Source organism: Anabas testudineus, chromosome 2 (assembly GCF_900324465.2).
Source record: "Anabas testudineus chromosome 2, fAnaTes1.2, whole genome shotgun sequence".
Classification (NCBI taxonomy): domain Eukaryota; kingdom Metazoa; phylum Chordata; class Actinopteri; order Anabantiformes; family Anabantidae; genus Anabas; species Anabas testudineus.
Genome location: NC_046611.1, coordinates 23,913,189 through 24,144,404, shown reverse-complemented (window position 1 = coordinate 24,144,404; position 231,216 = coordinate 23,913,189). Strand labels below are relative to the sequence as shown.

The 231,216-nt window shown below is 41.4% G+C and overlaps 20 protein-coding genes across 29 annotated transcripts; 12 read left to right on the top strand and 8 right to left on the bottom strand.

Moving 5' to 3' along the window:
• Positions 1-50,421: 50,421 nt before the first annotated feature.
• ythdf3 (YTH N(6)-methyladenosine RNA binding protein 3) lies at positions 50,422-57,536 on the bottom strand. Its single transcript, XM_026362021.1, has 5 exons — positions 56,208-57,536; positions 55,758-55,782; positions 55,340-55,419; positions 53,440-55,098; positions 50,422-51,438 (listed from the first exon to the last, which is right to left on the bottom strand). Exons 1-5 carry the CDS (start codon positions 56,229-56,231, stop codon positions 51,415-51,417), a joined length of 1,812 nt encoding a protein of 603 aa, XP_026217806.1. The 5' UTR covers positions 56,232-57,536; the 3' UTR covers positions 50,422-51,414.
• A 288-nt stretch (positions 57,537-57,824) lies between these two features.
• abhd10b (abhydrolase domain containing 10, depalmitoylase b) lies at positions 57,825-62,694 on the top strand. Its single transcript, XM_026362022.2, has 5 exons — positions 57,825-58,101; positions 58,442-58,628; positions 60,797-60,908; positions 61,669-61,806; positions 61,897-62,694. The coding sequence occupies exons 1-5, from the start codon at positions 58,008-58,010 to the stop codon at positions 62,236-62,238; spliced, it is 873 nt and encodes a 290-aa protein (XP_026217807.1). The 5' UTR covers positions 57,825-58,007; the 3' UTR covers positions 62,239-62,694.
• A 1,630-nt stretch (positions 62,695-64,324) lies between these two features.
• tagln3b (transgelin 3b) lies at positions 64,325-67,958 on the top strand. Of its 3 annotated transcripts, none has more exons than XM_026361467.1 (5): positions 64,325-64,535; positions 65,404-65,609; positions 66,450-66,624; positions 66,760-66,862; positions 66,961-67,958. In XM_026361467.1, exons 2-5 carry the CDS (start codon positions 65,430-65,432, stop codon positions 67,100-67,102), a joined length of 600 nt encoding a protein of 199 aa, XP_026217252.1. In that variant the 5' UTR covers positions 64,325-64,535; positions 65,404-65,429; the 3' UTR covers positions 67,103-67,958. The 3 variants fall into 3 exon arrangements, with proteins under 3 accessions (XP_026217252.1, XP_026217253.1, XP_026217254.1); XM_026361468.1 differs by lacking the exon at positions 64,325-64,535 and adding an exon at positions 65,083-65,147; XM_026361469.1 differs by lacking the exon at positions 64,325-64,535 and having other exon boundaries at positions 65,430-65,609; positions 66,961-67,079; positions 67,629-67,958.
• Positions 67,959-69,057: 1,099 nt separating this feature from the next.
• Positions 69,058-71,280, top strand: c1qtnf9 (C1q and TNF related 9). Its single transcript, XM_026361442.1, has 3 exons — positions 69,058-69,450; positions 69,579-69,641; positions 69,878-71,280. Exons 1-3 carry the CDS (start codon positions 69,264-69,266, stop codon positions 70,645-70,647), a joined length of 1,020 nt encoding a protein of 339 aa, XP_026217227.1. The 5' UTR covers positions 69,058-69,263; the 3' UTR covers positions 70,648-71,280.
• Positions 71,281-71,693: 413 nt separating this feature from the next.
• spata13 (spermatogenesis associated 13) lies at positions 71,694-86,011 on the top strand. 3 transcript variants are annotated; one of them, XM_026362048.1, is made up of 13 exons: positions 71,694-72,195; positions 77,675-79,198; positions 80,648-81,094; positions 81,629-81,773; positions 81,993-82,120; positions 82,391-82,570; positions 83,076-83,255; positions 83,540-83,719; positions 83,812-84,044; positions 84,301-84,430; positions 84,557-84,932; positions 85,172-85,246; positions 85,335-86,011. In XM_026362048.1, the coding sequence occupies exons 1-13, from the start codon at positions 72,178-72,180 to the stop codon at positions 85,514-85,516; spliced, it is 3,798 nt and encodes a 1,265-aa protein (XP_026217833.1). In that variant the 5' UTR covers positions 71,694-72,177; the 3' UTR covers positions 85,517-86,011. The 3 variants fall into 3 exon arrangements, with proteins under 3 accessions (XP_026217833.1, XP_026217834.1, XP_026217835.1); XM_026362049.1 differs by having other exon boundaries at positions 71,694-72,186; positions 85,335-85,516; XM_026362050.1 differs by lacking the exons at positions 71,694-72,195; positions 77,675-79,198 and adding an exon at positions 79,977-80,184 and having other exon boundaries at positions 85,335-85,516.
• Positions 86,012-87,232: 1,221 nt separating this feature from the next.
• tmprss7 (transmembrane serine protease 7) lies at positions 87,233-93,757 on the top strand. Its single transcript, XM_026362051.1, has 17 exons — positions 87,233-87,442; positions 87,658-87,788; positions 87,874-87,941; positions 88,021-88,208; positions 88,284-88,319; positions 88,407-88,635; positions 88,794-88,918; positions 89,184-89,296; positions 89,396-89,502; positions 89,735-89,871; positions 90,231-90,338; positions 90,518-90,625; positions 90,706-90,822; positions 91,933-92,128; positions 92,711-92,979; positions 93,306-93,442; positions 93,537-93,757. Exons 2-17 carry the CDS (start codon positions 87,696-87,698, stop codon positions 93,696-93,698), a joined length of 2,193 nt encoding a protein of 730 aa, XP_026217836.1. The 5' UTR covers positions 87,233-87,442; positions 87,658-87,695; the 3' UTR covers positions 93,699-93,757.
• A 632-nt stretch (positions 93,758-94,389) lies between these two features.
• On the top strand, positions 94,390-106,872 carry LOC113163336 (suppressor of tumorigenicity 14 protein homolog). The gene is made up of 19 exons (XM_026361865.1): positions 94,390-94,470; positions 95,046-95,232; positions 95,390-95,514; positions 96,642-96,709; positions 97,628-97,821; positions 98,886-98,975; positions 99,295-99,514; positions 99,665-99,807; positions 99,966-100,063; positions 100,231-100,340; positions 100,510-100,643; positions 100,830-100,934; positions 101,098-101,208; positions 101,303-101,416; positions 101,527-101,646; positions 101,870-102,053; positions 102,129-102,400; positions 102,552-102,688; positions 103,761-106,872. Exons 1-19 carry the CDS (start codon positions 94,390-94,392, stop codon positions 103,926-103,928), a joined length of 2,661 nt encoding a protein of 886 aa, XP_026217650.1. The 3' UTR covers positions 103,929-106,872.
• Positions 106,873-107,496: 624 nt separating this feature from the next.
• flt1 (fms related receptor tyrosine kinase 1) lies at positions 107,497-138,807 on the top strand. 3 transcript variants are annotated; one of them, XM_026361858.1, is made up of 30 exons: positions 107,497-107,999; positions 110,756-110,852; positions 111,450-111,655; positions 113,245-113,369; positions 116,579-116,744; positions 116,831-116,967; positions 118,180-118,351; positions 118,569-118,686; positions 118,874-119,043; positions 119,146-119,293; positions 126,282-126,405; positions 126,891-126,999; positions 128,380-128,688; positions 130,815-130,961; positions 131,052-131,183; positions 132,242-132,348; positions 132,972-133,107; positions 133,561-133,665; positions 133,755-133,868; positions 134,040-134,128; positions 134,597-134,711; positions 134,805-134,902; positions 134,994-135,116; positions 135,496-135,607; positions 135,723-135,822; positions 136,009-136,114; positions 136,214-136,311; positions 136,532-136,601; positions 136,740-136,831; positions 137,191-138,807. In XM_026361858.1, exons 1-30 carry the CDS (start codon positions 107,945-107,947, stop codon positions 137,336-137,338), a joined length of 3,828 nt encoding a protein of 1,275 aa, XP_026217643.1. In that variant the 5' UTR covers positions 107,497-107,944; the 3' UTR covers positions 137,339-138,807. The 3 variants fall into 3 exon arrangements, with proteins under 3 accessions (XP_026217643.1, XP_026217645.1, XP_026217644.1); XM_026361859.1 differs by lacking the exon at positions 107,497-107,999 and adding an exon at positions 108,183-108,673; XM_026361860.1 differs by lacking the exons at positions 126,282-126,405; positions 126,891-126,999; positions 128,380-128,688; ... (15 more) ...; positions 136,740-136,831; positions 137,191-138,807 and adding an exon at positions 121,287-122,873 and having other exon boundaries at positions 107,620-107,999.
• Positions 138,808-153,986, bottom strand: pan3 (poly(A) specific ribonuclease subunit PAN3). Of its 2 annotated transcripts, XM_026361862.1 has the most exons (19): positions 153,844-153,986; positions 153,342-153,765; positions 152,321-152,442; positions 152,051-152,123; positions 151,885-151,955; positions 151,575-151,719; positions 151,091-151,308; positions 150,545-150,649; positions 150,394-150,451; positions 149,398-149,559; positions 149,091-149,207; positions 148,534-148,635; positions 145,753-145,918; positions 145,426-145,513; positions 145,175-145,314; positions 144,375-144,504; positions 142,112-142,176; positions 141,891-142,029; positions 141,052-141,192 (listed from the first exon to the last, which is right to left on the bottom strand). In XM_026361862.1, the coding sequence occupies exons 2-19, from the start codon at positions 153,679-153,681 to the stop codon at positions 141,052-141,054; spliced, it is 2,382 nt and encodes a 793-aa protein (XP_026217647.1). In that variant the 5' UTR covers positions 153,682-153,765; positions 153,844-153,986. The 2 variants fall into 2 exon arrangements, with proteins under 2 accessions (XP_026217648.1, XP_026217647.1); XM_026361863.1 differs by lacking the exon at positions 153,844-153,986 and having other exon boundaries at positions 138,808-141,192; positions 153,342-153,681.
• A 495-nt stretch (positions 153,987-154,481) lies between these two features.
• Positions 154,482-164,379, top strand: flt3 (fms related receptor tyrosine kinase 3). The gene is made up of 24 exons (XM_026361861.1): positions 154,482-154,661; positions 154,945-155,036; positions 155,616-155,770; positions 155,865-155,986; positions 156,073-156,184; positions 156,294-156,427; positions 156,621-156,799; positions 156,939-157,077; positions 157,213-157,390; positions 157,541-157,641; positions 157,720-157,828; positions 157,928-158,124; positions 158,229-158,338; positions 158,440-158,572; positions 159,253-159,357; positions 159,438-159,548; positions 159,747-159,897; positions 160,051-160,154; positions 161,818-161,933; positions 162,147-162,269; positions 162,387-162,498; positions 162,582-162,681; positions 163,542-163,647; positions 163,855-164,379. Exons 1-24 carry the CDS (start codon positions 154,514-154,516, stop codon positions 164,056-164,058), a joined length of 3,141 nt encoding a protein of 1,046 aa, XP_026217646.1. The 5' UTR covers positions 154,482-154,513; the 3' UTR covers positions 164,059-164,379.
• A 271-nt stretch (positions 164,380-164,650) lies between these two features.
• Positions 164,651-165,903, top strand: urad (ureidoimidazoline (2-oxo-4-hydroxy-4-carboxy-5-) decarboxylase). Its single transcript, XM_026361864.1, has 2 exons — positions 164,651-165,314; positions 165,391-165,903. The coding sequence occupies exons 1-2, from the start codon at positions 165,140-165,142 to the stop codon at positions 165,738-165,740; spliced, it is 525 nt and encodes a 174-aa protein (XP_026217649.1). The 5' UTR covers positions 164,651-165,139; the 3' UTR covers positions 165,741-165,903.
• A 206-nt stretch (positions 165,904-166,109) lies between these two features.
• pdx1 (pancreatic and duodenal homeobox 1) lies at positions 166,110-169,314 on the bottom strand. Its single transcript, XM_026361866.1, has 2 exons — positions 168,817-169,314; positions 166,110-166,683 (listed from the first exon to the last, which is right to left on the bottom strand). Exons 1-2 carry the CDS (start codon positions 169,196-169,198, stop codon positions 166,298-166,300), a joined length of 768 nt encoding a protein of 255 aa, XP_026217651.1. The 5' UTR covers positions 169,199-169,314; the 3' UTR covers positions 166,110-166,297.
• A 1,205-nt stretch (positions 169,315-170,519) lies between these two features.
• Positions 170,520-173,302, bottom strand: si:ch211-140b10.6 (protein POLR1D). The gene is made up of 3 exons (XM_026361371.1): positions 173,170-173,302; positions 172,602-172,676; positions 170,520-171,898 (listed from the first exon to the last, which is right to left on the bottom strand). The coding sequence occupies exons 1-3, from the start codon at positions 173,193-173,195 to the stop codon at positions 171,556-171,558; spliced, it is 444 nt and encodes a 147-aa protein (XP_026217156.1). The 5' UTR covers positions 173,196-173,302; the 3' UTR covers positions 170,520-171,555.
• Positions 173,303-173,806: 504 nt separating this feature from the next.
• lnx2a (ligand of numb-protein X 2a) lies at positions 173,807-184,153 on the top strand. 2 transcript variants are annotated; one of them, XM_026364367.1, is made up of 11 exons: positions 173,807-173,916; positions 176,101-176,659; positions 179,279-179,514; positions 179,626-179,763; positions 179,862-180,061; positions 180,358-180,768; positions 180,865-181,038; positions 181,214-181,391; positions 181,470-181,695; positions 182,074-182,232; positions 183,391-184,153. In XM_026364367.1, exons 2-11 carry the CDS (start codon positions 176,256-176,258, stop codon positions 183,524-183,526), a joined length of 2,262 nt encoding a protein of 753 aa, XP_026220152.1. In that variant the 5' UTR covers positions 173,807-173,916; positions 176,101-176,255; the 3' UTR covers positions 183,527-184,153. The 2 variants fall into 2 exon arrangements, with proteins under 2 accessions (XP_026220152.1, XP_026220153.1); XM_026364368.1 differs by lacking the exons at positions 173,807-173,916; positions 176,101-176,659 and adding an exon at positions 177,386-177,442 and having other exon boundaries at positions 179,242-179,514.
• Positions 184,154-184,265: 112 nt separating this feature from the next.
• Positions 184,266-186,498, bottom strand: gtf3ab (general transcription factor IIIA, b). The gene is made up of 9 exons (XM_026363310.1): positions 186,320-186,498; positions 186,093-186,187; positions 185,906-186,002; positions 185,724-185,812; positions 185,562-185,635; positions 185,408-185,488; positions 185,068-185,300; positions 184,616-184,669; positions 184,266-184,508 (listed from the first exon to the last, which is right to left on the bottom strand). The coding sequence occupies exons 1-9, from the start codon at positions 186,431-186,433 to the stop codon at positions 184,374-184,376; spliced, it is 972 nt and encodes a 323-aa protein (XP_026219095.1). The 5' UTR covers positions 186,434-186,498; the 3' UTR covers positions 184,266-184,373.
• Positions 186,499-192,162: 5,664 nt separating this feature from the next.
• On the bottom strand, positions 192,163-194,454 carry rpl21 (ribosomal protein L21). The gene is made up of 6 exons (XM_026361184.1): positions 194,353-194,454; positions 193,593-193,671; positions 193,411-193,472; positions 192,911-193,023; positions 192,382-192,532; positions 192,163-192,285 (listed from the first exon to the last, which is right to left on the bottom strand). Exons 2-6 carry the CDS (start codon positions 193,657-193,659, stop codon positions 192,196-192,198), a joined length of 483 nt encoding a protein of 160 aa, XP_026216969.1. The 5' UTR covers positions 193,660-193,671; positions 194,353-194,454; the 3' UTR covers positions 192,163-192,195.
• A 1,055-nt stretch (positions 194,455-195,509) lies between these two features.
• usp12a (ubiquitin specific peptidase 12a) lies at positions 195,510-202,640 on the top strand. The gene is made up of 9 exons (XM_026363885.1): positions 195,510-195,845; positions 196,959-197,039; positions 197,127-197,340; positions 199,042-199,277; positions 199,577-199,653; positions 200,193-200,276; positions 200,377-200,574; positions 201,620-201,698; positions 201,788-202,640. The coding sequence occupies exons 1-9, from the start codon at positions 195,798-195,800 to the stop codon at positions 201,887-201,889; spliced, it is 1,119 nt and encodes a 372-aa protein (XP_026219670.1). The 5' UTR covers positions 195,510-195,797; the 3' UTR covers positions 201,890-202,640.
• A 1,739-nt stretch (positions 202,641-204,379) lies between these two features.
• Positions 204,380-205,618, top strand: gpr12 (G protein-coupled receptor 12). Its single transcript, XM_026363668.1, has one exon. The coding sequence runs from the start codon at positions 204,380-204,382 to the stop codon at positions 205,406-205,408; it is 1,029 nt and encodes a 342-aa protein (XP_026219453.1). The 3' UTR covers positions 205,409-205,618.
• A 3,312-nt stretch (positions 205,619-208,930) lies between these two features.
• Positions 208,931-221,404, bottom strand: wasf3b (WASP family member 3b). 2 transcript variants are annotated; one of them, XM_026364342.1, is made up of 9 exons: positions 221,308-221,404; positions 217,315-217,471; positions 215,026-215,160; positions 214,756-214,909; positions 213,821-213,938; positions 213,437-213,618; positions 212,385-212,660; positions 211,529-211,842; positions 210,139-210,296 (listed from the first exon to the last, which is right to left on the bottom strand). In XM_026364342.1, exons 2-9 carry the CDS (start codon positions 217,445-217,447, stop codon positions 210,139-210,141), a joined length of 1,470 nt encoding a protein of 489 aa, XP_026220127.1. In that variant the 5' UTR covers positions 217,448-217,471; positions 221,308-221,404. The 2 variants fall into 2 exon arrangements, with proteins under 2 accessions (XP_026220128.1, XP_026220127.1); XM_026364343.1 differs by lacking the exon at positions 221,308-221,404 and having other exon boundaries at positions 208,931-210,296; positions 217,315-217,447.
• Positions 221,405-222,579: 1,175 nt separating this feature from the next.
• On the bottom strand, positions 222,580-230,225 carry cdk8 (cyclin-dependent kinase 8). Its single transcript, XM_026364158.1, has 13 exons — positions 229,776-230,225; positions 228,218-228,293; positions 227,711-227,821; positions 226,924-227,064; positions 226,268-226,325; positions 226,051-226,182; positions 225,783-225,926; positions 224,983-225,052; positions 224,732-224,804; positions 224,534-224,631; positions 224,257-224,335; positions 223,930-224,088; positions 222,580-223,616 (listed from the first exon to the last, which is right to left on the bottom strand). The coding sequence occupies exons 1-13, from the start codon at positions 229,901-229,903 to the stop codon at positions 223,491-223,493; spliced, it is 1,395 nt and encodes a 464-aa protein (XP_026219943.1). The 5' UTR covers positions 229,904-230,225; the 3' UTR covers positions 222,580-223,490.
• Between the last annotated feature and the right edge of the window lie 991 nt (positions 230,226-231,216).

Below are 231,216 nucleotides of genomic sequence, written 5' to 3'. Positions count from 1 at the left end.
ATAGAAACATTTCTAACAGGAAACTGAATCCTGTCTGTAATTACCGATTCTTTGTGCCATGTGCCCTTGTAGTGTTTTGTATGAGTGAGGCGAGGATGAGTGTGTGGGACCTTCCCCCCTCTGACATTAGCAGGGGGTCATATGTGCATGTAGGGCACCTGGCTCTCCACCTCCCCTCTCTATGTGATGTTAAATGTCAACCAGCAGCATCCAGAGAAACCAGAGAAAGCAAGGTGAGCCTGCATTCTAATGCTGATGTCAGGAAATCCTCACATCTGACTCCCAACTCCTTGTTTCTCTTCTGTGGGGCAATTAAAACTGTTAGGGAGGGGAAATTTAAAGAATCATTAACATAGGGTTTCCACACTTTCTCTGAGGGCTGGTGTGAAAGAGGAACCCCTGGCTTGAACGTAGGTTTAAACAGAGAAGTTTATTCTTGATTTGTTGCAGAAGGATGTGTGCAAACATCGCTGCATGTGAACACATTGCATTACTTGCATCAGATAGTTCAGGCTCAGTTGATTTATTCTGGACACAGGTGCTCATGCTTCTGGAAGTCATTTGTATTGCAGCACCGCTGCTTCGCATTGCTCTGTAATAGGTTTTTATGTTTTGTTTTGTTTTGTTTTTTTAAGGTATGCACCAGCAGTGATACGATCAGACCGCTGACCTTACAAGGCACAGTGTAGATTAATGTATAGCTCAATAATATCTAATTGTCTCTGAGATTCGTGATACAGTTCTGTTGTCTCACTCATGATGTACAAGAGGTTAGATGTAAATGTGCACCATCAGTCACAGAAGCAACCCTGCTCAGAAAAGGCAGCAGTCAGAACCTTCTGCTGCACTTCCACTAATAGAGAGCCTATTGAGGCCCAATCAGCAGGTCTGTTCCAGCCTTGTAAGTGGATTTTTTCCCATACCCCCAAGGTTTGTGCAATGGGGGTCAATGGGTCTTTTATTGTTTTTCTCTGTCTCTTTATCCCCACATAGCTCTGTGATGTCAACAATGAAGCGACAGACAGAGCTGGGCCCTGGAAAAAAAAAACCTGAGAGGAAATAGCTGCTATTATGATCTCTGTGCGTGTCTACTCTCAGCAGGGCTGCAATTGTTCCAGTGGGCATGGATGCATACCCACATGAAGAATGGGAAGAGGTAAATATCACTTATCCCCCAACAGGTTGAAATGAAGCAGCAGCAGCTGGCAGAGAGCTACTGGAAATATTGAGTTTAGTCTGAAATTTGTCACTAAACCTAACCCTAACTGTCTCAGATGGTGTACAGTTCAGTGTGCAATAACATTTCTCATAAAATGATTCAATAGGTAAACAGGTTTGTCAAATGTGCCATTTTTACATGCTGCTGATATATTTCACTATCGTCTTCTCATTATTAACATTTACAAAAGCAGGCTGTGTATAGCTTCTCCCATTTTTTTTTTTTTCATTTTGATTCTTTCAAAGAAAAATGGAAACAAATGTCTGTTCTCTAATGTGACTCTAAATAGAAGCTTTTTTTTTTTTTTAAGCGGATAAGTTTATGTCAGAGACTAAATGACATTGTTTTCCATTGTGTTACAGCCTGGTGCCATTTATTAAATGAAAGTGGGGATCTGTTATGAGGTGGAATTTTATGCCTCCGCCTGCAATGTGATCATTGCACCAAAGCAGAGCCATAAATTTCTTTTTGATATAATTGTATTAATGCAGCGAGTAATGGATGAGCATATGTTTCACACTGATTACTATCCCTCTCTGACTGTGTGTCCTAGTTGCCTTTCCCATCGCCTGACTATCGGAATGAGAATATGTGCCTTGAGTTAATGCTGATTGCAGCAGCTGCCAACACATGAATCTCCATGGCAACAATAACGGTTGCCAGGCAACCATGCTCTTTTAGGGACACTGAAAGAAGCCCAAAGGCTTACTAAAAATATATATGGGTATAGTACTTCTACAACGCCTCAGCCATATGCACGTCATGCACAGAATGACAAACAGTTAAATACTTTAATCCCTGCATGTTATTTCTCTCATTCAGCTGCAGCGTGCGGCTACTCCAAAGCTACCCTACTTTGGCATGAGCCCTCAGCTCCAAACGGCAGCCACAAATACCAATACCCTCCGTGACATTAACACACAGAGCCATGACAGAGAAATGAAGGCGCCCGTAAGTTCACGCGGTGTATTTGGGATCGTGGAGAGCCTGGCTCAGGGAGATAGTGATGGTTTCTTTACACTTGAAAAATGGGGCAACTGTCAGCCATCTTGGCTGCTGCATCGAGCTTCCCCTCGCAGCTCGCACAGACCCAGGTGGCATGCGCACGCACCGTGGAACAAAGCATTCCATCAGCACAAGTGACATCACTGCAGTCAGCTCAGCTGTTTCTGGCTGCGCCATAAATAGTGTGGCGGAAAGAACCGATTGCCTATGCAGAAAATATTTACCTCCTGACCCCAAGCCTAGGGAGAAATAGATTTTTTTCTTCCATGGAAGTGGTGAACTGGATCTTTGCATCAGTGATGACATATGGGTGTTTGTTTGTTTTTGTTTTTTTCTTGGCGTGTGGTTGTGTGTCCCACTCTCTGTACAGTATTTTGTAAAAGTGTGCTGTATTGTCTTGTGCTCTGTGGTGAATTCATGATCACTGACTAAACTGACTAAAGGAGCATTTGGACAGATACATTAAAGCGACAATTTGTATTAAAATACTTCAGATCCAACAGATTTTAAACACAAGATACTCTGTGTGCCACAGTATTGATTTAATAGTTGTTGTTATTTATTGTGGCCCTGACTTAATGTCTTTGCTGCATTTTATTTGCTGTCATTAGGGTTGTGAACATTCTTCCACATTGAGTTTCCCCTAAAATATACACAATGTTTAATGTCTTTATTTATGGGGACATTCTTGTTTTCTTGTAGACATTACAGCCTCTAGTTGTGAAGCATGAAATTGCTCAGAGCAGTGACATTTGAATACTTTGCAATGGCTTTTATTAAATAGGTTGGACTTGGATGAAGCAGTGTGACGGGACCGTCCTTTTGTTGCGGCTACCTAAAGTAACTGCACTTCATTCATTGTATCAAACAAATTGGATACTTGTCGGTCAGGGCAGCTATTGTGTTTCTGATATGATTTGTGAATGTATTATAGCCTTGTTACTGCAGCTGTGAGCTGTTTGAACAAGGTGGTTTTCTCAGACAGTGAAAAATGTTCAGGTGAAGATAAAGTGAGCAAGATGGTAGGGGAAGAGCGCAGACACACACATCCCTGGGAGCAGGAGAACCAGTTGCAGTCATCGATAATGCAGCATATGACACACACACACACACACTAACGCATGTGCAGGCTGCAGCCGGTGAAATCTTCCATCACCCCGACACTTACTGCAGTGAGTCCAGCCAGCCTGGATGAGGGTCGTGGTGTGGCTGGCTGGGTGCCAGGACGTGTGCAGGGGGCTACGCCATGGTGTTGGCTCTCGTAGGCTGGCAGCGCTAAGGAGTGTAAAGGCATTCAGTAGCGTGAATGTCCCTTTGTCTCAGAGCAGCATGCCAGGCTAGCTCTAATGAGGCAGCTCTTTGTGGCAAGCCTCTCAACATCAAGTGGGCTGGTGGACTCATTAACCTGACTACTGCAAATAAAGCAGGCAGGCACAAGAGACGCCTATGATAGCACACTTAAGGCCCCCACTGAATCCCTCTCTGCAGCCACAATCCCTCCACCTCCTCTCTCTCCTCTTTTCCCTCCAGTCTCCTAGGCTTCCCAGGGCTCCTGTGATAGGAGAAAATCAGCTCCTCTGGCCTATTTCAGGTGTCCCAAATAAGGGATGGGGTGATTTCCACTTTCCTTATTCTGCCTCCTTCATACCTTGGGCTTTAATCAGTTTTGGCTCTGTACTGTAACCTGGATTGTGCTGAAAAATGAATGAACTAGCTGTGTAACCAATTTCCAATTGGTGCTAGTGGCTGTCTACTAAGTGTTTCAAAATATGTGACACCAGTTCACATATTTATTTACTCGAGTGTTACTTTGGGAAGATATAGCACAATGAACTTGCTTTTTTTTTTTGTTGTAGTAGTACAGAACATATAGTTCTCGTTTGCTTGTATATGTCAACTTGGCTTGAATAGATTTAATGGATATATCCAATATGCAGACCTTTGGACATATGTTGGGTTAGATTGAGATCAGCATGCATTTGTTCTATACTGTATCATGTTGTCGTCTCAACAATGTGTTGTTATCGCTTGTTGAACTGGGTCAAGATTTAGTTGCAGTTGAGTTTTAATTGTTGGATATTTTCTTTGTTCTTTTCTAGTCCTCTGTGATTTCATGTTTTGATCTGCTGTAGGTAAAACATCACTTCCAAAAACATTTAAACTGTCAGGATACTCTCTTGCAGTTAGATTACTTTCTGTATTAGTGGAACTGCTGTCAGTCTGATTTCACTTTCATGGTTAATGAGTCAAGTCTTTTTATACCATCTTGAATTTTTTACACTTTTCAACTTGGGCAGTGCGTTGATCAACTTGACTTATTTAGGTCAGTGAAGCCTTTGAGTTGTTCCCCAACTAATGAAGCAGTTGCAGTGTCAAAACCAAGAATTGTAAGTGAGTCTTCTGAAATAGATTTGCTGACTTGTTGGCTGAATATTTTTATAATAGTGTAGAAGTCGTATAGCTCACCTCTGCTTTATGTCTCCGTGTGACATTGGGTCATTCCCAGTGTTCTCAGCACAGTGACAAGGACAGGTCAGGTACTCATCACATTATGATAGTGTGTTGTTTTATATTTTTCCCTGTTATTTATGTCTCATATCCCTGCTCATTATTAATGCTCAGCGTTATTGCTTATGGGTGTGGACCTCCCAGATATTGATTTGATGTTAATGTCATGTACTGTTTGATATATGGCCTTTGAAATTGCTCAAGCATTTGATCAGGTTGCTCGTATGTAGATTAGATTCATTAGATATTCCCCTTGCTATTTTTCATGAGGTTCCCCCACATTCATTTTACGGCCTCTCATTGTCCTTCGTGCACAGTAAATGATTTTAATCTGGTGATGCTGGGTAAGTCTTGATAAGCTCTGCACAAATTCACGCTGCAGCGCAGAGCGAAGGAAGGCAGAGCCTAAGACTGCAATAAGCACTAATGGTGCGAGAGTCTCATTTTCTGAAAAGGAATATTCATACAAACATCAAAAGGGTTAGCACTCCTGACTCTGACAAATTGCAGATGAGCTTTCATTAATTAAGTAGGGCACTAATGTTTATTTAAATGAAATTTATTATTGCATTATTGATTTGCTAGCACAAAATCATCTGACACGATGCACATGGTTTGTGAGCAATGGCTCTCTGAAGGCGCAAACAGACAGTGGGAGTGTGAACGGGGGATAGATGGATATTTGGAGGGGGTCTATGTGTCACTCAAGCCTAAAGAATGCAGGAGAAACACAGGGACGGGATGATGAGGAGTCTTAATAGCTGCTACTATGAAGATCCCGTCATGTTCACTGAGAATGTCAGTGTTTGCATTTAAACGGCAGACAGATTTGGAAATAATGAAAAACAATGCAAAGAAATGTGTGCCACCAGTATGTTTGCTTTTATAGGACCTGTGGCTAAAGACGTTAGCAAAAATTGAGGAGAAAGTACACATCAGATGAAATGAATTAGAAATTTAGATTTCCTATAATTGTTACTTCACTTAACGTTATCGTTTTATTACAGCATAATTAAAAACAACATAATGTAATACTTTACTTTCTCCTCTGTGACTCCATGATTCTAAAACTATATGATAAACTTTTTTTTCTGTTGTTCTCAGGGCTAGGATCAAGGACATAAGTCAAACCAGTGTGGGTGTACGTTTAAACACACATATGTGAACGTGAGCTCCACATACATCCTCTGTGCTGTTTGTCAACATGGCACATGTACATGAATTGCTATTGACAAGTATACACAATACACCAAGGACCACTGAGAGGACTCAATAAAATTGAAAGATAGGCTTGTTGAGATCCAGGTCCTTTCTAATTTCCTGTAATAGACTCCTCTATGCTTTGAAATGTGATTTAGACCGGAGTAGTGAGTTTTGGTAGTGTGTTAGCTACTCTATCCATCGCTCCTCTCTGTAATAGAGAGCATCAGAGTTGCAGGCAGGTTTTTCACCAGGCAGAGACACACTGCAGCAGCCGTGCAATAAACACAGCCTCCTGTCAGTACCACAGTAAAACATTTGACTGAGCAAATCAATCATCATTAAATCAGATTAAATAAATCCAGGTGTCAGAGTTCAGGCCGATAATAAACCAAACCGCTCCTTGGTTTTGTACCATTATTAATCTGTGACATTAAATAACACAATGCAACTGTACTAAAACCATTCCTTGGTGTGGGTAGTCAAATGAAGGGTTTTTCATTTTTATATGGCACCTGTTTTTTTTTTTACAGATTATAAGATGGTCGAATAGCTGTGCAGGCAGTGTTTAAATACGTTGACATATTTTTACAAACATGTACTCTTTAGTGACTTCCATTCTGTTTATTCAGTGATGTAACACAGACAGGAATGCACATACTGTACATTGTCATGTCAGGGTCCATACGGTGTGGGCTTATTGCAGAAAGAGATTGTGGTTCGGGGAGTGTGTAATGTGAGTAGAGCAGATGAAACTGTTTCTGTTCTTCTCTTCCTCTCAGGCAGTGCTCTGATGGCAGGCCCAATGGGATGACTGCCTGCCATCTGTCCAGGTATCCTGCTCCGCATGCCTTCGCCCCACAGCCCTGATGAAGTGTCTGAATTTGCGTGCAAGCCACTGTGTGTCTGTTTTTCCATGTTTTATGGTGTGTTTTGGTACCTGCGCCTTCTGTTCTCTGAAGTATTAGGTAGTAACACTGCTAACTTCATTCCATAATAATTTCATCCACTTTTTTCTTAATTATAATTTTCTGTCTTGTTAAGCAGGTGGTCGTCTCTCGCATGCGCAGGTCCTGTCACTAAAGAGGGACATGCACGTATATATCTAAAGGTGGAGCTCAAGCAGAGACAGGACAGTAGTGTGTGTGTGTGTGTGTGTGTGTGTATATGTGTGTGGCAGGTGGTAAATGACATTGCGAGCCAACAGGCTGAGGTCAACCTCACTGGGCATAAGCCCAAGTTATATTATCAACTGGGTAGCTGGCAGCTTGGTCTGCTGATGCTACTGCCCACCCACTGCTATCCACACCTAGATGATCCCTCTCTCTTTCACACACACACACACACACACACACACACACACACACACACACACACACACACACACACACACACACAGATAACTTGTTAAAATATTGATTTTTGAAACGGCATGAAATTCTAAAGAAACTTTATGGTTTTATTGCTGGTAGCAGCAGCACTGCACTCCAACTGTAGCATCAATTTCAAAATGGCAATATGTTCCCTTCATTTGATTTGTATGGATATTTAGAAATAAATGGAGGCCTGGAGATGCAGTGCTCACTTTTTTTAAATGAGCTGCTGCTGTTCTAAATGATCTGCTGTGTTTTTAATTTTTCAAAAGAAAAAAATAAGAACTCTATATGTCACCACTGGAGTTTCTTCTACGTAAGACTCATACTCACGACGTCAGATAACATAGAGATCTTTAGTGTTTAAATAAAATAAAGTGGCTTTGCTTGATGGTATCCTGTGTTGCCCTATCTACATTATCCTCTCAAAGTGAAAGTGAAATCTTCTGACATGCTTTTTTTTATGCAGCAAGTCATGCTTCGTCGAAGTGGCGTGCTGCTTGACCCACTTTACTCCAACATTTCATCCTCCATTGTCTCAAATACCACAGTGTATTACAGTGTTTCTCCCTGTAACTTGTACCAAATGCTCGTACAGTAAATGACACAGTTAACGTCACATAATATGTGAAATGTTGCATGACTGTGTATTGAAAAAAGATCTATTCTTGGTCCGTACTGAGATTTTTGCAGGCGGACATGACTGTGTATGTGTGTTTGCATGTGATAAAATATTTCCATCATGGGTGCTGTCATAGCAGTGATAAAGGAAAGTAAATTTCCAGCAGGTGTAGGTTACCGTTTGTTATCTGCCTCCATATCAGAGGAGTATACAGAGGGGAGGTGGTCACAAAATGTAACATCAAAATTTTGTGATTTTTACCCCTGCTGACATCTCCCCTGTACATACGAATGGCTTTTTGGCCACAGGAGAGGTCCCAATTTTGCATGAGTTTAGGAGGCAGGGATGGATAGAGAGATGCTGAGGAGAGGGGGAAGGGATGGGATGGAGAGAGAAAGAGAGGGGAGGGGGGCACAGCAGCTGTTTCCTTTTTTCCTGTCATTATCCCTGGTCACTGTTTTAGTAAGCCCCGTTTGATGAAAGTCAAATAGTACACTAGCTCTGATTATGTGACAACTGGAATTCACCTACTTAGTTAATCCTGCATCTGGGTTTAGATTTCAATTAATTTCTCTCTGGTTGCTCCATTCTCCCAGGGGGTGGTGAGAGCAGGGTGGGGGAAGGGAGCCTGCTGTGTGGGTGAGGAGGATACAGTATGAAGGAGAGGGTGGGGGGAGGGGTAGCCATACATGGAAGATCGAGATGGCAAAAATGCCTGCACAGCACATTCAGATATAGCACACACGCCAGGGAGAAACCTGTCTGTTTTCTTACTTTAACTGTGTAGTCAGGAAGCATTCAGCTTAATATATTTTTATAACTTTCACTTCCTTTCCGAGGGATTCGCGGTGCGTGTATGACTGCAGCATCTGTATGCATGTCTTTGTACCTTCGTGCAAGGCGTTCAGTGAGATGTCGGATATATCTACATGCATACTAGTGTGCGCTCTGCTTTTGTTCACATCTGTCTGCATAAATCGGAGCACATGCGACACACAGTTTCAGAGCATGAATTTATGTCTGTGTTACGCTCAAAAAAACTGCATATTAATCAGGTCTCGGAGGCCCTTTAGAGGATCAAAGCCCCCAGGTTGTGATTTTCCGCCATTAGTCTTACGAGGCTGAGGGGACTGGGACTGTTTAGGCCAGCTGAGCCTGCTGCGCTAAGGGAACAATGCTACTGTAGCTCCTGTCTCCTTTCCTTTCCTCCTCTTATCATCTCTCCCCTCTCTCGCTATCTGACATTCCTTGACATTCTGATGAAGGTTTGACTTAGAGCCTCCTGGCCTTGTCGCCATGGTAAATCTTTGGCCATATGGCGCCCGGTCACACTGAGCGTCTGTGATGGGGGAAGGAGGCAGAGAGCTTGCTGTGATGATGCCACACATCCTTTTAAGACATAGGTAAATCTCAAGAAGCAATATGGGCTTAGTAGTAGTTCCTCTACTGTATAAAATTTATTTTGTAGGAAAACAGAACATCAAGTGTCAACTAATTCAAAGCAATGATAAAAACATTAATGTAGTTAGAATTATTTTAATGTAATATATACAAGCTAATCTGAAATCATTTCAAATAAACAGTTTATTCAACAATAATAAATGAGCAAACTGTCTTCGCACAGAAAAATGATGTGATGTTCATAAACTAAACCACAGCAATTTTCCTCTGAGCATGTGGGATGTTTTTAGTTTGCTCTTTTAGCCACTGCTGTAATTTGCGATGCTCTTTACAAAAAAGTTTACAGAATTCTTTATGGTAAAAAAATGTGTTTGTGGTAATGATTGCACACAACCAAAGACATAGCAGATCATTATTCCAGACTTTTACACTGTATTAAAGAGCTATGTTGACATCCTCTGTGAAAACAAAAGCGCTTTAAATCATCTTCCAGTAGTCAGTGTTAACGTTCTGCTAATGCATACTGCTACTACTACAGCTTCCAGTACTTCATTCTATTTTTACTACCTCTTACACCCCCTTGCAAAATTTGCTCTATGGGTCCTTCACAAATACATTTCTTTTCATATGACTATTTTATCCTTTCCACTAAACTGTTAATTTCGTGTGTAGTGTAAAGAAGGAGCTTTCTGTTGTGTTTCTCTTTTCATGCTGTGATGTAGCAGAAAGCATCCAGCAGTCATACAGGCCCTCTGCTAATGTGGGCTCTAATGGCAACGCTAATAAGAACGCTAATATGAGGAGGTGGTGGTAGCTAAAGATAATGCCATGTAGGGCTCCTGCAGGAAGTCTTTGCTCTCCATCAGGTCTCATTAATGGAAATGGTGTGAAACTAGGCTGACCCTTAATACACTGCCAGCTGGCCGTAATCTTCTTTTACCAGCACAACTCGACAGCTGAATAGTTAACTGCCTCTCCTCACCTTACCTCCACCGGGGCCTGTACCTCCATCCTTAAGCTGTCCGATCTCTGTGTGGTTTTGCTCCGTTGTCTCCTCCGTGCCAAGGTGAAGACCTCAGAGCAGTGGATGCTGGGACACTAATGGAGCTTGGCATCCTAACTCACTAACAGCATCTCCAGACTAGTGAGGATACCAGTGTGAGGAGTTGAACCACTGTGGCACACAAAGCGGAGGTAAAACGAGGATGTAAACATTTCATTCAAATATAATCCACCTATTATGTTTCCCACAAAAATGTAAAAACATTTTTAATTTGAGAACTAAGAGAAAGCTAATACATTAATAAGACAACTGTGCTGCTTATGAAACTTTTAGCAAGATGGCGAAAAAGCGTACATCCAAAAATGTCAAGCTGTACCTTTACTAAATGTGCATGCATGTGCATCTCTGTACATGAAAGGAAAACACACATTAAACATTGTGTGTGTTAAGTCTGTGTGTAGATATACATGTGCATAATCTTCGTGGCTCTGTAATGGCTGCCATCATCTCTCTCTTTTAACACAGTCCCTTCATCCCCCCACCACTGCGGCTCTGTGGCTCCTCTGTGCCCAGGCATGCTGTAGTGAACATGCATGGCAGCATGTCTCCTCCTGTAGCAAGCTACCTCCTGCACCACTCATCTCAGTATTTCAAGGAAAGTGCAACCTTTGCCTTGGGCCTTAATTATGTTCAATTTGCCAAGCTGGGCCTGAAACCATTGGGGGGTGGAAAAGCTCTCTGACCTATTTGTCAGTGCTGCTTTTTCTTTCCTCTGACAGACTGAACCAAAAAGATACAGAGAGAAAGAAATAGAGAGAGCAAAATAGATAATAGATAGATAATAGATAGGCTCATAAACAAAAAACATTAACAGCATTAGAAGCACAGAAAATATATTTGAACTGTGGTATGTATTATAGCGTAGCTCTACTGTTTTTTCTAGTCTTACATTTTAGCTCATTCTAATAAACAATAGGCTGACTGTGGATCTGTTGGTGGGGCAGTTGTCAACGAACCCCGAGATTGGTGGTGGACTCCCAGTTCTTCCTGGCCAAACAGTCTCCAGGTTCTGGTACTGAACCCCAAACCCATGGTGCCTTAAATGCAGCTGTCTGTCCACAGGAATTTCCTCAAGGGGAGAAATAAAGGATCTGTTATTATTAGTGGTAGAAGAACAGTTTGATATGACCAAATATTTTCCTCAGTTCAAAAAAAAAAAAAGAATTTGTGTTGGTGTTTGTTTCATCTGCAGCCCCCAGTGCTGTATTATCTTCCAACCAGACCACTGCTCTTTCAATAGAGACTCAAAAGCTTCTTCAGACCACATTATTGGAGGTAAACACTGAGGAGGCCATTGACCTTTCATTATAGCTTCTGATAAGGCCAACTATCTCCCCTCTCTACACTGTGCCCTAAATGTCAAGTCACTGTATGTGTTATAATTACCCTGAGTTGGTATTTTCCTCCTCTTTATGTTTCAATGCATGGAGAAAATCCTGCAAGCTGAGGTTGACTGAGGACATGTCATTCTGCATCAGACGTGTGCGGTTCATTTAGCAGTTCGCGAGATAATAAATTTCCTGTTTTCTGTACTGTAGCATTTCCAGAGGATGGAAGGTATTCTCAGTGCTTAGAGTTTACCTCCCCAGAGTCGAGCGCTTGTTAATACGTTCTCATTAAGAGGTTTTATGCATGGACAAATAAACAAATGCTAATAAACTTCTAATTATGTTCTCATAGCAAATTCAAAAATTTTGAATATTCATGTTTGACCAGAAAGTTGTCCAATTATTTTTCTAATGCCTGAATGTTACTGAATGTACAGTTTCTTAAATTGCTTCTGTAGTATCTGAAAATGTATATCAAGAAGAGAGACAAAGAGGTAACTCAAGAATTTAACAACGACAACTGAGTGACTGTATATTTTTATTACAACACTGACGAACAGATAACAAAATGATCAGACTTTCTTCTAATTTATATTTAATTGGTAGAAATTTTTTTTTCTCCCTGCAAATTAGTTCTGTCAAGGTTCTTGCCTGCGGCTGTAGTGTTGATTTTATTTTGTTGTGAAAGATAATGTCAGAGTCCTGCAGTATTTCCCTATAAAAGAGGAGTACCCTCTAAACATTGACTCAATACAATGCACCATATTTCAGCTCCATTGTGGTATTTTTCTTCCTGTGAAAATTGTGCATCACTAATGCAATTTGACTTGCCAGTGCAATTGTGCGGAAGAAGGTAGGCCCATTTTGCTGAGTGTCAAGGAAGGCTTTTAAACTGTCACCTCACCCTCTCCTTCCTTCCTCCAGAAACATTTTAGAGGTCTTCTTCGTTGTCCTCTTGGACAATGGAGTGTGAACATTGTTCCCCCATTCACATTTTTGTTGCACAGATATTCCATAGACTAATGACTGTCTTGGAGACCTTGTCTGGTTTATGTATGTGTGCGTGCGTCAGAGTGCGTGTGTGTGTGGTGGGTTTTGACATTGTAAATTCAAGGAGCACATACAGAAATACCATATCAGTCCAAATTGTGTCTAGTAAACTGCCATGATTCAAGATGGCACCTGTCTCACTAATGTTTTTACCGCTGCTGCTGCGAGCCTCCTGTACCTAAGCAACAGTCCTTACTGATAAGAAAACCCAAAGGAAACCAGAGACAGAATCTGAGATTAGAAATGTTTTTGTAAGCGTCAACAAGCATGGTATTTGTCGTTAGATTAAAAACTATATGGTGTTGAAGTGTCAGATCCATTCCATCCGGTGGTTGGCTGCATGCTTTTAACAAATGCAGCCATCACTTGCACCTGGCAGAAAATGAAGTGAGGAGAGAATGAAATTATGATTTGCAGTGACAAAACTGAGACGAGTGTGCTACAACAAAAGCTGCAACAACTGATGAATAATGCATGGCTGCCGTGGGCTATAGATTAAGTGTGAATATTCATTAATTTGCTTGCCCTTTGGGAGGTGATACAAATTCATGCAAAGGCATGCTGGGAACTGGGTTATCCAACATTCATATGAGTAAATAAGACTAATTACGGATGGCACTGGTTATTTCTTCAAAAATATATAAGCTGCGTGCAAGCTGAAGGACAGCAGCTGATCCGTTAAGAAGTTTTAACAGGGTTTTTCCTGAAGTAGTGACCCCCTACAGTTCTTAAGTGCAAAGTCACCAGAGCAGGGAAAGCCCATTAGCATAAAGAAGGTGGGGGGAAGGCAAGAGTTTGAGTGATTAGGCTGATTGGATATAGCAGCACTAGGTTGCTCAGGTCAGGACTAATCAGCTTCAGAATAGAAGGAAGAGCCCTTATGAGTAAAAACAAAACGCTGTAGCAATGTGACTGCTGTCCAGTGTAAACAAGAGCTGGATTTCACACACACAAACAGTAACACTCTTATACAGCCCCAGGCTAGCACAGTGCACTCACTGAGTCAGCACGGAGACAGACGATCCATCAGTAAGAATAAAAACTAAATAGCTAATATGATTGTACTCTTTAGTTACACCAGCTTGGGCTTTTTATTTCAGACAGGGACAGCGTTTTGTGTTCACAAATTCTGAAAATCAGAAGAAGAGACGAATTCTGTGGAATCTGCAGGTATTCGGTCTACAACAAGACATTTAACTGAAAACACAATTTCAGCAACATTTCAAGCAGAGCTGACCAACTCCATTGTATTCAGTGAAATCACCTTTTCACTGGGATTGACAACCTGCAGACTTTCCTCCCGTTATGGCACATGGTTGCCCATCACTGACTTATTTTGACAGTATTTTGCTCATTTACAACACTAGCGCTTGGCAGTGGCTTCCCGTCAAAACTCACTGTCTCCCTTTTTCAACCGTAAAAAAAAAAACGAACGTGCAGGTTGAGTTGTTTGTTGTTTAGGGGATCATCTGCACATTTATTCACGCGTTGCATAGAGGACTCCACCGTGTGTATTGCCCCAGCAGCACGGCGCTGATAGGATGAAGAGCAGGGATTGGACAGAGATAAACGACTCATTAAGCCCAAATTGATCACAAGCTGCACACTTGTGAGGACATCTCATCATTAATATTTCAGCTTAATTATTTGTGTGCGTGTTGACTCTGAGGTCCTAATTTATACGTCACTATGTAATGTATGAATCATTATAATGAACAATATTTGAGCAGTTATTTCTTTCCCCCTGCCACCATTTTTCTTTTCCCCTCCCGCTTGCCCTCACCTCTCTCTCCTGATATCTCTCTGTGTGCACAAATAATCATGGTAAAGTCATGTAGTGGCGGCACAAATCTTATAGATTGTCAGCTATAAATCAGACTCCGCTGCTGGCTGAGGGACTTCTGCTGCACACAGACGTATTCCTCTGAGCTGTTGCCACAAAGTTTCTGAGTCAAACTTTGTTTGAGTCACTCAAAAGCATTTTTGGTTCTGAAGAACAGTTGTGAAAAATCCTGTCAGTGGAAATTGAATTTCTTATGAGTAGGAAAACATCTTCATGAAGTTTCATGTTCGTCTCGCCTGAGCTGGTTCCTGTTGTCCCCACTTTAATGCTGTATGACATGTAGTAGTGATTTGCTATCCCATAGAGGTGGAGTGTCTACCCTGCTTTGTTTACCTCCCTCCCTGATGTCCCCATCATTTGTGCTCACTCAGATAGCAACAACAGAGAGACTTTCATTTCCGCTAACCCATTGCCTTCAGTGCATTGACAATTCAGAGCAACAACACACCACAAATCATTTTGTACACTTAGATTACAGAGTCAAACAGCTAAGAAACATATAAAACCAGACAGCAGGTGAGCTCTGAATCTTTCAGACCAATACTGCAGCACGTTTAACAAGACATCTAATTTCAGAATTCTCTGGGTGAGGTTTACAGAAGAGAGCTAGATTGAGAGGTTGGGGGATTGGAGGTGAGTGCAAACCTGTGCATCAGCATGTCTTAATCCCACAGATCCATAATCTGGGATTAGTGATCTTCTCCTCACTGGATCCAGATTAGAGCATCCGCTCATGCAGCAGGATCTGCACCAACGGCTGGCACAACCTCCACAAGCCCTGTGGGAGGAGTCTGAGCCACTGTGCTGCTCCCTGATTGGAGGATGCTCCAGATAAACTATGTGGTGACAGGGGTTGCCAAGGCGATCATGCTGGCTTTGTGATGATTGGTTCTGTCAGAGCTCAGGATGGCTGGCTGTCCTCAAGCGTGCATTAGATCACTCACTGGAGAGGCACTTGTGTTAATGCATCTACATGCACACGTACACACAGTTGGCACAGATGTAAACGGAACGATTGAAAGCTTTTCACTCCACATACCAACAAATCTTACAATATACTCATTAGCGAGGCATTGATTTATGAATCTGAAAGCGGGCAGTGCAAGCTGTATGAAGCATGTGTGTTCACATCTTCATGTATGGGGTGAATTTTAATTCAATACAATCATTGTGGGGACATGTTGGCCAGCCCCCTCATCTTTAAAGCGCTGTTTGGTGGTTAAGGCTTAGCTTTAGATTTCAGGTTATAATTAGCTTTAAATTAGGTTTAGTGATGATTGTTAAGACCATGGTAAGAGGCTAGGCAATGAATTTTGTCAGCGAATGTCCTCACAGCTATAGAAAGACAAGCGCGCGTGTGTGTTGGTAGGTGGATCCTGTGTTGTCAGATATTAGTAATATACACACACAGCAGCAGCACCCCACATAGGTCAATCTCATCACCCTGCTCACTGGCACATGGTGGAACCATAATCCTAAAGGTCGGAGGTCAGCGTCATGCTGCTTGCCTGGCTGAAAGGGCAGATGGGACACACACATACACGCACAAGCACACACGCGGGTCAGCCTCATGCTGCTGGTCTGGTTTGAAGGGCGGATGGTGTCATTATGGCAGCCGGCTACAGCTTGTGGGGGCAGCCATATTGTCATTGAAAGGACACTCGCTGGGTCAGGTGTGCAGATGCACACACTGATTGTGGAGGCTTTTGTTTGGAGTGTATTTTGCTGCTTGTACATCTCTCTGAATGTCTCATAACCAAAATCACCTGAAAGTTTAAAAAAACACAAATACCATTTACATCATAAATACTATTTGAATTATTAGCAGTTTTTATGCCAATACTGATTTAGTAGGTCACGATAAACCACCAGCTTTCCACAAAAATACCAAGAGAGTTAGACTGTTGGTTTGAAGCCTGTAAGGCAGAAACTCAGCTGAACATCCATGTTCTCATTTGGAGTTAATCCACTCGAGGATTTTCATGAGATGGAGACATCTGTAAGCAGGAAAATACTGTGGAAATTGCAAAGTGATATTGATTTAAAAAAATAACATAAGTAAAGTCGGAAAACCTTTTTGTGTTTTAGTGCAGCTATTTAGGTCACGGCGCACAATTACACATGCATGCATAGAGTACATGTCAGCACTCTGTGCAGTCAGTTCCTTCAGGGTGGGTGAGTGTTTCCTTCATACTTTTCTTGCAAACACACATCAGTGTAACAACATCTCTTTGAAAACATCTTTTAAATGCTTGATTTTGTCTTGCCTTTGTTGCGGCAGAGACACAGTTTATGTTTTGTAAGCGGCTTCCATTGCATTTCCACTGCAAATGTGGTATTAAAACTACTGCAATTTTAAGGAATTTAATACATGTATAATCTGCTTTTGCCGGATTAGGCTCCCACATTAGAACAAATCAGGAAGACACAAAGGGCAGGGACTGGGGGTCTAAATATATTCCCTTTATCCGTCGCTGCATCAGCCCCGTTTTGGGGAGAAGTGCTTCTGATGATGAGCACTGGTACTTTGTTTTTACTCGAGAAGCATTAGAGTGTCTCTAAAATAGGCAGTTCTGTCATTTCACCCTGTTTTTATAAAACATTTTAGTGCCCTGATATAGTAAAAGGCCTTGCTGAGAAAAGAGATGTATCAAGGCTTGTTGAGCAGGAGATAACGTTGAAGTCAGTATAACACGTACTGTGATCATGCCTGCCATCTTGTCAGATGTATCTTTAATTACATATTCCAAAATTACACTGTGGATCTGGCAGTGTTGTGTGACTTTTCTTCTACATGGAACCTGCAATAGTCGGCACGGACTGTTTAAGATTGTAGCGCCTGTCTTTCCAGGTTTTTGTTTAGATATTTTACTATAATCATCTTGTGTGTGTGCCTGCCAGCCCACCTTCCTAAAATGTATGGATGACGGGGTGGATTCTATACTCATGAAGCCAAACACATACATTAGTGTCACCTTTGTTTTAGCTTTGGCTTTGACACTAACACCACAATGCTTTGGTCTAGTTCAGCTGTTGCTAGGGCTGAGTCAGTCCCTCCAAGTACTGGGGATGATATGGGCCTGTCCAGTGATGTATGTGAGCTCATCTTGTCTTGTCTGGAAGCAGTTTTAAACAGAAATGACTTGGGGCTAAGCGGCAATCTGAGTCAATCAGAACATCTGAATATATACATGATTCAAATAACGTTTGCTGAGATACCATGCATGGAAATAAGTCACATGAAAAGAGACTCTTCAAGAAATAAAAGCAAAAAGTAGCCAACAAATTCTGATTATATGACAGATTGATATCGACACTGCTCTCAGCAGCAGGGGCTTGAAAGGGGAGAGGACGCTAATTTGGTATTATTTCTGCTTGACTGATAAGTTTTGTACCATTTTCATTTATTTCAATTTTATAAAAACTAATACTAAAAGAGCCGTGGCAAGCATAGCAGAGTAGGGAGGGGGAGGACTGGGAGGAGCAGGGTGAATTGAGCGTGAGTCTTGTGCTACCACTGCCTCGATTCACCAAAGTTTGATGTTGTAGCTTTAGGGCACTTTTAGGTCACACAGGATAAAGCTCAGTCCTTCTCCTTACCAGGAGTACGTGTCAAAGGTATACACAACTCAGCTCTACATCTGCTACAACAACACAAATACTCTGCAAGACAGCACATGTTGACTCTAAAGACGGTCTTTATTGACACTATGGACAATCTACTGTACCCTGGTAAGCAGCTTATTCACCTAAAACAGCTACAAAGAGGATGAGGCCTGTGTAGACACTTTTCCGACAGTCTTCAACCTGACTGATCTATCCAAATGTGATGGCCTCTACGCCAACCTTGCCGGATCATATTCCTTAACAACAAACATTGTTCTAACAGTTAATTTATGCAGGATTTGTTCCTCCTACTACTGTAGGAATTAGTCCCCACTGTCCCATCCTTCTGTGGTGTCTACCACACTAGAAACCCTGTAAGCGTCTCTATACATTTTCCCAGTTGAGGTAAGGTAAGGTAACACTTTACTTATCTCCCTTGGCGGAAATTGATTTGCCACAGTGGTAGAGTAGAAATTACATTTAAAATTAAATTGAAAATATCAGAACAGAATAAATTGAGCTTTAATTACTGATCAGGTCTCGTGTGTTGCACATTCTTGTAAAACTCCCAACACTCTGAACTTTCCAGTTCCCACTGTAATATTCCACATGGATTTCCAGTTAATTTATCTACAGTTACAACAGTCCAAATGTGACATTTTAATATTCAGGCCTTAAATACCACATGATTTCATGAAAGATTTTGGATCACTTCTGGGAAATGTAAATTGCTATAGAAACATGGGTGTAATTTGTGATTTATGTTTCATATTCAAACCATGCAAAGCAAAAATTTATGGATTGGGTTTTTTCCACCACAACAAAATTATTGTTACCATTACCCACATGCGCATCTTCTACAGACCTACTTCCTTTTTCTCCATAATCCCAGCTCTGACATTTCCCCCACTGACTGCCAGTTCTTGTGAGCTATGTCCAAACGTATTTAGCATAATTTTTAAAAATCTTCATTGTCTGTTTTGTTCTAATATGTGGAAACAATGTTTAAACATGTTTAAAAATTGCTAAATAAAAGTTATTATTTCATTCATGTGCCATGCTCGTGTGTGCACGGTCTGTGGATGTGAGCACACACGCATGAACACAAGCTGGGGATGTGTGTTGTGTGCTTCGAGAGAGGTGGGCAGAGGATGACAGCCCTCAGTTAGGTCTGTCAGATCTGGGACTCTGCAGGCTGTCAGTCCCAGGATAGCAGAAAGAAAATGGAAGACACTTTATCCCTGGTCTCTTGCAGGTCAACTGTGACAGGGTTGCCCCTCAATTATTGAGTATCAGCAGCTCTTCTCTCCTCCCCTCAGCCCTTTTTCTCCTCTTTTTCTCCCATTCACTGCAGTATGTCTGTGTGCGCTCTGCAAGAAGCATGCAGAGAAGAAAAATAGAGAGGAGAGTGGGGGCAGGGTAGCAAGTGCCTACAATAGGCTGCCTGGAGATTCCATAGAGCACAATGAATTTCCAGAGGCGTTTATCCCTCGGTTTATTGTTTGAATATATCGCCTCACCTACACCAAGGATGTGTTTGCTATCAAGCAACATAACGATAGCCTGTATGTTTTACTGGCGGTGCTATGAATACTGAATGTTGCAGCTATATTCACCATATATTCACCATCAGCTATCATCCCTTTAAGTGAATCATATATCTAATGATGCTAAACTTCATGTTTTATGTATCCATGTTAACTAATAAGGTCAACTTGCAATGAAATGGCTGACAGGAATCTATGCATTTTAATACCGCTGCAGAACAATAGGCACGTGCCAAACACAATAGGGTGGATGTGGAATTAGTCAATGAGGAGGTAGTATGACCAGCTGGAGCCCTCTACCCCCTGACCCTGAGGTCACCAACCGCTACCGTTCTCTTTCATCCACCTCTCGTGGCCGACTCATGAAAATGTATAGAATAGGAAAGTTGTTTTGTCATACAGATAACCCTGACGCGTGGTGGTCTGATAGAGCACCATTATGAAATCACTTTCCTTTATTTGCAGGGGTGATTGCTCAAACGCCCCTTGACGTGCCATCCTCTGCGTGTTTGTGATGGAAAGCAAGGTGTGACCTCAAGCAGATGGACCGGCCCGTGTCTGGAAGTAGGGCAGTTTAACTGGACGCTCTGGCTTTGTCTTGACCCTGGATAAACTCAGACCACACTCCCTTAGGGTCACTTGGGTTTCAGTTTTTAAGTAAGCATTAGAAATGAGGGGGTAACTCCGATTGAGCAGACCAGTCCTACTGCAGCTACACTCCTTTTATTTCCAGAATCTGAAAAGCTGCAGGCCAAACAGAAAGGGACTCTGCTTGTCCCAGTCCCTTTCAGAGCAGTGACTCACATTTTGTGTTGGGCAACTAAAGAGCTTTCTTGTCCCCCTCTGTCCTCTTTAGTGACATAGCGAACAGACCTCACTGCCTCCAGCGCTCAGCTTGGAAGCCGAACAGTGAAACAATCCAACCTGCACAGCGACGGATCTGCCACCCTTGTCCCTCTGTGCTATAATGGCCATGTGACCCATTAGCAGGAGATGGGCCTGTCACAGAGATTGGGCCTTGAAGCTTTTGAGCACAGGAGCACACTGTCAGGCCTGGAAATGCAGTGAATTTGTTCACGGTGGAGTTAAAGAGTTGAACTTGCTCTGAGATTTCACTTAAAAGGTCCATGACAGGTGTATGATGCTGCCCAAATGTTTTATTTGTTTTTCAAGAGCATTGATCAGGTTGTTCAGGTTTGATCAGTGTAGACTTTGCTGGCTTTGTATTTGATTATACAGAAATCAGAAATATTTCACTTTCCCGGCACCACATCCCTGGGTCTGTCTTTTCAATCTAGTATCATGTCCTCAAAATTTAGCCTCTTTGTTAACCACGTATTGTCAGACAATTGAAAGAGCATTGATTTGCTCACACTCCCAAGAAGGAAACAGAGACAAGGGAAAGGTACAGATAACCAACCCAAACATCCACGGATAGCTCTGTGCCCGACTTTCCTGGTCTTATATTTCCAGGGTTAAAAATCAATAGGGCTGCTGCTGATGAAATTTTCCATGTGACTGCACGCTGAAGACTGCAAAGTAGACCTGGACCTAGCCATTTCTCTTCACCCACCCTTATTCGCTTTTGTTCCATTCTGTTTTTAAATGCAAAGGGGATTTCATTTCATTTCATTCCCCTTTTGCCATTTTTCCTCTCCTTTTTGCTCTAAATTCATCTTTTGGAAGGCCCAGGGGCTGAGTAAATGTGATCGATTTCCAGAGAGTGTGTCATCTAGGCCGCCCTTTTAGGAATGATTTTGTAACAGAGACACAAAGGCGTGTGGAGCCATCATTCAGCCTGCTCTTCCATTGTTCACTTAATTCATGCTAAGGATTCAGGTCAGGCCAGCAAGCACCCTTCACAGGTTAAAAGTCAGGACTCCACTCCCATAAACCACGGCCTAGAACAAAACCACCAGCCCAGAGGCATGATGTATTATTATCCGCTAGAAATATATTTCCACAGCTGTTTCTCTTGTATTTGTAATATGACTGTGAAACTAATGAGAACAGAATGTGTCTGAAATTATATTTGCTCAACAGGGTTTGCAGAACAGGGAGCTGATATGAGATAGGATGAGAACATCAAGCATGGTTATTAGTTGGACTGTTCACTGGAGGAGCAGATTTTAGATGATTTTGAAGCTGCACTGGGCAATTTTGTCTAACACGGTTGTCTTTTGTAAGATGAGGATAATACCAGCTTGAGTCAGCCAGAATTAACCGCAGCAGCACACCATTACCGTATGTTAGATATGGATATAACTAGTTTATTTAGCTTTTCTCTCTTTCACAAAGTATCCTCCAGTCTGGCTAAGTCTACAACAATGAGCTCCTCCCGTCTTTAAATTTCCTAAAGAAGCTATCTTCTCCCCGCCACTGAGGGAAGAATGGACACGGCAGCCGTGCAGCCAGGCTCTCCTGTGAAGGAGAATTAATCTTCTGCAAACAACCTTTTATTTTCTCTACACAACTACTTGTCAGCCTCCACTAAAAGCAATTTGTTCTTGGCCCGCTTCTTCAGGCTCATGTTGCAGGACTGAGAGAACAGTGTGGCATGTTGTTTCAAAAAGGAGAAGAGGGGGGAAAACAGTGTTTTAATCTGATTAGACCTGGCTAAAATCCCAAACCGGGGCTGTAGTGCAGTGCTTGTGGTTTCTGAACGGCTTATGCTAAGTCTGTACCATGGAAATAATCTACTCTTAAAACCCAGGAAACAAATCAACTATGGCAAGGATGTAAGTCACTGTCATTACAGAGTCATTAGGAGGAACATTTTCATACAGCATGCAGGCCAGTACTGCTGGCAGAAGGGGGCAGTATGTGTGTGTTTCTGTGTGTGTGTGTGTGTGTTTCTGTGTGTATGTGCCTCCATGATCATGTCAAGTGTTTTAAATGTACAGTAAAAGATGAATGGTTGATTATTCGTATTTGTGTGAATATCTGTATTTTACAAGGAGCCAATTTGTGTTTGCCTGCTCTTTCCGTGCGTGTGCACATCTGTCTTCGATCCATGTATCCATGTGTATGTCTATGTGTGAGCGTGTGTATGCCTGTTTCTCTGTGCTGCTGTGGGATTGCAGGACGATTTCTCGGGTGCTGAATAATGAATCAAAGCATTGGAGAGGAGCAAAGTCACACTGCACCAGCTTGTCTCTCTGCACTGCTTTAACTTCAGCTGTGCTACTGTAGATGACTGGAGCTTGAAAGAAGCCCTGTCTAATAGGGCCAAGACCCTGCTATCACCTCCGCAACCACACAGCGGTAAACCACAGAATTCTCTTTGATATGTGGCTAAACACAAGCCAGATCACAGAGTAAAATGCCATATCATCAGTGAATATTTATAAGAGAAATATTAGCATTGGTTGTATAAGTAGTATTCAAAATACCGTGCGACTGAAAATACAGGAAGACAAGAGGAAGAAGCTATTTTAGAGGATCAATGGAAAACCCTCATGAACATACGTGTCAACTCCAATCAGTACAAAGAAGAAACACTTACTAATCAATATTCTGTCAATATTGGAAACACAACAAAAGGGAGCAATAAGGCAGAGGAAGCATTGAAAAGAGGACAGAATATAAGCGTTCACTGGCACCTTGTAGGCTTGGAGCACAATGCCAGATCTTCCTAATGACACTATTACAGTGTTTTACCACAGTGTAGCATGTTGTCCCCCACAGTGTTTCATTGTTTCAATAATAGTCTCCCAACACAGTGTGGATTTCAATATCAGTTTGCTCTCATTATCTTTCTTCTCTGATACCGTTTCATTTTGCGCAGGCTAAATTAAATGTAAAAACCATAATGCAATTTTGCTGGAGGAGAACATGGCGGCTAATTGCATTAAGCTGAACTGTCGGTGGCGTCTGCAGCAGCTAGGCCCCCATCACTCTCTTGCAATTAGCACTGGCTACTCCCCTCAGCAGCAGGTGTTGTTCTGCCCGTGCCAGCACTCCAGCTGATTACCTAAGCCAAGCGCTGCTAGCTGCTCTCCATCCATCTAGGTTACCGCACCACCACAGCCCTGTGCAGATACTCTGAGAGCCGCAATTACATTACTGTAGAGCACAAGGATACAGATGGGGGGCTATATTCACCATACCGTCACTCTGGAAGCAGGGAAGCCTGCCGAGTTGCAGAAAGGGCTGCTATGATGCTGTCATGGTGCAGGTAGAGCAGCACGGTTTGCTGCAACCTTGGGCTTTGAAGGTTGTGCAGTATTGATGTGAGAAGCCATGCAGGAGAATGCAAGGCTGGGCGTTGTAGGCTCAGAGCAGTAGTAACAGCAATGAACACACACACACACACACACACACACACACACACACACACACACACACACACACAGCATGAGGTTGGCAGCATTCCAACAGACTCTGAGAGCAGTTGGGCTAACCAAATTATAAATTTACAAGGACTAAATTACATAGCTAGTGTACACACATACTGTCACATCAGAGACACAGCCACAGGCATACACACTCCATCTTTCCCTGCCTGTCTCCTTCTCCCTCACACACACACACACACACAGACAGACACACACACACACCAGGGACACAGAGACAGCCAACATCAAACAACTGAACTTGAACTTTGGACAGGTAGTGAAGGTTCTGTGCATGATATGAATAAAGAAGTACCAGACCCAACGAAGGCTCAGCTGTTTGATGCCTTTTATTCATCTCTGATTCTTCTTTCCTCCTTTTTTCCAGCATTCATGTATCTGAAGTGCAAAAGTGAAAAACAAATAGAAATCTGAAATTTAGGACTGGCACTGTGAGAGAAGTCAAGGTGCTTTAAACGGGATACAAGTGATACAGGGGTAACAAGCTTTTGTCAAGTAGATACACTTGTATCTTGTATGCAGTATATACTGTACACTTTACTTTGATTAACAGAAACCTGAATCCACACCATTCTGATATCAGAATATAATATCTGAATGTTAGTGTAACCTTCCCAAACTGACAACCCTATAAACATAAACATAACACAACTGCATTTTGGGCTGTGTTAGACCTGAACCTCATCACTTGCCATCCAGAAAGGTCATAGTGTTGTATTGACTGGTACAGTGGCTCTACTGTGCCATTGCTCTCAGCCTCCAGGATGAAAGAGACACTGCACTCTAGAAATGACATTGAATGTCATTGAAATCACCCACTCACACGCCTTCACTGCGTCTCTACATCTTAGACGTTACGTAAGTTAGAGGCATCTTCTCTTACTCAATCTATTAGATAGGGAAACAAAATGAGCAGCGTTTTTAATCGCTTTCCTTTCTCCTCATCCATAGAGCAGTGTTTTTTTATCTGAGAATGAAATGTTCCCCTAGATATCTGACTGAATCTCTCCAAGTACCAGCTAGCTCCACGGTTCAAGAATGGCCCCACCAGGCCAGCCGCCAATTACCCAGAGAACAAGAACAGGAAGGTAAACATGCAAAAGCATCCACATTAACGCATGTGCACACATGAGTACATACCTCCTTTCTTTCCCCATTTTTTCCTTCTCTGTGGCCTTAACAGTTAACACAAAGAGCCAACTGACTCCCCCAAGTCCTATGAAGTCTGCAGGCTATTTGTAAAGATCGCAGGCATTAGGTTGGATGCCAAAGAGCCACAATCAGAAGCCCTGAACTTGTCAATTCTGAATACAATACACTGACTGCAAGTCAAACATTACAGTAGCATATTCAGTAGGCGTGCATGTTGCCATTTGGTAGGCAAATCATTTTAGAAGTCTGCAGAAATTATTATCTCATTAAAGACCCCCCAAGCATCTTAAAGTATTATTTGATAAAAAAATAATTACGCCAATCTGGACACATTCAGTCTGGACTTATCCTGCTGATGTTTGTGTATTCTGATAAAAATGTTGTGGTTGTTGAAGCAGTGCAAGCTCACATTCATGGAGAGTCATGAACGTGCACTCGGCTTTTCCATGGTTAACTGCTGTTCACGCTACTTTGAGTGAAGCATCCCCTCCTCCACTGTATATCCGCCCTCAGCCAATTTATATCTTTTATGTCTATCTGTAGTCAGACCTAGTATTTCAAATGGAAAGGAAATTACTCTGGATTTCTCAGGGAAATAGTGACTCATTCTAGTAACATTTAACATTTAACTTGACCTGACCTATTGGATCTTGTATGTTTGAGGAAATGATACTTGAGAATGCACATTGAATTGAAGTGTTATTTTTTTATTTTCTTTGTTTTCTCAGTTAAATTATTATAAAATGTACATCACAGTGAGCTCAGATAATATCAGATAATTATCTCTATGACACACTTCTACAGTCTTGTTGCCATTTGCAGTGGCGTCAGAAAGTATTTAGATCCCTTCAGTTTTTGCACACAGCTCATGTGGTGTTTGCCAAATGGCATTTGAGAGCATGAGAGGAAATCTTTGCTCTGATGAGACAAAACTTGACATTTTTGGGCACATCTACAACTTAATAAAGTGTGCAGAAGGTGAAACGATCTGAATACTTTCTAATGCCACGGTGTGTCATGTTTTTCGAAAACGGCATGAATTTAATGATTACGCAGTTGTTAGAAAGCAAAGTCAGAGATTTAGTCCTCCTTTTATAGCTTGTGTTGTCTGAATGTACACACACACACACACACACACACCAACACTTAGTGGACCCTCTCCTCTTTGATAATGATTGATGATTTAACAGTGATCTTGTCTAAGATATTTGTAGACAAGTTAGCTCTAGCAAGGCTTGGTGTTTAAATCATGTGATGCTTTTGTGATGAAGTGCTATATTAATAAACTTGACTGAGAGAGGAAACACTCTCTGATAGCACAATTATTTTTGGTCTAAGCAGTCTGCATATGGGAGGACAGCCTCACTCCCTAGGTTTCCACTTACCAACAGTGAGTGACAAAGCCTATCTATTATGGCAGCTAGTATTTTATCAGCATTCATAATCGATTCCCTGCCCTGTGCGGCCTTTAAAATAATGCCTCATAATGAGGGGGGATCCTTTGATGAATGACAGAAAACTATGTCTAAGTGACACCTCCGAATCGTGAACTGTTTCTGTTTCGTTCTCAGCTTCAATTACCCCCCAAAAAACATTGATTTATAATTCCTCGAAAACATCATCTACATCAAACTCCTGCGTACACATGCCACTCAGTGACATCTCGGTGTTTAAATGTTGACATTATTCTAAATGAATGTCACAAAAATAAGCAAGGGCGTTGAAGATGCCTCAGATTGTTTCTGACAACACAATAAGACCATAAGCATTAAAACATAAGCACAGAAACTGGGGAAGCCTATAGAGGACAGAAGCATAGCACATTTTGAATGTTTTAATGTCATCAGTAATTGTTAATTATAATTATAATGATTAATGTACATTAAATATATCTATGCTACAATTCTAAACATTTAACTGTATTTGTTTTTCATTCAGCAGCTTTAATCTCAACCATAAGGCGACCTGCTATTAATTATCTGTTATAATATCATCTACAGAAAAAAATGTTCTGTGGAGTTTACAGGCAACCATTAGACTGTATGTATTCACTCTGTCTCATCTACATGTTCACACACACACACACACACACACACACACACACACCGTGGTGGTGAGATGGGATCCTCTGATTCAGCAAATCAAAGGCCTCTCCTCCTGTCCATATTATCGATGCTGCTGGAGGGCCATGGAGGATACCGGGGCACAAGGCAGGGTGGGGGTGGGAAGAGCTGGCGGATCTGTGGGGGGCAGGGCAGGCAGGGCTGGAGCTGCAGATTATTCTGAAAATTGCCAGCTGCAGTGTCTGCAATCAGGATCAAACCGGTTCCGGGTGGGGGAGGAGGAAGTCACTGTCGATTTTTGTCAAGCCAGCCTGTGCCTGTGTGTCTCTCGGCTGAGTGGGATGACATTCGTGAGTGCGACGGTAGAAATGTCCTACCACCTCATCCTCTCCTTAATAATTCATCCGCTCGCCTGGGCTCTCGGCAGGTCTGTGACCGTGCTGCTTGCCTTTTAATGGACCCCGTGATTACCAACACTGACATCTTAACATTTAAATAATACACAGACACACCGGGCCGGAGCACAATCAATAGCACATAGAAGGAGTGTAATGAAGAGGACAGCACATCCAGCAGCCATCTTGCCTACTGGAGAATATACAGAGCATGTAGATGCACATACACATCCAGCACTCTGCTCTCCACACCGCCTCCCTCATGCTATTCCCAATGATACTATGGGGTCTTCTTTTTCCTTTTTATCCCTCTTTGCCATATCCCCCCTCTTTAGCACTCCTCCTCCTTGTTTCTTCCTCTCCCTATATCTCCACTTCCCCAGCTCTCTGAGGACTGTATGGCTCCTGAGGCAGCAGAGCCTTGGGACAGACCCTGATTAAAACTGCCTGTTAATGACAGAGGCCCCAGCGATGCAGCTCACACTCTAATCCTAATCTGTATGCATCTGCAGCAGCACATATTTCCTCCCTTGCTGAGTCCTCTGACACCAGACAAACGGAAACACTGAGGCAGCCATTTTGGAGCAGCTGTGTAGAGCTTTGTGTAATGGAGGAGCTCTGCCCAGGACACCAATAGGGGACAAAGCCACTCTCCTCATCCCTCTTGGACTACATGTGTCAAATTTGTTGCTACACAAATTAGAAAGGAGGCACACGTTGTTGCAAGGTGCATGATGTGACCCTGCAGTGTTTTAAGCACAATGCCCAACCAAAGCTGCCATTTAATTTGTGCTGATACTAAATAACCCACAGGGGGAGGTTTACAAGCACAGAAGAAGCAGTCTGTTCACCTGAATGCAAAACTGATGGACTAACAGTACAAGGGGTAGGTGAGCAGTTTATTTCAGCAGCGAAGAGGGGAGTATGTCTGCATTTCTCCAGTGATGCGGGGGTGATTTCTTTCGGCAGGCCTGCAAGTGCCCCGAGGTGAGAGGGATGAGGGCTGTGGATGAGAGAGGAAGGGGGAGAATCGGGCCTGAAGAGACTTTGCAACAGCAGTGCACTGGAGCCATTAAAATATAACAAGAGATGAGTGTAACAGAGTATATTTAGCTGCAGAGAAAGAGACCGCTTCACTGTGCTGTGTGCTGCACTGGTCGTTGATATCTTTTGGTCACTGCAGGAGCTCAAAATCAAAGTGGGAAAGTGGTGAAAGATGAAAAATCGCAAAGAAGAAAACTGAGGTGGTTATCAGTTGTTGTTGCTGGTGTGTAAAAGAAGAACACCGCATCTGTACAACAACCACTCGCAGCATGATAAGAAACAATGGAGTTTTAGAATGAACAAGGGGATTGGTTCAGTGCTAGGAATTATGGATGCTGTGAAAAGATCTTCAGTGTGGGAAAGAGGAGAGAGGATTATGAATTTCAGCAAATCAGAAAAAGCATGTGGAGAAATTTCTCCATCCCTCCCTCCATTTTCAGTCTTTAATTTTCTCTCCCTCTTCTCCCTTGTTTCTATCTTGAGTTCTTTTGCTGTCTTTAATATAGTAGGTTTGACATTAGTTTTTCTATTGACATTTGCCCGAAGCTGTCCACTGCACCCATCCTTTATTCTCTAAACTGCATGAGCAGCTCTTTCTTTCTGACATTGTCATAGTGAAGGTGCATTTATGTGAGCCTCTTGATACTCATTTTAAAAATCAAAAAAACGGTTCTTGAAAATGGAGAATATCATACTGGCGTAATAAGTGACTTTGCAATCAGATCAAATAGGTAGATTTAATTTTTTCATTTTTGTTGGGGTTTTTTTGTCCTTCACCTGTTCAATCTAGCATTTTTATAACAAATGGGAGCATTTGCTCTGAAAGTGAGTAAGAGAAGATAAGTGAAATTAATATCTGCCCTTTAAGTTTGGCTGATAAACAGTTTAGCTATAGGAAACAGAGGGAAATGACATCACTAAAGCTCACCAAATTAACATGTCACTGTACATATCATAAAATCAAAGTGTGACAAATTATGAAAAAGACCTGGTGAAAAGAAAAGTCATAAATCATAAATAAATTAGACAATCAGTTAATTTATGAACTTGAAAGGAGCTAATAGGCCAATTTGCTTACCTTCGTTTAAAGTCAGGGAAGATATTATGTCAGTTAACTGCTAACTAAGCTGACATGTAAGTACTGAGCTGTAGCTGTCTTTACAAAATGGTGAACAAGTAAACTGAAATGGTAATTATTTTTTCTGATCACTGGAAAGCATTAAATTCGTCACTAACTGCATGAAAGGCAGTATTTTTTTTTCCACTGACATTTTATTGATATTTAATTGGAAGAGAAATCAACACACGACTTACAGTACGAACGTGCTGTCTTCTAGGACACGGATGTCCATCTGCATCTCAGCCTCCAGTGGCAAGCAAAATGCACGAGGACAGGGTTAATGAATGTCACATAGCAGTGATAAAGTATGTTGTAAAATCTCTACAACACGCCAGTGTGTCCATGGTTGAGGTTTAATTACTGCCGTTTCTGTTGGTGTCAGTGTGGCGCTTGTCTGGTAATTGGTCCCTACATCCCAATTAAATGTATTAATTGTTCGAATAATGTAATTAGAAGAAGGTTGAGTTTAAAGCGTCAAGTTATATACTTTATGTTGTTAAATGAAAAGTTGAAATTTGTGTTGTTACTGTGCTGACTGAAATTAAAGCAGTACTATTCTTCTGAAATACACTACGTTCAGTATGTATTCCCACCAAATAAACTGGTTAAGTAGATTTCATAAGAGAATTGAAAAGATTCAATGCACAGATTTGTAAATGGAACTGGGTTTCTTATAAATGGTGCTTTGGGGAGTGTGATGATGTACAGTAGCACATGAAGGGTGATCAAAAGCGAGGTTCAAGTTTCTTGAAAAACAAATATATAAGCGAGAGATGTAACGATGCTCCTGTGGATCACAAAGAGGAGGTCTGTGTAGCCACTGCGACTCCAGACAGTCAATGAAATGATTTAATGATCTGAACTCTGGGATGCTACAAAGGAAGTGACAATCATAGAAACAATAAAGAACAGAGCTTCCGCAATCCACGCCCTCAAGCTAAAAAAAAATGTGACTCTGTTTCAGCCCAGTTGAGCTGGAATCTTTCTCTCACATTTGGCAAATAGACGCAATAGGTGAGAAAAGGTTTCGCCATGAACCATAGGTTAATATCATGTGTGTGGAGTACGGCATGACCCACGCTAAATGGAAGACTTCTTACTCTAAGAGCTACATTATTCTGTTCACGGAAATAAAGTTAATGGTTGTTCTTGCAAATTCTCCCTTCTCATCACTGAAATGACTCGACTATTAGCACTGTGCTTCCACAGATAATACAAGGGAGTTTGGTGCACACTGGAACCACCATTTTACAACAAAGCATAAGTGGATCTCCAGTCCTCCACTTAACAGCAATAGTGGAAACATCAAACATTGAACTTGATAATTTGATGTTTAAATTGCATGAACTTCTAGGAGGCAACAGATGACAAGCCCTCATCCCTACCTCTTCACGTGTAATTTAAATCAGCGGTCGCCATTCTCTAACTCTCAATCTGCAATCAAGACTGAGGGTTGTGAAATATTTTCAGCTCAAACCTGTCCATTTGAATATGAATAATACACAAGGTGGAGTGCATTATGATAATAACCTTCAATTACACAAGATATCTGCATATCTATCTTTGCTTCTTGAATGTTGTGTAGAGGAGGATTAGACCTCTGACGACACTCGGTACATGAGAGCAGCTTGAATTCTGGATCGCCATTTCTCTCCTGCCACTTACAGCCGCTTGCTTGCTTAGTATCAACATTCAGAGCTCGCTTCAATCAATATCAATTAATTATCACGAGTACTCCAAAATGATAAATCCTTTTAATCTATCTCTTCACAAATCAATGGCTTCACTGTTACCGTGCTAACATTTCTCTCATCATCTGGTTCAATCAATTGAAAAGTCGCAGTGGACAATTTACACTGAAGACTTATGATGAAGAGGAATCAATATTATTAACAGTGTGAGTGAGGGGGAGTGTGGTATCAGTGAGGAAAAATTAGAACTAAAGTCTGTGACATCAACAGCTCTCAAACTGCACCGCGGATGAAGTCTGTGCGTGTTTCCTGTATAGCTGTAGATCACAGCTACTGTCACACTTAGACTTTTTCTCAGGTGGAGCATATGACAGGATGTTAAGTCAGAGGTTAATTTTACACAGCGGCCATGTTTTCCTGTCATAGAGTCGTTGTAGTTCACCTGAAATGGAGTCCCCACACCACGGACCCAGTGACCTGCTGCGAATGGTGTCTAACCTCCAAGGTCAGGGTGTTGAGGGTGAATGTGACAGGCGACACGTCTCCTTGACGCCATACTGCCGACCTTTGACATTAGTTTCAAAGCGTGGCTTTTAGAGTAGTCGCATAAATCTTTACAAGAGATGCTAACTCTTACTCTAACACGCAACATAATCTAACGTTAAAGCTGTTTTTTTGTTTGTTTGTTTGTTTTTTTCCAATTCAAACATAATTTTGCAGCTGTGTACATTTAAAATGGCACCAACATTACCACTGGTGGTGTAGCCTTCTTTTATTTAAGAAGGATTGAAGTGAATGTACTGAACTCACATCAAATATATTCTATTCATTTTTAAGTCCATTCACTGTTATTCTGATCACTGTAATTTCAAGTTGTGTTGTCAGCAGTACATTTGCTTATAAAAGGTCTAGACTAGAGTTTCATGAAGACACAGAACAGAGCATAAGACGGATAGATTAAATATGGCGAGGGATGTTTATCATAGTTATCTTACACCCTCCTTTAGGATCATGAGATCGAGAGCGACAGAGCTCCAACCTTGAATAAGAAAAAGGTTTTCTTTTTGCTTTTAATGTCAAGAGCACAGTTGTTTTTACATTTTCTTTGACAGAACACGTGAAGGACTCTGTGCATATTTACTTAATTTGGACAGAATAGATTGTTTACAATGGTCTTCTGACCAAATATATTTTATTGTGGAAACCTACGAAGCCAGGTTTGATTCATTATGTTTCAAAAGGATCTTGGCGTTTTCAGAATGACCCTACAATTGGCTTTTAACAGCTGCCTTGGAGTTTAACATTATGTCGGCCACAACCTTGTTCACTACACACTGTAACACCCACACACCTGTCGAGGAAGCAGTTAATTGTTAATCCAACAGCAGCGATGATGTATACTTTACTTGATGTAATGTAAATTTGTGATGAAACCTTGATATCAAAGCTGATTGATTTAGTGATGAAATGCTAGGCAAATACAGCACATAGTACTTTATGTTTACCATTGTACAAAATTCATTAAAGATGCTTTGCATTATAAAAGCTGCATATAATTTAATAGAAGCGTAAAAGAACATAGAAAAGGTATGTTTTTTTAGTTGTAGTGTAGCCTTGACAATAAAGTCACCAAGCTGTAATATCTTCTGAAAGAATTAAAGTGCAATAGAATGAACTGATTTTAATTACAACAGCTTTTATTGAAATTGGAAAAAAGCCATTTAAATGGTCAAATTGAAAATATATCTCGCATTCTACGTAATGATTGCTTGTTTTCCTCAACTTTCTGAGAAAGTAATCACACCATGTGACTCCCAAGCGCTTTCTGTCACAGGGCTACATTGATTCTTCTGACTGTCGGCCCACAGAGGACGTAGCTCACATTCACACATCTAAGACAACAGATCTCAATCAGTCATGGTAGCTGGCGTTTGTCCCTTGCTATTACAGAGCTATTGATCGGTTAACTACACAATGTGGGTCAAATTTCCCATGACAGATAGATGACACCGTAAAAATAAGAAAGAAATGATAAGAACAAAAAAAATAGAAAGTTGGAAAGTGGAGACCATGTATAGCACAATGTATTAATCATTCATTGATTCACACATCTTATCTTTATTAAATATAATGAATAATCAGTAATAACATATACAAGGATATTTTGGTTAGGCATATATTATATATATATATATATATATATATAATATTCTTCTGTTTTATACTTTTCCACCACAGACAGAAATAATAAATAGTAGTTATTCTACTACATGTGTGTAACTTCTGTAGTTACTTCTATATACAATGTTATATTGAAAACATATTGTCATCATCTCAACTATTTATTATATTAAAGAATAAATAATATTATTCATATTAGTGATCTAAATTTGGATTGCTATTTAAATTTACACATGAATGTTTTTAGTACAGTAAGCATAAAAATGCACACATCATTGAGACAAATGGACAGACACACACACACCATGAAGCTTGCAACACATTAAGAATTCAATTGTGTAATATTGCTTTGCAACTCAGCAAAAACATGTTTTATAAACTCCTGTGTGTGTGTGTGTGTGTGTGTGTGTGTGTGTGTGTGTGTGTGTGTGTGTGTGTGTGTGTGTGTGTGTGTGTGTGTGTGTGTGTGTGTGTGTGTGCTGGAATCACTGCAGGCTGTAACAGACCATGCTCTCTCGTCGTTTGGACTGCTTCTGAAAGGCTTTCAGGCTGCACAAATTTGTGGTTACTCTTCATGGTGCGCTACCTGTAAAATAAAGGTGACTGAGTATGAAGAGAATAGTGAAATCTTAGCCCTGTTATTTATGTGCTCTGTCTCTCTGACTCCCTCAGCTGTGCTATTTTCTGCTCTCCCTCTGCAGCACGGCCCTCACTCAGGCAGGCTCCTAGCTCTAATTCTGCACCACTCGCCGGCGTCCTTTATTTGACCTTGGCGCATCACAGTGCCCTCTGTCACCATGCTGCAAGCCTCACTGTGCCCCCTGTGGCTCAACAACGCATCATTACAGACACACACTCAAACACACACATCCCCAAAATCAATAGTGCATCGGGCTCCGGGTCAACACAGGGAATTAACTGAGCGTGCCCAATCACATAGAAGGGGCCTCTGGGAAAAATCATTGTGTTTGCAGCATGATGACTGGTCACACATGTAGGGAGGAGTGTATGTCTATGTGTGCTTATATCTGCTTGTGTTTCTGTAATGAGTAGAGTGCAAAGGCTAAAAGCAATTTTTCTGTGATGATCTGGTGCTGCACACGGTTGTGTTTGTGTATGTGGGTTGTTTGATCATATGTATAGTTTGCTGAGTGTGTTAGCAGTATGTAGGCTCCTAAGCCTCTTCTATAGAGGTTACACTTGTATCATCTCATCCTCCCCCTCCACCTCGCTGTGCCATTCTGCAGAACAGGGGCACTTAACACCCGTGTGTGTGTTTCTACCTACCGCATCTACAAAAACAAAACCACCTTTTTCTTGCTGTGACTCAAAACTTTGGGAAGCTGCCTGCAATGCTGCTCTCTGGTTATTTCTGTCTTTTCAAGAATTAACTCCTGCTCATACTTGTATAGTGTCACTGCCTCTGTACTGACAAATATAACAGGCAGAGTGATTATTTTTTGCATTAAGGGTGCATGTCAAGCTGCACTAATCTGTTGTAAAGCTTGTTTGGTTGCAGAAGTACTCATACCATGTGCATAGATGCTCCATGTTATGCAGAGCATCAAAATCCCTCAGATTAATATGAGAGTACATGACTCTACATTTTAACAGTGCTCATCCTAAACTTGCATTTTCATAAAAGGCTGACCAGTGAGATAGAAAAGAGTGCGTGGCATTTTGCTCTATCTCTACTGCTCCATTCCACTCATCTGTCCCCAGGGCCAGAGTCAGAGCGGTGGGATCAAAAGTAAAATCAGAGCGGAGAGCTGTATCCAATCATGTCAGTCGGAGAGGTCTCTCCCTTTACTGTAGTCTGGCAACGTCCAGGGCTGAGGGCACTGATCTCTATCAACGAGGATAAATTCAGTCAAGCCTTTAAAATGTGTGGCGGTGGACCTCAAGTGATTTAAATCATTAAAATGAGGCAGCTGCATCATGCAGTCAGAGCACGCAGTGGGGGCTTCCAGCACCCGGGTACAGAGAGAAGAGTGCCATCATCTGGCCCCTGCTGATACATCCATCCCACTGCCGGTAGCCTATGTGTGGAGAGATGCAACAGCAGATCTGTGCGTGGTTTAGTGTTACTATTTGAGTGTAAATGGGAGTACCAGTAAGGCTAGTATAGCATTGTTGGTAAATCCTGAGACATACAGTAGAGGCCCATCCTAAAGGTACAATCTGTACGCTGCCAACCTTCTCATGTCTACGTGTGTAATGGATGTATACAGCGCTGCATGACAAACAACATACTCCCGTGATCGAATTGAATTTTGAATCTTTACATACCAGGTAATCTGTGTAAAGATGCACCAGCCTGACTGTATCTTAAGGAGGAATCACAGCTTTTACCAGAGACAGACACCAATCACACATCAACCGTTCTGTTTTGGAAATAATACAGTTGTGCCTCCTGCAATCATGGTATGGACCTGAGGCAGAGAGAGAGTACCTTGTATAATTGTAGAGTTACAGGCATGTGTTTGCATTCATTCTGCTCATTGTAGAGAGGCTGTGAGGTGTTGATTTACCTTTCAGAATATGACAGATAAAGAACTGCAAAAAGTGCTTTTGAGGAGTAAAATAAACTCACTAAGTGCTTGTTCCAGATTTATCAGGCTTTAGTGCTTGTGGTCGACGCATTTGTCCTACAACTTTGAGATTCAAACTTCAACATATTTATGAAGTGTGAAGTTAATTTGTCTTTTTCTTTGCATACATATGCACATATTTTATTTATCTCACTCTTGCACAAAAACCTAGTAACGAATGTAACAATATATTGTGGTGCAGCAAACACCTTTTCAGAATCACAATCTTGGGTTTCATGAAAACTCTGCTAAACTTGTTTGTCCTCTAAAAACAAACAGGCAGAATTATCTGTGAGACATACCAGACAGCAAAAACACACAGGCGCTCCTCAGTCAATCAGTAATCACGTCCATCCCGAGCATAAACACACCTATCATATACGCCAAGCAGTGTCGATGTAAACAGTGCAGAACAATACCCTCTGCATTTCTAGCTGCAATGGCTCCTCTGATTGGCTGGATCGATTGTCTCAGGCATTTGATGTTATAGGAGGAGAGGCGAGGCATATTGATTGGAGGATAATCAGAGTCAAGCTGGCATGGTCCTCTTCAATAATTCAAAGGAAGGATTTGGGGTGAGATTCCCTTAGATCGGAGGTGTGATGTACATTTCATAGCCTGAGTGTTGGAGAGGGATAGAAGCGCCGATGTGTGTGTGAAGTGGGGATGGCAGTCATGTGGGTTTAAACACGAGGCATCTTTTAAACCAATCGCACCATAAGACACAGTGAACTAACGCTGCTTCATCTACCACAACTACAAAAACTAAAAATAAACTGGTGAAAAACTGATCAGTTGTATGCTCTGTCGTGTACACGCATGTGTCCATGCAAGTACTTCATGCACATATTTCCCTCGTAGGAGGCTTTTTGCAACATTCTGAGGGCACAATGTATAGCAAGCTGTGTTTACCTCACCCACAGGACCTTATACTGCAATCCAACCATTGATTTTTCTCTAACACCATCAGCCCTGCGTATGTGACTAAACCAGTTTTACCCAACCGTGACACTGCTGTGAAAAACAGAACAAGCATAAACATTTTACCATCTCCCTCTCTCTCTCTTCACTGTATTCATTATTTGTGGGCCTTTTGAACCTGAACTAAATTACTGTTGAATTTGTTGATACATTGGTTCACTAGAGATCAGAGAGCATGTCGTGTTGAATAAACTTTGTCTGATTACTTGACTGTGGAGTTTGGTGGTTGACTTACTGTGGTGCTTTGATTATATCACACAGTGATTCTCACACTTCTAACTTTCTGTTGATCTGTCAAAATATGTCGAATCTGTGTTTCTGTGTCTGCCACACACATTAAAAAGAGTTTCGAAACACAAGTGTAAATGGATTAAATGTAAATTAAAATGTCATCAGTGTATTTTCATACAATTCAAAACAGTGTGTGTTGTGCACTGTACATCATCACAGTGCACTTAGATGCTATTATGCTATTACGCTGCACAAAGCTACACACAAAGAGAGTTCCAATTTAAAACAATAAAAATACAATATTTAAAATTCAAGCACAAGGTGCTTTTTTGTGGCAAGGGCCTGCAGAGGCTTTATACAACCACGACCTGCACTGTGAATCTATATGGCGCTAGTCATACGCATCTGGAATTAGACTGCAGCACTCAATCTGCAGCCTGATAAAAGGTCACACAGGGGGCTTCCTCCAAAATTTCGCCTAATCACACAATTACCATCTACCATGACAACTCAGATGTGTCAGAGGGCTGTCTGGGGAGGAACACTGCGGTTAGAGGGGATGCTGACTGCAGATGTGGGATCTAGATAGAGGAGCCGCCACCATCACCACCTTAAACATCCTCATCATCATCTTGGTCATGTTGATCTCTCTTTCTCTATTTCTATCCTCCTTGCTAGCTCAGAATGAAGCACACAGATTGGTGAATTGCTGCATCAGGTGATCTGTCAGTGTCTCTATGCTGCACCACACCCCATACACTGAAGATGCTCCCTTAAGTGTATCGAGCTTATGCACTAATATGTTTACATCTATCCATTTCTGTTCAGAGCCCACTACTGTAAAACACTAGCATGCTTGTCTTTTCTCACTTTTGACAAGTACTTGTCTTCATTTTTTGATCTATACAGGATTCTTGTCACATCTCGTCCTTCTACTGTTGCCTTTGTGTTCTTTAGCCTCTAACATCAGCCTTAGTCTATTCGCCGTATGAGGAGGAGAGGTGAGCATGTAGACAAACGTCCTCTCCCGTGCTCTCTGTCACCTCATACCTGGAATCACATCTCCACACACACGCTAATTATTCCATTTGATGAGAAACACAGCTCCTTCACTGCTGCTACTCTGGTAGATGCAGGTCTTCTCTCCCACTCATCATTACTGCAGGAGATACCTGGCTAATTATAGTCCCATGCCGCTGTAATAGAGACAGACCTGGGTACCTGGAAGGAGCAGATGTTGGTAGAAAAGGATATAGAAGTGAGGGGATTAACCAAGGAAAAAGGCTGTTTAGCAGACTGTGTAAAAGACATCGGCTCTAAACCAGAATAGAATCTGATGAAGAAAGTATTTTTTATTGTCATTCTTAGCTTTCAAAACATTGCAGTGTTTTTTCTCCATTTCTTGAGTTTTTCTGTCCAAAAATGTAGAAAATTAGTTCCATCTTTGTAATCTCCAAACACATCATGTAAGCTAAAATATCTAAAGTAGCATCAAGGGTAGAACTCATTTTTGGATGGAAGAGGTGACACCTTTCTAAGTTTTAGCATTCCTCTATTCCAGCCTACACAGTGCAAAGCTTCCCTGTTTAATGTAGCTTAACCTTGATCAGAAAACTGTAGGTGAGCTGTACAGCAAGCTCAGCACACTCAATGTACTGTGTGTGCCTGTTTGATTGAGTGCGTGTGTACATCCTCTCTGACCCAGCATGTCCTCTTTCCATCATTTCCACTTTTTTTCTCTTTTTTTTTCTCTCTCCCATCATCGTAATGGTTCTCTGTGCCGCCTCTCTCGGTTTATGCAGCATCATTCACAAACATCATCCAGTCCTCCTCCTCATCCTTCCCCTCACTCACGCTCCTGTCCTCTCATTCTTTTGAAGTCCTCAATTCACGTATAGTCTGCTGAAGAGCTCCTATATGTCAGCCAACCAGCCGGAGAGACAAAGGCAGGCCTGAGTTAATTACCTATCATTTAGAGCAGATGGCTGCAGATGATATGTAAATGAATGTGCGTGCATGTGAATGCACATGAAAACGTGTGTGTATCTGTGTTTTTCCTATACATGTATGCTTGTGTGAATAAGGCTGAATGTGTGTGTGTGTGTGTGTGTTTGCATAATATAACAATATTCACACTCACACACAGGGAGGCATAAAGATTGTTCCAAAGGTGTTTGCAGTTTAAATAGTGATATAGTGAGATAGTTTTATTCCACCCATATGAAGTATTGATGGTTAAGACCATAATTATAGGTTGCAGTTTTTCTGCAATTACTTGCAGCCTTCAAATTCATTTAAATGTATGTAAAACAATGTGTTCTTCATCTTATAATTAGTACTCTGTTTTACAGTTGCTTTAAATTATTTGAAGGCCTTAGTTTGTGTTCTAACTATTTTGCATACAACAGGGGAAACATTTCTTACCAAGTATGCACTCTAGATTCTTTCACTCTGAGCCAGCAGAGCACAGAGTTGAATCTAGTCCATAGCAAGTCAATTGAGACATTTTTAGTCTGTTGTTGTTTGACGGCTTCTCAAGAGTATCTCCTCAAAGCCTTTAGTTTTTTGTTTGTTTTTTTTTTGCTTTGCTTTGCTTTTTGTTTTGTTTTTTTGAGAAGCAAGCTCACTTAACACCAAACATAAGCTGCTGTGTTCTGTTTCTTAGCATGAACCAAGAGGCACGGTAAATCAATGATGCAATGAATCAGAGATATATGTTACAGTGCACTCCATGACACAGGAAGAAATGTAACCACAGAGGGAATGCATGAGAGAGGGAGGGTGAGAGTGGTGGTGGTGGTGGTGGTGGTGGGTGAACAGCAGATCAATAGTACTGCTAGAAAGACCTGTCCGTTTTTGACTTCACACTGTAAATTAAGCCTTCTATCTGCCAACATTTTCTCAGCAGCAGTGAGAGTGTGTGAATTACAGTGTATATGCAAGCTATATAGCCTTTTGTGCATTGTACTGTAGCTGCTGTAATGTGTGTGAAATAATATGTGTATGTTTATTCTCCACCAACACACCCAGCGGGAGTCTGTGAATGTAGTCAGCATGTGTGACTGTAAATTTGCAATGCCACAGATGGAGACCCACTAATTTTCTCATTATGGTGATTTAATATGAGAGAATGCTGCAATAATCAGATGTAACTAATACACAGCATCACCATTCAGTGTGGTTCAGTTTGTCATTCAATTTGAGCTTGATTTCTATTCAGATTCCTTCAGTCTCTCCTACGTTTCACTTATTTTATTCAGTCCTAAATGGCAAAATACATTTTCTTTTTTTTCTTTTTTTTTTTTTTTTGCCCAGATGTGTTTCTAATGCTCAGGCGTGACACAATCAGTGAAGAAGCAGCAAATGCAGTCAATTTAGATTATGGTTAGTCTCCTGTTGACTCCCTGGTGAGCAGAATCCTTTCACAGCTGTGAGTAGTTAACACTGCTTCAGGCCTTGATGGTAAAAATAGGGATTGGATTCATACGTGTATAAATTCAGTTACTTTTTCAGTAAGACTTCAGTGAATGAATCACGTTACTACATGCTATAATATTAAATTAAATTAAATGTAGAAATATATAAAAGAAAATATTACATTAGGAATAGCGCATGTATAGTTAATGCATGTTAGGTCATTTTGTAACATGTGATTATTCTAAGAAAAACCTTTAATTAGACAAATTCAGAGGCATTAAATCTGTAATGTTTCTGCTCAGGAATCAAATGTGTGTGTGTATGCTAGAAAATGGAACCGACCATCTCTGAGCTTTATGTTGTGACAGCGAGGCCCTCTACTGGCAACAGGGGCCTCTGCATCAGCAGCATGTTAAAATAGTACATGATAAACATGAGCAGGGTCTCCTCTGTTCTCCTAAGTGGGATTCTGTTTTAGTTAGGGTCCCTTGATTAAGCCTCAGACGATGTACTAGTTCAGATTGGAGAGTGATGAAAATTATTTTCATCAATTTTACATTTTGGAGATATTCTCACTGTGGTCATCCACATTTGGCAAATGAATTCAGAGGAAACACTGGGAAACACCCAGGACACTCCTGTAATTGGCAGCTTCGTGTCTCTTTCAGTTTTAATATATCTGATGCAGAATAAAATGTCCTGCAACCTCATTAAGGCAATAATAGCAGCACAAAATGAGACAAAAGGAGACTGTGATTAAGCTTTGGCTCTAACTTAACGTGTTAGCCAGCAAGCTACTATTTACTCGGTTTGCTGTTACATTCGAGAGTGGCTGCTTAACACATTTTCACAGATATTTTCTATTTCTCTCGCACAAACGCACAGTATCTGTATCATCCTCCTGCAGACCAAAGTGTATGCACCTTTGATCTGTCTTGCTCCTGGTCTATACATCTCCTGCAGCAGAAAACCATTACATGCACTTTGTGTCCAGATACACTTGTCATGCAATGGCAAGCTCAGATCCCAAGGAATCAAAGGTGTGGGTGATGCCTCCAGAACCCGTATTAATATGTATGAGAGAAGGAGCTGCCCTATGATGTAATTGCAGTAGTGGGAAAGGACAGTGCCTTTACCGAACCTGAGCACAATATCAAAGCCCAGATGTACACACATCACTTAGGGTTATTCATGGTAATTGCCATGCATTTCGAAGACAGGGGATACCTCTGCTGATTGAAGTGTGTACAGAGATGAAAATCTGCTTTTAATTGTGTTACTGCCAGGTTTTTCGTGCTCTCATGGGTCTGAGTCTCACATTACAATGGTGCATTCTCATGTTCTGTCCTTGGACACACATTACAGTGAACCTTTCATCCAGGGAGTGAGGCTGTTTACAAGCCTCCCACCAATCTACAGTACCTGGTCTCACTGTCAAGGCTCTGCTGATGCTTAATATAAGGGACCTGTCGTTTTATTAATATTCCAGTTTAGCCCCAGAGGTTCTACTGTATATCAGAAGAAAGCATCTAAATGTTTAGTGAGAGAATATACTGTAGCTCTCCTGCCTTATTATAAAATCCATAATATGCATAGTAAGTGAAATCCAGCATGTTTAGCTTTATAGTGAGTGATTCATCCTTTGGTGACTTTACACACTTTCAGTTATTCTCTCTGTATTGTTTGGATTATGTGAATCCCTCGCTGCTGCAGCAGATTGATAGAACCAGGACAGAGAACAGCTCCTATCGCAGCTGTGACTGCTATCAGACCCAGTTCTGTCATCACATATGACTCATATGATTTTGCTTTGAAAAACAAAAATGTGTATTACGGTATTTACCATGGAATGAAAGCTGTCCTTCAGGTACTTGGATTCAGGTTTCGTTCTGTCTCAAAAACCAGCTGAGCTGTCAATCAGTCAGAAAATCTCAAAAGGCCAAGTCTTGATTTGAAAACAACCCAAAATTCAAGAACTTTTTTCTATAGCTCTTTCGTGAATATAATTGTGAACCAAATCAGTTTCGAAGAGCAGTAGTAAGAGGACTAAAGACTCCATGGCCATGCTAGCAGCTCTGTGATGTTGTACTTATTACAGCAGTGCTTTAAACTCAATTTTAATGTCAGCACATTATTATCATGCACACAGTGATACTAACCTATTCATGTTTAGCATGTAGAGTTTACTTTGTTCACCGTATTCACTGTTAAAGTTAAAGTTAACGTTTGCTGATGGGACGCAAAGACACTTGGTCATTAGGTATTTAATTACAAACCAAAGTGTTTTGCAGATGAATTATTCTGAATCATCCCATGTGGAATTTGGTAGTGTTTATTATTTTAGCGGCAATCCATCCAGCAGTTACCAATATACTGTATTTCACAGAATAAATTCAAATGTTGACCTGCAGGTGGGTTGAGAGGTAAAGTGAACAAAAATCCTTTCCTGTAGTTGTTGAGATATGGATATCAGTCTGGATTAAAATGCTGAAAACACTGCCAACTACACAGCAGCTAGTATGGCTAACATGTCCCCCACAAACGCTTAAAGTGCCAGATGGCTTTAAGATAAGAGGTTTCTAAGAGGGAATAGGTTGCCAGTTATGTGGGAATCCCCCTGAATAAGCAGCAGCATAGTTGGACACTTCCTGTACTGTAGAAACTAAGAAGATTTCCGTGAGCGTCTGTCAGTGCTAATAACCACAGCGGTCTTGCAAAAAACTCCCCCAGGGCTGTTTGACCGTGCAAGCAATGGAAAGGGGGGTGATGTTCCGAGTGGTGGGGGTCGGGAGGGTTTTAGCTGATGCCTCTCAGACTGTCTCAACTCATTTAGCTCTCCAGAGCACAGCCAATCCATCTCTCTCATGTAGAAATAAGGTTCATCATAACCCTGCTGTGTTGGGAGATGACTGGAGATGGTGAGCGCACAGAGGCGAGGAATGGGTAAGATGTGCAAGAGGACAATGAGGTTCAAAGAGAAAACTACAGACAGACTCGCAGGCTTTGCTTCGGGGGCCTCAGGCCTTCTGGGCATGCCCCATTGCTGACATCAGCAGAAACAGTCACAACCTTAACAGAGAATCGTGAACCACAAAAGGTGGGCGAGAGGAAGAAAATAAGGGATATGCAGGGAGGAGAGAAGATGGAGGGGGAGGGGATAAGGATGGTGGTACAACACTTGTAATCGGATCATTGGCTACAGTGGGTTGAGTCGATGTGATCAATGGAAACTGCACATGCAGCAGAGAGCCTTTAATGGCCCTTAATCTCCATCAGGCCTGAAGAGGAGGGTGCAAGAGGAAGTCACAGGAGCAAAGGCAGCCTGCATCACATTACAAACCCACCCTACATAAATACAGTAATGCCTGCACACATATACAGCTGAGTATAGAGTCCAAACTGGTGACTCCCAGGACTCCAGGCCTCAGCAGCCAGCATTTCATATTTCATTCCTTGACACCTTTTCATTTCATTTCAAATGCATTACATTTCAGAGCTTTCCATTCTGAGCTACCCCCTGCGATGCAAAACCTTGGCTCGAACACGTTGTCCCAGCACAGGACACATTCCAACCTTTGAATTTAATAAGCAGCCCGGCCACAGTTAGGGTGTCTCCAGTCATCATCTCCGTGGTATAAAAGAGGTTGCTGTGCCATTATGAGGTATAGATGTGGTAGCCCAGCTCTCAGTGCAGTGTTTCCTCTCATTCCTTCAGTTCATATATTTTACTCATCTGCTCCATAGATTAAAGATTCATATTTATGAAGGATGGTACTGGGTGTAGCCAAGTGTCCTAAAATGGCAGTGCAGAATAATAAACATACAGATAGAAATTAGTGAATAAAACCTGCAGCTGCAGCCCTCTCAATATCCTTGTACTGTACCTCACTCTGATGTGCTTTTTTTACTTTCGTTCTCTCTCTTCGTTCTTTTGCACTTTCTTCCTTCTCGCTGCTCTCACTTATCCATGAATTAAAGAGTGGACTGACAATAACCTGAACCTCAGGGCAGAAGGAGTACGGTGCATGTAAAATGAATAATGATGGCCTAGATATGCTTAGATGATCTTAGATAAGAGCCTTTGGAATCTGCATTAAGTATGGTTTCTTTTGTTTGCCCTCTCTAGTGTCTTTTCTCTGATATTTTTTCTCCATTAGCCACATGCACTCATATGCCAGTGGATTGTAAAGTGTCCTTTTTATTCCATGTTTTAGCACGTACATTTTAGACCGTAGATCAGCAGGAATTGTAGTATTTTAACTGCAGTCAGACACACAGACACTGCTCTTTACACTAAAACCCATTCACAGACCCACTTGTATTACTAATAAACAGGGGAAATAATGTCTTATCTAAGGAGCTGCATCAATGTTGATTTGATAGTGTTCCTTGTTGCCAGGAAACATTTGAACAGATTAATGACCCTGGGTTTTGAATTATATATGCAGTTTTGAATGCTGCATATATACATTTCATAAACATTTAATTTGTCCAACAAATACAGGGTTGTGAGGAGTGCTTTTGTAGGTTGCTGACTAACACACTGCATTAGTTTTTCCCTCTGCTGGAATAACTTCATAAATCAATTGGATATAACAGAGTTGGGAAAGGAATAGTTGCTGTGTCTTTATAGTATCAGATCAAACTGTAATAATTGTTTCCCTTAACCACTTTCAGAAGAACTTTTACCTATGCTTGCCATTGGGTAATGCAGATATTAATCAACCATCTATTAGCTGAGTGCTTTTTCACTGTATGTACAAAACTTTATTTTCATTAGTAATGTTCAGTTGTTAGAGTCATACATTTTTAGTGTAGTGAAGCTACTTTTTATTGTTAATGAGAGACAAGCTTGTTGCAGTTAAAGAAAATTAGTTAGGATTTGACCTTCTCTTAAAGGAGCATTCCACAGATTTAACACAGAGGTTCACTTTACTTGCATAGTGACAATAAAAATAAACTATATACAGGACAAAACAATATGTCCATTGGCTCTGGGTGAGCTTTCCAAGGTGCAGGATTTGAAAGAAGTGGGCATCTAGTGGAATCAGTAGAAATATAATAAAGATGCAATTCAGTTGCACAATGGGAAGGACAGGATATGGTGTTTTTGGAGTTTGGAGCCTCTAATACTTTGACCTTGACTGTTCCCTTGAATGTATATGAGTGTGATATTATATGGCCGGAGTGCCTCTTCAATTTAAAATTAGTTTGCCATCTGCTATTTGTTACTTTCCAGCTAAATTTCCATTTGTTTGTAGTATGTTGAAGCGTAAATGTCAAGCTGAGGACTATAGTGAAATGTTTGGGGGGTTTTTTTGTGCTTTTAGGGAATGAGCTGTACATTTATTTGACCAAATTTGACAAAAAACAAAGGAAAATGTTAAGTTAGGTTTTGAAGGTTTAAGTCTGCATTCGTTCCGTAGATGGCGCCTCCCTGTGGGCAATAAAAAGAATAACAGCTTTCATAGCACAATGGGCTGCAAAGTGACTTCTTTTTGAAGTTTTATTCTGTAAATACATAAAATAATCAAATCATAACAATACACGTTCAAATAACTATTTGCCCTGTTAAGATAATACAAAAAGATGAGAAGATTAGATTGTAAATCTGTGTTCTCCCTCATTTTGTGCAATGCAAGTCCTCTCAGATTAGATCAACATCAGGTTCAGCCATTATGAATGTTCTTATTCATCGTTCAAATCTTGGTTATTACTTGTTATCACGCCCTTAATGATAACAAATTGTTATGCTTCAGAAAGGTCAAACCTACATACATACATATTAGAGGGTTGAGGTGAACGAGTGGGATGACAAAGCACTGCTGCTACAGCTGCTTCTTCCTGTTTCAAAGTAATTCAGTGTTGTTACTTTAGTAAGCACTTAGTTTAACCCAAACCACAATCTTTCCTTCATTATTGTGTCTAAACCTAATAAAGTAGCTTTTATATGTAAATGATTTACACTCAACATTTGTTATTGTAACAGGAGATGGAGCAGGGCCCAGGTAACCTACATCTATGTCAAACTGGTATTTAATGGGGTGAAAACATTCGAAGAGGGTGCCATAGCATTGTGTTCAGCAAAGTTCACAGCCTCTACTTTCAGTTCACAGATAATGATATAACCATGGCAACAGAGACACCTTGGTAAAGGGCAGAAAGAAAACTTTTTCAAATGAAAAATAAATCTGCTGATTACTTTACTCGACTTGCTGAACACCTTGAAACTTTGAGGGCAGAAGTTGAAGCTTGGACACGTGACACTTCTGTCACAGGTATTATTGTTTACATACTCATATTTCTGTTGTTTTGTTCACCTTTCAACGGCAGCATCAAACATTTCTGATGAGAAAAGCACAAATATGTAATCAGAATAATTTCATGTCCCTCTGATCAACCGAGTGACACTTGAGGCAGTCATCAATAGGACTAATGTTCTGTGAGTTCATTGTGCGACGTGCCATGGCCCAGAGGGTGAAAACCTTCAAAACATCGAGGAAGTGCCAAGCCTGAGACTTGCCCTAACCTTGCCTTGAGCCATGTGTTGATAAGTCTTCAGTGTGACTGAAACTTCAAAGGCATTTCAGCTCACTAAGCAGAGGATGCTAGTTCTCTCTTATCTTCACTCAACCGAGAAGGACATTCTGATGGTTTGAAAAAAATGAAACGTTTGCATGGCCACTGTGGATTGGGTGGCAGAAAAACTGACTGGCTAAAGACATTAACCAGTTAGTTTGATCGTGAAATCATAAAAACAGCCTGACAAGCCATTGAAACTGAATGAGGGGAAGGAGGTTGGCTCGCAGTGCATATTTTTCATGAAACAGTAAAAAGACGTGAGATTAAATGTTATCATACGACTTTTTCATGGCTTTAAGAAGCATGCTGAAAATCAACATCACATCAGAGGTCTCTAATTAATTCACTGTTTTGCATTTTTAAGAATTTCTACATCTCAGCACCATCACGCACAACCACTAATTGTGAGGCGACTAAATTGCAAGTTCCCTACTTAGACTAGTTTTGTCTGTTGTGATGGCAAACACACGGAGGCAGGAAGAGTGTGGTCTTTTCAAAGGCTGCCTGCGAAAACCTGATGGATGCACAAATTAACCCACAGAGGAGATAAGTTGCAATCCACTGCCTCCAATGTTATAATTATAGGTCTTTCTTCCTCCTTGACAAACATAAAGGGGGAATGTTCTCACTCTGCGCTCACATCCTCTTTCTCCTTCTATTCTCTCCCTCTCGTCGCACAGCTTGGCGGGCTGGCATTAATTGCTCCAGAAAGCTGTGGAAACACAACAAGTGCTTCTCATCCCGGTATAATTGTGTCTCTTGGAGTCAGACGGCTTGAAAAGAAAGATGGCTTAGCAGCTCAAGCACGTTGTGATGGCGCACTCTGGTGGTCAGACAGTGAAACAAGTTATTTATATTAGGGAGAAATACATTAACACATCAAAATGATGTCATCTATTTTTCATATGATAAAATATATGATTTCAATGTAACTGCATGAAATCACTTGTGATTTTATTGTGATTTTACAACAGCATTTTAGGAGTACTGAGAAATGGCATTCATGCATGTACAGTAGGTATATACACTGCCCGTCCAAAAAAAAAGTCACCACCTGGATTTAACTAAGCAAATATATAAAAGCCTCCCATTGGATAATTACTGCATGGATGATTATGTTGGCAACAAGTTATTTAACAGATGCAGTGAGTAGCTTCTCATTTTTTAAAAAACCATGTCTGAAGACGCATCCTGAGGTCGTGTAAAAGATGTTAATCTGTTTCAGAAGTGTCAAATTATTGTCATGAATCAAGCAAAGAAAACATCTAAGGAGATTGAGGAAACTACTAAAACTGGGTTAAGAACTGTCCAGAGAAAAAAGGCCATGAGGTCTGTTGAGTCCAGATTTTCCCTGTTCCAGAGTGATGGGTGAATCAGGGTAAGAACAGAGGCAGGTGAAGTGATGTACCCATCATGCCTAGTGCCTGCTGTACAAGCCTGTGGGGGCAGTGCTATGATCTGGGGTTGCCGCACTTGGTCAGGTCTAGGTTCAGCAACATTATGTGTCCAAAGAATGAGGTCAGCTGACGACCTGAATATAGTGAATGACCAGGTTATTCCATCAGTGGATTTTTCCTTCCTTGATTAAACGGGCATACTCCAAGATAACAATGTCAGGATTCATTCATCGGGCTCAAGTTGTAAAAGAGTGGTTCATAAAGCTTTACATCATCATTTTCACGTGTTAATGATGAAGTTGACTGTTGACCACATACAAATTGTAAAACAACCAACAATTTAAACATGTATTTGTGATTATCTTCTGAAAATGTTAGTTTTTTTTCTTCTATATGTATAGCACAATTAAGCATGTATATCTTCTTATCACATACTGTAAAAAAAGAATTTGTTATATTGAATTATGAACTGAAACCGTGTCCTTAGTTTAAATATAGCATAGGCCTGCCACACTGGCCACTGTGTATTATTTTTGAAGTTTTATGGTCATTTTCCTTCTTTTCTCTTTTTGGTTGTTTTCAAGAATTTGTTGTCATTTTGTGACTAATTTGGTCAACATGTGCTTTGGTCAACTCTTTTTGGACACATTTTGTCTGTTTATGTTTATTTTGTGTCATTGTGTGTTTTTTGCTATGTGTCTCCTTTGGGATTTGTTCATCAAATCATTTTGCACCTCTATAGAATTATCAATATTCACACATTTCTAGTATCTCTAAGTAATTTTTAATTTTTAATTAAGTTTTTTTTTTTTTTTTTTTTGTGATCATATTGAGCCATGAGTGTTTCATGCAACAGCCTAAGGTTAATGGCTAGATTCACTTCATATACTGTATGATGCTGCCCAGAGATGGGAAATGGAAAACATTTATAGCAGCCAGGTGATTAATGTCACAATGTCACTAATGCCTGGCTGCTTCTCAGTTCATTTCTAATCAGTACTTGCAGTAAGAAATGGTGCAGTAACCATGCTCAACAGATAAATCACTCTCGTGTTTTTAGAGCACCCTCGTGTCATTATGATGGCATAGCTGAAACTGAGGTTCATCAGACCAGATAAACTTACTGACTCACTTAGGTAAAGGTATCGAAGTACTTTGATTGATTATCAGAATTGAATGTTCTGATTATGCAGAATGCACACGTGATTCATATATTATGTAGTCAGCATTTGTATTAACTGTACTTTGTACAGATATTAGTTTGGTCCAGTTGAGCACTTCCAAGGGGACACAGAAATGGTTAATGATACACAAATCTGTTTTTGATTTTTGGACACATTTCTTGTGCTGCAGGACAAGACTGTGTTTTTTTAAATATGACAAGGTGTGTAACACTGCAATCTGAAGCACAGATAGAATTCATACATTAAAAATAGGAGGAAAAACACAGACAACATTTGCGCTAAACATGGTTAATTTTTATTTAGCTAGTGAGTTACCTAGAGGAGAAAACTGTCACATCCTTGCAGTTGATGTCTCGCTGTTTTGGGGGAATCCCAGTCAAGCTAAGCAGAAGGGGTGATGTGGGGGGTTCTCCCAAAAGTGCTAAGAGTTGCTGAGGACAGAGTTTGACTGAGCCTGAGGTACGTTAGAGTACATCAACATCAGAGCAAAAATACCCACAGGATCCAAGTAGGTCACTGCCAGTTCTAACAGAGCAGCAGGTTTCTCCTCAGACAAATGCACTTCAGAATGACAGAACCACAAGAGAGAGAAAATCACACATGTGCACTAGCTGGCTCTCACCAACCTCCTGCATAACTGTAATCTTTTGGTACACACAAATGGATGCAGAGAGGGAGGGAACAGGTAGAGGGAGGATACATCCTATGATTGGCATGATTGTGGCTGTTTCCCAATTATTTTGTCCTACCTGTCAATCATCCGCAGCCTCTGTCTGAGGAGGGTCAGATGGCTGAATACAGATTCAAGTAAAAGATCAATTTACACATATCATCTTTAATTCTCTTCAGGAGCTGATGAAGCTCACCAATTTCCCAAACATTTGAGGCATTAAAAAATTACAAATAAGCCCAGTGAAATATTCTGACTACTGCGTCAGTCAGTTAGTTGCTCACAAACAAAATCAAAAAAGGAACACGGTTAGAGAGTTAAGGGTATTGGTAGAGGCTGCTTAGAAGGACTCAAAGTGCTTTAGAGACAGAGTTTTTAAAAGTGGTTTACGTTGTTTCTCTTGTGAGTCGGGAACACGGATTTTGATGCACCAGTCAACAGATACAGATGAGGCTATTGTCATGTTCAAGTGTTCAGATACATTGTCATCTTCCGCGAAAGATTGTGAGAGCCTTTCCTCCTTGTGGTTAGGCAAGTTTTATTTAAGGTCCTACATCATTAGTGTTGCAGTTCTAGCAGAGCGCTTGCTTGAAGGCTACTGTTTATTTCTATTACGTTCCTGAAAAGAGAAAAAAAAACAAGAGATAATCAGTGGATGGTTTTGGGTCTCTGTTGAGAGTAGAAGTTAAGACAAAGAACAAGAGAGTACACTCTGTTAAAGAAAAGAAAAAAGAAAAACTAAATTTGTTTTACTGGGCCTTAGGTAAGTATTAATTAAAATGCTTGGCTTTCTTTACACTAGAGGCATGAGACCACAGCCACAGATTGTTGTAATAGGCCTCACTTGGTCATTTATAGGCACAAGACTGGCACCACACATACTCAAAAAGCTGGGTAATTGCAATACATCTCAAATATTCTAGGCTGTGTCATGAATTACAAAAAAGTGGAATGCAGTAAAACTCTAAGCAATGATAAGATGGTGCAAGTAAAAAGAAGCGCACAAACAACCCAGGGATCTGATTTTCAGGCTCACTTAAAATCATATGTTCAATTGGAACAATGTCTTTGTAAGAGAGTGGATGTCCATGTCAGTCAACTAGAAAAAGTCCAGTGAGACCCACCAGTGTAACTCTATCCCAGTACCTGTAATACTCTGACTGATTTCAAGGTAATAAAACCTAATTGCATAATTGCCCCAATTAACTTCATCTTCTATAATGTGATACAACATTAAACATCACAGCAAATTAGTCGAATGTGCCACAAGCTTCTGTATTAAAATCTACAACAAATAAAGAAAGGAGAACCCCTATGTATTAATTACTAGATTAGTCATACTAATAAAGTCTGCCTGCAACAACATTTGGATGCAGTTATCTTAAGTAAAGCACTTAGAGATGGTGTTACAGTGCAGGTAGCTGTGCTGGTTTGACACCTCTCAAAGTTGGGGAAGGACAGGCCAAACAATAGAGAACAATTAACCTTGTCAGGCTAAGGAGGGAGAGGCCTCTGCCCGGCCGATGCTGTCATGTAGGAGGTCATGGCTACAAGAGCAGCACCGTGCAACGTCTGCACAGGATGAAACAGGCTTTCAACTGACAGGTTGTTTTCAGAAGCCTGAAAACAGTGACTTGAAATATTTATGAGAAAGTAATCCAGCGCATATTAACAAGGTCAGCAGTGAGGAGTCAATATAGCATCACTGGAGCACCGGCAATGCTGGAACAGGAGAAAGGGGGGAGTGATGGGAGTTCTCTAAATGCAATTAGATTAGCATACTGTTGAATCTAAGAATGGATGCAGCGAAAAGCTACCAATGATAACATGGTATTCACTCCATGGCTGCTATTTTTCCACAGCAGCAGCATCCCACTGAGTTTTTTACTACTTAGACTAACATTTATGGAACACCACTGTTATTACCACTGCAACATACGTATCTTAGTTTCCCCCGTAGGGTGCAGGCTTACACAGTGTGTGTGCTTTTTAGAAATATGGGCACAGACAATGTAATCATGCTTTTTATCTTGAGGTTTGCGGGGATACATTTTTTAAATAAACCCATCAAAACATCTTAGGCAAACTGTGCCAACTTTCAGGCAAGTTACAGCCAGTTTGCAGGCCAAGGGCTTACATTAAAAACTAATAAAGCATGAGGAGCCTGTGGAGAGCAGAGAGGCTTGGCATTCAAAGGGAGATCAGAGCCTACATCTGCCTTTGTCTGAGTGAAGGAATGCCAGGAATGTGGGCTATTTCAGGAAACCTCCATGCATCTAACTCCACACTGGGCAGATCAACACAGACTCGACGGCAGAAGATGGCTGATGAGGAACCAGGGTTTCCTGAACCTGCTTATGAGTAATGGCGGCATGTCAATCTGCTGACAGGCCTCTGGGAACTTCACGTCAGACTGTTCAATCAGCAACACGAAGTTAAAACCTCTGTCTCAGAGCAGGTGGAACAAGATCAGCTGATTACAATCTGGCTACAGCCGGAAGCAGATACCCAGTGAAAGTTAGCCTCCATTTGAATTAAAGGGTAACTAAACTACACTTTGACATGTATACCTTAAGCTATTTAAAGAAGACAGGGCTCTTTAAACGTGTGTTTGGCTCACCTTCCTCAGAGCCTCCTCCTCTTCCTGACGTTTCTCATAATGTGCAAAGTCATCAAAGATTGAGGTGGTATGCTTGTAAGTAGCGATAATTTTAAGGACTTGTTTGGCCTTCTCCAGAGGCACTTCCTGAGTGTCCCTGGAGTTGGTCACTGGCTTGTTGTCATTGTTCTCCAGCCGGATGTGTCGCAGCTGGTTGTTGGGCACGTCTTTGATGAAAACCCACTTCACCTCAAACTTGCCCTTCCACTTATCCTGAGACCAAACGCCTGCATAGGCATTGTAGTCCACCGGTGAGCGCATCTCGGCCACGCCACAGAAGTGCCCGCTGCCGTTGACACTAAACAACAGGTACAGGGGCCCCTTGTTGCCCAGTGAGCGGTAGGCGCCATCCAGGCGCTTGTTGCCATGTTCTGTACTGCACCAGATAGAATACTTGATTGATCGGTGGATGTCGTCTTCCGAATAGCTCTTGATAATGAAAACACGTCCATTTTTCAAGTTCCAGTCAAAGTCTTTGGGGTTGTAATTGTTAAGTGCGCGGAGTTTCTCCAGCACCGGATGCACTTCTCCAGAGCAAGGGGAGGCACTGAGTGGGACTCCCCCACCCAGACCGAAGCCCTCACCCCGGTTCCTGGGAGCCACCCAACGGTTGGGAGGCGGGCCAGGCTGCTGGGGTTGTTGCTGATGAAGGGGCGGCGGGGGGCCAGGTTGAGAGGGGAGGTGCAGGTGTGGAGGGCCAGGAGGGAGAGGCTGGGGGTGTTGGGGGGAATGGAGAGACTGGAGTTGGAAGGGCTGATGTTGGTGCTGAGGCTGGTGTTGAGGCTGTGGGGGCAAAGGGTTCTGCAGCAAGGGCTGGGGCTGAGCTAGGAGGGGCTGCTGCACCAGAGGCTGTGGAGGCATCATAGTCTGAGCTAATGGGGGCTTGTTCAGAGGGCCCTTATCGTCCCATGTGCCAATGTTCATATTGTGCTTTATGGGGGGTGGGGGAATGGTGGCACCTACCCCCATCACCATGTTGGCTTTGGGTTTGACCTTGGGCTGTGGCTTGGCCGGCTTTTTGGCAATGGCTGCCCAGGAGGCAGGTTTAGGTGTGGACGAGCTGACAGACGGAGGAAGGTTATTGGCTGCCATACTGCTCATACCTGCTGTGCCTCCTAAGGGTGAGCCTACAGTTTTGGTGACAGCTGCCACCATATCCGTACCCAGTTTTAAACCTGTCATTCCCTGCTCAATGCTGTTCAGTACCGGCACCTTACTGAGCTGGGTGTCACTTCCAAAGCCTGCTTGTCCGTCCGTTATGGCTCGACCTAGTGAGCTGGGTGCGTACCCATAGCTGTTGCTGTAGACTGAGCTCTGTGTGGACTGTCCCTGAGAAACACTGGTACCCCAGGTGGAAAAGTCCGCATTACCAGGAAAGAAGTTAAAGCCATGTTGGCTGAGGAAGGGAGGGGTGTTCCCCAGGGCACCTGGCTGGCTGAACACACCATCGGGGATGAAGTGTGGCTCCCCATTGCTCATCTGTCCGTAGGTAGTTAGGTAGGGCATTGGGGGGTCTCCTGCTGTGGACCAAGCAGCCTCTCCCAGAGAGTAAGGGAAACCAATGGATGGAGCATAGTAGCTGGGCATGTAGGGGTCAGACATTGGTGGATAGCTGTTACTCTGTGTAGAACAGAGGGACAAGCAGTAAGTGTAGTGAACAGAATCACAGGCAGGGTGATAAAGAAATTAGCAACATCTGAAATCTTTGAGAACTAACCAGAAAATCTCAAGCAAAAGGAAATGACATTAGCGACAGGTTAGATGGCTGAAACCTCAACTTGGGTAACTATTTTGCTTTTGGCATGAGGTTATAGGCAGAGTGCCAACTAAATATAGCCCTTCTTAACACGTATGCTGTTACCTGATTTGTCTGGCCGCTTAGATAAGGCTCAAAATCATCCTCGTTCACACCATCTTTCTGATGCATTGATCCATTTTGCACTAAGGGTGGAAAAGAGAGGACATGAAATCATAATTTATTTATGTCATTCTAAAGAAGTTAAAACTATATGTATTAATGGCAGGTTTTAATATATATTACAGGACTGTAGGGATCGAATCTACATTGTGACAAGATATCATGTGGTGTGATATAAAATGAAAAACAAATGCAGAAATAAGGACAGTCAGCAATGCTAATTGCAGTTTAGGCTACAGTTTCAAAACAGTAGATAGTAGGTACCCTAATAGCATGTTAGCTAATTCTGGATCAAAACAAACAAACACATTTTATAAAAGCAGGTTCTGCACCATTTCATATGTAGTGCTGTCACCCTTACCTTTACTTCCTTGTCCTTTAGGTCTCTGAAATAACGTGCAGCACAGGAAAAAAGAGGTGAGACTCTTGTCATATCACGACAGGAAATACATGACAAACACAGTAGACTGGATCCTACATGGACAGTAAAATATGACAGCTGACTGTGAAGCAGTGACCTCAGGCTGCAGCCATCAGCCCGGATGTTAACATTTACTGGTTGCTTTGCGTTATTGACCGGATGTCAAACGCTCCGACATCCAGTAAACGTTGCCGCATTGGCAGCCGGCTACAGCTAGAGTTGCTTGGCACTACAGTCGGCCTACATTTCAGCTAACAGCTATCAAATATCACAGACTTTCGAGCCAGTTTGATCCGACGAGCCAAAGTGATCAGATCAAACTGTGGTGGGCAAAGTTTCATGTCGCCGCTCGGCTAATGTGTAGCATCGTTCAGCTGTCAGTACACGAACCTGATCGACTGTGGTCGCAGACATCCTCCAGGAACCGAAACTGACCGCTGTTTGTGAGACTGTCCACGACTTCCCCTGCCTCTCTCTCTCTGCACTTCGGTGCTTTCCTGGCTCGTCTCTCGGGTTGTCCAATCACTCTGTTAATGTTACAAGGCGACGTTTTTCCCCCTGCGCTCGGTTCCTCACGACGATCAGGATCCTCTGGCTGCGAGAAACGGAGACTTGGTGTCCGTGGAGAAGGTGTCAGTGACTGCGGACGATCCTGCCACAGATGGTTTTTTATCAGTCAATCTGAAACTGACTAGCGTCTTACTGGAATATCCCTAACCATATTCCACAATGGCGGACAGGCTGCGCGCTCCCGCTTCCGTTCTGTTCTGCTGCTCCGTGACCTTCCGCCTGTGACGCTCCGAGTCATGTTACAAACCAACACTTCACATGACGGTCACAAACCCACAAGTGCCCCGCTACTTTGATTTTATTCGATATCTACACATGTTTCTGCAATAAAATGTGCAGTCACCTCTTCAGTGGGGAGTCAAACCCAGTAATGGATGGACGCGTGGATTTCTATAGCGTAATGTAAAAATAATAATCAATTTTTTACAAAAAGGTTTTTGTATCAGGGGAGAAAAATCATTCATTACATTTACTCAAGTGCTAGGCTACTTGCACCTTCTTTGAGTATTTTCCATTTTCTGCAACTGAAGTCCCACTACATTTTTTTAAATATTCAAAAACACAGGATGATCTTATAATATATGATGCATTATAGATAGATTGTGTATAGCTTGTGTGTAGTTTGTAATTGTATATAAAGTGCATACAATTCCCTCATTTTCACCTGCATTTTGACACACTGCTATTAAAAATCTTATATTATCACAAAGATATGTAATATACACTCACAGGCATGGATGGATTATGAAACTGGTCTATTGGGCAAAAGCCCAGAGACTTGACAGATCAAGGGGCCACTGGGCAAATTTCCTGTTTTCTCAGAACATCGTCTAGACTTAGAAAATTGCCACAGAGACAAAAAAAAATACCAATACAAGAAATTAATAAATTTGCCACATCCAGAAACAGACTAAAAAGAATAACCAAAACACTTACTGAAAAGTGACACAAAATGACCACGGGCCGTTGAAAAAGGACCAAAAAGAGACACATGTGTCACCATGTGTCTCCTTCAGTCTGTAGGTCTTGTATGGGAAAGCAGAGGGGAACTCTTATAATCCAGCCCTTTTTCTCACTTCTGAAAAAGCGTTTTTACAGTCTGTTGCTATTCCTACTTTAATGAATGATGATACAGAATCCAACAAAGAGTTTTTCACTTCATGTTCATAAAAAGACCCACTTTTAGGCTTTTGTCGGCCTTCATAGATTAAAAAGTAACACACATACAGTAGTTAATTGCATACACTTAATACAGTTTATTGTTTTTTGAATCATTGCTTGAGTAAGAACAAAAGCTAAATACTGTATTTAAAAGTTATAGTTATATTATTATACTTATATTATATTTTAGGATGATCTACTAAGGTAATCCTACTTTTTTGCTCCCCTGCACTTGTCTAAGTTTGGAGATTAGGATTTTGCATACAGAATAAATGACCGGGGTTTGTAATTGAGTATTTCTTTCACACTGCAAGTTTTGTCCTACATGAAAACATCTGAATACTTGATTCAACATCGCTGGTGTTTGTTGGTTATGTTGCCAACGAGAACTACAACTGTGGAGCTAAACGAGAGTTACCCGCCGCTATCGCGAGACTTGCTCAGTGGTCGCGTAGCAGTATGGCAGCCGTCGCGCTGAGGTCCTGCCGCAGAGGACTTTCTCAGATTTTAAGTAATGGAGGGCTCGCCGCTGTGTCGTCGAAGCAGTTGCAAGGTCGGTTTTAGTCTCTGCTGATGGCACAGTTCATTTTAAAACGCCTGTGTTCAAACTGCGGTGTTTAAACGGAGGAGGGGGTGTGGCACGCAAAGACTTCGTCGTGCTAAATATGTAGGGCATGTGAACGGTGCAGTGTTTGCGCCTGAAACCGCTGATTCTCGCACATCAGACGGTCATTAGCTTGATGTATGTGTTTAAATGTACCGCAATGGTTGGTATTTCCCATAAAATTGGCTGTGACGTGTTTGAACTGTTCGTTGCTGCCCCATAGTTTAGTCCTTTACATAACACGCTTTCCCCCCCCATAGCATTAATACTTTGCACTTTTTACAACCAGGAGACAGAAGACACAAGTCCACAATCCAGTACGCTTCACGACCAGATCTCCCGAAGCTGGCTTATAGAAGAGTGAAGGGGAAGAGCCCAGGTGTGGTCTTCCTCCCAGGATATGGCTCCAACATGAATGGGCAGAAAGCTGAGGCATTAGAGGAGTTTTGTAAGTCACTAGGCCATTCATACCTCAGGTGAGCCACCCCAACACACGCTGAGACCGTGGGGGAGAAAAGGTGGCACTGATCTTTCCCACTGAGCTCTGTTTTACTTACTGCGAATTCTTATAAATGTTGTGTAAAACAGTTTGCAAAGTTTATAACAAGAACTGACTTTTTTTTTTCAATATTTAGCAAGTAAAAAGCATTGTTGTTTCCTTTAGTATGAGATGTTGTAAACCCTATTTCTAGGATTTATTTCTCTCTCAACTAAAACATTTACATTTAGTCATTTTATTCAAAGCGACTTACAAGTGAAGTACAATGCATATATATTTTTTGAAATACATGTGATGTTGACTTTACCAGCGCATCATCATAAATGCATATTGTAAAGAATAGATTATGCAGTTGCACAGAGACTACGGATAGCAACTCAAACAAGCATTCAAGAACTGCCAGGCAACAGTGCTCCCATATTTTCCGTTTGTTGACAAGCGATGGGCTGACAGCTGCCTATAGCTTATCCCCGCAGCAGAAAGGAAATCATACACTCATAATGTCTGCACACTGCACCAGAGGCATCTCTTCAACAAATGCACACTGAGAGGTCATATCAGATCATGTCGCGTTGGATAAAAGCATCTGCCAAAAGACTAAATGTAAATCAGTGTGCAGAATGTTTTTTGTTTGTTTGTTTGATTGTTTGTTTTTTTCCGTCTGTCTCCCCTAGTTGCAATCACTAGATTAGCTACAAGATCCATTTGTGTGAGAGATTAACCTGAAGAGTCAGCTCACCTTTCTGAGTCACCACAGTCCTGTAAACTGTGTTGAGTCCACATAGATTGTAGTTATTCTCATGACTGTTGTGACCCAAGTTGGCTCGTATAGACAGCTATCATCTACTTAACTTTTATAACTTAAAATCAACTTTTTATGCACATTGTAATTAATCAGTTTCTTCAAAGTTAACATTTTACACATCATGCAGCCCTACATGAATCATTTACAACAATTAACTACCACAAAATATTACATAATATGTTGCACAGGGGATGTTTACTGAAGAAAGGCAAAGGAGCAAACATGTATTAGGAATCTGAAGAATCATTATTGAATATGTAATCAAAACATTGTTCTATAATTGAGGCACGATGGCGTAGTGGTCAGCACTCAAAGCGCCTCATAAGAAGAAGGACCCGGGTTTGAATCCACAGGTTGGTCGGGTGCCTTTTGTGTGTGGAGGTTTCATGTTCTCCCACGTCTCTCTGTGGGTTTTCTTTGGCTTCCTCCCACTGTCCAAAGACACGCATGTTAGCCTTAACTGGTCACTCTAAATTGCCCGTAGGTATGAATATTTGGATGTCCTTAGTCTCAGTTTTCATCTTTAAAAACTGAGAAAAATCTGCAGAAAAGTTGCTTTTCCAGGATTCCAACACAGTTATTCCAAAGTGCACCACACAACCACAGCCACTCTCCTGTAGCCTTGATCAGTGAACAGGAGGTCAAACACAAATATTGCAGCCAGTATTTAAAGTTGTTTTTAAAGCTGGTTGCTGACAGGTGGTTAATAGAAATAAGAGATTTGTTTTGTGTGTTACAGCCACTTAAAAGATCTGCCACCTTAACATATATGTAGTGTCGTTCCTCCGTAAATAAACAGTAAATGTGAATGTTACTCTGAATAGTAGATTCATCTTCATATGCTGTCCTATTTTGCTTTATGCCTAAACATAACAGCAAATCTAACATATTTTTTGGATGCTGTGGTTACAGAGCTGTTTTGCTTGTACAACAGGTCTTGTGCTATATGCCTTTTTCATTTGACCGAGGTTTAACAACTTTTCTTTTTTACTGAGATGGATCACCTATTTCAACAAACCTGAAAGAACCTGAGAAATGACCCACACAAAAACAGCAACTAGTAATGTGTGAGGGCCCAAAACCAATAATATAATTAATATGAGCATTTTAAAATGACCTTCAACTGTTCCAAACCTCTAATTTCCCAAGTTTTTGTATATCGATACAGATAAAGGCCACATGTTGTGTGTGGTGTATTTATGTACTGTACTTAATTATAATATACTTAATAATTGTTTAAGAAAATCTAAATCAGTCTTGTTTGTTGCCTCTCACAGCTTGTGTCCATGCTTCCCAGTCTGATACCCATGGCCGTGGACTTTTCTGTTTACATTTTCTAGGTTTGACTACACAGGACATGGGGCCTCGGAGGGGGTGCTAGCAGAAGGAACCATTGGTACCTGGAAAAAAGATGTCCTTTTTGTGTTGGATGAGTTAGCAGATGGGCCACAGGTAAATATTTTTTCAATCATGCCCTCTTTTCAAAGTTGTTTTGAAAATTTTGCTCGGCGTGTTTCTGTGTATTACAATTACTGTAGTAGCATAATGTCATGAATCATGCTCCCAGTAATGTGCACTGTTGGGTAGAAATAAAAAGCTTAATGTATTAATTCAATTATTTAAGTTCTTTTAAACAGGTTTGTCAAGAAAGATAATATTTTGCAATGTTTGCAATATACAAAATATAGACGCCACTAGTCTACAAGTGCATCTGTGTAATGTCCAGTGAAATTCACCAGTACAAAAATGTTGAATTTTGTATAATGCCATAATTAATTTCCATGCAGGTAATCTGATTATTTTTTTTATGTAAAATGGTACCAAAATGAGAAAAAAAATCATGTTTTGTTTACACTATATTAACACTGTTGTGTGTGCTCACATTGTAGTTCCACACCAGCAGTGAATTCTACATACAAACAACACTATGAAGTTTTTATTTGGAATTAGCAAATGATGAAATGAATGAATTAAAGAAATGTGTATTTAATGTCTATTCCACCATGTCTCCAGTAGGAGGCACTCTGTTACCACATATATACATATATATACATATATACACAGTAGTATGTTTCTTATCTTCCACTACTATAACATAGTGTTGTAAAGTGATGTCTTCAATTTGTGTTTTTGAAGAAGGTTTTAGTTGAATCATTTATTAAACAGTTGATGATTTAGATCGTAGATTTACAATCTGTGTGCTCACTTATAGATACTGGTGGGTTCCAGTATAGGCGGTTGGCTCATGCTGCTGGCAGCCATTGCAAGACCAGAAAAGACTGCCGCGCTGGTTGGCATCTCCACTGCCGCTGATCACCTTGTGACATTGTTCAATTCTCTTCCTCTGGAGGTTGGAAAATTAAATATTAGCAGATTCATCACAAAATTCAGAATAATTCTTATTTTCTTGGTTTTATATTGTCCGTGTTTATATTTGTAGGCACGTAAGGAGTTTGAGGAGAAGGGAGAGTGGACAGTTCCCACCAAACACTCAGAGGAGGGTGTTTACAAGTTTAGCATGGACTTCCTGCGTGAGGCAGAAAACCACTGTGTGCTCCAGAGCCCCATCCCTGTCACTTGTCCCGTACGGCTCATTCATGGGCTCAAAGATGAGGACGTCCCCTGGCACATCTCTATGCAGGTTGCAGAACGTGTCCTCAGTCCTGATGTAGATGTTATCCTCCGGCGACATGGGCAGCACCGTATGTCTGAAAAGGACGACATAAAGCTCATGGTCTACACTGTTGACGATCTCATAGACAAGTTGACCACTATGGTTTGAGCAAGGAAAGGGGAGGGAGAAAGGTTGAGAGTTTGTCAAGTTTAATAGTGGACTGTGTTTACCAGAAAACCAAGCCTCAATCAAGTTACCAAACAATGGCATGTTTCTCTGCCAAACATGACCTTTTATCCATCTCTGTATTTTTCCCTGTACATCATGTGTCATTTGTTATTTCTACATGTGTCCCTTTGCAAGCTATAATGAAAGAGAGTTCTCTTTCAGAGTTCTCTATCTAGATGCTCACTTATATCTTCAGGTTCATTTGTATGTGTTCCAGGTTATTATATCATGTGTTATGTTGGTCAGCCATTATTAGGTCTGGCAATGCTGCTGTTTCTGCCACCTTTCTTACTGTTTGACTGTGTTCCTTCCCTTCCTAATTGGGTTCTTGGATTTCCTGTGCCTTTTTTAATTACCTTTCAAGCTTTTTGGCCAATAAAACCTCTGCACACAAGAGTGCAGGTCTCTGTCTGTTACCACAAATGACACAACATAATCAGTTGTCTTTATGAACTAAGAGTGCAGCTGATATTCAACTGCTATGGTTCACAGTATTTACAGTTGTTGGAAATTTAAAGCCATGTTACAGAAGACATGTTAAGTACTGTGATATGTGAGAGTGTCACCAAAGTAAATAGTTGTGTGGTCACTCAGAATGATCAAGGGTTGTTGGATACAGCCATGTGACATTACGTTTTGTCAGCAGAGCATTCTGTTATGTGACTTCTCATACCTCTTGGCCTTTAGTCATCGAGAGGCCTGCTATGGAGCCACTCGACTGGTAATTATTAACATGCAATTGGCCAGTAGTTGTACTATGCTCAATGGAGTGAGACAAACCACTTAACTCTCTCAGGTCTTCTTAACTGCAGCTATGACCTTTAACTCATGCTTGAGCTATAGAGTCATTTTTGTGTCAAAACTGAAATCAAACAAAGATTTATGGAAGCATACAGCATAATTGTAATGCAAGCCGTTGACATATGAGTTGCTCTGCATTATAGTTTTTACTTAAAGCAGATTTGTGCAGCTCACGTCTTCGTTTACCAGTAAATGCTTTGTATATCCCACACTTGGTTTGTTGTCTATAGTTGCTTAAAATAAGGCAACATCCCCCCTCCACTGAGCACAGCACTCTGAAAGCATCATTTCACCAGAACGTGTATCTACCACAAAAAACTGTAATTCAATAAGCAAAGAGAAATGGTTCTCATTACTCTAACTAAGAGGCAGATGCTGCAACCAACAGTATGCCTTAGTGGCAGACAATAAGAAAGAGACAGACTTAGAGTGGCAAGAAAAAGTATGTGAACCTTTTGGAATTTTGTAGTTTTCTGCATTCACTTCTTATAAAAAATATCTGATCTTCATATAGGTGAAGAGTAATAACAAATGTGCTTAAAATACCACAAAAAATCATGTCTTTATTGAGAACAACCATAAAAACCTTGGAATTAATAACTAGTACCCTACTACAGACACCCTGCTTGTTTAATGTTTTACCTACCATAGACTCATAAACAAATGTCAGCCAGTTCCAATGATGCTTTCAAATCTTTGGCTGTCACTCTGGGTTGTTTCTTTACCTCATAGATGAATGTTCCTTGATCTCTTAGGGTCATTTTGACTAGCAGCCCACTTCTTAGTAGAGTAACCACAGTCCCAAGAGGTTTTTATGGTTGTTCTCAATAAAGACATGAAAGATCAGACATTTTTGGTGTTATTATTTGAGGCAGGTTATATTTGTTAATACTCTTGACTTAGATGAAGATCAGATAACGTTTTATGAAAAATGAATGCAGAAAACTAAAATTCCAAAAGGTTCACATACTTTTATTTGCCATATCCCAACAAGACAACATAGGTGAAAAGACTGCTCAGCAGGAAAGTAACTAAGTAAGTAATTTTGATGTATAGGTTTATTATGGGGTTAATGTCCGGTACTGGCTGGAGTTTGAAAACAGTTTTAAATTCAAATTAAATCAAATTATTATGGCACCATCATATGCCTTTGCTTCCTGTCACTTCATGCTGCTTCAGGCTGAGCATGCACTACAATGACCACTGTCCAGGAGCTGTGTCAGGTCGCAAACTATATTGACTGCGTACCCCTCCCGGAGGAGTTGGCATATAAAACGAGTGACTGGCCCCTCCCGGAGAACGTGGGATCCAGTCTGGCCCGACGCCCCTGTGCTGCACTTCATGGATGCTTCAGCAGTTCAGCATCCTCAGCCCTGCCCAGCTCAGCGGAACTAACACTGTGACTCGGGACGAATCTGGCCGCTCTCTCCTCTTTAGTAAGTGCTCATAGTCTTTCTTGAATCAAACTGCTTTTAGCCCGTGACGTATTGCTTATAATGTTTATGTAGTCGATGTAGTGTCGCAGCTACAATGTGAGCTTTGCGCAGTTGCCTTCTGGTTTGTGAAATGTAGTAACAAGCTGCAGAGTGCGTGGCAATGTGGTGTCATAACATTGGATGGCGGGACTTTATTTAAATTGAGCGAATTTAACTTGCAGAACTGCGACTTCCAAGAGAAACTGCGAAAATAATCAAATTAAAAATGAACACAAACCTTTTATATGCGGCAAGAGAAAAAAAAAAACTGACGTAATTAATTCAAATGTATTGCAGGCTAAATATAGACGGGCGAACACCGTGCAGCCTAAATGCATGTTTTGTATGTGTTTGCACGGTCTGAAAATTAATTCGATTAATGAACCCATGATGTCATGATGGCAGCCTCCTGGAGGTCATACTTGAACCATCATCCTCTACAGCGCATCTCTGCACTCAGTGGGCCGGAAACAGGCTTGATTGTTGCCATAGCGATAACAGGGCAGGTCCCAATGCAGGACAGCTGCCAAGGACCACACCCTTCTCTGCAACCGCTTCCAGAGAAACGCCTGGGTGGGTTAGTGAGCTGTAAGAGAGATATAAGACAGGGGAAAGCCTATTTTTAGGCTTTTCTTCAAAAGCCAATGCTCACATTTTTTTATTGTAGTCAACAGGGAAGTATTTAGTCCTCAATACAATTAATCATCCAAAGCTCACTAATGTACTAAAATATGTATGGGGACATTGCCTTATTTATGCAGTTGTTGCTGTTTCTGTATAATGTGACGACCTGCTATTTCTCTTCATGCTTATTCTAAACTACATATAGGCTACTAAAGTGTTGCAAGAGCTGCCATGGCAAACAGAGGGCCCAGCTATGGACTGAGCCGAGAGGTGCAAGAGAAGATTGAGCAGAAGTATGACAACGACCTGGAGCAGAAGTTGGTGGACTGGATAGTTGCACAGTGTGGAGGAAATGTGGAGAAGCCGCAGCCAGGCAAGCAGAACTTCCAGAAATGGCTGATGGATGGAACAGTGAGTGGCTGCAATGCTTAAAATAGAAGTCACCAATGAATTATTTAAGCCACAACAGACTTACCAGCTGAATCACGTTTAAGAGACTTAAGTAAGAAACCACATTTATAGGACTAGTTATTTAGACTGGGTTGATTAAATTATATTGTTCTACATGTAGGACAATTAAACCCTAAAATGAATTAAATTTGTCTATTGCAGTGGTACACTCATTCTAAATGTATAAAAAGATGCATATGAATCTACATCCAATAACTGGTAATGACAATAACATGTATAATTAGAAATTACTATGAAATCAAGGGTATTTATACCCTTTGGTTCATAAAATATTTTTACTAATTGCTCTTTAAATTGTCAGAAGATACATTAGTAACCCCTGACAGCTTTGATGGAAAGCTCTTCTGTCTCCTCATTGAAAATGCTTAGCACCATAGGACCTAATTAACATCCAATTATAAAATGTACCCTGCACTGTGCCGTAAAGCCTTCTCGCTTGACATTCCAGCTGACTCTAATGTAAAAAAAAATCATTAAGAGTAATCCAGCAAAGATAAAGCAGAGACATCAGTTTTTGCTCCAACAACTAACTCAACAGAGAAGAATTGAACAACGTCAAAGCGTCAACTTTCACAACCAAATGCCTTTTTGTCTTACTTCTACAGAGGCATGTTAACAGTAAACAGCTTTAAATTGTCATTATACACCACAATATTAATTTATACATAACAAATGCCGATTATCTCAGGCTGAACCATTCCTTTCTGAACCTGGAATTTGATATGGTTACTGTGTCAGTTTTATTCAACCAATGTAGTTTTCCAATCTCCTTTGTCCCAGATCCTCTGTAGACTCATCAACAGTCTTTATCCGAGGGGGAAGGAGCCCATCAAGAAGATTCCAGAAACACAGATGGCTTTCAAGCAAATGGAGAAGATCTCTCAGTTCCTGCACGCGGCAGAAGCTTATGGAGTAACAACCACTGACATCTTTCAAACTGTGGACCTCTGGGAAGGTAGAGATGTCTCATAAACCAAGATATAGTTGGTTGTTACTTGTTTGTTGTTTAAATTAATTTCTAGCTTTGTAAACAGTTGTCTTTATACATTTTATGCAATTATAAATAATTTTAATGTTGTTTTGGCAATAGGGAAGGATATGGCAGCAGTGCAAAGGACCTTAATGGCTCTGGGGAGTGTGGCCATCACTAAGGACGATGGTCATTACAAAGGTGACCTTGACTGGTTCCACAGGTAAAGAGAGGACATCATAATATAATGAAGGCATCATATTCTTCATAATTGTATTCCCATTTTCCTTTACCTTACCATTTACATTTTTGTGTTTGTAGGAAAGCCCAGGGGTATCGACGAGAGTTTACTGAAGAGCAGCTACGCCAAGGCCAGAGTTTGATCGGCTTGCAGATGGGCAGCAACCGCGGGGCTTCCCAAGCTGGTATGACGGGCTATGGTATGCACCGTCAGATCATGTAAACCACTTGCTACCTAAGTTGTCCCTGATCGGACCTCCAGACCTTATTTTCTACTAACACCACAAATGTTGTGCCCCAAAACATTCCTGTCCTTTGTAGAACCCGCTTAACCTCAGTTTCCCTGGAATTGCTGCTTTTCCCAGACAGAGTGATAATAATGATGTCAGAGTCTGTAAATGTCCTCCTTCGAGCCTCCTTCTCGATCCTGTCCTTGCTTTTGACATGTGCTGTCCCCTCCCTGGCTTTGTTAACTCTGCTTCCTTATTTTCAATATCCTAATGATTACTTAATGTGGAACTTAAAGTCAGTCACCATCAAATTGTTCTCATGGAGAACTGAACATTGAAAACAACCCATCAGTGTACACCACTGTTACAGCATGTTGTATGCTCTCTATTTGTATGAATGCATTCTTGTACTGACGTTTGTCATCAATGATGGTTTTAGGAGGCACTGTTACTATGTAGTTATTTAGCCTTAAGTCTAATGGAACTCAGTGGCCGATGTCTCTGCTATCTTGTCTGAAGACTTGTTGCAGTATCATCTGTAACCAAATCAACCCCATGCTGTGCCTGGTTATAAGACTGCAGAGAGATTGGTTCTGAAGTACTGGCCTCAAAGTATGAGTGAGTTTCATTTCTTCTGTGCCATGGCCTTGTAATGTGTTTGCTAATTACATCTTTATCTGTGATGTGTCCATTTTGTGTTCAAGAAAGTAAATGTGCAGTAGCCAATATGTACCATATGGAGTTTCCATTACTGGTCCCAGGTAAAGACATTGCTTGAGTGTGCACTTTTCTGTGTTGTCATGTTTATATTTTTAAATATATTTATATCTGGAGGCTTATGAGAGAATTCTTGAAAAAATAAAAGTATGTGAACCTATGTGGGTGTCTGTGTAAAACAAACTAGGGTTTGTAATTGCTGCCATCAGGAGTGTATGCGGCATTGTGGGTTTTTTTTTTTTTTTTTTTTTTTCTTGTCTTGTTTTTATGTTTCAGCTCCTCACTGGAGCCTATCCCTTCTGCTCTCAATGTAGGCAGGGGGAAAAAGAGAGCAGCATCACAGCATATTGGTGGTTCCTCTACCAGATGGTCCTAGATCAACAATGTGTGCCAACAGAACATTGCCTTTGAGCAAGATTAAATCGATACCTGTTCCAATCATGCTGTTTAGTAACATCTGTATAGGTTTGCAGATGGTCTCGGAAAAGAAATGACCAACTAAAACTACCACAGTATGTTTCTAGGAATGGTTGTCTGTATTCCCTTTGCAGAGTTTTTAAGTGATCAAGATTAATGCCCTGACTATGGCTAATACATGATATACATGTGATCTAACATATAGATAGAGTCTGGCTGGTGAGAGTGAGCCAAAGCATTTGTCTAAGGCCTTGTACTGATGACATTCTAGTGTCATTAGACTCTGGGCAGCCAAAGCTCAAAATTTGATGTCAGTGATCTGGTTTATGGGGTCAGTTGTTATTGGCTGGCATTTTAAATGGAACATGAGAAAAGCATGTATGAATTAACATTTTAGCTAGTTGTTAATATTAAGTGACTAAACAAAACCACCTGAATGCCCAGCTTTAAAAAGAGGACAATAACAGAACAGTTGTTAGTCTTCTAAGGTGTAAATCTTCTTATTGCTTTATTGATAATATGACACTATCATGTAAATGTGGGGTAAAAGCATATAATCACCTGCTAAACTATAATATCCTGTTTTTCTTCACTATAAAGCAGGGTAGTGTCTGTGAATGAATGCATGTCTGACCCTCACAAACACTTCAAGTAAGCTTATTATTATCCTCAGCCAGATTGGTGACACAGGGACATAGGTGATGTCTAACTGACACACTCAATAATTAAGCCAAAAGTACAGTCAGACCAATGGAATAGCTTTAAAATGACTGAGGTCACTCTTGTCCAAAGTTCTTGTTCAGCTCATGTTTTACTTGATAAGTGTCCTTTCTTTGGTTCCACAATGCTCTTGAGAATACCTCTTTCAAGATAGTTTGAAGATTAGTTGTTGTATTGTACACATGCAATGGACATGTGCTCATGAGGCCAGCTGTGCACTTACTTGAACTTCTCTGAAAGGGTTTTCATTTGTGGAATATTCGTCTTGAGAGACGGGTGCAGACAGGCACATCAGAGATAATGTTTCAGAAGAGGTTTATAGTTACTCTTTTGCTCCTTCTAATGGTGGTCAGGTGTGTTGCATTGGAAGAAACCCAAAGTAAAGGTTGTGTTTGTGGATACCCTGGAATACCAGGGGACCCTGGGCACAACGGTACACCTGGACGAGATGGGCGAGATGGATTTCAAGGAGACAAAGGCGATCGAGGTAATATTAGAAGAGAAAAGCTTGACTATCAAACTTGCCCTTATGCACATTCTCTTTAAAGTTTTAAGCTTGAACTTCACAGTTTGTAATGATATTATCATGTTTCAATCATCATCATCATCAAAAAGGTCAACTTGGGCCCGTTGGACCAGCAGGCAATGATGGTCACAAGGGAGACAAAGGATATCCTGGTATGCATCTGCAGGATAAACTGTGCCATTAAAAAATAAGCAAATCTTCAAAATATCAGTGTTAGAACATCCATGTATTTTCTACCAGCTGTACATGTATATCCATAATGATATATTTGTATATATATACACACACATTTTCACCTTACCTGGCAAACCGTAACAATTGCAGTGCACTGAGGGAAATTTTAAATATTAAAGAATGGGTAGGTTTATTGTCTGTTTGTCATTTACAGGTGCTGTGGGCACAGAAGGACTCAAAGGTAAGAGGGGAGATAATGGAGAACGAGGACTTCCAGGGAAAATGGGGCCCCAAGGAGTACAAGGGCCCATCGGCCTGAAAGGAAATAAGGGAGAGCTTGGGCTGCCTGGACCTCATGGACCTAAAGGTGATTTAGGGCCGCCTGGACCAGAGGGTCCACAGGGACAAATTGGTCTTCAAGGTGACAGAGGCATTCAGGGACCACCAGGACCCCATGGCAGGTCAGGCCCTAAAGGAGAAATAGGTGTTCCAGGTCACAAAGGCAACATTGGTTATCGTGGTGACAGAGGGACTAGGGGTGAGAAGGGTGATAAAGGTGAGAAGGGAGATGAAATTGTTGTCTCTAAAAGCGCCTTCTCTGTTGGACTCACAGCACTAACAAAACTCCCAGCAGCCAATGCACCGATCCGGTTTGACAAGATTATTTACAATCGCCAGAATCACTACGACCCACAGACAGGTAGATTCACTTCCTCTGTAGCAGGAGCCTATTTCTTTACCTACCATATAACTGTCTTCTCCAGAAATGTTAAAGTGGTTCTCATGAAGAATGGGGAAAAGATTATTCACACCATGGATAACTACCAGAGCAGTGAGGACCAAGCAGCAGGGGGTGCTGTGCTGCACCTGGAGGTGGGAGATAAGGTGTGGTTGCAGGTGGCTGGAGGAGAGCTCTTCAATGGGCTCTTTGCTGATGAAGATGATGATACTACCTTTTCGGGGTTCTTAATCTTTGAGGCTTAACCGGAGCGTGATTGTTATATTATGACCGATATAATATAACATCACACCTTCTTCTGCATGGGGCATCCACAGCTCAGTTGGTATGGCAGTTGTCTATGAACCCCAGGGTTGATGGTTTGATTCCAGGTCCCCTTCCTCAATGGATAAGACACTAAACCCTGAACCCATGGCTCCCTGAAGGGGGCAGCCTGTCCACTAACAATTTTCCTAAGGGGATTATTAAAGTATCAATTATTGGTAATAGTAATTATATAAAAAAAACATGTGAGACAAAATAATACAATGCTTTGTCATAGATCATGTAATTATGTAGTTCAAAACACTTAATGAATCATTAATGGATCATTAAACACATTATAGACAATATTAGAACGCTCACAGGCATTTTTTCTGCATTATGAGTAGGCTATGTTTTAGTACATTTTTGCTGATAATACATTCAAATGTTTTGACTCTTTTTTTTTTTCTTTCTTGCTTTTTTGTGATAATTTGTGTCTCTATTTGTTCATTTATATCTTTGAATCTATTTCCTTTACTGGTATTGTGTGTAAGTGCTTTAGGTAATTAGCTGCAAGAATGGTCATATCCATATCAGTCTGTAAATTTGACAAAATAGAGGTAGCTTATTAAAAGATTCAGTAGAGTTGTGTATTGTTTGGTCCTTTATTCCACCACACCTTTATGATCTTTCTTCTTGCGTGTTTGATGTCTTACATCAAAGCAACATTCTCTGCGCCATTATATTTTGTCTTCTGGTATTCGAGGATGGGCCTGTGCAACAGAAATACCGCAGTCATTGTCTTAGCATGACGCGATGGCACAACTGGAAGGTTTAGTACCTTGTATTGTGTCCAGAGCCGCAGGAAGCAGCAGCCACACATTTTTTTTTCTTTCTCTTCAATGAAGCGCGTTTCGCTGTGGGCGTGGCTTTGCGGTGTCCGACTTCTCTTCTGAGTTGTGATTGGCTGTCAGCAGAGCGGTTACGCTGCGGTGAACCACTAACCGCGATCGTAACCTCTCCAAGCTCCGCCCCCTGCAAACACAGCAACAAGTGCATTAATGTGATGCTAGCAGCTCAATCCTCAAAGAAAGCTCTGCTACAACTGGACCCATCCTCGAAACTATCAGGTTTTCTCCGCCAGCTACAGAGGAGATTGCATGATTCACCATTTATCTCTTGCTCATACTTGACTGCCAACAGGTTTTGCCTCCTGGCGAAAACGAAATTAGAAACCGCAGCGCTTGCGCAATTTAGAAAGAAGTTTATCAGTGAGCCCGAGTGCTAGCTCAAGCGCTAACCCATTATGTTGAAGAAGTCAGTCAGCCATCCGTCTAAAAATGTTGTGGGGTAACTATTGAGCAGCGCACTTGCCGTGTGCCTTTTGTATCCGACATGTTTTCTGTGAGAGGATAAGGAGGAGGAGGAGAAGCTGTTGGACCCCAGAGAGACTGCTTCGCTATGGCTGAACAATTAAAACAGCTGCCGTGTTGATGTGAGGTAAAAAGATCGGGAGGACGACACCAGCGACGATGAACAAGGTGAGCAAAGTAAGCAAACTCTTCCGTTGTGTAATAGAAAGTCATAAAACAACTTGTCTTCGTGAATCACGTTACAGTTGCACTGATTCTGCCCCCTGTGTCCTCTGGTTAAATGGGACCGGAGGGGGTTTTTGTAGTGCATTACACTCGTGGTTGTTATAGTGATGTGGGAGATGCCAGCCCGTGCAGAGAGCCGGTGAAGGAGGGGCCGGGAGGGCAGCAGCTCCAAAGAGCTTTATGACCAAAGAAAGTTAATTAATGCAGAAATAAATAAGCAGTTTCGGCCCGAGTTCTTCATGAGCTTAGGAAACTACTCAGTATAATCCCTTTTCATAGCTCCTTCTTTTCATTTTATTCTTAGCAGGTACTAACTCTGCCCAGTCTGCAGTTGGGAGTTAGCACAGACTCCCTCAAACCTGGTGTCTGGTTGATTCAGTGTTAACTACTCCTCTACAGACCAGAGTCCCCTACTTTATACTGTGTCCACACTGATATGATTATTTTACAGACTACAATATAATTTTAGACAAGGCCACTTTATGTTTTATACAGTTCAAATTAGGCCTGTGTCTCTCTGTGTGTAATATAACACCCGAAGCTTTGTTTCTGACATGAACTAGTTTATTTACTTGAAAAAAATATTTCGTTGTCATCAACTAGCTATTTTCAGCATGGTGACTCGGTCAAGTAAAAAGGACACCAGGCAAACGGTGTGTGCATTATTAAAGTGTTTTTGCATGTGAAGTATAAACCTTTTCTAAGTTCACAAAGCAGTGAGAAACAGATTTCTACATAATATTGATTTGAGCTTGAGAAATCTGCTTTTGTGGTCCTTGAGTGTTTATGGCACAACCCTTTTCTCATTGTTTTACAACTGTCAGGTTACACCATTGACTGTTGACAACAAGGCTCTGTGGTGTTTTGTCCTTGCAAAGCCTTGTGCACTGTGCGGTGTTAAATTTCTGGTTGTCTGTCTCTATGACTGCAGATCAGGTGAGTAAGTGGCTGCCTGTGTGAGAGGTGACACTCCCTAGTTTGGCCTTTACCTGCACTTCCCACACCCAAAAGAAAGTGTTCTCCTTTTTATCTGCCAGACCAAAAAAATGAGGAACTAGGGCATGGCCAAATATGAACCTTTAACCAGGAAACTAAACCAGCACCTTGTATGTTGACCTGATCCAGACATGACATGTGGTTACACTAGATGTTCTTTGCAAACAAATGTCAAAAAGAATAATAAAGACAGTCAATTGATAGTAATTTATTATTTTAGTTTCATGCCGGAAGAGGAGAAAAGTGTATTCCACTGACTCAGTTGTGGACTTTATGTTGTAGCTTTTATCTTCTATTTACATCTTTAAATCATTAAGAGAATTCAGGTCGTGTAACCCCTTGTACTCAAGTCCTGGTGGGCTATTTACAAGCCTTTGATTGTCACTGTCAGTCAGATATGAAAAGCCTAGTTGTCTCCCTGATTAGGCTATCATGTGTAGATGAAACCAGTTCTGAACACAGACTGGTAAAGCTCCACTAATCAGATTATTACTGGGATGTAAGAGAAATAAGCTATACACACAAACATACACACTCCCACACAATGTTCCCACATACTGTAGTTTTCCTTGTGCTTGCTGACACTCTGTCTTTGCTAAGGAAGAGACTGGCTAAAGGCCAAAAAGATTTTGATATGGATTGAAATACGGAATACAGAATATTATTAAGCGTTGCATAATCTTGACAGACCCTTATATAACCACAAACATGAACTAATTCACTTGAAGGACAAAATACTGAACTTTTTCTTTGGTACTTGTCTAGCATATGTTCAGCTTAGGTTTCTCAAAACCCTAGTTACGCATTACAATTACGCTAATCAGTCAATCTGTTCTTTACAACACTGCGGTCTTGCACCTAGAACTAGACATGCATCTTCCCTACAGCCTTCATTGAGACAAGTAGACGATGAGTGAAGTAAGAGCTTAGAAAGGAATGGCAGTGCTGCTCCAGGGTAGTCGTGTCTGTCTCAGACTTTAGCCAAAGTAAGAAAATGAATGTAAATACTTACTTTCCCTTCATACTGTCTAACTGGTTCACTTTAATGCTCAGTTCATTTTGGCCTAATGAGCTTCATCCTAGCCTCAGGCAGAGCATACCTCTGCACAGGTGACCTATGGGCAGGAGGTCACTTATCACTATGCATTTATGACTCTTTATATAACTGCCTGGGTTTTCTAGACCAACAGGAAGGGAGTGAGTGATTTGAATGTCTTCCTCCCTCCTCAGGTCTGTATGTGTACATAAGCTGTGCAGTATGTGAAAGGATGCTTTAACTAATTGTGCATGTGTTTTTGGAGCACATGCTTTTAGTTCTTGTATACATGTTTATGTATCATGGTGTGAGTTCATCCTTTTTACTGAATCTAATCTGAGGTTGGCTCCAGCTGGCTGACATGTGTGTGGGGGGGGTGGGACTCCTCCCTGAGCTCTTAATTAACTCTGGACCAGGGCCCCAGTGCGCCTCTCCCATCGACAGCTTAGCAGGAGGAGCAGCAGCAGTGATCTTGATGCACAGGCAGAGCAAAGACAACACAGGAAAGTTTAACATAGTAAAAGTGGTCTGCATCCACAGACAGTAGGGCGTGATATTAACAAATACGTAAGTAATATTTGTCTGGATGTTTCAATATGCATAGCTGTAAATTGGGCTTTTTTTTTTATTTGTATCGTGCTGTATATATTTTATTTACGTTTGTGTGTCATTTTAGAAACTTTGGAAGAAAGGAAAAGATGCTGTGTTTTGAAATTTGACCTTTATTTTCATAATAGCTGAACAGAATTTAAAAATATTTTTATAACTGCATCGTTCATTCTGTTGTACGCATGTGTTGCACACAGTATGAAAATACAGTTCCTGAAGTAAGCACGGGATGATGTACCTTCACTTATCTTTTTTTGTCTTTTTGTTTTTTTAAACCATTACAGAATTAATGAACCAGCAGCTGTCAGCATTGAATTTGTTTTGTAAAATGAGTATTTATTGAGTGCTAACAGACAGGTCAGTTCAGCAATTGAACATATGTGCAACAATGCATGTGAAAATGAGCAACAGTATAGCTCACAGAACAGAGGTTAAACAGCATAGTTAGAAATAACTGAAGCCAATAAACTGAACTGCTAAAGAGCTTACAAAACGATATGTCCTATGTAGGTTGTCGATGCTTTAAATCTGTGCTGTGTTTGTTTAAATACTGTAGTCACCACCTGTATCAGCTTGGTTCAGTACCATAAGCGCTGCCAAGTATTAGCAGACACCAACTGGTCTGTGACAGTTGGCACCAAGTGTGGGGTAAAGACAGGAAGGTGTTGAAGGATAGCACAGTTGGTGGAGCGGGTGGTATCATGATGAAAGAATTCAAAACAAAACCAAGCTACCCAAACTAAAGACATTCTTCCTCTTATCTTTCTGGTCTGAAACTAGATGAAATAACCGATTCTGTCCCAGTTGCTACTCAACCTGATTCCTTCATGGCCGAGGAGGAGTACAAGAAGACAATTCAGCATAGCTTTGAAAGCAGCACATTGTCTGTGAGGGGTGTTTATTGTCTGTCAGCAGCGGTGCTTGGCAGCGGTGGCTCTGTGTTTACATAAGTGTTTGGTGTGATGGAGCAAGCTGGTTCAAATGACAGCAGATTCCACTGAGAGTTTGACAGAGAAAGCCCATCTGCTGCTGAACATGCATGAGGACAGGAGTTATAGGTGCATCTTAGGTCATGTTCCCTGCATGTTCTTCTGTAAACATAGCAGGCTTCATAAGCGACACTGCTTTCAAACTTTTGAACTTTATTCAAAAGTGGCAGATTTTCTGAAAAAACATCAGCAGTAATGTGAAAATGGCAATCCTTTATTTTTATGCATGTTCTTGTTTGCAATGGCATTTTAAGCAGGTCAATAAAAGTTTATTGATAATGTGTGGATAGCTTTCGCCTTTCCTGTGAAGCATCCATAACTGAATGCTGGTATACAAACATGAATGATGAGTAATAATATAGAATAACACAAACAGAATTTACAAATATGATTCAATACTTTACTGTGAACCAACCTTAAATCTGCTTACAAGTGCTCTTTTGTGTGTTATAAATGACTTATAATATTTTAATATTAAACTAGTACATATAAAATATTATATTATATTATTATTATATATTTGAATTAAACCTTTGAGAATATGAAAAATAATCCCTTTTGCCATATTAACAAAATCACCAAAATCTGAGAAGACATATCCTACAATGATATTATTACAACCCTAAATCCTCCCGTTTACTGGATGATAGTTAAGAAACTACACTGTAAAACAGCCTTTGGAAAATTGCCAACTACCTAAATTATTTGTAGGTCTCTTGACGGTGATGATACATTGTGAAGGAGAGATATAAGAGATAGAGAAATTTTGGATGAATTGCAGAAAGTGCATAAACTTGTCATTATGGGATACCAAGAGATAAAGATTTTATCTGTACACTGTTGTCTATAATGATGTTATATGTAAGACTGTGTTAGCTTATTGTTATATTGTAATAGTTGTGAGTCACTTGCCAGATAAAGTGTGTCACAGGTAATCACCAAACAGTAGAATCCAGTGGTAAAAGAGGACGTTAGACTTTTGAAGTTGGCACAAGGCTCTTTTCACATGACACAATGTTACATGCCAGAGCAGGAAATACACAGGTTTAATATAATAAGTAATGGGGAATAAATCCCATTAAATTACCTCAGTTTCAGGACCCTGGAACTGCTGTTGCTAATAGCAGTAACTAGTCACACTTGTGATTTTCCATGTATGACAGATCAAGGACAATTGGTAGCAGCTGTATATAGTCAGACAATGAGAAGTCTATTTGTATTACGATAAAGGGTTGCACAGTGTCACTGTGTTGAGGACTGTAGTGCTCTTTCCCTCACCATCACCTCACCTTTGATGTAATCTGGAGAAAACTGGGCAATTTATTGCATTAATCACAATGGATTAGCAAGTTTCATTGCTTAGTCACGCTCACAAGGCCCCACTTCAAAGGCTCAACTGCATTAGCTGCTCTGAATCACACACATACACACACACATAAAGCTGAACTTAGCACAACACCACCCCAACCTGGGCCTCAGTGCTCCTTGGACATTGAAGTAAGGCTCCAAGGACAAATGCACATAGTGTTTTCTGTGAAAGATGTTTTCTCAGGACTTGTGGACACTGAGAGATCCTTGTCTTTTTGTTTGTCTTCGTACTCATACTTTAAACACGACTTTTTACATGCTAACATTTATCTCAGTATGTAAATTTCACAGCATTTATTGAAATTTGTCTGTGTAGAATTAGTTTGATCTTCTATTATCTCATCAGAAGGTGTATTTCTCCTTTGAATAGGACCATCTTTTATTCTTAAAAATGCTAAGGCTCCTAAAATGTATTTGTTTTTTTGTTTTGCAGGCAGAACAAAAGGACAGAGTCTTGTCCACAAGTGAAGACTCCCTGCCTTGCTGCTACAGCTCTAAAGCAGAACACTTAATCAGGAGCCGACCTCTCAGTGACATATATCCATTTCCGAGTCAACGTGACAGGAGTGCAGTACCATATCTGCTGTCTGGCTGTAGTGCCCAGATACAGCCAAGAACTGCAGGTCCTGATGAGAGCAGATTGAATGGCATCAACTCCTCCGCCTGGTCCAACTCCGTTGTAGGTCACCCTGAAGCAAATCCTCAATCATCAAGAATAATGCGGCTTTTTTCTAACTCAAGGAAGGGCCCCATGCCTGCACATAGTCCAACTGATGGTCTCACCTCCACTCAAAGCAACAACAGCAACAGCAGCCCCCAGTCCTGGCCAGGACTTTCAGGACTGGGTGTTGTGGATTCCTTCAAAAAACTTCGCTCATCTGTTCTTCAGAGCATTCAGAGTAGAGGGTCAACAAACCAAGATGGAGAGCAGGATATGGTTAATGGCACAATTGTGGCCAATGCTGATCCTGGAATGGATGATATAGCAAACCAATTAAATTGTGGAGAAGCACGATGTGTTTCTAATGGAAATCTTACTATCCAGAAAATGGCTATGAGGGGCCAGTATAGCTCAGATATCGAGGACTATGAAGATGAAGACGATGAAGGAAGTGGTCTCACACGAAACTCACGCTTCTCCAGAAGTATTAGGAGAGCGTATGGAGCAGGACGCATCTCTTTGCATGATATGAGCAATGGCAGAGCTGCAAAAAGCAACACAAATGAATCCACAGACACATCCAAGGTCGATGTCCAAACAGAAAACATGACTGAGAACACAAATGTGAAGGTGCTGAACAGACTCAGCAAAAGTGCAGATAATCTTCATATATTTAAAACACCTTTCAGACGCAAAGCCCCATCTCCATGTCCTCCTTCACCACAGGAAGTACCACATCAAACTACCACATCAAACATCCAGAGAACAGCCAGTGCCTCCTCAGTGGACCTCCGAGGCCGTGCTACAAACAGGAAAGCCCCCGTTAAGACAAAGGAGCCGATGCTGAAGCTAGTTGGCAGCATGACCGACCTAACTATCCGACGAAAGCGAAGTCCCTCCCACAGCCCCACCACTCCATCTCCCATGTCACCTCTGAGCCGTCTCCATGACGACTACTCCCGCCGTGTGCCTTGCCTTCAAAGCAGTGAACGGCGACGTCGGCCGTCACCCGTCAGAGCTCGAGCTTTGTCTGTCGAACATACCCCGCTGGTTCATCACCAGTCGGAACTCCACGTCAACCTGCAGCAGCATCAGGTCCATACCAGCCCAGTTTATGTGGACTCATTAGATGGGACAGAGCAAACTTCAGCTGGAATCTCTGCTCATTTTAAGTCGCAGGTTGCAGCCACAGCGAGTGGTTGTAAACAGACCAGAGAATGCGACTCATCTCCACTTAACCAAAAAGAGTCTTTACAACAAGAAGAACACACTGAGGTCAACTCACTAACAAGCGAGGTAAGGGAGTTGGCAAATCAATTCCATAAAGATGAAAGGAGACTGGTGTGTGATTTCTTGGCACATATAGTTATTTTTTTTGGTAGCAGTCAGTGTTGCTCCCTCCCTCGGAAGATGTTATGATACTCCACCATAAATCTAGATTATGCCTATTGAGCGGACCTTTTTTTAAGTTTCATACTAGAAACAGATTCAACCTCTTCCTTATCAAGTAGAACAGCTCAGTCATTAATTGATGTTATCTTCCAGTCAAATGGCATTGCCCCTTGTCACAGGAAATCAAACATCACTCCTTTCAGTTGTGATTTTATGAAGTGATCTTTGAGTCTGGCACCATCCTAACCCACAGAGATAAGTTCTCATGTCGACGTGGTACTTGTGAGTATAGTGATTGCATACTAAAAAAACGGAGTTCCAAAGTCCACTTTGATGGCAAATAAATAATGACATAGGCATAACCTGGCCTTTCCTGTCAATTGAGTTTGATATGCTGACTTCTGCTGTTGCAGGATCACATGCTGAAGCCAGCTGTTCTGTGCTTCCAGGCACACTGGCGGAGCAGGCTGGGTTAATGATTAGGCTTTGTTTATGATTAGTGGCTCTTGCGCAAAACAGCTCCATAGTCCTGCTGCTGTGGGAGGGAATGAGTGAACACAGCCCCCGTCTCATTTCTCTCCCTTTCCTCTAGCTGCAGCCCAATGGATCAAAGTTCAGCACCAAGAACACTGGGCCTGGGACAGCTAGGGGCACCACTCTGTAGATAAATCCAAACACATTTCATTGTAACAGTGTCTTTTTGTTGCTAAGACTAGGATTTTACATTTGAAGATGAACAGGTAAAATCAGATTTAGGGAAAAAAGATTAGGGGACCTGGGTGCCACAGGGTGCTCTGCGTGGTATTGTGTGTTTCACAATGGTGCTAGTCCAGTGTGTGCCTTTTCAGTGTATATGCCGGGCATCAGATCCAGATCGAGACAACCATGAGGTGAGATTTTATATGACTGGCTGACTAATTTTACAGCAATTTCCAAACTGAGTAAACATTAGCCAATATTTGATCATTTTACTTGCTGAAATACATTTACAGTAGTATGATAACATGTAGTTGTGGAATATTTGTGCACTTTCTCTTCTTGTTTGAACTTGATAAGGATAGGGGTTCATTGTGTTCTGTATGTTGAGCCAAATAACTTTATCATGTGGTAATCAAGTTTCTTGCAAGAATCCTGATAATGTTCATTGAAATTGTTTTGCACTGTGAGGTTCTTCTTTAAGATCCAACCAAGACAGTGTTTTTTCTAGACTTGTAGTACCATTCTGCTTGGTTTCTGATTAACAGATGTATTTCCCAGGAGAAACTGTACTCTGTGTCTCGGTACATCACAGATCATTGCACAAGCGAAAGTCAACAGCATCACTCAGGTCTCGTTCTGAACTGTTTTCCCCAGGTGACGTCAGAACAGCAAGTGAGAGAAGCACTTCTCCAAACAGAGGAAGTGTCTCCAACAACCAGCAGTAGCACACCTCCTTTTTCCCCATCATGCTCTGAATCTCCCACAGATGCATCTCCAACTTCCTCAGAAACCTACTCTGTCAAGCCCAGACGGAGGAACGGGCGCCCAAGACCTCGACCCATCTCTGATTACGGGCAGCTAATTTCCAGGAAGCACTCCATCCCTGAGGAAGCAGCAGAAATCCATGCTGAGGAAAGGACAGAAAATACGTTGTTGCATAAAGACAGCAGTAATAGTGATGCATATGGAAATGATGAGAGTCCCCAGATCTGCAGCATGAATGGCGACCTTCAGGGCAAGAGGCAGCGACCCATTTCAGTGATAGGAGGCGTGGATCTGTTTCCACCTGATTCTGAGGAGAAGGATGACTGCCTTCCTTCTGTAAGCCTCTACAGTTAAAGATTAGACTTTCTAGAAGTATACAGTATTTGGAAAATGTGTTGATTTTTCCCATTGGCTCAAAAAAACTCTCAGCATTAGATTTTAAACTTGTTCACTGTGGTTCTAGCTGTGTGGAGTATAGTATGAGCAACCAAATGATCAACTGCTTTCATCTGCAGGAGTTTTTCAGCTAGAAGGAGAGGAATATTTTAATAAAGAGAAGAAAGAGGGGGTTAAATACTGTGAATATACAAACTAGAATCATGGGAAGCAACTGAAAATCTAGGAGATTTCCCTTTATTATGAAAAGACAGAATCCACATAATGAAATTATTTGAGCAATTTATGTAAGTGTATTGCTAATATGGATGAGGAAGTTTGGATAAGGAGTTTGTTTTGCTAATAGTACTACAATAATTCAATTAATTTAGTGCTAGTTTTTGTGTGATATCGATTAACCAGGCAGGGATTTAAAGTCAGAGAAATTGAGCTCTAAATCCCAGGGTGTTTTGTTTGGTTTTGCCTTCCCTGCAGCCCCTGTCTCGGCCGCCCATCCCCTCCCACCAGGTGCCCCCCTACAAAGCGGTGTCTGCCAGGTTTCGCCCCACCGTCCTCTCCCAGAGCACCCCCATCGGACTGGACCGTGTTGGACGGCGAAAACTTCACAGAGTGCTCAGCGGTGAGAACTGGGGTTGTTGTTGTGTCACAGGAGTACACACATTTTAGCCTGTGAGAAAACTAGAGTGTAGGAATGTCAATATGTGTTGGAGGAAATTATTGGTATCGGGCCAGGTGTGGGTGTGCCTACATCTGTGTCTTATTCTGTAGATATCTTTAAACTTTTGTCAGAAGATTTGCAGGTTCTTATAGTTGTTTATGATCTGTGTATGTGTTGCAGATGGTGTGTCTGAGTGCTCTGCCATACTTGATGACAGCGTAAGTGAGGAGGAGGAGAGCAGCTTTGATGAGCTCACTGATGTCACACCCTACCTCCAGCCGGGGGTGGAGATCTCTGTGCTCAATGAGGTGGGGATGAGGCGTGCAACGCACTTCTCACATTGCAACACTCGCAAACATCTTCTCCAAGAATTTATGGTGCTACATTTATCTTGTTGCATATGTGCCTTGTAAACAGTTTGTGTGTGTGTGTGTGTGTGTTGAAAATGTTTGGCTACACTTCAGCACAACAGACATCCACTGGCGCATCCACAAGTCTAAACATAATCTTGCTTGTTCGACATGGGCTTGGCCTGCATGTAATTGTGTTTCTATCTTATCTGTGTGTGTGCTGCTCAGTGGATAAGCTCAGGCCACGCGGTGTATGCTGAAGCTCTCTGGGACCATGTGACTATGGAGGAGCAGGAGCTGGCCTTCAAGGCTGGAGATGTTATCCGTGTCCTGGATGCCTCGCATAAAGATTGGTGGTGGGGCAGGGGTGCTGACAGGGAGGCCTGGTTCCCCTCCAGCTTTGTGAGGGTAAGTAGACTAACTGACCTGTGGTTGTGACGCTTGTTTGCTCTCCAGCAGCACAGAAAAGACTCGCAAACTGGCTTAACTCCAAATAAACCTCGCCAGCCCACTTAATGGTGTGTAAGGAAGGGTTCAAATGGTTCCTGTGGTGACCAGTGCTGATTGACAGTTCAGTCTTAATTAGGCTGCTGTAGTAACCATGGTGAGGTTATTTGATCGGCAGATTGGCGTCTGCTGTGTTATTGCCTGTAGCTAAATTACTGTTGCTCAACAGGAGCTGGTTAAACTTGCACACTTTGTTATTATTGTGATGTGAATTGGGTCTTATGGGGTTTATGTAGTTACTGTCCTGTAGTTGTATTCATTTATAAAATGAGAAGATAATTTAATTTCATTAAATTACTTATGCGTCTTTTATATTTGTTTTAATAGTCTAGAGAGTAGGAAAATAATATTGTCATTAGATTTCTGCTCATGAGGTTACACTGTGTTTGTGGTGGATGAATTTCAGGTGCGAGTGAACCAAGAGGACTCCAGTGCAGGGAGTGTGGAGAGTGTAGCTGACCAGGAAGATCCAACTCCCAGGGACACACATGCTACTCATCACAGGGAACAGATGAGAACCAATGTAGTTCAAGAAATCATGAACACAGAGCGCATCTACATCAAGCACCTAAAAGACATCTGTGAGGTATGTGCCTCAACTGGATCACCGCATTTCTCTAGTGAAACCTTTGCAGACAGTGCACATTTAGATTCAGAGCTGCTTTAGTCTTTAAGTATAATTCATACCTCTACTATATATGCAAAGAAATGTCAAGACTTTTTCTTAAAATGTTTGTGATTTTGAAATGATGTAAGGTTTTATAAAGCAACTTTTTCTTAAATGCCTCTGTCCAGCACCTCCTGTTGGCCAGCATTGGAACTGTGTCTGTGACTCTGTCCACAAGAACATATTTATATTGTGTCTTTCAGGGTTACATCCGCCAGTGTCGCAAACACCCTGACATGTTTACAGAGCAGCAGTTAAAAACCATCTTTAGCAACATAGAAGACATCTACAGGTTTCAAAGGCAGTTTCTTAAAGACCTGGAGAAGAAGTATAACAAAGAACAACCACACCTCAGTGAAATAGGCTCTTGTTTTCTCCTACAGGTATTAGTCGCACACAGTTTATAGCAAATTCATTTTTACTGGATTCAGTGTCACTCACTCTAAATGATCATTGAATGTCTCTTTCTTTCCAGGGGGAGGGCTTCTCTATCTACTCAGAGTACTGTAACACTCATCCAGCAGCTTGTGCTGAGCTACAGCGCCTCATGAAGCTGGGCAGATATAAACATTTCTTTGAGGCATGCCGACTCCTCCAGCAGATGATCGACATTTCTATTGCCGGTTTCTTGCTCACACCCGTCCAGAAGATCTGTAAATACCCCCTACAGCTGGGAGAACTACTCAAGTACACCCCTAAGGGCCACAGGTACGTGTAACTGTACTTCTGTGTTGTTTTTGTATCACTATTTACTTTCTATGACACGTCACTCATAATGAAGATACCTGTCTCTGTAGTATGTGTACATGTTGACTGCAGAATGAAAGCTATACCCGGTGGTTTTAGTATATAATTTGACATGTTTGTGGTAGTAGTAGTGTGTTAAGGTAAATGTAAATATGCTTTTGATAAATGTTAGTGAGGTGGGGCCTATATTCACTATTTGTTTGCTGATTTATTGCAGTGATTACTCTGGAGTGAGCAAAGCTTATGAGGCTATGAAGAATGTGGCCAGTCTGATTAATGAGAGGAAGAGACGGCTGGAGAGTGTCGATACCATCGCTCACTGGCAGGTCGCCATTCTCCATTGGGAGGTGAAGATTAATATTTATTATAGGATTTCTATGTATCTTTTTTCCTGAAATTATTTATAGAAGACAATGATGAATAAAATTGAATATTCTCCTGACCGCGTGAGCTCCTCTCTTGTGTTGTTGTAGGGACCTGATGTACTGGAGCGCAGCTCGGAACTGATCCACTCTGGTGAGATGACTCGAACTGTTCGACAAGGCAAAATGCAGCAGCGCAGCTTCTTCCTGTTTGACCACCAGCTGGTCTTCTGTAAAAAAGATGTCCTTCGTAGAGACCTGCTCCACTACCGTGGACGTCTGGATATGGACCAGACAGAGGTGGTGGATGTGCCAGATGGGCGAAACCCAGACCTGGGCTTGACCTTGAAGAATGCCCTGCGTCTGCGCGACGCCTCCACTCTGGAGTTTTTGTGTGTGTTGTGCTGCAAGAAGACCGAGGACAAGCAGAGGTGGTTAGAGGCTTTTGCCAAGGAGAGACACAGAGTCAAGGAAGACCAAGAGATGGGTGAGTTGAGCTGGGTTCCTTTCACTGATTATATAAACCAGCTAGTGTGGGTAGATGTCAGATGAAAGGTGTGCAGAGGGTAGAAAAATTGTTAACGTTGGGGGTTGTTGGAAATATTTTGACCTAAAGGTTGTACTGTGTGTGTGTGTGTGTGTGTGTGTGTGTGTGTGTGTGTGTGTGTGTGTGTGTGTGTGTGTGTGTGTGTGTGTGTGTGTGTGTGTGTGTGTGCCTCTTGGCAGGAATGGAAATCAGCGAAGAACAAAGAAAACAGGCAATTGTTAATGCCAGAAGAGCGAAGCAAGGAAAGATCAAATGTAGGAAAACATTTCTTCTTTGTTTATTTTCAGTTATATTTAACATTCATTGTAATTTAGATTTTTCTTTTGCCTGTTCACCTTTTAGCCATTGGCTACTCCGGCTCTGTCCCACCCCACCACCAAAACCTGCACCCACTTCACCAGCGCCACATCACCATTCCAACCAGCGTGCCTCAGCAGCAGGTCTTTTCACTGGCTGAGCCCCCAAAACAAAAGCCTTATCAACTGTTGTACAGCATCACCCGCAACGCCTTTTTCAGGAAATGAGGCAGTTCACCCTCCTCCTTTTCCCCTATGTATGATGCACACCCAGTTTGTACTGAACACTCAAAGAACACTTGTTGTTTTCCTGCCCGTGAACGTACTGTGAAGCATTGTATTGTACCACGTCTCTTTCTTTGTGTCTCTTTTTGTTGCCTGTTGAAGTTCAGTGCCTACACTTCAAAAGGGGCATGACAAAAGTGTTAAAACAGTGACTCTGTCCATTTTGTTGGTTTGTTAATGATGCTGCTCATGAAACCTTTCCACATTTTCTTAGTAATTTCATTCCATTTCTTTTATTTGAATTATGACAACGATGTACATTATCTGCTGCTTTTATGTTGACAAACTCGGTTTTAGTTTATTTCACAAAGGCTGGACCCTTTTTTGTTTTTGTTTTTGTTTTTGCTGTCAGCTCTGAGCAAAATACAGCCAGAGGATAAAATAACTGACACATTCATCTGCTCTATCAACGCTGTAAATAAACCTTGTACAAACATACAAAATGAGAATGTTGTTGCTTTAAAATAAGTGTTTACTTATGCAACTAACCTCTAGCAAATATCCTTTATAGCTATTAGTTAATGAATGAAACATTAGCTGTGTGGAGGCGGTACGTTGCTATTAGGGAGCTCACTGTTTCTCCACTGCTCACCTGTGCTGAAGGATCTAGTTTCACACACCTGCTGTTTGTGCACAACAGTGTGCTCTGTGGTTCTGTGGAGCATCTGTGTCTGCTGCTGCTTTTATAAAACAGTTTTTGTTCTGAAGGGAAAGAAAATGGATCTTAAAAACCAGGAATCAGGAACTAGATGATAGAGGCTTAAAGAGATGCCTATGTCATGGGCACAGTGGGCGAGGAGAACGAGCAGACGAGTGGAGATGATGATGCATCTCAGCAGGACTCTGCCAGTGTGAGTAAGATCCTTAAGATAGTGCTATTTTTCTACCAATTTGTTGATTAATCTTTTGCATCGTTGACTTTTGAGCAAGAATATGGTGGTCAGAAGGTCAAACCAAGAGATGGTGTATTCATATTGAAGCTTTTGAGTCATGTCTTGTCATGTTAGCAGTTTAAATGTGATAAATACATTAAAACGTTTTATTGTGTTTTTCCTTTGAGAACGTATAACCTAGTAACTTGTGATGCATTAACTGCTTGTTGCACAGTATGGGATGACACTGCATGAATAATTCATGTACAATGGGTAACTTAATGAGGGGCCAAGTGTTACATCTGATGGAGTTAATACCGGTTTCAAACATCTACCATCACTAGCCGAGCTGCCCAGGAACAAAGCATCATTACATCATTTACTAGAAACTTCAGGTTAAATGTGACGTCCTGTGTTAACCGTTTCTTTTAATTTTATGAACGCAGATTTATATTGGCATGTAAAAACCACCTCTCTGTGTATTTGAGATTGACTACCATTACATACTAGACGGTACGGTGGTAAGGAAAAGAACAGTGGCAGTAGCTCTTATTGTGGCTCTCCCCCTTATCCCAACGTTGAATCCTGAGGTCTCTTTTCCACTGGATGAAGGAACTAAGAGTATGAAGACACTTGAGTTTTACATCATTTCAGCATCATTAAACCCGTCTCAGTAAGAATCAGGACATATTGAAGTGTCTGCTATAAAGGGCAAAGTGAAATTTACAGCTTCTACTGTGTGATGGCATTTACTGTATATGAGTATGAGTGTGTCCAACACCCTGGCTGCAGATTACAGATGTATCAGTGGAGGTGGCCACGGTGGACCACAGTCTGCAAAAACTGTACAGGAAGTACAGAAAGACGAGACGGAAACCGAAGGGTCTCAAGAGGCTGTGGGCATATCTGTTGAACATCCCACACCTTGCTGTCATTGTCACAGCAGTGGTGTTTGTGGTGGTGGTCATCATATGGACACTGCTGTGGGTCTTCATATGTGAGTGAAAGAAACCATAACTTTAAAAATCAATAGTTTTATATTTTAATGAGCACAATCACAATCAGATTCAATGTTTATGTAGCTATTTTATCTCATTTTCCTTTTTTATGTGAGTTCATCTGTTTTTATGAAGTCATCAACTGGTTGTTATTTGGTTGTGGGTGTATAATTACTTTACTGTGGAACCGTAGTATAACATTAAATATTCTTAGTTCGCAGGGAAAGTAACACTGGAGTGTATTTTGCCGGGATGTTCCGTGTTGCCAACATGGAGTTTATTCCTGAGTACCGGCAGGCAGACTCCCAAGAGTTTGTGTCCATGGCAAGCAGAATCCAACATGTGGTATGTTTCAGTGTAACCCTGTTATTTACATGATGGTTAGTGCTTATCTAAAGGTGTCCTGCTCTTAATTGCTGGTTTCTCGTAGGTGAGCAATGTGTACAAGATGTCCTCGGTAGCCAGACTCTACAAGCAAGCTGTTATTTCAGACCTCAGGTACAGTATTGTTGCAGCAATAAGTGGTTCAGCTGAAAATTAGGATTTAGTTCCAGTAAACTTTGTTTTTCTCCCTCAGTAACAACAATAAGGGTGGTGTGTTGGTGCATTTCTGGATGGTGTTTGAGGTTCCTCGTCTGAGGAACCCTGCAGTGTGTGAGGAGTGTGTAGCAGCCATTTTAAGAGACTCTGTGTATACACAGAACAGATCCTCTGTGGGCTACCTCCTGGATCTTCCAGTTGATATCGACTCCATCCTTATTAATGGTCTGTCTGTATATTTGTATTTGCATCTCAATGGTGTTTATTAGTCTGGAGACTGATTGTTGTGTCCTTCTGCAGCTGTTCAGCGCTCAGATTACACATCAAATACAGCAGGTAGGTGAAAACACCTAATGAGGGTGAATAAAAGTTCCACTCTATGTCATGTTGTATTTCTCTGAATGCTTTCTGCTCTCCTCCCAGGCTCACAGTGTGTAGATAAGATGTATGCCAACCTTCAAGGGGCGAGCGTCCCTTTAAACGTCTTCTCATCATGGGGTGGTGTAAGTTGCCACATAAAGCTCACTGCTGCTCCTGGATCCTTGATCCGTCTGACCGTCACCTCGTTCTTCATTGAGCCCAGCGACTGTGTGGATGATGCTCTTATTGTGTATGACGCTCTGCTGCCCATGAGAGGGCGCATTCTGCTCAGGTGAGTTTGGGTCTCAGTTTGGTGCACTTAGTCCCCCTTCTTTATGTGATTAAAAGGAGCCGTGGCATACAAGAATATGTCATATTTCGCCACAAATCTAAGTCATCTCAAACATAAACTTTATATATACTGAAGTAAAGTGTGTCTCTGTGCTGTAGTCTGTGTGAGCCAGTGTCCAGCAGCTTCTCGCTTGTCGCTACCTCCAATGTCATGTTGCTGTCCTTCAGAATGACTGATGGCAATAAGAGTTTCAGAGGACACTTTGAGGCAATAGCTGAAGAAGGTATGACACATTGGCACATCAGTGGTTCCCAACCTTTTTAATTTATATCTACCTAAAGGGATAAAAGCATAATTATCTTTTCAAATGTTTCATGAGTAGAGAAAATAAATAATTGTAATTTTGTGTCTAAGCAAAATGTTTTGAACTCTTCTGAACCCTCAGACTCTTTCTAGGTATCATCTAGACCATGAAACAGTGTAACATATACTGTAATACTGGCTGGAGGAGGAAGTATAACACTTAATTCTCTCACTGTCCCTGTCAGTGTGCATGTCTCAAATTGAGACTTCCTCGGACTGTGACATCACTTGTCAGATCTACAGCCCCTTCTACCCCAGCATGCTGCCTCCTCAGTGCTCTTGCACCTGGAAGTTTGTGGTAGAGCGCACACACACATACATGACTTGAGAAAATGTGGAGAAGCCTTTGCTTCCATAGCTTTTATTGATCGTGATTTCTGTTTCTGTGTGATTCTAGGCGCCTAGCAGCACTTTAGGAGTTGCTCTGCAGTTTCTGAACTATGAACTGAAACCAAAGGAGGTGAAAGGATGTGACAGTGGTTGGTGGAAGATCAATGAAGTCATGTATGTGTGCTCAGCTACATGCACATGTGTTAAAAGGAAAAACGTCAAAAGAAACTTTAGTGATTGTTCATGGTGAATAATCTCTCACCAAGCTGAGAAAAACTGTTATTTACAGCATCAATAGTTGGATGATTAGGAATTAAACTATTTTTACATTGGATTCATTTACGCATTTACTTATTCAGAACATAGCAACATCCTGTGATGCTTTCCGCGTGGTTTCCTTCCATAGTTTCTGTGGAAGTTACGTGGGACACCTCACAGTATTTCGGATCGCTGACCACAACCCAGAGGTGGAATTTCGCTGCAGCTCACGTGACTCTGCTCAACCATTTCAGGCGTCGTACAGCAGCTACAATATCAGTCAACGTAAGCAAAGCCAGACTAGAGCTCTATGACTCAGTATAATAGCCAGGATGCAGTGTAGGACATGACTACTCATTGGCATTTCATTGTACTTATCTGTGGATGTGCGTTAATGAATTTATTTGGAAGCAGATTAATTTTGGTCATTTGTTATAGACATTTGGTTGCTTCAAACATTCACCTGCTTTAGATTAGGTTTCAAACACTGTAATAATACTGTAGTTTTTGTGTCATTCACTATAACATATACTCAAACCCATTAGTACAGTTTAATATGAGTTCTTTGCTGTGCCGTTAATCACTAGAGTAACAGTTAACACACTTAATGGGTTTAGTTCTGTTTCTCTTCTTGCTTCTTCCAGCTTGCCCAGAGAGCCACTTTCTGTGTTCCACAGGACTGTGTGTGGAGAAGAGCCGACGCTGTGACGGCCTGGATGACTGTCAAGATGAGAGTGACGAGGTCTTTTGCTGTAAGTCATTAAAACATTGTTAGTGGTTAAAGGAATCTCTGTATTTTACCCTGTTTGTATTGTTGTCTAATTTTGTTTTTCACTTTGAGTCACTGGAAAATTACTTTAGAGTGTATTCAAACTGTTTCGTTATGTAGTATTTGCCCACGCTATCAGTCATGCATACTGTGTCTCCACAGCGAGGCCCATGATGAACTGTGATAGCAACAGTCCTCTGCATCCTATGTTTGTGTGTAATGGAGAGACTGATTGCACCAATGGAAAAGATGAGACCAACTGCACTCAGGGTATGATTTTTACAATACTAGGTGTGTGCTCATTCATCATTTAATCCCTACTAGTTACAGTATGTTGTGTTTTTTGTCAGAAACGACGTGTTCTGCAATTAGGTATCAATGCGGCAGTGGCTCCTGCATCCTGAAGAAGAATGCAAAGTGTGACGGTGTTTATGACTGTAAGGACCGTAGTGATGAGGCGAACTGTGGTGAGAAAAAATGATTTTTCAATAATTGCATAAGATTTGAAATCCTTCTCCATCATAGCACTTGCAATTTTTATAATTAATAATGGCAGCATCATTGTTCTCACTACTCAACAACTTTTAATTGCCCAGTGTTTTCCACATCTGCATATCCTGTTCTGACTTGAAATATGGCATGCATGTTGCAGTAAGATGCTGTTAAGTTTCTTTTTCTTCCTCTCCTTTTCTAATTATTACCTTAACTTTTGCCTGTGAACATTATATACACCGACCTGCAGCACTGTCTGAAACCTCTCCTCAGTTTACTGTTTACTCAGAAATAAAAGCCCATGAAATAATTTATCCACTCAACCTAAACCGCTCATCTTATATGTCACTTATTATGTCTGCCCTGAATGAAGCAGTTGGTACATTCAGCTCATACTGCCACTACACTCCCAGTTCTCTGCCAGATCCCTGTCCATGATTTCATGAGAAGGTTGTTGTTATTTTAATATGGACAGGGCCGTCAGCTCCAAACCTGCTGACCCGCAGCACTGAGTTGACCCTGCTGGTAATAGCTCCCTGTGTTTGCTGTTACTTTATCACAACAGGGGCCCAAGGTGGTGGGAACCGGACTGTCTTTGATCACTCACTGATAGCAGTGTGTGTGTGTGTGTGTGTGTGTGTGTGTGTGTGTGTGTGTGTGTGTGTGTGTGTGTGTGTGTGTGTGTGTGTGTGTGTGTGTGTGTGTGTGTGTGTGTGTGTGTGTGTGTGTGTATGTGTATCAAAGCTCTAACTTTTAATAAGTTGGAAGAATGTGTGCTGACTGGTGACTCAGCGTTTCAGGTTAACGTAAGTGTAAAGCACACAATCATACTGTTCTGTGCACAAACAATAGTACCAACGTATAAACTTTAATATCTCTCACAGTAGTAGAATCTGTTAAACATTTATCTCAAATGTGTCTGAATATGTCTTGAATTTTAGCCACAATGTGACGATGTGCTCCTTCTTGGACAACAGGGGGCCTTTTTGTACGGTCCTTGCTCACACACACAAACATTTTGCTGCTTTGTATTAAAACCCAAATCACCTGCATAACAAGAAAATGAACCACTATGTGTTCCCCAGCCTGTGGTCAGCCGTCCCCGGTGAAGAAAGTGAGTTCCTTCACAGGCTCTGAACGCATCGTGGGTGGAGTTAACTCTGTGGAAGGGGAGTGGCCATGGCAGGTCAGCCTCCACTTCGCTGGTAACCTGTACTGTGGCGCTTCTATCCTCTCCTCTGATTGGCTCATCTCAGCAGCACACTGCTTCAGCAAGGAAAGGTCAGTCACCCTCATAGGTTTAATATGAGCTGTGGTGGCAACAGTGCTTCACAGCGTTTTAGACTAGTAATTCTTTAAAATAATCAGCATCTATGTCCAGTATCTGTGTCTTGACCTCAGTTCTGAGGAATTCTTTCTTTCAGATTGTTTCATCTCAATGAATTTCAGACCCTGTAAATGTAAAGAAGGAACTAAAACATAACATATCGTATTAATTTGTGTGACAGTACTATTTACTTTATCTTGGCACTACTATAACGCATACAGTAATGTAATAACGATGTCTTAGATTATGTGGTAATTTCTCACATGACTAGGTATTTCACATTTCTGTCTATTTGTAGGATATTTTATTGTGTAAGTTATGACTTTTTCTGCCAATTACAACCTTATCAGAGACTGTGTGCTGTTAACTTGGTTACTTGCATGTAATGTGCTCCCTTAGTTTAAAAAGTTACAAAGCTATTGGCTCATTGTATTGCTTTTATGAACAAACCTGTCACATAGTGTACAAATCACCTTGTCTATATATTTTACTAGACACAGTTTAACCTACGAAGTCTTTGACCTCTGACTCTGCAGGATGTCTGACCCGCGCTTTTGGAATGCTCACCTCGGCATGCTGACGCAGGGCAGTGCCAAACATGTGGCAGAGATCCAGAGGATCGTGGTGCACGAGTACTACAACATATACACCTTTGACTATGACATTGCCTTGCTGCGGCTCAAGAGGCCCTGGCCTTCCTCCCTCATCCCACTGGTCCAGCCTGTGTGCCTGCCACCCCCGTCCCACACTGTCACCAACAGCCATCGCTGCTGGGTCACTGGGTGGGGATACCGCTCTGAGGAGGGTAAGTAACCCCTCTGATAGAGCTTCTGACTTTAATACTTTAACAAGACTATAACATCTTTGAGGGGATCTCTAGGTATCTCTTTTTTCTTATAATTTAAGTACTGTGTTGCACTAAATGTGCGTACTTGTTTCCTTCAAACAGTGGAGTTGACTTTTAGATTAGAGCTCATTGTCATCGACACTTGTTATGCTCCTTCCATAAGTATAAAAGCCTCTTTAGCAACCCCGAGACTTTTTGTTGCTACTGCTTTTGTCATCCTAAATGTGTACATTTTTATTTGTCAGCTGCCTGACCTACTCTCTCTATGTCTTGCCCACCTGCAGACAAGGTCTTACCATCTGTACTGCAGAAAGCAGAGGTTTCCATAGTGAGTCAGACTGAGTGTAAGAAGAGCTATGGCCTTGTCTCACCACGCATGCTGTGTGCCGGTGTCCCCTCTGGAGAACGGGATGCCTGTAGGGTGAGTTCATCTGACTCAATCGCTTGTTTGAGAAGCAGTAAAAGTTTGTTTGTGTTCTTTCTGCATCAACTGTATTGCTTCTTTACTATTTCAGGGTGATTCAGGGGGGCCTCTGGCCTGTCAGGCACCAGGTGGGGGTCGCTGGTTCCTGATTGGTATTGTCAGCTGGGGGTCAGGCTGCGGCAGACCAAACCTGCCAGGGGTCTACACCAGGGTCATCAAGTTCACTTCCTGGATCTACAGCCATATCAGCTGACATGATGCTCTTATCCGTTGCCAGCAGCTGTTTAAATGTTCTGCAGACATTAAAATAACACATGCATCTTCTGAAACAGCGTACTGTGTGTGTGTGTGTGTTTTATTTATTTATATATTTATATTGACAAAATCTGCCTTGTGATATGACGAGGTCCTGCTGAGGAGGGGTCCACGATGTTACTTAATAAACCAAAAAAGGAGATTTTATTTCTGCTACACTCCCTCTTCACAGTCTGACACTATTCACCCATGTTTATCTTGATATACTCTTAACAGTGAACACATTTGATATAGTCATTGCAGGTACCTGTGGGGCACCCAGGGGTGAAACAGCCAAGCTCCACTTGTTACACCTCGCACACGTTTGCCTCAAACACTCTTTGTCTCTCCAACCCTAAACTCCCGAATACACGACGAGGAGGTTTGCCCACAATATCTGTCGCACGGATGGTTGTGTGGATTGTACCCTTTCATAGTGGGTCCATTGTCCCCGCACTGCATTGTGGGGCTCCGTGTGACACCTGCCGTCCAGTCCAGGTAAACGGGAGGTGAAGACAGGCGCCGCATCCAAACGGATTCCTGCGCTTTTTTTCATAAGAAGCGACAGCCGGGGTTTCCTTTCTCCCCATCTTTTCTATGCCTGAGATATTGTTGCATATCGCCTCTCTGGAGCTAAACGGGACTGTGATATGAGGACTCTCGCTAAAAGCCAAACTTGCGAAGTGTACTGCGTCTCCGGGCGTGGACACTCAGGCTGCTCTCCGGCACAGGTAAGACATCACCGTTGTCGCTGCGCGTAAAAGACGCAGCCCAGAGGTACTCCGCTTAATGCAAGAACCGTTTTCTCAACCAAACCTTCCCATGTCGCAAAATTAGTCAGTTTGACTTTTAAATGGTTGTTTGTTATTTTTTTTGCAACACCAATAGCATGGTAAATAACCAGTGTCTATCACACCTTGTCATATATAGTTTGTCTTAATGGCAAAAATCCGTCTCTAGGGATTTTGGATCTGTTTCTCATGAATGTCCATGCCACTTGATTGAGTACTGACACTGCAGAGCCAGGCCGTGGGAAAGCAGACCCCTCCAGCCACGCTTTGTCTTCTCCCCCAGGGAATACTGCCAAGTCCTTAAATGTTTTAGGAGCTCCTTTCAGCTCAAAGATGTTCACCGTTGCTCACAGTAAATCAGTGTTTGCTTAGCCATAAAATCTATGTCTCATTGATTTTGCCTGCACTTTCCTGCAGTCACCTAAAAATAAACTTAAACAATTAGAAGCAACTTGAGCACATAGATAAAAAAAAAAAACAGTATGATATCTGAGTCATGCCCTTGTCTTTGGAAGGGAGAGGTGGAGTTAGAGGAGCCCACCCAGGCACTGAGCCACTTCAAGAAGCCTGAGGATCAGGCGGAGGAGAGAGTGAAGGGGGGGCGAGTTCCAGCCTGTGGCTTCTGGAGGAGGTGGATGTTAGGGCTCCTGCCTTTCTTTCCTTTCACTGCTGCCATTGCACTAACCATCCACTACTTAACATGTGAGTGCAGACCTGTTTTGGTGTTGTTGTTTTCTTGTTTTTTTGTTTTTTTGTTTTTTTTGTTCCACCTCTGCTGTCCCTTAAAACGTGTTTATTTTGACTTGCACCCACAGTCACACTGTGCACCTGTCTCAAATCTCTACCTCCTCCTCTCCAGCGCCACCCTCCTCAGCGTTCTACATCGGAGGCAGCGTGGAGTTCCCAAACCTGAGCTTCTCCTCAGAGCTGACTGACCCCACCTCTCCACGGTTCCGCCTGCAGGCTCGGGCTTTGAACCATTATGTAAGTGCAACGGTGGAGTTGTCTGTCAATGCCCTCTCTCTGAATGACACTTTAGAGTGCTGCTCGACCTTCCCACTCTGGGCCAAAGCTGCTCAAACTGATATGGTTCATTACAGCAGACTACTAGTGTAAATGTCACTGCCCTTTTACTCTTACTGTTGTCTGTCTTTGCATTTTTATTTGTTTGACTTTTTTTCCTGCTTTGTCCTTGTCTCTCTCTCTCTCTCTCTCTCTTGTTTTTTTTTTTTTTTTTTTTTTTTTAGTTTAGTTTTGTTTTTTTTCTTTTTTTTGCACACCACTCTTCTGTTCCTATCCCTGTCTCTCTGCGGTGGTGTTAAATGTAAAGCTGAAACAGGAGCCGGGCACAGTGTGTGTGCAAGTTCCCGAGACCCCTAGGGAGAGGGCCCTTTCAGGGCTGAGGACAAGCCCGGCATTTGTGAGCCCAGCTAGACCCAGGCAGCAAGAGTGAGAGGAAGAGCAGGCCTTCAATAAAAACATTGTCTGTGTAGATTTCACACAATCGGCCACTCTGTGCAGAAGAGAACCTCAGTGTGATGCTGGGATTGAGCAGCAGAGACAGGGCAGTAGGGCAGGCTGAAATGACAGAGGTATTGGGGCTGGGCCAAGATATGAGAGGGGGAATTTGGATTTTCTGGAGCAAAAGGTCAAATGCATGCTGCACAGTCTTGCTCAATAGTAAAGGGTTAGGCAAGCCCCAATAATCTCCAGTGACACACTGTAATGTCCCTGTAATCAGCTCTAAGGGTGAGTTAGCAGGATTGTTAAGTGGTCATAGTATCTGTGCCACCATCTGTTCATTAAAGACCAGGTGAACCTAAGACCCAAGTAGCCCATAGCACCCAGGGTGCTACTCACTCACACCCGGCAGGTAGAGCCACAATGGAGCACTGTGCTGCACAGAGTCAACATGCATAGTTGCATACACACACACACATGGAGCAAGAACAATGCTTTTGTTGAACTCAGGGTGCACATACGACCAGGTGTGTTGATCTGTCGCTTACATAGAAACAATGACTTCACCTGCAACCCCTGTGATGTCATAGCTGTAACAAATAAGTACCGCATGTGGTCGACCCTCTTTGTGTTTTTCTGTTTTGAAACAGTTCTCAGAACTCTATAAGTCCTATCCGTGGAGCTCCTACTACCTGTGCTCAGGAATTACTGCCTTCAGGTCTGCTGCACCAACACCAACACAAAACATTCATAAAATGAAATGTGCAGGTCATACATTAAAAGGAATATAGTGGCAAGATAAAGTATGTGAACATTTGGGAATTTCGTGGTTTTCTCCATTAATTTGTCATAAAATGTGATCTGATCTTCATCTAAGTCAAGAGTATTAACAAATATAATGAGCCTAAAGTAATAACACAAGATAAATTCAGTTCTTTTATATCTTTATTGAGAACAACCATAAAAACCTCACACTGCAAGTGGAAAAAGTATGTATAATAATAATAACCTCAAAAAAGCTAATTGGAGTCAGGTGTTAGCATAAGTTAAGACAATTATTTTGGAGGTGTGGACTACAGCGACTTCGGCTGACAAAAAACACTCTTAACTTTTTTAATTTTCTCCGTACAAGAAGAAAATGTGAGCCGTGTCTGGCCAAAAGTAGCTTTCAGAGGATCTATGATCAAGAATAGCTGATTTACATAAAGCTGGAAAGGGTTACAAATGGATGTTAAAGACTTAACCCAGTTAGGTGAAGATCTACAAATGGAGACACTTTGGGACTGTGGCTACTTTACCAAGAAGTGGGCAGCCATTCAAAATGACCCCAAGAGCAAACAAGCAGGGCGTCCAATGACACCACGAAGGAAACTGCTGCTTAGTAAAAAGAATTGACACTCCACAGCAGTATTGGCAAAATATTTTGTGGACTAATGAACCTAAGATTGAACTTTTTGGAGAGAACACACAAGTTCACTTTTTTTGGTGATATTATTTTAAGCACATCATATTTGTTAATACTCTTGACTTAGATGAAGATCAGATCACATTCTATAACAAATTAATGCAGAAAACCACAAAATGTGACAAACTCACACTCAGCTATGTGTGCCATTGTAAATCTTTCATCTGACAGTGAAGGATCCAAAGGGCTCAATGTTTTCTACTGGAGTAAATTCGCCGCTCCGGACAATGTTGCCATGGCGATCCGGAAGTCCATCCCAGAGAGGTTGCAGCGCAGACTTCCTGGCAGCAACAAGGTGCAGCAGGACAGTTACAATGAGCAGCGCTACTACATGGAGCAAGATGAAGATCTGCTCCACCTACTGGGTAGAGACTCTCACTGTTGTCTGCATACATACAATAGATTTACATCAACGCCGCACATGTGCACAAACGTGCTAAATCTAAAGGTTCGGTTTCTTCATTATTATGTAGCTATTCATTTTTATACAGGTATTATCACATTTAAAAAAAAATTACTACTAACACTTAATCATCACGGTATAAAAAAGTCAGTTAAATGTCATGTATCTGTTTATTTAGGGAGTAGTAGTGAAACAGTTTCACCTGTTTTGGTGCAACTAAAAGAAACAACAGGTGCAATTAGGGCAAAAGCAAGAAAACCTAGAAAAAGGCAGTAGTTCTGCGTGTGTTTGTCAAAGACAGTCCTGACTCATTGTTCTCAAGTTTTGTATTTTGCTAGTATCCATGTCAGTACAGGTAGCATGAGGCAGTACCTGCAGCCCAACCCGTTTGCAAGTAGTTCAGTTACTCCAAGGTGGCGCATCCATATGTGCAGTTGCAGAAATGTCGCTCTGTCTCCCAGCACAGTCTCAAAAGCCTGTTACACTGTTACACCAGGGGACCGGTCATGGAAGGGCACCAACCCATCTGCAGGACCAGTATCTGCTCCTTTGTGCAAAGAGAAAGCACTGGGAGAGCCCTACAAAATGACCTCCTGCAGGGTACTGGTGTGCCTGTTTCTGACTAAACTGAAACAGACTCCAGGTGGTATGACAGCCCAACGTCCTCCAGTATGATTGTGCTCACAGCGCAGCACCGTGCAGCTCAATTACCATTCGCCAGACAGCACCACAATTAGCAGGTCCGCCATTAGCTCCCCATTCTCTTCACAGATGAGAGCAGGTTCACACTGAGCACACGTGACAGGCATCAAAGAGTCTAGAGATGGTGTGGTGAATGTTACGCTGCCTGTAACATAATCGAGCATGACCAGTTTGGTGGTGGGTCTGTGATGGTCTAGAAACTATAATAGCACTTAAGCTTTTACTATATAAATATTTTACCCCTGCTTTGATAATGAGTTTTAATTGCTAATAAGTGTTATTTAAATTTAAAAAGGTAATATGACATGTTTTACATATGTTTAGGTTTGGACCCCGAAGAATCAGAAGAAAAATCTGACAAAATTAAGAATCCAAATGGCATCCAGAGTGGAAAATGGCAGCTTGGCTTCCAAGGTGAGGAGAGTTCACTGCTGAGTTGATGCTATATATATCTATCTTGAATGTCCTTGATTTTGTGATCGTAGCAGCCTTCTCATACTGTTGACTGATGTCTGTATTAATGTTTTTCAATGAGAGTTAATATAGACTTTGCATTAGTGTTAATATATATTTCAAATGCAGCAGAGTGCATTCAAAAGTGGCTTGCATTGTCTGCCATGCTAAATTTAACACCACTCTACATCTTTCTAACTTGCTTCATGTCAGTTTCTTCTTTTTTTGTGATCTGTCTGTTTAATTTTAACTAAATATTCACTCATTTTTCTCTGTGTAGCAATGTCTTTTGACCTATATGCCAAATATGGTAACAACCGCACCCTGAGCCTTGTTAGTCCCAAGAAGCCCTACTACCAATGGCGGCTTCGCGTGCCATCAGGCCATGTAGTTCGACTTGTCATCCTCACCCTGCATGGCGCCACGCCAGGAAGCTGCACTTCCCACAAGCTCTCAGCTTACGACTTCCTGCTTCCTTTACAGAACAAGATAATTGCCAGGTAAAGACATTTTGTGGAATGTACACCAAGTTCACAAAGTTACAGGCCTGAGTCACTGCAAAAGTGTAACATGTTTGTTGACATTTTTAAATTAGTTATTTGATTCATATTTGTATGTGGCTTATCTTAATCTTAATCCACCTATCTCAGGTGGTGTGGGCTGCCTGTTTCAGGCTCGTCTCCAGTCATGAAGCTGACATCCTCTGGGAATGTAATGTTGGTCACATTTTCCTTCAGCAGACAGAGGGATGGCGCAATCTTTAAAGCTTATTTCCAAGCCATCCCAAAAGCAGGTACAAGTGTTCTCACAAACAATGAAGACCATATGACATACCATCAAATGGTTTTTTGTGTGATATGGCCCTGGTGCTAGAATGGATTACTTCCAGTGTATAACATGAGTACAAAAAAGTTTCCACTGTGTTACTTATGCCACTATCTCTTCCTGCAGGTTGTGGAGGGTCAATTTCTTCCTGGAATGGCTCTATTTCATCACCTTACTACCCTTCCTATTACCCTCCTAACATAGACTGCACCTGGACACTACAGGTGAGCTAAATGGGTTTACAGAGTGAACATGCGCTTGTTCTAGAAGCAGTAAGAAAGAGAAAGTGTTTAGCAAAAGGATTAAAGAGTGAATCATCCCTTTGTTATTTAGTCTGTCCACATTCCAGCGTCTGAACTCTTTCCTTAGTCATCTTTGGTTTCTTTATTAGGCACCGTTGCCAGGGTACCTGATCTCCATGACGATCGTGACGATGGACATTCAGGATTCCTCGTCATCAGACGGCTGCGAGAAAGACTGGCTGGACATTGGAGGGGTGAGGTGAGTTAGTGAACTGTGTTTTAACCAACCAATGTTGCCCATAAGTGAGGGTCAGTGTTGGCACCAATGCACCATGAAAGTTACACTGAAGTGTAGTAAGTGATAATGGTTTAAGATAGCACGTTTTTGGACCTGCATGACAGTAACACCTTTGTTCCTCACTATCCAGACTGTGTAACCCAGTGTCAGACAGCAGCAAAAAACGAGTCTTCTCTTCTCCTCTCACTCTTCACTTCCACTCTGATGAATCCCTCACTCACAAGGGCTTCTACTTGCTCTACCGGGCCTTCTCTCCTGAGGGAAGTGAGTACAATCAGGTGCTTTCAGCCCACTATAATGATTGTGCAGTGGAAGTGTAAGTTCATGTATGGTTTAAACTGTTCAAGCTAAATAGACTTTCTACCATTAAATTATCGTTTTCTTCTGCTTCTTTAGACCAAGTGTTAAAGGAAAATCACTGCTGTTTGTTTCCTTGCTGTCTCTCTCCAGCTTGTCCTCGCCAGTTTCGCTGTGGAGATGGACGTTGTATCCCTCTGAGGAAGGTGTGTGATGGAGTTAAGGACTGTTCTGATGGACGGGACGAGGCTAAATGCTGTAAGAGCTGTACATCAGTTTGACCGTTTGTTGACATGTTGTTGTATTTCTTTGCCTCCTTTTAATTGTAAAAGTGCAAAAAATAATTCAATTTTAAAGACATTAAACCTTGAATTGTGTGTTTCTATGTACATGCCTGCACATGTGTGTGTAAAACACGTAGCATCCTGCAGGCCGGGGGAAGTGTTGTGTGCAAACGGTCAGTGCAAACCTCAAAGCAGCCAGTGTGTGAGCCAGAGCACCTGTGCAGACAGCAGTGAGGAGGGCACCTGTGGTGAGTAGCCTTAATGTCGCTGCACTGTCACTGTGTTCATGCACAGTACTTATGAGTGTTCTAGCCATTTATTTTGTGCTATATTCTGTTTCAGGAGGCAAATGCTCCCATGTTTGTCCTAACAAGGTGTGCCTACCGAAGTCTTCTGTGTGTGATGGTATAATCGACTGCAAAGATCGCAGTGATGAAGTCAACTGCACTAGAGCATGTGAGTAGTCAGTGCTTGACGTCAGTAAATAAATGAAATGGGTAGTTGTTGTTAATATTCTGGATTATTATTTTTATCTATATTTTTAAATGTCCTTTTATTCTCTGTAGACGTAAAAGGATGCTCTGTGTCCTCCTACAAGTGCGCCAATGGAAAGTGTGTTAGTAAAGTAAATCCAGAGTGTGATGGAGTTAAAGACTGCTTTGACGGGTCTGATGAACTGCGCTGTGGTACGTCCTCACTCTCTAAATTCAACCTCGCACTGCCTTACCTGGGGTTGTCTGGTCTGCCATAATGGATTGCCATATAGTTTCCATGTTGTCATCTGTCTCCTTTATAATAATCACGATGCACTTTATTCATGCAGCGCTTTTAAAAACACTTTACAAAGATTGACGACAATAAGCAAATACAGCATGTATGAAAGAGGTGTTCTCCAACTCTCACTCCAAGGCTGTGGCACCCGCCCCAAGAAGCGCACTAAGATAGTGGGTGGCTCCGATGCTGGAGCTGGGTCTTGGCCGTGGCAGGTCAGCCTCCAGATGGATCGTTATGGCCATGTCTGTGGAGCCACGCTGGTCTCCAACCGCTGGCTCATCTCTGCAGCTCACTGCTTCCAGGACTCAGACGCCATTAAGTAAGAACTGACAACCTCACCATTCAAGCCCTAATTGATGTTTATATATTGTGTTCATGCATAGTGCATCTGCAGATACTCAGATGCTCGTGCCTGGAGGGCCTACATGGGAATGCGTGTGATGACCTCTGGGAATAATGGCGCAGCCACAAGACCAATTCGGAGGATCGTCCTCCACCCACAGTACGACCAGTTCACCTCTGACTACGACATTGCCCTTCTCGAGCTCAGCGCCCCCGTCTTCTTCAGTGACTTGGTGCAACCTGTGTGCATCCCCGCGCCTTCACACACCTTTACTGCAGGGACTAGCTGCTTTGTCACAGGCTGGGGGGTCCTCATGGAGGATGGTAAGAGTGTCAAACGACTGGATCACTGAAGAGCAAAATCACAAAAAGTATGCTTTAAATTTAGGTTTTGCTAACAGTTTGGGAACTGATTTTGAGGCAACTGCAGTATTAAGCAGGGTCAGAAGTGATTCTGTGTTTGTGTTAACTTCAGGTGAGCTGGCGTCTCGCTTACAAGAAGCCTCAGTGAAGATCATCAACAGGAACACCTGTAACAAGCTATACGATGACGCCGTCACTCCCAGGATGCTGTGTGCTGGGAGTTTGCTGGGAGGTGTTGACGCCTGTCAGGTGAGTGTGTGTTTATTTGCACAGGTATGAATTTTATTGTAAAATACTGTTAACACTTCCCAGAATTGTTGTGTGATGAAATGTTGTAATGCACCTTTAGTCACAACCCACAAATTTACATCTAGACACATATTAGTTTGTTTAGCAACACTTCTGTCATTTCTAGGAATTCAAACAAAGCAAATGTTTCTCAATTTTCTATTCCTGTCATCATTAATGCACGTTGAAGTCACTTGTTGGCCTTTGAGGTTTTTAGTAAAATAAAGGAAAATTGGATTCTCAAACATATAGAGTAGTTAGCTATCAGATTACTTAATGCTAGCTAGCGTCCCTCATGCTGGGAAGAAATTAAGTATCACCAGTTACCAACATTTTGCCCTCATAGGAAGTACAATAAAGTATTTAAACTAATAAACGTGCTTATAGAGTTAATAAGAGTAAATTAAGCTGCTAAATGTTGCTTTAGTCACACATTAACCTACAACTGTTATTTCAATGGCTAGCTTAGCTTAGTTTGTTAGCAGCTAGTTAAACAAAAATAACAATCACAAAACAATTATATGAAAAAGGCTATAGATAAAGACTAGAGGTAAAATATGATCTTCAATAAATCATTTGTTATGTAGTTTAATGTCCACCATTTGAAGTAGTGCCTATTTCACGCAGACTACTTTCTAACAACAAACACAGTTCGCCACATTTTATCAATGAAAATATTAGTGTCGGGCAGATCTGTAGCAGTGAGCGTTAATCCAAAAAGATGAGGATTCGTAATGGTCTGAAATCCTACCGCTCACCGATGAGTCAACCACTGGGCGATCTTTCGATAGGGAGTAATGAATGAGTCAATAAGTGAGTGATTGGACGCCTTCTCTCTTTCCCTAGATTTCTAATGAAACATATCATCATCTGCTGTGGAAATATTTAGATGACATCAAGTGTTCTAAATTTGTCTGTATCAAAAATGTTGAAATCTGACCCAGAAAGTAAAGTGTCTAAAGTACAATATGTCTTTTCTTTATAGGTTTGCATTTGTTTGCCTGAACATTAGTGTCTATGTCTGTGCCCTCAGGGTGACTCAGGAGGTCCGTTGGTGTGTTTGGAGCGTGGCAAACGATGGTTCCTGGCAGGGATCGTGAGCTGGGGCGAAGGTTGTGCGCGGCAAAACCGTCCTGGTGTGTACACAAAGGTGGTCAAGTTCACTGACTGGATCTATCAGCAGACTAAAGGACAGGTGTGACTGAACACCGGACTGGCATGAACAAAATGACAGACTTAACACACAGAATGAAGGTTTCAGACCTGGTGTCTGTCTTCAAACTGTTGTTAGGACGGCATGACAAGTCGGTTTTGGAAGTGTGTCTGTGTCAGTGGGCCAGTGGGCGCATTATCTCTGCTCCAAACCAGCATCCTTACAATCTCTTCTAGCTCGTGTCTGATTTTCAAACATCAGAAGTGGCTATGTACAAAAAGTCAACACTTAATCAGATCATCAGTTAACCTTCTTTTGGGTTGTCGCACATATGTAGATCGAACCGTGGCTCAATTATTACTGGATTCAGAAAAGATATTTTAAAGTGCTAAAAGCAAATATTGGGATTTTCTCCCTCTTATTTAGATCAAACATACTCACAGGAACTGCAATTCATCAGAAAAATAATAATCTTACAGAATTGGGGTGAAGATCAAGCACTTTGAATGACTTCTATACTATACAACCTATTTTCATTTTTTCTTTCCACCACTTTCCAACTTGCCACAAGAGGACCTCAGTTGTCTTGCAACCAGAAGCACAACGTAGTAGCTGTGAAATCTGATCAATCAATTAACATGTTGCACAATTCTCATTCAAAGTACCAAACATTTTTTAACAAACATTTTCAGCTGTCTCGTCTTCATCCGGGCAGCATCTTAAGGTTGTTTTGAGTTTTCTTACATACATCTACCTAGGTAGAGATTCATCAACAGCATCCATGTCAACATTTTTCTTTTGCTAGAACAGAAATCTTCTAAAGAATCTCTCTTTTGTTGAGATAAAGCTGAGGTATATTGGGAGGAATATCTGTGAACTCAGAGAACAAATATCCAAAAATAATGTGGAAACCTTTTCTGGGTGACACATTCTTAATCATTAAACATTAAGTAACTGAACATTAAGATATGTTTCATTAGTTCCTTATTCCATACAGTCAGTTTTGTCAACAGCAAAAAAAAAAAAGATTTTGAGCAACGCTTTCAGGTGAAAAAACAGGTTCAAGAACAGATGATGTACAGACAGCTGTATGGCGCAATAAGAAAATTTCACAGAAAACAAAGGTGGACTTGTTTTTAAAGGAAACAACAGTGAGACTGAATCATTTTTGTTTGCAACTAAATCTCCAAAGCCATTAAAATCTGGTCAACAAACAACGATACATGCAACAGAAGAATTTCTAATATGCTTTACATGAAAAAATTAAGTAGTATTCAAAAGAGGAAAAACTGGTAAGATAAGAAATAATCCAAACTATGACTTCACTAATCCCATTTAGGAAAACAACAAAAAGGGTGTTCTCATGGAAAATGATATGTTGGAAAATCATCGAGGGTATTAAAACAAAGAATAGCAGATCCTAGACATACTAGAACATTTGAAAAATGAGACCTATCCAGTTGCAGCACGTCATGGAAATGCATCTCTATCTGTCCCCTGAAACGTGCGCTAATTTGGATAACAAATGTATTTCCTGGAGAAAACTGTGAAATGGGAATTGCCTTATTTTTGGATTTTCTTTAAGTAGCTAACATAGAAGTGAAAAGCTATTTTTAAAAAGAAACAAAGAGCTGTAGTGTGTGTTAGACGTGGTAATCACACTGTGGATTTATGTAGTTTAAACTTCTGGTTGCTGAATATTTGTAGTATTTGTAATTACATAAATTAATGATGCTTTGGAATTATTTTCTTAATTGTTATTTTTTATTTTAAAAATGATTTTAATGCATGACCAAATGTTGATCACGTGATTATCACATGAGAGAAAGAAACTCGAAACAACCACAAGATACCGACCTAATGAAGGCAGAGCAGAACAATCTTGACAGAGCCAAAGTGTTTTTAAATTTTTCTCAATCTGCAACCAAAGACCAGCCAGGCGCAAACGAACAGGTCACAATCCGCTTTCATCCGTAAACATCAGGTTTCAGAACAAATTTGAGGTTCACAACATTAGAGCCAGCAGCCAGTTTATCCTGTGCATGTTAATGTAGCCAAGTATTTCCTGTTGTTTCTGCCTTTCCTCTTTTTCATTGTTCACTGCAGAGTTGGTGACCGTGCGTCGCCAAAAAAAAATCTGATCAGTCCTTTAACTGACTGTGAAAAGTGTTCTCTTCCTACAAATATATAACTGTGTATTTTTTCCCTCATCTACATTTGTCCATGTACTGTATATGCATGTTCACGACTCACTGTTCGTGTTGTTTTTGTACTGTACGTGTATGTATGTGCATTTTGTGTATCGTGTTTATCTGAGTTATAGCCTTATGTTAACTGTATTCTGCAGTATGAACAATCCCTCAGTAGGAGGTGGTAATATATTTTGCATTTTATATTTACTATGAGTTGGTGAAGATTTTCAGTCATCCAGGTGAAGTTATCAGGGAGTTGTGGCAACTGGACTTGAAACATTTCACTGCTCATCCAAGTAGCTTCTTCAGTCTGTTGGTTAGTTGGTTGGAGACCACAAATATATCCTCCAGTTTGGTTTCACTTCACCTGTGTCTTGAATAGGCCCATTTGTTGAAACAATGGAAGGGGTGTAAAAAGATTTTCTAGTCACCTCTGCCAACCCCCTAAAGTGAGCTGTAAGGTTGATGCACATATTGGACAAGTGGTTTGAGAGAGGTGTGAGGTAAGCTTTGCATGTGCAAAAAAAACACCCCCTCCCCCCTTACAAGTCTATTCAAGCCAGTGGTGAAGTGAAACCAACCCGGAGGACAAATTGGTGTTTTCTAACCAACTGTCTTCAGATTGAAGTAGCAACATGGACGAGTAGTGAAACTTAACAAGAAGGAAGTCCAGTTGCCATGACTCAACTTCCAGATATCTACTATAAGGTTATAATTTATCTTTATGGTGCCTTCTTTCTACTTTATGCCCCATAAAAGCCAGATCCCTTAAATTATTAGATTTCTTTATGCAGACAAATTTGGATTTTCCTGTTCTCCTCCTCTCTCTTTTCATTCAGCTCACATCACCACCCAGTGGCCAACCTGTAGCCGACCAATACTCTCTTCTGGAGAAATGATGCAGAAATGGCTAGGAAACGTGCAGTTAGCATCATTGTTTAATGACATCAGTTCATCTGCTTTTTTATTAAAGACACCAACTTCGATGCAGCAGGTCATACATGTGTTTCTCCACAAACTTGTTTTACTCATTTCTGTAGCATGTTGTTGTATCATGGCATTTGTCTCTTTAACTTTGGGCTGGGGAGCCTCTACTGCTCTGACTGTTCTTTTATATCACAGTATCTGTTGTTATGTAGAATATTTGAAGTAAGGGGATACCTATAAAAACAGGTAGTGCTGACATTAGTATTTTCTGTATTTGAGGAATGTGTGACATGCTCTTGCTGGGAGCAGAGTTGTTTATTTATTCTTTGAAGAACGATTGCCAGTTTGAAATGTGAGAAATGCGATTGCCAAGTTGACACCACCCGTTTTCCCCAGTGCCTACGTGCTGATCATCCCGTTTACCAATCCAGACAACAATATTTAAGCACAGTGTTGCCCTCTGCACAACATCTGTGATTTTCAATGGAGTGCTGTATATGGGACAGTCGCTTTCCCTTCCCAACTTTTGCAGTATTGCTTTTTTCATAGATATTTTCGATATTACAATATTCTCTCATCAGCATCTTACTTGTCCATTGGCTGGTCACTGGAGAAAGGGGGGCTGCTGTTACGCACCTTGGGTGTGTCAATGGACGTCACGGAAGTCCGCTGTCCGGTGGCCGAACTGTGGGAACTGTATAAATCAGCGCCACTGTCCAATAGGATGGAAAAAGTTGCTCTTGGGTTTAAGCTCGGTGTCTTGTTGCGTGATCTCCCGCAGCTTTCCTCTGATATCCCACCATCACCAACCACTGACCATCAGCTCTAAGCGCAACAGACAAGTGCGCTGCGTTGGCTGAAGTCTTCTCCCGGGGAAAACAGCAGGAATACATCTGTCGTGTTATATTTAAAAAACCTTTTGCTGCATCGGAATCACCAGGCATCATGAACTGTATTCTTATCTGCATGCTATGTGGATTGTATGGTGTTCTAGCAAAAGGTGAGTAGCAGCTTTACTATATGGTTTATTAAATGCCGCTGCAGGGTGCTCAGAGCACCTGCTGCAACGATCCGTGCAGCAGCCTGTTTAGGCGTTTAAATTTCTTCAGTGGGTTGAGTTACTGACAGCGCCACATTTTTTTATTGTGCTAAATTAGCCTTAACGGTGTAGACCAAAGGGGAGACTTGGACAAGTTGTTGCTTGTAGAGAACTGGATTTTACGCACGAGCTTTGATACACAGGAATGTGGTTTCCAAACAATCAGAGGCTGGATGAGGCTCCGGGACAGGGCATTCACACTTGGGAAGAAAACACAAGCGCACTGTACCTTTCCATTGTGTATGTGGTGTTTGTGCTGCTCCGGTGCCCAGTCACAGGTGTCGGGGCGGTCGTGTGTCTGAGGTTGATGAGCTTTTAAACTTCTGTTAGCGCCGAGTGCAGAGACGGAGATAAGCGCAATCCTGCGGGACACTGTTTGGATAAAGCAGACCGCTGTGGCCCGGCACCTTGTGCCCTTGGCTCCGGTTGAATTCACACACGCAGGGCGTTGTTTCCTGAGACTGATGAGTTTGTCAAATGGAAGTTCTGAAATAAATGAACGAGAGGTCATGACCGATTGAAGGAAAATATCCACGGAGCAGGAACCAGGGTTAATTTGTGCTTATTAACAGCCGGTGGGTTGCTTAGTGCGCGCCACACGTTTCTGTGCTGTTATTGTTCATTTGTTGAAAAAAAAAAAAACAACAACAGAGGTTATTTTGTTTTTACTGCACACTGAAAGAAAACGCATGCGTATTATATTAACTATCCAACTGTCCAGGTAAGCACAAAATGATTTTAGCATTAAAAATCTTTAAATGCAGATGATCAATCCTAAAATGTGTTACTGTGTCTCTACCAGCATTTATTTGAACATGTACTGAAGCATTTTGTAAGCTTAATTATTAATAACTGTCAAAACAATAGTTTCAGATTCTTTAAACAATCCGATAAAACTTAAAGGATTTTGTTGTTCACATTAAAAAAAATAGAACAAGGGCGCCAATTTCTGATGCCTCCCTAACCTATACCAATATGTATACTTATATACGCACCAGGCGGGGTCTTGAAATAATAATACTAATAATAGTCAATTTATTAATTGAAATAATTGAAATACTTAGAAATATAATATAGATATAATTGTTATCAGGATTGCTGTTGTGAATTTAATGCACAGTGTACATTCAAAACTTTAAAGATGCTTTAATTTCTCTTCAAACCAATGTTCTAAATTAAAAGACATTAATTGAGACACCTTTATTCTGGTGACACATTTAATAGGAATGTGCATCTAAATATAATAGAATACATAGCCAAGCTCTATTTAATTGTATGTTGTAAATGTTTGTTTATTTATTTATTTATTTGCTTCCTTGCTTGGATTTTGATCATCGGCATGGTTTTGCAGATAAGAGGATATCAGGGAGATGGATTGTCCAGAAACGAGTCCTGTAATATGCAAACTGTGGAATGAGTGATTTCAGTATCAAGAGGTTTTGTCCAGTTTCGTTTTTCATTAGTAATACTGATTTCCAGTGACCATTAAAAAATATTTCTTTACAACGTGTTGCCAAGTTTATCTTCCAAATTTCCTGATAAGTCGGTTGGAGGGATTTTCCCTGGTAATGAAGAGCGTGTAGAAACCTGTCACAAAAATATTAATTCCACATGATGAGTGTTTTGTTTTTCTATGATTGAGACTGTGACATGTAGAACAAATAAATCAAAACTATCTGTTATGTAGATGAAATAGCAGCATGACTGTGCTAATTCATATGGCATTTGGGCTTTTAGCCACTTTACAGCCTGTTGACAAGGACCCAAAAGGCCTGGAGGAGATTCCTAACTTCCCCTCCGTCTCCCCCTCCACTGCATGTGTGTGTGTTTCTCGCATACTCACACACTGTGAAATCCAAGGAAATAGTATAGGAAGTGCTAGCAGTATGAGTAATGCTAGCTCTGCTCAATGGGCCATCCACTGGGAACAATGATGCTGACAATGAATGGTAATAATGGACTACCAATCAACTCACAATCTGCCTTACGTATGATTTAACTGTATAGAGAGCAGTGGTGCGTTTTGAGTTGCATGGATTAAACTCTGCAAGTGCATAAAAATAAAGCAGTCAGAGTGAAGGATGGACTTCCCTGAATGATGTTTCCACTGTTGTTGAGAGGAAGGAAGGGTGGACAGACAGCCGTCTTTATCTCTCATTAATAAACCTCAGCGATGGAGTAGAGGAATGCCTTTATTTGATAAACAAGAGGGACACTGCTTACGCATTTCCACACTAGTTGTCAAGAGGCCTGAGCGAGGAGATGTGAGAAGGGTCACAGATACTGGACACTGGATGGAGGACGTGCCTTAGACCTGGATCTCAACCGGTTCTGCAATCAGCAAAGTGTCCGGTTTAGTCCAGCTTGACAGTGCTTACAGGAACTACTTAATAGTTGTAAGAGTTTTTTAATTCTTCCAGGATATCCTCTAGAACTGTTCTCAAGTCGATCTGGGTGGATTTGCATTGTGTCGATCATTGAGTCATATGATCAGAGTTAGAAGATCCATCCAGTCTGAATCGTGTTGGTTTATAAGTCAACAAAACATTGTCCTACAGCTTTTGTCAGACAAATGGATTCCACACATTCTTAATATACTTAGTGATTAAGTGATTAGGGTGTTGCTTGTGTTCTTATCCTCTCATGTGTCTCTGCAGATAAGGAACAAAGGGGAAAGTACAGAGTTCCTAAGCTGGACGTGAAAAGTCGGCAGCTAGTCCTGGACGCCAACCAGCCACTACAGCTCAGCTGCAGGTGAGTATCAGCTAGACCGACTGAACCACAAAACCACAATCTAATCAACAGGGTGGATCTGCAGTGGCAAGGTTTAACCGCCATGTTTGATGTCTGTAAATAAAAAGTGACACATCTTCAAACAAACCCACGTGTAAGCTTGTTAATATTGACAGAAAAAATCACTGCAAAGACGCTTTTTAGAATCACATAACTCTGTTCGCTGTTTCCTATTAAACTGTGCAGTTAGATTTGTGGCCATAAGAAAAACCCTCATCACAACTCTCATCTGCAAGAGTGAAATTAAATAAGAGTAAAAAAAAAATAAAAAGTTACATTCATGTTTGCACATTATTTGTGCAAACCTGTCGATGGACTAATCAGTACCTCCAATCCTTTATCACTAAATTACATTTTCACTTTTTTCTTAAAAAAAAAAAAGTTTTTATAGCATCCTCATTAGGCCGCTCGGTGGAACACGTTTAGATGAGTCTTTGTTTTTCCATCCTTTCTCCTACATATGGTAAAATAACCTTAGAGTGAAAAGGATGCATTTGTTGTGATGCAAGCTGTGGGTTCGTCAAAGCAAACTTTCAAGTCACTGTATCTCTCGACCAGGGGCCGGTGGGAGATTACATGGGTGTTCCCATCAGGTTTGGCCAGAGATCAGGTTCAGGTGGAGGAATCTCGCTGCGGGAGGACAAAGCAGCTGTACTGCAGTAATATGATGGTGAGCCGCAGCCAGGCCCAGCACACGGGCCTGTTCCGCTGCCAATACAAGCATCGAACCCAAAAGCAGACCTCTGTTTATGTATATGTCACAGGTAAGACACTTCTGAGCTTCTTTTCCTCTGTTTTATTTTCTATCTTTGTTTCTGTGTTGCTGTTTTTTACTCTCTCCCTCCATCACGCTGAGCTGAGCAGAGCTCCCTGCCACACCGTCATCCTTATTGTTTGTGATCTCGGGTTTAACTGGATGTAGTGGGCCAATTATATCTTAACACCATTTGTCCCAACAACACATCCTTCTAGATGACTCTGGCACAGTTTCACCCCATCCTCTCCCACCTCTCTTTTCTCAGCTCAGGCCTACCTCCCTGCTGTCTATATATAAATCCTTTTTTACTTTCATTTACGTGCGACCTCGAGGCCAAGAATAGCCCAGCTGCTGAAAGGCTCAGGCCCGGGCAGAGTTTCCCAGGGCATCAGCCTTATCTGCTCTGCTCAGCCTTGCTCAAAGCATCCTGTGCCTGGGGGAGGAGGGGGAGGGCTCAAAGGGGGTGTGCTGAGAGGGGATGTCGCTGTGTCTCTCCAAGGTGGTGAAAGGGAGGTGTGTGGAAGTCCGTGTGTGTGTGTGTGTGTGTGTGTAAGGAGCAGAGAAGGATAAGATGAAGACCTGTGACTCTATGGTATCGGGGCAGAGGAGGCAAGATGTCTGCCCACCCAGGCCCCGCCTTGTCCTGGATGGTGACGCTGTTCAGCCTGAGCTGTACTGGGTGTGGAGCTAGGCTGGAAGCCAGGGTCACAGGGCATGCTACTGTTTGGCCAACAGGGCCTTCGGGGGCCATCAATCGCTCAGGTCGCCGTGTCCATTAAGAGTCAGACTTGGCCTGCAGCTCTGCTCAGACTTTGCCTTCCTCCCTGAGTCCTCTATTAGGAATCAAAGCAAGAGAAGGAAACCCTTAGTCCTCTAGTCCTTGGGGTACTTTTGTTCGAATGTTCAGAGATTTGCTTTCCTTGAATAACACCCTACTGCAACAAACAATACAGCGAGCAACACCCACAGCTTTGAATGGCACAGAACTTTTACAGTAGTCAGACTGGGAGGAGAAAGCACAGAGACGTTGTTTGATTGCTTCTAAACAATCTGTGTGTTTATTGTTGACTGCAGGCAGTCATTCACTGAATGGAGATTCAATGAATGGGTGTGGGGGACAGTGTATGTTTAGGAGTGTGTGTCTGTTTTTGTTTATTGTTGAGACTGATACTTGGAAGTGTGTGTTTGTTTTTGTGTTTGTGCGTATAGGCAGGTGATTGTTTCATGCATGCATGAAATTAAATGCTCAGTTTACAGAAAGTGAATAAAAAGACATATTTTGCACTCAGTCAAAGGGCTTTCAAACTTTCACCCATTTTTTTAAATCTTATTTTTGTCCACTTTTTTGTTCACTTCAATCAAAATACTTTCTACAGTGAACAACTGGTGGATTATCCAAGTTGTGAATGCTCTGACACCACAAACGTATTTGCATCCTACTGGCACAAAGGTAGAAATCCTGAAAAAAAAACATTAGAATCTAGTCAAAGTCACAGGGATTTCGGTGAACTGACCCTTTTTTCCTTGCATTTACAGTACGTCACATGCTTATTATCTGTACTATATGTGTCCCTGACCGCAGTGTTTGGGTTTCAGACAGCCAGCAGCTATTTGTGGAACATCCGGGTATGAGCCCAGGTGTGTTGTACCTGAAGGAGAACCAGCCTCTGGTCATCCCCTGTCGCGCCACAAACCCCAATGTCACCGCCACACTGGTCAAGGTCAGTGCAAAGAATATGAATGAAATGACTATTTGGACGCCTTTTACAGCTTAACACAATCACACCACACTCACATTCTCTGCACATCATCACTCCTAGTTTTTTCCATTAGTGGTCACTTACGCACAAATTGCACCATCCCGTTCTCTTCCCTCCCTCTCCAGATCATTCACCGCATTGTTCTTATCTTGGCAACCATTACACTGTGGTGGGCGTGCGTATGTGTGCGTCCATTTGTTTGCGTCCGTTTGCGGATATGTGTGAAGTGTGTGAGGATATGTTTGTCGGTGTTGGTGCGTGAGGGCAAAGGAGGAGGAGAGCGTGCAGAGTCAATAAGTGAAAAGAGGAGCTTCAGTGTGCTCGCTGATTGCATGTGTGTGTGTTTGTGTTAGAGCTGTTTTGTGTTTCTGATGTGAATTTTCCTATATGTGAAAGAAACGCATTTGTTCATGTTTTCAAGAAAACCTTTCAATCACACCTACAACATCCTGTTGCCATTATTTTACCTCTGGGCGCCGGACATGGGATCTGGAGTGCCGTGGCACTGGCTCCAAGCCAGCACCACTTCCCACATCTCACCCTCAACCTCTTGTAGTAGGAATCCTGGCTGCCAACTTCCCCGTGCTAATGCTTTATACAGCTGGTTTGCCTGGTGTATAAAGCAGAGTTGGCTATTAGCTCAGCCAGATCAAAGTGCAGCGAGTTCTCTCTAATCAGGAACGCTCATTAGTAAAACAGCTTGTGCGTCACTGTAAGAATATTATTGTGGTTTAATTACAATAGAGAAGCTGTAAAACATAAAGTAAACTCTGCACTAGACAATCCAACTGAATAATAACAAGGGCGGATCAAAATAATTCTTTTTTATCTTTTGTATGTACATTAGATGGACATATGTGAGGTGGAGGAGTGGTTAGCACTTACAAGAGACACATTTAAAGACAGTAACTGGTGCGATGTGATGTCCTGACTTTTATGCCACATCACATCTTCCTAGGAAGTGTCTTTGAAACTCTTTAACGCCAGTTTCCATGTGGCTTATTTTACAATGCGTAGTCCTCAAGCCAATATTACTGATGTAATGTCACCATTGTCACAATTTGGGATCCAGAAGGTGCAGGAATTTCACGACTGGCGGCCACAAGCACTAGTTCTAAATCACAGACATGGCTGGACGTCAACATACACATGTGTTTTTGTCCTATTTCCATGTCCTCACAAATGCTCGGAACCCCTCAGGTAATTATTCTAAATATAGCTCCCCTCCTCTTCCTTCATCTCCCACTCCCTCTTCTTAACCTGTGCCGGCCAGTCCGAACCAGAAATCCACTCACAGCCTCATTACAACCTCTGAAGTGTTTTTTTCCTGGAAGAACTGTGCACTTTGCCTGGATCTCTACTATGACCCTTCCTAGTGGAAACAATACCCAGGAGGCTCTGCTCTCTCGCTCTGGCCATAAAAAGTGAGCAACAGGTCCCACAGGTCCGGGATGACAGGGTCGATCTGGGGTTCTAGTCAAAATGTCTATATCCTGTAGTAACAGGATGCAAAGAGGTGGACTGGAGTCACGTTTCTCATATCCTATTATACTCTGACTTGTTCGCTTCTCCCCTTCATCTCATCTGCATTTAGAGTTAGAGGAGCACATAGGATACAGGACGTGCAGATGGGGCAATAAAGTGGGTTCAGGAGGAGGGAAGGGTGGGAAGCATCTACTCTAAAAGATGGAGAGGAGAGGAGAGGAGAGGAGAGGAGAGGAGAGGAGAGGAGAGGAGAGGAGAGGAGAGGAGAGGAGGTGCTCAGTGGTCACCTCACTCTGGGAGGGAGAGTATCATCCAGTTTACACTGGGGGTGCAGTGGAGAGGGTGGGGGGATATCTGTGTGCAGCAATAGGGGGGGTCTGCCTGTTCCCTTGAGAGTGGGTGTGAGGCTTTCACTGTGTCACAGAAATTCTAGTAAACATTTCCTTGAGGTTGACCCAAGAAAACAACACAACAAGGTTACACAGTTACACAAGTGTTCTTGTCGAAATTATAAAACCAGCACTATGACTAGATTAACTTAATAATAATTATGATTATTATTTTTCAAGACACTAACAGACAGTCTGTACCTGCCCAGAGTATAGAGACACAATTTAAACATATTTTAACACAGAAATGGTCATCAGAAACTTTTCATTTGACTTGGACATGTCCCTAAAGTTGTGACTTGATGCTGACTCTGGAATTTCTATTACCAGTAGCTTTAAAATAGCCCTGAGTCACCACCTTTCATGTAGCAAGTGGAGGAAACGCATCTCTCTTAATCAGAAACCACATTTTCAATTCCCCAGAAATAGTTTTCCACACCCAGTAATGGGCAAATATCACCTCTGAACATTTATTACCATGTTCATTATTTATTATTTATTTAGAAAATGCAACTAAATAGGTTATCTCGAGGAAACATTGTACAGCTGCTGCTGCCATTATAAGTTATGAGTTGCTCATTGTCTTCTAGGGATTAAGTAATTGTTTTACACACATAGTATTTCTTTTGTTGTTTTAGATATGTATTTAGTTGCGTTAACATTCACTGGTGTCAATTCTCGTATCTACAGTTTTCTCTTTTGTGCAGGTTTTGTTCTTTCACTGCTTTTTGCAGCTTTCCCAGCTGAAAAACAATTAATGTAGTGTAGTAGTGTTACAGTGTCCTGGTTTAATGGAATTAAAGCAGTGTTAAATCAAAGGACATATCTAGGATAAATGAGATCTGTCCTTTAAACTTTCTATGAATTGAGCAGCATTTTTATACTGCGTGCAGCACAGGTTGAACTCTTGCTTTTGAAAACAGAGAAAATAAAATTTTCTGTTGCATGAGAAGCCTTTATGTTTTTCTTTGAAAATTATACTAATTAAAATTAATTAATGAATTACATAATAACCAGTTTCCTTCTGCGTTTGAACAGGGTGTTGAACAACACCTGTGACAGCACACATGTACCGTCTTTAGTTGATTTTACTAATGTTTCACGTACAAAGTTAAAGTGACAGTGTGTCATTGCTATTATTCTCCTGGCTGCGGTACAGTGAAACATTTAATGGGCGTTGTCTCTCCTGAAGTAAAAAGAGCTCGGCAGCACCAGTTGACTGATGGAATAATCTTTTTTAATACCTTTTGACACAGAGCATTCAGCAGGGTTGTCTCTGTCTCTGTCCTCCCACAGTTCCTCAGCCTTAGCCTTAGCCCAGACCAGAGGAACATTATCTGGGACAGCAAGCAGGGCTTCATCATCCGATCTCCCACCTTCTATTACATCGGCCTCTTCTACTGCCAGACCATCACTGATGGTGTGACACACAAGTCACGCAATTACTTTGTACACAGACCAGGTCGGTATGCTCTTCCCTGCAGGACATTCTTACATCACGTGTTTATCTTAGTGAATACTATATCTTTTCTCATTCTTTTGCTTCAGTGAGTAACATCATGGAGGTGCGTCTGAACAGCAGTGGACCTGTGCAGGCCTTGAAGGGGGAGAGATTGGTCTTGAACTGCACTGCCACTGGGGAGTTGAACACCAGAGTGAACATCACCTGGGACTACCCTGGAAAGGTCAGACCTGCACAAGTGTGTGGAGACTCCGTACCAGAACACAGTTTCAGATGACAAATGACCTTTGACAGAGGTTGAGCTGGAGTATATTAGTTTAGATGCTCCCCTCAGAAAACATGATCTGAAATGAGATGACAGGCAGGTGAAGCTTCCTGTCTTATATGCCGTCCTCTTTGTGATAGTAGAAGTCGACATAGTAATTACTGTTGTATTACGCTTTAAACATATATTTTTAACTTGATGTGACAATCTGTTCACTTCAGGATTTTGCTTGAGGAAAACTACAATCTTTATAATGAGCAGGAAGAACCATTGTTTTTAATAAGGCCTAACTTATTCAGGGATTATTAACTGGAATGGTCCGTATCATTTGTTAATATAAAACTATTAGTGAGAAGGAAATCTCCAGCATAAAACTTACAGGACTCCTCCATTTATAGACCGTGGACAGTTAGAAAAGTGATCCAGTTGAAGTTTATGTTATTGTTGCTGAAAACCGTCCATGCATATAGGGGGTGCATTACCAAATGAAGAAGACAATGCCCCTAATCATTTTTCTTTCCTGACTTTTTCTTGCCAGTGTACATGGAACAATGTATGTCTATTTCTGCCTGTGTGAGTGTGTGTGGGGGGGGGGTTTGAGGGTGGTTAGAGAGAGTTTAAGTCTGATTGCCCAGGGGGAGGGAGCTCTTGCAGAATCTGGCAGTTCTGGTTCGTCTGCTATGATACAGCAGAGTGAACAGTCTGTGGTTGGAGTGGGTGGAGTCATCGGTCGTAACCTAGCATTTTAATGATCAGAGACCTTTATTACAGAACATTAAATGAGTATTTAAAGTATGTCTTTGTTTTTGTTTCTTAATAGTTTGACAGTTAAGACAGGTAGGCAAAGTGAGGACAGTGAAAGTGTGACATGGAAAAAACATCCCAAAATGTTTATTCTCATCATGAGCAGTATTTAACCAGTTATTAACTATTAATAAAGCTTTCAATAACATTTTAAACCCTTTATCAACAATGTCTTTAAAAAAATAAGAAATACTCCAAAAGTACAACAAAGGTATGCACAGATATAGACATGCCAGCCTGAAACTACATCTTGCTGCTGAGTGTGTTCCCTTATCACTCCAATCACATCTAGTTATGGGTTTGAGCTAATTCCAATTCTTGCGTTGTAAAGAGTAAAATATCTCTGTTCTTCCCCTTAAATTTTAGAGCAACAACATTGGCTCCATTTCCAAGAGGCTTGTGAAACACCCAACGCACATGTTGTTCTACAGTATTCTGACCATCCCGAAGCTCCAGCGTTCAGACCGAGGCCGCTACACATGCCGTGTCGCTAGCGGGGAAAAGAGCAAACACCAGACAGTCACTGTTACTGTTTATGGTGAGTGTCTTCATCTGAAAATCCCTGGCATTTAATGACTAGTTAATACTTAACCATATGTTCAGATTACTCATCTGCGAGTTTCATTTTGACGCTTTGTATTTCTGCTCTGAATCACTGATGAGGGTGGTGGAAAAATTTCACAATATTTCCATTTTCTGTCATAATCTTACATGTATCTGTGTTTTTATTATTATTATTATTATTATTATTTTAGATCGTCCATTTATCCGTCTGAAGCCCAGGCATGGTTTGGTGATGGAGGTGCAGGCAGGACAGAAATCGTACCAGATCTCTCCCAAACTAAAAGCGTTTCCTGCCCCTGAAGTCATCTGGTAAGAGATCACGTTGAGCACTGTGCACTCAGATGTGTCTGAAATCACGCCTCCTCACAACCTAGTTTAGTTTCGTCTTCTCTTTAACCATTAGTCATTAAAGCTAAAGTTTAAAAGTTTATGGTGACAGTCACTAAACCTTTTAAATTCAAAACTTCTTATGCTCATAATTTGTTTTTCTGCACAGGTTGAAGGACGGTGTAGTGGCAGCAGAGCAATGCTCCCGTTACCACATAGATGGGAATTCCTTAGTTATCCGGGATGTTGCAGAGGAGGATGCCGGGAAGTACACTGTCCTAGTACGAATCAAGGAACACGGACTCTACCAGAATCTCACGCTCACACTTGCAGTCAATGGTGAGACGACAAAGTCTTCCCTCAGAAGACACCTTTACCTCAGTCTCCCTCCCCGGTTGTTAAACTTGTGTGTTTGTGTTTTTGTGGTCCTTTTATTGGCAGTGAGTCCTCAGATAGGGGAGAAAGCAGCATCATTGCAGGACCCAGGCTCTGTTCCACGGGGGAGTAGGCGAACCCTGCACTGCACATCCCACGGAGTGCCTCCTCCACACATCCAATGGCTCTGGCATCGCTGCCCACCCAAAGGCCTGTAAGTACTCTAGACGATGGAGAGGCTGCACGTCAGTGTGAGCACAACATTTAGCCTCCAAAATGAGCAATAAACAATTTGAAATTCATCATATAGCACTTATAAATGATGAATGAACTCACTGTAAAAATGAAATTTCAATTAGCAAGAACTGCAAAGAATACTATAAAACATGTTTATTTGACAGAAGAATGCTATTACACCAAAAACCAATAAATAATTATAATAAATAATAATATACTAAAACAAACACAAGTTCAAAGAACAGTTGTTTTATGTTTTTCAGGTGTGTGTGTGTGTGTGTGTGTGTGTGTGTGTGTGTGTGTGTGTGTGTGTGTGTGTGTGTGTGTGTGTGTGTGTGTGTGTGTGTGTGATTTTGAAAAACGAGACATGTTTTGTCTATTTCAGTTTGTGTTCAGACAGTATTTCCTTCTTGTAACCAGAACAGATGCCTTTGGGGGCCTTTCATGTGCGGGAATGTGTGAAAATGCATGTGTGTTATTTTTGTGTATATTCTCTTATGTGTGTGTGTGTGTTTCATCATGTAGGTGTACGTCTGCTTGTGCATATCTTTCTCCATATGTTTGTTGCCTTAACTTGTCCACGTGTCCTTTTCCATATGTGTAAGTGCATACAAATGTGCAGCCTGTGTGCATTTGTGTGTGTGTGTGTGTGTAAGAGTGTGTGTGTGTGTGTTTGCCTGGTACATTCACAGACACAGTACACAGTGTATATGAGACTTGAAAGGACAGAGAAAAAACACACTTCAATAGAAGCCAGTTCCGTGCTCTCAGTCACGATTTGTTGGTTTCCAAATCAAAAGCTATGATTTAATGAATTTCCTGTCCAGGACACAGGGTGAGAGACCTGTTTATTATTGTGATTGCACACTGCATCCTGTGATGCTTTTTCTTATATCTGACACACACACAGAGACACACACACACACACACACACACACACACACACCCTATATATAAAGTTCTCATGAGAAATGGCCCAACCCAGTGATGCAGAGGGACTGTCATGTAGTCAACACACACATACACACGAGTACTCAAGCAGTCACTTGGCAGAAACATTGGTTGAGTTGTTCTTGGAGGTCAGACACTTATTGTGTTGCTTATGACCAAGTCAGGAAGGTGAAGAATTACCTGAGAGCAGAACAGCAACGAACCATATTCTATTCCCCCTCTGAGACACACTGACATCACCAGCGTACTTGACCCTTAACCCCGGCACTCTCTCATGGCGCCAAGCCGCGGTGCCTCCTGTGTGATTTCATCTGTCTCAGTCAAAAGTAATATACATAACATACATGAACATGCTCCTGACCAGGTGGAACTTTTTCACTGAAACAAGATAGGGTTATAGAAAGTGTTCTCCCTGCACAAATATTGCCCCTTACCCAGAATATCTACTGCATATTCATACAGTTTTATGCTAAAAGACATTTTTAAAATAATGTTTCTGTTGTATTTGCAGTGTAGACGTATGAGAGGAGACTTTATCTTTGTCCATCATGTCTCATCATGATGTAATCTGCACATGGCACTTCACAATTCAGTCAATTTGAATTTGATTTAAATAATTATTCTCAACTAAACCCATAGTAACTGTAGAAAACAATCTAACACATCACAGTTTTCTGCAGAAAAAAAAGAGTAAGCTGCAATTTTTTTACTCTTAAATAAAGAAAGCTGAACTGCAGATTACATACATTTGACCTCATTCCTGACTGACAGGAACACTTTACTTTCTGATACCACTTTTAGCATTTATAAGCAAAATATAAACTTTTAATATATTTTTAATAATTGTATTGCATGGTGTGTTATAGACACACTAGTGTTATAGTGTTTGTTAATGCTAAACTGTGGGGCTTAAAGTAAAGTGTTATCTTGGCAGTCTTTTGTAAAGCTCTGTTCTGGTTCTGGTTCAGTGTCTGTACCAGTTTTTGACTGGATCCTCACTAGGCCCTTGTTCTTTGCAGCCCGGCTGCACCACGAGCCTGACGCCATGCTGGAGGAGGCCCAGGGACAGTGGACCAGGCTGGGCCAGGCTGATGAGGGCCTCACGCCTGGGTCCTGGGTCCACTCCTGGGTCTGGCCCTGGGAACCACTGCGCTCTTATCTGGCCCGGGCAGGAGGCGCACTGGGTTTCCTGTGCGAAAATCAGAGCGCTTTTCCTCTCGTTGTTTGGCTTCCTCTCCGACGCGAGACGCTTCCCAGCAGCATGATTGTCCCTTCGTCTTCAAACGTGGCACAGTCCGCTTCCTCAAGAGCTTGATCTATTCTTGAGAGCCCCCTCTCCACACATGCACACACACACTCACACCCCTTCTCCCACACATACCCCCCCAACCCCTTCCCTCACTAGCTCTGCCCTCCACCCCAACGCAGCATCCTCCACCTTTACAGAAGCACAACTCACCATCACCTCCCACCCTGGAACCCATCCCCTTCACCTCCACACAGTCATCAGTGCTTCTGCACGCTAGCCAGACCCCTCAGTGACATTACCAGTGATTCTAAGCGATGACCCTGTGTTTGCTAAACTGGCGTGGAAAGTGACTTGGAAAGCTGCTGAGCAGTGAAGACCAGGAGACACAGGAAACAAGGAGGAAAATAAGCCACATCACTGAGGATATAAGGACACCTGCTTTACTCCTTATTTATTTATTTCCTTCATTCTCCCAGTGTCAGTTCGCCCCTCGCACTCACATCCAGTAGTTGTTTATGCTTTTTATCTCTCAGACATTTTGAGCCAGAATAAGTGCAATTCCATCCATCCACCAGCCAAATTTCTGGAGCTGCTTTGCTTGTTTTTGTGTCCTAGAGTGGTACTATAATGGGTGCATGAACCGTGCCTGTCCCAAGCCCTGATCTGATTCTGACATCCACCAAAGCTGTGAGTTCTGTTGTGATTCTTAGTCACCGGTAGAAGGTCAAACGTGGTTACCATGGACAGGCGAAACTAGGCAGAGTACAAGTTTTGTGTTGTTCACTATGGGATGCCTACAGTTCTCTATTAAAAGACTGAAGGTCAGCAGACACCTACCATGTAGGAAGTCTCCACAGACCAGAGACTATAACTGCCCTCTATCATGTTATGTTATTCTGTGTTGTCCAGTGTCACCCTCATGTCAAAATGTCAAAGTGTTTGTTTGTCACAGTATGTCAGTATAACAGCCCTTGTGTCTTTGTATTGAAAGTTAATTAAATAGTAAATGTATGTGCGATACTACAAGCCATTTTAAGAGGATGAGTGGTGAAAATGTTTTAGCAATGTTCAGTGTGTGTGTGAGTGTGTGAGAGAGCGCGTGGATGCCTGTGTGTGTGTGTGTGTGTGTGTGTGTGTGTGTGTGTGTGTGTGTGTGTGTGTGTGTGTGTTTGTGTCCCACTCTACGGGTGTCTCCCAATGTGATTCATTCCTTGTATACAGATGTTCTATGAGTAATATATAAACCTAATATTTAATAATTTTATACAACTAACTTACATATGACGAATGACAATATTTGCCAACTTTGTATGAATCTGATAAAATGTATTGAAGTGTTATATCAGTCGTTTGTGTTTTTGCATTAAACTTTACTTATATTTGTGTATTGGTTTATATGGTTCTGTGGTTATTTTGGGGTTCAGACAGGAACGGACAGGGACAGTATACAAGAGTATTTTAGGCAGTGAAACGGGACAGGAAGAAAAGGCAGGAGATGACCCCCACTGATACACAACATGGAAAAGTTCATTCATATTTCCAGGCGGCTGCTCACCCTGTTGGCAGGCACACACTGCGTGAATGTGATTGTTGTATGGCTGCGTAGGTATATTATGTTCATCTTCTGTTTCTAACCATGTTTATGTCCACACATCCGCCCGTCTTACTAATCATATTTGTGTGTGTGAGTGTCACTTTGATTGAGAAAACTTTTCCTGATAAGCATGGGGAGTGTTAGTTTGTTTATTCTGTGTCTTTGTCTGTGTGTGTGTGTGTGTGTGTGTGTGTGTGTGTGTGTGTGTGTGTGTGTGTGTGTGTGTGTGTGTGTGTGTGTGTGTGTGTGTGTCATGTGTGCGTGTGTCTGTATGTGTCCAGCCTATGTGTATGTGTTTAAAGCTCACATGTGTCATGCACAGGGTGGGTCACACATTTGCTAGATACCCAGAGGAAGAGCAATCAAGAGCTGAAAGGAACAGACCTCAGGGAGGAGCTCAGCGTAGACATGGAAGGATGATGGCAAGGATACACAGACAGGGAGCAGAGACGGGCAGTCACACATCCATAAACAGGCAGTGAGCACTGTTGAAATGATAGTTTACAATGAAGACAATGCTTAAAGTCTAAATAGTGAAGCTGCATCCTTTTGATCGTGAGCCCTGTCTCTAGTCTTCTTCTCTTTAAAGGCAGATCAAAGGTAATAGCATGTTTTTCACAGAGGCATGTTACCTTTACTCGAGTAAGAGATATAGGTACTCCTTCCTTTACTGCAGACTAGACACATCCAAAATAGCCTATAATCTGTAAACCTGTCTGGGCACATTAAGTCTAATTTATTTAACCCTAAAACTAAAGACTGACAATTAATGGCTTTACTTGGGTAGATTTATACTATATATGTCACTATTTGACACATCTAATTGACTTTTTCCAAAAAAAGGCAGTCAGGAAGCTTTATATACCATCATTTATTATGGCTGCATTTTATTCTAATGGGAAAAAAAGGAAAATAATTCACTGCTCTTTTCAAGTGTAGACCACATCAGACCAGGCCTACTTCAAAACACTTTGAAGTAAAATATAGCACTAAAATATAGCATTCATAAAATGACATGTCTGTATGTGCTACTGGGCCCATTTTAAAATGAGTTTGAAAGAATAGTGACAGTCCAATTTGTGTGTCAGCTGCATCCTGTTTTAATTATCTTTGATATGTGAACCCGACTGGAGCCCCAAATTGAATTGAGTGGACAAAGTCCCATAATTCAAACTGTGAAACTCTCTTTGGACCTCTACAGTGCAATAACCATTTCTAGAGCACCAATAGTTCCCAGGAACACAGTGGCTTCAATAATTGTGAAATGGAAGAACTTTTAAACCAGCAGGAGTGGCCATGTGGTCAGATCATAGCGATTGTAGATAAAGATGGACATAGAAAGGAGTCACAGCAGAAGAAGCTAGTTTGAAGTCCAGAGTTTAGTATGATCTGTCAACTAATGAAGTTTCAATTTATCCCCATGTCTGTATGTCTGTCTTGCACAAGTCCCAGGGACAGATGTGAGGTCCCTTCAGCTTGACCTTTGACCTTTCACCACTGTATTATATAACTAATTCTTACTTGCTCAAATGAAATTGCAGTAATGTTTGCCGAGGTACCTAAATTATGGCACCAGGCCGGTATCATAATCATATAATGACTCGAATTAACTGTCGCTCTATCAGAGCTTCTGAAGTCCTCTACAGAGATGAAAGAACCTGCTGGAAGGACGGACTTCTCAGTGCCCTCATTTGTTTTGTTTTTTCTAAACCAAATCCGGACCCAACCTGAAATCAAATAGACTCAAAGCTGCTGCTGGGCAGTGCAGATAAAAGGATCATAATGTAGTGCAGACATATTAAAACCAATTTGATTATTAGTATAACCACATCCAATAAGAAAGCAAGGACATCATGTTAGAGGTTTATGAACACACTGTTTTTAGTGATTCAGCCCTGACATTAAATTTACAATATAAGACATACTGTGGTTTGTAAAATGTGCGTCAAAATTTTAAGGTACAATTTAGTTGACTCCACATTCAATGCACTACTTCATGGATGTCTCTTACTTTTCTACTGTTCAGTATATGTTACAGCAGATTAGCATCCACATCTGCTGTTAAACCAGGATAACGGCATACTACCTGTGGCGGAGTGGCTGACTAAAATGATGCTAATGCAGACGTCAGCGTGTCAGAAGAAAACTTCTGCATGGATTCAGTTCAGCAAACATTGGTGTCAGATGTTTAAAACATTGTCACTGTCAACAATAAGTACTGCAAACTGTAAAGAACAGGTCACTCTGAATTAGGTTTGCCGAAACCTTTCCCTTAAATTACTGGTCAAAAAAAGAAATAAAAGAAATAGAAATAATGTCAAAAACGAATTTTACGTTAGGGCCCAATGTGTGCATACTGATAATATTTCATAATGATTTAAATGCGAGTGGGCAAAGAAATGTTTTTGATGCCTTCAAATTCTCTTAATTTTCTTCATCAGTGATTAAATTAACGTCACATTACAAATGGATTTTGCTCATCAATTGAAACTTTCCTGCAGCACTTGCATGTTGTTCCAGTTAACTGAATTAATTAATTAAAAGCTTTTTCTTTACATTTATCTTTCCGTAGAAGTTGAATGACGAAGGAAAGAAGGGAAAATTCATCCTCACACTGGGTGTTCAGTCATTGTGTGTTTTAAGGCCTCCAACCAGCTGCTATGCAATTTCAGTTTTTCATCATACAGAGACATGTGCAAATAAACCACAGTGCAGCTTTCACAAGCTCCAGTTCCCACAGCTCCACCGGTGTGTGATCTATTGATTTAGACTTGTGAGACTCATTGACAGGGACAGGAACTAGTCCTGTAAATGTGGGATGATTTGGTAAGAATGGAAGGAAGCTGATCCACAGGATAACAATACCACCTCTGCATCCTCCATACATGAACAATCCAGCATGACATAGCACTCCAAAGAGCTGCTATTGTGAGCCTGCAGGCAGGGAAAGAGGACGTGATGCAATTATAAAAATGGTATAGCGATAATAATGATTATATGAATCACAGAAAAGATAACATCAAGGGGTGACGATCAAGGCATTTCCCTGATGTTCTGATCTTCCTCCTGCCGAGCACAGCTGAGAAAAGCACACAGCCACACATCTGGAATCAGTGTAAAATGACTTGTGTCAACACAGCTGACTCCCTGTCGTCCCCCTCCTCCTTCAAGGTGTATGTGTCCGCCATCCTCCCCACTATGGAGCCCTGTGACAGTGAGTCTCCCAGCCACATCCACATCGAACCACATCCTGAGTGTTACTCAGAGACAGGAAGTTCTTCAGGGGAAGAAGAAGGTAGGTAACACTAAAATACACAGTGTGCCTGGCGACGGGGAGCCACGATTGGTTAGTGACGGCATTCTTTTACAGACAAAGAAGAAAATAACAAAAATGTGCATCTGAATAAACAGTGGGCTTTATTTGACTCTGATGTTAGGTATTGTTCAATGTGGGGTTTTCTTTGCTACTAAACTCTTAAACTCCTTTATTCCTAACCTCTCTCACACACTCTCGGTTACGCACCTATAATACTTATCGACTGTTTGCATGTTGAGCTGCCCACTGGGTTGGAAATGGGCAGGAGGTCTGTGTCAGAGACCCCTATTGTCTGCTCAGTGGGCCAGTGGAAAGTATGATTCCTGCCATCAGTGGCAGAGGTAACAATCCCGAACATTAGGAACGTGTGTGTGTGTGTGTGTGTGTGTGTGTGTGTGTGTGTGTGTTTTTTCATAGTGTGCTAAGTGCAGTTTTGTTCATGCGGATGTTTGTGTTTTCCATAGACTGTGGGGGTCCTGACTGTGGCAGAGGCCTTTGTGTCTGGAGTGTACCGCTGTGTTGCCTCCAACTCTGTGGGCAGCGACCAGCTAGACACACACTTCTACATCACAGGTGATTGCAAAATGAATCATCTCCACCTTTTTAACTTTGTCTCTACTTGATGTAATGTCCACATCTGGGATATTTTAAAATACAGAAATTATTGCAAAAATATCTATTTTAATTTTATGTTGCCACCCTTCCCCTCATCCCTTTTATTCATTCTAATCATCAGACTTTAAATAATCAGTCTCTGTCATCTGCCTTTCACAATTTGCAACGCTTCCTAAAGATGAAACTAGGCTTGGTCCACTTCAGGTTTTGTCACTGATAAGTCACATAGAGTTTGTGTCATATATATAGATACTGTATGTTTATTTAAATAGCCCTGCAGCACTGACGTGTAGATTTGAATGCTGATATGAGTAAAAGACAGAGACTGAAGACTCAGAAAGAAGAAGAAGGTCATTAAGGTTGTTTCACTGAAAAGGAGACAGGAGTGTCCCGGAGTGTAGAGATGCTGCGCCAAGGTTAATGTGCTGCTGTGGGAAGGACGTATCGCTTTGTCATTTCAAAGTAACACAGTTGGAACTGGTTTTACTAAATCTGGTTTGTGACTTCGAGGGTGATGGTAAGAAATGTGGTCATTACCAGAGGACTGGTGAGAACTACTGTACCAGCTATAAAACAAAACAGGACTGGGTATTTTATATAGAAAATGTCTGTACACAAGAAAATCAACTGTTGCGTGACATATCACAAGGACTATTGGTGCAACTGGAAACTGAAAAAGAAACATTAATGTAGTGTGAATTCATGGCAGAACAAAGTAGTGTACATGCACTGTGCACATAGTTTATCTGACGGTTATGTAGGTGTGTGTGTGTGTGTGTGTGTGTGTTACGAAGGGTTAGGCATGTTACTAAGCATACAGGTTAAGATTTTTTTGAGCGTATGTGTTTTTAAATGTGTGCACAAGGCTGTGCTGAGCTGTAAGTGTGTGAGCAAGAGCGAAACAGGAACCTGGGGCTCTTATCGTTCCACTTCCCCGTGCAGTGCACTTCCTTGGACTGGCAGGTCCGCTTTATTTCGGGAGGCCTTGGGGTGTTCAGGAAAGATAAACACTATCTGCCATCAGGAAACTCTTGAGCCGTTTCCACAGGAAGTTTCAAATGGCTTAAGTAAATAAAAAGCCTTTTCACTGTATTCTACTAGCTGCTTTTACCCACAATAGCCATTCAACATTATCATCAAAGCTAATAAAAATGGAGATTTGGTGGAATCAGTTCTTGTGTATGTGTATGATTCAGGTACCGGGCAAGTTCCTGATTTATATGTGGAGAAAGTGAGAAGGCTGATTCATCAACCAGGAGATCACTGAAGGTTTAGATTTTGACCCCACTTCTCCACTCCTGTCAATCCATCTCTTCATCTCTTCTGTGTTTCCGTCAGACGTCCCAGGAGGCTTCAGCGTAAACCAGCAGGAGGAACCAATGGAGGGCGGGGACCTCCATCTCACCTGTGTAGCCAACAAGTACCTGTACACCATGTTGTCATGGCAACGAGTTAAAGGCACAGAAGATACCCAGTCCTGGAGCTCTGCCCCGAGCAACCAGCAACTCATATCGGGGGAGTTCTCCAACTCTCTAGTCCTGTTGCTTAGCAACCTGACAGCCAGAGACTCTGGGGCCTACCGATGCTCCGCCCGGCACCTCGTCACCAGGCAGGAAATACACCTGGACACACAGGTGGTGGTCAAAAGTGAGTATTCTGTGAGTTTTTTAGTTTGTGCTACAAAAAGAAATATTTGCACCAAAAGTTAGGGGCTTCACAATAAAAGCATTTAGCATAAATTGTCAACATCAAAAGGTATAAACTATGAAAGCAAAGAAGGGGCATATGTTTTTCAAACAAGTGCATTTCTAACCAAGATTAAATTACTATTCAAATTTAAACACTCCTCTTATTTAATTAAAAATGTAAAATGTAAAAAAAAATATATAATTTTGCAGCTTAAAACAGGAGGAGAAAGGTCTGAAAGAGCTTTAGCATTACAGAATAAATAAATAAATCAAATGTAAGTGTTGTGAATTATTGTCTGAATATTACTTTGCCTTTGTTTTTTGTCACTTGATCTGAATTTAAATGTGTAATTTAATTTCATTTAAATTATGATTCTATGTATATATTATTGTATATAAATTGTTTTGTGAATTTATAATTTGAATATTTGGTAAATTTCTGAGCTTGAATTAATTGAATTTATGATTTGGTGAAATCTATATAAAATATGAAAATAAGCAAATCAAACCACATAAATTTAGTGGTGTTTTAAAGTACCTTATTTCATATTCAACTACTTGTATTTTTCTTACCTTTCTGGCCTTTCTTTGCTTTCATATAAATCCTGATGTGCTAGAACTGAAAGAGCCTTCAGGGGCTTAATGATTGGTGCTGAACAGGGGCCCCAAAGATGCCACAGATTGGCAATAATGGGGTGATTTGTTGTAGCTGTGTACACACACGTGCACAAAGTCTGTTCTCTATATTCCCAACAAAGGTTGTTAATAACACTTAAACTCACCATAGTCCATGTATAAACTTGCAGCCTCTTCATTTTATCTGTGCACATGCATACAAACAAATAAACACCTATACTCTTTCACTGAGGCCTTGCTGCTTGGGAATTGGGTCCCCTTTACTTCCTGGGGCCCCACCCCGCCTTTGCTCTTGCACTACAGCTCTGCACCTCTTTCACGTGGGAAGAACACACAATGGCATTTCCCACAATGCCACGTTTACAGGCCCCTACACAGGGCCAGAGGAACAATCAGCCAATCAGACATTGTCAGGCATCAGCCCCTGCGGACAATCATCAATTGTTGTCCAGGAGGAAGATAGGGGAAACAACAATCAGTCGCCTCGGTTAAGTGACATTTCTTCATGGCTTTTACTGCTGTTCTCTATACAATCAGGGCTCCACACGTCAACTTCCTCCCTCGGGACCCCACAAGGGAATTACTAGATAGAGCAGAAAGAGACATGTAGGGGAGCAAAGAGAGGAGAAAACGAGGAAAAATGGAGGGGGGAAAAGTTAAATATGAGGTTAAAGAGATTTGGGGAACGATAAATCATCTGATCTAATCATAGAGTGTGAGAATTGTACTGTAATACTAGTGCATTAGAAGGAAATTTACTCATTAGTCAGAACTGTCCACTTGATCAAATACTGCATTGTTGTGGCTCTTTAGAAACGGATTTGTATTGTGGGGTTTGACGGTGAATAAGGCCCAAGAGAGCCTAAAAGTTGTGCGCTGACTCACAGGTTGAACCCAAGGCCACTGTTCTGCAGAAATATGTCACTGCCAGCGCACAGTTATTGTCCAAATGTGGCACTCGTCCAGTGAACTGTGGCAAAAAATAGCACCAGTTTCACTTTATCCAAAATATGCTTTAGTCTATAAATAAAACAGTGCTGAGATAATTGTGAACACTGGGCTCTCTCAGGCACTCTGCAGCGGTGAAAGAGGTGTTCAATAAACATTGAGATAAAAAGTAAAAGTGTATATACCACAATGACTTCATGTCATTTTTTATGTTGACATAAAAGACCCTCTGCTTTACACAGGCAATGTTAGATGCTAGCTGGTCAACACGGTGGAAACATTTAACCACATTCTGCTGATATTTCTCTCAGGTCTTAATTAAACATAAAGTTTAATGTTAATATTGGACTTAAATTCGCCAGATGATCAGAAACATAACTCTCTGTGTTGTGTCTACAGTTTGTTTGTTGTAACGATTCATATGCAGAAAGCCCCCTTTCAGAGCATGATACTACTATATTACTTTATGTAGTTAATCCATAACTGTGTGTCTCCCTTCAGTCCTCAAGCCTCCAGTGCTGCTTCACAATTTGACAGATTACACTGTCAATGTCAGCAGCTCAGTGACCCTCAGCTGTCCTGCTAAAGGCATCCCACCCCCAACCATCACATGGTACAAAGACAAACATGTGCTGCTGCAGGGAGCAGGTAACAAAACAAGAACTGGAAACATGTGAATTAAAGCTGTCATCTGGTGTCTAAACTTTTTTTTTTTTTTTTTTTTGCCACCACCTCCAGGTATCGTCATATTACCAGAAGCTGGGACCCTCCACATTGACCGGATCACAGTAGAGGACCAAGGTCTGTATATGTGCCAGGTCACCAATAAGAGGGGCACTACGGAGAGCTCTGCTTATATATGGGTCAACAGTGAGTATTTGTCAACCAGTTGTGTTTTCCAAGAGTCTTTGTTGTTGATTGGCTGCGTTTACCTCAGACGTGAAGATTGTGGACCTCCATATATGGTCACATCTCAATGTCTATTGTTCTCACTTCTGTAAATAGCATCTGGATGGCCTGGATGTACACATGCACTATGTCACATTATTTTTATCCAGGAACAAGAAGTGGTTGAGTATGTGTTATACGCTGAGTATTCTATTAAGGGAAGATGAATAATGCTTGTTTAGCAATTTCTGAGAAAACATTGATTGAAGTATGTCCTAACATAACACCCCTGTTGGACCCGCACAGTCTTCTGTTCTGTTTTTTTTTTTTTCATTCATACACCCACACTCATACGTCCGGTGATGACTGAGGCAATAGGGCCCATATGGTTCTACTACCCAGTTTACGCACCGTTCCCTAACAGTGGTGTCAGGCGCACTTCCCAATCCGGTTCTGAGGAGAGAGGAGTGGTTGTGTGTGTCGTGTCTTGTTGTGTTCTGATAAGTCAGGAAGGAAACTGTCTCCCCTTTTTTTTTTCTCCGGAAGAGCCCAGCCTGTATCTGAGAGAGGCGCTGTGCTGCAGTGAGCTCGCCATGAAAGAAAGAAAGAAAGAAAGAAAGAAAGAAAGAAAGAAAGAAAGAAAGAAAGAAAGAAAGAAAGAAATAGACTTTGGATTTAATGAGGAGGGTGGATGTGGATGTTTTTAGGGATCATGGTGTCACACTGAAAATGGCGTCCACCTCAGTTTATCTGTGATTTTTTGCCTTAATTCTTGTTTTTTATTCCATTTGTTTTATTGACGAAGAAACTTAATTGAAAAAAAATGTGCGTAAAATCCCAATAGAAAAATTGTTTATATTGAAGCATTGGTTAGTGCGGATTCAGTATAAAGAAATCAGTTCAATTCAGTTTGGTGCTGACTAATTCAAAATCCTGTGCAGGTGATTCGAGGACAATGAGTGTCCAGTAACAAAGTGAAAGTATTAAAGCTGATTGTGCTTTGATGTGTGTGCTTGTTGTTTGTGTGTTTGTTTCTGCAGGTATTCCCGAAGCTTCTTTTCTAGAAGTTCCCACTCTTACCTGCACGTGTGTGGTGGCAACTCTCTTCTGGTTTTTGCTGACGCTCTTGATATGGAAACTGAAACAGGTTAGAGGAAACAAGAGAAAGCTATTTTCTGGTCCAGTGAAACAAATATATATACTACAAATTGCAAACTTTACATATACTTCATACTACTACAATTTGTTAGATGTCTTTTTCATTCTCTACACCTGTTTTTTCCATATATGTTTGTTTAAAGGGTGTTTAGATTAGATTAGATTAGATTAGATTAGATTAGATTAGATTAGATTAGATTAGATTAGATTAGATTAGATTAGATTAGTTTAGATTAGATTAGATAAACACTGCATGAATCATTTTATGCCTTACTTGCTTTGTGGCATACATGTTTGCTTAGTGATAAACTTCCGGGTTTAATTTTTAAGTCAACATTACTCATAATTAAGATGTGTTTGGCTCTGTGCTCTCATAAATCAAATGTTGGAATTTAATAAAAGCACAAGATTTTTTATTAGTCACCAGTTATAAAATAAATATGCACACTGGAGTTCCTAGTATGGCCAATAATTACTCTGGGTTTCTATTCGACTGCTTACTGTGTGAATATTTCCAGACCAATCTCCCATAATACAATACTTTAATACCTACTTAAATTGATTTATCTGTTTTGTTGTTGTTTCACAAATCCTGCTCTTCCTTCTGTGAAGTCCAACACCTCAAACAGCAGACCAGAGTACCTGTCAATCATTCTGGACACAGGCGATGGGCCTATAGAAGAGCAATGTGAGAGGCTACAGTATGACCCCAACCAGTGGGAGTTCCCCCGGGAGCGTCTCAAATTAGGTAAAAAAAAAAAAAGTTTAATAGTAAAATGCAGAAATGTAGGTTAATGCCATAGATTAGCAACAGATGTGAAATCAAACTGAAGGGATTTTTGGGAATGTAACGATGGGAGTATTTAAGATCACACAACAGATAGGAGGATTTTCTCATAGGTCTTATCAGATTAGTATTGGGAGTGACTCTCATTCCATTAATCAGACTTTGTGTCTGTGTTTTTCCGTGGAGAGCTAATCAACCCCAGTAGGGGGTGTGTAATCTGTGTTTACTGGAACTAATCAGCTCTCACTATCATCAGGGTGGGATGTTGTTAGAGAAACTGTTGATGTGTTCTTCTCTTATCAAAATCTCACATCCAGGATGGATGATAATAGTAATTAATAAAGTTGTTCAATTGCTTAATTTGACTCATAAACACAACTCTGTTTCCCACCGCCCTCGGTCTCTTTCTCACAGGTAAACCTCTGGGCCGTGGAGCATTTGGTAAAGTGATGCAGGCATCCGCGATTGGTATAAACAACTCCCGCAGCTGTGGGACAGTGGCTGTTAAGATGCTCAAAGGTACAAGATGAAGTGTGTGGAGTTCCCCTACAGAAAATACAGCTGTGTGTAAGATCATGTGTGCCACTTGTCTGCTTTTTGTCCACCAGAGGGAGCTACAGCCAGCGAACACAAAGCTCTGATGACTGAGCTGAAGATCCTCAACCACATTGGACACCATCTGAATGTTGTGAACCTGCTGGGAGCCTGCACCAAGCCAGGAGGTGTGTGCATTTCTGTGCATGTGTGTTCTAAACACCACTGGTAATATATGCACAGTTCAATTTCCAGCTAATATTCTGCTGTGCCGTAAGGGTGTCAGTGATTGTACTAAATACGTAAGTTTGTGCTCTGACTCATACTCCTAAATGTGTTTGTGTTTTCTGCGTGTGCAGGACCACTTATGGTCATTGTGGAGTACTGTCGCTATGGAAACCTCTCAAACTTCCTGAAAAGCAAGAGAGAGGTGTTTGAGCATGGTCAGGTGAGCTTTGCAGCTTCAACAGCGGTCCACAAACACAGTCAGAGATGGTGTCATGATAGCATGCTTCACAGAAAACAGGACTACAGAGGCATGCACATAGTTCACACAGGCCTGTGTACCCAAACTTCAGCATGTACTAGAGAAAAACATCACCTTTTTTGCACTATACACAATTACAAAATCATACATTCATGAATGCACTTCTGCAATCTGTTTGAGGTTTAAAGATGCTATCAGCTCTTCAGCAGAACATTTACTTCCTTATTTTCTTCACAAGTTTAGCCATAACTAAAAACTGTGACCTCAGTGCTTATTTTCACATGAAACTGACCAAAACTACCTCTAAACAACTGCACATAAGACACACACGCTGTTTCATAACAGTCTGAATCTATCTTTTACTTTTTACAGATGCAGTTTTCACTCTCTTTCCCACAATGTTTAATAGCAACTAACGATTTCTCCCAGTCTCAGTTGTGCATAGGAAAGGATGGAGGGCTTAGTGGTGTAAGCAGTACGTCTGATAGCCAGAGCCACAAAAGAACAGAGCTTGATCTGAGAGAGGAGAAGGAGAAAGGCCTCGGTAAGACAGGCGGTCACTGAACAACATTTTCAAGCCTACAACATTTTGACCCTGCCTTTTAGATGCCTGTCTCTCATGTCTTTTATCTTCTAGATCCCAAATCTGTATCCAAGTCTCCTTTATTCCTGGAGGATCTCATCTCCTTCAGCTTCCAGGTGGCACGGGGAATGGAGTTTCTGGCCTCTCGCAAGGTCTGATAATTCTCCGATGAGTGTGCATGCATGTAGATGTGTGCATGTTTCATGTATTTTACTAACTATGTTCTTGTTGTGCCTTCATCAGTGTATTCACAGAGATCTGGCAGCCAGGAATGTTCTGCTGTCTGACAATAAAGTGGTGAAGATCTGTGACTTCGGTTTGGCCAGGGACATCTACAAAGACCCCGACTACGTCCGCAAAGGAGATGTGTGTACACATGAAAACATAGCTCACATATCCAAAGTCTACAAGTGATAGATAGTGTAGGGATAGTTCCAACATTTAAATAAACACACAGAAAGACAGGACTGTAATCACACCTACAAAGAAAACAATGTATATGAACTTTGAGATGAGTATTTGTTTCTGTTATAGGTTTTTAATTTAATTAAAAATTGAGAATAGTCACTGAGAAAAAAACGAGATTGGATTTTTACATTTTCATTAATATATTTTGCAACTACTCTGGTAAACTATTTCAAAATACAGGTACAAATAGTTTTTTAATAAAATCCCTCAGTAAATAATAGATAGATAGATAGATAGATACCTTGTAACCCTGCTACTGTGCTGTGGTTGCCTTCAGGCCCGTCTCCCTTTGAAGTGGATGTCTCCTGAGTCCATCTTTGACAAGGTGTTTACCACTCAGAGTGATGTGTGGTCCTACGGGATTCTGCTGTGGGAGATCTTCTCTTTGGGTAAGAGCCACCGTGCATTTGTTCTAAACATATACAAGCGATGGACAAAGAAGCATAAACCGCTCTCATTAATATGTAATCCAGTGGAAACATTTAATATGTGTTTGTCCAACAGGAGCCTCTCCATATCCTGGTATTCACATAGATGAAGAGTTCTGCCACAGACTGAAGGGAGGAACAAGGATGCGAGCACCAGAGTACAGCACACCTGAGATGTGGGTTGATGTATTTTATTAAAACACTGGAGAACAATATTCTGTTTCTTTAAGAAATGTCCTTTGCAGCCAGAAACTCAAACTATAGTGGACAGAAAAACATACTGCACAAGGAGGACCATGTTAAAACCTATGTGTAAGCTTATGACTCAAAATTAAACAATATACGTGTGCCTGTGTGTACAGTTACAGCACAATGCTGGCATGCTGGGAGGCCAGTCCCTCAGACCGGCCCACCTTCACTAACCTGGTGGAGACGCTGGGAGACCTGCTGCAGGCTAGGGTTCAGCAGGTCTGTTGTTTTGTTTTTTTCTAATCACAGGCTTATTATCTGAAAATGTTTCTCAAAATATGGACGAATTCTAATCATTTTGTTCCATCTTTTCACCAGGATGGGAAAGATTATATTCCTCTGGGATCTTTCTTGAATGAAGATACAAATCACAGTGAGAACTTCAAAGAAAATCCACTTGCAGTCACAAACCTGAGGTACGTGAGCACAACGAGAGAGACAATTTAGTACACAGCATGTAGATGTAGCTGGTGCACCTTCTCTGACTTGTACAGTGCATGTGCATAAATCGAACAGGCTGTTAGTAGATGTGAAAAGTGAAGGGGGAGAGCTGCATGGGGTGACTGAAACTAATTATCGAAACAACATGAATCAGATTGAGATGTCCAACTTCTGTTTTGAATCTGAATCCAACAGTTACATGCGAGGTATGGCTACACTTCAGACATTTGAGGAAGTGCCCTGCAAGGAGTTAGACAACAGTGATGTAAGAAAACACCTTCACTTCTGCTTGCATGCTCATACCCACACATTCAGAGGGGGTGAGACAAAAATGGATCCTCATTTTTGTCAGGGTTGAATTTCAGAGGAAACAGTAACAATAACGCCCTGATGTTTGCTGCAGGATGAGCAGAGTGACAGTGGCATGGTCCTGCAGTCTGATGAGATGAAGCACGTCACTTGGAATAACATCACCAAGAACAAGAAACTCAGCAGGTGGTCACCTTTCATTTCTGACCTCTTAGGCCTTGACTTGCCGCCCATCATCTCTGAGATGGCATTTTTATTCAGTTTGATGCAGTTCCAACATTATTGATTATAGCCACTCACTGGGGAATAGTCCCAGTTGAAGTAAAGTACAGGTTGCTTTTGCTGATTCAGTTCTGTGACAAATCATCACTTCTTTAAATCAAGTCCACTTTAATCTGGAAAACATTTGGCCACAAAAAATGCACAATCAATGAGATAACGATTCATTAATGAGATAACGATTCATAAATGAGATAATGATTCATAAATGAGATAATGATTCATAAATGAGATAAGATTCATAATCTGCATGTTTTTCTGCTTAGGCTTTTCACCTTCAAGTGCCGGGACAACCAAATGTCCTTCCTGTGCAGTGACAACGAGCCGTCTATCCTGCCGTGTGATTGGGAGTCTGACGAGGGCGGCTCCCCTCCTCCGGACTACAACTCTGCCTTCCTCTATCCCTCCTTCTAGCATCTGCTCTTCTCTTATTCTCTGACAGCTTTACAGAGGGTAAATATTTTCCTGCTCTGCATTTTAAAATGATTCTGAACATTGATTCTGCTCTTCTGCCTGTTTGAATCCGTTACCTCATAACAATACCTGCAAGTGCTCACCTGTCCTGCTACCTGTCCTGCTCTTACCTCACAGTAGTTTTTCATTGTCCTCCTTCAACCAAACTTATAAATCATTTCTCTATCTACACACACACAACCCAACAACAAATCCTCCCTAAGATTATAAAGAATTATCTATAGCATTTCCATGCACCCCTTCCGAGAGCAGCTAAGTATTACCTCACAGTACTTATTTCATGCAGTTATGCAGAATGTATTTACCAACCTATTAGAGCTTTTTTGTACTGGTACCTCATGCTGTGAGCTTTGTGAAGAAGAACACTGCTGTATAAACTGTTCCTCTTACACATCTACTATATGCTGGAAAAAGCCTACTACCCACTGAAGTATAGCACATTAGACAGAATGTATCTATCTGTATTTATTTTATTTTATTTTAATGCTGTAATCGTGTCATAGATGATTTTTTTTTTCATAATCAGTTCTATTTTTTACATTGATGTTAAATTGTTTCCTAACTTCTGTGAATGTAAACTACACCCATTTGAAAGTTTATTAGCCACCACCAGCAAAATCTAATGCAGTCACACGCAACATCCCCGATCACGACCAGAAGCTTGAATCAACACCTTTAAAACGTTTCAATGAAAACAATACATCACAACCTTAATAAACATAGGATTCATTGCAGGGTTTATTTAGTAGGTTTTGGTGGACTGACCTGATAAACTGGCAGCTGAGTGTATATTCAATTCTATATGAAGTATATACTGATAAAAATCAATATATTCAGAATTTATTCTGTGTATATAGAACTAACATAATGAATACAAACCTATATGCATAGTGTTTACCCCATTGATCCATCTATTTCTCAAACCATGTTACAATGACAGAATATTAATTGGCAACTATTTTGACAAAGCTCAGTTGTGAGGATTTGCAGCTTTTCTTTGTCTTAGATGAAAGCCTGTACATGTCAGTAAAACTATTTATCAAGAAAACACAATCTAAAATAATCATTTATTGTACCCTGATAATAAATAAGATCAATTTCTGGCATTTAACCAACCTTCCCATTCTGATGCAGACACTGGATAACAACATACAATCTGTGTCTGAACTACAGCAATTGCATGTCTGAACCTTACACTGTCATAATAGACACAAGTATGTTCTCATATTACTAAACTTGGACGTTTGTGAAGTAAATTGTACTTGCTCTGTATTTTCATACAATGATTGAAGAATATAATTGTTTATGTAGCAAATCCAACCTGTATACTGACATTCGTGTTCTTCTGCTCTTATGTAAATGAAGAGTTGTTGCAGTCTATTATAAAAACAGACAACATCACTCATGCATCAGTCTTGGTATTCTTTATTAAAATACTGCTGTACACACAAATATTGCAAAATTTGAGACGATGAACACAAGGGGGGCATAAAACATACTAAGATGGTGATTGTAGGTATGTCGATGTGGGGGGGAGGAGAAGAACATTATCACTAATATTAGCTGGAGTGTGAGTTATGATGTGGAAGATGATGAGTGATATGAGCACTGACACTGGACAGATTGAGTTGGGGGCGTGTGTTTGTGTGTGTGTCTCCAGGAGTTTCTAAAGCACCACATTCACCAAAAATGTTTTTTGTCTGTTCATTTCACTAAAACTGAGGAAGTAGTTCATGACCTAACAAAGCCAGCTCCCTGCAGGTTTGTTGCCCTAAAGAACAGACTATTGACAACTTTGACAGGTTTACATAAAACCAGCTGCAGCCATTCACATGTGTGGCACTGTGGCTCATATAGTCTCGTATTTGTAGACATTCAGCAAAAGCTACTAAGTTCAAGGTGAAATCAGAGGAATCAAGAACGGTGGTTTGACAGAGCCTGGATTGTATTTTTTCCTGGATAAAGTGGGTTTGTACCAAATTAATTTGTCAAAACCTTTGCTTCAAATTGTCAACAGCATACTGAACTGTGCTTAAGGGCAACAAGAAACTAACTAAAACCGCCATCAGAAGACGTCCCTCCCACTCCACTGTAGCTCATCTATTTGACTGGACAGGAGGTGGCCAATGACACCCAAACACATTCAGTCATTGGGTCCCTCCAGCTGTTTGTCATCCTGAGAGAAATCCAAGCCATCCGAGTGAGTGCGACAGCCAGCGTCACTGCTGTCTCCAGCACGTTTGTATTTCATGATCTTAAAAAGTCAAATAAAACAAAAACTGTTGGTGCCCTGTTCTTATTTCCTTGGCCCTCCATCCCTCCCCCTTTCCCCTGCTGGAATTGGTCCACAGAATAATAAAAGTTGAGCTTAGCCAAAAATGAATCGCCCTCCCAGTTCCCCGACCATGCATTCCTGCACAACAGCTGAGTAAAGAGAAAAATCAGCTAGAAAAATCACAAAAAGCATCAGCATTTTTTTCCAAATATCAAGGGGCCCAGACCCCCTGATGGGAAGTGAAGTTTGGGATAAAAGGAGGTAGAAGAGGGGAGAGTAAGAGAGAGAGAGAAAAAAGGGACGGTGAGGGTGGGAGGACGGGTGGGGGACAAATAACAACATTCCACAAAGAGGCAGCTGTGGCACCACCTCAACATAAACCCCACCCACAGGGAACTCCCAAGTGCTAGACATTTGAACCAAAATTGCCCGTCCTTGAGTGGTTCATGTCGCGCATCAACCAAAAGTGGTCTCTGCACATGTCCCAAACACTTGGTAGATGGCATCAGGAGAAGACACCCCTTCCTCAGTGCCAAACAGAAACCACATTTCATCCCCCAAAATCCCAGTCCATGCCTAACCCGCCCACACACCCCTACATATGAACCTGATGTTCCACAATCTCCTGAACTAAAATGTCAGAAATCCTCTGATTTTTCCAGTTTTAAGAACCTTTCCATCCACTCAAGTGGTTTGTCCTTTCAGACGGGGGAACCAACAGTCAAGGCCAAGGTGAGCTGGCCCATTTCATTAAATAGATGCCACCTCACCCCAACAAAAGCCTCAAGTGGTATGTCCCATCTCCTAGTGCATCAGGATGAAGGGGTGTGATCTCCAGCCGGAAGAAAGATGCAGTCAGTGGAAAGCTGATTTTTTTTTTTTTTTTTTTTGCTCTGTTTATGTTTGTGTGTGTGACTTTAGCTCTCTCTGTACACCCCGTAGGCCACTCACACATATTCATAAAAATAACAAAAATAAACAAAAAAATTAAAATCTTAGTGCATCCTCCTCAGAAAAATAAACCCCGACTGTAGAAATAAACAATAAAAGCAGGAAAAAAGTTCAAAACCTCATGGTTTGTTTTTCATTTTGTTCCCCAAATCTAAAAAAATGTCATCATACTTGTTTGTCACAGTTTGTCTTTTTTTTTTCCTTTTTGTTTTTTGATTTTCAGCTGCGGGGTTTAGGAAAACTAAAAAAATTACACTTTAGAAAAAGCCTTCCTGGTGGACAGGGTCAGTGTATGTGACTGAGGTTCATGAAGCCCTGCCCTGCTGTCTTCACCATCCTGATGTCATCTCCACGAGCCTGGTCCTCCGCTGTAGTGCAATAATATGCTCCAGGTCCGGGCAGTCCTACCCCAGGACTGAAGAGGGCGCTACAGAGAGCCGGCGGCTGCTGCCTGCAGCTCCTGGAAGGTACTGTCAAAACAGCGCTTCAGGTCTGAGTAGGTCACAACCAGGACACTTTTCTCATCCCGAGACACCAGGCTGATCTTCTCAGGAACGCCTGCATCCAGCTGAGTTAGATACAGGGAAAACACAATAGACAACAAATTTTTGTGGTTAAAAATAAATAAATAAACAAACTGAATAAATTGAGACTGTGACATTGTACATTTTAGACCAAATACTTAGCATAGGAAATAATGTGCAGATTTAATTGATGATGTTGTGACCATGGCATGATATGTTGATTTCCTATATCTCTCAACTATTATGAACACAGATGACCCTGTATTTCTAAGATAAGATGTGGAGTCATTTCGAGAGCGTGAAGTTATGTAGATATTAATAAAAGCTTTCAGTAAAATGAGTGTGATGTACAAAAAGCCACAGTTTCAATCAGCCTTTAACCTGAATAGTGAAAAGAGGAACCAAAGTGAGAAAAGGAAAACATCTTGTGATAAGTGTTCGAGAAAGTTAAGGTGAAAAAAAAGAAGATGTACTGTTACTTCTGCAAAACAAGCAGAGAGCGTTCTAACAAACCGGTAACGTGCTGAAAGATTACCGGCAGACTGCACTTTAGTGGATACGGAACATTATCATATGTTGGTTACATATTTGAATATTAATAATAACAACAACACACATTAAACTAAACTGTTCACTGATGATGTCAACTTAACAAAAAGCTGCACATCCAAATAACAGTCTTGTAATAATACTAAATACATAAATTCATAATAAAAAGTTGAACAAAAAAAAGCTCACTGACTTTGTTGAGGCATGAGACAATGTGGCTGAGGTCGATCCAGGGCGTCCCAGCTTCTGTCACCTGGTGAAACAGGTGATCTCGGAAAAGCTTCAACAGGTAGCGGTCGCCCGTCTCCGACCACGTTGGGTCCTTCTGAAATCTGATTCACACAGGGCAAGGTCTGAGTAGTAACAAACTAAAAATCACTCATACCCATGGACCTCCACAAAATTTCAACTTACTCCGGCCGCTCGTTGATGGTGCCCAGTTTGGCCAACAGACGGAAGAGACGGCCGTTCTGCACCTCCTGCAAGTAACAAAACAATGAAGCAAAACTGTGCAGACACCATTCATACAGTAGTGGGAGTTTTTCGAACTACTGCACAGGAGGGAAATAGACCAGTGAAGATTAATTGAAGGTTTTTAGTTGAACGTTTACAATTTGAACTTGAAGTATTAAGTAACTTTAAATTTAGCACCAAACAATGATTTCGGCTTCTAGAGGCTGTAGGAAGAAGTCAAATTGAGCATGTAAAGAAAACAAACACACTTACTCATTCACAAAACATATTTCACATTTCTTTTTGGTTGCTGGAAGCTGCTGCGAAACATCTTGATACATAACATAGGAATGAATAAATATGCAAACTAAATAATTCATAGACACATCAAGATGCAGAGGAAAAACCTATGTATTTTAAATGTATTAAAAACATAGGTTACATGACAATACCTCCTTAAAAAAAAAAACAACGTACTCTTTAAAATAACACTACTTAACCCTGCTGGGAACCCGGTCGGAAACTGAAACCTCTGTGTCGTGATTTTATGTCCATACCATTGCTGGAACCAGAGTCTCACAGGTTCCAGGAGACACCTCCTCCTTACTGACAATTAACCAGAGGAAGCTACATTTATTAACGTAAGCAGTCTCATGTCGGATTATAAATTAGTTGAAAGAAAACATCCAAGATTAATAAGAAGGCAACTTCTACATCTGAAATTAATTCAGGAATTCATAAAAACTATTGTAAATTAATCTCAACAGATGTTTCAGGTAGCTCAAGTAAACCAGTTTATTTCAATGTTTAGAGGTTACAGTGCTGCACTACGGCACACGTGACAAAACTATTTGTTTCTGGCTCCATATCAGATTATTTCCACTATTAACACTAGCTCACCTTTGTCTCTGCAGATATAATTTACTCCTGCTTCTCCTTTTCTCTTCCTCTTTATTCCTGTCTCACCCTGCCAAATCTTTTCTGCACTGTTGAACAAAGTGAAAATTATTGCAACAACACAACACCAATCATGTTGGCTTCTTCCAACATACCCAAACTTTCCTCTATCTTCCTCTTACCTCTCGCTCTGCAAAAACAAGCCTTTACATAAACAGCTACAACTTAATCTTAAATTTAATATTCTGATCATTGTTATAATAATAATAATATCATCCTCAGAAATCTGACTGTGGAGATATAGTGGGGGGCTACATCAGTAAACAATGTCCACTGTTCTTTTATATTTCTATTTTATTTTACTCTTCAAATAAAAAAAAAATAAACAGAAAGATGAAACTCGTACAGGCCCTACCACTGGATTTTAGTTCATGTTTCATAACGAACACATTTGTTTTGTTTTTTTTTTTTTTAAAAAAAAAAAAAACTTACTTCAAAGTGAGAACTAAAACAAAACAGTCTGCAGACTGACACAATAGGTGTTTTACAACGATGCAGCTGCAACTGCAGCCTTTAAAATCAGGGTTAAATAAAAAAAAAACTTGAATTGCGTGATTTTGAGTATGTTAAAACGGCCTTACAGTAGACCTGTGTTTTTATAAAAAATGCTTTTAAGCGTAGTTGAATTAAACTAAAGCTTTTAAAAGTTTTATTTAACAAAAACATATACTAGACAAAACACTGCCACTAGTACTGCAGAGATAGCCAGACAAACAGGAAACGCTTTAGTAACATTCTCACTCTCCCCACATTCATGGGCAGGTTTGTCTTCAAACATACTTTTTATTACCACAGAGGTTCCTCACTCAAATCTTCAGCTGTTCTGTCATCTTAAGTTAGAGAAATCTTCTCATTTGTACTCTGCATTTATATTGTATTACAAAATTCAGTCTTAGGTCTGCTGAACATGTAACAAAGGCAGAAATACTTATTTAGCTGTAGAAGTGACAATTAACACTAACAACTTTTGGTTGAAACGATGTGTAAAGTCGGGGAGGTCGTTTCACACATTGACACTTTAACATGGGGAAACTAAATTCAAGGCTGCAAAGTCTACACTACATCGTACAACACCCTATATTCACACAACTTCCTTCTTGGCTAACAAACCCAATGCCCTATTTATGACCACCACCCAACACTACCAGTCTGAAATTAACAAGACTGAACCCAGACATACTCTCACACGCTTTCTGTTCAATGCCAGATCCATTAAAAACTTTGTCTTTATGGGTTTCTGAACACAAATGTAGCACATTTCATATACCTTGGCCAGGTCCTCCTCAATTACATCATTCCTCATCTGCGATGCATCCAGTTGTGTGTAGAACCGGGCTCCAATCATTGGCATTATGTCATTGACACTGCGCAGGCGTGACTGTTCAGTCAGCAGATACCTGCATATAACACAAAAAAATTGTTTTACCCTAAAGATGAATTGGGAATATCAAATACAGTTAAGTTAGAGACATCTTCACCTAGCAATTATGTATTGTGACCCAAACATCCAACCATGCCTTGAAGTAGCTATATTATCTAAGTATTCAAATTCTGGCCAGTATCCTGCTTTTTTCCAGCTATTCCTGCCCTGCCCAGTGCTGATTAGTTGATCAGGTCTGTTCAGCCAGTCAGAAGTGGTGTCAGCAGCTTCTGCCATTGTTTGTTTTTTGTTTTTGTTTTTTTTAATCTAGACCATATCAAAAATACACCTGTTGATCTAAGTACCATCACATACTATGAAAGGCAACGTGTCAATCTGCATTCCAGGACATGAATCAGTCCTAAGACGACATCTTATGGTCAGAGGAAATGAAGGACGTTGGTTGTTGCCAATGGGCAAGAGAACAAATTCAATAGTCAATCAGCAAAATGAGGACATGGATGTTCAAAGAGCATTATTATTACAAGGTCACTGTCCAAAACCCAAGCAAGATGCAAACTGCCTTATAGCTCACATTCAACTTTAGACCAGTCTGAAGACTATGCTAAAACTGACAGAACCCAAAAGATGTGACCGATATTGACAAAAAAATGCTGCTTGGAGCCACAACCCTCTTCCTCTCTTACAGAATGAGGTTCTTGAGGTCTGAAGAGTAGTTAATAGACACCAGTTCCATGGCCTTCTGCAGGTTCTCCCTTTGAATGCCAGCCAGGGAGTTACATGCCAGTGCTAGCACCACCTTGCCCAGCGATACTAGATCTGCTTGCTACATGACAAAAAACACAAACAGAAGAATACATACATATGTAAGAACTTCCCATTTTCAAAAGAAGTTTAACCACAGAGGACCACAAGAAGGCAACATCATAAAAAGTACCTGGTACTGTGGCATTAGAGCAAGATGATTCGTCTGACTGTTGTCAAAAGTCAGGACGTCAAACACCCCAACACAGTTCACCCGTAACCTGCAGAGATAGGAAGACTACTATCATTAGCTTGTATGCACTTGTTATTAGCTTGTTATAAATGTGTGTACGCACCCACATGCTCTTCCACTTTTAAAGTATTTACAGTTGACGGAAAGTGAAAATCATACTGTTATGTAATCCTCCATTTCTGGTTATGTGGGACAGGTTATCTAATGAATATAATCTGCCCATGATGAACAATGGACTGACTGAGGAAGTTAATTGTGTGTACATACCTCGTCTTGCCAGTAATAAGAATCTTGCTGGGGTCCATGACACGACAGGCCAGGCCAGCAGTATGGATGGTGCGGAGGGCCGAACTGAGCTGGACGATGTAGGCCCAGATCAGTGACTCGGGGAGCAGGCCTGCATGCTGCCGTGGCGGGGGAGGCTCATGTTGTCCTGAACACAGAGAGGGAGTCTTTATCAAATAACCATCTGAAGGTTTAGACATTACATGTAAACTAGACCTCAAACTGAAGACAGCAAACTCATCTTTATGACAAACTGTCTCTCAAAGTTGTGACGTTTGACCTCAAAATGTTGACATTAAATACAATTACCTAAAACTCAATGTGATGTACAATGGGGAAAAAAGTATTTAGTCGGCCACAGATTGTGTCTGTAATTTTCATCATAGGTACACTTCAACTGTGAGAGACAGAATGTGGGAAAAAAATTCAGGAAATCACATTGTAGGATTTTTAAAGAATTTATTTATTTATAAATTCCTAAGTAAGAGTTCAACTCAATACTTTGCAATATAACCTTTGTTGACAATTACTAAGGTCAAACATTTCCTGTATGTCTTCACCAGGTTTGCAGACACTGTAGCTGGTATTTTGGCCCATTCTTTCACGCACATCTCCTCTAGAGCAGTGATGTTTTGGGGCTGTCGCTGGGCAACACAGGCCTTCAACTCCCTTCACAGATTTTCTATAGGGTTGAGGTCTGGAGACTGGCTAGGCCACTCCAGGACCTTGAAATGCTTCTTACGGAGGCACTCCTTCGTTGCCCGGGTGGTGTGTTTGGGATCATAATCATGCTGGAAGACCCAGCCAAGTCTCATCTTCAATGCTCTCGCTCATGGAAGGATGTTTTTGCTCAAAATCTCACGATACATGGCCCCATTCATTCATTCTTTCCTTAATATGGATCACGTTTCCACCCCCATGCTTCACAGTGGGTACGGTGTTCTTGGGATGCAACTCAGCATTCTTCTTCCTTCTTTTGAGTTTTTACCAGAAATTTCTATTTTGGTCTCTGACCACATGATATTCTCACAATCCTCCTCTCAATCATCCACATGGTCAGGGGCAAACTTTAGACAGGCCTGGACATGGGCTGGCTTAAGCAGGGGGACAAGTCCGGCACGGTAGGATTTGATTCCCTGTTGGCGTAGTGCATTACTGATGGTAACCTTTGTTACTTTGGTCCCAGCTCTCTGCAGGTCATTCACCAGGTCCCACTGTGTAGTTCTAGGATTTTTGCTCACCGTTCTCATGATCAGTTTGACCCCACGGGATGAGATCTTATATGGAGCCACAGATCGAGGGAGATTATCAATGACCTTGTATGTCTTCCATATTCAAATAATTGCTCCCACAGTCGATTTATTCACACCAAGCTGCTTGCCTATTGTAGATTCACTCTTCCTAGCCGTGTGCAGGTCTACAATTTTGCTCCTGATGTCCTTCGACAGCTCTTCGGTCTTGGCCATGGTGGAGTTTGAAGTCTGACTGAGGAGGTGGTCAGTTGTCTTTTATACAAATAACGAGTTCAGACATGTGCCATTAATACAGTGAGAGCCAGAAATCTTGCTTGTTCGTAAGTGAACAAATACTTATTTTACGCAGGAATTTATATATAAATTCTTTAAAAATCCTACAATGTGTTTTCCTGGATATTTTTCTACATTCTGTCTATCACCGTTGAAGTGTACCTATGATGAAAATTACAGACCTCTGTCATCATTTTAAGCAGGAGAACTTGCACAATCGGTGGCTTACTAAATACTTTTTTGCCCCATTGTATTTCATTGGCTCATTCTTTCCAGAACAACATTCCAATACCATCACATATTTAGTAGTTAGTTTTATAAAATTCTAAAAGTTGAGAAGCTAGGATCTCTGGGATATAACCTAAATTTCAGCTCTCGTATGTATGTAATAAATGAGTTAAGGTAACTTACTGGTCTCATAAATCAATGTTTACAAAGTAAAACAAAGTGTTTGCAGAACTTTGTTTTACTGAACGCAATATACTGCAACACTTACCATCAATGTGAGATTGGGTAATGAGAATCAGGAAAAAAGAGTGCTGAGTTGTGTGCTGCACAACCAAAGCCACAATGTTACACAGAAAATATCAGAGCTGGCCTAAATGTGACTTCAGAAAGAAATAAATGTTGCCTATCTGATCCAGGTCCTTTGAGCGATTTTGAGTATGCTCTACTGCGCAACTTTTTCTATACAAATCATACATTGTGGTTTGTTATTAGTGTTTTTTTTTTTTGTTTTTTTTTTTACAGGCTACACAATGGGCAAAGTCTGAATGGTTTTGCTTCCTCTGTTTGCAATCCTGTAGGTAGGCCACCTGTCCCATGATCAGTTTCAGCCACAGTTTCCTTCAAGTCCCTACATCTGTGTTGCACAGATGCGTACATGTGTCTGTGCAACTGTAAGATGCTTTAAAGACTCAAACATTTAAATACTCTTTGAAGCCTCAAAACAACAAAGTGAGCAGCTTCAGATCTCTAAACTTGACACATAAATTGTGTGTTTATTTTAAGCCAAGCAACCGGTTTCATATACAGAGTCTACGCCACCATACAGCAGGCACGAGCATAACCACACTCACTGCAAACATGCACATGCAAATAAACTTAGACCAATGACCTCATTAGCAAACAAGTAAACTAACTTAAAATGTGTGAAGTAGAGGGGTGTAGAGAGGCATCTGAGGTGATGCTTGGTCTATTTCAGTGTCAGGGAGGAAGAGTGGGAAAAATCACTCACCCCACTTCCTCTTGGTGAAATACGAGTCTGCTGCTGGGTCATTGAAGTGTCTGCTGAACATGGTTTCTGCTCCCGCATGGAAGTCATATGAGAAGACCAATGCTAAGGCAAAAAGGTCAAGAGTTAGAGCTCAGAAAATAGTCTAACAGCAACACATTCTTCTATCCAAATACTGCCAATACATTGTATTCCCACTAAAGTGTTTTTCTTTACTAGCTCAAGACCATGAAATGTGAGAATAAAAAAAAAAAAAAATCAGTTTCTAGCAGTCACTTGGATACATCATCCCTTGTGCTAAATGAAGCAAACCTTTGGTGACAAATATGCATCTTACAGAGAGCTCGAATACCATAGTGCAGTAACAAATACATCACTGCACCTTAAATTTAGCACTTTTGGTTACATTAAATGGCGAATGGTAAAGACTAATCTAAATTATTTGTGAAACTTCTAGAATCATAAAAGTAATATAAAACAAATTAAATCATAAAATGTTTGGTCTGATCAAAAAACAGAACTGACCAGATCGCTCACATAAAGAGGTTGTATACACTCACAGTGGTCTCCAAAGGCCTTGGTGGTGAAGACCTCTCTCAGTGTCACACAGTTTGAGTGCTGGATCTTCTTCCACATGTCAACCAGCATCATGCACTTGGTGTTGACAAGGCGGAAAGCTGCACATATTTTACAGATACCGGCATATATGCATTAATCTTTTAAAAATTAGTTCTCATACTAGTACAATATTCTGTGTGTGCATGCTATACATATATTTACACACATACACGTGTGTCTAATATATATATATATATATATATATATATATATATATATATATATCTCAATACATCTTGGATGTATTACCATGTATTCTCCTTAGGCAGTAAGGCAGGTCATCCTTGCTGTTGACGGCCTTGTAGCAGGAGGTGATGTAGCTGAAATTGCTGGTCTTCTGCATGCGGTTTGGGGGGAGGAGGGGCTCAAGGGGAAATAGGCTGTGGTAACTATCTACCTCAGATGGTACATCTGATGTTAAACAGAAAAAAACAAAAACATAATCATGCTGTACATATTCACACAATCAACGAGTTACAACCACTTTAAGTAGGTTTAAGGTCTTAGTCTACATAAACAATTACCACATTTAACCCAAAGGAGATCATAACTATATTAAGAATTTCATGCTTTTTTTTTTTTCTTTCCTAAGCACATAGGCTGTGTGCCTCTCTTTTCTCTCTCCCTTGTGCCTTCAATCTTTATCATGGGAGGAAGAAGAATGTTCCAAGTCCTATGGGCAGGTTGCACGCAGAAGCTGCTGCCATGTACCATCCTCTTCTCTCGTTACTGTACACTCACCCCAACAAATCAAGGCAAATGACCGCCCACCTTGAGCCTGGTTCTATTGGAGGTTTCCTCCGTTAAAGCGAGTATTTTCTCTCCACTGTCGCCCAGTGCCTGCTCAAGTAAGACTATTGGGTTCTCTCTATGAATTTTTAAAGTTCTGACATTATTTTGTGAAGTGCCTTGAGATAACTCTTATAATTTGGTTCTATATAAATAAACTTATAGTTATAGTATAAAGTTAATTGTCTTTAATAACAGAAGAAAAAAAAAATATGGCTAACTGGAAGCAAACCCACAGACACCACAACAAAAAAAAACTATTTCAACACACTAATATTAGGAAATAACCTGCATAATAGACTTGGCATTTGTTTTAGGAAATGATGCCGACTTGTTTTCGTCAACAACAGGGTTGCATAGGTTGTAAATATGCTCATTAGAAGCTCGACTCGTTTAACTGAACACGCAATTAAAATGACTGAATAAGTAACTGTGACAACCACGTAGACCCTTTACCTGGGTTCTCTGAGTGGTCAATCTGGGCCATGGTTATAAGATGTCTGTTTATCAACTCCTGAAAGTGAAACAAACGTGCATCACATCAGACAGACAAGAGAACACAACAGGGAAATTTTGTGAAAAGGAGGGAGGACAAGTGGGTTAATACCTGTCGGAGCTCATCAGCCATGAAGAAGGACGGGGCATTGGCTTTCGGCTGCATGTAAGCCACATGGGGAGCAGTGGGGGGATAGATATGGTAGGTAGGAAACACCTGCAATGAAACCAGACAAAAACAACTTCCTACTTATTGAGAAATGAAAACTAGTGTGATTATACATGTAGTATATATATATATAAGTAGTATCTTATGGCCACACAACTGAATGTGACAGAATGAAACAATGGATTTCAAAATGTGAACGTAGTAAAGTAAACAACAATGCCATTAGTAATCAAACAATAAAGCCAAGTTAGAAATAATATACTATTTTTAAGATTTAGGGTTGTTGTCACAAAATAGGGCAGAGTGCAAAGCAGATAGTAGGTGGTGTGCAAGAACCGTCCCCTGAAAGATCCTCGGATTTAAACAAAATTTTCTTATTTACAATACATTTTTACAAGGGTTACTGTGTAATGTTGTCTCCTTATATATTTGAATTGGACTTTTAGAGTCTTCTAGTGTATTTCCAAATCTAGGTAGAGCAGCACATACCATCCCAGCCAATGGCGCTGGGGTGTTGTCTGTGTAGAAGTACGTGGTTCCTCCTACAGTCTCTTTCTGGATGATGTGAGTGCCCTGGTCAGATGCGGTGGTGGGTACCATGTAGTTAGCAGGGTTTGGGGTGTGACTGCGCCGACGAGGAGCAGGTGAGGTGTGCGGTGTGATTTTCGGGGAGTGGAGAGGAGAAGAACCCGCAGACAAAGACATGCCTAAAATTGAAGACAAGAGGAAATAATACTTTGAGAAAAAACATTCAGTATTTACTGTCTGAAAACATCTGAAAACAAAAGCAAAACAGATCTGCTTCGGTTTCAACAGTTGCACACGTGCTGTTTTAAACAATACGGATCTCCCTAAATTGCTAAATTATACCATTTTAAATATAATATAGAAAACAAACTGAGCCATGTAAAAAAAAATGGAGCAAAGCAGATGTAACCAGATGATTTCTCTAGTTCTCATTTTTAAAACTCACCCGGAGCAAGTGCAGCAGCTGTGGAGCTGCTGATGCCAGGATGTGGACACAGAGGCAAAGGAAAGGCCTGGACAGGGGACTGAGCCATGGCGGCCATGCGTGGAGCTCCCTTAGGGATGAACTCACTTGCTGCTGGGTTAGGAGTCTGATGGCACATAGGAAAAAAGAAAAAAGGTGCAACTGCTGTTACAGGCAAAAAAGATAAAACATATCAGTCCATAGGTTTCAAGTACCAGTTCTGTAGTATAAAACTACAGAACTGATCTTTAAAAGTACTTCAAAGTCTGGGACAAGGGGTGTGTGTGCTCACCTTTCTCCTTTGGGAAATGCTAAGAGCACCAAAATCACTGAACAGTGAGGATGTCGGGGAGTTCACTGGATCTGTAGAACATCAGAGAGTAGGACTTGAGCAGAGCTGCTTTCAGTGTACAGTCGATGAGCGTTGATTAAGATAATACAGAAGACCGTAGTCTTACCATGAGTGCTGTGGCTGAAGTTCTTGGCACCATCATTGAGGAGACTGGGAGAACTGCTGCTGGTCGTCATTCGCTAAAAAGGCAGCGTCAAGAACAAATGTATTGCAATCACTACGATTGCAGGTTTGTGCATAGGTTTATCAATAAATTATGGCCCAACGTTATTATGACAGATTAACTGAGAACAGCGATGAGCACACTAACTTCAATTTTAAAAGTTGGCACACTATAACTAAAATGATTATATGTAAGTTTAGCTACTCTTATTACCTGCATCATTGAGTATTTAGACTCTGCTGGGCTCCCAAACCCATTGACCCCAATAAAACTGCTGCTGAAGTAAGAGTTGGTAAGATTGGCATCGCTCAGGGTTGCTCCTTCCATCCCTGGGACTGTGGATGGCAAAAACAAAGTTTAGAAAATACTGATGAGCCTGAAATAACGAGGGACACCTCTGTACTTTAAGAGACCAGAGGATAAAGTGTTTATGTCAATGTCAACACTACTGAGAACCTGACTGTCAAATCAAAGACCTAATTACAAAGCATGTAAACAGTTGCAGCTGCAGCGTGAGCTGCTATGATGGATATCAACTACGATAATCTTTTCACAACTGGTTTCTGTGGTGGTTGGTTAAAGTGCATATGTGCACTTTTTAACAGCCGAGTTGTGAATTAATTATTATTTGCGGCTTGCTTACGTTACAAAAACAACAGCACAAAGCAAAAACAAAGCCCCGTGAACTGCTAGCGTAGCTATGCTAATGTTAGCAAACAAAACTAAACAACACCACTTTTCACATAAATAGCATTTAACTGGAGTAAAAGTAACGGCATGGGTACTGAAACGGATAATGTCTCTTTAAATGCAAACGGGAGCAGATATAAGTATAAAAGAAGTCACTTTAATATTAGTTTAGCTAACATTAGCTGGCTAATAGTTGCAGTAGCCCAGGCTAACGTTAGTTAGTCGCGGGTTTCTGCCCACTCACAGCTGTCATACACAAACAGCAGGCCTCCTCCATGTGAGCTGCAGCAGCATGGCTAATGTTGTTTGTTGTTAACAAGCGTAAGTATCACTACCTAAAGACAAAACTGTTCACTGGACGGCTAAAAACAACAAAACGCGCTAGCTGCCTAACGTTGGCGCGGGGTCCGGATCGCTTTCAGCAGGCGAACCAGGCCTTGATGAATCCTCGGGCTAAATTTGAACAAAGCTCTGCGAGGCCCAAAAGTAAAGTCACACTCAGCCACCCCGCGTACGGCCTGGTCTTACTTTAACTGTTACTCACTGGTTAACAGCTGCCCCTCCAGAGACGTGCCTGCAGGACCCAGTGGTTCGCTCTTCTTGGCCACACCGGTCCCGGCGCCGCCTGGGCAGGCCGCCGCCGAGCCACCGAGAGAGTACCCCGCTGGCGTCCCGCCACTCCCGGCCATGGACAACGGGACGGGACTACTGCCGTTGCCGTGCAGCGACAGGTTTGCCATGGACGGATCCTCATGCAGGAACTGACACTCGTCTCCATAAAAGCACGTTTTGTCTTTCGCGTAGTATCGGCAAAACTTCACCTTAACACTGGGTATCCCGGCACCCCCGAGCGGAGCGGCTGAAGCTGGGAGTCCACTGTTCATGGCACCGCTGCTGCCACCGCCGCTGCTGCCGGAAGACACTCAAACATAGAGAGACGCAGATAGCTAGCCAGCTAGCCTGCTAGCCTGCACAGTTTCCCTTTAAATAAACTGATTACTATCGCTTCAGCTGGTGAACAAAATCTAACACACCACAGTACTCACATTATAAGGCTACGGTGCATTTTGGTTTAAGAAAATATCATTGCTTGCATGAAATCCTGGTCGTCGTCGTTACTCTCCATGCAGCTGCCTTACACGCAAAGTAGCCTGTTGTTTTTTTTCCAGGCTGCTCCGCTAAGGACCAGTTAGCATAGCTTTGCATTGTGGGTACAATGTTTGAGTTTACCTGCTGCAAAGTGAACCTGCAGCGTCCGTGGATTGTGAAGCTAAATAAAACATGTGGAAGTACATATGTTTTAAGTCAGATTGAATAGATCATTGCTCTTCCGTCCATACTTTCCCTGTGAATTAGGTTAACATTACATTGTTGCAGCTGAAGATGACTATTGTCACATTTATACAGCTTGTGTCATTAAAACAACTACATGACAACATCAGAATGAAAAACAAAAACATTAATAAGACAGAAGGAAAACTGGGTTTGAAATAACAAACTTAAGTGCAGCATATTTCTATCATAAGTTATTTTCCTACTTCTCATTATGTATGAGTTATGTCTTTTTCGTTATGTGTGTTAAGTGTGACATGTCATAGTAGTTCACTTTGCAAAAGTTTCAAGTACTGGACATGTTTCTCCATGTAGCACTGTTGTGTGAATAGATGCGCAACAAGTTCAAATAGCGACCGCAGTGAACGCAGTCACAGAAGCGTCATGATCTCCAGTTATAGGCCACTTCCTCTGTTTAAAAGTCGTTGCACTCTCCACTTGTTCACCAGAGTCTGGCAGTCAGACTTACAAATGTGTGTGTGTGTGTGTGTGGCAGAGACACAAAGACGTCGGCGTCAGAGTATGACTGCGGGTGAGTTGCTTTGTGTTAAAGTCAGTTCTTTACACCTATAAACTGTAGGCTTGACTAATGGCACTGCAGAAGTGAATATGCTGAATTCACAAAATTGTAATTTATATTATAAATGTAAGTATTGCATCTGTTTCTAAAGGATTCTTGTATTTAGTGCAATATGTATGTAAGTGTATATCTTTAAAATGCGAGTTGCTGTTTTTTTTTTTTTTAGTTGCATCAGGCAATTCAGAGAATAATAGACAAATATTGGAAATAATGTTTTTTAAAAATACATTTTCAGTTTTTCAAGCTGTTCTGCTGCTGGGTGCTGTCTGGGTGCTCTGCTTGGACGGTGCGGCAGCGCAGAGCCAGGCATGTGTATCCAACCGAGAGGTAAAAGCAGCCGAGATGGGTACTAAGTTTTATCTGAACTGGCAGAACTACTGCACATTTCTGAGAAATTAGTGAGTCAAGGAAAATCTGTAGATTAGAAACACAAAAAGGACTACATGGACATACATTTAAAGTTAGTATTTTTTTCATGCCACTTGTGTTAGATGTACATAGATGATAAAATTCATGATGGCTGAATTCCATCTAGCTGCTTCAATTTCAGGGTCCTGATATTGTCCATAATTATCATCACACTGTCCTATTGGGACAATTCAACAGAAAAAAAGTCATCATTAGAGAAATTAATGTTTTCATTACAGGTTAAAGTGCCTATTAAAAAATTTGAGACATGACAGCATGTGTAGAATAATTGTTAGCATTAATGTAGAGGTTGTGGAATCTGTAATAAATAAACTCAAGTATCCAAGTACCCTTGAGCTTGTGGATAGTTTTAATGATAGATGTATAGTAGTCTAATCAAATGCTAGTGTAGTGTAGTGCAGCATAGGAGGTTGTTTTGAACAGTGTCATGTTACCACAATAAATACAATACTTCTTAATACAAGCGCTGTATTTCAGGTGGAATTTTTTGTGCCTGCTAATCTAAATCACAATGCATCAAGTCCTGTCAGTATTGATGTATGTCACGGCAAGAAACTCAACATCTCCCTGGAGGGCTTTAGTGGATCCCCTGTCTGTCACTGGATCAGAGAAAAGAAAACAGTACTGACAATGTAAGTGAATGTTATTGTATCTGTTTAGGTTTTTTTAATTATTATTTTTATGTATGTAAAATGACTGAACTAAGCATTTTCCTAATACTGCCAGAAATGGGACTTACTCCATGGACCCAAAACCACTTTCTGAGAGAGATTCTGGAGAGTACACGCTAGAGTGTGAAACTAGCGACGGGGTCATGTCCTCAAAGACGGTGCAGCTTCATGTTATTAGTAAGTAACAGCACTTATTCTCTCTTCTCTGTAATGCTCAGTCCACACTGAACAAAGAAAACTGATTTTATTTTATTTTTTTCTAGAACGTCCCACAAAACCACGGCTGATGCTAGAAAATGTAGATGTAAAATTTAAATCCCCCGATATCACATGCATCTCTGATGGCAACCCAAAGCCCACAATTACATGGCTTGAGTATGTTGTTTTCTATTACACAAATTCACAATATTATCTATTAATAGTTTATGGGCACTATCATAACTAAAACATTTCCAAAAACAATGTTTCTCCTCCTTTCACACAGCATCGATAATAAAAAAGATATTCTAGAAAAAAAGACAGAGAGTACCATATTGACTTCAACATGTCACGACAAAGGAGTGATGTGCTGTGCTACAAACACTGAAGGACAAGAATGCTCTCAACTGTTTGACTACGGTAATGAAATATTTCATTACATTATTTAAATACATAATACAGAACAGATGAAGTAAGGAAATAAGCTTCAAATTTAGGCTTTAAAGAAAAAGCAGTTACCTCTATGACTTTATCTCTATTTAATCTTGCTGGCAAACATTTAACCTGGCTGTCATGTCTCTTCTGCGTCCCAATGCCCTCCTGTGTGTTTCAGACTTAAAGAGTGACTTAATGAAAAAGGATGAAGTTTCTAATCTGACTGTGAGTCCTCATCAGTCTTTACTACTACGCTGCCGATTTGATGAGTCAAAAAAACTGTATCCTGTGTGGGAGAGGGACGGCGAAAAACTGGATGCCCAAACATTACGATGCTCTTCTACAGTTGACAAGGAGGTATGGAAATCTTCTACTGACACAACTGAGTGTAAAAAAATTAAGTCAAAACATTAGAAATGTCTATTTAATATTTTTATAATGCAGAGACACTTTACTGACCTTTCCCATTCAATTTATAAAACTTTTTTTTTTTCAGATCTGCATTAAAAATGATGTCCATAGTTTTAGTCGGATGACCTACCTATTCATCAAATCAGTAAATGTGAACCACAGTGGCATTTACACCTGCAGGAAGGATCAAATCAAAATTAAATCTGTTTCCATTTATGTCCAGGGTGAGTAGAGCTCATTTTCTGTATGTGTCCTAATTGCAAATGTTTCTAATTAATAATTCTAAATGATTCTGGTTCTCTCTAATATTTTGGTCTATTTGGACCAATTGTACTGATTTAATGCTTGTGTTGCCTCAGAGGAAGGTTTCCTCTCTGCGCAGCTGGATAAGAGCATAATTATACCAGCTCAGAACGCATCAAGTTTGTGTTTGCAAGCCAGCGTTTCCTACCACCCTGTGCTCCAGTACTGTTCCTGGGAAGCTCCTAATCAAACTATGACTAAATGCATCAGGGACATGAGGGTAACAAAACACAGGTAATTGCATGTGTTGATGTTTTTGAAGCTCAACTCCATCAATTAATGTCTCAAAATGTGCAGAACACTAAGATCTTTTCATGAGGTATGTAATTAAAGAAGCATGTGTTGGTTTCATATAAAGCCTCTGTTATAACAATGTTTTCTCAGGACTGTGAAACTATGTGGTCCGTTCAACTCAGGAGAATATAAGTTACATTTGGAGGCTGGAGGACAAACAGAAACAAAAACTATCTCAGTGTGTGTTGTAGGTAAGAGAATGTTTTTGGGGTTTGTTGGCTATTTATTTTAAATGGTGCAAAGCTCATTATCCAATGGTTTTGTTTCAGACGCACCACTGTTGAAACTGAGTGAGAGTGAAAATACCATCACCTGTGAGACTGTGAGTCTTGTGCCAGCGAACTATACCTGGATGTCTTGTTCTTCATCCATTGACAAGTATGATTATGATCAAGTCAGAGGAGTTAGTATCCCTGATATATACACGCATATTGAGATTCAGATTTCCTCAAGTCTCTGCTCTTTGTCTCACTGTAGTTGTGAAAATGACTCTTACTGGGAAGAGATTCCAGGCACCTCTCAAACAGACTCTGACATCCTCTGTAACAAGACGATCAAGAGCTCACTGAGCAAAGAACTTATAAAAGGACTAATGTGGAGATTTTGTCTGACAAACTCATTTGGCTCTTGGTGTAAAACAAGATACACTGCACTTTTACCCCAGGCCAGTAAAGGTAACATGCTCTCCTTCACTTAAAAAAATTATTACATTAAATTCAATAGTTTTTGATGACACAGATGTTATTAGTAACTGCTCATTACACATTGCTCTTTGTAGGTACTCCAAATAATGTATACAGCTTCATGGTGATGAAAATAGGGATTTGTATTCTGCTTCTGGCTCTGACAGTTGTCACTGTGGTGCTTATTTACTTTGTCAAAAAGAAGGTATGTACTGAATGTCACATACACAATACAATAATTAAATAAGAAAAATGCAAGTATAAGCATATGAAGTCATAACTCCAACATTTTTATGCTTCTAATAGAAACCCAAGTATCAGCCCCAGCTTCAGATCATCCAGATGGTTGGTCCAAATGACAATGATTATATCTACATCAACTTCAAGGACTTTGAATACGACCTGAAATGGGAGTTTCCAAGGGAGAACCTAGAACTGGGTATGAATTAGCATAAGACGTTATACTGGTAAATGTGCCAATACAAAAAGTTAAAAATACTCTACTATAAATAAAAGCTCTCAATTTACAATTACAAGTGTTCTCAGCTAAATTTAAAAGTAACAGAATTTGTCTGAAACCAACACCTATTCATTCACTACTTTCTGTATAATGGACACTCAGTAGCACTGAGATCTCCTCTCCGCTGTGGCCTAGTGCTTCCTGAAGTGGGTTTTTTTTTTTTTTTTAGAAAATTCTATATACAGTAATATACATATTTTGTAAAGCTTAAACTGTAAACACTGTAAAGTGCCTTGAGATTACATCTGTTGTGATTTGGCACTATACAAACAAAATTTCATTTAACACTGAACAGTAAATTAAGATTTAAGATACACCATCTTTATGCATCATCACCAACAGGTGCAAAACAGTAATTTTCTCACCTGTAAAACTGAAGTTTAACGTTTCGTATGTATAGTCTGAACAAGAAAACTAACAAGAAGCATAAATTAGAATGAAATTAATATCAAGTACCTCAAAACACCTCAAAACACCTCTTAACTAAAGTACTTCCAGACCTTACATTGCATTGTTCTAATAGTATTACACTTCCCAGTAAAATTTAAAAAAAGAAATTTAAAAATGAGATTATATAAAAATGAGTGTTTGCTCCTCAGGTAAAGAGCTAGGATCTGGGGCTTTTGGCATGGTGGTCCAGGCTACAGCTTATGGAATCAACAAGCCTGGCATGTCACAGCAGGTGGCTGTGAAGATGCTGAAAGGTTAGTGTTACATGAATTTATTACCTGAGTAAAAAGCTAAATATTAATGGAGGGGGTTGATGCAATGTTTAACTCTGCAGAAAAACACCAGGCAATGGAGAAAGAGGCACTGATGTCAGAGCTCAAGATGCTGATCCACATTGGTCACCACACCAATATTGTAAACCTGCTTGGGGCATGCACAGAGTCAGGTACATTGGCCACTGTAATTTATTCAACTGTACAACAAATTTCTATACAATCATTACACCTTTTTTTATCCTTAGCAAGTGAGTGAACCTGTGAACTTAAGAGGAAAGTTATTATCTTGTAGCTGTATGTATGTCATGATATTTAAATGACTCCAGCAGAGTTTAAATAAATGATCATTATTTGTTTTCCCCATATAGGACCAGTATATCTGATTTTCCAGTACTGCTGTTATGGTGACCTGCTGAACTACCTAAAATCCAACAGCGAGCACTATCACAAATCTGTGACCGACGCTTTCGTCAAGGACCGTTTCAGCAGCATTTACCACAACCTGCAGCTCAGAAAAAGGTCAATAAAAGGAAAAACATTTATTAGAAGATTTAGGAAGGAGGTCAACACAGGCTAGATCAAATGAGTATAAGACAAGTATAACTGTGGAATAATTCTGTCAGAAGTTAACATAACGACAACATCAATAACATCATGTTTGTGTTTTCTCAGTGAGCTAGGTGATAATTACGTGCCCATGTACCCCTCCGCCACCAGGGGGCAGGAGGAAATCGCCCTCCTCAACCTCAGCTCTGCTGACATGGACATCTATGAAGGTCAGAAAGTACAAATGTCAAGTCTAAAGTCAAAAAAGCAAGCATACATAGACTATTTTAGCAAGTTAGAAAGAGGTGGCATTTCACTAATTTAGAAGAATCTTGCCCAACCTGGAAAGTTTGGTAATGTATAAGACAACCCTTAGTAACACTAGAACTGAATATTATTAAGAACTTCATCCATCATTAACAGTGGAAAATAAGACCATTCCCAGGTTTCTTTTCAGCACTGTAGCCAAGCTGAGGAGGATTCATAGCTCTGCAGCAACAAATAAAATTGTAACTATTAAACAAAAAGGCTATAGCTAATTTCAACAATGAAATATTTGAATCCACCAACATGTTGGTGGATTCAAATATCCTCCTCCTATTGTCCATGAGTGCTCAAAGATTATTACCTTCAATTAACACATTCATATTAGATCAGATCAATCTCTCTAACTAACCAGCTATGACCAGACTTTAAGGCTGCCATAATCAAACCATCTACCAGAAAAATCCAGTGTTGACTCAGGTGTTCTCTTACCTTCAGACAATGAACTTGTCTCAGTATTCGTCATTCTCGTCCTGTTAGACCATAGCACTGTATTTGACTCTATTGATAACATTGGGATTAAAGGGATTGCACTTGGCTGGTTTAACTCCTATCCAATAATTTTTAATTAATTGAATTTGTTTTTGTTAATTATGGGGTTCCACGAGGCTCAGTGTTTGGACCACAACTTTTCACTTCATACATGTTTCCCTTAGGCACAATTTCCATTGTTATGCAGATGACACATTGAATTTATTTATAAAATCAGATGAAACAAATCAATTAGTCAAACGTCTGGACACCCCTGCTCTAGATTGTATAGTTCTGTCCTCAAGTACTGCTGTGAGGAACATTGGCTTTCTTCGAGGCCAAAATATTTCCTTTACCTCACATGTGAAGGAAACCTCTGCCTTCTTGCAACTGGGGAATGTCACTAACATTAAAGGCATCCTCTCTCAAAAAGAAAAACTGGTCCATGCCTTTGTTACTTCTAGACTGAACTACTCTAACTCTTACTAATAAGGTAAGCTAATTCCTAATAACCTCCTGTTAATCCAAAATGCTGCAGCCAAAGTTCTGACTGGAATTAGCAAGAGAGATTGTATTTTTCTACATTAGCTTCTCTCTATTGGCTCCCCATACGATTTTAAATTTCTTACATACAAAGCTGTTAATGATCAAGCTCTTTCCTATCTTAAATACAGTACCTCATAGTAACAGTTATGCTCTCTTAGTTATGCTGCTATAGGTTTAGACTGCCCTGGGACCTACTTCGGAGCTCCTCTCCTCTCCTCTCCTCATCCTTCAATTATATATCCCACCATCACATGACTTTGTGTCTTCTCTCTCCTGTAGTTTAGCTTTTTCCTCTCTGTCTCTGTCCAAAGTGGGGAATCTGCTAACCAAACTGTCTAATGTCTTGTCTATTGCATGTTGGTACCTTAAGGTCTTAACCTTACAATGCAAAGTGCCTTGAGGTGACTTTAGTTGTGATTTGATGCTATATGAATAAATTGAATTGAAATGAAATGAAGATTTTATTGAAGTGCAAATATGTTCTGTTCAAGCAGACAAATCCCTCTGAGCTGTCTTAGGTCCTAACTGATCCCTGTTTATCTGCACACCCAGAAATCCTTGAAAACCTAGAAAATCAGAGAGATGATCTTCAAACCCTGACTTTTGACGACCTGCTGAGCTTTGCTTTCCAAGTGGCCAAAGGCATGGACTTCTTGTCCTCCAAGAATGTAAGAAACCAATGAACTACACTGTAGAAATGTCAACTAGCGTCAACTTCCATGTTATGATGATACATGTCACCAGATGTCATGACTAACTTATTAACAACCATTTAATATTTTTATCAATTAACTAATAGTCATTAATCAATTAGTTGTCAAACATGTACTTTAACAGTTATTAAAGTACATGAGCTGATGATTATTCTGGTCTGTCTGCAGTGTATCCACCGGGACCTGGCAGCTCGAAATGTGTTGGTGACAAATGGCAGACTGGTGAAAATTGGTGACTTTGGGCTGGCCCGGGACATTGACAATGACTCCAACTACGTTGTGAGAGGAAATGTATGTGAAATAATACCACAGACACTTGTTTTTACATCATACTTCTGTTATTAAATCATGCCTATTCTGTATCACATACGCTGTCTGGGTGACGTATATAGCTTTTGTATCTTCCAGGTACGTTTACCAGTGAAGTGGATGGCCCCAGAGAGCATCTTTCAGGGGATGTACACCATGCAGAGTGATGTCTGGGCTTATGGCATTCTGCTCTGGGAGATCTTCTCACTTGGTCAGGGACAGTTCACAATTAGTGTATTTAAAATCTAATCATACACAGTGCTAAATGTTAAATCTTGTACTTGTGTGTTTCAGGTGTCACTCCGTATCCTGGGGTAAAGGTGGATCACACGTTCTACTCAATGATTGAAAGAGGATTTAAGATGGAATGTCCATACTATGCCAGCAACTCTGTGTAGGTCTCTAATCGGCATACAAACCTTTTCTCCAGCCATTGGCCAGAATCAACACTGTCATGATGAATTTTACATTTTAATAACTTGCACAATAATACAGTGAAGGATGATAATTATAAGACAGCATGACATAATAGAAATATACAGGCTGCAGACGGTGGTGGTACTATTTTTTAGTGGAAATGTTCTAAAACGTATCTTTTGGCGCTGAATGGCACCGTAGACACCTGAAATCAACACTCATTGACAAGCAGAGTAGATTTAGTCTTATATGAGTTGGTTATTGTAGCTTAAGGTATAAGTTTGAGATACCATAGGTTTACCTGGATATCATTGCTTTATCCAACTTTATACTCCTACATTTGAATGAAAAATATCATACTTTTTGCTGTTTAGTTATTTGAGATTTGGGGAATTGATTACTTGAATACAATAAGATACAGTATAAGATACAGTGTATTTAATACGAAAAAACAATTAACAATGCATGTTAGACTTTTTCCTTTCAAGAGAAAGGTATTTAAACAGGTCTACATTAATTAAAAAAGGCAGCTACAATTGTAAAATGCTACATATACATCAATCTATTCAGAAGCTATTTTTCCAATAATATAATCAATATACAACACTTTAAAATTTGCCACTTACAGTACTGATAGAATCATTTAAATAATTCTTCACCTACTGTCTTCAGTACCAAACAAATACAGCAGTCTAGCTGCCTTTTACTTCTAGATTCTGTATCATACCTGCAAATCTTCACAAAGCTATTTAGTTTAAATTTTCATCTCCATTCTGGTTGTCTTTTTTTCTTCTTCTTCTTTTTTTTTCTTCTTCTTCTTCATTTCTTTTTTTACAGATATGACATCATGTGTGAGTGTTGGGACCTAGATCCCAACCACCGCCCATCTTTCTCCAAACTGGTGTCCTTTATGTGTAACCAGCTGACAGACAGAGAGGAAAAGGTAGGCATGTAGAGCAGGATCAGCATGTTGTGGGTAAAATCTAACTTAAACAATTGCTTAAGTATTCTATTCTGATGATCATGAATCTCTTTGCATTTCGCCACTGGTCAGAGGATTTGAATGAATACTGTAACTCATCTATGAACATCACACTATACAGTATTTGTGACTACATACTGCTTTTAATAACCAAACTTCCCCTTTCAGCTCTACCATAACATGCTCGACCAGACTCTCAGCGACCAACAGAGTGCACCAGCCATTTTAGACATTTCCGCCTTGACAAAGCAAGAGAACAAGACGCAGTTGGGCAATGACTACTGTCAGACCAATTCGACTGAGGAAAGCAAAGCAATGTGTCAACATTCTTCTTCTGAAGAGAAGCTTCTGAAACTTTCTGATGGAGAGTAATTGCCTAACGGCATTCGAAGGTTTTTTATATATATATATATATATATATTCCACTGCGGTTACAGCAAAATGAATGTGCATATATTTTATTAGAATACTGTAGATGACTTTGAATAACACAATATTTATCGTTCATTTCACATAATTTCACATCGTAATAAGAACAGAGCATACTGTGTGTTGTCATTATAAACATGGCTGGCATTTCAGCAAAATATACTGTCAAAATGAAAATATGGTATGAATGTAAATACAATACTTTTATATTCTTTAAGTTTTTCATTGTGCAGCTCCAAAAAAAAAAAAAAAAAAAAAAAAAAACAGGTTTGTAAGAGCCTGCATATTCTCAGAACAGAATAGATATCTATTAACTTTTTCCTATGAGGCTGTTGGAACACCTGATCAGCTTCTGGTTGTTTTTTTTGCTATATTGCAACACCTTTTGCCTTAAAATATTTGAAGACATTGCAACAATATGGATTGTCTTGACATGTTTTTTTTTTATATTTTCAATTCAATTTACTCACATACATATATAAGCAGATTACAAATAGTTTAAACAGTTGTTTTATGCACTTATATATTTTGTACCACTTATTATATCTATATTTTTCACACTGTGTTGCTCGATTTTAGCGATGAAAATGCAATAAAAGCTTTTTTCCATATTACACAAAGACTGGTGATGATGTGTTCAGTGATCATCAAATCATTTATTTCATCTGCGACTCCTTAATATGAAACCATGTGTATGTGTGAGTGTGTGTGTGTGTGTTTCCCCTTCTTGTGTCTCCCCTCAGGTCACTGTTACACACCTGCCCTCCGCACAGTGTTACTGCTATTACTGTCTTTACGCGCTAGGTGACGTGAGAGGTCAAAGTTTGGACAAAGAAGAAACACCTGCGGCGAAAACCTAAAACTCTTGAAAACATTGAATGACATGTAACAAATCAATGTAATAATAAACGACGGTCGGGCACGGGGCTGGAGGTAAATCTGTGTCCACCAGTGCATTAACCTTTGCTGCAAAGTCTCGTCCGAAGGTCAACGACACACACACACGGAGTGTCCTCACACAAACATGGACATCAGCACAGTGAACGCTCTGAGCTACGAGGATTTTGTGAATGTTTTCGGCAACGTGGTGGAGAAGTGTCCCGTTGTATCTGCTGCTGTGTGGTCGATGCGCCCGTTTAAGAACCTGGCTGCTCTGGAGGCTGCGATCAGCGAGTTCATCGATGCTCTGCCCGAAACAGGTGAGGTCGGGGGGGGTTCATGCTGCTCGATGTTGTTACCAAACCCACACTGTGCCTAATAATGGCTCGTGTCTAGGTAAAGAGGGGATCCTCAGGTGTCACCCGGACCTCGCGGGCAGGGAGCTCCAGAGCGGAACGCTGACCAGGGAGTCCCGCGAGGAGCAGGCGCGAGCCGGACTGGACGCGCTGAGCAGCGCGGAGGCCTCGCGCGTGTCCCTCCTGAACGAGGCCTACAAGACGCGCTTCGGGTTCCCGTTCGTCATCTGCGCTCGGACGAACGACAAGGAGACGATCTTACAGCAGCTGACCGAGCGGAGCAGGAACCAGGCCGCGGCGGAGAGGGCGCGCGGCATCGACGAGGTCAAGAGGATCTGTCACGTGCGTCTGCAGAGTCTCGTGCTCGCCGAGCCCCCCAACAAGTTGTGAACTTGAATCACGCAAACACTCAAAAGTCACCGTTGTCAAACATCAGTGGGTGATGATCTGTTTTATTCAAAATGTGTGTGTGTGATACTGATCCATCAAAGCATGTAGTGAATGTTAACATATAATCGATAACAGCAATCTGTGTGGATCATTCAACATACTAAACCTAAACCTATACATGAAGGATCATTTACATCATTAAAGTCATATTATTCATATTTACAGTCATAAACATGACGGCACATTCATGGCCTCTCACCTCTCTGAGATGACAAACTGAATTAGACCCTGCAGCAGTGGGTAGTCCTCATGGAGTGGTGGTCCTCATGTGATGGAGGACAGCGGCCCTGCGTGTTATGGCTGTGTCAGTGTGACACCCGGTGTCCAGGAGTCTCCACAAAGACATGAGGAGCTGTGGAGACCAGGCAGCAGGTCATGGTGGTCTTTTATGTGGGGAAAAGGGGGCGCTGGTCCATCTTAGAAGAGCCTGATACTCTAAAACCTTCCTTCTACTGGGGCTCCTGCAGAAGTCTGTAGTAGAGCTGCCTTCTGCGGGTCTACGCGGCCTCTCTGGATCCAGGTGCGGACGCAGGGAGCCCGTGTAGCGGGGAAACGGGCGGTGAAGCGGTGTGAGGTCCGTTTGTGGAGGAGACCCCGCCTGCGAGTTCCCCCTGATCTCCAGAGGTGATGGAGGAGTCCTGGTCCGGGTCGGCCCCCCGAGCCCTCCTCCGGTCCTCCTCCTTCTTCCACTTCATGCGCCGGTTCTGGAACCAGATCTTGATGTGGCGCTCGGTGAGGCTCAGCGTGAGCGCCAGCTCCACGCGGCGCGGTCTCGAGATGTAGCGGTTGAACAGGAACTCCTTCTCGAGCTCCAGCAGCTGGGCGCGCGTGTACGCGGTCCGCGTGCGCTTGTTTTCCTCCGTGTCCGCCATGACGTAGGGTCCTGAGGACAGACAGAGGGTCAAACGAGACGGGGGACGCTCATCAGCCTTACAGCATGGAGGGAGTCAGGAAACGAGCTTATCATGGGGTGGATTTGAACTACTCCAGCTAATAGTCAGACAAATAAACGTTTATTCAGTCGTAATATTTAAACAAGTGTGTTGTTTTTAAATCATAAAACTCAGTTATAATGCAGGTTTTTTGACAATAAGGAATTAAGAGTAAATTGTTTGGAGACATTTTGCTATGGGCAAAGCTATTTCACATCTGTGTGCACGTGTGCCACATCAAACATTTATACCAGTGATCAGCTCCAAATAACACGACGCAATCAATAAGAGTTTGCATAGATTAATTAATGCGGTGTATGATATCTGAGGGGGGCAAGAAGGTATTTTACTTTGGCCTAACTGCTGACGTATGGTTTTAGAGGTCAAAGGTCGTGAGAGTCTACATATACATATACTGTATATATATATATATATAGCCTATATTTATAACCTACATATATACTCTTCATTTTCCTCTGGCAGTATTTGACTCGATGAGGAACACAGTGAACTGTACTAACTTAACTGAATTAACTCATGTAGTTTACCGGTGGGCACCAAGTTTACCCAGACATCGAAACAGCCATGCAATTAAAAAAATTACCCTAGAAATATCAAAAGAAAATTATTAAAAAATTATGAGCAAGTAAGCTCAACCTATATTAGTAATAAGGTACATATATATTACCAATATGTAATATATGTTAGTAGTATATATAGTTAGTTCGTGTTCTTGTATGTTTGCTTTTACAAATCTCAGCATCTAAAATCAACAAACTAGTCGCTCAATTTTGAAATCTAATTTAAATATTCATAGATCAGATAGTTACAGTGCTAGTCACCACTAACTGATGTGCAAGACATACAAATATAATTATTTTCCTATATTGACCCACTTCAAGGTGAAATGAAGACTACACCCGAACTTAAACAACTTAATACTAAAACTTTATAATTTAATTGTAAGTTTCCGCTAATGAAAGAATCAGCGACTTTGTATCTGCCTGTTTACTATATAAATATACAGCAAATCGTGCTTTTGGCATAATTTAATTACGTTAAACTAATAATGTTTTAGAAACTTCCACATTTTCCCACAACTGCACCTAGGCCCATGTGAAAACGTATTTTAATTTCATCTTAACGGTTTAATAACTTCTCACAACTTATTAACAAAAGTACTTAATTGATGGAGTAAAAATCCATCTACTGCGTTAGTACGTAAAACATGGGTGTAGATGATTATATTTAATTTAATCACAACAGCCATGAGCAAAAGTTCACCAAATGCACATGTAACGGATGAGGATCAAATGAAACAAGGTCCATTATTTTCTGAGGAGCTCCTCTGAAATTAGAAAAGTCTGAGAACAGTCGGCTGCATGATCATTTTACTAGAAGAAATCTTAGCAGAAAGTTTTCTCTCTCTCTCTCCGCTCGTTATAAATTACTTCATGTCCTAAAGCCATTGTAGGCCTGTGACTTGTTAACAGAATATTTTAATCAAACAAATTCCGCAACTTAATTTAAAATCCAAACATGTGGCGAAGACGTCCTGTTAGTAAAAACTGTATTTGTACTTGGAATTGTATTTTTTTCTTTATGTTTACAGGCGCTGTGGTAGATTTAGGTGTTTTAACAGCCTATTATACTCCATAGTATTTAAGCATTGATGGCTTAAGATATGAATATTTGTGAAAACGCTTTGTGGAGACAAAACCCAAATCTTTTTTGACGATAGCGCCTGATAAAAGGCAGCGCTGACTTACCAGGCCTTTTGCAAATTGACTGACAAGGTAAACTGAAACACCCAGGAACATATTGTTAGGAGCATGATGTCATTACAGGTACCAGAAAGAGTTGAATGAAACTCCCTCGACAGTGCTATGACTACGAGCAATGTTGTTAACACGTATTTGAATCTGAAGCCTTGTCTGATAAGTAGCCTAATTACAATACGGATCAAAGAAAGCTCCTGTGTGAAAGTCCCCATTCAGATTCAGTTGGTCTACACTCAGCCATTCTCCTCTATCGTGATCTCAAACAAATGACATTTCCTGATGTGCGGGGGTTTAAGGGTTTACCTGTCCACTGTCCCTTCCAGGTGTGTGAGTGAGATTTTGTAGTTTTCATCCAGGGGAAAGGGAGGTGATATCTGCTCTGTTCTCCCGTGTCTCCATAACCTGCGGTGGGCTGGAGAGGCTGCTGCTGGAGACCCTGCGGATGGTGGAGCTGAGGCACACCTGGATCCTCCCGCATGCTGGGTAGACCGTAGGCAGGGCCGATGTCAGGAAGGCTGGCCTGCTCCAAGCTTCCCATGGACGGCGGTGTGTAGACGGAGTGAACCTGCCTGCTCATGTAGAGACAGGGCGGCGGGCTGTGGCTGTAGTCCTCAGCCTGTGGCCTCTGGTAGGCACAGGACTCTTTAAAAACCTGAGAGGCGTAGTAATGATCTTCCCGATTCATGGCTGCCGAGGACCCGAGGCTGCGGGGCCGTTTGCGCGCACATGCACCGTTTCTACGGCCTGCCTCGGCGTGGACCTCCTGCTCTACCTGCCTCTGGCGCAACTGCGAGCTCCTCAAGGCTCCGCACAGGTGTGTCACTCTGTTACCATGTGACTGCAGCGCTCAAGGCACTGGTTTCAGTGTTTGCTCAAAGGCCAGACCTGTAGCCCCCTTAGTTTCCAGGATATTGTGTAGCTCGGGGGATTTTTTCAGTAAACTGAACAGGACGGCCGTCAGCGCGTAAATCAATGCCACTCTGTAAATACCGCAACGCTTAGGCGACCCGGCACCCAGCTGTGTTTGCCGCTACAGCAGTGACAGACAGGTGGATGTGTGGGACCCTGCCGCCACACAACGAGAGGGGTAAATGAGAAAAGGTTGTTTTTTTTTCTCATGTGGGACAAGAAGGGTTGTTCTCAAACGCTGTAGCCATCGACGAGCCATACAGATGTATCTCTGTCTCCACTTTGCGACTGATAAATCGATATGTATGGGCGCAAACATTGGTTGACCTGTCAGATAAGAGGCCTGGATGGAGAGACAGTTGTCTTGGAAACTCGAGAGAAAAGCTCAAACATCAGACCTATTTCCATAACCTATTTTTTTGAAACGGGCTGCACCTTTCTGACTGTTAAAATGTATCCATTACACTTCTGTAAATGCATCATTTAACACCATTTAGCGCGCTTGGGCCCACCGTCCCTGCACGAAGGGCCCTTGGCGATAACAAACGCGGAGCTGCTGCACTCTCGCCGTGTTTGCCGGCCATTAGCCTTCAGCGAGTGTGTTCGCCCCATTAAACAGCAGCTCTCGTGGTAAACTAATTAGCCTGGAGTGACCTGCGCAACTCAATTAACGTGCGTGCGCGTGGTGCTCGTCTCCACACTCACCTGCACCTGTACGCACCGTTTCGAGCCTCCCCTATAAGATAAGTGCAGTGCATCTATTCTCATGTTAAACGTACAGGGCGACGGGGCTTTTACCTCGATCGCGTGTATCAAAGGACTATTTGTTTTGACTTCTTCACAAGCAGTTATGGCTCTTTCCTCGGTATCTTAATGGGGCACTCAGCGATGCAATAAAATTCGAGTAAACCAATTCTATACAAATCACCCTCTGCACTATGGCTTAATGGTGTTTATATTTGATCATTGTTTCAAAGAGGAAGGAAACAGTTAACCGAAGCTATTCTCCACTACAGTGGATATAGACACTGTGATTCATGAAGCATGAGGGGTGTTTAACGCATTTTACCCGCGTCTCCACGCAGATTATTTCTTTCTCTTTTTTTTTTTTTTTTTTTATGCGTATAATGGCATAAGCGAGGAGTCATGAAGGTTAAATTTGTTGTAATAGACCTGTGGGTAATCGTGGCCAAAGAGAGTGACAGTTGCCACGCTTATAAAACGCTCCGGGTGTTCAACAATAAAAAGAATAAGCTTCAACACATGGAGTCAGGCCAAATGGATAGGAAAGATATAAAGAGCATTACAACACTTTTAACGCTTGAACAAATGTCCATCTGTTGTCCTAGAAAACCCTAAAAAAAAAAACCCTGCTAAAAACACGTGGAAATGCTGTAGCCCTGTATACGAGTTTAGTCACTGTGTTAGTATCATTATTATTATTGTTGTTGTTGTTTCTGATGCAGCCTACTATTGATGCAGACAACGTATTCGAGGACGCAGAGACAAGTAGGAGGGTCAGAAAAAGTTTTTTTTTTTTCTCCTTTGACAAACAAAAGCGTATCTGATTGCCGGTGTATACATGCCAAAAAGTTAGACACACGATAAAATGTGCTTACCCAGTGGCGACAGCAGCTGTGGCTTATGTAAACATTATGAGCAGTGAATAATGACAGAAGAATGGTTAGGACATTATAATTGAAATCAGAGCTCCTGTGCTCATACAAAACCATGAGTCATGTGAGAGGGGAGGGCAAAAAGCTGCTAAAGGTTTTATAGTTTAAGCTTCTCGTCAATTAATCAGATTTGAGTGGAAAATTAGAAACGAAAACACATTACATCTATTTATCTGGGCTAATGGGCGCTTAATTAATAAAAGTAGAAAATGAGTTAATGCTCAAACGTTCACAGTTAATTAATTAACAGAAGACAGTGATCCAAACTGACTCTGTGTGTGTGGGAAAACTGTCTTTTTATCAGCAGAAATAAAAAGGTTTAATGGACTCCTATAGCATGCCAGGTGAACAGGGCTGGTCTTGCAGCCTGACAGCAGCTCTTTGAGGTACTTTAGCTGATCAGAGAGCAGTTTCAGGAATGTCCACCTCTGTGCTCCCTGGACAAGGAGTGGCGTCTTTATTCATTTAGTCTGTGTCTGTTTTTGTCTCTGTCCTGTCCGTCTTCCCCGCGTCTCCAGTGTTTGTTGTCTCTGTGTCTGTTCCTTTCTTTGTCTCTGTCCTGTTTTTTATCTTTGTTATTGTGGCTGTGATGACGTTTGTGGTCTGAGTGGTCTCCAGTCCTGTGATCTCTGGGAGGTGTTCTGCTGCGGTCGCGGTTTCTGTCCTGGGACTCGCTCCTCAGGCGCCCTCTTGTGGTGGAGTGTGAGGCTCTGGGCTCGGTGATGCTCCTCTGAAGGCCGCTGGAGCGCAGAGTGTTGAGGAGGAAGCGCTTGTTGGTGGTTCGTAGGGGACACTTCAACCTGACAGAGGAGACAACAGACAAAGGTTTCAGGTGTGAATACGCCACTGCACAGAGACTCTTCCCTCTAAGGGAATCATTTCCCTTATTGTGCCCAAATAGTGAACTAGTTTGTCATTATTTGTTAGATCATCCATATCCACTGATGTATTTAAATCTTTGTCCAACCGGGTATTCAGCGGTTTTATTAACAGTGTCATGTCTTCTTATATATTATTTTATCTGATCTTGCATGTGCTGGCCTTGTATCTGATCTCCTCTGTGTTTTTATGCGATTACAGTAATAAAAGATAAGATAAGATAAGATAAGATAAGATAAGATAAGATATACAATAATCAATTGTATAATCTAATACTTTAATCTGTAAAGCAGTTGTTGTTTTTCCAAAGTCAAAGACGTTTATATCATACCGCACTGACACAGTAGTTCAAAACACATATTAACTGGAGTAATGGTTGCTGTTTTTGTTTGTTATTTTGCAAATACGTTTCTGTGACCACAATTTGTCACTGGAGTCTAAATAATCAAACAGCTTGAAAATATGGCACAGGAACTGGAAGTTCAGTCTAAACACACCAAAACGTGGCTCTGCAAGAATCAAAACTGCCCCAGTGCGAATAAAGCAGATAAGTAGCAGTTCAGTGTCCACAAATGTCAGCTGTCTGCAGGATGATCCAGATGGCATGTCAAACACAGTGCTCACCATCCCGCAGGGCCCATGGTCTCTGCTCTCACCCGAGCCCGGTCAGTCTCTTTGAGGAGCTCCTCGATCGCACGTCTAGACGGATACATCAAAAAAAAAGTGAGTCATGTGAAGGAGATGAAATGAGAAGGGGCTGAGGACAGGGACGACACAAACTCTCAAGGGGGGAGCCAACGGAAGAATAATTTAATTAAGAGACAGAAAACAGGGTGATACAGAGAGCTAGAGGAGAAGTGAATCATTAGTGAGTGAAGGAGGGACAGCGGCGGTGTCCCCGTTTGACCCGAGCTGCTGAATCAGCTCAGTCTCAGTAAAGACACTCACTGATTTAGCCGACCTTTAACCATACAGCGCCGACAGCTGATGGTATCTTTTATCGTGACAGGGTTTCCTCACAACCAATACACACACTCATCTTACAACAAAACACAACAGCTGTCAAGCAAAAATATCCGTCCCACAGACGGATGGGTGTTACGGTGTTAGAGCAACACTAGCTAGAAAGAGTCCAAAGAGCTGGATCATCATTGTCAAATGACTGAGGAAAGACAGTAAAATAGTCACTTACTTTTCCAATTCATCATCCCCCGCCATCGTATTGCGATAAATTATAATTTACAACAAAATTAATTAAGGTAATGTCGGTGAATACGGATGAATTAACAGAACAACTTTTTTTGTTTACTTCGCTGTGAGGTCCTTCAACCGTGGACCCGGAGGTTTTGGCATCCCTGACGATGCCTGATTGTTTTTTTTTTTTTAGTGAAATCCGTGACACAAGGACAAACCAAAATACAGATTAAATGTGTTCAAATGCATTAACCTTCACGTCACACCTTGACTTTAAATTTAGTGTATTTGCATATTGTTTATTAAAGCAAATAAAGTGGGAAGGAGAAAATCAGCATTGTACTAATATTTGATTAAAAAGAAACTATGACTTTGAGTTCCAATCAGCAATTTGACAACTGAAAACGTATGTGAATACTCCTCTTCCCCCCTCTTCTGTTAAATTCATATCATAGCAGTTTAAAGAAGCATCCAAGAGTCCAAAAAAGAAAGAAAATAAGATTTTTTGAGCAGGCTGTGAGAAGGCCACCCCTTTTCCTGCTCCTAATTGACAGGCCCTGGCCCCGCCCCGCCCCATTGACTGACAGCAGTGGGCGGGCTCTATTCCGCCAAAGGCACGGGGGCGTTTTCGTGCGGGTTTGCGGAACGGTCCTTTGCGGTGAATACCTGATTGAGGTACCGCAGCTAATAATCGTCCCCCCTTTTTGGGGCTGGAGTGCGCGGCGCGAAGGAGCAGCCAGAAAAGGTAATAATTACATCTGCATCTATTCACTGTCTGCAAGAACGGTGCCAGTGTGTGGCTGGGTTTGCATTGATATTGCCATAGTTGTCTGTCATAGCTTTTCCCCTTGTGGAGGGTGGGATGGAGTCAGATAGGGGCAATGATTAAAATGCTCTTGTCTAGTCAAATGCCTACGGGATGCTAGATCATGACACTGCAGCTAGGACTATGATAATGGAAAACATTGCCTTTTTTAATGAATTCAGTGTCAGATATTGTGGCATGTCTGTCTGACTGTTAGGAAAAGCAGGTTATTGCAACAGACCTTGCAGACCAGCAGCAGGCCAGTTTTATGAAGTGGCTCCCAGCCCTTGCTGGATTTTTAAGTTAAGAGATGACGAGATAAGGTTTCATGAAAATGTAGGCTAAGCCGTCAGAACCTGAGATGGGAAGTATGTGGCCAAAAACGTCATCGCACCTTATTTGTTATGAAATGTCGTTCCTAAAATCGAGGTGGTCCATGGCTTGGATTAGATTGTCAACTATGAAAAATGAGCACAGACTGTTATTTATTAATCTAGAAAGCAGTGCAATGGAAAATAACAGCATGGCCTTGGACTCTCACACCGATACACACACACATAGTGGGATTAAAAGAGAGATATTTTACAAGCATCTGCCAGTCTTCATGTGACTTGTGTAAAGGAATCTGTTGCTACAGAGTGCAACTATGTTTAAAATAGATTTAAGTGCTTTTCATAGTAGGTGCTGTAAACTGCTGCCACAGTGAAAACCTGAAGACTCTTTGCAAAATCTGTTACCTAAAAAGCTCTTGTGCATGATGTAAGTGTCTGTGTGTGTGAGATGTGGTGATGTCACAGCTTTGTTATACGAACAGAGAAGCCTTGTGTCCTTATGATTAATTCATGTCCAGCTGCGGGATAGAGACAGACGCAGCCAGTCACACACAGACAGGAGCACGTACTTAAAGGAGGCAGAAATAAGTAACTACCAGTCCGGTAGCCAAGGAGACAAGAGACAGGTTGTCACAGAAATTGGTAGCCATGGAGACGAGACGAAGAAAAAAAAAAAAAAAACAGCAAGAAAGCTACAAAAAAGGGTGGCTCTAATGATCGTCTGCGCTGTGTGACAAGCTTTCAGGCTGTACCAAGAAGGAGCAGAGCATCCTGCTGAGAGAAGTGCATCTGTTGTGTGGCTCCTCTGCATCCTTCTCTGACTACACTCTGAATGTCAAGCCCCACTGAACAGAACAGGCTCCAGGTCGTCATGGAGACAGGAGCAGACTCTGGCTGGAACAGAGGCAGGTAGTTACTCTGTCTTGGCCTGCTGTGTGCTGAGGCACGCCCTCTGCTGTTCACTGGTAGCAGCAGGCTGACAGGGGCCCTGTTAATGGAGCGGCTGAAGGTCTGAATGCCATTGGAAGTTAAAGATTGTGCAAATGATGAGTTCATACAAGTGCATCGGCTCTGGGAACACACTCTGCATGGCTCCACGTGGTGGAGTGCTATATTTCAAGACTTTGCTTTAGGCGTGTTCTCTTTCTGTTGCAGAGGAGACTGAGTGCCTCCACCGTACATGGGCCGATCCAAAAATATCAAGTTCGCTGTGGGAAATGTTTAAAGAATTGCTGCTGTTTTCTTGTGTCCTTCCTTTTTATCGCTTTCATAGGCTTTACTCCCTGTTTATTCTCTTCCATTGTCTCTTCTGTCTCATTTTTTCCTGTTCGGTGCCTCTTTCAGATTTTACATCTCATTAATCTCTTCCACCCCACTTCCTATTGCTTTCTTTTCTCCTGTGCTGGGTCCCTGGTCCTTTCTACCTCTCGCTGGCACTACTGTCCCACTCTGTTGCCTTCCCAATCCCACTTGCTGTGATCTGTGTCCTCTCTCTGCCTCAATCCCATATAATTCCCTCTCTGTGGAATTGGAAGATTGCAGCAGGCGAGAGCAAAAGAGAGATTATACGGCCAGATTAGAGCACAGGAGCAGAAATACATAATCTCAGCACACTCACTGACACACACACACACACACACACACGCAGTGCCACTTGCGGTCTCATGCAGGCACGTGGGCTCACGTGCACAAAGCATTTGCCACATGAATAAATGCACAAGCACATAATCAGACACTTGTTGTTTTTCTGAAACAGCTGTTTAACCCCCTTGCTGTGCCCTTTGACCTGCAGGGTGATGTGCCATCAGCCACTGGGGGGCATCTGTCCTCTCTGTAACCTATTCATCCTCTGAAGCTTATGGGATAGGAGTGTGTGTGCCCCTTCCCACCACTGCTGCCCCTCTGGAGTCATTTGTGCCAAAGCTGCGTTGTAGTGAAGAAGTGGAGATGGGCAGCCCAGGCTGCGAGGTGAGTGTAGCCGGGCCAGTGGAGCCACCGCTGGAGGCTCTGTGTCCTGAATGTGGACAGATCCATCGCAGCTGGGAGAACCACCTCTACAACTATCGTTTGGAAGTAGACGACGACTTGGTGTGCCACATCTGCCTGCAGCCGCTTGTGCAGCCTCTCGACACACCATGCGGACACACCTTCTGCGCCCGCTGCCTGCGTAGCTTCCTCCAGGAGAGGGACTTCTGCCCACTGGACAGGACACGCCTACAGCTACAGGCGTGCCGCAGATCCAGCATACTGGTTCACAAGCTGCTGGACAAGCTGTCTGTGTCCTGTCCTTTGACCCCAGTTTGCTCCCTCAGCATGCCACGATGTGACCTGGAGGCACATCTCAAACACAGGTAATAAAGTTTATGTATACTTGCATGAAAGTGAAAGATGTGAGCAAACAGAGGTCAAACTCTATGTATGACATATACTGTAGATGTTCTCCTAAGCTTTATTCATGTAATGCAGCTTTACTGTGAAAACACCAGTTAGTTGGTAATCATTACCGTAACCTTTTAGGCATAAGGCATTTAGCATTTTTAAGTTTGCAGGTGGGAATGTTTGCTGGTTTGCTTTTTCCTCAGTAGTTGTAAACATAATACTTTGGGGTTTTAAACGGCTGGTGAGACGCAACAAGCTGTTTTCAGACTTGGATCTGGGAAATTAGAACAGACAGTTTAATCAATTTTCTGACTTCTTATAGGCCAAACCATTTGTTTTGTAAATGGAGAATCTAAGTAAGTAGGTTAATCAATAATAAGGCAGTTAGTTGCAACTCTAGATAGCGTCACATAACTTTTAAAAACCCACACATCTTGACTGGCTTGCAGTATTTGGAAATATCATTAATCTTAGTCCAGATCAGTTAGACTATCCCCACCATCCTTAACTTTAAATGTTTCCCCCGTCCACACGCTTTGGCTTGTGGCCCATTTGGACCAGGTGCTGTGAGACCCTGAAGGGATTATTGGGCTGTAGGTCATGTGACGGGGGATTAGTGATTCCCTTCCACAGTCATGGGTTGGCTGACCAGGAGCTCCATGTTCTCATTCTGCAATCATGCTGAGCAACTTCAACACCAGAGATCTTTTCAACCATTTCTTCTGTGAGACAGCCAAGGGCAACCCTGGCCTGTGGTGAGTCAAAAACAGTGGGATGTGAGGTCAGCGGGACATGGGATGGCAAAATGGCACCTTAATCTCACTCAGATCCACTGTCTTTCCTTCTTTCTGCCTCTTTCTTGCTCTCTCTTTCTTCTTCTCTTACACATAAACCTGAGACAGTGTGTGTGTCTGTAGATTGTACGTCATAGAGATTTTTTCTATATTCTAGAGAAATATCAGGACAGAACATGTTGTAAATATGTAAAAACATAGATATAAAAGGATATAAAGGAACTATTTGTCTGTCATATATTTACATGATTGAATTCGGCCAGGCACCCTCCCTCTGGTGTTTTGACACTTGCTTATTGAGTGGTTATCCAGTGACCACCTCATTTAAGTTGAGGAGATTTTCCTTAACAAGCTCACACTGACAAGCTTTTACTAACAGGCTGATAAAGGCTTTTCTTAGTCAGCTGTTTATACAGGACGCGCTGTAGTAGACTGCCGATTTGATGCCTTTAAAGCAAGACCATACAACTTTTGCTGAAAGACGTCCACCAACGACTGACACTTACGGGTGAATGGTAAAATATAGCGCAAAAGCCGCATGAGTATAGATAAGGTCTGTTAACCTACTCTGTGACGCAGTAATATCTGTCTAAATAAAGCTATAGTATTTAACTTTTTTACTGTTTTTTAGCAGAAATATGTACAGTATATCATACCTTTCTGACCAAGACTCATTAACCTTCTCAAGGTTTAGTGATGCTCGCCCCTCTAACCATTTGGAAGACCAATTATTTCTACTTGACTGGTAAGTTCAGTAGCTTCTTACTGTAACTTCATAATGACTAATACATAGGAGCCGGACAAAGTGTGGAGGAGCCGCAGTTTCATACCATAGTTAGTCACCTTAAGGTACATAGTTATAGACCAGTCTATCTATCTATACTTATTGCTGACAGTCTCCTTGTTTAGGCCTTTGAATGAATCAGTGGAGGGATACAGGTCAACTTTGGTTACACAACAAAATACACAACAAAACACGGTTTAAGATAAATCTAACAAGGTCACAGTGAAAACCGACAAGACATTCTTTAGTAAAGATTAAATCTCCGGCCCACGTGGCTCGCTGCTCCTCTGTCCTGCAGACTTAGGTCTAAGATAGTAACAAGTGCCAAGAGCCTGCTGTCGCTGTGTGACTTTGTCAACATTGTTTATGGTGAAGATCAGGGACAGGACAGTGGACATCAGACGAACAGAGTTCAGTGCAGAGTGCAGATTGAGATTAAAATAACAATAGGCCACAAATTGATACAACACCAGTTGTTGAGTGTGTGTTTTTATGATCCTGGAGGACACAGGAGGTTTGTAGGTTTTATTAAAACATGTAAAAAAAACTCTAGTTTTATCCATTTTCTATTAACCTACAATACAAAATGTATTGTTCATGTCTCACATGTGCAGCATATAGATGTATTACACACAGTGTGCACACGGTCAGAGAAATGCACACATACGTTTATGGCTTTACAAATGTTCCCTCATGCACTTACATAACCTTTAGTGCTGCCCTACATCAAAGAACCCAAAAAGGCATATGCAGCAATGTTCTCTGGTATTTTTTCTCTGAACAGTGACAGATCAGTGTCACTGATTCAGTTGGGACCTCCTTTCCTAAAAAACGACTTTTTTACTTTACCCATCGAATCCCTCCCAGCTGCACATGACTCTGTGGAGGGGACAAACAAAGTTGGAAATTCCCAAATGAGATCAATTACGTCACATTAAATGAACTGATGCTGAACTTGATTTTCTTTACACGTCAGATGGACTAACAAACTGACGCCTGTTGCTTGGTGAAAGGTGTCCTGGGATGCGGTGTCAGCAGACGAGCGTGGATGGTCCGAGATGCGAGAGTGGGGACGAACGAGCGATGGTGACCAGCCCTCCCAGGTCTCCGCACTCCCCACAGACAGACCTGAGGGACCGCACGCCCTCCCCACCTTCTGGACCTAATAATGTCTGCAGCAATGGACCCGTATGGACAGATGATGCCGGCCTTGATAACCCTGCCTTTGAGGAGAGCACAGAGGAGGACAGTGAGTCTATCCACCGGTGTTGTCCTACAAGAAGAGATTTAGATGTTAATGAAAAGTCTAATAAGGCACATTTGCAGTGTTAATCATCTCTTCATGTCCTTCTGTCTTTAGGTGTAGTAGGGTTGGAGTGCGTGGTCCCCAGGGTGAAGCGGCCCTTGAGTAATCCCTGCATCCATCTCCTCCGCTCTTTCAGCTCTACATCTTCTGGCTGGGACTGCCCTGAGTCCCCGCCTCTCTCTGCTGAAGAGGGTATGACCTCACTTCTTCCATCATAGGACCAGATCGAGAAGATATGAGATATCAAATATCGCATATTATTTGTCTAATGTGATTTGTGTGTCCATTAGGTTGTGTGAAGTTGCCTTCTCTTCCTGAAGGAGAGATAACTGCCATAGAGGTTCACCGGGCCAACCCATATATTGAGCTGGGCATCAGCATCGTCGGGGGAAACGAGACGCCGCTCATCAACATTGTGATTCAGGAAGTGTACCGAGACGGGGTCATTGCACGAGACGGGAGGCTACTGGCCGGAGATCAGATACTGCAGGCAAGAGTCTTAGTGATTTTAGGGAACACAGTTGCCTTTACAGAGCATTCTAGCATCTTTCAGCTCACGGTTTTGGTTTTGGCTCACAGCATTACTTGTTTGATGTCACACACAAAACTCCAAATGAATGTTAACTGTGCTCTGGGTCTGCTGGACATGTAAACAGGCAGCCTTTGGCTAACACACCCACCACAGCAACATTATGAGGCAATAGCAGCTTGTTGTGGTGTTTACACTGGCCAAAAAAAATCTATTAATGAACATTCAACTTCCTTTTGGCTTCTTTCTCTCCTTAGGTGAACAATGTAGACATCAGTAACGTCCCCCACAGTTTTGCCCGCTCTACACTGGCACGCCCCTGCACCACTTTACAGCTAACTGTACTGAGGGAGCGTCGCTGTGCCTCCCGTGCCCCTCCCTCCTCCTCCTCCACCCCAGCTATGCCCCATGCCCCCTGCTCCACCCCAGAAGCCACCCCATCCAGCCCAGCCACACTGAGAATCACCCTACACAAGCGGGACTCAACAGAGCAGCTCGGCATCAAGCTGGTACGGAGGACGGATGAGTCAGGAGTGTTTGTGTTGGATCTGTTGGAGGGAGGCCTGGCAGCAAAGGATGGCAGACTGCGGAGTAACGACCGAGTGTTAGCAGTCAACGACCAGGATCTGCGCCACGGCACCCCGGAGCAGGCTGCTCAGATCATACAGGTTAATTCATGCTAGATTCTTTTTTAAATATTTTGAGCGAGAAGCAAAATATGTTATTCCAGATTCGATTCTAAAGAGCTGACTCCGACTTCCTAGGCTAGTGGAGAACGAGTCCACCTGCTGATTGGTCGACCCAGCAAACCAACTCCACCCCCACCACCAAAATCAAGCTCCACCAGAGACCTCTACTGCCTTGATCACTTTCTGCCTAACCACAGCTCTACCCCAAGTCCTGTGCCCGTCCATCTGTCCCGCACCAGCACACACAGAGTGAGGAGAAAACTTACATTTGCATTTGTATGTTTGCAAAGACAGGATGGGGTTCTGTGTCTAGGTGCATATATGTCTCTAAAATGTGAAAGTGTTGAGTTTTACAAGTCACGCACAAAAAGTTACTTAGTGACATTCAACTGTGTGTTTGTTGCATCTCTGTGAATGTTCCCAGGACCTTTCCCAGTGCGTGAGCTGTAAAGAGAAACACATAACTGTAAAGAAGGAACCTCATGAGTCTTTGGGCATGACTGTCGCAGGAGGGAGGGGCAGTAAGAGCGGGGAGCTGCCGATCTTTGTGACCAGTGTCCAACCACATGGCTGCTTGTCGAGGGATGGACGAATCAAACGAGGTGAGTTGTTTCCCAAAAGAGTTGATAATGTAGCCAGTTCAGTCAGAAGTTACAGAATGATCCTGCTACTGTCCTCAGGTGATGTCCTGCTGAGTATCAATGGGCAGGACTTGACGTACCTGAGTCACAGTGAAGCTGTGGGCACTCTGAAGGCCAGCGCTGCCTCGCCGTCAGTCCAGCTGCGAGTGCTGGAAGTCAGCATGGTGGAAGAACATGACCATGACGAGCTGCTGCCTCACACCCATGACAGTGATTTTGATGCCAATTGGTCTCCCTCGTGGGTGATGTGGCTGGGTTTACCCAGGTGAGCACACAGAACACTGCTCAGGAAAAACAGTAGTTCTAGATGAAGATGTGGTACTTCTGTCATAAATAATGACATCATTTGGTTAAAAGCTGCTGGTTGTTCCAGCTATTTTGTAAAAATGTAAAACTGATCATTAAAATTGTGTATTTTTCTCCTTCATATTCTCTGCACTTGCTATTACAGCTACTGTTCTTCTCTTCTGCCGTCTGATCAACTATGCTTCTCAAAATATTCCAGAAAATTAAAAAAAATTCAGTGAAACTATTGACATATTTTATTCATTTTTATACGTTTCACAATTCACGATAGACATTGTCGAGCTCTCCTTCAGCATGCTCTCCTGTCTTTTGTTTTTGGTTTTTGGTTTTTTTGCAGCTACCTGCACAGTAGTCATGAGATTGTACTGCGGAGGAGCCACCCCGGTAGCTGGGGCTTCAGCATCGTTGGAGGATACGAGGAGAGCCACGGCAACCAGGCGTTCTTTATCAAGACCATTGTCCTCGGCACACCTGCTTACTATGACGGCCGCCTCAAGTGAGCGATCAGTTGTTTTTCACATGACAATCTGTGGCTTATATTTGCTGTGATATAGTGGTAAATTACCAGGTAGATAATCTGTGACCTCCAGTTGGTGATAGATAAGAGTTGTTTGATGATAGGTCATGCGTACAGAGCCTAGAACAAGAAGACAAATAAAACATTTTTACTTCAGTTTCTTTTTGTTTGGAAAGCTTCAATTTATTTAAATATTCTAATTTAATGCAATCAATTGTACCTATGTATTTAACGCGAAACAGCTAATCATTAAAATTAGCTAATATTAAATCATAAAAATTCAAGCAACAGTAGACATCTAGACTTCAAGTAGAACAATGTCCATGGGTAATGGTCTGTCTCTTCATTTTCATACTATGCTTCATAGACGTGGCTGTTCTTGCTGCGTCAACACTATCTTATCATGATGCAAGCAGCTAGCAATAAACCACAATTAACTCTGTTTGACCACATCTTTATACACATAGAAGTCAGAAGGACTGACATTTGTTATAAGTTAAAAAAAAGAGGTAAACTCTGATCTGATCTGATCCTAGTAATAAGTATTAGCTGTGTAGCCAAGGCGTCATGATACTCGTCACAGAGCCTCATTGTTGTGTAAAAACCAGTGAGTCACTCATTGCTTTCTGATATGCTATTTCATTAGGATGAGCATAGTGTTACTGTGGGTTAATTCTACATACCAGTACACGATTGGCATATTGCTAAGTGCGTGTGTAGCTTATTGCCATAAATACTCAATGGAGTAGTGTAAAAATAACCTCCAGCAAATACATTATTTACTACTGTTAGTCAAAACTGCAGTGCCTAGGTGTTGTGGAGAATTATTTAGCCTGTTATAAAAATGAAAATACATTGACCACATTTTTAAGAATGTATTTCTTCTGTACTAAATGGATGTAAAGACAGGAACATAGAGCTGGAAAATAATTAGAGATGGTTTATTTCTTTAATTAAACAAATGATGATGGTGTATTATTCAACAGATCATTTTGTTCTTTTCATGATAATTATTCATGTTTACATTTAATTTTATCGTCATCATCCTGTTCTTATATGTCCTGTGTAAACTGTTAACACAGTCTTCCAGTTCTTTGGCACGTTACTCCAAACTGTCATCTCCTGTTTATATTCCAGGTGTGGTGACATGATTGTGGCAGTCAATGGTCTTTCAACAGCAGGAATGAGCCACTCTGCTCTCGTGCCCATGCTGAAGGAGCAGCGCAGCCGGGTTGCACTCACCGTGGTCTCGTGGCCTGGCAGCCTGGTATAACCGGGCCAGATGATAAGCAGACTGCCCACCACACTGAGTCCTCCCAGAATGTTCTATATTGGGAACAACCTTGGCCAAAGTGAACTGGTACACGCTACTGTACATCGCTCCATACTGGGCTTAAAACAGGACCAAAAGCAGTGATCCCAGCAGGACCTCGTCTGTCCGGACCAGGTGGGAACTGATCCAGATTGTGCCACGTCACTCGACAGTCTGCACTCACAAACACACTGCTGTGTTCATATGGTCATGTTGTCTTCACTCCCACAGGAAGAATTTTACTGCAACTGCTAACAGGCGATCTGTACTGTATTCACCTCACCAGGCAGTTGTAAAATCCAGGGCTGTATTCAGATGGATGCATCGTTGCAGGTAGAGATAGAAAATTTAAAATAATGTAGCCTGTGATCCTCCTGTCATTTAGGATAATGACCTGTAATCACTTTAATCAAGATGTTCTGCAACACCAGCGCTGTATCCAGCTGAATAAGCCTCAGGCCTTATTAGAAACCCTGCCGCACCCTGGGGGCTCAACTGCCCTGAGGCCTCATCACTATGACAACCAGCTGTCCCGTCAGCTGGAGTTTTATACATGTGTGAATGTGCGTTTTGTTTGTATAATAAACATTTCTGTCAAAGGATTAATGGCTCTACAAACTACTTGGTTTTACACACGGTTTATATGAGCAAGAGGCAGTTTAATAATAACTGTACACTGAAACAGGCATAAAGACTGCTGTATTAATGAGGCTTTATTTTTATATTCAAAAAAAAGAAAGTACAACAGAAATATACAGTTGTTCACCATTAACGAACACACCCAAGCAGATATTTATATAACGCAGCCTCAAGATTTGTTCTCATCTAATGTTGTATTGCACAGCTTTGCAGCAAGCTTGTTGGTGTCCACTTGATTGGCTGCAGCTGTCACCCTGACCCGCTGTGCCATTTGCCAGGGCTGTTTCTTTCTAGGATGCAATTTCTGGAATGGGAACAGGACACCTTATGCAATATAAAGACAAGATAGAGGGAAGAATATTCCCATGTCCATTATAAAATAACAAAAAAAGGTTGACAAGGACATTTTACCTTCCGTTTCTTCTTTTCAGGGTCATGCACCACACCATGTCGCCACAGGCTTTCCTGATTAACAATCAGACCGGTTACCAACAACACTAACAGCAATGTAACACTTCATGCAAACTTCATGCTTAGTGCCATCAAGCCATGTGTGCATTTTCAAATGTATTCATAATATTTTTATAATAGTATAGTATTAAGAAAAAAAAAAAAAAAAAAAAACACATTCAGTTAGTCAGCATAAGCTAGACCTTAAATACAGCAAGGTTTAGCTTATCTTGAGTACGTTTGACATTATTACTAAAAACGTTGCTTGTGGCTTTTAAAGTGTGTTTAATGCTACAAAATAATTGCATTCACTTTCTGTTGTACAAATTTTAAATTTCAAAACTTTCAAGTAAATCCAAGCCATCACAATAGCATGATGTTACTAGTTTGATCAAGTTAGTTTTGGTTTTTACCTTCATGGCAAAGCTCTTCCCACAGCCATCATAGGCGCAGCTAAAGGGCTTCTTGCCCTCGTGGTCTCCCAGTATGTGACTCTCCAAGTTGAAGCGACGCGTGAACTTTTTATCACATCCTTCTCTGGGACATGACAACATCCTCTTTTCCCCAGAGTGGACACGCAGCTCATGCTGATGCAAGAACCGGGTGTTGTTAAATTGCTTTTTGCACTCTCCGCACGGCAACTTCCCTGCAGACACAGAAGACCGAGACACTCAGTGTAATAAATGTGTACACATGCTGCTTGTCTGAATAACACTATGTGGTGAGAAGTCCTTCCCTGCACTGCAGACATACCTTTATGTTTTTTTCTGTGCTTCAGATATTCTGTCCATGTCTTTCCCTGGAAGGAACATTCTTCAGTCTCACAAGGGTACCCTGCAGCAGAGAGTAACAAGGGTTTTTAACTTGAAAAAACAGTATTAAGAACAATTGAAAACAGATTACTAACCTTTATGTACTTTCTCATGATGCTTCAGTTTTCCATGTGAGGGAAATTCCTTTGCACAGCCACTGAAAGAACATCTATGTGAAGAGACAAAGTTCAAATTTGGCCAAACACAGACAAAGTGCTTATTCTGCTTATTCTCATGCCAGATACGTAGCTACTTACTGAAACGACTGAAGCTCTTGATGGTCATGTTTATGGGCTTTAAGTTGGTTCTTCTTGTTGAAATCCTTTCCACAGCCCTGATGGGTGCACTAAGAACAGCAGTAGGAGTAAAATCAAACCAGTACATCTCTACATACTCATGACAAAACACAGCTAAAAGGAATACAAGAAACGTATTGTACTTGATATCGCTTCTCCTGGTGGTGATGCACTCGTGCCATGTGGTTCTTCATGCTGGCATTTGTGACAAAGGCCTCAGAGCACCCGTCAGCCAGACACCTGCAGTTACAGTTCAGTCGAAGGCTGCATGAGAAACACTTTACATTCTACAGCACTTCCCATTTCAAAAAAGGACATATGGTGGCTTACTTGTGTGGCTTTTCCCCACTGTGACTGATCTCATGTCTGGTGAGTTGATAACGGGTGCAAAAGCTCTTGTCACAGTTCTCACAGGAGAATGGTTTCTGAAGTTAAGGAATCATTTGACATAAACCCAACAACAGTGGATATGATTAGTCAAGTCCCTGATTGTTAACATAGGTGGTTGTGCATTTCCATTTGTTCACTTTGGTTTCTAGCTGTGCAGAGCCACTTACCAATCCCGTGTGTTTGCAAAGATGAGCCTCAAGCTTCCATGACTTACTGAACGTAGCTTTACAATCAAAAAAAGAGCAAACATAACTTTTTTGACTTTGCAACCTCTCCCCCATCTTTAATCAGATGTCAGATGTGGTGTTGTGGTCACAGACAAAAACGTGTAACAAGACAGCAGGACACTAACCTACCAGCTCCTGCTCAGCTGTGCCCAGTTTATTTTATTGGACTGTACCAATGGGAGGATAAAGTGGGGGTGCCCTGCCTCACTGAAATAGAAGAATAGAAAGATTATAAGCTATTTCTACTGCAACAACCTTACCAATTTTCTAATCCTTAATTGTGTATGCTCAATAGGCACCTGCAGTGCAGGATTGTAGTGCAGGTGATCCAGACTGAAAGATGGAAGAAAATGATTGTGGCCCCTGAGTTTAACTATAATCCTACTGATACTCAAGCTATAAATGTCAATGACTCTTTCCTACCAATTGATTGATACAGGCTTTAAAAATGTCACGCAGGCTCCTGGCAGTATGTGTCCCTATCTGCCGATCTGCTGTGTGTGTCGTCCACCAGCCGGAGAGAGGCGACAGTCTGTCTCCAATAATCACACACGCATTAGAATTTACTGTTCTAATCTTAATCTTATCACTCCTCCAATACTGTTTTCTGATAGGTGTGATTTATTGTTGTTGGAATCAGAGAGATTATATAACCTACAATCCTCAAACTAGATGTACTGAGTCTTTAGAGGGAGGCGGTGTACGTCTTGAAAGTGTAAATTACACATTGTTTACACCCACTTATATTTGGTTTGGTATGACGGGTACTCATGGTAATGTTAACCAGTATTAGCAAACTCTCCACATGTGCTACTCTTAGATTGGTTTAGTTATTTAGTGACAATTAGTATTTAGTCTCACTTTACCTGTGCAGTCCTCATAACAAGTGGCCTAACAAAGCCCAACTAAAGAAGACTATTAAAATCCTCTCTATTCACATTTCTCCCCATTTAAGAGAACAATTGGCAGGTGTGCAGTTTTCTTTATGAATTCAACTTCTCATTTGTAATAGAACAAAAATTCTATTTTCTCCTCCAAAGGTTATATACTGACCATTTGAGTGAAAAAATGAAGGTTTCAGAGAACAAACTCAGAGAACCTGACAATTCACCAACACTATCTGCTTGTCTAAACATGAGAGATCACCCTCAGTGCCCATGCCTTGCTCTCATGTGAAACCTTTGACTGACTTCGGTGAATAAGGCCTATTGAGGGCCTGTCGGGCGTTACCGAGTGCCCTCCCACGCTTCAGGTGAGCATGCATGGGTCACCGTTATCAGCCTCCTCCTCCCCTTTTCATCCGGTCCCCCCACCTCCTCCTCTTCAGCTGTCAGGACCAGGATCAATACAGCTGGCCCAATATCCACATATATGACCGTACCTCCCCCCATCTGTGATAACCACGCACTCTATCACCCCACCCATCACACACAGAGATACAGCATGTACGCTGCTTGGCCTGAGGAGGGATTTCCTTGTGCCCTTGTCAGACCGTCAGGCCTACACACATGATGTGGACACACACTGTCACACCCACTCTTGCATCACAGTCACAAACATTACCCCCCTGACCACAGAGGTCATTTATTCTTTAATATGTGGAAGGGATGGTAATAAATACAACGTTTTAAAGGGCTGGTTCAACCAAATTACAAAAAAAAAACAAAACAAAACAAAAAAATAACAAAATAACAAAACATACTCTATATGTTATATTTCTTTTTTCTTTTTTTTAAATTTTACCCAAGTCAATGGAAATGAATGGAATCACAGCACCATGTTGGACATAACTTAAATACATTACATTTACCAATGTAATGTATTTAAAGGGTTAGTTCACAATTTTTAGATTATAAATTATATTTTTTAGACATTGTAATTTATTTGCATTAGTTGTGTTTCTACAGCAATATTTTCATTTTGTGCTAATTAATTGCACCAAATTTCAGGGAAATTCTGTCCTATTACATTTATGGAGATGTCATAGTGTCAAGAGGTGCTCAACAAATGGGCACACTTACATTAATTAGTTTCAAGTTACTTTTCGAATTAAGATTTTAGACCTATGGATAGCCAACAAAATACAAAGAACATTATAATCCACTACTACACTGAACACATTTGATCTATGAATAGAAAAAATAATAAGATTAATTTAAGCCCCCTCATAGAACACTGAAATAATCTACTGCACATTTGTCTAATAATAAACAGTAAATGTTTTAAATTCAGAATCTGTACTAAATTATTTTAAATGTGCTTGGCTTTTTTAGACATATCAGATAACATACAATGATTTCTATATTCAAATTCCAGTTTATTATGAAGTATGCAGAATGATGAACCATCTACAAGAAACAAAAACAAACAGGATTGTATGAAAAGGGTCAGCAGAATGACTAAACAAATGCATGTTGTAGTCCCGTAGAATTAATAATAATAATTATTGTTACTACAGGGAACATTTATTTATAAGTCTACAATAACAGACAACATTTTTTTCAAAGAAACAATTTCTTCTTCCTTCATACAGAGGGGGTCCTTGATTGTTTAAACACCAAATATAAAACTAGTTTCCTAAACACTTTAATGCTCTCAGCTCCTCAAGACAGGTATAAAACCCTGAGACAACATGGCTTCTAAATTGAGTGATCCCACCCTGATCCAGGTGAGGTTGGAAATAATTGTGAAATTTTATATTACACATTTCCACACAGAATTCCTCTTGCATCAGTGGTGCAAGCCCGTGCGTGCCCATGTCTAATTATCTACTGTTTGTGTATGTGTGTGTGTGTGTGGTTAATATGTAACACCACAGGTCGATACAGCTGCTCTGAGCTGCTGGCCGGGCTGTCAGACTCAATCTGTGTGTGTCAAACGTGTGTGATTAAAGAGTTCATAGTGCTCCACAGCTTTTATCCACAAGCCTCGTCTTTCTACCCTCCTCCCGCTCTGTTTACTTTTCGTTCCTTCAATCAGTAACTTCCATGAGTCAGTGCCACACATGACACTGTGTTGTATCTGTGAGAACACGCGCACAAAGGACCTACTGTACATGTATGGGTGGGATGAATTTCATGTTATACTGTAGGAAGAAAACATCCAACACTGGAGGTTCTTAAAACAGAAAAAGTGAAGGAGAGAGAACGCAGCAGGAACAAATGATTAATAACTTTCAATCTTTTTTCAATTAGTTCAACTAATATGTAAAAGCCCCCTCATTCCAACAAGATATGAGGGTACATATAAAAATGTACATATAAAGGCTTGGTTTCTATTATCTAAATACTCCCAGGAGAATCCAGACCTTGCCAATCAATACCAAAAGCTTTGGCTGCCAACCTCTTCATTGATTGATTGCATTTTATTTTTACCTTGTTTAATCACTTCAGGTTGTTGGATACTTATTACTCTGTCCTGATAAGACCTGTGTCTAAATTCCCTGACCTCAGGCCTACAGGGCTACGAAGGTGAAGAATGACAACCTTTGTTGGTTATTCTAGGATTATTAAACCAAAGTCCATGTTTAACTTTTCTTACTCAAGAAAAATCTAATTTATCTACACAAATGAAAAATACTCTCAGGAATGAATATCTTTCTGTCTCTCTCTCTGACAAACACATTCAGTTGATCCTGTCCTCTGCTGGGCCTATCTCTGTAAACTGGTACTAATTCGTGTAAATATTGGGTAGAGTTCTGAGGTGGGATGAGATAACCTATTTGTCACATAACCAGCCAGCCATTCAGCCTCCACTGATCAAACAGCATATCAAGTGCTCCACACACACACAGTGCTGCAACATCATGACAAGCAGTTCATACACACATTCACAATCACCTTTAAAATAGTGAAGAACTATAAACATTTGTGAAACCTCTTTGTGTTTTTGTACATCCAGCCATGACAAAAAACTGGACTGCTTTAAACAGTTCAGACAGCTGATTGCTCAAATAATACATACAAAATACACGATCATATATACTATATGATAATGATCCAGACTTTAACATTTTAACCGGTCAAAACTATAGATGATATTTCTTGGTTATTAGCATCTAGTATTATGATTTTTACTCTGATCTGCACTGGAAAGCTCTGTTCTTAAAAAGTGTGTACTATGAAAATAAAATTACCCTTACAACACAATACAGCCAGTGTTAGGAAACTATTAAAACCACTGATTCAATGTAAATATAAACATTTGTGAACATTTACTTTAAAGACATCATTTAAAATTATTCCGTCAGTAAATAATAATAATGCAAAAAGACTTTATCACCTCAGTGGATGAGAATTTTTTTTAATTAACTATTATTGTGAGAAAAGCGTTTTTTCTCGAGGTCTGTAAGGAAAATCAAGAGGGTTGCCATAAAAAATAGTCAACATGGATTGTATTAGGTAACTGCTGAATCATGGTCTATGTAAAGCTTGGCATAAAATTTGGATTAGTAGTCGGTGGCACTGTGGTTACAATATTAATATTATTATATCTGACATATGAGAATTAGGTACAATAATGGATATATATTAATTCTACATTAACAGCTGGTTCATATTGTTAACAGACGCCTCTGTTCAGCACATGTCCTGGTGCACACTGCCACCTATTGCACTAACAAGGTAAAAACTACAAGCTCCAGTGTCTTCTACAGAGATAAAACTATTCTGTTTGATGACAAATATATTGTTTTCTTGTTTCAAATCTTTACCAAAGTTAAATGATCACAGTAAGTGAAATACTCAACCCCAAAGAGTTCATATTGTTTCAGCTACCACACTCAATGAGATATAAAATTTAATTAACTCATTTCTCAAGGGTCAGGTGACTGTGACATTTCAATCACCTGCACTGCCACACAGGTACATTTGGTTCTTCTGAATTTAAATGCTCTGACTGAACATCTGCCTGTCACTTAAGATTTTTCAACAGTAAAACCTGTCTATCAGCCTACTTAGATAAAATTGGAAGGATTTATGTAAACTACAAGAGACTCTACTTTGAAAGTTGACCCATGTAAAATGAATTACATCGTGCATGCTTTATATTTTTATTTTCCTTCATGTAATTAGATTTAAGAGAAAAAAAAAGAGTATTCTAATGAGTACAACAAAAACGCACCTGTTGATGCATTATGTACTACACATCAGCAAACACACTTTGATAGAAACAGCACAGAAGCTACTACGTACATTAATTCTGTTCTATTTAAGTAGTGCCTCATAAAAAATAAAAGAAGGGGCAATTGAGCAATTAATTATACTGTATTTCTTACATTTAGTCATTTGGTAAATGCCTTTATCCAAGGTAACTTACAAGTGGGATCCAAGGTAGGCCTAAGTGTAAGGAAGTCTTTCCAAAAGACAACTACAGCAGTTTGGACAGGGCCAGGACCCTGGTCTCTACACTACCCAGCCGCTTCCTATTGTCAAACTGATTGTATAAAGCAACTTTACATCAACATGATAGAGAATTTCCTATAACAAATGCAAGAGAAGACAGCATTGTTTCTACTCAACAATGAAGTCTAACCACTAACTTAGTGTGTAAAACTTTGTTCAAGAACAGAAATGCTGTCAACGCAACTATGATACTTCATAAGTGTAGGTACACGGGGGAAATGCTTGTGACATGTGTGCCAGTCACTCTCAGATCGCCGGTGAAATTAAATGCTCTTTTTTTTTCATTAAAGCAATCAACGGAGGAGAATCATCACTGAGTGACAGCTCATCATGACACCTATCTCAGCATTATGCAGAACAAACCACAACATGACAAGCAGCATGTGTACAAATATGTTTATTTTGGAGAGCACTTTATGCCATGAACTCGTAGGGGATGGGCTCAAGCAGCTGTGGCTCGTTTTTCTTGGTGCTGACAAAGTGAGCCTCACGGGGAGGAGCAGGCTGAAGAGAAAAGAGGAAATTTTAGTCAACTTGTTTCTTAAAAAACATAAATCGCCTAAATGTTAGCCACATTAAAGTAAGTGGACAAGTTCATACCTGGCGTTTCAGTTCCACCCAAGTGCCTTTCTGCTTGGCCTCCAGTTTCTTGCTCTCGTTTTCTTTGACACGCTGCAGGAAACTGTCCCTGCTCTTTGAGTGCTTCACATGCTCAATACGCACATTAATCCTCTTGGCCAGGATCTTGCCCCTGTGAGAGCCAAAACCATAAATGAGTTTAGACCCAATACAATTTTAAAAGTCTGAGCAGACTGCTTCAGTTTAAACATTTTATCACTCAATTGCCCACAATATATGCATCTTTAACTGTCTCCTCAATGCAACCCCAGGTCAAACAGGAGTTAGACTGGGGTTCTTAAGGAATAAATACTTTTCCCCACATGAATGACCACGGAGGACATAAAGAATCCTGGTGGCAAAGTGAAGATGGGGTCACTCCTTAAATCATGCCTTTGCAATTAGAGTTAAGGTGATGTCAAACTACATGTATGTGGTTTTAAAGGGTTTAACAACTTGCGGATGAATTAGTGTTAAGTTGATAAGCATACAAATGTCACTTAATACTTACTTAACCTGCTTATTGACAATAATGCCAACAGCATGTTGGGTTACATTGTACACACGTCCTGTCTTGCCGTGGTAGCACTTATGAGGCATACCTTTCTGAATGGTACCTGTGCCCTAAAAAAAAATAATACATATAACAATGTATTAAAGAGTAGCAGCTATAGCAACATTCATCGTTACTCTACACTGTAATGATTCAACAAGTTTTTAATTTCCTCTGTCTATTATTTGACAATATGCTCGGTACTTACATATATTTTTTAAGTATTCCATTAACTTACTCAGAAAACTACCCAAAACAAATCCTTCACACTACTGATGCTCTTGGTGTTTGTTTACCCTAAACTATTATCACTGCAATGTCACATTTCAATAATGCTTTACAATATAATCTTGTTTGTCACAATTATTTTAGTGATAAAGAGTAAAAAAATGTTTATACAAAGGTATGCCATACAGTTGCTGATCATACAAACCAGGATTATGTGTGCTGCATCTTACCTTGATGTCAACTATGTCTCCCTTCTTGTAGATGCGCATGTATGTGGACAGAGGAATTGGGCCTGTAAAGTAAAAGAAGAGAATTAGGATCATGCTATTTTCATGATTGTACGAGACCAAATAGAGAAATCTGATTAAACTATGGTCCGATATTAAAAGCAGTATTTAAAATTCACACTCACCATGTTTGCGGAATGGCCTGCTGAACATGTACCGAGTCCCCCTCCTCTTGCCTCTGGTGTTCGTCATGATGCCCTATTACTAAGACAAAATATGCTTAAATTAGTTTTGAAAGAGCAAGAGGGTTATTTCCCAATTTGATCGTATCAAACATTGGCTCACATTAAACTGGATAACGTGTCAAACTGTGTTCATTAAGAGAAAATCAATTTCCACAATATTAGCGTAAAGTCAACATGACTGTGATGGCGTCTATTAAATGCCAGCATGTTTAGCTAAAACTATGACCACTGCGAACAACTTGTCAATTATCTGTCTTCCATTGAAAAGAGTGAAATTGTCTGTTTTATGGTGAATTTAAAGAAACTTTACAGCTGCTTGTTACACCGGCTGCGTAGTTAGCAGGTGTGCTAACGTTAGCACGTTTTTACCATCTATTCTATTTATGTACCACAAACTACTTGGCATTAAAACAAACATATCCATGTCAAACGCCGATTTAAACTGTTGACCCGCATGAACAAAAGATGTTAATGTTAAACACAATAATGACCGTGGCTCTGCAGCCGGGCCCACATGGACAGCCATGCTGCGGCTGATGATCCTATTTAACTAAAAATTTCACCCTCTGCAGTGTGTTTACAGACAATATCAGCTCACTGAGATGTAGGAAAACATTCACGGTGAGTATATAAACGTAATAGTGTACGGATGATGTGATAATAAGGTCGAAAATGCTATTTAAGAAGGAGAACTCCTTACCCCAAGTCTCTACAAGATGGCGGGTACGGCGGAAAGAGAGATTGAAGGACCCCAAACTCCGCCTAGTAAAAAAACAGCTGAGGCAGGCCGCGATATTGCCTGAATGAAACGAGTGAGCAGAGAAAGCAGTGAGAGGAGGATAAGAGCAGACCCAGGGACAGGAAATCTACGGATTACAACTGGTGGCACATCGAATATAGTCAAACAGTGGCTATTAAATTAGTAAATATGTTTGAAACTCAGGTTTAATAGTTGTATATGTTGCAACATGATGCAGATGTTCGCATATTTAAATTAAGCCTGACTACAAGCTATGTAGTTTTTTTGTTTTAGTACTTGTTTGTAGACTGTTTGTTTATGTTAATATATTTGTTTATCATTTTTGTCCCTTTCTTCTATAATGTAAGCCAATGTGTTTCCATCTTGCTGATCACTGTTATCGGTACAGTTTATGATTTAAATGGCTTTCTCTTTGCTTTATAATTGCATAATAACTAGCAAGCTCAGTAGGAATACTAATGTAGAAGTGAAAGTGCTTGCCCTAAAATGCTCTAATACAAATAGGAATTGGCTACCAATTCACAGTCTTTACTCAAAGAAGTAAAAAGTACAAGTAATCCACTAGGAAACAGATTTCACTGAGTATTGTTGAGAATTAACATACTGTGTCAGAATATGTTGTGTGGTGCTGTTGATAACATAAATGTACAGGTCTCATCCAGATTTGTATTCGAGAAGAGAATGATTTCAATGACTTTTCTCAGAATTTAACTTATTTAAAATCATCACAAACATTCATTTAATTTCTTCTGTTCAGAAATGTGCCCTTCAGTTTCTTGCAATAAACAACAGTTAAACTCACTTTTTAATAAGAGAAAATATTTTTTGTAAACTAACTTCACATTAATACTGTAAGCAAGAGATTATGGTTGTCATAATTTATCATTTGATTATTTTTTGTAATAATAATCTGCATCTGATAAGAAAAGAAGAACGAATATGTCAAATAAATAAAGTTGAGTAATACATAGTATCACCGCTGAATTAGAGTTGTAGTGGGAGTAAAAGTAACGTAAAGTAATTAATGGACAGTAATTAACTACAGTACTTGAGTAAATGTTCCTGCTCTCGCCACTAACATGCGCATGCGCAAAACTTGTGTACAGCGGCAAACCTTTCATTTCTTTAACTGGGACATATTGTCAAATGTTTTCACATTATTTTATTTGACCTCGACGGATGCGCTCTTCTCAGACGCTCATGAGAACATGTGACAGTCGCAGCTCAAACGACACGCTGCTCTTCACCTGAGGGGGATTAAGCGAAGACGGAAGCGACGTGCGGTCGGACGTTCTGTCGCGAGCGCAGCAGTACCTGCCCTCACGCGGGGAGCCAGCCCAGTCTTGTCAGCGCGCGGTGGTGTAGTGGAAGATGGCGCTAGCCGAATGGAAATCCTAATGACAGTCTCCAAATTTGCCTCTTTTTGTACCATGGTGAGTGCACGACAGTCTCATTCTAGCGTCAGCGTGGCTGTAGGGCGACATAGAAACAGTGGCTGCGCTGTTATTGGCCTTTTAAACCGTGGAATTGTAGGTAAACCCAGTGAATTGTGGTCTCAGTGCTAGCCAAGCAGTTTTCCGATCATAGCAGAGCGAGCAGCCACCCACTACCTTCTCTGCTCTGCTCCTTTATGCTAACGCAAGTACACGGACACACTTCTGTGTTAACTGTTTTAAAAGTCGTGTCTCGATGAGTTTTTTGTATCATATTTAGTAAATATTGTTGGAGCACAGTAGCAATGCACCTGCTCTAGCGGGTGGTCTTAGCTAACTAGCTAACACGAAGGTAACTAAAGCTAAACCAGTGTTGCAGCTTGCCAGCAACTGGAACACAGCTGGATAATGAATGACTTCAGACCGAGAGATTATTAATCTGCAGTATGTGTGGGGAAACCGTGAAAAAGGACAAGTTGGTGTGTTGGCTTTTGACAAACTCCCAGGTATTATTAAAAGAGGCAATGACGACATGGTTTAACATTAGCTGCGCAGCTGTGAACTCGTACTAGGTCTATGTCCTCTCAGTCTGTTGATTTCTACATATCGCATTGTACTATATTAACTTTCTGTATTAACTAATTCATACTGAAGGGGTTTGTATTTCCCAGCACAACCAAGTAAGTCCTGTGGTAACTTCATAAACATCTGCATTTTAATTTAGTCTATTTGGATATATGCAATGTTGTCACCCAAGCTAAGTTTTACATTTAAAAGCCTATTTGGGATAAGCATAAACTATGACCAGGAAAAGCCAACTCCACTCTCAGTTAAAAATGACAGATGTTTTTAGTTTTAATGGAAGAAAAGACTAGAGTTAGTGTGGCGTGGGGAAAGTGCAGACTCTTGGAGTTTTAAGCATTAGTTTTAGAAAGGCAGTAAATGACCTTGAAGATGCCAAGTTGCTTCAGCTTAATTTGGCACTCGCTTACTGATGTACACACAGTGTTTTTCTGTCATTTGTTATTTTTCCGTTCATAGTAAAAGCTGAGTTTACAGTCTGTATTGCTTCAAGAAAATAAAAGAATATTTGAGGCATTTGTACATTTACAGGGCGCCAATGCCTCTGCTCTGGAGAAAGAAATTGGATCTGAGCAGTTTCCAGTCAATGAGCACTACTTTGGCCTTGTCAATGTAAGTGAACGACACTCTGTGATGAAGACTTAGTGTTTTGAACACATTTCCACCTGACTCATGCTGCATACCATATGTGATTTTTAGTTTGGGAACACCTGCTACTGCAACTCGGTGCTGCAGGCTCTGTACTTCTGCCGGCCCTTCCGGGAGAAGATCTTGGCGTATCGCAGTCAGCCTCGGCGGAAGGAGAACCTGCTCACCTGCCTTGCAGATCTGTTTCATAGTATTGCCAACCAGAAAAGGAAAGTGGGTGTCATACCACCCAAAAAGTTCATTACACGACTGCGCAAGGAGAATGGTGAGACAAAGCTAATACATTTATAGATTTCAAATTTGTTTGATCCCTTTTTGGCCAAAGATGGTGGGGCTTTGGCATTAAGTTGATTATTTAATTGTTTAAGACAACTTTTGTTATTTATTTTTAAGACTATTTTTAGCATTTCAGCCATTATTAGATAGCGGTAGATAGGAAACATGGGAAGAGAGAGAGGGTGTGACATGCAACAAGGATCCTCAACCGGACTCAAACTGGGAACATTGCACTTATGTGGCATGTACACAAAATATAATGTTACCAGAGCATCTTTTGTCATTTATACTAAATGACAAAATGGCAGCCAAATATCTGTCCTCATTATTCATTTTACACAGGTCCTGGCATCTCAATATCACAAATATGACATCCACCATGACGTATAACACACACACAAGAAATACATTGCGTATTGTATAGAACAATAATGGTGGATGAACCAAGTACTGATATACTCTTGCTAGTTTTGTACATTTAAGACATGTTTCAAATTATGCTAATATGCTTTAAGTTCAACATTATAATAAATAATAATGAAGCATGATTCCTTTTCTTAAGAGCAATGTGTGTGATGCAAGGTTGGAGAAACAGGGAAAAACCAGTACAACATACATTTCAGAGGATATCAGAGTTTACTGGTTAGTGTTTGTGTAAGACTTGGTTTATGTTAAGCATCAAATAACCATATAATAACCAATAGACCAATTTTTTCATCCTCCTCATTCTGCTGCTGGCTCATTACAGCATTTGTCCACTGCATGGTACCACCTGAACTCAACTCTACTTTGTTCCCTTTTGGTACCAAGTACTTCATTTTCAGCTGCAAATAGTAGCTCCTCAGTGTAGCTGGTTGTTATAGCAACGCCACATGAAACTACCATGAACTACCGTGAAAGTGGCTGCACACACAGGAACAATGGGGATTATTAAAGCAATGTTTCTCTGTATGTTGCCACAGCAAGGAGACTTACTTTGTTTTGGAAGAGACTGAAAGCAGTAAGTTGAAAGACTGCTGAAAAATATCAGAAGAATATGGGAAATACATCAGAGTTCAGAGTACAAGACAACTGTGGTTACAGCAGCAGCAGGACTACTCTCTGACCAATCAGTAGCCTGCGCTGTTTTCATGTCACCTTTTGTTATTACCTCAGCTCTCTTGGAACTTTTGACAGAGGAGATACCAAATTACCAGGTACCAGGTGTTATTTACAACATTTGTCCGATGGAAAACCAAAAAAGGCGGTAACATGCTGTGGTCTCTTGAGTCTCTTTGTTTCTCCTCCAGCAAGGCGTTAATGTCTGACCAACCAAACATGTTGCTCAAGTAAAGCAAACTAATTAGCATATTGTGTGCATGACTACACTTTTGCTTTAGTCTCAATGTAAAATCCAGTTTTTCTTTAAAAAAAACATGGTGGCTGGTCCCACAAAACATGCCATGAGAACTTCACACCTTTTCACCCCCAACTGCCAAAGTTACGTTAAATACACACACTGAAATAAAACGGATGCATCTTGCATTTCATATAGGACGGGCAGCAAATCTGCCTAATAATCCCACCTTAAATGTGCAGTGTAAAAAGGTCTTTATTGTCCCATGTCTCTTTGTTGACTCTTTGAAAAAAACCTAGAAGTACCTGTTGAATGCAAACACTCTAAAACATTTCTCTCTACTTTCTGTCTCAGAGCTGTTTGACAACTACATGCAGCAGGATGCCCATGAGTTTCTGAACTACCTGCTCAACACCATTGCTGATCTGCTTCAGGAGGAGAGGAAGCAGGAGAAGACCAATGGCCGTCTTGCCAACGGCACCCTGGACTCTCAGAACAACAACAGCAATGCCACGCCTGCCCCCACCTGGGTCCACGAGATCTTCCAAGGCACTCTGACCAATGAGACGCGCTGCCTCACCTGTGAAACGGTAATACTCTTCGTGGCTGCTTTCATATGTGAGAGAAATCTAAGTGGCATGCAACAAATATCTTTTTACCTAATTTATAAACTAAAAATTATAGACGCTGATTTTAGGGATTAGTAAACTTTTTAAAAGATGATTTGAGCTAAGCTATGCTGTGTATATAGTAGTTTCTGTCAGTGTGCATGTGTAAGAAAAAGTTTTAGATAAGGACGTTTATGGCCCTGGCTATCATAGCATGAGAGACATTTCAATAGTATTCTAAATTGATCAAGCAGACTTTTTATGTCCTTGTTTCTTTTCAGATAAGCAGCAAAGATGAGGACTTTCTGGACCTTTCAGTGGATGTAGAACAGAATACCTCCATCACCCACTGCCTCAGGTAAATTAAAACAGCACAGGTGGTTGCAGACTAACATTAGTTATTAAGCAAGCAGCATTAGTAGTTAAAGTCAATTTATAATTTCTGGCTTTCTTTGAACTTTGTTGTAATAAATTTGATTTTGTTTGGGTTTTACACACCAGTGAATGATTAGTTAATCATAAGCTGCAAATCTATTATGAGAATTGTTAGTTGCTGGCCAAGTTAATAGAAATCTTTTCAAAATACTATAACATAATGCAAAAAATGTAGACGAAATGTTGTCTAGCATTACAACACTACTTGGTGTTGAATCGTATGTATTTTGAGCATGTGACTTTTAAAGTAGTAGTAGCATTTTAGAGGTTGTAGTTAACACCATGAATGTAAACTTTGTAGATCTTTTTTGCACAGTTAGTAAAGAACATTAAATTAAACTTAACTTCTTGCTGTTTATGTCACCAACATGCATTTGAAGAATTCAGTATTATCACTATCCCTTTTCAGAGAATGAAATCATTTGTAGATGTGGACTGACCAGTTTTCTCTGTTTGTCTCAGAGGTTTCAGTAACACAGAGACACTGTGCAGCGAGTATAAATACTACTGTGAAGAATGTAGAAGCAAACAGGAGGCACACAAGAGGTTAGTGACAGGTTCATTGTGTATGAATTTCAGTGATGGTTTTTTAATACCAAGAACATTGAAATCTTGTGTCTGACGCTGCAATATATGTGTGACATAGAATGCGTGTAAAGAAACTGCCGATGATCCTGGCTCTGCACCTGAAGCGCTTTAAATACATGGAGCAGTTGCAGCGCTACACCAAGCTGTCCTATCGTGTTGTCTTCCCCCTGGAGCTCCGCCTCTTTAACACTTCCGGGGATGCCACCAATCCCGAGAGACTCTATGACCTGGTTGCTGTGGTGGTGCACTGTGGGAGGTATGTAGACAGAATATTACCAGAAACAGACTTTTAATTGTTTTAATAATATGCATTTGAACCTATTGGCCCAAAAACAGAAGTACAGGATCAGGATCAAAATAACATGTCACAGCAGCATCTCATCCATCACTGTTCAGCTGCCTGTCTCTGTTTTCCCAGCTCCCAAAACAGTTTAGTCCCAAGACTAATAGAAATTACAGAGCAAGAGAAATTTATAGTAAAACTTGTCTGGAGCCCGACAGGTGTAAATTACCTGTGCCTGACTGGGGTTTTATTTGCCACAGTTATTTTCAGAGAAGAGATTATTTTTAGTACAAGGGATGAGACAGTGTAGTTGGACCACATTGACATAAAAACATAATTGTCACTATTTAGAGAAGAAGTATTTGGCACTTTGTTGCTTGGTTTGAGTCAATGGTTTCTTGTGTAAGACAAAAAATGTCAGTTTGAGAGAAACCCAGTGCTTAACTAATCAGCTCACTCCAACACTGTATCAACTTTAGTCATCTTTATATAATTAATAAGCACTTTAATGGAACAGTTTTGAGAAATCTAGTGAACTAAACATTAGCACTGTATTGTTTCATTTCACCATTATTATAGAATTTTTTTTGTCTCACGCTTACACACACAAAGCAAATGAATAGTTGAAAACATTGATTCAAGCACATGGTGCTATTAGGATTTGGCAGCATTGACCAGTTCTGATGTCACCCCCACGCTCACACAACCAGTTCTGGTCGAACTTTCACATTTCTACTATTTGCATTTTAACATATGAGCATTTAAATGTTCAGCTTATAGCAGCAGAGGTGTCTGCTTGTCCTGGCTTGTCAAACCTGTTTAATGGATATTTTTATCAGTTCACTCTTTAAATGTTGAATGTTCAATGAACTCTGCAGCGAAGCAGCTGTATGCAAGTGCAATAATCATTACCAACTCTACCATCCAGGGTTGTGAATGTTTTACACACAGTCTTGTGAAAACACCCATAAAGCCAGAAGGAAAAGGTTTGTTTATAAAATGTCTTCTTTCTTTTCAGTGGTCCAAACAGGGGGCACTACATCGCCATTGTGAAAAGTCATGACTTCTGGCTGCTGTTTGATGATGATATTGTAGAGGTGAGTGACTTCATTTGTAGTAGTTTGTCTTTTAGGTGCTAATGTTGTGTTTTCTAACCCTGCTACATGTCACCTTTGTACTCTTGTAGAAAATTGATGCACAGGCCATAGAAGAATTTTACGGTCTCACTTCTGAAATCTCCAAGAACTCTGAGTCGGGTTATATCCTCTTCTACCAGTCCAGAGACTAAATGTGGAGACTTCACCACCGAAACCAGGAGGGAAAAAAAACGAAGCTGGACCATATACACACCACAGCAGCCTGCATGGTGTCCTACCTGCCCGTACAGCTGTGCTTTAACGCACTCAGTGCTGCAGCTCAGTTGTGGAAGTGCCCCCATATGTACCAGCTGTCCCACCTGGCCTCCATGTATTTCCTACCCCACCCCTCTATCCTCTTTGCTCTGGGTGGACACTGCTGCTGCAGAGACAATGAGACAATAATGAATGAAAACTGTGTCAAGATTGTTTTCTAAAAGACGTTGAATGAGGGTTGTACAGATGTTGGTTTAGTTGTATGAGTGGTGTATTTGTTTTTGCCTTGGGTTTGGGGTTGAATGGGTATTTAATAATTCACATGATGTAATATTGACCCAGTGTGTTCACCCCCCACACACTGTTACTGTGCACAGGGATTTACTGAGAGTGGATCATGTTGTTGATCATTGAGAGGAGAATGGGTGGGGGGTGAGGGTCCCACTCAAGGGGCACCCTGGGTTGTGTATTTCTACAGTGTACAGAATGGTATTTGTATAAATATTACAAGAAGATAATATTATCATTGGAAAATGTCAGACCTTGAGAAGATGTATTAACACTATGGTGCACTTTTGATACCGTTTTGTAGGTGTTAGCAAGTTTAATGTGAGGGTTTGCTTAAAGGCCTGTTGTGAAGCGATCATTTTCTGTTTTAAAGAAAAAGAAATAAAGCCAGTAAAATCAGTCAGGGTGCGCTCTCCTCTTTCCACAGGTGCGCACTGATGACTCATAGGAGCTCAACGTCGCCCCCTAGCGCCGCTACGTGGAAGCTCTGCTTTCCCACTGCAACAGGGTTATTTTTAATCCATTCAGACCTAAAATGTGTTTTGGAATAACGCCCTTGCACACAGTCAGCTAACTGTGCCGCGTTAAGTGTCTTGATATATGCACATCAACAACTCAGACATCGGCTCCTTGTCAGCCAAGGTGTTGTAGAGGCAGCGCTGCAAGGGTGGAGAGATGAGGCATGAAGATGGACGGAGGGGAGGAGACTGGTGACACACATCAGGGTTGCTGTTAATAGCACAGACAGGACCAGAATAGCAGGGAGTCTCTGCATCTGCCATCTTCTTATCTGAAACCCGAGCAAGGCAGCACAAAATCACTGAAACCAACCAAGCTCTGTGTTGGTGTTGGTGTTAGTGCCGTGTGAGCAGGATTGAACTTTACCAGATGGAGAATAAATACAGCAGCATAAACCCATGACTGGGGGAGAAAGAGGCGTTTTACCACTAGAGGAGTGACAAAAAACCTGCACCTGGACACAGTGTCACACCTGTCTTTGTCCTTGAGACAACACACACACACACACTCCAGACATTCAGCCCGTTAACTGAGTTCAACTGGTCTCAGGGAGTCTGGCCCATTTGGGACTCCTCCATCACCATCACCATCATCGACCTCCTCCTCCACACACACACCCTCCTCCTCCTCCTCCTCCTCCCATCCGCCGCTTCTCCTCTCGCAGCTCCCTGCACAGCCGCAGTCCACGGCGATGCGCCGTTAACGGCAGAGCCGCTCAGCGCTCTTTTTGTCTCCTTCCTCTTCCATCGACCCTGCTTTGAGGCACAGGGGACCAGCATCCTCCCTCCCCTGGCTGCGACTCTTGTCAGCCGGCGCCGCGCCATCCTTATCAATAACATGGACATACAAGGCTGTGGTTCTTCCATCTAGACGGGAAGTCTCACCTCGCACACTCAAGGTAGGCTGGGTGTCGGCGAAATTCAATTACTGTGCATCACCGACATGCATGAAAATGAAGGCTGCCCGTTTTTTCCACTCTAGCATCCTTCTGCTGACGTGGAGCCACCACCGTGTTTATCTGCTGCAAGGTGCACGGGCTAAACCCCGCACCATGTGGCCGCCGGTGTATGGCGTTAGAGAGAGCCTGTATTTCCACGACGGGCGCGGTGTCTCCTGTTGTGCACCGCGGCACCTGCTCTCTGACAGCTGTGGAAACGACTGCTAGTGGAGATTTATTGATATCCGCCGTGGCCTGACATTTTCTCTTTCCTCCACTTGTGCATACCTTGATAAAAGGCTCTGCACATGTGGCCTAACATCTGTAAAGGCCTTTGTTAGAACAGGAGTCCCTGTCTGTCCCAGGGGACAATAGATGACCTGTTAATGCGACTCAGCTGAAGTGGGGTTTTTTTTTATTTGTGTACAATCTTGAATTATTTATAGAAAAGATTTCATAAAGATGAGACGTAGAATAAAAGGGGTTTGTTTTTAGTGTCAGCCCAAGGTTTGTATTTCTAGTTCTAAAACAGTAGTCCTATGGTTAGTGTGTGCTCCTGCGTCCACACACACACACACACACACACACACATACATTGACCAGTATTGCTGTATACGGACGCTGTTTGTCAAACATTCAACTCATCGTTGCAGTGTGTGTCACTTTTCAGACGGGGGCCACAATGAGTGAAGAGCCACCTGTTACCTCCAGCTGGCTGACCCCTGACCCCACAGCGTGGGCCAGCGGAGGCGGGGGATCCATCGACAACAGCACCAGCCTGGGAATGTTTCCACCGGAGGACCCACTCCCGCCCAGCGAGCTGCCCTTGCTGGTGAACCCCTGGGACATTGTGCTGTGCTCATCGGGGACTCTGATCGCCTGTGAGAACGCCTTGGTGGTGCTGGTGATCTGGCAGAACCCAGCGCTCCGAGCCCCCATGTTCCTGCTGATCGGCAGCCTGGCGCTGGCCGACCTTCTGGCCGGCTTGGGCCTTGTGCTTCACTTCACCTGTGCCTACCTGCTTCGCTCCGACTCGGCTCAGCTGCTGACCGTGGGCCTGGTGGTGGCCTCGTTCTCGGCCTCTGTCTTCAGCCTGCTGGCCATCACCATCGACCGCTACCTGTCGCTTTACTACGCCCTCACCTACAACTCGGAGCGGACGGCGGCCTTCACCTACACCATGCTCGTGTTGCTGTGGGGTCTCTCCCTGTGTCTGGGGCTGCTGCCGGTCACAGGGGTCAACTGCCTGGCAGAGGAGGCCACGTGCAGCGTGGTGCGGCCGCTGACCAAGAACAATATCGCCGTGCTGTCCGTCTCCTTCCTGCTGCTCTTTGGCCTCATGCTGCAACTCTACGTCCAAATCTGCAAGATCGTGATGCGCCACGCGCACCAGATCGCCCTCCAGCATCACTTCTTGGCTGCCACGCCCCACTACGTCACAACACGGAAGGGCGTGTCGACGCTGGCCATCATCCTGGGTACCTTTGCTGCATGCTGGATGCCATTCACTGTCTACTCCCTCATTGCCGACTACACCTACCCTCCACTCTACACCTACGCCACGCTGGTGCCTGCCACCTACAACTCCGTCATCAACCCGGTCATCTACGCCTTCAGGAACCAGGAGATCCAGAAGGCGCTGTGGCTGGTGTGCTGCGGCTGCGTGCCAGCGAGTGTGGCCCAGCGTGCACGGACCCCAAGTGATGTCTGACCAGGCAGACCCAGGTGGAGAGAGAGAGGCACCCTGGGTCAGCTCTGCTCCTCACTGGACCTGTCCAGTGGCACAGAAAGCAGCAGCCTCGGAGGTCAGGGGACGTGGCAGAGGGCTGTGGATTCAGTTCTGGATGGAAATGGCAGAGGCAGTTTGGTTTGTCCACAGCCCGCATGGATGGATGGCGTTTTTGTTTTATTTGTTAAACACTATAGGGCAATGCATCTCTCCGTCTTCCCCAGTCAAGGCGGCCACTGCGCGGGCTGCATCCCGCCCCCTCTTGTTCAACCCGTGCCACTCCCTTTCTCTGTTCTGCAGAAAGCGCTGAGTGGATCCCATGTTACAGGCGGCAGCTGTATATAGAGTGTGCATGCAGTTCACAGCACTGGAGCTTTGGTTCACACTGCTTTTTTTTTTTTTTTCTTAGGGAGGGATTACAGTTTGCGTGCGTAAAAACTCACAGCAGATTAACAGAGTCGTGTGTGCGTGAGGAGAGCGGAGAGCAGAAGCGGCTGAATGTGCAGGCACTTCCACAGTAAAGCCTGTCTGGAGCAGCATCCCGACGCTGTGCTGCTGCACTCTGGACGTGCGTCGAAAGCTAAAGAGCCGCGGAGAGTTAAAAATAGACCCGGCGCTTTCTGATGCTCGTCCTGCACAGACGCCGAGAGAGAGAGAGAGAGAGAGAGAGATCAAGCCGCTTCGCCTTGTCCTCTCCTCTCCTCTCCCATTTTCTGTGTTCACTCCTCCCGGATCGTGCGTGTACGTGTTTTAGTTCATCCAGAGTCTGGGAATCTGAAGAGAAAGCCCCAGGAGACCCCCCCCCCCCCCCCTCACACACACACCATTAACCCCCACTCCTCCATTTTTTATTAGTACGGAGTCAAAACGAATATAGGCGTGCTGGATTATGTAATCATCTTGCTATATAATTTAATCAATGTCACTGGAGAAATCACAATGAATTAGAGAGAGAGAGAATTTAAAGATATTAAATTGAAGACATCCTACAGGAGATTAATGCAACTGATCAAATAACTATAGACAATATAGACAAAAGGCCAAAATTCAAAATGACACGTGATTTCTTTCTTTGCCTCAAAATCTGCTGACATTGTATGTACCTCCAGGTATTTGATCACCTTTGACCCCTAAAGAACTTCACAGTAACCACACAATGCCTGATATGCATACTAGACTGCAGTGGCATTTGCATGCAGCAAGCTCCTGAGTTCTGTGAGGTAGGTCACACAGGGCGCTGCAGGTGATATGTCATGGTAGCCTGATGTCATCGTGACCCTAATAACTTTATGTATAATGTACCACAGTGTACCTCACCAGTATTACATTGTAAGTGTTACAATCCTCATTGGATTTGCACCCGTTCTTAAAGATGTGGAATAGTTAGCTGTATAGTGCAGTAAAGTTTTGAGTTCAGTGGTGCTATACTGTCATTTGATAGATCAACACCAATCGGCTGTGCTGCATTAGGATTTTTTTTTTCCTCAAATTTAGTCTGCAAGCCCCCAGAAACCATGGATGCTGATTTATCATTCATACAGATTGTGTCAGCAATAACTAGCCTGTGATTGGTAGTTATTTTTTAGATGTGAAGCAATACCCAGAGAGCAATAACATCCATGTCCCGCCATGACTTCTTCCTGCAGAGTGAAGTACCATAATGGGCGCTCGGGTGGGGATGGGCTGTAGTGAACCGGCTCAGTGAGCTATAAGTGATGCTTCAGTGATACATGTTCACATAGGTGACATAATGTTCACTCCTGCGCTTGAAAAAAGTTCAAACAACTCATTTGACACAGTGACATCACTGCCTCGTTCCTCCACAATGTTCTTTCTGACTGAAAATTGGGCTTCGGTCATTTTTTGGAACACCAGGAAGAACTTTCTGTTCTTCGGTGGCCCCTGCCTTCTTTGAGCATACCGACTGGCCTGAGTGTTGTAACCTCAAGTGTCAGTGCGTGATTATGGACTGTGTTTTTGTGCATACGGTATGAGTTGCATGGCCTCTGGGTGTGCGTATGTGTGTGTGTTTGTGATTCAGCAGCTGAGCAGACCATAATCTGTCTCGTGGTTGGGGAGGGGAGTAACACAGGTCTGAGGAATATAAATTCCTGTTCACTCCCTGACCTTAAAGGATAAAGCTGCCAGTCTTCCTGTCAATTCTGAGAGAAGTGGCCTCGTTACATATTTGTGGGGATTTTTAAAGGGTGACAGGACTAGGACGCGGGCGCTCCAGCACTTCAAGCCAAAGTGAAAGGGACTCTGAACGAACTGGGGTCCCAGTCCTCCTTTCTGTCTCTATATCACCTATTCTACTCTAGTTCTGATCGAGGCTGGTGTCCGTTAAGTGACCTCCGAATGATTCTATGAGCTAAAAATGGCTGCTTCCAAATACAAAGACAATGCTTCTTCTTTCCTTCCTTGCTGCCTTCCCTCTTTTTAAGCCTGCCAGGAATTTAAGGCTCTTACAGTCTTTGTGTTTCTCACCTCTGATCAGGTACACAGCATTAATAAAAGAGGGCAGGAGTAAGGAAAGCTGAACTTTAGCATTTCTAAGCTTTGGAACGTAGCCTGTATATGTGAACTTGTGCAGTGTCAGACTGAACCCTGTAGTTATTGGATGAGCACCAATAGGTCAGGCTGGCACATCACAAACCATCACAAACTCTTATTCCTTTACCTTTGGAGAAAAGTCTATTTTGTTATATTCATTGAAAAGTTCTATTTTTTTCCACTTTAGTCTGGCCTGAATTCTTTCAGATTCTGATGTTGTATGATAATAATGGCGCTGTAAAGCCTTTTTTCTGAATGTAGTAATAATCAAATTGTTTAACTGATGCCCCCTCCTCGACTCATTTGTTTGTGTAAATAAAGCATGCTTAAGAGGAGGGTCTTTATACCACCGTGCATGGTGCTACCAAAGCCAGTTGAACTAGCAAATGAGTTGGGTCGCACCATTATCTTTTATTTTTTTTTATTTACATTTATCCACCTTACCTGTTAAGTATTGGATTCGTTCCATTATGTTTCACTTTCCTCACTTCAATATGCACCCATTTATAAAGGCTGGTCAATGAGCGGTTGCGTGGATTTGGCTACACAGACGGGGGGGATGGTACACAACTTTCTGTGACTGGTGAATATTTTCCTCTTGTGCAGCCATCAGTATTGTTGAGATTCTCATGCTTGAGCAGGTGTGAACAAGGGCTTTGTATCCAAGAATAGTAAAAGACTGTGATGTTGGATGTAATACTTTTCTGTATACACACACCTGTTTCACGGTGTAACAGTACACAACGGAGTACGAAGCAACTGATTCTTGAGAAAAATGTGTAGCCAATCATGGGTTGCTCGAGGGATGATGTGTCTTTCAGATTTTTACTAATCTAGAGCTAAATAACAAAACACTCACAGGCCTGTGAATGTGTGTGTTTTGGGGTGTGGGTTGGAGATGGGGGGGGGAATGCCACAGTAACAGCATCTTGTGTAAACATATGCGTAGTTTTCAATGTGAAATGCACTTTATTTTTTGGATGAAAATGGCACAACAAATTAAGTATCTGCAAAATGAAACATATAAGCGATAATCAACATGCACTAACTTAACTGAGATATTGTAAAAACATTTGTGTGAACGTGGTGTCTATTTTTCCAAAGTGTTAGTTGTACTTTTTATTGCTTTGGTTAGTTCACTCTATTGAGAGATCTTGTTAATTTTGTATTAAAAACAAACGTGCTGTGCATAAAATTCCTGCCTTGACTAATTTGTTCATCCTCGCCCTGGCTGCGTGCCCCCCTTTTCGCACTCTTCTGTTTCCCTGGCAACTCTCTTCTTAGCTGTACGGTTGGCATGGAAACTGAAGTCTTAGAGCCAGGTATGTGTCGTCTCTATGACGACAGTGGAACAGTAAAGAGACATGGCAGCCCAGCCATGAGCCTTCATTCATCATTTTATTTTTCTCAAAGGTTACAGAGCTCACACTAACATATACACAACCCAGGCCCCTCCTCCCATCCCCTCCCATCCCACACAGAGGTGAGCGATTGCAAAGCGCAGATGGCTCAATCAGCTATCATACTTATGACAAATGAGACTTTTACACATCACCCTCTCATCTGTCTTTACCACAGCATTTTGAACACTCTTCCCAGTCACTCATTCAGTGGCCTCAATCCATTTATCATTGACCGCACCTACTGCAAGCTCATCCGTGTTGTCTTCCAGTTATTGTTATCTACACATTAAAAGCTTGCCTCATGATCTATGCAAGTGTTTGAGTAAAAACATCTTTAAAAAGTACATTGGTTAGCTCAAGAGGAAAGTTTCTAATTCTTCTAACTCTCAAGCTTTGACTATACATGAAATACGCACCTTCACAGGGTGTCTATAGTGTTATAATAGGTAGAGAAACATCCACAGGGGTGTATTCACAATGCTTTGAAATATAATCATCCAACTGAATATTAGCATTTCACATAGTGGTCAGCGTTACAGTATATTACTAGTCTCTTTCCAGTTTTGGACCATTCAGCTTATATCAACCTACAGCATGTTATTGTGTGTAGGTGTAGTGTAGTGTGTCTATGTGCATGTGTTTCAGACAACCTGTTAGTGTGGTACAGTGGGCATTCTTTCAAATGAGTGTGAAATCACATTATTTTGTGCCTTCCTATGGTGTGTCTATTTTCCGTGCTTATCCCATTTTTCCAAGTTAATCCGACCAATCGTTCTCCTCCAACTCCGAATCATCCTCAGAGTCGGAGTATTCCACAGCGATGCGCCGCGACAGTATGGTGGCCACGTCATTTCCAACTGGTTCTCTCTTTGCCTGCTGTTCCTGCTGCTCCTGCACCTTCTTCAGCTGGATACCTGCAGGACAAAGTGGAGGGTAAATCCATGTTTTGTGTTAAGTAGGGTGTGGTGTGTTCCTGATTAACTGCTTGATTTTCATCACTCTCTTTTTGAAAGTTAACATCATTGTGAATGTTTTCATCTATCACCCGACACATTTCATATAAAAATAATAAGCTGAATCTGGTTTTCAGCATTTATTTGATCTAATACTCATCGGTGCATATAAACGCAACGTGCTTAAGCTAATTACACACAATTACAATTTTACATGTCTTTACTAAATGTAGTAAAGTAAATCATACTGCTGGTGGAAAAATTAAGTGAACCTTTGGATTTAATAACTGGTTAAACCACCTTTGGTAACAATAACCTCAGACTTGCACAACATTAATTGTTCCTTACAGAACTGCTTCAGCTCAACCATTAGGACATCTGGTCTGAACATCTCTGGAGGCCATTCCACAGCATCTGGGCCACTCCAAAAGGCAAATCGTAGCTTAAAGCCATTTTGTAATAGATTTCCTTCAGTTTTTAGGTCATTCTTCTGCTTTATTACCCAACATATACAAAGCGTCAGCTGGTGGCCATTTTCCTGCAGGATCCATTTAAAAATTGGAAGTAATTTTCCTCTTAAGGATAGAAAATCATCCAGGCCCAAAGGCAGCAAAGCAGCTCCAAATCATGATGTTCCCTCAACTGTACTTCACATCTGGGATGATCCAGTATAATCATACTGGTATGCAGAGTTTTTTTTATATCATAAGTAAAGTTGCAGGATGCTTGCAGTTTTTGTGTTGTAATTAGTTAAGAGTGGCTCTAATCCATAACTCCTGTCTCCTTTCACTGGTTCCATAATTGCTAACTCCTAACTACAAGATGTTCCCAACCTGCACTGTTTTTTTAAATGTACTCCAAATGGACAGGAGCATAGGATGTGTTTGTGGTCAGAATTATAATCCTGAGCATTTCAATTATTGAAGGTAATTCTTGAAGTGTTTGTTTATTTATTCCTGATGCTATAACTGTCTGTTGCATTGCACAGATCTCCCTCAATCTCCCTCAGTCTATGATAATTATGGTTATGCAAGGTTATGGATAAATGAAGAAAATTGTAATTAGGTACTGATATGTGTAAGTGCATTTTTTGTTGGTGGTTTTGAGGTAAAAAATATAAATGCCTAATGTTCTAGAGAAGATATATATGTGCATAAAATGCGACAGAAACATATGTACGGCACAGCTCTTACCCATACGTATAGCAGCCAGAAGATCACTGCGGGCATCATTGACCACTGTGCTCTCAGCAGGTGTAGCGGAGGACATCTTGTGGGTTGTAGAGTGGGAGGCACCAGCTGCAATGGGAGGAGGTGGAGGACCAGGAGGGGGTGGAGCTGCCAAGGCCCCAGATACAGGTGGCGGAGGTGGAGCGTAGCCGCCTGCGCCAGCCATTGGCCCAGGAGGCATAGGACCTCCAGGTGGTGAGGCAAAGGCAGTCTGAGAAGAAGGAATAAGAGGGGCTGGAGGAGGGGGAGGAGGACCAGTGTTGGCGTAACCATCCATACTGCAAGAAAGACAGAATAAAAGAGAATTAGTAGATTAATAAAAATATACTTCAACAGTCATCACAATTTGAGATAAAGACACTGATCCACTAGGTGGCAGCAATAGCTTAGAGTTTACATTTGAACACTGGCCTGCCTGAGGTATTTAGCAGTTTTTAATTACATTTGCATTTCTGGCAGTAAAACAAGTAACATTTCTAATACTTAAATTAATCTTAATTAAAAGCCTGTACTAGATAACAGTCTCAAAAAGACACAGACAAAAAAGTAAAATACTAAATTATCAACAATTACAGAGTGGGTTGCAGAAGATATGTATATAGAAAATGTGATTAAGGAATTAATAATGCTGTGATGCTTATTTACGTGTGTATACACAATATTGTGTAATATGTTTTTTATATTTTTACAAAAAAAAACTATAATAAAACATAAAATATGTTGGAATAGAATGTAAATACAGAATATGATTACATAGAATATAAACATAAATGTAGGTTTGCCACAATCTTAAATTACAGTCTATATATTCTTATATTACCTATAGTCCACTGGTGGAAGGGACATGGAACCACCATTCATTGCCTCAATGGGTGGAGGAGGCAGTGGCACTTGATGGTGGTGAGCGCGGCCCAGTGTCCCACCCTGATAGGCCATCATAGCCCTGCTTCTGTTGTCATGTTCACCTCCTCCACGGACAGCGTGTCCTGCAGCCATCTGGGCAGCCAAGGCGCTGGGTGGGGGGCCAGAGTAGGTATGGGCGTGGCCAGCGTGGTTCATGGTGTTGGGGTAGTGGTGCTGATCAGGGCCATGGCCCCTAAAATATATAATAAAACAAATAATATAGTTCATTAAATGGCATCTGTCACTGAACTAATATGACTCATACACTGCCCACCAAAAATAAATAAATAAATAAATAAAAATCACACACTAATATTTCTTTGGACCGCCTTTATCTTAATTAATAATTTATTTATTTATTAGCACACATTTTTTTCTAAGGTCACGTATTGATGATGGGAGAGTCGGACTGCTGCACAAAGTCTTGTCCAGCACATCCCAAGGATTCCCAATAGGGTTAAGGTCTGGACTTGTGCCATCAGTATATTCAGGAAGTCAGCTGACCTCATTCTTTGGACACATAAGTTTGCTGAAACTAGACCTAAAAAAACTGCAGCAACTCCAGATCACAGGACTGCCCCCACAGGCTTGTTCAGTAGGCACTCGGCATGATGGGTCCATCACCTCACCTGCCTCTGTTTTTACTCTGATGCTTCCATCCCTCTGGAACAGGGTAAATCTGGACTCAACAGACCACATGACCTTCTTCCGTTGGACAGTTCTTAACCCAGTTTTAGTAGTTTCATTAGTCTCTTTAGATGTTTTCTTTGATTGATTCAAGCAAATAATTTGACGCTTCTGAAACAGATTAACATCTTTTCCAAGACCACAGGATGTGTCCTCTAACATGGCTGTTTAAGGAATGAGAAGCTCCTGACTGCATAAATTATGGGTAAATTAACTTGTTACTATATATAATATATCTTTTGATGAAAATGAAGAAACGTACCAGTGTGTGTGTTCACCTACCTGTTCTCTGGCGACATTGAGCCCTCAGAGGAAGTCCCTCTGTCTCGGTGTATGGTGTGTCGATGGTCCGGCCTCAACTCTTTATCCAGAGCCATCATGTTCCACTCTTGCCGACGGTTTCTTGCCTTGCGGACCTTCTTTACCTCCCTCTGCAATGTCCCATCCACACAACGCCGCTGCTCCTAGATGAAAGAGGAAATATATATAATTGTATTTTGTAAGGCCTTAAACCTTAAACGTTGTTTGTGATTTGGTGCTACACAAATAAAAATGGAATTGAATTAATTGAGAATAAAGAACTAGTAAAATATTAAAGTTTGACCAAAACTGACTGGAATAATAAACCAAAGCATGAACTGTGAGATCCTGATGACATAACTGTACCTTCTGCTTTCTCTTTTCTTTCCTCTTGTCCTCTGTATCCTGCAGCATCTTTTCCTTCCACAGGTCAAAGAAGTAAGAGGGGTCAGTGTAGAACTTAAGTGCTTCCTTGTGGTCATCCCTACAGAGAGTGAGAGAGAGAGTGAGAGAGGTTAACAAATATAGAGAAACCGTATGAATTAGTGTCAGTGCATTGTCCTTATTTAAGTGACAATGCACTGAGAGACACATTGAGTCATTTTTTGGAAGATGAAGAAGAGAGGACTAAAAGAAGTGCAGCTATGAATATTACAAAAGTGGAGCAGGCTCATGGAAGAACGAGGTTGAAATTATAAGTTAGTATCCTGCACTCTTATCACAGACAGCATAACTGGAAATGACAAGATGAAAAAATTGAAAGACAGAGACATAAAGACTGGAGAAAGAGAGAGAAAAGTCTGCTGTGTAGTAGGGTTTAGGAGTTGGATTCCCACTGGAGCTGGCCATGTTAAATATGTAATGCACCCCAAGTAATGGAAAACACACTGCATAAAAGCAGCTACCACATAGCAGTAAGAAATCCGCTGCTTTACTGTGAATGTAGGTCAGAAAGCAAGAATTTAAGAGCTTTAAAAAAGGATTTCTGCATAGTTCACAGTTGCAGTTAAGCCTTTTGAGACATTTTTACAGTCACACTGGCCAAATTATGATGGAAAACCAGTACAAACAATCTTTTTTCAGTACTTCCTAACAATACATATAGTAATAATAACTAAATTTGCTTACTTTTGTGAAATAAGCAGCAAATGTAGTTCACTTTTGCAAACTACATTTACTGTAAATACAGATCATCAACTTTATTTTATATAAAACTGAATGTCCATTTTGCCAAGTATCAATTAGGCTTTGCTTCCAAACACCTTCAAGTAATACTCACAGTATGCATCAAATGCACCAACCTGTATGGTGAGAGGATGCTGAGTGGCGGAGGCTTGTCGCTCACATTGTACATCTCTCTGACAGGAGTGGGCACGCTGCTCTTGGATACCACCTGCTGGTCCTGAGTGGTGGAGCTCTTGAAGGCTTTCCTCATGTTGATGTCTTGCAGAGAAACTGAAAACACAAAAAGGGAAAGCAAACAAATGACTGAATGTTTCCATTTGGAAAATGGAAGACAACAAGGACTGCACTGACATGGTTTCCCATTATCCCAGTAGTCTCTAACCCACCTTCCTCCACAGTGGAGTCTAGCTGAGTAACCTTGACGGCCAACCGGTCTATGCGGTCCTGGAGAGAGTTGGCACGCAGGTAGAAGGTGTTGGCCTCATTAAATAGCTCGCCAAATATATCCTCCGCATGTTTACCTGGAGAGGAACAATACAAAGAGAAAGAAACAGGAAATTTGAGAGAAAGACAGATACTTGATATAATTAGCTGGAGCCACATGGACTGAAGTTTGATCAATATAATGGTAATGTGACACAATGCAAAGCTGGAATCTTAAGAGCCTGTGCCGGAAATGCAGTCTCATACGGCTCCATATAGAAACATTCCGCATTAATAAATGATAGCCATGCAAGCTCAAAATCTCGTGATGTTATCATTTTGTTACCTAGCACTATTATGAGACTCACATCAATCCACTCTGTTCAGCCCACGCAACGCTAAACCCAGCACTTTATGATATTACAACAGGTGACCATCAGTTAGTTAGTTAGTAAGGCAGTCATCCGTGAACCTCAGGACTGGTTGTGGGGGTTAAGGAGTCTATGAGTGGGGTCTGTGACAGCCCTCTCATTAAACTGTGTTTCCTGTGAATATGTTATGCTTTCTGCCTAAGATATTTTTTAGCAGTTTAGCCTTTATCTGATAGTTTTATAATAGAGAGGCAAATTAAAATAGGATGATAGGGTAAGAGAGAGGGGGGGTTTCTGCAAAAAAGGTCTTCAGCCGGACTCAAACTAAGGACATTGTGGTTACATGGCATGTGCAATAACCAGTAGGCTATCAGGGCCCTTCAGGTTGTACGGTTTTTATACTACACTTATACACTAAGCAAGAACACTTGCAAATGAAAACTGGCGATTTGCTTATCCATAGTGCATTTGATGTGGATGTGGGTGGTGATGGTGGACTTCCTGAAGTCAGTGATTAGCGCTTTCACCTTCTTGGTGTTGATTATGGAGCTTCCCATTGGTTCCCATTGGGTATGGTGTTTATGTTGAAGGCAAAGATATAATCAACAAAAAAGAGTCCTTATTTTCCAGGTGTGACAGTGAAAAGTGGAGAGTGGAGCATTATATAGCACATTAAATGAGCCAAATGACTGCAGCAGACATCTAGTCTGTAGTAAATACTGGGATGTAGGTCACACTAAAAAGAGAATAATATAAAAAAATCCTCCACTGGAAGCCAACAGGTTAAAAGCCAGTCAGAGTAGTTTAACTATAAAACACTGTGTGTAAAAAGGTGGTATGCCTAACCCACACAAACACACGCCAAGGGCTATTTCTGTCGCTCCTGCTGACAGGATGGGCTGCAGGAACAATATTTAGAGGAAGGAAGAATCACAGAGCTAGAACGCTGAGGCCCATCAACTCTGACCTCCTCTCTTGAGGATTCTTACGGACACATACATGTGTATACAGACACGCTTAGTGTATTTAGTCTGAAGAAATACTCTGCCAGGCCTGTGCAAGAATTTATATTTAACCCACACAGCTGTTGTGGAAAGGCCCACTCCCTACACAGGAACTTGACACAATAAGAGGCAGACAGCAAAGGGATATGACTTGGCCAGAAGGGTTAACAGCGAAAAGGACTGGTTTAAATGTGCTTCTGTAGTCCCTTTGAACTATACAGCATAAACTCTCAACAAAGTTACTGTGAGAGAGGAAATGGGCCAAGGGCTACTGTGAAATGACAACACATAGCACACAGCTGACAGGGTTATGAAACGGTAGCATGAGAGTGGAAGATGAGCAAAACAATCAATCCTACACAGTTCTCAGCACAAACACAGTTAACAAACATCTGGTCATACATACATAAGTACACTGACATGAACATCCTCAAATACACACCAAAAGAGTATTATCTGCACTAACACATGCACACAGTGGAGCAGACACATTCATTTTTGCAGAGCTTTCTGAAAGGATTACTTTTCAACCCTCCATGTTACAGTGTGAGGCCACTGTAAGCCCTCTGCAGGCCCAGTGACCCCAGGCCCTGTAGCTATGACAACGCCCAAATCAATCACAGCTTCAGGATTAACGATGAATGCATGTGATCTTGTCCTGCTACAAAGACGGCACACATATACAGTGTAGACAGCAGTCATGCTGAAGTTAGTGGGATTATAGCCTAAGGATACTTCATTTCTTTTTCTTTTTTTTTTTTACACAATTTACGATTCAATTTGAGCCAGTTATTGTCTTTTTTGTTCAAAGACAGATAAAGACAGACTTTGCAAGTCTGTCTTTGTCTACATTTTGGTGTGCGTGTGTGTGTCTTACTTAGGCTGCTGAGCTGACGGATGATGGCAGAGAGTGTGTTGTTCATCACACACTCCAGTTCACTGCCGATGCCCTCAGGGAGCTGCCCTCGGCAGAGGTGGCGGGGCTCGATATTCCTCTTTACCAGCGGCATGGCAAAGCCTCACACCGACACAAACTGCATGGAAATATAAAAACAAAGCACACATTATTTTAGATACTAGTTAGAGGTCACTGTTTGCAATGGAGAAACTAGCAGACCAGATGATATTTGACCCCCACCAACTGTTGACACGCACATGACTGTACACATCTGGTACAAAGCTGGGAGGTTCATTTATCTGTACAACTCTTGTGATAATAGGCTAGAAATTGTGTGTGTGTGTATGTGTGTGTGTATAAACAACTGTGCTCTGTGTGATTTTCGAGTGAACCATGAAATCCAAGTTATAACCGAAAGCAATAACCCTGCAATAAATATAACTTCCCTGTGTGTCATTTCAAATTAAGTTCTAGGAACATAATTTTTCCGAACTTTGTTTTTGAGAAGCATTTTTTATATGGGCATCGTTTTATGGTAAGATAGTGGTGTCTATCTTCTGTACCTTTAGGTATATACAAACAAACACATTGGAGCACTGTCAGTGATGACCAACAGTATCCCAGAGCCAGAAGACTTGTGGCAACCAACAGAGAGATTAAGGCATTAGGGATAGGAAGATACAGTGTGCCAGCTAATCCTAGGCCAGCTTGTCACCAGCCCAGCTGGAATCCTGACACAAACAGATTCATGGATGTAGTCAACACCAAAAACACAGAAAATTATGGACCATGCCATCGTCAAAAACAAGTGCTGATAAATAATCGTAGCTGAATCAATAAACAAAATGTTCCAAATGCGTGCTTTGTCACTTTCTCCACAGAATAGACGCCCACACATAGAAACTTTGAACTTGATCAACTATATACAATCCTGAGTGACTTTGATCAGACACTCTGAACTCTATGTTGTTCAAAGCACTACAGACAATTACGCGGAGCGGGAGAAATTTCAGGGTGCATCGGGGCAGCCATCTTATCACCAGTTCTTCCTGCTTCCTGTTTTTGAGTTCTGAGCATGGCTCCTGTTTCCTGGTCCTCCCTGTGTCACATCTCGCCTTCCTGTCCAAACTCTAGGCCAGAACAATACTGCCAAGTCTCAAGAAGCAACGGGGAGGACAAACACACAGACAGATGGAAATATGCACAAGCCCTATTGCAGTGAAAACTTTCACACACAATTTTTAGCCTCTTCAGTCAAAGGATCCATTCTAAGTTACGGTTTGTTAGTTGAGCTTTACTGTGCAGCTTCACCAAAACAAAAAAGGACTTCAGAGAAAAGCAGGTTGGAGGTACACAGGAGCTCTGGCAGTCGGACAGAAGACTAAAAATAGATGACAGGTATCAGAAATACAACCCCCCATGTTTTTGGTTCTTGCAGGTATTCATTAATGACCACAAAAATAAGTGATAATATTCATGGAAAACAAATAAAAAAATAATAATTACACCTACAAAATACTGGCTTTTTATTTTGCTTTAAATAGTCACCCTGTATTTGTTGTGTCTATCGCTATAAAAAGATGAGGTTACATCCTCAATACAATAATCATTAACAAAGCAAGAAAAAGTTGAGTGTCTCAGCAGGAAACTACTGTAATTACAGATTGTGTCGTTACAGCTGTCCAAGACAGAAAAGAGACATTTCTGTTCACCGAGGCCAATTCCCAGCAGCTGATTCCTCATCTGGCCTTGTTTTCTCAGCTAGCGGCCCCCTGCAAACCACAACAGCCTGACGCCAGTAAGAGAAAACAAAAGGGTAAAATTACACCAGCATGATGTAGCAAAGGAAACTGAATGCAGTCAATAAGGTTTTGTGCAAAAGTGCTGTTTTGGCTTAGCAGTCTGCATAAACATTTTGGAAACATGGTGCTTCTTGTTGAAGAAGAAGGAGGTGATGCAAATGAGAAGATTACATGTTTTTGCTTTTACTGCCTGGCTGGCATGACAATCACACCAATGAGGCGAAATAATGAGTGAGGGACCGGAGGGGGGTGACCGGGAGGGGGGACGGGCCTTGTCTGCATGTGAGAAATGAGAGGAAAGTGGAGGCGAAAGAGGATGCATGTGAGAGACACCAAGTGGGATGTGAGTGTGTGATAGAAGCAAGACAGTGGGAGACAGAGAGGAAAATGTGTGTAACATTCAGAAGTGGACAAAGTGTGTGAATGTGTGTGTTTATGTGTTTGAGGGAGAAAGAGTCTATTGGGTAGGGGGAGGGGTAGGAACAGGGACCTCAGGGAAGCCACTGAAAGGTTCCCGGGACAATAGATCTTCGTTCACACGGCAACAGCACTAGCTCCCCCATGCATCCTCCCCAACCCCCTCCACCTCCCCCCTCTTCAACCTTCTTTAAGGCCCCCCTGTACTGTCGCAATAAAAGCGTAGCAAGCAAGCGCTCCTCCTTCATCCACCACTCTCTCAGAGAGAAAGAGAGCAGAGAGAGTCTCAATCAGAGCACCAGCAAAGAATTTATTAGATTATGCTTTTAAACCTAGATTCTCATCCACATGCTTAATATTTCTCACTCTTCCTTTATGTTGTGTGTTTGGATGCTAATTATTATAACCCAACATGTCCACTCAGCTATTCAAGTATACAAACATGTGCAAACACACAGAAACACACCAGGTAGCCTCTCAAATGTCCCATTAAAGGCATCTTAACAGTCTCATCAACAGCAAAAATGTCTTTGATCCTCCATGGGCGAGGTTGTGGCTGTGTCCAGGGTAAAACACACTTCCCCTTGTGACTCCTGAAAGCTGCCCACATCTCTACACTAACACACAGACGTAGAAGCCTTTACTACAGATGTGAGAACTCCATTAAGATCTGATAGAGTCATTACAGATTTATGAGCTGAGTACAGCTTCTTGTTGCACGCCGTTTTGCTTGTTCTGATGTTATGAAAAATGCAGCCTGGATTACGTCAGATCACAATGCCCTATATATGACGTAGAAAAAAAAGTGTTGTGACTGTCCAGGAATGTCGTCTTGATCCAATTTTACTCAGGGTGAAACACTGATGGTGATGTAAAAGTGAATATTAAAGGGTGCAGAAAAGCCATTATGGTGTAGATTTTAACAATCTATCAGGGAGTTGATGGAGTAATCCTTCAATCAAGTAATGGAAACTGAGGAGTAAAGTAACAGACTTTTTCAGCATTTCAGGATAAAACCTACAGATGCTGCAATCTTGACATGAATTAAACTGGTCAGATGTGGTACACAAGCATGTGTGTGTGTGTGTGTGTGTGATCCGTTTTATAATTACTGTATGTCACTCAGTCATCAGTGCCTCCAAAATGTGGAGGATGTAATCCTAATAACTAGACGCATTCATAGAAACTAATGATGTTTAATTATTCAACACTTAATTTGTATTTCCAGTTCACCATTTGTGAGTGTTATCATCGTAGGGACATGCTAAAGTTATGTACTATTTCGATGCCACAGATTTTCCATTTATCCACACACTCTGAACTAATGGCCCCCCTCCATCAATCACTGTTCCGCACCGTCGCTTCCCGTTACTGATCGACTGACCCACATCTGTTCATCCACCCCGGTTCCGGTGAATTACTGCCACTTTCAATCCTAAATTCAACCAGCCGGAACTGAATAACACGCCGCTGCACACACAATAACAATCATCTGTACCAGAATAGGTTTCTGGTTACCCATCAGCTGGGAAATATTTAATGTTGTAGCGGGGATTTGCCTACGGAGGGTCCGCTTGTTCTCCTCCAACTGGGGGCAGCTCTAAATGACCACTCGGTTAGCTAGCTTACAGCCAGTGGTCGACTTCTGAGTTTTCACCAATTTCACCACAGTCAACAGAAATAACCACACACATTTTAACATTAGGATAAAGGCTGTTAACAGTCGTTGTAAAAAGTGTACTAAGGTCCTCACCAGCACTTGAAATATTAGAAGAAATCAGCCCGTCCGCATGTCCCGTTAGGTACTCCTGTTAGCTGCCATCCCGTGCCCCCCAGCCCGTCTGGACACTCCGGGGAAAAAAGTCCTTTGAGGACGGGGACACGCCCACCAGCCTCATCCACCAATCGGACCTCAAAGCAGAGGATTTTACTCGCGATGGACGTGCCAATCAACCAATAGCGTTTCTCCAGGAGAATGAGTGACAGGGAGACTCCCCTGCTTGAAAGCACTGTTGCTAATAGAGGAGGCGGGGCTACAGTTGGGCGTTGCTGATGAGCTTAACGTGTTTTTTTTTTTGTTTTTTTTTTTGCGCGACTCGGTCCCACTGCTTGTCAAAATTAAAATAACTTTAAATTCATTTGGCTCTTGTGGGGGATGTTGTAAGAGCCATAAAACAAAAAGGAGTAGCTGACACTAGCGACTTGTGGGTTTTATAGGGTTTGCAACATGACAGGGATGATGCTGAGAATGAGAGTGTAAAAGCTAGGCCAGCATCCTGCAGGAAGAGGGTCGACGAGAGGACTTGCTATTCATAGATCTGAGCTTCACTATCCCAGGTGTGTCTGCAGATAAAAACAGTCTGAGGGAGGTGACTGTCATCCAAGTGAAGAGAAAACGAGCAGAAAATAGTCTCTCAACTGTAAACAGAGCGTTGTCCATTAGAAAGGGAAAGCAATCTTGATTATTGAACAATCAGTAGTATCTCTGGACAATAGGGAAGCTATCGACTGCATTAGATATACAGCTGCCAGCTTATCATTTATAATTGATTTGATCTATGAATACCAAAACATACCCTTATGGTGTACTTGGATTTAACAGCACCTGTCTGGTTTCCAAGTAGCTGTGCACGTGAGGTCATATACTGTAGTGCTAAAACTAAAATGAGTTATTCTGCAGTTTTCATAATCAGACTTCTTCAAGCAAACATGCCAAATAATCTTTGTTTGGTTTCAGATTAGTGAAAATCTGTTTTTTCTTTTAAATTGTTGATTTTTTAACTTTTTAAGTTACTCTCACCAGAAAAAGATGCTGTTTAAACTCAAGAATCACATTTTGAACTATTTTCTGACACAGACAAAACAATGAGTGATTTAATCAAGAATTTAGTCATTAGATGCAGCCCTATTTCATTTGATGTATCTCTCTAAACTGATTATTCAGCTAGACATTATAATGAAAAATCCATGCCAAAATGTTTGTAATTTTCTATCATAGACCACAAACATCCTTCGCAAAAAGAAAATCAGTGTTTCCACTTTTATTGTCAGGATACTTGCTTCATGTAAAATAATTCAATATAATACAGTACAATGCATGTTCCGTCTGCCATCCTCCATGCGATTGGTTGGTTTTGTAATCATGTTGTAAGGCTTGCCCGCAGCATTCAGCAGCTAAGCGCTCAGCTAAGCGCAAGTTGCTTTGCCACTCTTACCATTAAACCAAAACCATGAAAACAGATTAAATTATAAGCTACTAAAATCTTTTTTGTCATTGTTTGTCCTTTCTGAACAAAAACCCTCAACGCCACAGCTGTGGGCTCCTCCCAGCATACTTCACAGCAGCTCAGTTCAGTGGCCCTCACAGGGCCACGCACACAAAATAAACGGACAGACAGGAGGACAGACGGACAGGGAATCTGTCGACGCTGGCAGTCACATAGCAGCTTTCAGTCTTCTCCAAGATTCAACAGGAAGAGGGTAACTTGCTGGGGTGGGAAGTACGTAATTACGCAATGGTGAGGAGACAGGTGAAGAAGAAGAGGGGAGGAGATGACACGGCAGATTAATGTGCCCCCATAAACCAAGCCAGCTTCTCTTGGCTGGTTTAATTACATCTGAGTAACTGATACAGGTTGGACTCGCACACAGTATCCATTCTCCTCATCCTCCTGCCTTATGTTTCACCCGTCAGATTTTACTCTATATCTGTGTTTCTTTTACTGGGGGTATGATGTTATCTTGAAGGGAAGATTGTTGTCGTTCTGACCTAACGGACAGCTGCGGAGAAAGTGCCCTCTGTGGGGTGGGGAGGTGGTTGCCTTGGACATCCCCACGCCCCTCAGTACATTCGTTCAGGTAGGCGCGGTGAGGGCTGCGTATGCGTGTATATGTGTGTGTTTACATGTGTGTATTAATGTGTGTGGGAAGGGTGTTTCAGTAGCGGTGGGTCTGGTGGGAGTACTGGGGAGGCTGTTGGGAGGTAGAGGAGTATCCCATGCTGCTTTGGGGCAGTGATGTGCTTGGTCCAGGGTTCTGGTAGGCAGCATGTGGATTGGAGCGCTGCAGGGACAAAGAAGAAGATGGATATATATTAAATCTTATTAATGTCTTCTGCTCCTGATCACTTGTCGTGTCAGTGATTAGTGTTTTTTAGGTTGTGTATAGCCTATTTTTTTTGTTGACACAAAGAAACGCAGTCTTGGGAGAGAAAGAGGACCTAACTTGCAACAAGGTCTCCAGCTGCACTTGAACCAGGGACATTGCAGTTATGTGTCATGGGCACTAACAATTAGGCTACCAGAGTGTTTCACTGTATTGTATTTACGATAGTGCACATAAAGTGTGAGTGTGTGAGAAAAAGGCAGAGACCTACCTGGTAGTCTGAGGTCATGATGAGCCCGCTTGAGGTAGTGGTGGGCGGGACAACTCGCACTTTCTTCAGAGGTGGGCCCTGGGCGTGGCTGTTGTCAGGATTGCCAGTGTGCCCTGCCCCATTTGTGTGGTTGTTTCCCTGCTGCTGCTGCTGGTTTTTCTACAAGCGGAAACAAACAAAAATAATAATACAACATTGTCAGTAAATAATTTTCGCATTTCTTTAATTTTTAGGATTTTTTGTGTTATCTATAACATCTATTATGTTATTATTCATGAGATAAGCTTCATGCTTAGAAACTGCCCACGTGGCACATATGGTTCTTACTTTGTCTGCCTTGTCCTCTGGTTCCTCCTCTGTAAGGAACTCTCTCTTGGGGTAGGGAATCTGGCAGCCTGCAAACACACTGGAGAAAAAAAAATGGAAAGAGGCATGTTAACTTCAAACATTTATTCCCACAACTCAAAGCTAATTATCTAAGGGATGAGTTCAACGTGGTAGACGTCCTTGAGCCATGTGACTCAAGCTAAGGAGTAACACAAGATAAATAAACTGGGTACAGAGTGTGTGTGTGTGTGTGTGTGTGTGTGTACAATTGACTCACTCAGACGTTGGCAGGGGCTCCTCCAAAAAGTAAGGGTCCTGCATGGCCAGCTCAGATGTGATTCTACGAATAGGGTCCATGGTCAACAACTTCTGCAGCTTTAAAGTATTACAGAAGATGTTAGCTTCAAACAACAAACCACTAATATAAGAGACAATTACGAATCGTGCTTCATATGTCATTTGCATTTTAACTCACCAAGTGGAATGCTTTGCTGTCTGGTTTGACTTTATGTTTTTCCATGTACTTTATAAGGCTGCAGTTTGTGTATCTGTAATGGCAAAGGAGCAAACATTAACATTAACATGGTCACTACAGGGCAATTAGTCCATGTAAAAGCATACAGAGTTGTTAGTTGATGGTTAAGTAGGGTTTGTGTACAACACTCAAAACTATTTTTGTCAGCAGACAGCACAGAAAACTGGGACACTGGTGCTCGGCAGACTCACGTGTTCCTTCTAAAGTCTTTCATCAGCGTGGAGTGTTCTGGCATCTTTTTGATGTCCTCCCAGTCTTTATCTGTTAAATGAGAAAAAGACAAGATTACATCACCGCACAACCTAACACCCTTGAATAAAGGATGATTCAGGTTAAGGATTATAATCCTTTGGACAGAAATGCTCATGATTTTTCCACAACAACATTATACTTGAGCTTACTTTGTGAGTAAAAAAACATACAGGTCACTATCTGTTTTATCTAACTGAAAATACATTTTGCTCATCTTCAAGTTTTCATACAATATATTTGATAAGAACCACTAAAAATGTGTAAGGCTTAATTTCTTGCAGAATCAAAACAAACCCCATCACACAGACTGGTGACTTACACAACTAGAGCAGCAGAGATAAGAGAAAGAAAACTCAGAAGCAGCTTAAGTGAAGTGGAAAATATAGGCCCAAATGAAACCCTGAAAGTAAAAGTTTGTGGCTTAGCTTCATTTGTTGCACCAGTGGATTTATGTTCAGAGCCCACAGACCACATCACTGCCTAAAGTAAAGAAGCAAGAAATACCAGGGAAATATTCTGCCCCTGCTCGGAACAGAAAATGCTCGAGTTTCCACTGCACTTTCCCAATGACAAAGGAACACAGTATCTGTAAGACTTCTGTATTATAGCTGGCAATCACCATTAATATACATACATTCTTAGAAAAGTCAAAGTATTTCTTTTTCCTAAAAAAAGCTATCTATCTGCTTTTAAATCCTTCAGAATATTTTCCATCAGTGTTGCAGTAGCAGAGACTCACCAGCAGGGAAGCCCATGACGTTAAAGATGCGATCCAGCTGATCATGGTGGTAAGGGTTACTGGTTTTGATGTCTTCCTGGCGACAGTGGAATATGGGCTCAGACGTCAGCAGCTCTGCAAAGATGCAGCCAATAGCCCAGATGTCTGAAAGAAAAGCAGAGCACATACTAAGCTAAGCTGTCACTGCAGTAAGTGGAAGTGTCTCCTTATGTTGACACATGAGCATCTACTAAATGACTAAATGTAAATGTAAATGCCCGACTCTCACCGATGGCTTTGGTGTAGTGCCGAGCCCCCAGCAGCAGTTCAGGTGCTCTGTACCAGAATGTGACCACCACAGGGTCGAGATCGGCTAAAGGCTTCAGTGGTGAATTGAAGAGACGGGCAAACCCCATGTCGGCTGCAGAGTAAACATCACAGTCAGTAAAGTAATAGCAAGCTTTTAAAGCATACGTAACATCTGAAAAAACAGAAATTATACATACCAATCTTTACTCTACCCCTTTCTGGCCCTTCTCCCATCACTAAAATGTTAGCTGGTTTCTGTCAGAGAAAAAGAGACACACACATTTAAAATATTTTAGGAATTGGCAGCAAATCTACTGAGATTCATTCAGAGTTGTTTGGCTCAGTGGTGGAATTACAGTAATGCACACTTTGTGTATTCAAAACTACACTGCTGCCCTCTAGTGGACATTATACACCCACTGCAATCCACTGGAGAGCACTACTACTATTTCTATATAACCACCATCAAGCAGCAGTGCAAACAAAAAACTACTTTGGCTTCTACTTTGGCTACACAGACTTGTTTTTTTAGTGTTTTTCGGACTGAAGGACCAAATTTGGGAACCGCTGTACTAGCGATTTCTTTAAATAATCAATGACTGAAGTCTTCTAAAAATAGAATACTACAGAATGTGTAAATGACAACCCAAACCTGTTTACAAGTGTTTGCAAACATGTGAAAACATAGTTATGAATCATGACTAAGCACGTGCAGACTGATGTGCCTTCACATGCCATCAACTGATTTTCTTCCCAATAACAATCCAGTTCAATCTTTCATCAACTGTTGCTTTGTTTTCCCTTCTGCCTGAATATTTTCTCTCCCTCCCTCCCTCCTCCCCAATCCTCTTACAAGGTCTCTGTGGAGGACCCAGTTGGCATGAAGGTAATGGATGCCATCCAGGATCTGGTAGAGCAAAGACTTGACCATTCCTCTAGGCAGCTGAAGTGGCTTCTTGTTGGCCTTGGATGCTCTGTGGAACTTAATAATGTGCTATGGAAAGACAAGACAACGCCATTATTGGTGGTGTGTTCATACGCGTTAAACGAAATCCATTGTTTTGTGTGTATTCTTGTCACAGTTTAATCACAGATGTAAGTTTATGCTACAGGCGAGATGAGTAAGGGTGATGTTTGTGGCATGTGTTTCCACTTCCTTAAGAGGGGAATGTGAGTGTTGCAGCTCTGTGGCAGAAAATGGCATTTTAATTCAGTTCTGGTACTCTGCCAGTTGTAACTGCCAATTGTAAAGCAGGAGAGGTTTGACTACAAAATCCTAAAGACTTCTTGGTTTATGTGTGTGCTTTAATGAGACTCAGCAAGGCATAATTCCTTTCTTACAACTTGTGGTGAATGTGAGCTTGTATGCATTAGCAGTACAAGTTATTTCTGCATATGTGAATGTTTATGCAGGAGTGTTGCATTAGTTTTTGTTTAGTGTAATCTGACTTTGAAACAGAAACAGATTGTGAATGCACTCAGATAAATGGGTGCAAAGCTAGTAAACTATAAGTTTCTATTTATATGAATAATAATTTCACAAAATAATCATGAACAAAACTATTTGTTCATTCAGAAGACAATATGTATTAAGAGAAGTTGTGCCATGAAACAGAGTATGTTCCGTGTGCGCTTTTTACCCAGAGATCATGTTCGGCGTAATCAAAGAGCAGCCATACTTTACGGTCTGCGTGTGACAGGAAAACCTTCTGCAGTGAGATGACATTGGGGTGCTTCAGCTCCCGCAGCAGCTGCAATATATAAACCCAATCAGAGAACGGCACTATCCTTGCAGCAGTCATGAAAGATAAAAGTCAAGTTGCACTTGTAAATGCATGTATGAACTGTGAAAAGTGAAGAATCCACTGTACCGAAGACTGTAAATGTTACATAATGGGATGGACAAAGGAAAATAAACACATGTACAGGGCTGCAGCAAAAAGTAGCTTTATAAAGCCTAGTTTATGTGCATGATAATTTGTCTACTCTCTTTAGTCTTCAGAAATTCTTTCTAGCATTTCTATTTTATGTCTGTTGCTGTCGACATAACAAACACTACATTGTGAAGGAAAGTAGTTCTATAAACCACCTAGTAATGGCATGAAGAGACCAAACAAAAGGAACAGAGTAACCTATGCAGTTCTTACTGCAATCTCTCTGCAGGCTGACATGGAGATGCCAGTGCCTTCAATCTGCTTGAGGGCGTAGTCCTTATCATCCTTCCTACAAACACAGAAAGAGGCAGAACAACATCAACACCAGACCAGACTGTGGGCCCCCTGAGAGCTGTCTGCACAGTAACATAAAGGGGGCACTTGGCAGCTGGCACAGGGACTCTGAGAAGAGGCCGACTTGCATTACCTCCAGATTTGTGTAATCAACCTCACCTCTGAGGCTCAAAACAATAGAAGGGGAGAGGAAACAGGCCCTGTCTGGCAGCTGGCGAGGGACAAACAGAGCACTGGGACTGGCTCTCAATTGAATGAATCTCTTACAACCCCTCCCTCCCCCTGGCCTAAATCATCTCATAAACCCATGCTTTGTGCCTCCACAGGCCTTGTTCAAATGCTGCAGTTCAACAAATTAGCTCACAGAGTCTCATAAACAGCAGTCTACTGAACTACTGTCTATGTGAACACAAACATCTTTAAACACTTTAGGGCTCTTTTGTGCGGTTCTGGCTGCCAGTATGTCCGGGTTATGATAATGGGACTAGTATGAGCCTGACAGCATAAGTTGCCCTCAGCACTCCCGAGCTCTGGTCCTGACACAGTTAAACTGTTGCAGGGGTCGCATCAGAAACAGTTGAAAAACAGGACATAAATATAAAGATTTAAAGATGAAGGTGGGTGGTAATCTGGGGCTCTCGGGTTTAGGGGCTATAAACTATACTGTTCACAGTTTGCAACTAAATGTGGATCTTTGGTGCATGTCATTCCCCATCAACCCTTATTTCATGATATCTTCCCACTACTGAAATTGAGCCTGACATAGATTAAAAGTAAATGGATGCAATAAATAAATAAAATGAAAAAGCAAGTTAACACAAGACGAAATTTATTAAAGGTACTTCAGATGTATGCAAGATGTTATAAAAAAAAAAAATCTAGCTCTGCTTGTCTGGCTTTTCAACCACGCAAAAACATACAGCACAAACATGTTCACTTCTAAAAATAATACAGTTCACACAAAGTAATCTCTGTGCTAGCACATGTATTTAAGCATTGGTAGAGACACTGACTGGAGGCATGATTAAAGGAACCGTTCTCTGAGACCACCCCAAGTTCTGACACATGCAAGTGCTGTTTCCACCGGTCACCTACAATTGCTCTGCAATTTCCAAAATAAAGGTAATGCCCAAATGTTGGATAAATGCTTCTGAAATGCTATAACATTTTCACAATTTTCAAGTTTATCCTTCCTTTATCGTCCCTTCTACAGCAAAAATAAGTGGTAAACCACATGTCATTGCTATTACACACTACAGAAAAGTGTCATCAGTAATCTGGCAGTGCAGGAAATTTCCATGCACAGCCCTTCACATTGTTCACTTATTTATCTGCATAAGTCTGTAACAACATGCCTCCTCTGCCAGTGGCCTTGCAGAGAAAACATGAGAGGAGTAATTAAAATGTATTTGGGAGAGGGAGGGAGGGGGGTGGCGCAGGGTTCAGTGGCTAGAGGCCTTGCTGGTCATGAACTCACCCATCTTTTCTCTTCGCCTTGTATACATGACCGTAGGTGCCTCTTCCCACTTTGCATCCTTCGTACTCAAACAGGTCCTCGACACGCTCTCTTTCGCCGGTCAGCTTCACTTTAAAGTCATAGTCCATTTTCACCTCTGTTTGGGTTCAATGTCTCCGCTCCTTCCTTTTTTTAAAGCGTCGCTTGGGAGGCAACTAGGCTACTCCAACGAGCTCGGTTTGGTAAATCAGCTAGTTGCCTTCCCCAGCGCGGCCCTTTCGTCCCTCAGCCCCGCGTACACATCGAGTTTTCGGGTCAGATTGGATGCTCTGTGCTCGGAGATGGACCCGAAATATCTTCCGTAATATATATTCCTTTCTCTTGTTGCTGCGTTTCTCTCAGCCGGTATCTGCTCCAGAGAGACGCACTTCACTCGGTAACGACGGCGTATTGGCGCACGGCACTGTCGCAAAGCGTCGTGAAGACGGCCCTGCAGCAGAGAAAGGAGAATGGCTGGAGCCTGCACCACGTGGAAATACATGTCCGTAAAAATTAAAGCTGAGGATGAACTTTAATAGATCACTGCAACTGGATGGTGGGAAATAAGGGGGAAAACATATTTTTAATGTTTCTCTATCACCGGGTTAGTAAATTAAATTGTTTTTAATTTGTTTAAAGCGGACGAGAAGAAAAGCCTGTATTTCCCACCAACACAATAGGCTAAGTACGTTATTGTTAAAGGTTTATATAATAAAATTAAATAAAATAGGACACTATTAAATAAACTGTTACAGAGCATCAATAAATAGTTGTAGTGTTGAATTCAATAGTAATTCAGAAAATTAGACATAAGAAAAAAAGATTAAGATTATCTGCAAAATATCTTCAAATATCTTAAAAAAATATTGCTGTGGCTTATTTGACTTTTCATTAGGATTCTTTAAATAATAGGATGTGTGAGATAACATCTCAGATGATGACCATAAATAAATAATCAAACAATAAACAATAATCCTGAACACTAGAAGACAACGAGATATTTAAGGAGCAACATGCAGTATATTTCTTGTCATGATTGTGAAAGCCTATACTGAAATATACACTCTAGTGGTGCACAGTCACCAAAGAAACTAGTAGGTAGACTATTATGTATTAGATAGACTAAATCCACCTGCTACTGGCTATGTGTAGCATTCTCTTTTATTCTTCCTTGTTTTCATTTTGATGTTAAAGGTCACTGCCAGGGTTGTTTTAGACATCAGCTTTAGTAGTAGAAAACAAAAATCCTTTACTGCACCAATGTAAACAACAACATTATAATGTAAATACTGCTTGAAAATGATCAAAAGGTTTTAAAGGTTGGTAAAGGTGTCTAAAATAATAAATAGCTGAAATAACACAACCTCATAGCCTATTATTAGACTATTGTATATACTTTCTGTGATTATAAATTGTGATTATA

Excerpts from the sequence above, each read along its gene's own strand:
- ythdf3 (XM_026362021.1), bottom strand. The coding sequence starts at position 56,231 with ATGTCTGCGACCACAGTCGATCAG. Across the intron at positions 55,420-55,757 it reads TAAAGGACAAGGAAGTAAAG|TGCAAAATGGATCAATGCAT; the intron begins GTAAGGGTGACA and ends TTCCACCCTTAG. Across the intron at positions 55,099-55,339 it reads TAAGCGGCCAGACAAATCAG|AGTAACAGCTATCCACCAAT; the intron begins GTAACAGCATAC and ends TGTTCTACACAG.
- abhd10b (XM_026362022.2), top strand. The coding sequence starts at position 58,008 with ATGGCAGCCGTCGCGCTGAGGTCCTGCCGCAGAGGACTTTCTCAGATT. Across the intron at positions 60,909-61,668 it reads AGTTAGCAGATGGGCCACAG|ATACTGGTGGGTTCCAGTAT; the intron begins GTAAATATTTTT and ends GCTCACTTATAG. Across the intron at positions 61,807-61,896 it reads TCAATTCTCTTCCTCTGGAG|GCACGTAAGGAGTTTGAGGA; the intron begins GTTGGAAAATTA and ends TTATATTTGTAG.
- tagln3b (XM_026361467.1), top strand. The coding sequence starts at position 65,430 with ATGGCAAACAGAGGGCCCAGCTATGGACTGAGCCGAGAGGTGCAAGAG. Across the intron at positions 65,610-66,449 it reads AATGGCTGATGGATGGAACA|ATCCTCTGTAGACTCATCAA; the intron begins GTGAGTGGCTGC and ends CCTTTGTCCCAG. Across the intron at positions 66,863-66,960 it reads GACCTTGACTGGTTCCACAG|GAAAGCCCAGGGGTATCGAC; the intron begins GTAAAGAGAGGA and ends TTGTGTTTGTAG.
- c1qtnf9 (XM_026361442.1), top strand. The coding sequence starts at position 69,264 with ATGTTTCAGAAGAGGTTTATAGTTACTCTTTTGCTCCTTCTAATGGTG. Across the intron at positions 69,451-69,578 it reads AGGAGACAAAGGCGATCGAG|GTCAACTTGGGCCCGTTGGA; the intron begins GTAATATTAGAA and ends ATCATCAAAAAG. Across the intron at positions 69,642-69,877 it reads GGGAGACAAAGGATATCCTG|GTGCTGTGGGCACAGAAGGA; the intron begins GTATGCATCTGC and ends TGTCATTTACAG.
- spata13 (XM_026362048.1), top strand. Across the intron at positions 81,095-81,628 it reads AGGATGACTGCCTTCCTTCT|CCCCTGTCTCGGCCGCCCAT; the intron begins GTAAGCCTCTAC and ends CCTTCCCTGCAG. Across the intron at positions 81,774-81,992 it reads ACTTCACAGAGTGCTCAGCG|ATGGTGTGTCTGAGTGCTCT; the intron begins GTGAGAACTGGG and ends TATGTGTTGCAG.
- tmprss7 (XM_026362051.1), top strand. The coding sequence starts at position 87,696 with ATGTTCCGTGTTGCCAACATGGAGTTTATTCCTGAGTACCGGCAGGCA. Across the intron at positions 88,320-88,406 it reads TTACACATCAAATACAGCAG|GCTCACAGTGTGTAGATAAG; the intron begins GTAGGTGAAAAC and ends CTCTCCTCCCAG. Across the intron at positions 90,339-90,517 it reads GAGTGACGAGGTCTTTTGCT|CGAGGCCCATGATGAACTGT; the intron begins GTAAGTCATTAA and ends GTGTCTCCACAG.
- LOC113163336 (XM_026361865.1), top strand. The coding sequence starts at position 94,390 with ATGAGGACTCTCGCTAAAAGCCAAACTTGCGAAGTGTACTGCGTCTCC. Across the intron at positions 95,233-95,389 it reads AACCATCCACTACTTAACAT|CGCCACCCTCCTCAGCGTTC; the intron begins GTGAGTGCAGAC and ends CCTCCTCTCCAG. Across the intron at positions 100,341-100,509 it reads CTGGACATTGGAGGGGTGAG|ACTGTGTAACCCAGTGTCAG; the intron begins GTGAGTTAGTGA and ends CTCACTATCCAG.
- flt1 (XM_026361858.1), top strand. The coding sequence starts at position 107,945 with ATGAACTGTATTCTTATCTGCATGCTATGTGGATTGTATGGTGTTCTA. Across the intron at positions 116,968-118,179 it reads CCTGGGACTACCCTGGAAAG|AGCAACAACATTGGCTCCAT; the intron begins GTCAGACCTGCA and ends CTTAAATTTTAG. Across the intron at positions 133,666-133,754 it reads GGCTGTTAAGATGCTCAAAG|AGGGAGCTACAGCCAGCGAA; the intron begins GTACAAGATGAA and ends TTTGTCCACCAG.
- pan3 (XM_026361862.1), bottom strand. The coding sequence starts at position 153,681 with ATGAACAGTGGACTCCCAGCTTCAGCCGCTCCGCTCGGGGGTGCCGGG. Across the intron at positions 150,452-150,544 it reads TGGCTGATGAGCTCCGACAG|GAGTTGATAAACAGACATCT; the intron begins GTATTAACCCAC and ends TTTCACTTTCAG. Across the intron at positions 144,505-145,174 it reads GACCTCAAGAACCTCATTCT|GTATCTGCTGACTGAACAGT; the intron begins GTAAGAGAGGAA and ends TGTTATATGCAG.
- flt3 (XM_026361861.1), top strand. The coding sequence starts at position 154,514 with ATGATCTCCAGTTATAGGCCACTTCCTCTGTTTAAAAGTCGTTGCACT. Across the intron at positions 157,078-157,212 it reads TGTTTCCATTTATGTCCAGG|AGGAAGGTTTCCTCTCTGCG; the intron begins GTGAGTAGAGCT and ends GTGTTGCCTCAG. Across the intron at positions 157,391-157,540 it reads ATGAGGGTAACAAAACACAG|GACTGTGAAACTATGTGGTC; the intron begins GTAATTGCATGT and ends ATGTTTTCTCAG.
- urad (XM_026361864.1), top strand. The coding sequence starts at position 165,140 with ATGGACATCAGCACAGTGAACGCTCTGAGCTACGAGGATTTTGTGAAT. Across the intron at positions 165,315-165,390 it reads CGATGCTCTGCCCGAAACAG|GTAAAGAGGGGATCCTCAGG; the intron begins GTGAGGTCGGGG and ends GCTCGTGTCTAG.
- pdx1 (XM_026361866.1), bottom strand. The coding sequence starts at position 169,198 with ATGAATCGGGAAGATCATTACTACGCCTCTCAGGTTTTTAAAGAGTCC. Across the intron at positions 166,684-168,816 it reads CTGGAAGGGACAGTGGACAG|GACCCTACGTCATGGCGGAC; the intron begins GTAAACCCTTAA and ends GTCTGTCCTCAG.
- si:ch211-140b10.6 (XM_026361371.1), bottom strand. The coding sequence starts at position 173,195 with ATGGCGGGGGATGATGAATTGGAAAA. Across the intron at positions 172,677-173,169 it reads GGGGATGATGAATTGGAAAA|ACGTGCGATCGAGGAGCTCC; the intron begins GTAAGTGACTAT and ends GTATCCGTCTAG. Across the intron at positions 171,899-172,601 it reads ACCATGGGCCCTGCGGGATG|GTTGAAGTGTCCCCTACGAA; the intron begins GTGAGCACTGTG and ends CTCCTCTGTCAG.
- lnx2a (XM_026364367.1), top strand. The coding sequence starts at position 176,256 with ATGGGCAGCCCAGGCTGCGAGGTGAGTGTAGCCGGGCCAGTGGAGCCA. Across the intron at positions 179,764-179,861 it reads GCCTCTCTCTGCTGAAGAGG|GTTGTGTGAAGTTGCCTTCT; the intron begins GTATGACCTCAC and ends TGTGTCCATTAG. Across the intron at positions 180,062-180,357 it reads CCGGAGATCAGATACTGCAG|GTGAACAATGTAGACATCAG; the intron begins GCAAGAGTCTTA and ends TTCTCTCCTTAG.
- gtf3ab (XM_026363310.1), bottom strand. The coding sequence starts at position 186,433 with ATGGGGGAGAGGTTGCAAAGTCAAAAAAGTTATGTTTGCTCTTTTTTT. Across the intron at positions 186,003-186,092 it reads AGTGGGGAAAAGCCACACAA|GTGTCTGGCTGACGGGTGCT; the intron begins GTAAGCCACCAT and ends CTGTAACTGCAG. Across the intron at positions 185,636-185,723 it reads CAAGAGCTTCAGTCGTTTCA|ATGTTCTTTCAGTGGCTGTG; the intron begins GTAAGTAGCTAC and ends CTCTTCACATAG.
- rpl21 (XM_026361184.1), bottom strand. The coding sequence starts at position 193,659 with ATGACGAACACCAGAGGCAAGAGGAGGGGGACTCGGTACATGTTCAGC. Across the intron at positions 193,473-193,592 it reads CAGGCCATTCCGCAAACATG|GCCCAATTCCTCTGTCCACA; the intron begins GTGAGTGTGAAT and ends TTTACTTTACAG. Across the intron at positions 192,533-192,910 it reads ATTGTCAATAAGCAGGTTAA|GGGCAAGATCCTGGCCAAGA; the intron begins GTAAGTATTAAG and ends TGGCTCTCACAG.
- usp12a (XM_026363885.1), top strand. The coding sequence starts at position 195,798 with ATGGAAATCCTAATGACAGTCTCCAAATTTGCCTCTTTTTGTACCATG. Across the intron at positions 197,040-197,126 it reads ACTACTTTGGCCTTGTCAAT|TTTGGGAACACCTGCTACTG; the intron begins GTAAGTGAACGA and ends TGTGATTTTTAG. Across the intron at positions 200,277-200,376 it reads AAACAGGAGGCACACAAGAG|AATGCGTGTAAAGAAACTGC; the intron begins GTTAGTGACAGG and ends TGTGTGACATAG.
- gpr12 (XM_026363668.1), top strand. The coding sequence starts at position 204,380 with ATGAGTGAAGAGCCACCTGTTACCTCCAGCTGGCTGACCCCTGACCCC.
- wasf3b (XM_026364342.1), bottom strand. The coding sequence starts at position 217,447 with ATGCCGCTGGTAAAGAGGAATATCGAGCCCCGCCACCTCTGCCGAGGG. Across the intron at positions 213,939-214,755 it reads AGCATCCTCTCACCATACAG|GGATGACCACAAGGAAGCAC; the intron begins GTTGGTGCATTT and ends CACTCTCTGTAG. Across the intron at positions 213,619-213,820 it reads AAGAAAAGAGAAAGCAGAAG|GAGCAGCGGCGTTGTGTGGA; the intron begins GTACAGTTATGT and ends TCTTTCATCTAG.
- cdk8 (XM_026364158.1), bottom strand. The coding sequence starts at position 229,903 with ATGGACTATGACTTTAAAGTGAAGCTGACCGGCGAAAGAGAGCGTGTC. Across the intron at positions 227,822-228,217 it reads CAGCCTGCAGAGAGATTGCA|CTGCTGCGGGAGCTGAAGCA; the intron begins GTAAGAACTGCA and ends TATATATTGCAG. Across the intron at positions 223,617-223,929 it reads TCATGACCTCAGACTACCAG|CGCTCCAATCCACATGCTGC; the intron begins GTAGGTCTCTGC and ends TTGTCCCTGCAG.